Here is a 215,093-nt window from a genome sequence, read left to right on the forward strand (position 1 = left end):
GCTTACAGAAAGGGTCACTCGCAAATGACTGATCCATAATATGGATAGCAAAAAGATGCTTAGCGCTTTCATGATTGACTTTAGCACTGCTTTTGATGTAATTGATTATGATATTTTGCTGAGTAAGCTCAAATGCTATGGCATTACTCCTTTGGTGCTCTCCCTCTTGTGCAGCTATCTATATGGGAGAAAAGACCCCAAGGGAGCTACTTGGGTCCTCTGCTCTATTGAATTTTTGCTAATGACTTACCATATGCTCTTAGTGTTGCAAAAATGATAATGTATGCAGATGACAGTACATTATATTATGCTGCATCAACATGTGATGAGTTAACTGAAGTCTTAAATAAGGAACTTGACGTCTTCAAGTGGGTGACGTAATAAAATGGTGCTTAATGTTAAGACTAAAGCAATAGTTTTAGGTTCAAGAAGCTGCCTAGCTTCCAGCACAAGGTTGAAACTGTCAATTGGGAGAGCCAAAATCAAACAACTGAACATCATCTAGTTATTAGGTATTACAATAAGTAACTCATTGTCTTGGTCTAAACAAATAGACAATATAGTGGTAAAGTTAGATAAAGGTATAGCCTAATATAACCCATGAGCAGGAAATGCAACACTTACATTTCATCAAACATTATGACACAAGTTGTTAATGCTTTGGCGTCACTTTTGAACTATTGTCCTATTATCTGCATAGGACAATATGCAATACATTAAATGAAAATCAATAAAAAAACAAACAGAACGAGGTGAGGTGAGCATGTAGACACACCAACACAGACAGAAAGCGTGAATGTGAGGTAGACAGATAGTATAACAGCAGGAGGACAGAGGCTTCAACAGGCTTCCAGCTGCTGTATGTCTCAGGCCCTGGTGCTTCTGGTTCCACCGCATCCTCTTCCTTGCCCTTGATTTCACCTCTTCTCTTCCAACTCTCAGATGGACTTTGAGTCTTACTTTAAGGTGGGTTTTCCACAATGGGTGAAACAATCAAATGTGAGACTCGAAACACCATCACAAAACAGATTCTTGTTTTGTGATGGTGTTTCGTGTTTCAGATTCGTGTTTTTGACATGATGGGGTAATATTGTAAAGCTCAATCAGGTTTATTGACAAGATGACCTGCTTTTTGGGACATCTGGAAGAAGATTATTGAGCTGTATCACGAAATGTCATGAAAAATCATGTTATCATCATATAATTGATTCTGCATTTTCTGATTTCTATGACATCCATCAACCTCTACCCAAAGTACAACAAATGATATATGTATATATAAATTCCTTGAGATGTTGCCTAATCAAAAAATAAGGATCCATGTTGTCATATGTACAGGAGGCATGACACACATATTTGTGCACAGTGTGACCAAATTCAAATTTCTTTTTTTGTTTGTGGCTTTTAAGGTAAGGGCCAGATTGGAACCCATTCAACTACGATTAGGTCTTTGCCTAAATGGTACACACTCTACCGGTTGAGTCATGTGGGACAGCTGGCTACATAAAGTCGGACACTTCTATACTATACTTAAATGTTATAATTCAAGTCCTACTTAAAGTCTGCCTCAATTACAATTTAATGTTTTTATATATTAAATCGGAATGTATATGAATGAATACACAATATTTAACTAAGTTAAAGAGTAGCTGAACCCCAAACCCAAATCTGTGGTGAAGCCTGGTCTTTGTGCCAGGTGATGTCACCTTCCATAGAATACAACAGTTGGTGACATCACCTGGCACAAAGACCAGCCAATAGCAGATTGCCAGAGCGGTACCCTACTTTTCACCATTAGATGTCAGGCTTCACCACAGATTTAGTTGGTTTAGTTGCTCTTTAATATATTGATAGGAGTTATGTGAGTTTCATTTAGATATGACTTCCACAATCTATAATGATAACAGCTCCCATTTCAAATTTGGACTCACTTAGGCTAGGGTATGGTGCCACAACTTGCTATACCCTATTGATGCCTTTGTATACACATAGCATCAATCTATCTATCTATCTAAAGGACTGTCCCACTTGACCTAAAACATGCTGCCCTATTTTATCTAGCTGCGTCTGATATAGTGGGACAAACAAAAAGAGCCTCTCAAGACATCATATTGACAGCTGTTTGTCTCATTTTCAACGCACCAGTGTTATGCACTTTTGTAACAAAATTTAGCACAGTGCAATGTGCAAAATGTGCATTATGATGGTTTTGTAGCCTTAACAGCAACACAGAAAAAAAGGTTATGTCAAAGATCTTACCTTGAGCTTCCTTTCTAAAGTTTGATTTTCACTTATCAGTCCAAGAAATAATGAAAACTTTAAGGTGCCCTACTTAAGATGATGTCCCATTCTTGCTGAATTCACCCTATAGCTCTTTTTTTCGGATTGTAAGACAACATATACTCTGACATTTTAGAATAAAGCACACCATTGTATATTCAGCACTTCTCTGTATGTATGCAATATGTCAAAAGCTATGGTGGCTAACAGTTCAGTTGCTAACATTAACAAACCATGTAGGCTAACGTTAGTGTACTGTGCACAGATTAAGGCAGCTGATCAACTAGGGAGCCAAAGAGCTGAGATCACATAAACTGATCATTAATAAACTGATCATTAATGAATATCTAATATATAACTTTTGGCCATGCTTCTGTTGTCATGTAAAACATGCAAACAAAGAGGTGACTTGTTGGCTGCCAGTCTTTCCCTCTCCCAACGTGAGCCAGACTATGATTCCAGGCCTCTCTTTGTACTTTTCCCTTGTTTGGGCCTTTTCCTTCCTTTCCTTCCTTGTCTTCCACCAGCAAATATATTTTAGTATACTATATATACTCCGTTTTGTAGTGTTCTCAAGTTGTATTTGCAGTCTCTGTCAAGTGGAACATGGAAATGCCTGGTTTTCAGTTTTTTAAATCAGGTTTATACTGATTCAAAGGCATTTTTATTTTCCAATTTCTAATTTGCATCACAGCAGCCTAGAGGATTTTTAACTTTTAGCCGACCACTTAGCCTGTTTACTGTTGCTCACTGTAATTTAGGGTATGACAGAGCTAAACCATATTATTGATGGCAGCTCATGAATTTCAAAGTGCAATTAGGCCCCTAATTAATGTTGAAAGATAGTAGCCTACCAGTAATACCATCACATTGTTGGTATAAATATTTATCCTTTAACTAAACACCACTGGCTTGTATGGGATTGCCTAAGAGAAAATATAACGTTTGAAATTGTTTGGTGCAGCATAGAAATTGCAGAGATTAATTTGACCTTGAGTAGCATTCAAACACAAACACCTATTGAAAAACTGTTAAAGTAAAAACAGAAACAGCTACTCTGGACAGGGGAGGAAGAGACAAATCTGTTACGCTGGGCTTGCCTGCAATGACAAAACCTACGGGTGTAAAAAAGACAGAAGGCAGACTAGAATAAAAAGACGTTTGCTTTAGAGGATGCTGATCACGGTTACACCTTGGACGTTTCCCATGAGCCCCGGCCAGGGAGAAAGCCTTCAGTTTCTATACATATTGGGGAACCTCTCTTTCTTTACGCAACCTTCACTTGTGGTGGGATTCCCCTCGGCTTAGTGCTGGAACATCTGCCGGAAGGAGGCCAGCCACAGTGGGGATGTGCAGCCGTATCTCAGGCCCTGTACAGCAACAGCATGAAGCCACAGGGCAGGCCTGCAACCAGCTTCTGGTCAGGGCCTTAACAGTCTGCTCAGCGGCTCCCGTACACACACACGCTCAGACACTGGGCTGAACCAGTAAACCAGATCTTATTTGGACATGTAGAGGCACTATGGGTGCTTGTGGTAGGCTGGATTGTACTGGTAAACTGCACCTGGTTCTGGGGATATTTTAGTCAATAGCGAGAGGCACCCATCTAGATGAGCTGACTGGCTCAACTGTCAGAATTGCACTGTTTGAAGAACAATTTTGCCCTTGTCCAAATTTGTGTTAATAATTATATCCATTCACAACTCATATTTCCCATATGACTAAACTCCATCTGAATTAATCGACTGAAAGTATTTTTGATTATTGTATCGGCCCATTGAACATTGTTGTCCAGACTTATACCCCTTTGTAATTGCAGATCATAGCTCTCATATTTTCAGAACACTACATTGATTCCAAAAACATCAACAGTACTGAATCTACGTCTTTTCCAATGTGTCAATACACAGTCACACCCTATAGGTCCAACAATGCATGCATTGAGTAAGACAGTTTACATAAAATCCTCAAAGCCTCAACTTGACATATCATTACATGTGTCAAACACAGTAATATACCACTTGATATCCATTGGAAGCCTATACAGTCTATCCTTGGGCCCTATGTGGTTGTTTCCCTGTGGTAAACCTGTGATTCATTGTGTGCCATGAAGGTGAATGTTGCAAGTCAGTTAACAATAACAAACTCAGAATAGTAGTTTGTAGGGATGGGACGATATTGGAATACAAAAATGGGACAATACGTATCACGGGGCAGAAAAATTAATTGTGATACTTTAATTCTGCTGTGGTAATCACAAATGAGACGGCTTGTCCATCACAATTTCACAATCCAATGAAATGATATCATTTGCACTTTGTAATGACATTTTAAATTGTTGTTTACATTCTAGCAAGCCAATGCCATTGCTAGAAAGATTTGCGGCTCAGAAATAAACATAATTCTACGCAGTCAGACTTTGTTGTCATTGAACCTTTATTTATTACATCGTATCGTGGTTGTATTGAATCGTCAACCCCATATCGCGTATCGAATCGGATCGTGAGATAAGCATATCATCCCATCCCTAGTAGTTCGCCTGTGTGGAAACATTGTGAGACCCCATATCTTAAGGTCTAGTGTTTTGACCACACAGACTAGCAGAACTGATTCTTTAAATTGTGGCTGTTTAAAGGAAAAAATGGATCTTCTTACACTGTTAAATGTCATCAATTTGTGATGTTCAATGCATTCCAGGAGTTGTTTTGTGATTAGTTGGTGTACCTACTTCCCCTCACCCTGCCTTGTCTACTTCAGTTAGTGGGCCTACATTTTGTTGACTCACCCCCATGTCAGTGGAAACTCCACTGAAGTTCATAGTTCCACCAAACACACAGCGAGTTATCCCCCTTAGTTCCACACACAGCTAACTCGCTGTTTGGTTTTCATATGAACTTTAATGTTTCAGCTGACATGATGTTGAGTAGATAATGACTGAATTTTCATTTTGCACTCCTAAAACACAGAGATTATTCCACAGACTTGCCCCTGACGAACTCTCTGCATGTCCCTGCTGGGGATGTTAAATTGGTACAGTTGCATTGTCTGGCTGCAGCATTAATGTTAGCTAGCCAGCACACCTACAGTACCTCCTGCCCTCTCAGCTCCAGATCCTCTCCTCCTGCCTCCAGACCGTTGCTGTTGATCAGCCCCCCTTCCCTGACATCCATCATCAACTCCTCCCTAATATCTGCCTGCATACCAACAGCCTTCAGGTCAGCTATCTCTGAGGCTTTTTTCAGCTGTCCATTTTGTTTCCTTCTTTGATATCTGAAATGAAAGTATTAAATCCGTGGAGATGGTGAATCCCTATTTTCTATTTTCTACTTACTTAAAACATAATTATTCTAACTGCATGAACTCATCTTGTTGACTCAGCTTGTTAAAACAATGGCAGTTATTTGGCACTTGACCGGCATGAAAACCAGAATATAAACTAATCACCAAGATTGAATGCAGCTGGACGAGTTTGTAGTGTTCAGATTTTTACTTCCCATTCATTTGAATGAGGCCTCAAAGATAGCTTGACAACTGACATTTAACACGTTGGTGAACAGATTCAGCAAAAGATCCCGCTACTGTGATTTTCAGTTGAGTGTGAGTCCAATGTTTCAGAACATAATTTTGCCAAATAGCATTTTTATTGATAGAAGAGGACATAGCGGAAGGATACCATTTAGGAGAGATAGCCTAGTTACTGTTTCGGAAATCTGATCTACTTTTATTTTATAAGTACAAATTTTAGTGTAAACCAAGAATAGAAATGCAAAATGATGGAGTCAGGACTGCTTTGTCTTAAAAGCGGGATCTGTTGTTGAATATGTTCACCACACCGCACACTCAAGGCCCAGGAATAGGATTTAATACAAAAGAGGATCTTTATTGAAGACATCAGGCTCATGTGAGGCCTAGGAAGCCAGGTGTACAAATAGGCCGCGTCATCTCATTGCCTAATTTACATACATACGGTAATACAATTAATTCAATCAATCAATGTATGCACATCATGTAGCATCATGTAGCACCATGCAGCCCTTTATGGTGTGTCTCTTAAAATATTTCAGGCACAATGAGGAAATGTGCAGTGGTGCAATGGAATAGTGGGGAGGATGCTGGTTGTTACAGTGAAGTAAAAACAAATTAATTTCGGAACTATGATGATACCAAGATGGACGAAGATGGGTACCCGCTTACTGATTATGCAGCAACAATAGAGTGGCAGAAGGGGAAAAAACCACGACATGGGTGGCCAGTGTACACTGCCTCCATCTTGTTTGTGAGCAGTAAGTAGCTAATCCATTAATATAAATGAATATCGGAATGTTGATCATGGATATTGCCTGGATATCCCAAGCAAATAATGTCATAACAGCAGCTGATGTTACTGCTGTCTTGTGAGCAATAGCTTGATAATTTGTTAATATTCTGAAAAAATGTAAACAAATTGTTTCTTCATTACATGTTTTGTTTTCTTTTTCTATTTGGATGTAGTCTGATACATACGAAGATACATAATGCTTCTATTTAAAATTTGTATGTGAAGATTACAATGTTGAATTGGCAGCTAGAAGTGTCAGTAAAGCTTGTTTTATACTCTGTTCTGAGAGGGTTTCAGACGTGTTCTGAAGGTCGGAGGGGGCTTCTGTTCGGCTGGGGGCAATGCAGTTCGAAAATGTCAGAACATGCTCCGCAGCGATTGGCCAGATGCAATGAAGTGTGAGTGAATTTCTGCCTGTAGCTTCTCCTCACAACAACTTCCAGTAAGCTGCTGTGTAGACCGGGCGAAGCTTTCAACTCCTGGAGGGAGACAGCAGAGGCTGGGATGCAGTTTATCCAGTTTCCCCAAGAATTTTATCTTACAGTGGCGGCATGGTCCGGGGGAAAAACACTATAGCAGTTACTATAGTAATGACTGACTGATTATAGAAACACTGTGGGCGCAGTTGTTATGGAAATGACTGAATGAGGCAGCAGTGTGTCTGTGTGCTTCTCTCGCTCTGTCACAGCGACCACACGTTGCTATTTGTCACTTTGATCATGAAGGTTCTCTCGGCAGAAATAGGCTACGCGACAAGCTCAACAAAGCCAAAAAACGAGCTGCAAAAGCCAAGGTGAGTGGAGCCGCATGGGGAGAGATACAGCGGGAAGAAAGGTGTGTGTGTGTGTGTGTGTGTGTGTGCACGCGCATGTTGAGTTTACAGGCAGCAGCTGTGTGAGCACCGGTGAGAACAGTCTCTGGTGTGACGGAGAACATAACGAGATGCACAGCTGCACAGATCGCTTTAGATCAATTTCTATATACTGACCAACTTTCGATTTTGTGGCGGCTTGTGCCGATATTAAACCTATGACATGGGAAACAAGCGTGCTGCCATTTTGTTTGAACAGACAACAGGCAACACACGCTTTCACCTCTGACCTATGACTAGTTCCTGTTTACTACCCCGCACCCTTGTTTGACAGACAGCCTGCAGCACCTCCTACATATCATAATGTTCTGAAAACCCATGAAGGTTCAAGGCTTTCAGAGGTTCGTTTCGGGAGGTTCTCAGAAGCAGTTCTGACAAAGCATATCCAAGCCTTAAAGTCGAGATGAAACGGCATTTCGAGAGTATCTAACTTCCGTATCGTGACGTATTTCCGAGTGAAACAGGAAAGACAGGCGGGACATAACGTTGGGAGGAATATGATTTGAACCCTAACCCTAACACCCGAAGACACACCGAAGTACCGTGCTGTTGCTAGCTAGCTAACTAATGAATCTTAGCCTCTTAGCTCTGTGCGCTAAAAGTTGAAGATTGATTGATGGGTGGATGTCATGATATTATTGGTTGAAATTAGTTACGGGCATGCTTACGTAAGCACACGGCATATTTTGTTTTACAGGAAGAAAACATGATTGAATTTTGATATAAGAATACAAAGAAATTGATTTTTGGTATTTTTTTTGGCATATATTGTTAAATAGGTGCACAGTATGACCGGGGATGTGATCTAAAAGGGTTAAAAAGGCATTTTTCATTTCATCTCGTCTTTAAGGCTTACAGGTTGTGTCCAGGAGATGTACCTCACCTTTAACATGTCTTAAACTGTTACTATCAATTCTGGTGACGTTAAATTGGTACAGTTGGATTGTGGCTGCAGCATTAATGTTAGCTAGCCAGCACACCTACAGTACCTCCTGCCCTCTCAGCTCCAGATCCTCTCCTCCTGCCTCCAGACCGTTGCTGTTGATCTGCCCCCGTTTCTGACTTCATCATCAACTCCTCCCTAATATCTGCCTGCATACCAACAGCCTTCAGGTCAGCTAGATTCACTCTTCAGCTCAAGAAATCTACCTTTGACCAACCTGGCGTAAAAACAAAACACAGAATGGTATTGCTCCCTTCTCTCCAAAACTCTTGAACATGCTGCCTCTGACCAACTCTCTCAATACTGCCCCACAGGGGTGGGTTGGGCTGTCCAGAGCAATGTTGCTAGGTCCCAGGACATAGCATATATGTAAACACCTGTTCATTCCGATTGGTTGGTGACTGTGATTTGTGTAGGTGTGTCCTGGCTGGTGGTTGGTTCCTGATGGCAGCTACAAGGATATAAAGTTGCCGCCAACTGTTCAGAGGGGCTTCTCTTCTTTTCCAGCTCCCAACAAGCCAGCCCTATGTGCAGTTGATTCTGTAACTTTGTTTTGCTTTGTCTGAGTAGGTCACTAGATTGAAGCATGGGCAGCAACCCAATGATGATACTGAGCCTCTGTACCTGGACCAGCCTAGGGGCAGAGCTGCAAGGGACCGGATTGCTGCCCACAATTTTGCTTGATCCCCCCCCCCCCCCCCGTGGAATGGAGCTAAAGGCAACATTTGAGTTTGTTAAAAAGAAAATCCAAAGACACATTTTGCAAATAAAGGCCTTTTATTATATCGCTGTTTGTCCTGTGATGAAAGAAGAAAAAAAAAGTTGACATAGCATAGCTGCATTCACCATTAAAATGTAGACAGGATTCTAAACATGGTTACACTTACCAGCCTTCTCCAACTTCCTCATCTTCAGTGCCCTGTACGCCATCTCTTGGTCCCAGTTCTCTATCTCTTTTTTGAGATAGCGGCGGTACGTGCCTTTATGTCTTCTGTAGGCCCCTGTAAAAAAAATGATGTAACCCAGGTACCCCTTATCACCACAGCCCAATACTGACACATGAACATCACCTCTCCACTACTCCCAGTAGCACCAACAGCTGGATCATCCAGCAGCTGGGGTCCAAGTCCTGTAGAAATAACTTCCATATGTTATGTATTCAAGACTGAAAATATAGATCTTTTTGATAAGCACTTACCTCATCCAAATGAGTGTCAGTAAGAGAGGATTTTGTCACAGTTTGAGTGATCTGCTGGTTCACTCTCTGGCGGTCACTGTAAAAGCAATCAAAAGGTAACATTATGAGAATTACAAAAATATTGCTTTGTCAATTTCAATAAGTTACTTGATCCTGCAAAGGTATGCTCGCCTCGCATCCATATAAGGAGTGCCATTCTCACGCGCAGTTATCCGAGATGATTTAATGCGGGATTGACTAATCAAATCCTAATCCATGTTTGTGAAACGGACAAAGTCTGAGCTCAACTGATTAGATAATTTGATACGGCATGCATCCAATTCTCCTTAATTGTTTAAGCCACGTACGTGAAACGGGGCCCTGGTGTGACCTTAGGGCAAAAATGAAGACAACAAGCTTTAGAATACAGGTGAAAACAGCAACACAGCTGGCCCATGTGTGGATATTGGTTTATATCATTACTTCTCAAGGCAATCTCCACATAGCACACAGAAGTTTAAGGATTGGTTATAGGGTGTGAAATTGCTTATTGCAAGTTTAAGAAACAAATAAAGTATTTGCAGCTAGCTCTGTGTTATTTTCTCTAGCTAGTTTATAATCAATCTAGTATTTTATTGGTGGTTTTGGTAAGCTATTGATAGCTAGCTTTGAAGTTGAAATGAGGCATCTAGCTTGAGTTGAAGCTCATGTGGCAAATAAGTGCCAGCTGGCTAGTAGCTAGGCCTGTAATTTATCTTCAGCTAACTATCAATAATATATCTATATACCTGATGATACCTTTTGTGAACCAATCTGATAATAGTATTTGGCTAGTGTGAATCGTACTGTCCATTGAGAGGGACATCAGCATTGACCACACAGAAGTTATTTTCAAAAACACATCCTCCTACTGACAGTAAATCAATTGACAAGGATCCCCCCCCAATTTGTTTTTCTGTTTTCCCCAAATTCAAACCTGTGGATCTTTTCTAAATAAATGGTAAACAGCCTTTGTCTTATTATTCTTGATGACAATTTAGTTTTTGATAGTCATACCTGTTATTTTAACCTATTCACTGGTGTTTATGTGATGTGTTAGGGTTAACCGGGAAAGGAGGGAGGGTTTGGTTTGTTCATCAAATGGAGTGTAGTGAAATTCCAAAGAAAAGCATTTGTATTCATGTTGTGTTATTAGAGTATATAAAGTCAGGTGAGGCCGGCCCTAATGACACTAGTAAATAAAAAAATGCCTTCTCAGAAAGTGTCCATGCCACTGAAAGACACCACATTCTGCTTAAGGTGTGTGTGTGTGTGTGTGTGTGTGTGTGTGTGTGTGTGTTTTGCAAATTTGATATCAGTCTTCTTCATCAACCCTCATTTTTAGGAATCAAAATACTCCCACACTGATGATTAAAGGCGCTCTTTGGTTGATAAAAAAAAAAAAACTGGGATATTGTCTCCTCTCTGTTAGCTGATGTAGCCTCCACATAAACAGTGATTCACTCTGATTCAAGTTTTGACAGGCGCAATCTTGTGCAAACGTTAGGCTGCATTCAAAGGGATAGAATTGCAGACAGAGATACCACAGCTTCTAAAAAGGTTAGAAAACCGTGGTGTTTTAAAGCACGGCTAATAATGACATTGGTCATTCACTGTATCCCTACTCTCGCACCCGTGCCCCTAAATTCACCCACTCATTTGCATTTTTTTTAAAAAGTAGGACCAAATGTGAACATTTTGTTCGCAGTGTAGAACCCTGTACATACATACATACTACATACCCCTCTTTGTGTTCTTGTTTTTTCTTCTTTGTCTTCCCCGTCTTCTCTCTTCTTTTCTTCGTTCTATCTTTTTTGGTCTTCTTCCTCTTCTTGTAAGAGGCAATAGGCGTGCTCAGCTGAATTCCAATGTACTGTATGTAGTAAGGTGCTCTTTGGATACAAGGCTTGATCAAACAAGGGAGCATTGTGCACTCCCAAAAACCGAGGCACTCTTACTTGTGTATTAAAAATGCCTTTATTATCTTGGCATGTCCAAAAAGGAGTATAAAATCATACAAGTGGGGGTGTCTAACCCACGCGTAGTGACTCTATTCAGTATTTGTAAGTCACCCCGCACTGCTGGCTCTAATTTTTTTTAAATTAAGCTCTTAAGTTCAAGTCTTCTGACACACACAGGGCAGAAGCCATTCATTCTCACACACACACACACACACACACACACACCTGCTCTATCAAACAAAACATCACCTGCTAAAATTACGCTAGCACCGCACCAAAGACACCTATGGCATAGCAACCGGCATTTAGACACTGAACCTACGTATAGCCTTTAGCCAACACCAGTAAGTCTACATAGATTATTGTTGATAGCTAGCTAAGTTAGATATACATTAGCTAACTAGTCATGCAGCACAGTTGTAGCTAGCATCATGTACAAAGTTAGAAACGTAGATCAAAAAGAATATATTACATTATTTATCACCTTTACCTAGTGATTTTAATAACTAAAGTACTAATGCGTTACAAGCAGTTTCATTATATTTTCGATAGGTCATCAATTAATTTGTAAAGTTGTATAAATTATAGGCTATACCCTTACAAAAATGTCCTGTGGTAGGGGAGACTGGGGACGGTTGCAACAGGGGACGGTTGCAACAAGTCTTATTCCTCCAATCAGAAACATGCTAGAGTGATGACACTAATACTGCACATGCTCAGTTAGACCCTCCCCCCACCAGGAAGACAGAAGACACATTCAACATCTGCTGCTGCATTTATTGAAAAAAACTTGTTTTGGAGGTATGAAAGTAATTTTTTTCATGAGCTGTATTTTTGTCATACTGTCCTGACCTTTTGTATGAATTAATCAAAACTTACTTAGTTTGAATCATTGTTTTGTTGACTTCTAAGTGACATGGTTAGCATGTGTCAAGGTCAGTGTGTCTAGCTAGCACATGATGTTCTGTCATGGCTGATAGGGTTGGGGACAGTTGCAACAAGTTGTTGCAACTGTCCCCAAGCTAAGCAGCCATCAAAACAGACCACGCAACAGTATTTTTCAACATAAACAAGTCATTGTGGGGTACATAAAAGGATAGTTCACCCAAATACAAATTTGTCTTGCTTTTTTCAACATACACAAGTCATTGTGAGGTAAATATAAGGATAGTTCACCCAAATACAAATTTGTATTGCTTTTTTTTACAAAAAAAAAAAAGATTACGTTATAACGTATACATTTATACATGCACAAGTCATTGTGATGTACATAAAAGGATAGTTCACCCAAATATATAAAATTGTCAACTGTTGTCTTCTACGGTGGCGTATTGATGCCATTACAAAAAATAAAAATAAGATTCCGTTATAACGTATACATTTATACATGCACAAGTCATTGTGAGGTACATAATCATTGGAGTTAATAACGTAATAACGCAATCATTTCATTATTTCGTATTAATGTAATCTTATTATTGTAATGGTCCATTAGCAAATAGTAAGCCATTATTGTTTGTCATACAGTGAATAAATCATCTAAAAGTAGAAATTGTATTCTGTTTGTTTTCAGTATGCCAAGAGTGAGGAAGAGGGTTACTAACAGAGGGGCTCCCCTCAATATTTTGGAACGAGCATCAGATATAATCAGGGATGAGGGCAGGACAGTCAGGGCAGTGGCCAAGGACTTCGCCATCTGTCACACCACCTTATTCCGATTCCATAAAAAAAGAGAGAAACTTGCAGGCGAGGGATCGGATAAGTTACCGAGTGCAGGGTACTGGACCATCAGAAAAGTGTTCTCAGAGGACCAAGAGAGGAGCCTCAGAGAGTGTTTAAAAAGGGCAGCTTGTGTTGTTTTAGTTTTCTCAGTCTTTGTAAGCTGTTTTGGTGTTTAGCAATATGTCAATTGTCACTTTTTTATGATGTCTTACCTTTTTACTTTTTATAAATGCTCTGATGACACAATTGTATGTTCTTGCAAAACCCAATAAACAAAGTTTAAAAAAAAAAAAAAAAAAAAAAGGGCAGCTGACTTATACTATGGGTTAAGTCCCAAAGAGGTAAGATAAATATATGAGAAAAACAAATTTTAACAAGAGAATTATGTATATAAGAGAAAGAGAGAGAGAGAGAGGGAGGGGTAGGGTAAGGGAGGAAGAGAGAGAGATAGACAATATTTACTATTTACATTTTATTTCAGGTTCGGAAGTTTGCCTTTCAACTAGCCTCTCACTACAACTGCAACTTTCCCCCAAAGTGGAGTGAGACCAGTATGGCTGGTGTTGACTGGTTCACTGGCTTTCTAAAGAGGAGCCCCACTCTCTCGATAAGGCGTCCCCAAGCCACGAGCCTTTCGAGGGCAACCAGCTTTAATCGAAGGAATGTTAACAACTTCTTCGACAATTTGAGCAAGGTTTTGGACAAACACAAGTTTGAACCACAAAACGTGTGGAACATGGACGAAACGGGGATAACGACGGTCCAAAATCCTGAAAGGGTTGTGGCAAGACGTGGTGAAAGGCAAGTTGGTGCAGCCACCTCAGCAGAAAGAGGCACACTTGTCACAGTAGCCTGTGCAATCAATGCACTTGGAAACATCATACCGCCGATGTTCATTTTCCCACGTGTGCACTTTAAATCTCATTTCATCCGGGATGGCCCACCTGGCTGCACTGGGACAGCCAACGCATCAGGGTGGATGCAAGAGGCTGATTTCCTGGTATACTTGAAGCACTTCCAGCTTCATAGGAAGAGCTCCTCAGAGTCCAAAGTTCTTTTAATTCTCGACAACCACCCCTCGCACCTGTCCGTGGAAGGCATCAATCCCCCCCCCCCCCCATTATATTCATATAATATAGGCTACTGTAAGCTAATGTATTTTCTTAAATACTCCATTTCAGAATTTTTTTCTTTATCTTATCAAAAATGACAAAAATAAAATCTTCCCTAATCAAGAACCCACTTACCTCAAATTCTCCTAACAATTAAATAATTCACATCAGCTTATGCACTGACAATCAAACAAAAGCCGTATCACCATTCATAAAATCTCTTGCACTACCTCAGAAAAATCTTTCTTAAATAAAGTCTTACTGTAAGTAAAACTGTTACTGTAACTACTATGGACCACGGTTCAGCCTATGACTATTACAGCAGTGTTGCATTTACAAAGCAGAGGCATGCAGACTGAGGCCGCCTCTATTCCAGGAAGGAATGCTGGGTATTTCGTCAGCACAAGTGAGCAGCTGATGTCGCAGGGCATGTAGGCCTTGGGGCTTATAAACATGGGGCGGGCAACGCTCAAACTTGTTTTGTGTGTGGGTGGCGTTGAAAGTCTGTGGTGGTACTGCAGACTGGCCCAAAAATAATATTCCAATTCATTTTCAGTTGTGGAGACCATCTCTCCACAACTCCCATCTCCCCTACCTACCACACTGACGTTCTAAAATGATTTTGTCACACATAGATCTTTTCTTTTCTTGCCAAAGCAAATGCACATGCAAAAAACACACACTTTGAGGTAGGGGATACACATTTTGCCACAACAGCCTGGAGCCTTTTGAGGGTGAATTACTTGGACTCCTCATGAGATAAAAGTGAAGAGTGATGTTAATTACAGTCCTCTACGAACCAGTAATCCCTTAAAATGACCTTACATTTTCATTAATTTACATTAATTCACCCCTTAATTAATGCAAAATCCCTTTAAAATTAATTAAGGGAGTTATTAATGGAGGAGATCCCATCGAAACCTCCATAAACGCCCCCTTAATCTTGACTCCTTACTTTCAGGGAGACAGGAGCTTTTCCATTAACTGATTAATAACCCTAGCCTGGTTCCTGACTCCTGAATCGCGACCCGCCCACTCTTCAGATTTGTCGAGTGATCCAGAGAGTCTGGTGTTGCTCTATTCAAAGGCGATTTCTCGATCGGAAAAACAATTGGACCAATCAGCGCCTTTGTGGGCGGGACTAAAGTTTGAACCGTTCGTGCAACGGGTTTTTCATTGGCGTTTCGGCAGAATAATATTTGTTGAAATCATTCCTTAACCAACATATTGTCTTTACAAGACGATATTTTTGTCAAAAACGGCTGGATACGTCAGTCACTAGTGATTGGTTCGGGGAAAATCAAACCGCCCACGCAGAAAACGGCTAACATGGAGGAAATGTCAGACTGAATAATGAAGTGGTAACAAAATGGCCATTCAGTCTGAATATCAGGCTATAATAACCCTGTAAACCTGCACAAAAGGCATGAAAAATCCCTTAATTATTAGTGTCTGTAAATCAACCCATGAATAAATCCCTTATAAACCCATGATACTAACCTTACTTTTTTAAAGCTATGCTATTTTTAATGGATAATTAATGTTTATGTAATGGAGAAATTAAGGACATTTTAGGGATAAAATTAAGGGGTCTGGTTTCATAGTGGTACCCTCTGAACAAATTACTGGCCAATAAACTATACTTGTGTCATCATGCTCGTCCTGTTTTTTCTTTAAACACTGAAGAATACTAGTTACAACCATGGATCCTATACAGATAGTAATTCAGAGCCATTGATCCTACTGATCCTAATGGTCAATTCACTATCTATTCTTAATTAGTGTGACTTCATTCCATGAGCTCTCCAGTGACCTTAGGAATTTGCTGAAAAGTAAAGTAGTAAGCAGTATGGATTTTCAGTGGTCAACAGCAGGGAGGGGGAGATGAATAATCGTTTATATAATTATATCCAAATCATGTGTTTGACTTGCCTATGACAATACAAATTACTTATCACAGAACTCTAACTTTGGTTAAAAAAAGGTGCTGTATTCTATCTGTAAACCTTTATTAGACTCCCCGTAATCCCATTTATTTAATAATTTTTTTTAATGAATATTGCATCACCATGAAATGCCTTTTATTGTCCAGCTGTAAGGCACCACGCCCTCTCGATTAAAAAGCCATCTTTATTATTAAGATCGTGATCATTTTGGTTGCTAGGACCTTTATTGCGATTTTAATAATAATAAACTTTATAAACTTTATTTGTATAGCACCTTTCATACAAGAAATGCAGCTCAAAGTGCTTTTAATAATAAAGTGATTTTAATAATAAAGATGGATTTTTAATAGAGAGTGTGGCGCCTCATCTTCCATGGATCCTATGGACATCTACCAATGTCCAGCTATAACCCATTATTTAATTGTTGTGTTCATAGCAAAAAAAGACACCAAAGGTGAGTTTAATCCAATCTGGTGAATTAGAGTTAAATTCTCAATTTAATGTAGTTTTCAATTTTTAAAGCCTTCAACTGCTAGTGTATTTCTAATTATGTGGAAAACTATCTTAGTAAACTCACTTAATATTTTTTTTTCAACAATTTATTATTACACCTTTATTTATACTCGGAAAACCCATTGAGGACGAATCCTCATTTACAATGGTGCCGAGAGCAAAGACAACAGATAAAATACATGAATAAGAACAAGAAAACATGGGTACATAAAATGAAATAAATGATAAAATGAATAAAATGAGATACAAATAAAGTAAAATACAAAGTCAAATAAATTAAAAGATTACAAATTAAAAAAAAAAAATTAAAACAGTTGCATTCAAATACCACTTGACACGCAACAAGCAATCTAAAGTGGCCCAGGGAGGGCAAGGTATCTAATTTAAAAACATTTTGAAGGCTGTTCCAGGTGGCAGGGGCACTATAACTTAAAGCAGTCTTTCCAAGTTCTGAGTTTACACGAGGAACTTGAAGTATTAGCCGATCCGAGGAGCGTGTCATGTGATTATTTCTCTGCCATTCAAAGAGGGATGAAATATAGAGTGGGAGTTTACCAATTAAAGCTTTAAATATAAATAAAAACAAATGTTGATCGCGCCTTTGAGAAAGAGAGGACAATCCAACATTAGAGTACAAGGTGCAGTGATGAGTTGAATAAGGGTCACCAGAAATAAAACGGAGGGCAGAGTGATACACAACATCCAGGGAGTGTGGAGGTAGCAGCATTTCTATAAACAATGTCACCATAATCCAACACTGATAAAAACATTGCCTCAACTATCCTTTTCCTGCAACTCCTAGGAAAGAACACTTTATTCCTATACAAAAAACCAACCCTCTGCCGTAGGTTAATGACCAGAGTTTCAATATGGTATTTAAATGATAATTTGTCATCGATCCAAATACCAAGATATTTATAAACATTAACTTTCTCGATTATATTACCAGATGAAGATGAGAGCGAAAAAGCTTTATCACCAGTATTTTTTGCCCGGGAGAAAAGCATCCACTTTGTTTTCTGTGGATTTAAAACTAGTCTATGATTTATTAGAGACGTTTGCATGACATCGAAGGATGATTGCAGTTTTGACACTGCGTGTTGTGCCGAATCCTCTATGCAGTAGATAATTGTATCATCCGCATAAAGATGAGCATAGCAATCAGATAGGGATAAAATGATGTCGTTAATATAGATGGTAAAGAGACTAAGGACCCAAGACGGAACCCTGTGGAACACCAATAGTATATAGTAGACTATAACTCGAGAGGTTGTTTTACCCATACGTGTGCTCCTTATGCAGGCAATTGGGCAATGATCACTTATACCAAGATCAAAAACACCAGATGATATAATTTTGTCGCTTCTATTGGACAGAATCAGATCCAATAGAGTGGACTTGTTATTTTTTAGATTTGATCTGGTGGGAACAGTAATTAACTGAGAGAGATTTAGATTACCACAAAGCTCCTTGAGTTTGTCTGAGGAATTTGAGAGCCAATCAAGGTTAAAATCACCTAAAACAATAATTTCAGAATTAACAAATTTACAAAGCAGGTCCTCCAAAACAGATAAAGAATCAGCAACAGCAGAGGGAGGCCTATACACTCCTGCTACCACAATAGAATTATTAAGACCTAGCTCTACCTTTAGCGCAATAAACTCACAATGCTTAGGAATAGAAGCAGTACAAAGAACAGTGACTGTGAAATTGTTCTTAACATAAATTGCTACACCGCCACCCCTATCAGCTCTGTCAATTCTGTAAATGTTATAGTTGTTAATAAGTATATAAGAATCTTGGACACTTTTCTTGAGCCAGGTTTCAGTAATAATCAATATATCTGGATCTGCCTGTGAAATTAAAATTTTTAAATGATCCAGTTTTTCTTGCTGAAACAGGCTTCGGATGTTCCAATGCAAAAGTCCAAGGCCTTTTCGAGCTTTAAAAGAGCAGGGATTGAATAAAATGTTCTGTGCAGATTCCGTAATGAGAGGGGCAGAAGTGCAAGGTTGAAGGGTAATTGGGAGTAAATTTGAGGAGGTAACGGAATGATTTGTGTAAGGCTTGGCGGCTCTTTGTGTAACCATAACAGGAATGGAGTCAGTGGGAGCAGGTGATGTGCTATGAGGAATAGCGTCAAGATAGGTTGAGTGTGTAGGAATAGATGAGTGGTCTAGTGGTCCTATTGACGCTGCAAGTCAAAGAGTTTTGTAGATGGCATCGAACATTAGATGTAAACAACTCAGTTCCTTTATGGTTCAGATGAACACCGTCCTGCTTATATAAGTCTTTTCTTGTCCACAAGTAGTCAAATTGATGGATGAAGCTATGTCCGGTTGCAATACAGAAATTTCTGAGCCAGTGGTGAAGACTGAAAAGGCGGCTAAAGTTTTCAGAGCTTTTTTTCTGTGTGGGAATGGGGCCTGATAAAAAACACTGCTTGCCCAAGCTCTCAATTGTTTCTATTAGCATCTCGAAATTCTGTTGTAGTCTGATGGATTGCCTAAGCTTTATGTCATTTGTTCCAACATGCACGATTATTGTATCAGCTGTGGGGTGTTTCTTAGTTAGAGCTGGGATCAGTTCAACAATGTCTAAAACGGTAGCACCAGATAAACAGTATGTAATACACTGAGGGATTTTTACAAATCTGGTCAATGAGTCACCAACAAGTAAGAACTGAGGTTCCGAATTTGAGCCGTCACTATACGGAACCAATTTATGTGCGCGAGTTGTAGTGGTCGCACCGAGCGACGCAGCACCATCTGACCCACGACATCCGTCACAACATCCGTGTTGCCCATGGCGTGCATAGCAACCGGGTTTTTGTCAGGAGTTTGTTGGCTCAACTGTAAAGCCTTATCCACCGCTGAGGGTGACAAACGAAGACGTTTAGGGCCAGGTGAGAATGAGGCACGACTACGGCGCTTCCGGGAGCCGTGTGCAGCCGGCGTAGGCCCATGCTCGGACGGAGCATCAGCATCGTTCGGCAATCCCTGCAGCGGAGCGAAGAAGTTTCGGCACGGGATGGGCGCTGTACCTCCAAGGTTTTCAAGAGCGCAATGCTCAGAGACAGGAGGCGAAACTCTCCTCTGCTTTCCTACAACGACGGAGGACCAGGAGGCTTCTGATCGGTTTGGAGGGGGACAGTCGACAACTGGACCAGTGTCATCGGATGATTCCAGGGAGGTCAGCCGGTCCTGGAGTATCAATAATCTTTATATATATCTTTATTGGTTTTGTAACATAGCAGCCCTTGGGCTGAAAGAAGCAACAAAGTACAAAAATACAGTCAAATAAATGCCAGATCAGCCCAACCCTCCCTGCCTTACACCACCACCCACCCCATACCCCCCAAAGCCCATCCCCCATAACCCACACATGACCATCCCACCCACCCACCCACCCCTTCAGGTCCGACCACTAATTCTTTCAGAGTATGTACCTATACAAAGAAAAATAAATAAATAAAAACAGTACAGGAAAGAGAAAAGAAACAGCAATCACTATTAAACAAACATGTCTGACCTACACATGACAGTTGGATTCAATACTTATAATAATAATAATATAATAATATAAAAGGAGTATTATGTTGTGGACTCTGTCTCCAGAAATGTTAGAAGACCACCCCAAATCTTTTTAAACTCTCCAGGCTTTCCCTTCAGGTTATACATTATCTTTTCATTTGGTATACATGACGCTAATTCATTAGTCCATCTAGTAGATGTAGGTGGTTGTTCATCTTTCCATTGCATGGCTATACATTTGTTGGCTGTGACAAGGGCAAGTCTAATAAATTTGAGTTTGTTTTTATTGACCTTTATCATAGATGTGTCGCCCAGTAGGGTTACTCTTGGTTCTGTGGGGATGTTCATTCCTGTGATATCATTAAGCACATTGAGTATAGAGGTCCAATATGAATTTAGACATGGGCAGGCCCAGAACATATGTATCAGTGTTCCTATACCAGTTTTACATCTTGGGCAGAACAGGGAATACTGAGGCTTTATTCTGTGCAGCCTGTCAGGGGTATAGTATATTCTATGAATGAGATTATATTGTGTAATTTTATGTCTAGTGTTAAAAGAGAAGTACTGACTACTAGTACATAGTGCTTCCCATTCCACTTCCTCAAAATTACACTCAAGGTCTTCTTCCCATTTGTGTTTCACTCCTAACACTTCCCACCCTATGGTTTGATAAATTCCTGAATAAGTATAAGATATAAACCCTCTTAATCCCTGTTTGTCACGCACAAGTTTATCTAGAGGCAACTCTTCTAATGTTTGTAGATGACCATCTTGTTCCGAGATGATAAAGTGCCTAACCTGGAGATATTTGAAAAAGTGAGTGCAGGGTAGCCCGTACTGGGAGGAGAGCTCCTCAAAAGTCTGAAGGGTTCCATCCTTAAACAGATTCCCAAAAATTTTGATGCCTTTTGCAAACCATAGTTTTGTGATACCATCTCTAAGGGCTTCAGGTAAAGAGGGATTTATGTGAAAAGGAGATTTGTCATAAATAGATTGAATACAACCTGTTTTCTTCCGAACTTGTTGCCAAATCTTATATGTATGGACAGTGATTGGGTTTGTTGTTATAACCAGGAGAGACTTTAAAGAGCTGATATATGGTACTGATTCCAATTTCAACTTATTTAGGTGATGCTGTTCCATTTGTTTCCATATAGGTGGGTGGGCTTGCTCTGCTTGCCATGTCCATACTGCTCTAATTTGTGCTGCCCAATAGAAGTACTCAAAATTAGGGACTTTCAGTCCACCTTTTTCAAGAGGGCTTTGTAGTACTGTCAGTTTTATCCTGGGTGATTTGTTTCTCTATATAAACTGTGTGAGACAAGAGTTGAGTTGTTTGAAAAACAGTTTAGGGACTGGAATTGGTAGCATCTGGAAAACATATAGGTATTTTGGCAAAATATTCATTTTTATGCAGTTAATTCGCCCAATTAAAGACAAAGGTAAATCACTCCATTTCTTACAATCCTCTATTGTCTTTTTTAGTAATGGTGTGTAGTTGAGGGAGAATGTTTTTTGCACCTCATTTGGAATTTTGAGTCCTAAGTAGGTGATGTGATTAGGGCTCCATTGAAACATAGTACCAGGAGGTTGAACACTAGCTCTGGCATTAAGAGGCATGATTACACTTTTGTTTATATTAACCTTATAGCCTGAAATTTTACCATATTCCGTCAATGTATCCATTAGAGCTGGGGTAGATTCGTCTGGGTTTGAAAGGTATGCCAATATATCGTCCGCGTAAAGAGACAAAGTATGGACGCAGTCACCAATTTGTATACCATGAATGGCTGGGTTAAACCTTATAGCTGTCGCCAGCGGTTCAATGGGAATGGCGAATAATAGAGGCGAAAGACAACAGCCCTGTCTAGTGCTGCGTGATAGAACGAATCTGGCCGAGATGTCCTTATTAGTTTGTATTTGTGCTGTGGGGTGTCTATAGAGCAATTTGACCAAGTTGGTGAATTTGGGACCTATGTTCATTCTTTCCATTGTCTCAAACAAGTTTTGCCACTCAACGCGGTCAAGCGCCTTTTCCACGCCGAGCGACACCACGACACATGGGTTTTGGTCTGATTTGGAGCTATGGATTATGTTGAAAAATCTTCTTACATTGTCAATTGATGGTCTATTCTGAATGAATCCTGTTTGGTCCATGTTGATTGTGTCAGGAAGAACCTTCTCAAGTCGTAGAGCAAGGACTTTAGAGAAAATGCTATATTCACTGGGTAGAATTGAATCAGGCCTGTACGAGCTGCAAAGTTTGGGATCCTTGCCTGGTTTGGGTAAAAAAATAATCAGCGCCTGCTCCAGTGACTCTGGGAGTCTACCTGTTTCTATGGCATAATTAAACATTGTGAGCATAGGTTCTATAAGTTTGGGACTAAATGCCGTGTAGAATTCCATGGGGAATCGGTCATGACCTGGTGATTTTCCTGAGGCAAGTAAGGTTAAGGCTTTCATCACCTCCTCTTTTGTAATACTGCCCTCTAATGTCTCCTTATTATAATCTGATAGTGCAGGAAGAAGATCAAGCTTGTCACATCCTTGTGATGTGTATAAGGATTGATAGTAGCTCAAGAAACCCTTGTTAATCTCGCCAGGATTACTGGTAAATGTGTCATCCTTTTTGATTGTATATATTGCCATATTTGTCTCCTCCTTCTTTATCTGCCAAGCTAAAAGTTTCCCTGCCTTGTCTCCCTGTTCATAATATCTATGTTTCGTTCTTCTTATAGCGTTCTCCGTCTTGTGTGTATTAAGCATGTTATATTCTAGTTGTCTTGATTTGAGTTGTTGGAGAATAATACTGTCATATGACTGCACGTGTTGTTTTTCTAATTCCTTAATCTCATTTTCCAGAGATTGAATTTTATCTATATACTCTTTGCGTTTACCAGAGGTGTAAACTATGATTTGACCTCTGAGACAAGCTTTCATGGCATCCCATACAATGTTTGCTGTATTTTGATTTATATTAAAAAAAGAGTCAATTTCCCTGTTAATCATATTCACAAATTCTAAATCATTAAGTAAGTGGGATGCAAATCTCCATCTATTACATCTGGTAACTGGCGTGGATGCAGGTATTGTGACTAACAAGGCAGCATGATCTGATAAGGTCCTTGCCAAATACTCACAGGAGGTAACTTGATGTACCTTGGAGGAGGGTATCAACATTAAATCTATACGGGTATAACTATTGTGGACAGGAGAGTAAAATGAGTATTCTCTAGTGTTTTTATTTAATGTTTAATGTTTTATTTGAATGTCTACCAGCCCCATTCCCAGAATCTCTTCTTTTAGAAATGTAGCGCTCCGTGTTAGAGAACCTATCCTCTGTGAAGACCGATCAAGGATTGGATCCAAAACTAAATTGAAGTCTCCTCCAATGTAGACCTCTGTGTGTAGGTCAGACAGGGTAAAGAACAGTTTCTCAAAGAATTGGGAGTCGTCAATGTTAGGTCCGTAGACATTAACCAGTGTTATGGGTTCCGAGTGTAATAGCCCTTGCACTATCACAAATCTCCCCAAAGGGTCCTTGATGACTGAGTTTGCTTGAAATGGGACATTTCTATGAAGTAGTATGGCCACTCCTCTAGCTTGGATGTAAATGATGAAAAGAATATGTGGCTATAACCTCCTTGTTTCAATTTAACATGTTCTTTGTCTGTCAAATGTGTCTCTTGCAATAAGGCTATACCAATATTATGCTGTTTCAAATAATTTAGAATACGTTTCCTCTTCACATAATTGTTTACCCCTCTTACGTTCCAAACCAGACACCTATATCCCATTGGTCTGACTATTTATCCTTACATATATGGCCAGCAACAAATAAGATAGCAGTCTTAAACGCAAACAGAATAGTTCCCTCCTTCCTCTGTAGAATTTTCAGGTACACATATTTTGATAATTGTAATAAAAGAAAACAAACCTCTGTCGAACTCTGGACCCTGACCTCTTTCTCCCAAACTAAAGAGGCACCCCCTAGAACTAACTGGAATCTGTAGTGTTGTGATGGCATTTTAGAGCATGCAAAGTTTGCTCAGCTCTCAGTTATTGTAATCTTAAACGTAACCTTCTCAATGTTACTAGTTATTATACTGTGAAATACATATGGAAGAACATGGACTTTAACAGCCATAACTCAGTATCAGTGAACCCTTAGTCATTAATCAAAGTCTCTTATGAGTCAAACCTAGTCCAACCATTCAGCGATGGAGAACGAGAAAATAAAGGAAGAAACTGAAAAAATAAAATAAAATAAAATGGGCCTTCCAATCCATTTCTAACATACACAAGTACACTTTAGCTTATACATTCACACATACCCACTGATGGAAACCTGAAGTTGGACCGCTCAGTCAGATAAGCGTTAAGGCAGGGTCTTTTCACTAAAGTGCCCGAACCAGTGCAAGTTGTCTTTGCGGTGTAAGTGACCTCACCTCAGCTGTGTCCGCTCCCGATTAGCCCAACAGTCATTCAAGTCCAAAGTCTGCAAAGCTGTGTGTGCGTTATAAGAAACGTTAGGTTACTCACAGTTCTTTGTCCCTCCTGCATCAGAACAAAAGCAAATAATAATAAGAGTAGATGAGGGAATTGGGTGATATTTTAAGGCTCCCTTGGTTCGTTTTTCTTTGGTCAGTGTTCACTAGAGAACCTGATCATGTCCAAATTCAATATCTTGTTATGACATGTCCGGATATTCCCTGCGAAGGAATCGCTCTGCCGCCTCTACCGAGTCGAACGCCCTTGTCGCCCCACTGCGGGTATCCACTTTCAGGGTTGCAGGGTAAAACATCCCGTATCTCACGTTGGCCTGGCGGAGCCGGCTCTTTAGAGCGTTGAAAGCCATCCGCTTCTTGTGTAGAATGGGAGATGGGTCAGGAAATATCATTATTTTGGAGTTGCCGTACATGAGCTCTCTTTTCTTCCGAGCAGCATCCAGTATTCGGACGGTATCCTTTAGCGGAGAAACTTAATGACAAAAGCTCTTGGCATTCCACTCTCCTGTGGCTTCCTCCGGAGCGTTCGGTGCGCTCTCTCTATCTCCGGAGTGTCAGAGAGATCCAATATCGATGGTAACAATTTTTCTAAGAAGGCGACAGCGTCTTTACCTTCAACTCCCTCTGGGAATCCTGCAATCCTCAGATTTTTCCTTCTCTAGCGGTTCTCCTGGTCGTCGAGTTGTGCCCTGAGTTGAGCTTCAGCCCGGGTATGTTTTTCAACCAGCTCGTCAAAGTCTTGGTGTAGGTTGGTAACTGTTTGCTGTAGCTCCGTGCATGTTTGCTCCAGTTGGGCCACTCTATCCGCGTTAGATTGCAGCCCCCCCTCCAGCTTCTCAATAGATGCATCTACTTGGTTGAGACAGGTAGCAAATGTTTTCTGGATCACATCAGTCATTTTTTCCATCTCTTTCAAAAACCAGACTGGATGCTGGGTGTCCAAGCAGCTGCCGGTGTCAGCTTGCGGCTAGCTATGTTAACGCTAGCTGAGGCACTGGCTAAGGCACGTGGAAGGTCTGAGGAGCTGGCTGAGGCGCGTGGAAGGTCTGAGGAGCTGGCTGAGGCGCGTGGAAGGTCTGAGGAGCTGGCTGAGGCGCGTGGAAGGCCTGAGATGCTGGCTGAGGCGCATGGAGGGCCTGCTGGACCCGATGAACACTGGATGGCTGGGGCAGGCAAGTCAGCGAAGCGGTATGTTGCGGCTGAATGCTATACTGCAGTGAAGTTTGCTGAACTGCATGAGCTCCTTGTGATGCAGTTATGGCTGCAATAGCTGGAATGGCGGTCTCTGAAGGGTAAGAGGCCTGGACTGGCTGGGCCGCAGGGACTGAAGTGTAGTGTGACGACCGCACTGGCTGGACAATGGCTGAAGAGGTGCTTGATTGTAATAGCTGGACAGGTGCAGCAGGCAGACTAGCATAAGAGGGTACTGTTGAGCCCACAGGGTAGGACGGTTGCTGCCAGAGGGCTTGACAGTACCCTCCTATGCTAGTCTGCCTGCTACACCTGATATTTTCAAATGACTGCATCCTAGACAGCTTTCCAAAAATGTATCATTAATTTTTTTATTTTTTTTTTACCAAAAAATATGCTATGATTTTTAGGTGTCAATCAAAAAGTACTTAGAAATCAAAAACTGAAACTCAAGAATATTTTCAGTAGTTTCACAAGAATATTTAGATTCCTCTGAGTAAAATGATGCGTAATATGTTGACTGTGACTTTCGGGTAACTTTAAGCTTTAAAATTTTGTCTTAAAACATAGACATTTGGTTATTAGCTTTATGTGAGAGTGGGTTTTCATATGACCTTCAATTGGGGAAAAGAACATTTTAGGACTCTTAAAAGCACATTTTTTAGGTCAAGATTTTGTTGCAATAACTCAATACAGCTTAGCACTCATTTAGCAGGAGATATTTGACCCAGAATAGACAGCACTCAGGAAATGGCAACAAAAGAATTGATTGCCACACAGATGCAGAGTAAGCACTTCTCAGGAATTTTGTTTATTCAGTCAACTGTAAAGACCAATGGTAAAACTGGGCTTGCTGCAGCATTCTGATGGGATAATGCTTTCTTTCTTTCCCCCCCCCCCCTGAAATACCTTTTTCAAACTTACCATGACTCATGACTTTAATGCCTTCCACATTTTATGGGGCTCTGCAAGACACACACACACACACACACACACACACACACACACACCATCCTTAAGTGGTATTACTGAAAGTAATAAAAGTATGACTGTTCAAGAGCTTCATGAAGTAAGATTACACGTCTCAACCTGATGACAAACGTATGACTCTTTGTAAAGAGAATAAATTGTGCGATATATTCATATGTGGTTTCCTGCTCTGTGTTTATAAGTACAGTATTAGATCGTTGCACTAAGTGAGACTGCCCACTGCCCACTGTGACCCCCCAGGCCTGAATTCCCGCTTGCTGACTAGATGGCATGGAGTTGCTGGTTTCTTTCCCCTCATCACGTCCCTCTTTTCCTTCTTTGGGCTTTGGGAGACTCACACATGCAAAAGGTGGCAAACCATTCCCTGCAATTAACATTGTTTGGTGCTAAACCCAGCCTGTCTCACTCGACAGGTAGGAACAACCGAAACCTTGTTCAAAAGAAGAAACAAAATCCAAGGAATGTTCCAGTAATGTGTAACCACTTAAAGGAAAAAATCCCCTGCAGATCCTCTTGCATTGCAGAATTGCAGAAGGATTGCAGAATTTTTCTTTTTTTTTATTTCTCCAGTGCTCTGAATACATTTCAGCCTCATCTACAGGCTCATAATCATGTGCTTGGATGTGTCCCCCAGTTTATAAAGTGGACTATTAGTTATCTTACCACAGTATGTCAGACTGAATCAGTTCAATTCAGATGTGTATTTACTGACCTAGAGCCTCAAGAAACAGTTCCATCCGCATTGCTTTTCACACCTCTGATTACAGAGATAAACAGTTTTCTAATGCTGCTGCCCTAGTCAGCTGTGTAACTGCTGAGAGTGAGTCAACACACTGGAAAACCAATTTTTTTGTTGAATGGTTGAACTTATTTTGCATCATTATTTGTTAGGTTTTGTTACTTTTTTCTTTGTGTATTGTGTTGGGCACACACACTCATGACACCTTAATTGAATCAGATGTGCAAGAGAGTAGAGTTGGAGCTAAAAGTTGCAGGACAGGGAGACTGGGTTTGAGAAACACTGCTCTATATTGTTCAAGATATAAAACAAACAAATAAATAAATAAATACATTGTGTAGTTATTAATTAAAATACTATTGTTAATATCAGAAATCAACAAGGGGGTATGTTGAACCACTGTCTCAATTTACCCCTTGGCTTTTGGTTCATTTTACCACAGAGCCAACTTTTTGAAAAAACAATTGGTCTACACACTACTTCACTGCTAACCTTTTGCTAATTCATGTGGTTTTAGCCCTTGGTAATAGACCAATATTTATTGTATATACAGTATGCTTAAATGTAGATAAATTGGTATTGAGACAATAACCATTAAACAATGAATGTAAAAAAATTTATGATCATAAATGTACTTACCATTTGTCCTGTGTGGCTGGTTCCTTCACAGCCATGTTGAAGTGGAAGTCTCTTCCTGCCTGGCCATGTGACACATATTGTTTATCATTGCTAGGATACAATGGCTGACTCAACTTACCCACTGGATCATCTTACCCTGCTCTCCCCTAGTCTTTTAAACCCCACTTTCAGGAAAAGAAGAGTTTTGAATATTTTATGTACAAAAGATTAATGGATCATTACAGTCTACAGTAGATATTTTCTCCAAGTTATAATTTAAATGTTGAAAAAAGATCCAAGTATGCATACTTTCTGAAGACCAGGTTTATGATAAAGGAAAATATAGGGGCAAATCCAGTGAACTTGATTAACAATGTGTCAAGAATCTGGTCTAAACTCTGCTCTGAAATACTGCAGGTCAAAAGGTCTTCAAAATAAAATATGCTGAAACATGTAGGGAAGCCAATGAAAAATAAAGGCTTTTTTAAAATAATAAAAAATAAAAAGAAATGTGCCTTGGCTTTCCAAGTATTCTTTCAAATTTGACTGAATTGAGCACCTTTTTTGCCAACAGACTTTAAACACACTTATTTGGAGCAGAATAAAACAAGGACACACTCGTTGAGAGGTATAACCTTGCAACCTGCTGCTTTTCAAGTTTACGCTATGGAGTGTTGTGTGACTAACTGGAGGAACAAAAATGAAGCGCAAACAGATAGAAAGTCAGAGACAGTCATTTTATTGAGTCCTCTACAAAGGCTGTCTATGTCATTAAGAGATAATCCTTTCTCTAACATTAAAAAAAACAGTGACTTTGGAAGTGCATTGCTTTAACCATGGAACAACCTGATGTCATGAAATGTTTATGTGAAAAGGATGAGATATGCTGACGGGCTGTGCGCTCATCAAAACAGTGGGGGAACATTTTTTTCTATGCAATAGCTTTATTTGTAAGTGTGCCATAGGTTCATGTCCTATGGGCTGTTCCAGATTGAAGAAGGCTTACTTCACTTATTACAATATCATTTCTAGGGTTATCACTGTGGCTAATCATTAAAGTTTTCCAGAGGTGTGACCAAGTCGACTTTGCTCAAGTCCCAAGTCAGTCTCAAGTCTTGAGGCACAAGTCTCAAGTCAAGTCCCAAGTCTAAATGTCAAGTCCATGTCATTAATGTCAAGTCTCAAGTCTAAATGTAGAACAGCAAGTCAATTCAGAACAAATCAAGAGTCCAGTATCAATTTAATATCTTAAAGAAAACTAAATATCTAGGACTTTTAAATGCAATATGGTTTTAATAGGATAAAAACTTGGTAAGAGCATCATGAGTTTGATTTCTATAATCAGTTTCAACTTCAATAAATTCACTCATTCCATACAAATTCAGAGAACAGAATTTAAATTCAGTCGTCTGCTGGAACAAATCTCATCACTTTCAATCTAAGTCATTTACACAAACACAAGATCTCAAGTCAAGACTTTAGAAACCTTTTCAAGTCATCAAAGTACAAGTCAGAGTCAAGTCCCAAGTCACCAGAACCCAAGTCAAGTCAAGTCTCAAGCAATTAAAACTGTGACTCGAGTCCCCACCTCTGAAGTTTTCATAAAAGCAGTTTGAGGCTTTAAATTTGTTTACAAGAGCACTGACCCCGAATCACTGAGGACCAAAACACATGTAGTAGACAAGGAAAGGCAACTCAGAACATAAGAAATGAACAAAATCAAAACATGTCATGCAAAGTCAGCTCTACTGATTAATTACCATCTACGTCTGTCTGGATACAGTACTGACTCCTGTGCTATGATCTGTTGGACACCATCTCCAGGTTCTCTGAAGGCCATCAGTTAGTGTCATCATAACAGGAATCTGACTAGTGGTGGAACGGCTCACAAGACTCGCAGTTCAGTACACAATGCATTGGGTCAAACAAACATGTTTACCATCCAATTTTAACAATTTAATTTCACAAATAGCTTAGACAGGGGTATTATGAGATGTTAAAATATGATTAGAACGTGATTGGTAATAATCTCAAACTCAAAATTCCACCTCTGATTAAATTACGAAGTGATTTAGTAGAATGTTGCACATGAGGGAAAAACAAGTCAGTGTCAGCATTTCATGCAGATATCATTAGCGTTATCTCCTGCTTGTATCCCTCATGAATTAGAGTTTAGCTTACATTACTCCTCCACACTTTTGGGACAGAGTACAGCGATACATTTCTCCCCCCCGTAAAAAGCAATACATCTTCTGACACATTCACCTGCTCATGTATTCACAGAAGTTTATGGCAGTTGGCATTTCTGGATTAGTTAATTAGCGAAGGAGGCTACTGGTTAGCTTAGCTACCAACTGCCAACAGCAAAACCATCATAACCAATTAATGTTACAGATATGATTCAGTATTGTACGCGATGGTTGATGCTTACTTAGCACGACAATTCCACCAGTTCTGAAAGTAATAGTTGACACAGCCAGTAAGTGCTTTAGCTTTTAGCCTGATATTTTCAAATCACTGGCCAAATTGCTTGCCAACATAAACCCAAAGTTGTGTTCAGATGTACATCCCGAGGGTATTGGATCGGGCAGGTTGGTGTTTTTACATGTACCGTTCCACCCCTAAATATGACAGAAGCAGTGACAGGAGAGCTGAAGGCAGTACTTTGTGATTGCTTTTTATTCTTCCGGGCCCCTTACTCCCCCTTGAAGCGAGGAGGCCTCTTCTCCTTGAATGCAGTGAGACCCTCCAATCGGTCTTTTGTTGGTATCACCTCGGAAACAACACAAATGTGTCAATACTCAGACAAGAGTAAGAGTCTAACAGCCCTGTGACATTGCATTTTGCTGCACACTTTCACCCACATGACCAAAAGTGGTGAACAGAGCGACCGGCCGACAATGCGATCCTTAGAGCCCCTGCTGTTGTGGGGCTAAAAAGATGTACTATTTTATCTTTAGTCGTTTAGTCCAATGATTCTCAACCTTTTTCATATCAAGAACCCCTAATTTAGTCCACATTAGGGCCACAGACCCCCATTTGATAAGGTTTTGTCTCTCAGACCCAAATCTGAGAATATTTTTATTGTTAGATATGATTTTGTCCAGAATTCCAAGACTATCTGTATTGTAGGTAGAGAGATAACAGTGAAACTATGATCAAAATAGTCATTCTTCTACAATCTCTAATTGTGTTAACTTCTTGTAAATGAAATTATGGTGAAGTTTAACAATTCATCAACTTGCTGGGGACCCCCTGGAACCCCCTCAAGGACCCCTGGTGGTCCCCGGACCCCACGTTGAGAACCAGTGGTTTAGTCATTCCTATTAACAATAAATCAAGACTCAAGAAGACTCAATTGTCTCGTATAGTGCATACAACATGAAAGTGAACTCCAACACTCAACGCATTTTTGTATGAACTTTAAGAGACAAGGAACGTTTTCTATGCACAAGAGAGTTCAAAAACAAAATATATTTGATACAGTTGGATAAGTAATAGTGAATTGATATGTCAATAGGTAAAGTGGCTCAAATACTCACCTGGGCATAGCATGCCTCTTCAATTGCCAGTCCTGTAGATAAATCAACCTGGAAGAGATATGATATCACTTAGGCTACATTCACACTGTAGCTGTCCCAATTCTGTAATTTTTCTTCTTTTTTTTGACTGGAATCTGACGTTTTCTAATCAGTGTGAACAGCAAAAAGCTGCATGGAGTCTACTACTAGAACAACTTGGACTAGAGTAATGTTCCTAAAGAGGGCGATGTAAGGTTTCCTGAATCAAGTGAACATCTGTCATCATAGGACCAATGACTTGATAATCATTCAGCAAACATATTAAACGTGTAGAGTGTGTAGTGTGTACTGGTATCTTCTGAGTTCAGCTTACCTCTATCCCCTGGTTAATAGCCAATTTTGCCATCCTAATCGCAATTGGACCCTGAGGGAGCCAATAATGAAACAGTAATTACCTTTTTGGGGGTTAGGGTTAGACAGTTATACAAACCACTGTGTCTGATTTGATTATTTAAAATTGCTCTTACTGTACAGTAATGCAAATTAATCAAGGCCTAAAATTAACAATGACAGTTTATATACTCATGAATTTTATTGCTGACATCACAAATATGTCCAGGGCTGCCATTTTAATGCTAAGAAATTAAATGAAAATTTTCTGCATTATTTCAGTTCAAGTAACAGGTCAAGTAATTGTTTCTGACATGCTCTTCATACCTGAGGGTTGAACTCCCGGGCGAGCTCCAGAGCCCGGAGGTAGGCGGCATCACCGCTCTTGTTCTGCTCCACAGAATGGCTGACCAGGCCGAGGCGGCAAGCCTCAGCTCCGTCCACCACCCGAGCAGCAAAAATAAGCTCCTTAGCAAGGGAAACACCGATGGCCCTGGGTAGTCGCTGGGTGCCACCTGCGGAAGAAAGATGAGAAATTGGATAGGACAAAGCCTCAAGCCTAGACACTTGAAAGCTGCAATATGCAACTATTTTCACGTTAAAATAACAGACACAATTTTCCCCATGTTTCTCTCTCCATCTTATCTCTTGATTAATCAACAAGGCGTAACCTCAAAACCGCGCAAAGTATCTTTTTACATTGCAAAACCCTGCCTTGAAACTCTGAAAACTATAAACTTTGTGTTTTGTTAAACCCCGGCTTCATGCCAAGGCTGAACACCAAGACCAGCCACACGCTAAGACCAGCAAGAACCAAAATTCAAATCTTGCTGCTAAAGACATTTTTGCGCTCCTTGCCATTGATTTTTATCCTGCGTTATTACAAGCCACTTTATACTTTGAAGTTGAGCCTTGCTTTTTAAAAGTTCATTGAAATGATCATCGCCGGGCCCGCGAAGACTGTTTCAAAGCTATTTTAAGAACAAGTTTATTTTAATCTGTTAATTAGTAGAGTCAGAAGCCTCATCTCAACCGACCACTAGTAGTAGGCCTACTACTAGCCTACGTCCTTCCTACGAGATCCTGTCGACAGCCGGGCCAGTCGCGGATTCTCATACGGGAGGAGCCCATCATCCAGAGACCCGTTTGCCGTTGCTATAGGCAATCCGACTATTGCCGAGTTCGTCCAACCTGCCGATCTTCAGGAGACCAATTTCTACACGAGTAAACCTCCTAACGGACACCGGCAAGTAGGCTGTAACATTTTCCATGTCTTTCTGCTGAGAGGATGCAAAAGCTTTTTCTAAAATTAGCACCTAATTCAATCAGGAAAGTTACTGTAGTCTAATTTATCCCTTAGAGCGTCCCGCCTCGTTTCTCTGGTTTATTGACCCAAACTGACATAACTCTATTTACCAAAATCTAATTACTATTCCTAATTTTAAATTTCATTATTCAGACTATAACTTCAGTGTCTTATTCTGGTTTATCATCTGTTCATTTGTCCCATATTTCACCCATTTCATTGATCACATTATTTTGTGTAGTAGGTAGTTAATAAATATTTTCATTTATTATAAAGTCGGCTGTTGTGTTTCCTTCCCTGCAGAGAAGGGTAATCCCTGAACTGAAAAGATCTCACAATTTTCAGATTGATGACTGATTAGTATGAGCAAGTAAAGGTCTGTTTTCTTTCCTCTAAAGAGGTGGTTCCCCAGCGAGTGTAAATTGTTACCTTCATCAAAACCTTTGTCATACCTTTACTAAATTCTAATTTTTATATTTTCAACTGTACGCGCTACATATCTGATTATTGGAACACCACGTTTGTTCAGTGGCCATTAGTGCTGCCCTTCTACCACTGTACCAACTTTTGGAAAAATTAGCATGGCGGTTATGTCTAAACCGGAAATGAGCTCTCCAGAGGTGCCATGTTGTTTGATTGGGCCAATAATAGACGGTTTGCCTCTTCTTCTGTCTGCTGATACGCACAAAGTTTGATGGTTTTGTGTGAAACTGTTCGGAAGTTATATGCCTTTTTGTGAGAAGCCACACCCACCACCATGCCACCCCTTTGGCCAATTGGTATGACAAGTTAATCAGTTCTTCCTTGCCCCATGACCAATCTTTCCACCAAGTTTCGTTCAAATCCATTGATTACTATTTGAGATATCCTGCGAACAGACAATGGAATGGAATGGGGTGCAAACATAACCCCCGTCCAATTCCAATGGCGGAGGTAATGATCTTCATGGATTAAAGGTCCCCCAGAGATTAGCATATAGGCACTAGGTTGTATCATGTTGACTCATACCATGGGATAAATGCAGCTGAAAGTGAAAAGGGAGACACTTACTCAAATGAAATGAAAGAGGAGAAGTTTATTCATTCAATGATGGCAAGCACATGTATATCTAATTGATTTTAGAACTCAAAATTGATTTAAAACTGGGTGATACAGAACCTTTTCTACCCCCCTCCATTTAGTTAAATGTGTTGTCTGAATTTCCAAAACTGATGAAAAACATTTCTCAATGGCAAGAGTAATGAGAAGTAACTTTGCCCAGCTACTTATCAGTGACATCAATGCTGTATGATGTTCTTATTATAAAACTTAAGCATTAGGCAATTATTCTGTAAATGTGACTCTTCTAGAGAGTTTCATGCTCTATCCATATTCCATTTCTTTGTGTGAAACATTTTGTTCACAAGGTTTCTAGCACTTCACCTTCTTGCTCAACTGTTACTCAAGAACTTGGATGGAAATGTGTTTAGACACTGGAAGAGCATGTGGGAGGTTTCAACACAGGAACCTGATGTAGCAATTCCCAGCACTCCTTTGTTCATGCTGGTCATTACTCATTCTCATAACATTCGTTTTTCACTGTTTCACTGAGCCCTTCTCTGTAAAACATAAAAGCTGTAAAATGTAAATGCAACACTATAATAAAGTAAGATAATGAATAGGTATTTATGTTGGAAATTGATAATCCTCTGAACAGTATACCTTTATGATTCCAATAGCTGCTTATTTCATACAAGAGACAGCTCAAATATATCTCTGCCAATATTGCATCATGTATTTATATCATTAGCTGCGTTTCTTGTAAATTCTACAACCACCCCTCATGGCCTTACATAATATTTTAGAGACAAGCGTCATAGTGCATCATAGTTCAAGAAATTTTTGCAACCGTTTTTCAGAAATCATCATAATCAATCAAACAATTCAAACAATCAATATTGCAATTCCATTTTTCTTAATACTAAATAGCACTTTACTGCTGGTATCCAGCTACTGCCTCTACTATCCTATAGTCAATTCTTATTTGTTCAACTCTGTTTTGGCTGTATAGTGATATATTTATACCTATTTATATTGTTTATATCACTCCCACCTCTATATATTGTTTTTATTACTGACTTACGTGAGATTGTGGCAGTGATTGTGAGGTAATGTGTCTATCTGTATGTGCATGACCAAAGAGAAAAGGTGAAACGGAACTAGAGAATTTGAAGACTAAGTGTATGAACTTGTGTATTTTTATTACTAAAAATACCACTTTGCAATATACTGATGTTGAAGACAGGTAGAACATTTAGTTGACAAAAGAGTAGAGCTGAGTGTTCAGTCCTCAAATTGGCTAATCTAACAAATCTCTTCTGTGAAGCACGGATCTTAAGAACATTGGTAGCACATGTCAGAGTCCAAGCAGTATTCCAGTATGAGGTAAAGGCAAGCCAATATACAGATATAGCAGAGCATAAAAAACTATTTTGGATAAACACAGGGAAATAACATCATCACTATCAACCACCTTAAAATTGTTCATTACAAAAACAATAGTCAAACTAGAAGGCACTTGGTAGAACACAAACCACCGCCAATGCTGAGCAATTCTCAAACTTGCAAGGCTGCATCCTCTATAACAGTTTGTTTGTTTATCATTTGTCTTCCAGGTTTGATTTTCCAACAAAATAGCACATGAATGCAATGTTGTTTAGCAGCTGACTTGGAAGTCCTGGATGCCGGACTTTCCCACCAGCATATGAATACAGCATAATAGTTATGGCTAAAAAACGACATGCTATTTATCTAATGGCAGAAATCCCATATCTGAATCATCACCAATATCTAATCAACTGATCCTTAGGCCCAGGCTATCTGACCACCAAATTTCAACCAAATCCATTTGGAACTTTTTGAGATATCTTGCTAACAGACAGACAGACTTGCAAGGGTAAATATAACCTCCTTCCAACTTCACTGGCAGAGGTAAAAATTAGAGAAGTACATTTCCTGAAGAGGAAAGTGTGGGCTAGCTGAAAGCAGCTTAAAATGTTGTTGATGTATTTATATCCACAGTCCAGAAAGCAGCAGCACAGCACCATTTCCACTCAGTGATTAGTCTTCTACCAAACTCTAGCCGCCTCCATGTGCTATTGTTTACAATCTGACCCGACTGTCCACAAAACTAGATCACGCAGCAAGTAACGCACTTTTACCCCACAGCAGTCTGCGCTGCAGCAGAGAAAAATAATTCCATGACTTCCTGATTAGTGAAAGTGTGCGTAAAGGCTTTAACTCCCCCGTGGAGCCTACAAATGACTTTTTTTTTTTTTTTTTTTTGTAGATTTTTGACAGATTCCATTTGGACTCATTGTTAGCAGCAAGAGACTAGCAACGGGAGTTTGTCATTTCAACCAACAGCTGACTTGGGAGCCAATACTATCTGTGGGTCCAAGTACTACAAGTATGTAAGAGACAACTTATGTATAGGTCCAAATTTGCCAAACTTATCCTTTAATCACTTTTTGGGTTCAACTGTTGGAGATTACTGTTGGCCCTGTCTCTACGTATTGGTGAACACTGCTCCGGTGATCTGGAGGAACAAAAAGCTCTACGGTAGTGTTTGGTGGTGTATCGGTATACCGTACACTGGTAGAAATTTGTGTACTGGTAGAGATTTAGCAATAACTTTTCTACCATGGTTGAGCGTTTAAACAAAATGGAACTAGGCTACTATGATCTATATGGCGGCAATCAGTGTTACTAGTTGCAAAACCGTTGAAAACACGGGGGCAAGTTCTGCTGTACGTTCACCACACCATGTGCATTTGTTGATGTCTGTGAGAGGAGACATGGAGGAGCAGGGTGAAGCACAGTGTTTCCCATACATAGGGTCAGCAGTGGTGCATTGCTCATCTGCTTGTGTGAGACAGACCAGTAGACCAGTTGCATGGCACCCAATCCGACAGAGCCTTCCATTCTGAAAACCAAAGTGAAACTTAAAATTCTACAATTTGCTCCAAAATGTGTTTGTAAAAAGTAACTTGACACATTTATTAGTTATCGGAGATAACTGCCCCACACAGTTTTAGACTGTTGACATGAGTGCAGTGCAAAGAGTGGCATATTGCCCCTGTTCACCACTGGATTCCACTGGACACACAGCTGTCACTAGGTAAGGAGAAGTAATTCATCCATAACCCATGACAGGCTATGATATATTGAAAATCATTTTCAGAGAATTCTTTCATTCATAAACCATTTTTCAAACTGAATTACCAGAAAAATGACTAAAACGTGATATATACCGCTACCATCCAAAATTCCAAAAATATTGTGATATACAATTTTGGATACATCGCCCACCACTACTCTACAGTGAAGTAAGTGACGGAATTTTGAACACAATCAATCATCAAGATGGCCAAACCTAGGAAAATAAGGCCTGGGTTGAAAATAATCTGAATTATCCTTTAATCTTTCAAAAATATTTCCAGTTTGACCTCCAGATGTCACTATTCACTCTCCAACATTCATTTCTATGGCTAAAAATGAATAAAAGTTACATGTTAAAATGTATTGAGTATCAAAAGGTTAAAGCTCTTGAACATTGGAGCGGAGTCTCTTGCTCAAAGTATGTAGAAGATTGGATAAAAATAACGTTGAAGGAACAATATGTGTGCTAGCTTTTAGTTTGTCCACCAATTATTTTCTGTTGACTCATTTATTGGAGATGGACTTTGAGAGAACAAGCCATCTCATAAAAACAGTGCTAAAATTGATATTCTACTTCTGGTTACGTTGGTTGGAGCTGACTGACTAACCGACCGACCGACTGACATTGCGATCCTTTGAGCTTCTGCTGTCGCGGGGATAAAAATAAGACATGATAGGAAAATATGTGTGTATGTGTGTGTGCGCAAGTGCCATCGTGGTATAAGCTGCATGAGTTTGTCCCACTTTCAAAAGGTTGCACTCAGAGCTTAAATTACCATTGCACATCACTAGGCAACAGAACTCCACTGTGCTAGTCTACTTCCAGTGACTCTATTCAACCTGGATTTGTTTACATTTTGACCTCTTTTCTTCTGTGGCATTTCTATTCATTCTGCCTCAAAGAACATTTGAGGTTTGATGTCTGATGTTTAATCACAAAGCATGGTGAATTGGTAACTAGGATTTCAAAAATAACGAGGGAACATGTTTTTGTTTTTTTTATATTTTTAGCGCTGTTTTCCTGTAAAGCAAATCCTTGCATGCAACATGTTGAAAAATGGATCTTATGTCCATGACTCACTCTGTGCCAATCTGATCTGTGCACAAGTCCAACCAAAGCATAACAAGAGCTACCTGATGCAGCGCATATTGCAGCAACACAAACGCATACAGACATGATCACTCATGTTTCACCGTGTATGAGGAAGTTTGCTGAGAGGAAGAATGTTGTCAATCTTAATTTAAGACGTCCTTTTAAGACAAAGGTCTCTTTTTAAAAGGATCTTGGCCAGGCTTTTAGGGAAATACGAAGAAGTGGGTCAGTGGATCAGTGATGTCATGTGGAGATGCACTGCTTCACAGCAAATGGACCTGACACTTTGAATGGAAATTAAATGTTTATGATAATTGATTACATTTATATAGCGCTTTTCTAAGTACTCAAAGCGCTTCACATATTGGGGGGGGGGGGGACTCAACTCATCCACCACCAATGTGTAGCACCCACCTGGGTGATGCACGGCAGCCAGTTTGCGCCAGAACACTCACCACACATCAGCTATCTCAGTGGAGAGTAGAGGGCTGAAAGAGCAAATTAGGTAACGAGGGATGATTAGGTGGCCATGATGGAAGGAAGGCCTGTTTTGGGGAATTCTGCCAGGGCACCGGGGTTACACCCCTACTCTTGCGATGAGTGCCGATGGGATCTTTATTGACCACAGAGTCAGGACCTCGGTTTAACGTCTCATCCGAAGGACGATGCTCACTCACAGGACAGAGTCCCTGTCTCTGCCCTGGGGCATTGGGGATATTATTCATGAGACCAGAGGGAAGAGCACCTTCTACTAGTCCTCCAACACCACTTCCAGCACCAGGTGGTCTCTCATCCAAGGACTAACCACAGCCAAACCTGCTTAGCTTCCCAGACAAGCTAGCGATGTGATAAAGGAGCTACGGTGCTGGCGATATATATGCCATACAGTCATATTTATATCAATTTGTGCTTGTTAGAAATATTATTAATAGGCTTTTGTACAGAGGGAGTGCCTTGTACAAAAAAATATCTTCCTTAAATGTTTTCTCACTAACTTTTTAATGGTTTTTTAGGACACGATAACAAGACTGCCCATATCATTTTATTTCAGTCATTCCTGCAATTTCCTTTATCTGGAGAGCTAATAAGTGAAACCTCAAAAATGCATTTTTCGGTGGAATTCCCCTTAAGTATTTGTGAGTTAACAGATTAAATCCTTGTATAACACTTCAGTTTATAAAGGTTAGAGTACAGAATGTTTCCAAGCACAATGAGAGGACAGCAGATCACAAGGCATGCCAACATGGGGAAAACCCATACTCATAATAATAATAGCACTGTACTCTTGAGTATGCACTATCAGCTACTCTACGCTACACTGTATCTAAAAACAGCCAGGGCCTAACACTTTTAAACATTTTAACAATTAACTGTATGTAACCATATGTATAAGCCATATGTAATGTATTACAACAAAAATGACTACATGGTGTCGTTAGTGGTAGGGTTAGACCAATATATCAGGCCTATATAGGCCTTATCAACCAATCTGTCATCCACTGCTGATATGAAGGTGCCTCCCTGGAAAAACCTGCAAAGAAATACTATATTCTTTGCACATTTTATTGGTGTTAATGCCAATTTACGTTTATGCTAATGGTTAAGTATTTGAGTAGTCACGTGGTTTTGATATTTGATTTTGGATATTTGAATTTCCTACTGACATCTGTGAATAAGTTATACTTACCACAGGTCAGATTACGGGTGCACGCAGAGTTAGAATAGCAGGCTTAGGCCAAACCACTTCAGACCAGTAGCGCTCACTTCCATAATCATGAGATGTTTTGAAAAACTGGTGTTGATCTCTATCTTCCCTGTTGTCAGCCCACAACTGGACCCTCACCAGTTTGCATATAAAGCCAAAAGAGGAACGCAGGATGCTGTAGGATGTTTCTTCCACTCCCTCCTACAGCACCTGGACTCCCCTGGCCACCATGCCAGGGATCTCTTCACAGTTTCCTCAGTGACAGACCCCAAACCGTCAGGGTGGGCACCACTACATTATCCACTATCATCACCAACACCGGAGCTCCTCAAGACTGTGTTCTGAGCCCCTTTCTGTACGCCCTTGACACCAATGAATGTCTCAGTCCCTCTCAGCCCCCCCATCACAAAACACTTCAAATATTCAGATGACACAGCCATGCTTGCACTCCTAAAGGACAATAACTCAGTCACACAGCCTATCAACAGTCCACCTCCCGCTTCACTCAGTGGTGTACAGATAACCACCTACACCTCAATGTCTCCAAGACTAAGGAACTGCTCATCAACGTCCGCAATGAACCTAGCACCCCCAATCATCATTGGTCTCCCTACTCCCAACCTCCCAGCTCTCATTGACACTGCCATCCTTTGAAAGCATTAATCATTGCACTTGACCCCAGCCACCCCCTTAACCCATGCTTCACCCTACTCCATCTAGCCTGAGATACAGATCCCTGATCTGTAAAAAGGCATGCTTCAGCAAGAACTTTGTGCCCTCTGCCATCACTGCCCTCCATAGACTATAAATGGACCTATGCTCTTATGACTGTTTCTTGTGTCCCCGATTTCTCTGTATTTGCTGGATGTTGTTTCAACTGTTGTGTGTGTACAGGCTGTGGAAACAAATTTCCACTAAGACCACAATAAAGAATCAACCTATCTATCTATCTATCCCACTGAGTCTTGACCCGAAGGGTTCGCTCTTCTATGCTGTGGAATGCGTTTGTTGTACAAGTCTGTTTGCTCCTCACTGCACTTGACAGCATAGCCAATGTTGCTCCATTGGTGTTTTGGTATGCGGTCCTTCGGATGACCCAGGCGCTGTCTCAGTGTGTTTCCAGGTATGTAGCCGGAGTTTCTGAGAAGTTGTGGAGGGTTTTTACCAAACACAATAGCCCAGTGTTTTTTAATCCTGGCAATCGCCTACACTCCTCTTTTCCTTTTCAAAACAGTGTAGGCGTTAACTTGTAGTAAACCTTTCAAAAGTGCACAGACGGACATCCGCATGTGAATTTTTGCCACACAGCTTGTAAAATTAAAATTGCAACCACGTACCTGAATGAAAAAAACGTCATGTCAACCTCCTGTGTTAATTATAAGTAGGATATGTGGGATATTTTGTGATATCTCTCACTTGACATCACAAATTGTGTAAATGTGCCAAAACGAGTGGTAAAAAATAGCAGCAAATCCACCGATGTTGGCGGTTTGGTATGAAAAAAATCAACCACACTCACAAAAAATGAGAAATATGTGCTGTGGTTTGTTTATGGTTGATTTTAAATTCATAAATTGCAACAAAATCTTGTTCTTCTGCTTTTTTTGGAGGGTTACTACTTGTTATTACTTGAACGCGACAGAAGACCAGCAGCAAGCAAAGTAAACAAGGACATAAAACAGTATCAAATGGACTATTATAGCTGAAATGTAGTGATAATTGTTCAATTGCAATTAATTAAAGATATGTGGAACTGCAGTGTGAGCGCGAGTAGTGTGAGTACTTTGTTGAAAGGACATGATTTAATCACTTTTTGGAGTCAACTGTTGAATAAACTGAGAATACCATTGGCCCTGTGTCTGTGTATTGGACAACAGCGCTCCTGGCGACCTGGAGCTATGAATGAAGTAAGTGATGAAACTTTAAACACAATCAATCATCACAATGGCAAAAACTAGGAAAATAACACCCGGGTTGGAAATAAGTGGAATCATCCTTCAAGACAAAAACGTTCTAGCTGTTTTCTGATGGTGCTTAGTAGCAGGTCAGTAAACAAGATGTTCCAGGGCATTAGACCACTACTGACGTTTTCTGTCCCTCTCTTTCCTGGGAGTGTCCCAGCAGTGATTAAATCTCCAAAGACTTGGATCGACGCCAGCACTCTGAGTGACCTATTTCTATCCAGCGGAGAGACTGGCAATGGACACGTGGCAGCGAGATGCCTTCTTTCCTTTCTTTCCTTTTACAGAAAATTTGCTATAAATGGGAGAGTCGAGGAATTAAGTAGCTTTCCCTCACTTCAGATGCTCCTGACAAGCTTAGTCTCGTGTATTTTTAGAGCAGGTTTCTGTAACTCTTTGGAGGTGATGTATTATTGAGGACTTGAGGAAGGGAGAGTGTGTCTGCTCAATGCCAACTGGGCCACAGGTTTACTCAGCTGTTCTGTAACTGGATGAAGTCAAAAGAGGACGACACAAGATACTGGAATGACCTCTTTCAGCAGCTAGGCAGCTGTTGCGGTACCCAGCCTAGATGTCATGGTCAGCTTAAAACCCTTGTGGCTGTCAGCACTCAAGTCACCAGTGAGGCACAATCAATACCATAACAGTGCTTATTATTTCAGCAAATTAATTTATCACTAAATATTGCGTTTTCATAGGCAGATATGCCAGTTGCACATTCAGGAGGGGAAACCTTCAGATTTGGGTAGGGTTATGGGCGTGTCACCTAAATATCACTGAATATGATTCTTCATCTTTTTCTTTTTTTCTTGCTTTATTTTCCATACTTCTTATCCAACTTTATTTTATTTCATTGTGGTACTTTATCATCATTGTCTTTGTTTTATTGTATCTAAAGCACTTTATAAACATTATTTTTTTAGAAAAGTGCTATACAAATAAAGATATTATCTATCCAGATGGAGAAATAAGCACTCCCTGTGGCTCTCTCTCAATTGCATCTTTTGAAGGTACTTCAGTGGCCTGCTGTATGTGCATCAGGCAAAATCAAGATAGAGGCTGTTTAGTTTGAAGTAGTAGCAGGTGAAATAGTTCAATAGAAAATTTCAGGGAATTTCATGTTCAACTGACATACATTCAGGCACTTCCCTGCCCTGTTTTACTCAGAAGCCCTCCCAGGTCTAGTCTCCATTATGGCACACTGAGAAGAAGATACCAAGGCCAGCCGAAAAAAACACCTGTGTCACCATGGCAACAAGCTGTGAGTAAGTGCAGCGTACAGGGGGATTTTATTTTGAAGTTCAGCTAACATGTGCCAGATGTTTACACTGGGGAAAGATGTGAGCTAGTAGGCTACAGAGACGTGCAGAAAATCATCTTTTTTCCATACTGTACTGTGTTTACATTGTCACAAATACATTGCGAGAGGCAAGAGTCAAAGTAACTCTATAAGCAGTCGTTATACATATTAGACATATTTTAGCCAATGTTTAGATGTCAGACCCTGTGGGAGTTGTAGCTTGTATAGCATTCCATGGGTCTGTCTCATCGGGCTATGTGACACTGATCAACCAATCTGAGTAAGGTACAGCCCACAAGGGTTTGACTGACTCATCGTTATTAGCATATGATGAAGGAAAAATAAATCCATGTGCAATAAATGATCAAATTAATTTATGGATAAAAAATAAATATCTTTGACTTTGAAATATCTTTGCTGCCAAGTCAAGAATTTATTATTTTCTGTATTCATTTATTTATTTCCCGATTTGTTTGTGCATTTATTCAATTATTGATTGATTTATCAATACAGAATTGGGTTAGAATTGGGATACCTCACCTTGCAGCATCAGTGATTTGGCAACATATATCGATCACCCTTTGGAGTATTCGCTTCCTATCGACTGCTCCACTTCAAATGGGCGGAATACTTTTACTGTGTTCAGTTACAGAAAGTCTGTATCATTAACAGTGGCAATAGATCTGTCTTTTATACCTGAATGTTACAGCTCCTATTTCAGTCATGAGGGATGAGGGAGAACCATCCAATCTCAATAGTTGAATAAATATGCCACATTTGAAGGAAGACAAAAACGTCATACATTTAGCACAAGAAGACTGCATCTTGTCTTCTTAGTCTTAGTTTTACTTTACTGTAATAACATTGCATAGTAATGGAGATAAATTTCACTACAGTGGTTGTCATTTTGGAAAGAAATGGGAAGCTTTAATGTCAGATTATGGTAATGAAAGAGAACAAAAAGATGAAATGTAGTTGATAGAAAGGTATTTTGCATTTTTTTAGGGCAGTGCACACACATTTTGTTAAAAAGTGTTCACTGAAGTTTACAAGTTTTACATGTAATATTATGTGATTTCATTATGTGTAACCATTACTCAGACCAATTGAAACATTAAGTTACAAGCATTCAATTTTTCTCACAAGTACTCAAACTGGCATTACAAAGACAGATTTTTCAAGTCTGTAAAACATTCTTACGACCACAGAACCTCAAACACAAGTACAAAGTCCTTCCTACAAAGATTCAAAACTGAGCATCGACATTTCAAGACTAGTTCCAAGTAGGGATGGGACAATAACCGGTATTACTATATATCGCGGTAAAAAACAATGACAATTATGACACCGCCCCTAATTTTTATTACCGTGACCACCGCGATAACCGGCGACTTGTTGGAAGGCAGAATAGCAAACTCAAACACACAGCACAGCCCCAATTCTCTCTCGTCTGTCATCATTATATTTTATTTCCCCCAGAAGGGGGAGCCCTGTAATCCTCTACCACTCATTGGGAAGTGAACAGCGTCATAGGGAGCCAGAGCAGAAGGCTGTAGGCTGAAGCCTTCCCGTGGCTGACTAGTGGCTAAATGGCTAACGCGATTTTCCATTGACCGCAATGTAGTATGTCTTCTCAACTAACAAAGCAACGAATGGTGTTGAGATTCACGTCTCAGCACACTACGCACTATAAGGTTTTAGACAATCTGCATGTTTGTTATTTTAAGCATAGAAACTCACAGAAAAGACTTTGTAATGATGAAGTACGACGTAGAATGTACCAACTGTTGATAGCAGGGGTGATCCGCCTGAGTAGAGTAGACGCAGTCGCGTATGGGTAAGTGATGCAGTTTGGGACTTCGCTAAAGTATGAGTTCAGACTCATGATAGTAACTGCCGACATTTTTTCACAGTAACCTGTGAAGCTGTAACTAGCTGGTTAGCTACTGTAGCTTGTTCCCTTTGCAGGAGATGGAACATTCCAACTAGCGACGCTAGGTTATAAGCCTGCTGGGTAGTGTAGTTTGGTAACTCATTTTGTCGTTCATGTAAATAATACTGAATGGATTTTTGTGAAATTAAGCCAAGCGCATTGTGTTGATGCTTAGTACAACATATTTCAAAATCAAAGCCGTATGCTTTTTACATTGCTTATGTGAAGTAACCTCCCATGTAGGGTCAAGTCAACCCTATGGTTGATGGAAATAATGTCAACTTTGGCTCCCTATTCATAGTATTCACATGATGTCACATGCATTTCCTACCAATATGGTGCTTTACCATGTACACAGCTCATTGGCTGTGGCTGTCATTTGATTATAATCACCTGTTCATTTTTTATAGTCACCTGTTATTTTCCTACCAAGATGGCCATGTGGTGATGGAACAGAATACAATGAATAAAGGAAGTGACCATGGTAAACACATGAACATCGTCATGAAACCGGGGATAATCAGGCTGCGAGCAATAAATCAGCATCAGCATCCCTGTCAAATCCTCCTCCTAAGGTTTTGTATCTTCTTAATAATTATCGAGATAATATTGTATATCGAGATAATTTTGAAATTTTCATATCGGGACAGGCCTAGTTCCAAGCTGTCAAAACTTAGATAACTGCCACAATCTGAAAACTTAAAGCTAACTCGATAGCTGTTTGGTAATGTTTCCACCTGAAGATCACCTTCAGTTTGTCGAGCACCAAACCAAATGTGACCTCTTTGAACTCGCACATTAAACTAGAAAGGATTAAGCCAAATTGAATCCATTCCAAAGAGTATAGCAAATATAACATAAGCTGCTGCATCTAATCAACAAAGGGTTTTCGATCTGAAAGTAAAGAAGTTGAACCCATTTAGAATTACTGCTAACAATTGCCGTTAGAAATAAAACATTCAGTGACCTATGTACATGTACATGCCTTTATCAGTATACAAGCTCAGTAGAAAAACCCTAAGATGGTTCTTCTCTCCTCTAACCTGGATGCATTTCTATAAAAAGACAGGACGCTGTGGTAGTGTGCACTCTTTAGATACGCCTCTATTCTCAGAACCAGGCAATCAGGGCAGTTAGCTTGTTTTATTGAAAACTCCACAGAGGAAGACAACATCAGCTGAGCTTAGCCATACATGGGCTGACCTAGTTCCCCTGTGTTCTTTTTCCAATAAATGCCATGCAAATCAAAAAAGAATCTCAGATGTTTTTTTCTGCTTGAATTAGACTCATCTTCCGAAATTGGCTTGTTTTCTGCGTTTCCAAGTCTTTTTCGGACAATAGCTTTATGTCGTCAAAAGAAGGAAAAGAAAGAACATTGGTGGCATTGCCAATATCATGCTGAAATGCAGAAGAGTGGTGGTTTGTGCACCTCTCTCGCCATTCGATTTCCCATCTTCCCAAAAAAGCAATAAGCCAGCTACAATTATTACAGAACTCAGGCTCTAGAGTGTTGAATAAGACCAGGAGAAGAGCACATATTAACCCAGTTCTTAAGTCTCTGCACTGGTTACCTATTAGTTTCCGCATTGATTTTAAGGTTCTTTTATTGATCTCTAACTCAAATCTCTATTTTTTTATGATTTTTCTTTTCTGGTTGTTTTATTCCATTGCATGTTGTGAAGCACTTTGAGCTGCATTGGCTCACGTGAAATGTGCTATATAAATAAAGTCTGATTGATTGATTGATAGTTTCTTTAATCCGTGCTCAGTGAGATAATCAGGGATAATCAGGGAGATAATCGGTGTTACCGCAAAACCATGAATTTGGTGGCATTTTAAAAAGTCTCTCTTGTTAAACTTAATAAATTGGTCGAATCTCAATAGATTCCCATTTTCGACTATATCTCCCGTAGTGCACATGCCTCTATGTTTCCACTCAGAGAAGCCACCACTTCTGCACTGCGCCCACAAATGCATCTTATTACTATTCCAGTCGACAATTCATATTGTCAAGTGGAATTTCAACACATCAGCGTTTCAAATATTTAATTAGATTCCCAAGGGTTTAGATAAATAAGGATCTACTCACTTCAGTATTATGGCTGTATTTACAGTCTGACGTGGTACTTTTTGTTTGCTAAATGTTTCATGGTCTATAAGCTGGCATACTATTGGCCATTAAATAAAGAACTCAGAAAATGTTTATTCTGGGGGGAAAGTAATGCGGTATGGCACAGTTATGTCAACAAAAAGAGAGGAAAAGTCCTTATGATATCTTAAGCCTGGCTAATATTAAAACAGCATGAAGCCGTCACATTACCATTTCTTAAATCCACCAACTGCACCACTTGCGGTGCACTGACAACTGGATGCAGGTTTTTAAAGGCAAACCTCTGTCGTCACTTCAAGAAAATAAAAACTGGAAAGGAAGCCAAGCTTACCTGCTCCTGGAATTATAGCGAGTTTGGTCTCAACCAGTCCCAGTTTTGCAGAGTCGGCTGGAGAAATAAAAGAACAGTAAAGTGAAAAGGTCACACCATCACATTTCAGTGCTACCTCATGTGTTTTTGCTGCATTAGGAAGGATCAGACACATCAATTGAAAACGCCTTCATAGTAGCTTTAGCACATTCCAATGAATCATAATAATTGTGATACTATATTTTCAGTTGAACCTAATTTTATTTAGATAAAAGAATTGCAGGTTTTGTTAACAAACATGGATTAGTGTCGGAAAAAAAAAAACCCTTAATTTTATCCCTGAAATGTCCTTAATTTCTCATTACATAAACATTAGTTATCCATTAAAAATAACATACTGTAGCTTTAAAAAAAAAAGTAAGGTTTGTATCATGGGTTTAAAAGGGATTTATTCATGGGTTGATTCACAGAGACACTAGAAATTAAGGCATTTTTCATGCCTTTTGTGCAGGTTTACAGGTTATTAATGAGTTATTAATGGAAAGTTCCTGTCTCCCTGAATTTTACATTAAATTAGAAAGTAAGCAGTCAAAAATGAAGGGGAGTTTAAGGAGGTTTTGATGGAGTCTCCATTAATAACTCCCTTCATTAATTTTAAGGGGATTTTGCATCAATTAAGGGGTGAATTCGTGTAAATGTAAGGTTATTTTAAGGGATTACTGGTTCGTACAGTGTGCCACGTAGTAACCTGGCAGCCCTCAGCTATCTGTCCTACTTTGAAACCATGACAACTCAACTGAGAGGTTAAAAGTTAAATCTATGTTAATTTTAAGTCAGTGTCCCAAAACTGTAAGCAGATAAGAATGTGTCTCATTTACATTTTGCTACAGAACTACAGCAACTTTCATCTGTGAAACTACCGCCGTTATGCTTCCCTCGCCACTTTTCAATGAAACCGCATCAATGACACATGCCTAAAATAGCTGCTGCGTTGCCACTGCCGCTAACAACTGACTAACATCAGAGACATGCACAACAACACACCATTGCATCTAGCTCTTTTGGAGTGGAAAGTACCAGTTAGAAATCAAGAACAGGTTTATATTGGCTGATAAAAGAAATGTTAAATAGTGTGTGTCTGCGTTCCTCAAGCCCAAGTCCATAAAATTATGGATGGTGAGTAAGCTGCTTACAATGTGCAACGTATGAGAAGAGGACAGGAACATGCACAGTTAAAAAAAAAAAAAAGGAGGATGCCTACACAGGCTTGGGGAAAAAGGAATAAAACAAAAATACTTCTAAGACCCTCAAGTAAAAAGTGCTTCAACTAAAAAGTGAGACAACAAAAGAAATCTCTATACACCATCATCAGTTGTTTAACATTTGCTCAGAGCCACTGGCTTGTACATTTATTAAGGCACTGATAGATCAGTCTCAGACAGAGGTGTGACCAAGTCAACTTCGCTCAAGTCCCAAGTCAGTCTCAAGTCTTGAGGCACAAGTTTCAGGTCAAGTCCCAAGTCTAAATTTAGATTACCAAGTCAGGTCAAATCAAGTCCATGTCATTAATGCCAAATCTCAAGTCTAAATGTAGAACAGCAAGTCAAGTCAGAACAAATCAAGTCCAGTATCAATTTAATATCTTAAAGAAAACTAAATATCTAGGACTTTTAAATGCAATATGGTTTTAATAGGATAAAGAGCATCATGAGTTTGATTTCTAGAATCAGTTTCAACTTTAATAAATTCAATCATTCCATACAAATTCAGAAAACAGAATTTAAATTCAGTCGTCTGCTGGAACAAATCTAATCACTTTCAATCTAAGTCATTTACACAAACACAAGATCTCAAGTCAAGACTTTAGAGACCTTTTCAAGTCATCAAAGTACAAGTCAAAGTCAAGTCCCAAGTCACCAGAACCCAAGTCAAGTCAAGTCTCAAGTCTTCTCTTCATGCATCAAGTCAAGTCTCAAGCTATTCAAACTGTGACTCAAGTCTGACTCGAGTCCAAGTCATGTGACTCGAGTCCCCACCTCTGGCCTCAGCTGTCATGTGCTCCCTATTTCTGACTTGACTATGCGTTTGCATGATCATTGTGCCATTAGCCCCTAAAATATAAATGATTTTTGGCCATTATGCCCAGTTGGACCTGTTCAAAATGAAGGGCAAAGAAAATGTCAATAAAGCTAGCATTGAACACGACTCAATGTGTTAATTTCTTTGCGGACCAAATGTGCCATACCACCTAAAACTACTACCACTATGCTGCACAGTGCTACATTTTGCTGCCGTTTTTTTCCACTGATGCAAACTTTTTCCTCCCATCAAATCAGTGATAGTGCCAAAATCCATCCAGGTCCCTGAAACTTTGATTCATATTTTCCCCTAAGAGACAATGCTTCACCCTCCCCTGTTCATTCATGACATACTAGTGTAAATCCATTAGTATTATGCGCATTTGCCCTTTAGTCTTCTAATCTTTTCCCTTATTAATTGGTCACATTTTCATTTATCTTGTAAAGCATGTTGTAGCTGTTTTGATAAGTGCTCTTTAAATTAAGGCGTTATGGAGGACCAAGACTATCGTTTTCATTCCAAGCAATCACTACAGCAGCTGATTTCACTGATTAGCACACCTTCAACCAGAGAGGAGGAATCAGTGAGACCAGCTGCTGTAGTGTTTGGTTGGAATTGTAATTGTTGTAACTTGATCAGAATATGCAAGGAGATGCAATCCCAAATATCTCTGCTTGCCTGATTATCTAGACTACAAGACAGTCTACATAATCTGCACATAACAATATCTTGCACAATCAAATAAAAGCACACTTCTACTCTACTGTATCCCAAAAATTAAGTCATCATCTTACATGCAGTTCTGATGTCACAAGCAAGGGCCATCTCCAAGCCCCCTCCTAACGCAGCGCCATCAATTGCAGCAATTGTTGGCATCGGCAGGTTGCCTACAAAAGAAAAGAAGACATGGAACAAGAGACTTGAAATGTGTTCATTTACGTTAATCATACTGCAGATAAAAGCAATTACAGACAGTAATTACAGACGATGGAATTACAAACAATCCATTGTCTCTTGGTTTGGTGTCTCTTATGTCTTATTGTAAATATAGCCAGGAGTGAAAAACTATTTTTGATTTGTGATATGGACAATTTAAATATCATTAATGGTATGGTACACCCAGATAATGTACAATGAACGAGGGGTGGCCCAATTTCTACTACTATGCTTACTGACATTTGAGTGTACAGTGTTAAATTTGAGAACATTTTTGTTTACCCACTAAAATGACATTCACTTAAACATAAGTTTGTCAGTGAGAAGACTGCACTAATTGAACCATGTCACCATTTTAAAAATTCTGTTTTTAGCTACATGAAAACAACAAAATACCCACGCTAGGGTTGCAGGATTATTGCAAAAAATAATAATCCTGCTTATTTTGCTAAATATTGTGATCACAATTATTTTTCTCAGTTTCAGGAAACAAAATTATTTTATTGCACCTTAATGTATATTTTCACTTTTTCAGTGCAGTATTTCTCAAAGTGGCAGCAGCTACTCTTACTCTTATTGTGGTTCTTATTTACAAAATTTAAAAAATTACTACTTTATTACTTTGGGGTGCAGCTACAACCCTAACAAATTCACCCAGAATATGCACTTCTTTATCATCATCTGTTTTAAAAACAAAGTATCTCCAAATGACTGACGATGATCCACATTTAGGAATTAAAACAAAGTTTTCAGGATTTTCCCAATTTTCCTGACATTGGGCTGATCCGTTCTTTCCCACTTTGCTTGTCGCTATGTTTTCCCAAATATGGTCTATGTCAGGTTTCTCTACCCATTTCGTTTTGATCACAAGGTGCATGTTGCATATTCAAAAGTTGTGATTGATCATGTGTAATGGAAGTGATTGATATATGACACCAGGACTTACAGGTGAATAAAAACAACACTTCAGTATTGCTGAATGACATGATTATTAATCATGGAAACATAAAATCGCAATATACAAACACAATTAATTGTGCCACCTTAACCCACGCTGATTTGCGGCACGTGTCAAAACTAAAGTATGAAAGAAAGAAAGAAATGTAAATCTTGCTTTTATCTGCTTACTGCAAGCCTCAAAAATATTTATTTATTTATTCCATTTTGTCAAGCAGTGCTTTTTTGGTGACTGAAAAGGATTACATTACCCTTGATTTTGAGAAAACATGCATCAAAGCAAAACAGCAAAAAAAAAAAAACAGAAACCTATTGGAAAATGTGTAGTTTTGCAAAATGTTAACCCAATCAATCCCCCTTTAAGTACAGGAGATGAGCAAAGTAAAATAACCAAGTACATTTCGGTATGATAAAATGATTCAGCAAGGGTCAAGTCAAAACACAATTAATTCATGGACAGTAGATGAACTCCATCATTCATGAAAACCCTTACCTAGTTCTGTGATGAGCGCCCTTGCTTTGGACACAAAAGGTCCCACTTCACTTTGGTGCATTTTGGCCCTCTCCTTCAGGTCTGCACCTGCATAGAGGGAAAAACCATCGTCATAAATGCAAAGGCCTGTGTACTCCTGAAATATAAATCAGAGGATATCACAGGGTTTCTGTGTTCACGTGTTTTTGTTTTTGGCAAATTTACCTGCACAGAAAATCCCAGGAACCAAACTGCATAAAATGACACTCCGTACTTTGCCGTTCTTTTTAATGGCCTCCACAGCCTCGGACATCTGAAAGGCAATCACAAAGTTTTATTCCAAAAATGAAATATGCACCGTTTGAAAAATTGTGACATCTCTAAAAATGATTAATGGTGTGAGAGTAAAACTCAGGTAACATTACTGAACTTGAAGGTATCTGAAGACCTTTGATTAAAAAATAGTGACATTTTATAGGAGATGACTGATGATTTGTAGGGATGCATTGATGAATGTGCCAGCGATCATAAATCGGCCGGCCAATCACAGTTTCAACTGCCCGATAAAAATAAACAAATAAATAAAAAGTTTAAATTGCCAGATTAGGAAAGTGGTCAAAATTGTGCTGGAAAAACTTATGCGCCAATTTGCGTCAGTTAGCAGAACATTTTCTGACATGTTTTGACTTTCACAGCCTATGATCATAGATTGCAACCTGTTTAATATACTAACATGTAATTGCTAGTATGTGATTTATTTCCACAGGGACAGGCTAGCTGCGTCATGCAGCATAAGAAGAATCTGTATTGGAAATGTACTATTTATGCTTGCTGTGCACTTCACATGATGTGCTGTTGTCAGTAGAAAGTCTGGGTAAAGTAAATCATTTCAGTTGGAATTGTCACCTGAAAACCTCATCAGTATATCCCTAAAAATTAGATTTTCTTTAAATACTGAACAATGACTACTAGGTAACAAATAATGATTTTGTTTGTTGGATGGTTCTTGCATAGGCAGCATTTTGGAATGAAACCTTTCCAATATATGAATGCGTTGTAATAGTTATTTGTGTTATAAAAACTGCCAATGCAGAAAGTTGACCATGTAAAATGGTCCACATTCCAATCTTAGTGATTAGTGAATCAAGTTAACATAATAAGCAAAAAGCGATACATACCATATTCACTAGGTTTTTGCTTATGGCATTTTTGGCTTTTGGTCGGTTTATCCCAACAACAACAATCCCTGAAAGAAAAGACAGTGTTAAGCTGATTAGTAATAGCAAACAGTAAACCCACTGATTGAGGGTGTGTTGCCTCAGTGACATCAATAACTGATTTGATAGACCATTGAGGCCCACCCAGGAGTCTCTTTCCAAAATTGATTTGGTTTTATGGTTGCAGCCAGAAGATGGAACAATTTTGACATTTTTGGCTTACTCATCATCCTCTGTGTTGAGTAAGTTTTTTGTTTTGTTTTTTAGTTTCTGCAAGATTAACCAGAAGTACTATGTGGTGGGTATGTGCATTTTACAATGCGTCAACATTAGGGTTTGGTACTGAAATAGAATAGCAAAGTTGTTAGAGCTCTGTTCACAACTGCTGTCAATTGAATAAACACAAATTGCGAAATCATCGCATACAAATAATCTGTCAGAGGTGATGTGGGTAGCTTGCTTTTGGATTTGTGGAGAAACATTCCTAAAACTAAGTGAGCCAGTTGTGTAGGTATCTATACTGTGTAGCCATTTTGTTTTGTGCTCAAGTATTTCTGGTTCATTTTCAGATTTACATTTGCATATTGACCTGTTTGTTCATAAAATACAAACTAATGCCCTATGCAATAATGGAGCGAGAGAGAGAGAGAGAGAGAGGGGGGGGGGGGGGGTAGCTAATCACAGGGTTAGGATTAGTCACATGGTTCTGCAGCATGCTATACTTTCATTCCAGTTGCTGTAGCCTTTTAGATGGACTTTCTCGGTTTAATTTTGCCTCCAGCTCTGCTTATCCAAGGCTAGTTTAGGTGTATATTTTACACCTCAATTATTGTTAACATCTGCTTCACCATCCCCCATGTTCCCCATTCAAATATGATGGAAATTAAATATGGCTGCTGTCTGTGTGAGTAAGGCGATTTGTGTTTGATTGCATCTGTTGCCTGAAAACTTCAATGACATAAAATGCATACTGAGTGCTCACTAGTGCTTTGTTTTTAAAGACAAGGAAAACACCCAGTCATTTTCTAACATCACTATGCTGTGGATACATAGTGGACTGTATCATGGAGGAAGACTTTGGGACAGGTCCATGGTTAACCAAACAGAATCAACCTACAATAAACCTGATCAAATTCAATAATGTACCTATTGCTTTTAGACTTAAGATGTTCATCGTATTGCGTTTTCACATCATGAAGGACATACTGTATACTGGTCATTAAAGCCACACAGGGGCTGACTTACGAAAAGTCCATGTTTGAATAGAAAGTGTACTGTGGTCTCGTCTAAGCTTAAGTAAACCAGAAATATGTTACATAATAATAAAAAATGTAATGAGTATAAGATATTTTTATGAAAAGGGGCCATTACTCAGGATTATCTCTGTGCCAAATTAGGAAAAAAGTTACCAATCTTTGCCTGAATTATTCAACTGAATACAAAACACGCACAGCATTGTGGGTATTGGAGTCTTTGTAATTATCACAATATAATAGTTCAAATGGCTGTATTTTCTTCAAATCTCAACATGTGGCTTGGCAGCTATCTTTAAAATTATGTTTCTGACCAACCTGTGGAACGTCAAGTGGTTACTTTGTCATGATTTTACAGTGATTTGATTTAGTGCAAACTAAAAAAAAAAAAGGATAGGTTGATAACTTCACCATTTTTGGAGCCATCCCTTAGCCGTTCGCAAACTAAGTAAAGGCACGCACAATCAATGTACCTACCAAATTTCATGTCATTCTGTCGAGTTCATGAGAAGAATACTTTTTTTTTTGTTTTTCAAAAAATCCAAAATGGCTGCCGAAAATTTTTCACGGACATTATTTGTCCTGGAGGCACAAATGTTCAATACGTCCAGATACATATCTGTACCAAGTTTGACATAATCTACAATTAACGGTGGGGCGGGGCTGAACCTTACTTTGAGGGTTTACTACAGCGCCCCCTATGGACCAATCAGTACCATTATTTGTGTCCAAGTAGCGAGTGAACAGGACTATCCATGCGCCAAATTAGAAAAAAGTTACCAATGTATGGCCAAGTTATTGGACCAAATAGCGGGTTTCACTACTACATAGTGAACCCCTTATTAGAGATGCACAGAGTAGTTCTGAATACTAGTTTTTGAAGTGTTATTTCAACATTGTAGCATTTGTTGCAACATTTCATAATTCCCACATTCAATGTTTGCAACATTATAACTATTTGCAATCAGAATTCGATTTCGACATGTATCAAGTCCTGCTTTTCCCATGGCTTTTCCCCTGCTTTTCCCCACTGATAATTTTACATCTGGGGCACGTTCAAAGTTCGCACCGTTTTGCTACGTTGCAAAACGTTTTCCGGCTGAACGATATGTTTGCTCATTAAACCTCCTTGCTTTCAACGCACTACCGTTTCTTTTTAAACTTCCTGTTTGCTACGTTTTGGGGCAATTGAACGTGCTCCTGAATTTGACTGTACCTGAATCCTCTCCGTCCAGATATCTGACGCGCAGGTCATCCTTTGCATCGGAACTGTAACGTCGTGTTGCTCCGTGACCGGCCGGGCGAACAGGCGACACTTTATCAGACAACAAATACTGCAGAGACCTGGAAGAACAGCCGCCCAGCCTGCACAAACTGTCCAGGTCCCCCGTCTTGAAGCGAAAAGCTTGCAACAGGGTTTTGCACCCCACCAGGACCGCCATGCTGCCGAGCCGCAGTGTTGTTTTGACTTTCAACTTTGAACCGAGTGACGTGTATTTTGATCACGTGACTCATCCTGAGCCGCTGCCAGTCCGCTGTGATATGCAGCGTCCAGCTCTTGTACTTTAGCTTCGCTGTTGGATACATGATGGACCATAACAGTGAAACTAAGATACTAGACTCCACGAACCAGTAATCCCTTAAAGTTACCATACATTTACATTAATTCACCCCTTAATTCATGCAAAATTAAAATTAAAATTAATTGAGTTATTAATGGAGGAGATCCCATCGAAACCTCCTTAAACCCCCCTTAATCTTGACTTCTTACTTTCTAATTTAATGAAAAATTCAGGGAGACAGGAACTTTTCCATTAATTTCCACTAAATAACCCTGTAAACCATGCACAAAGGCATGATGAAAAAACCCTTAATTACTAGTGTCTCTGTCAATCAACCCATGAATAAATCCCTTATAAACCCATGACCCATAACCATACCTTTTTAAAGCTGTTGTTTAATGGAAAATTAATGTTAATGTAATGGAGAAATTAAGGACATTTCAGGGATAAAATCCAGGAGTTTGGTGAGCTTTTCTAACAATGATTCAGCATTAGCAACATGTAGACCATCAGAATGTGTCCTGCGGTACCAGCAGCTCGCTTTTTGCATGTTTAGGAATCATCCTTTAGACCAATAATATAGGAGAGTGAAGTCACCTGCATCATCTGACTGATTGAGTGGACTGTTTACCTCTGCGGTTTACACTACAGAAGTGATGATTTAGGTCTATGCAACCCTCCATCAGCAGAATAAACCACACTTTAAAATAGAGTAAATTGTGGGATTATCAATTTCTCTGTGTGCATTCTGAATGACTAAAAGAGGTGTGCTGAGATTTTTCCTGATGGACCAATGACAGCGTTTAAAAGATTGCGTCATACCTAGCAACGGGGTCGACCACACCTCCTCACTAAGATAAAAGTTCTTGTCCGTTCCTTGCTCAGAGTTGCTCTGAAAAGTTTCCTAAATCTAAAAAAGCTGGGACTCCTTGCTAGGAATTTTTAGGCTAACACACAATAACATTAAGTGACTGGAAAGTAAAGTCTAATTTTTATTATTCTGTAATAATAATATGTAATAATATGTACCTATCTTGGGATATGTCTCTCTTGTGCATATGTAAACACACATTCACAAACACATACGTGGTTCAGTGCTGACACATTTATTGTAAACAAAAACTCACCATCATTACAACAAACCTTGAGAAAAAGTTTTAACATTGATTTTGCATGTACAGGTAGCTGGACTTTGGGCTGCTGGGCAAATGGAGTTATCATCATGAAGATATGCCAAACTACAACAGCAAGTGCACAACACACACACCATTCATTTTAAATGAACTGCGTTATTTTACATCATATCAACCGCACAGTGCAACAGTAAACACAGTGGAAAAGAGGCGTTGTGCAAACATACAGAGCTCATTTAGAGGAACATCCTTTTGATAATGACTCGTGATGATCAGTAGTGCTTTTGGTTGACTCTATCACAGACCCTTGCCGTGTTGTAATCAGTCTTTTGAGAGAGGACACTTTTGCAGACAGGTCAGCGAGGCCCTGTTTTAAATACAAGTTCTCAGAGTCTGAGTGGGCATAGGAGGAGTCTTTAACATTCACGATCAGTTTGTTGGAGACGGGGCTCGGAGTGAGCCTGCTACTCTTGCAGCCATCCTGCAGTCTCTCTGCGCCGCTCTTGTGCCATTGCTGAGATCGGTGGGTCCACTCTTGCATGTTGGTTACTTGTACCGACAAAGGGCTGAGGGACGACTGGATGTACCCCGACGAAGAGTCCTGAGTTGTCCGGTAGCATCCCTCCTCTGAAATGTCGACGGGAGAGGAGGACTTTCCAGAAGACTCGTATTCAGGGTCGATTGCCTCCACTTTGATTTGAATGGCTCTGGCTTTGATCCGCAGTTTATGGGGCAAAGCTGAAGAGCTGGCATCTGGCACTTTGAGTGTGGAGACAATGACGCTTCTTGGGTCAGTTGCAGATGGCATCAAGCCTTTAGGGACCTGCTGCTCATCCTCGCCGTCTGATGACTTGCTCACAGCCCCGTCGTCTGAGCTTCTGGGAGAGCTACTGGATGACCTGGTGATCTGCAGGAATGAAGTAGGTTGGGAGTACACTCCAGGCAGAGGGCTGGCCATGTAATTCCTATACAGTTCATAAGGACTACTCCTCTCGCGTGCATAACTGCCATTCTCTGTTGGCTCTTGCTTGATGACCTCTGAGGTCCTGCAGATACTATTCAAGCTGCCCTGAGTTGCTGTAGATGTCTCAGACATATCTGACAACGTGCTGTGAGGTGAGTGCTTGATGACCGATATACAGCTGCTGCCCAGGTGAAGTGGCTCTAAGTCCCTGTTGTAAGAACCTTGGGCAACACTGGGTGCAACAAAATCCTGGTACAGGCTGGCGGTGGAGCTGGAGATTTTCTGGACCTCCTGGGCATAGGTTGCTGAGCTCACCAGGCCAAACTTCAGCTTCAGTGACAGCAGCTCAGCCTTGAGGGAGGCATTTTCCTCCCCAAGGGCCATCAGCTTGTTCTCAAGCACCATGTCATTGATGCGGCGCTTCTCCCGAGAGCGCTTTGCCGCCTCGTTGTTTTTGCGTCGCCTCTCCCAGTAAACGGTGTCTTTCTTCTCATCCGGGATGAACTCCCTTTTCCGGCGACAGGTGGTCTTAGCCTTGAACGGTATTCCAGAGATTTTGTGGCTCATCAGGTCTCTGTTGGCCCCCTGTAAGGCCACAGCCAGAACCAAGGCATCTTCTCCAGTGTAGGACCCACTAGAGCCCGGCTCTGTCTTGATTGCTTGCATATTATCACTATTTGCTACTGCCAATATGCTCATAGGTCCTTATGTTAACTGGACATCCTTTTAATCAAAGCCCATGAGTGGCAATGATTGTGAATGATGGTTGTCTCCAGCAATGGTAGCTCCCACATTGGAATAATCCACTTGAGTTCAAGAAATCTGTGAAAAAACAAAGAGAGGTTTTAGATGTCAAAGTGAAGTGAAAATGTACATCCACTCCATGTTAATGATATTTTAATATGTGTGGGTTCATTGCAGTTTATATATGTGTGATTTGGGAATTGGTAATCCTTGATGCAGTTGGCAGTTAACTCTTGAGGAGAGTTTGCATTCTCTTCTGATTACAATTTTGATGACAGGATGATCTGTATTTTTATTGCACACAAGTGAGTAGAACAGAGGTTTTATGTTGTGCAATTCCTCCACACTATTACATGATATCTTACTGCCAAATATGAGGCAACTTTCACCAGGCCCAACAATGTCTGTATTCAATAATATATTAAGAAAATGGCTGGATATCGTTTGGAAACTTTTGATTTGACCCGCTGTCATGTCATCTCAACAAAGTTCACAAAGTGCTATAAAAATAATATCATAACCATATCATTTAAAAATGTCCCAATGTTTATATAGCTACTGTAAAATGCTCTTTGTAAAATGCTTTATTACATTTTTAATATTCTATCTGTCAACATAAATATATATCAAACCGGTACTGATATTTACAAGTACATAAATCAACCCTTGCCTTGAGTCCCTTGCCTTGCCCTTCAAAATTTACTTACAACTTAATTTATACTTATGACACCCGACCCGACACTCCAACAAACTGCACCCTCCCACATTCCAAACCACTCTCCGTTTTTGGCTTTGCAGTTGCATCACAAATCTCCTATCAATCATCTCTGGGTCCACCATGGAGGTCCATTGGAGTGCAAATAATATCTAAATATATAACTAGGATAGAAAAACAGATGACAAAGATTGTTGTGGTGTGGTTATATGTCAATTTATTAGCGCTGTAAGTAGGAGTGAATAGTGCGATATGGTAGATGTGTTTCCAAGTGTAGGTTACTGTGACACAGTAAACTGTCTTGTCTTTAACTCTAGTCTCCACTCCAAAACACTCTGAGTTGTAGCTTGAGAAGATTCACCACGTTAACCGGAGCAAATTGGTTTCCAGCTTAGGTTGAAATGGTTTTCGGGCACAACAAGGGGTGGAAGTAACAAAAGTAATACATTAAACACGGAATCGATTCTATCAATTTAAATGGTGGATTGAATTAAATGATATCATATTAAATGATGCATCAAATAAAAATCAATAAAATTAAATGTTACATCAAATAAATGCAATTAAATTAAATATTGATGTGTTAAGACACTACTAAATTAAATGATTGCACAGTGATGAAATTAAATTAATTACAAATCATTTTTATCATTGTATTTGATCGCCTTGACATTTATTCATTCACAAGCAATTTAAACAATTAAATTTGCTGTATTTGCCACCACTTCCTTTACTGCTTTCACTACCACATTTAATTTGATGCTGCTTTCAACGCTACTTTATTTGATTCAATAGCAGTTCCACCATGTGTCAATCAAATTGTCTCATCCCGTCCACCAGCATAGCGTACACTATGATCTATACACTTGACGATCGACTGCACTTGACGGTTTAGGTTTAGGTTTGTGTCATCTAGGTAGCTAGCAACAAAAATGCTACATGCTTTATTGATCACCATCTCCTACCATGGCCTTTGCAAGTGATTTTGATGTAGGGGGTTTTACTGTAAGCAAACTAGGATTTTACAAAGATCTTTGGGAGAAATTTTGGGTGGACTTTGCAAATTACTCAAAACAAAACTGTTCTTTATCTATCCATCTAAGATATCATTGTATATTTTGAAAATGAGAATAGAAAATCGGGGTTCTTTGTAAATGCCATGACTCTGATGGGTAAACTCTTTATTCACAAGTGTCGACTCACAAAAAGATACCTCTGTCCTTTATTTTCATACATGAATTTACCTTACTTTTAAATCCTCTCAAACTACACAATGAAAAAAAGCACTTACACTGTGAACTGCTATAACTTCATATTTGACACTCAGTAACCAGATTTGTCATTGTTTTTTCTCCTTTTGGTTTGTATTCAGTCTCCTTTTATTAATATTTACATATACTTTGTCCATATTGACCACCTCAGTCTAGTTTTATATGACTGAATCAGAAAACAAAATGGCATTTACATAACAAAGCAAAATATATTTTTCACATGACTCACTCCATGAGTGGCCCCTCACTTGAAGACTACTGAAACAAGTGTTACATTTACTTGTTACACTGTTACATACAGTTACATTGTTACTGCATGTAATAAATAAATTGCTGTACAGAAATCTCAGTCATGCTCTCTAAATGATGTCAGGCCCTGGCATAAGTTTACTCAGGATGACTGTACACTAAACTAGCAAGAGTTGCTAAACAGCCTATGAGAATTAAAGCCAAGTCTACAGATGTTAACCATCCATGTCTTGTAGGCTATAAGACTTTGCTTCAGCAAGCTTCAAAGCTCTTGCTTTCTCTCCTACTGTCCTTAAAACTGATGTTTGGCCTCTTTTAGTTACAGTTTATCATTGACCTTCACTGGACACGACTTCAATAACGGAGCGACATCTTTGAGCTGAGCTTTGCAAAAGGTTTCTCCAACAATAAACTGTGGGGATCAAAAGATTGGGAACTAAATGGAAATCCAACCTTTCTGTGCTTGGAGGCTCCCGTACCTCCAGAGAAGGAGGAACAAAGGACTACTGACAGCCATAATTACAACACGTGGCTGACCAGAAGCTACACGCCTACAGCACAGCACAGACCAGTCTGAACACATTTCCACATAGTGCAATGTCATCATTGCACACATTTAAATTAGGTTCGCTGTAAACAGATCTTGATTTACAAGTAATGTGGAGGAGAAGGTGGAGGGAACTGTTATGGCAAAATTGTATCCCGTAAAAATGTGACTGTTCCCTAGGTGTGTGTTAAGGAAATTACTGTGGGAGAAATAGCCTAATAATGATAATATGGGAAATAATAAATGACCAGTTGACTAATGTAGGCTAGCCTGACACTTCCCCATAAAATCAAGGTATGCTTGTGGTTTGAGATATTAAGATAACAAACAATCCTGAACTCTGTTCATTATGAAACGAGGTAGGTTTGGTGGGCTAATTTCTTTAGGCTATTTATAATATTGTGAAATGTTCTAACACATTGTTTTACCGTCTGAAAAGCCAGCGAGGGACAGGAAAACAATGCACAAAAAGTGACACGGTTTTGCTAGCCTATTTTCTTACCTGGTGAAAACAGATCGCCGGGGGGGACACATTGTTTCAGGGACACAATTTTTGCTACAACAGGGGGTGTTGAGGGATAATCACTCCCTTTTGTCTTTTCTAAATAAGTAACACGTCAGGACATCAAATTTAGACCACATGTGATTAAATGGGCGGTAATATAATATCCGCGAGCCACCGCAGGGCTGGACGCGCGGGCAGGGCAGCCGGCCGAGGCGAGTTCACCTTCGGTTGAGGCGCGGCGGGTTGGTCGGTGTGTGGAGGTCGGACCACAGCGGCCTGCTGGTCCCCCGTCATGTCCTGTTGCCCCAGATTCCTTCATTGTGTCAGGATTACACAATGAGCCCCGCTCGGGCTCTCCTCCCCCCGGCTGCCAGCAATTTCTACGGCTGCGGACGTTATGCAATATTCGCCCGTCTGGCAATAACATGTATGTAGCTGTGTATGTAGGCTATACAAGGGGAAGGATAAATATAATAAGGCTAGGCTACAGGAATGGCTCTACTGGAGACAATTTGGCTATTCACTCTGTTACATGACATCATTGCCTTGCTTGATCATGACATTGGCGGCTCGTGCGGGGGCCTATACGCCATTAAAAGTATTACAGCGTGGCAATAACCCATAAACTACAGTATAGGTAGCCTAATGTAGCTGGATAAATATGGACTTATTAGCCTTCATCCCGCAGACCCGGCAGCATGTAGGCTATAATACACCCATTCACATCACATTCTGGGTCACAGTGCAATGTCGCAGTCCGTAAACGCCTGTTATTTGCCTAAATAGAATTGTCCCTTATTATCCTGCTTACATCAGCTGCGCAAAAGCTACCTACTAATGTATATAACCAAGGTAATGGAGATTAATACGGACAGAGTTAGCCCATACACTTAATTTGAAGGTGATAATGCCAAGTTTGAAATTAGTTTTACCTGAGAAAAATGAAAGATTAGGACACAGAAATAAAAGTTATGAAGCCTGTGGTAATACTGCACGCCGGGGCGTTCAACACAGCTGCGTAAACATCACATCATTACGCGTGACTCTTTCTAGCTCTAGGAATAGGCTAGGACTCGGTTGCCTTAACGCTGACCTAAAATCAAAACTGTACCTTTTCTAGCATCTGGATGGAGGATTCGGTCTTGTTTCCCACCGCGTGTCGCGCACAGAAGAGAAGTCAAGGATTTCCATTAAAAAAGGTATTTAAAAAAAAAAAAAATTGCTCTCGCCTTTGGTAAAATTCTACAAGTTGTGGGTTACCTTCCTCTCCTCCTTTGGCTTTCCTCTCCAAGTGGTTGCTGCCTCATGGATCTGTGTTAGTAGGTCAGCGGTTAAGTGTATTGGCAGCATGCAATTAAATGACAGCCCGTGCAGCCAATTGAAACGCAGCATTTTCCAACTTTAGCCAATGATTCCCGGTCGTAGCAGATAGCTCAAATCTGATGTATATTTATGAAGTCATCCACAATTCGTGTGTTGCATTCAGGGGCGTCAGTTCACTAAACCTAGTCCCCGCAGCTCATCATGTAGGGGAGAGCGGGGCTAGTTGTCACATGGGTAAATTGTCCCAGTGGCTTTATTTCTGAGACTAAATATTTTTGAGCCAAATGTTTACTTAATTAATAAGAGGTTACCTATATTGAATACAAACACTCTGAACATAAAAAAGTTTGATACCCGAAAGTAAATAATGAAAATCTTAATGTTTTTCTTCTCATTTTTTTCGTATAAAGGAACCAAAATAATTACACACTGTGGCACAATTGATTTCGGGGCATTTCATCATAACTATCAAAAATTGTTTTTTCGTTTCGAAATAGCTTTACATTCATTCTATCCTGAATAAATGTTATTTTGGTACTTGAACCCACAAACCTTTTGGCTTGTGTAGCAAGTGGCCTCACTTCTAGACTCAGCCACAGACGGTAAGATGCATAGGAAGATTACTATTATTACTGTTTAAGTGACTAAGAATCCATTCAACATCATAAAACATCAAATTAAATGTGTATATATTACATGTACATTAATACATCATACTGTTAGAAATTGTATCAGAATTTGTGTTTGTCTGTGCATCCCAGGATCCCAGGGACGGGTTATTTTACCTGGTGTGTGGTGGGTGTTGATTTCTGAGATGAAGTATGTTTTTTTCAATACAAGAGTATGCTTTTCATGTTATTATTGTATATATACTTCAGAGGAAATGAAATTGAGCGCACAAACACAGCACAAGTGTCTATGTAACAACATGCATGACAACATGCCCTGACATGAGGTAAGTTGCCACAAGTTGTTAAGTGGTATTTCATCAGTAATAACTTTTGCTTCAAGTAAATTATTAAAAATGTAACAATGGCATTTTTTAGAGAATACCTTAATCTGGCTAGGAAAATATATATCGTATGTCAATAGTAAGGCACTGCTGAGAAATACGCCAATAAGTAAAAATTGTGACAACATGCCCTGCTTTCCCCCTACCACCAAAACTTCAAAACCCATTTACATCTACTACATTTCTGACTGATGACTGACACGCTATTATTTGGTCAATAATAATGCATAATGATGTAGGGACTGACAAGACAATACTACTACTTCTTATACTACTACTACAAATTACAAATTAGGAATTTGGGCTATCCTGTTATGGAAGCGTAATCCAGTCAAAATTAAAAAGCAAATAATTTCATTTTCAGTGATGTATGCAAAAATCATCACGCATTCAAATTCAAATGTAGAAGCCAAGTTTGCATTTTCACTTTCAAGTTTAGGTACAGTATATATGCACATTGTCTGCCAATATTAAAATGCAAAGGCAGACTCCATTTCACATTTAATTTTCTCGCCCGCTATGACAAAACCCTGTCAGTATTTAAATGAAAATGAAAAACACAATTTGAAATAGCAGTCTATTTTTAGTTTTATTTTGCATGATCCATGATAAGAAGGAAATGTGCACCTCCATCTTCTTCAAGTGTGTGTAGCCTGGTGTGGCCGGCAGTATCTGCCACTGTAACGGCCCTGTCCTTTGACTGACAGGTGTGTTGGCTTTGAAAATGCAAATGCTAAGGAAGGACTGCATTTCCATTTGAGATCACCTTTTTACTTTTATTTATTTTTGCTCAGTTTAAAAACAAGAAAGAGAAGACATGAGAGAAAAAAATAAAGGTAGCAGTATATAGTGCAGGGTAAGAGGCAGGAAACCCAAGGGGCTTATTCATGGCCTCTACCTAAATAATAAACATTATTACAACAGAAGGTAAAATGACTACACATTTCTTTTACTTAGGCCTGCATGGGTCTACTGTTGACTTTAGTTCACTTAAATAATATGGGCCTATTTAATAATTCCACAACATTGCTTTGCCTGTATACTGCTGCTGTGTCCAGTCTACTGTAAACAGGAAATGAATGATAAAGAACATTTGAAATTCAAGTAAAGATTTCAGAAGTCATGGCAGTGCTAAAGCTTTGTTAATCCCAATGGGGGAAATTAGATTGTCATCATGGCCCAACACAAGCACAAAGAAAAACAGTAACAAAACCTAACAAATAATTATGCAAAATAAGTTCAACCATTCAACAAAAAAATTGGTTGCTTTCTGGTACACTGAGTCCTTCTCACAGCTGACTACCCAGATAGCAAAATTGTTCTGGCCCAAGTCTGGCCCACACCCCCCACTTTCATCCGGCCCACTTGCCACATGGAATGATGGCACTTGGGCGGTCCGCTCCTGGATAGCAGATCTGGGCCAATAACAGGCCTTAGCAGGGCCATATGTCAGCCAAGAGTGAAGCAAATGCACCAGAACTCGCCCTAATCTGAACCACAACCAGTTTCAGCAGTTATTGAATCTCAGCGTTAATTAAACCTAAGGGCCACTTTACATCCAGGCCTCACTGACCGGGCTGTTCAGATAAGGCACATACTGGGGCGAGGGTGGAGGTAGGTCTTACTATGTCTTACCAAATTTCTACTAGCTACTAGTCTAGCTTAACGTTAACAATCACATATGCTTGCTGTCTTAGGGACAGATGAAGACATCGAAAACCTGATAAGGCTAAAGACAAAGACCACGTCTTCAGCGGGAAGAGGAATGTAGCGCAGCGAGGATGGGAGTAAGTTTGACCATGATGAAGAACTTGTGACATTTCTACGGCCACAAACTTTAAAAGTGTCAGCTTTGTTGTGCTATGATACAAGAGTAGTATCTATCTGATCACAGCCATCGTTATATGACAATATGATAAGCCATTAAAATAATGTTTAAAGCGATAAATACTCCAAGAAGTCCTGACGTTGTGCAGCTTGTGCCATTAATGTTCTTTGGTGTTTGTGTTGCCACAGTGTCAGGACTACTGTCAGTAGTTGGGTGTCCTACTTTGGAGCAGTCTTGTTAGATGAACTATGCACACTTGTGGGCAACTCCAGGTCATGAGACTGGGGTTGCGGCCAATTGTTTGAGCAGGGTATAAGGGCTTGGAAGCAGCCTCCTGGTGAGCCAGAAAACCTAGCAAGTGAGTTGGAGAACGTTGTTGCCGTGATCTTCTCCCGAACTTAGGTGATGATAGTGAGTATCATCTCTTTTTTGTGGTGGGAGTAGTTTGTCTGATCATCTGTGGCAGTAAGTCTTTTGATATGCATTCTCCTGTTGCTCTGCCTTGTCGTTATATCATAACCTCAACATTTGCCATATGAAAGGGACGGACAGCGTGGTGGCGGTCATGTTGCCCCTGCCCTGAAGCCTAAATGTGATGTCCTCGTCTCAGTTACCTGTTTCTCCTGTGCGTCCTCCCTCTTAAACTGCTGCCTTCAGGTACCAAGGTCTGCTGAGGATGGGGCAAGAAGCCGGCCAGGGGCAGGCGGGTTGGAGACATTAAATATATAATTTTGTCTTTGCTTGTGTTACAGGGGTTCCCGGTGGGACCCTGTTTTTATGGGGGGGGGGGGGGGGGGGGGGGGGGGGTGTGTGACGACCCTCCCGCTCTGCCGGCGGCAGCTGCTGCTGTGTCTTGTCTGTCCTGTTCCTACAGGACTGTAGGCGGGATCGTCGTCAAGGCTGATGGAGTGCACCTGGGCCCGGTGTACTCCTTGGGCTTAAGAAGGCCTCGGACTATCAGTGTCTCTCTCCCTCCTCACTTATGCACACCTTTTGTTCTGTTGGTTTGATGTAGTTTGTGTTGTCTAGTTATTTTCCCTTAGTTTTAGTTAATAAATTATTGTTATAACTTTTACTTTGGCGTATGTCTCCCCTCCTTTGTTACCTCCTTGAGCCGGGTTGTAACTTACTCATAACTGCTGTATGAAACTAACAGGGATAGGGACTTGATTCCAAATTGTATGTGGCTGTTTGCAGGGTCAAAAAATTAACTTGTATTACAATTAAGTGGAAGGCATGCTATCTTTGGGTGAAACAAACTGAAACTGTTGGCAGTTGTTTTCACTCTCTTCTTATTTATTATGTGTTCAGTATTATAGCCCAACAAACATGAGAGATGTTTGAAACTGGGTTGAAACTCAGTCATTGACCAATGAATTTCTCAAGTTTGGCACAAAAAGTTCAGTTGATAAAGTCATGCCACAGTAATCACTCAGCTTGAAATATGTTAGGGTAGTCAGAAACATCACACTAAAACTACCTGTCAAACCACATAATGATATGTTGAGATTTGAGCAGCCCTTTGAAGTTGTTGCTATAACAAAGACTCCATTTCCCATAATTCCTTGTGTGCTCTTATGAGCGGCAAGTCAGAATGACACAAAATTTGGTATGCAGGCTTCTTAGACTTGCCTTTACTTTGTTTGAAAGTAGTTAAGGAATCGGTCAAAATGGTTGAGTTATTGACCAGTGCAGTGAAACCTGTTATGCTAATAACAATATAATAAATATAGCTGCCATACAGCTTGATTTGTTTATTTTGTCCAATAACTCATCCATGCATTGATAACTTTTTGATAGATAGTCCTGGTCAACCGCTACTGGGATACAAAAGAATGGCAGATATTGGCCCATAGGGGGTGCTATAATAAGCTCTCAAAGTCTAAGGCTCAGCCCTGCCATCCCGTTAGACGTAGAGTTGTGAAACTTGGTATACATGTGTATCTGATCACGCTGAACAATTTTGCCCCTAGGACCCATAAGGTCCACCCATACATTCTTTTCTACCATTATGGATTTTTAAAAAAAAATCTTCGCATGAACTGCAAGAGTTTTTGACCAATACAGTTTTACCCATTCCTTTGCTGTCATGCAGCTATATTTCTTTGTCTTCTTTATTTCTTTATATCTTTAGGTTCTTTCTTCAGTATAAAGTGCATCTATCACCCTAATGTAACTACTTTGCACTGTACTGTGTATAAAAGTCATGGCTCATTTAATCAGGGATCACAACCAAACATGATTATATAGTGATATCACATGATTTCCTTCTTCTCCCAAAGGGAAATACACCATTGTCTTTATATCATTTTATTGGATACTCCATGGATGGATGCACACAATATGTGGTTAGCATGTTATAACTGCTTAAACAAAGCAAATATCTGGTGGCAAGGACATCAGGCTTAGCAATCTTCACCAACAAAGAAAAATAAAAACAAATAAAAATGTTTAAATTCTAATTACATAAATTACAAATCTGTACAACAGGGTATCAAAGTTGATGGCAAGAAGTCTAGAAACCAAGTAGGAAATAAGGCAGTCATATGGAATAAGGCTCAACATGGGTCATTCTCCTGAAACACCAAATGGTACCATCGTCATATAGTTCTTTGTTTCATTACATGGAGGTAAGTTCAGAAAAAACATCCATTTCAGTGACTAGTATAATAACTCAAAATAAAAAAAAAGTTTACAAAATGTCATCCAAATACTGTTTCTTTGGAAGCTGTACGCTCCTACACAATTTCTATTCATCATACATTCTATCATGTGTCAGATTTATCTTGGCTACTGTTACCATCAGACAGTATCTTTCACAAAACCACAGTATAATTATCTCAAAAGCACTATAAAATTGATATCAAGGCAATTCAACCTCTGCAATACTTGTTGAAAAGATAATGTTTTGTGTTGCACAGCAACAGAACATAAATTCTTCTGAAAGGCTTTGCAACATAATTAAAAAAATGTCCATGCCAGCACTCATCAACAGTCTTGAAGTCTTGAAAATACACTTCATCCTGGCTCTTTTGTAAGAAGCTTGCAGGGTTAATTTTGCTTATAGAATAATTCCAGTAATTTTCAACCTGGGCCTTATTTTTGCTAGTTTTTGCCATCATGATGATTGATTGTGTTCAAAATTTCTTGACTTACTTCACTGTAAAGCTTTATATAGCTTCAGTTCACCAGGATTTGCCCTTCTGTTGTAAATCAACCCTATAGTTGATGGAAATAATGTCAACTTTGGCTCCGTATTCATAGTATTCCCATGATGTCACATGCATTTCCTACCAATATGGTGCTTTACCATGTACACAGCTCATTGGCTGTGGCTGTCATTTGATTATAATCACCTGTTCATTTTTTACAGTCACCTGTTGTTTTCATACCAAGATGGTCGTGTGGTGATGGAACAGAATACAATGAATAAGGGAAGTGACCATGGTAAACACATGAACATCGTCATGGCTGAATCCTCCTCCTAAGGTTTTCATCTTCATAATAATTATCGAGATGATATCGTATATCGAGATCATTTTGGCCAAGATAATCGTACTATGAAATTTTCATATCAGCACAGGCCTAGTGCCGACTGGGAAAACCAGTTACATCAACCTGATTAATTAGTACAATATGTGGACTAATTGTAAATGTGTCCCACCCAGAACAAAAAGCTCTACAGTGAAGTAAATGGTGACATTTCAATTTAATTCGTCACTGATGGCAAAAACTAGGAAAGTAAGGACCACGTTGAAAATAACTGGAATTATCCTTTTACTTTTGACACTGTGGTCTGAGAGATTCAAACCTGAGACACACTTTGCATTCAAATGCATCAGTAACAGCTAAACCCATAAAAAACATTCAGTCACTGTTTCTCAAAAGTGTTCCCTTCACTTTATGCTGCTCATTTAGTTGCTGACAAGCAAGCTCAGCTCACAGAATATTTCAGCTCTAGTTTTGTTTCAGTGTCCCACAAGGAGAACCCCACTTAGGCGTCTGAGGCGTGTATCGCCACCTCGTCCGTCTGTGGAGGATCATTGTCACCTAGTAATTCTGTTTCAGGCACTGACAAGTCCTCGTTTTGGTCTAGCCCTTTTTGGGACGCCCCGTCAGCCAAGTCCTCATCATTGGTCTTGGGGTCCTCATTGAGCAAAGCAGCGCGCTCTGTGCCAGAAGTGTTGGAGGGAGCAGTGGTGACATAGCCGGTGGAAGTGGAGCCACTGCCACTATGGTGAGAGCCAGCCTTGGCCACTACCTGAGGTGGGTGGTGCATCTGCTGATGTGCTATCTGCATGGGGATCTGCATGGGGTAGAAGTTCTGCAGGTAAGGGTAGGCCGGCATGGGCTGATACCCGTTGACAGGGATGTAGAGCTGCGGGGGCACCATTGGCCGATGCATTTGACCCTTCATGGGAATGAACTGGGGCTGGGGGAAGGGCGAGCTTTTCTTAGGGCTGGTGTAGCGTGATGCATTTGCTGTGCTCATACTGATGTTGCTGACAGGGCTGGTGCTAAGGGAGCTGGTCTGGGTGGTGTTGCTGGTGCCAGAGGTCTGAGCGGAGCTGTTGTAGTTGGACAGGTTCTCCCAGGTGCGCAGACGTGTGTGGATGTCCTTGAAGCGTGGCCTTCTTGCTGGAAACTCACTCCAGCACTCCAGCATGAGGGTGTAGGTCCAGGCTGGGCAGTCATCTGGACAGGGCAGCAGCTGGTGGCCGTGCACCATCTCGATCACATCCTGGTTGGAGTAGCCGCAGTATGGCTGCAGACCATAACTGAAGATCTCCCACAGGACCACACCGTAAGACCAGATGTCAGAGTCGGTGGAGAACTTGCCATACATAATAGCTTCTGGGGACATCCAGCGAATGGGGAAAGGGTTTGTGCCCATGAGATTGTAGTAATCTGCAGAGTAGACGTCTCGGAATAGGCCCAGATCCAGGATCTTGACGCTGAGTTTGTCACAGACCAGAATATTTCGGGCAGAGAGGTCTTTGTGGACCACTTGGTGGCTGGAAAGGTACTCCATGCCGGCAGCAACCTGGGTGAAGATGTGAAGGAAATCGGCCTGCTCCAGTGTGGACTTGACTGTCTTGTCGTCATCTGAGCTGCCCACATCTGAGTGGGGGGAGCGCATCACCAAGAACTCATGCAGATCACCCAGGCCGGTGTAGTTGAAGATCATGCTCATCGGCTGCTCTTTGGTGACCACACCCAGCAGGCAGACGACATTTTGGTGCTGGAGGCGACAGCGGAGCATGGCTTCATGGCGGAATTCCTCACGCAGAGTGCCGTCAACCTTGTCCTTCAGGGCCTTGATAGCCACCACCTGGGTCTGTTCACCGGGTGCGGTGCCGTACAGATGGCCCTTGTAAACCTTGCCAAAACGATCCTCGCCAAGCTCCTCCATGAAACGTACTGCAGACATGTTGATCTCCCGCAGCTTGGCCTGCAGCCACAAAGTAATGAATGAATCAGTTTCTCATTTCATCAAAGTGTACAGCTATTTTGCATTATAGTAGATTGAATATATTTCAGTGAAATGGCCAGTATATCAGTGTGTGTATACCTGATGTTTTTGCTGGTTGAGAAGTGGCAGCTCCATGTCCTGGCTGGCTGAGGTGCTGAGCTGGCGGCGAGGCGGCGTGTCAGTCGGCACCTTTTGCTTGTTGCGACACATGCAGACCAGAAAGAAGAGGCAAGCGATGACCAGCGGGATGGCAATGCTGGGGATCAGGATGTACAGGATCTCCCTCTTCGGGTTCTCTGGAGGCTCTGCAGATTAAAATGCATGATGGGATTGTTCAGTCACCACTGAGCAATGCAAAACAAATATTGTAATTCAGTAAAGAGTGGTAGATAATGTTCATTTAATTTTGCTTTTATCTGTCCTGAGTACATTATCATACTACATACGACTACTCTCACTGAGCTTTGTGAATATGATATCATATGAATACTTTTCATATGATAATTCATTATAATAATATATTTCATTTTCATAAAAGACTCAGTGTGGTACTTACTGCAGGGTCGGATGTCACACAGGCCCACCCTGACCTGAGGGTCCAGGGTGAAGCACCAAGGCGCCTCCATCTGGCCACCAGGGTTACGACAGAAGTTGTGGCCCCCCCGCAGCTCGGGGTAGTCTGTCGGGGAAAGGTGGTGGCTGTGGGGGTACTGGGCGCTCCAGGGCTGGCACGGGTACCCCGACTTGGTGGTGCTGACTGCGCCCTTGTAGTCAGCCCCGCTTCCATTGTAGCAGCTGTGGTCTGGGGGTGAATCTGTGAAAACAGACTGAGAGTCAGCTTGGACGCTCCGACGTGTGGTATAATAAAGCTCATTCTTGTGCAAAACATTCCAATTTTGTGCGCCTACAAAATAAAAGCCCATTCATTGTCTATGGAGCAACTTCTGATTTTACATGTTGATGACATCCCAGCTTCAAGTCATAGTCCTCTGGTGTCTTCAGGAAAGGACTTCAGGAAAGTTGGTTTCATATATTGTCTTGGACAATATAAATAATATGAATTCTTCATATTAATGGTATTTAACATTAAGTCCCTGATGCAAATACTCATATATTATTATCAAGTTAGGACTACTTGCTTGCATCACTTGGTTCCCCCTAGATCAAAAATAAATCTCTCCTTTGATGCAGTTTTATTTACAAGGCAGTTGCAGAGTAGAATTTCTTACTTATCCAAATCACACAAACACAAAATTAATATACATTCTCAAAGCATCTGGACTTGAGTCTACAAGGTTAGCCAACTGACTGGAAAACAATCAATTAAACTTTGCACCTCCCATGCCTTATTCCTATTTGTCTTGATATGTTTTAATTAATCTTGTATCTTCCATGCTTAATTGATTGGTAGATCACCTTTAAGGGATGTCTCATACCTGTCGAATTTATCAAAATGTTTGTGTATTATGTTTATTCCTAATAAAGAATGCAGCTTATTTGACATTCTAGGGCATTTCTAAGCCTGAAAAATCAAATTGGTGTTTTCATATAAACCCACTAGAGGGCACCCCAGGTATATAAACACTCATAACAGCGTTTATGGAAGTGTATGTATGTGTTAAAACTTAATGTTATAACACATCCCATTAACATAATAAACCATAAACATTATAATAATTTGCAGCTAATGTAGTAATAAATTTCCCATTTATGTAATGAAACTTACTTACCATTAATAGAGTAACTTTTTTCCTGATAATGTCATAATCATTAAATCATTGGGTTTTATTGCATTAATTGGAAGGTTAAAAGTTTCTGTTTTCAAAACTGTAATAACTAAACTGATGTTGAAATCATCAAAGTGGATATATATTCATCCTTTTTGAAACAGCATTTTAGTTACTGAAAAGTCACTGAGAATTTCAATCTTCCCCTTAATAAAACCCAATAATGTAATGATTACTACATTAACATTAACACTACATTACCTTAATTGTTTTTTGACACTGTTAGCTGCAAATTGCTATTACATTAATGCTTTATTACATTAACAGGCAGTCGTTGTAACGTGTGTATGTGTGCTCATGTCCCTGTGTTGGTGTGTATGTGTAATGAGGCGTCCACCTACAAGGACCCAGCTTCTCTGCAGGTACTCCTATCCTCATGCAGGAGGCGGCGTCGGCTGTGCCCGGCTGCGGCAGCAGGTGGCAGGTGGGAAGCTCCAGCTGCATGAGGATCATGGGATTAGACCGGGCGATGGTGTACTCGGCGTGGCACAGGTCGTTCTCCAGGGCCTCGCATTCGTCCCGGCAGAGCTGACGCCGCCGGGGACCCCGAGACCCCTCGTCGCACAGGGGGAAGACGTAGTGGCAGAAAGAAGGGATGGCAAAGTTGGAACACTGGTCCGATAGATGGGTAGAGGTCCCGATCATAGTGAAGGCAGCTTAGAGGGGCAAAACACAGAGAAGCAACACAGTAGATGTAAGTGGGCAAAGAAGATAACAGGTCATAGGTTGATAGTGGCTACGACTACTAACAATAATAATAATATTAAATATAGCTGAAAGCAGTAATGCACCGGTTACCAATGCATGAGAGCAAAGATAAAGTAAAGTAAAGCCCACTAACATCAAATGTAATGTGACATATATCAAATATAACATACCCTAATTTGCATATTTTTACTAATTAATATTTGGGGCATTTTTTGACTGATCACATAGCTTTTCGCAAGCTAAGTTCAGGCATGTTCGAGGACAACAAGTTGGGCATCAATCTGACTCTTCATGATTCATGAGAAGAAATCTTTCAAAGGTATTTCAAAAAAATCCAAAATGGCGCAAGCAAACCGATGACGCCCGCTGGTTGGGGTTCAGTAACAGGTTACAGGTTCGAGATTTTATTACGTTATTGGATTTTTATTATGTTACGGGCTTTATTACATTTCATTTTATTACATTATGGGCAGTTAGAACGTTATGGTCAATTATTACGTTTTGGGACTTTACATGAATTTTTTGACCATGTGAGAAAAGTTTTCCTGATCAATTAAGCTCTCCCACAAACATACTTTTGCTTGGAAGCTTTTCAGTGTAGCGTGGATATTTGTAATAACCTGTATGCATCTTATATTGAGAGTTTAGATGCTCTGTTATATGACATAGACAAACCATGTTGCATAACCAGCTTTCACCCTCAAGCTTGGAAACTCTTGTCGGCCTTGAAACTGGCAATTTCCTTACACATCTTGTAGATGTTGTGCAGCGCTTTTCTTCATGGCAAATGAGATACACAGGCTTTTCTTATTCGTGGAAAAGAGGTACTCAGTCTCCACCTCTCTTGATATTGTCTAGCACAGTGATTCTAAACCTTTTTCATATCGAGGCCCCCTAATTTAGTCCACATTAGAGCCACGGATCCCCATTTGATGAGGTTTTTCTTGGACCCAAATCTGAGAATATTTTTATTGTTAGATATGATTTTGTCCAGAATTCCATGACAGTGAAACTATGATCAAAACAGTCATTCTTCTACATTCTCTAATTGTGTTAACTTCTTGCAAATGAAATAATGCTGAAGTTTAACAATTCATCAATTTGCTGGAGACCCCCTCAAGGACCACTGACCTAGACAGTCATGTAATACCTTACTAGGTTTAACAGAGATATACAACTGCATACTGCAACTGCAAAGGTACCATATAGAAAGAAAATCGTATTGTCCCGAGAATTACCAACAGCGACAGATAATGTTCTGCTTGGCAGATAAGATGAAAAACGAGTCCAGCCGTCCCAGAGATACCAACGAATTTATCAATTAGAATAGCACGATAAATTTTGTCAAAGGTTTCTTTGAGGTCAAACTGCACAAACACAAAAAACACGGAACATTCTTCAGATCATTAGTACATGGAACAGATTATTAGTGACCATAAATATGTCATTTCTGCTCATAACACCCAGGATTTATTTCATACCACATTATTCTTAAGGATTGGAACAAGCTAGGCCTTTTTGAAGAGAAAACAGTTGCCATTTTGGAATATGCAGGAATGCAACCAGTGGAAAGTGAATATGGCTGTGACAGATTTTCCCCCTAAGCATCATTAAAGCTATCTGGAGGTAAACAACTTGTCTACAATCTATTCTTCAGAACAGAGAGAGAGACATACAGAGAGAAATATTAATACCAAGAGAAAACACAAACGAAAATTGAACGAGATTAATTCAAGTTGAATTAATTTCAGAATGGTTAAGAATCATAATTACTAAGAATAAAAATGAACTTTATGTCTTTGGCCAGGCCAGTGATTTATCTTACATTCTGAATAAGCCACTGTATTTTGTATTGAAGCTGCCGATAGCTGATATTTTGTGCCAGTAATTAATATCTTAATCATTTTTATGCTCAACGTTTTCAGTGAATCTCCCAGAATTTTATTCTTGTCCGGGTGGAAAAGCCTCTGAAACAGCATTTAGACCATCATGGGACACTAAAACTCCCCACTGAAACCAGACTAATGGAATTCTTTTAGGGTTAGCAGCTCTTTAAAGCAAGCTCTTTTCACAGTATGGATAGATTTATTGATTAAAATAACTCCATATGAAATTATGTTAACTAGAAGATTAGAGAATTATGATAAAGAAACAAGAGAGGCATGGAAAAACTTATAAAGGGGAATTTGTATTTTTTTTTTTCTTTTTTTTTTTCAGTTATGTATCTGTCTGTAGTGTCATGTATTGGGTATATATGGCTGTATAAGTTGTACGTATGATGAAAAATAAAAAAATATGCTAAAAAAAAATAATGCTATCCGATCATATTTTGAAAAATGGTGTAATATTTCTGACACAATCACCTCAGATCAGCAACTCATCAACACAAGCAGCTTTTCTTTTTTTTTTTTCTTACCTGTGATTCGGTTCTCACTCTCGCCCTGCATCTGCAGAGACTCCACATAGATGCTGCGGTTGCCGATGAAGCGAGCGCAGGCGATGCCTCGGTACGGCTGGCAGAAACCTTTTTCGCGTGATCTGAAAATGAAAAACAAATTGCACTTTTAGTTGCAAATTGATCTACAAGAATTTCATTCCATCTGGAAAACCAAGCATCAGCCACAGAGGTGGGGACTCGAGTCACATGACTTGGACTCAACTCAGACTTGAGTCACAATTTTAATTACTTGAGACTTGACTTGGTGCATGAAGAGAAGACTTGAGACTTGACTTGACTTGGGTTCTGGTGACTTGGGACTTGACTCTGACTTGTACTTTGATGACTTGAAAAGGTTTCTAAAGTCTTGACTTGAGATCTTGTGTTTGTGTAAATGACTTAGATTGAAAGTGATGAGATTTGTTCCAACAGATGACTGAATTTAAATTCTGTTTTCTGAATTTGTATGGAATGATTGAATTTATTGAAGTTGAAACTGATTATAGAAATCAAACTCATGATGCTCTTACCAAGTTTTTATCCTATTAAAACCATATTGCATTGAAAAGTCCTAGATATTTAGTTTTCTTTAGGATATTAAATTGATACTGGACTCTTATTTGTTCTGACTTGACTTGCTGTTTGCATTAGACTTGAGACTTGGCATTAATGACATGGACTTGACTTGGACTCGATTTGGTAATCTACATTTAGACTTGAGACATCACTTGAGACTTGTGCCTCAAGACTTGAGGCCACATCCACACTAATACGTTTTCGTTTTAAAACGGCATTTTAAAACGAAAACGATCTCCGTCCACATGAGCATTTCAGAAATAATCTCCGTCCATACTAACACGCCTGTAAACGCATATCACATGACCATTCACGTACACTGGGCATGCGCGTGCCGGTGTAAACAGGAAGCAGATTGTCTACTCTGTGGTTGGTTGCTTAGTTGCAGAAAATACTACGGAGGAAGAACAGCAATGGCGAAAAGTACGACCAGAGATTTCTTTGCTTGGACCGACGACGAGGTGGAACTGTTACGGAAAGTAACACACGAGTATAAGGCGGTCGAGGCGGACGTCGTGACTGATAAGACCCAATCAGGAAGCGAACGTGGGTGTTTGTGTCATTGTTTTCAAAAGTTTCCGTTTCCGCCCGTCCAGACTAAAACGCAATCCCGGAGTTTTTGAACTAAAACGGGTTCAGCAGCGTTTTCAAAAGTCTCCGTTTTAGGGTCCGAAAACGCCGGAGTAGTGTGGACGCTAGGCGTACACGTAGCAAAAGTAATGCGTATTAAAACGAAAACGTATTAGTGTGGACTGACTTGGGACTTGAGCGAAGCTGACTTGGCCACACCTCTGATCAGCCGTGTTTTTCAAATCCACAAATCACTTTGACCTTGGTGGCAAATTGAGTTAACCTCTGTCTGATCACTTAAATGAATAACTTAAATCTAAAAATTCAATAATGAACTAATAAACATGCTGGGCTGCATGATGGGAAGTTCGACTGTCTTGGGTACTGTATAGGAGCCTGTGTTGGCTAAACGGAGGGGGAAATGTCTAATCTAATCTGGACTTGTGTTCAAACTCTGCTTTTTGCTAAGAACATTACTATGTTCTGTTTGCACTGGGCTTAGTCTCCTTTCAATCTGTCAAGCAGCTACCAGACCTGACTAAAGTCTTAATCCCCAAAACAAACAGGTTGAGCCTAAAGCGGGGGATATATACACACAAAATACCCTCATGCTTAGTGAAACGTGAAACTTACTCAAACATGGCAAATACAGAAGAATGTGTTCTGTCTTATGCTGTACACTGAGAAGGCTGGGAGTTTTGTACTGGAGTTTTCTTTGATTAACCACAATCAAATTTGCACGGCGCAGTTCATTTAATTGAGCTGCTTTGTATGGGGATAAATGGTAAAACCTGCCGAGCGGTCGTCACTGGTAGTTAAACACAAGATACAAAACCAAACATGATCAACAAATGACTTCATTAATTATGAACAGTAATGACTTCACATGCTCCCTAGGAAGTGACATGTACACTACATTCGGTCATGTTTTACAAATGATGTATTAGCAAAAGTATTCTTGACTTATCAAATACAAAGATTTAACTAATGTCATTACTAATGATGTACTACTATAAATTATTAAGATATAATTGATAAATCATTGATAATAATGAATTGATCATTAACTCATGAATTCATCAATGATTCAGTGCTTAAGGGCTTATAAAGATTAATTATTTTTAAGTGTTACCAGAATAGCCTGGATTTGCATGTCTGACCTCTGAGATAAATAGGTAATCCAACCTAAAAATGACAGGTAGGCTATAAAATGAAATGCAATATGAAATTGAACAACTTTGAAATATCATATTGGACCCTACCAACATTGTTACTTTCACCTATGACAGTGATACTCAACCTTTTTCATATCAAGAACCCCTAATTTAGTCCATATTAGGGCTACGGACCCCCATTTGATAGGATTTTGTCTCTTGGACCCAAATCTGAGAATATTTTTTATTGTTAGATATGATTTGGTCCAGAATTTCATGACTATCTGTATTGTAGGAAGAGAGATAACAGTGAAACTATGACCAAAACAGTCTTTTCTTCTACATTCTGTAAGTGTTTTAATTTCGTGTAAATTAAATAATGGCAAAGTTTAACAATTCATCAATTTTCTGGGGACCCCCTGGAACCCCCTCAAGGACCCCAGGTGGTCCCCGGGCCCCACGTTGAGAACCACTGACTTAGGACAAAAGATTGTTAATTCAGCTTTTTCATTTATGAAATCACTCAGTAGTTAACCCGTCGTTTTCACATGGCTGCTACATCTCTGGAGAAATAGGAAGCCCAGAATCACAGAGGTCAAAGCTATAACAGCTCTGCTCACAGACTTGTCAGCCAACAGATTCTATAAAAGCAAACCCACAACTTCGGAAGGCTAAGCCTCAATGACGTACACTCCAAGAAACTTCATGCTGGAGTGTCCTATGACTGCCCTTTTTCCAATGGAAAAATTTTGATTTTTTTTTTAAAAGCCTGGAGTAAGGAGTTCATTGGCTGGGTGCTGATTTCAACTGAAGATTGCGGGTTTAAGATCCAAATCCTCTCAGATCTGTTGTTCTTTTCCAGCGCTAGCGCTTCCTACTGGAACGTTCTTACTGTACCGCACCAATAGCAAGCAAGGACATCCCATTTTGCAAAATCCAAGAACAGCAATTATGAAATACCTGATACTAATCTCTTAACTCATTCTCACACAACTATTCGGAAAGCAAGAAACTCAAGGATGTGGTTACTCATGAACCACGACCCAAACAGAGTCTATTCTTCTGCTTATATAACAATTGTTTCCCTATGCATTCTACTATGGTGGCCCACAACGGTAAGATCATTACCCACCATGCAAAATAATTAAATTTTTACCGGTCTCTTGGTAACACTTTAGATTAGGGAACACATTATCATGCCTATTAGTAGTGTATTGGTTCATTATTAGTCATTACAAACCACCTATTAGCATCTTATTCTGCACTATTGTATTCTATAAGTTTACCCCATTAACTATGGTTTTTCCCTCAAGTCTTTTATTATGTTTTGTTCAGTATGGGGCTTATAAGGTGCTAATATCACATATTATTGAGTGAAATTATTAAACTATTGAGAGAAAACCCATACTTAATAGTTAATATGTGAGCTAGAGCTATGGAATTGTATTACCACTCAAAAAGAAATTTCTCTCCCAGCAACAAATCTACTGTAACTTCATTTTCAGTTGTTTTTGGCTCTCTTTATTTTTCACATAGCAGCAATGTCATCTTAAATGTATTCTGAGTCTGAGTCATATTTCATAGCAGTAATTGTCTGATTTAATAACACTGGCTTTGAGGTGAAATCTTCTTTCTGTTGCCAGTCCCACTACATCAGTGATTTGCAACCTTTTCTATCTCAAGGACCCCTAATTTAGTCCACATTAGGGCCACAGACCCCCATTTGATGAGATTTCATCTCTTGGACCCAAATCTGAGAATATTTTTATTGTTAGATATGATTTTGTCCAGAATTCCATGACTATCTGTATTGCAGGTAGAGAGATAACAGAGAAACTATGATCAAAACAGTCTTTTCTTCTACATTCTCTAATTGTGTTAACTTGAAGTTTAATTCATCAATTTGCTGGGGACCCCCTGGAACTCCCGCAAGGACCCCTGGTGGTCCCCAGTCCCCACGTTGAGAACCACTGCACTACATGACATGACACTGCATTTCCTACCACCACAGTTTGAAAAAACATGTAGGGGAAACACTGTTGGAGCCTTATGGTAAAAAGAGTCCAGTGACCAATCAAAACTTCATGGGAGCTGCGATAAGAAGTGACAGTTTCCACTCTCTTTGAAGGAAAAAAAGGAGAGGACAGTGGTGTAAAAACAAAAACCCTGATCTCCTGTATGGTGAAAATCTGCACAGCATGTGTATTGCTTTATTCACAGTGTTGCCTTTCTCTATCTACGATTATCTTAGTCTGCCAAAAGCCTGACCTCATTCACAGGAAAACAACTCCACCGTTAGAAGAAAACTCTGTCAGGTTGCCTTGTAATCAGTCCCAGACATCTACTAGCAAGCCCCAGCCTTCATAAATCAATGTAGGCTATCTCCGGAGTCCAAACAGGAGAGTGCTTTTGCTTTGTGTACTGTGTATCTGTGCTTGTTTTCTCTTCACCTCGAATGCTCTTCACAGTGATTATCATTAACACCTACAAATATATAGTATACCAGGCACACCAGAAGTTATGAAATCAAGAGGCCCAGATTTGAGAACTTTGAAATGAAAACCAACCAATTGTGAGGGTGTGTTAAGCATGGGCAAAATGTAAAGTAAGCCGATTCATAATAAGCATGGGCCTCGGTGGTTTGCCCTCAACCCAAGCAAAGGAAATGCAGGAGTTGATGTTGCAGATAAGCCGAGGAACGAAATTGCTTGTGGTGGACATCAAAGGAGACGGAGGAAAAAAACAAATCCTGGCATTCCTCAAGGGACTATGTGTCAAGGCTTTGTCTGGCTGTACTGTAAACATAAAGTGGAGTTATTAGACCCAGACACGGCCATGAGAGAAATTTCCAAAGCTCGACTGCTATGGCAAAGGTCCGAAGGTCGCAGGATTCCCAATGTTTCTACTTATCGCTACACATTTAATGACAAATGTTTGACAGTATCTCTTGCTCGTGGTTTGACTGTACAAGACGTGTGTGATTTAGATCGCAGACAGTGGGGCCGGTGACTGTAATGGTGTGGTGGGCTGTACAATAGTGTCTCTCACAAGGAATTTCTTCGGTGTTCAGTTCCCATTTGCTTCAAGTACCGGAGAGGTCTATTGTCAAAGACAGCTGTCGATGCTTAAGTCCCACAGTCACATATGGTTATAATTTGACTCCAGCTTGGATTGACTGCAGGAGGGTTTTTGCCCAAGATAACATTTGAAGACCTAAGTTTAAAGGGGCCATATTATAGGAATTCAAATTTTCCTTCATTTACACGCAACTATGATCAGAGATGTTTAATGTAGACATTGCTACGTTTTGATTTTGTTTGAGTGTTTAAATTTAAAGAGTAACTAAACCTCAAATCCAAATCTGTGGTGAAGACTGATACCTAATAGTGAAAAGTAGGGTACTGAACTGGCCATCAGCTATTGGCTGGTCTTTGTGCCAGGTGATGTCACCACCTGTTGTACTCTGTAGAGGGTGACATCACCTGGCACCAAAGACCAGCCAATTACAGATGGCCAGTTCAGTACCCTACTTTTCACCATTAGGTGTCAGGCTTTGGGTTTGGGGTTTAGTTACTCTTTAATGTTATTGCATTTTCAAAAATCCCTCCTTTTTCCCAGTCAGTTTCAGGCTCGTTTGAGATGAGCAAGTCCTGCGCAGTTTTGACCAGCGCCTTGCTTGGTCTGTTGCATGATGGTTAGAAAAGTTCTCCGGCTTGCTCCACCGACCCGACTGCCCGAGCCACGTAAATCTCACGGGACCGAGGATGATGGGAAACACCTCATTGGCTCATCACAGTTTCATCACACCACCCACAATAAAATGAAGAGACTTCAGTTTTTATATCTATTCCAAGATGTTACTCCATGAGCCGTCAGGCAGCAACCAAATGTATTTATTAGTATGTATTGGGCCGTATACCATTTGATTAGTACGCTCCAGACATATAATGCATTTTCCATAAATGCCACCTCTCTGAAATGCCTACACCAAAATAAAAATAAAACCACTGAATAAACTAGACTGGGAAGTAGCATGTGAAAGTCTGGGTAGGCTACTTAACCCGCTTGTATCCATTTATTAATGAAAATTAAAACACTTGCTTCATTATTGTGAGGGGCTACTTATAGGATTTTTCAGTTGTCATCAAGGCTCCCCCTCACTGCTAAATATCAGTCCTCAGTGGTCCACTTGTAATTTGAAATTGGTTTTAAGATCCATTGCAATAATGTGTCTGCCAGATAATTATGTTTGGATTCAAACAGTTTCTATCACAGTTTGGTTTGAGCAGTGAGTGTGGGAGGCGGTAATGCACCCTTTAAGTTGTTTACCAACCGGCGTTAAACAAAACTGAAGAAGAAGAAGAAGAGCAGTGAATGTGCTGTCGGGAGTGTTGGGCTTGTTGACTCCTCGCCTGACTGCACTTGGCTACTCTCGTCTATTTTCCAATCATCTCAGTCACGTACCTACTAACTCCAGTAAACACATCACAGCTGGACTCGGTCCTGATTGGCTCCCTTCACTAAAGAATTACTGAAATCCGTCCAATCGGGTCACTTTGCAGCATTTGAACTGGAAAGCCTCCAGTTCACTCAGCAGGTTTACCTCATTTGAATTAGAGGAGCTGCTGTTTACAGCCAATCAGGGTCCAGTATTGTGAGGACTTAGTGCTCAAATTCATTCAATAAGTACCTTTTTAACTAAACATTATTCTTGTCCTGAGCTGTAGCGACTATTAATGAAGTTTCTTTAGTTTCCTACATCATTTTGGCCAAAAAATTATGAGAAAGGAAAATTAAATATCTACATACAGTAAATATACAACAGAGGAATGGAAAGGCAGATGCACAGAAAATGTATTCTCCCAAAATTTTGCCTTCATGTGGTGTCGAAATTCTCAACGGCATTTGATCTCTCAGCGCATCTACTTATGCAAAGCTGAACCTTCTGTCTCTGTCACGAGTTAACCGCTGCTTATCCCTGTCATTGCGATAAATATATAAAAAAAAAAATCTGGAACCTATAATTATAGGAGAAGGTCTTATAGAGAGAAAACTTCAAAGCAATAAAGTCAGCCTCGCTATGTGGGTTTCGATTGCACATCAGAGGAGGCACACGAGGAACTCATTTATCGACATTATCCGAGGCGTGCTGTGCGGTTGCTCTGCAGGGATATTTTTCGGAACCAGAAAAAAAAAGGACAAAGCTTATGTGAAGAGGTGCGCTAGGTATGCAATCTGGGTGCACATACATCAACTCATTCATGTCTGCAGAGCCAGACATTTTGCCAGACAGAGAGAGAACGCAACACAGCGTGCCATATGAAATTCCTTGGCTGGAAATCTTATGCTCGGAAATGCTGTTTAGACATTTCACATGGTGGCTCCAAAAGCGGAGGTGTACGGAGAGGAGTGGTGTTTGTGTTGGATTCTAGAGAGTGAAGAGAGAGAGAACGAGGGCAGGAGAAGGATAAAGCTGCGGAGCTGGAAAACACGGGGAGACTTTAGTAAATTAGAAAAGAAACTTGCGAATGAAGCCCAGGGTAAATGTGGGAAAACAGGCACTGAAATTACAATAGGACAAACAAGATATTAACCACAACATCTGCCAGTTGCTGCGTTGTACAAACAAACATGAGAGAAACTTCATTTCATAGACCGGAAATGAAACATAACCATTTTTTAAGTTACACTCACGCTATTCCAAAACAAACCATGAGAAATTAATTAGCGAGCGGCGACGATCTTTTAAGAGCACGGTTGTGTAAACGGGTATTCGGTCAAAGTGACATGTTGAAGCTGTTCAGCAGCCTGGCCCTGCAGCCAGTTACAGCCTTGACATTCTCCACATGGCTTCCAAACAACGGCTGTTGTTGCGAGGACGCTGGATGCTGGAAACACTCCCCGGGTAACGCTTTGTTTTCCGGCTCCGCAGTTTCCTAATCATTTCCTAGAAAGGAACTGTTCATTTCTTAGGAAGTTTCCTTACGGGGACATCTAATACCTGTCAAACTTCTCAAAAAGTTCATGTTGTAATATCAGTGTCTATAAATGTTTATTATGTTGTGCTGTCTATCTGTCTTATGATGTCAACTATGTTGTAAAGTCTTGTTTGTGGATCCAACCAAGACTAGGAATTGCTGAGGCACTAGCTAATGGGGATCCTAATAAAGAATTAGGTGTGCAGTAAATTTCCTACTGAGGTGATTGTGATAGTTTATGGCTGCTTAATTAACTTTGACCAAAGTCATCAAACCAACTAAACAAGGCACAAATGCAGTTCTATGGGGCATTAAATTAGGTGTAATAATAATAACACAGGACCACATAGGGTTGCCATTTACCCATGGGCATGTGGTTTGTCGGTCTAATTGGGAAAGCTGAAGAAAAGTTCATTTTGGTCCCCTGTATTGAATTAAAAAGTCTAACATAGTGGCTTTGGTGGCCAAAGACAGGATTATTGTAACCGCAATGCTTTGGCTTCACCACCGGATGGCAACAATGAAGAACAATGATAAGGGATGCTCAGCAGGGTGGTCCTCCCTCAGCACCGTGTTAGTAAGTCTAAAAGTGGAGAGCTTCAGTTGTAAAGTGGAAAACGCTGTGACCTTTTCCCGGCTCCACTGAAGTTTATTTTAACAGGAAAAACTCCCTGTCCTCCTGTGTGGGTGAGAGTGACGGCCTTATTTCTACTTCCAGCAGCTGCTTCTTTCACCTTAAAGGCAGACACTGTAAGCCAAACAGTTCATGCTGAGACAAAGTGTGTGTGTTGCTGTTCAAATTGTGTTTATAGTGATATTTTCCTTTTGGATCACCTTATTGCTGTAAATTAATCAGAAAACAGAAAATAATACATTGTAGCTATGTTACAGTTGCTGATTTCTGGCCAAAATAATAGGAACACCAGTTTTGCATAAAAGATAAAAGAGCTGTCACGGGTTTGTTAAGCAAAACATGCACCCGATGTTCTTAATCTGATTATCTACACTGTTCTGTGACATTTAGATTATGGCTCAGTTTTTTGATGAGCATTAATCATAATGAACTATTGATCATATTATTATCAAATAATAATAATTTATGAATCAAATGCTGATATTTTGCCAATAATAAATGAGTTATTATTTGATAATAATATGATCAATAGTTCAGTATGATTAATTGTCATGCTCATCAAAAAACTGAACCATAATCTAAATGTCACAGATTAAGAACAGGGGGTGCAGCAGGTTTTGCTTAACAAACAAGTGACAGCTCTTTTATGTTTTATGGAAAACTGTGTTCCTATTATTTTGGCCAGTGAGTGTATATAGCAACACTAGTGTGTGATAAGCAATGTCACCCAAAAGTGTCTCTGTTGCAAACTATTTGATGCAAACAAATGGAAACAAGGAGAACATGGGCAACATTTCTCTGGATGTAGGAAATGGACGGTCAGTCAGTTAGCAGTCAGTTGCTGTTTCATGCGTGTGTGTACACAAGTGCTACTGTCAGTGTCCCTCCAGACTTGGCGCTATTTATTTTAATGTGGCTGGCGAACAATCAGGATCTTAAACAGAAGGTGGCAGCCAGCCTTCTCAAGCAAGAGCCTGCATGATCCAACCCAGAAGGGGCCTTTTGTTTGGGAAAAGGGGGATCCCATCTAAACTATGCTGCGCTTATGGTGGTCTCTCTCTCTCTCTCTCTCACTTACTCACTGTATGTGTGTATGTGGTGACAGGTCAGAGAGCGAGCGCTTGTTCTTAATGGGGGACACTAAAGGCCATTGAACCAGACTGGCCTTGAGGAAAGCAAAGAGACTGTGATTTATGTTGGCCAGAGTCTCTGTTATGTTAGACATGATCTGTGAGGCGTGTGTATGTGTGTGTGTGTGTGTGTGTGTGTGTGTGTGACTGGTGTGAATGAGACGGAACAGAAAGCTTAGCTGTGAGAGAGTCTGTACTCGGTAATATCTACTGAACAAGCTTAGTATAGTGCCATGAAACAATCATAAAAGGTTTGGCGAAGACACTGTCCAGCTCGTGTGTCTGACACACATCCTGTCTTTAAAGTTGCAATAAGCAATTTTCCAACCACTAGAGGGCGACAGAAACACAACACTTTTGTAAATAAAGCACAGCAAAGCTGCTGGAGTACGGAGGCCCCAAAGGACAAAGCTAGCGAAGCACCGTGCATAAAGGCTAACAGCTAAGCTAACCGTACCTACGGAGAAGTGTCGCCGGTTAACAGTCTCGCTTTGCCAGAACTTTCTCCCACTGAAGTTTACATATCCCACAATGACAATGAAGAGGTAGGTAGCAAGTTTGCTAGTTGAACACGTTTACTCGCTCACTTCATTGATTCAGCCATTACGAAAAAAAATTTCAGGAATGAGAGGGGGAGAGAGCCGCTTTCAAACAGCGAGGGAGGAGACAAGCTAGTTTTAAAAAATGAAAAGCTCCTGAACGGACCGGGAGGAGCTTCGTTCCGGAGCGGAATTTGACAACAAGCTTTAGAAAAGAGGTGAAAACAGCAACACAGCTGCTGCTGTGTGGATATTAGCTTATATCATTATGTCTCAATGAAATCTCCACATAGCACACGTTAGGTTCAGGATTGGTTATAAGGTCTGCTATCGCTTATTGCAGGTTTAACACAACATGTTAAAGATGGACAGTCATATTGTTAGCATGCTGATGAGATAAGCTCCCTGGAAGAGGCTTTTAAAAACAGTCGGTCTCGCCAAGGACATGAATCAGAGCAGCACAGTCTAAACCACCAGCTGGCATCTGACTGCTAGCGAAGGAATCTATTCTGAGCCCTGAGTTGGTGACTCAAGCCCCGCAAGACAGCGAGAAGAAAAGCTGGATGTCTGCTGCCCTGATGGTTTGGATGGATCAATCAGTGCAGCATGGCAGAGAGTCTCCGGCTACATTACAAATAGCAGAGTCAGTGAAGGCTGTGAAGGTATGATGGTGAGTGGGCATGTTTATGCAAGCCCATTTTGAGCTTCTGGCATGCACTTACATCCACACACACACACACACACACACAGACACATTTGTATCATTATACCTCTGGGGATGTTCATTGACTACATGCATTTTATAACCCCTGACCCTAACCCTCACCACTACATGCTTAATATTAACCCTTACCTTAACCTAAACCTAACCCTAATCTTAACCCTAAACCTAAATCCTAATCCTAAACTAACTTTAACCTTAACCCTTAAGGCCCATTCACATCTAGAACAATAACTATAAAGATAGTTGCATGTCTGTGTTCCCACTACAACGATAACTATAAAAACATCCAAAACGATAACTATATTTTTGGATGCAGAGACAACAAAACATTTTCAACCAATCAAATTAAAGTCATAAGAAAGAAGAGGCAGAGAATTCAGCAGCTCACTGCAGTGATGCTTCGTCTGCTGAGGAATAACTGATCACATACAGTATATTGTTCTAGTGTGAATGCTTGAGGAACAATGTATTGTCATAGTTTATAATTATCTTTATAGTTATCGTTCTAGATGTGAATGGGCCTCTACTTCTAATGCTAACCCTAAACCTTGTAGAAGTGAGGACCAGCCAAAGTGTCCTCATTTTGGAGGATTTTCCCCGTCCTCCTATCTTTGTGAGGATATTTGGTCCTCATAAAAATACAAGAACACACACACACACACAGATGTGCAGAAGGTAATCACTTACGGTTCATCTGGGCCATGTGTAGGTAACTGTCCTGTGGAGCACAAGAGAAGCAGAGTGTTAACAAGACCTAGGCTATTTGGCTCTATGAAACCAAATACAAAAGCCTAATACAGCTTATTGGTTACTTAAAGCAATATCCTGCTCCCATCACATAATTGTTAGCTATTTCATTTTTTTATTATTCATTTATCAGTGAAGTCCTGCATACTGGGTTCATCATAGCTATTAATGCAACTTTAGGAACAATAGATATAGACAATGAAAAACACCCAGTCGGGAGGGTCACTGATGACATCACCAATCAATAGGAAACTCTTGAGTCCAATGAGCTGTCACAATTCTCAATGTGGTTTCAGAATCAATACATATGCCTATATATGTTCAAAAAACCAGAAAACCAGGAAAGGTGGAGGGGCTTAAATGAATTCACCACTGGACAGTGGTGAATGAGTTGGGATGAACAAAAATACACAACGGAAAAACAGCCAATCATGAAAGGGAGAGGGGCTTAAATGACAGGCTGATCATACACCTTACCTAGTTTGACGTAAAGGACCCCCGTGGCTGAGATCACCTTCACAGAGTTGGATGCTACACACTGATAGTAGCCGGTGTCTGTGGTGTCCAGGTCTTGGATGCGGAGCTTGGAGCCTGCCTCTGTTTTGCGGATGGAGATTCGTCCCTGCTCCTGGACCACCGGGGCATCGTTCTTCAGCCAGCGGATGGTCGGTCGTGGGTTTCCCGTCACCTTGCAGTGCAGCGTGGCTGTCTGGCCCTGGAAGTGGGTGATGTTGTTGACCTGCTCCTGGAACTCCAGGAAATAACCTTGAGGAGGCGAACCACAAGGTGTTAAAGGTTAGAGGTGACATACAGAGGGTTTTGGGGTGTAGTGACATTTGCAAGTTTATAGCATATTTATGAAGATAATACTGACAATGACAGTGAGATGGCTGAAAGCTACAACCAGAATACAGCTAGGGGCATCTTAAAGCAGTTAGAAGCCCTTGCAAATTAAATCACAGCATACAAATAACCAGAACAAAACTGTTTAGGCAGGCTACTGTTGACGTTTGTCTGTACTTTCTGCTGACTGTCTACCAGTGAATCTACTGAAGCCAAGACACTCAGTTGAACAGTCAAACTATTTCCTCTGTTTGGGCTGAGCCTATCACTGCCTATCACAGATTTCCAAAGAACAATGGAGATAATAATAGCGTTCTCACAAAACCAGAATTCTGACTTTGATATCAATTTTAATAATAATGAATTCATTAATAAAAAATATATTACTACGGTACCACGGCAAACAAGGAAAACCATCAACCAATGCCACAGAAGAGCCATACTGTGGTTCTGTCTATTACAATCCTTTTAACTATTCTTATTTATCGCAGCAGTGTGGCCGTCGAATTGAAATTTCTGTTATCATGACACCACTAGGAGATATGTATGTATGTAAACCTTTATCTAAGTCTCGTTGGAGCGGTTCTGTTAGGCTCCTACATTCCAATGTAATAGTGATGTAATATTGGTAGTTTACTGATGAGTGCTTTGTAGATGAAGATACAGTATATCACGTCTGATCATGTCTTTGAGAGAGTGAGGTCCAGCCAACTCTTGTATACAGTAAGCAGTGGTGTGCGCGATAATTATCACCAGTAATGAATCGAAGAGCGGAGTGGTATACTGCATCTAAGGGCTAAAGGGTAGTAGCAGCAGCATGTCTGTATATTACATAGTCAAGGACATAGTCAATGTCAGTAGTCAGTCTTTTTATACACAAAATAGGGAAGCAGGATTTGTTTCTATACAGATAGGCAACTTTTTTACAACATTATCTGCATGAACCTTAAATGTGAGTTTGTTATCAATCCATATACCTAAGTATTTATAGTATGGAACCAGTGTGGAAGTGCTATTTAGGGTGTTAATCTGGAGTTTGGTGTGGTCGTTTGTCAATGTTTTGGGGAACAGCATATATTTGGTCTTACCAGCATTTAATACAAGTTTAAGATCAGCGAGTGCTTCTTGCACAATATTGAATGACGTTTGCAGATTATCAACAGCCAACTGCATAGAATCAGTGGAACAGTATAGTATTGTGTCATCTGCATAAAGATGTATTTTGCAGGAGTTTAAAGTTGACACAATACCATTAATATAAATAGTGAACAAGACAGGACCTAAAATTGAACCTTGCGGGACACCTTTTGTCACACATAGAAACTCTGATTGAATATCACCCACTTTTACACACTGATATCGATCAATAAGGTAATTATGAAACCAATTACATGTGACAGAGTCAAAGCCAATAAGTGAAAGTCTATGTAAAAGCAGGCAATTATTGACTGTATCAAATGCTTTTGAAAGATCAACAAACAGAGCAGCACATTGTTGATTTTTGTCCAGAGCAGACACAATATCATTGAACACTTTTAAGTATTCAGTAGGAGTCAACATTTCTGTTGCTACTCTCTTAGTTCTTATGGTAACTGCATCCAAAATCAGTGCTAACCAAGTAGCTTACCTGAAAGCTCTCATCGAAGAATATGTTCATTCAAGAGCTGCTATATTTCCTGGTGTGCCACTGAATAAAAAACACCATTATTTACTACACTACCCTGAACCCACACCTCAGTTTGGTCCACTTACCAGACTGTGGACATTGAGGTTTGAAAGTAAGCACACATATTTCCAACAGTGCTCAAGGAAGTTGCATAAATTCAGAAACCTCAGTAGCACATTAGCTCAGAGACATCAGCTGCAAGTATATCTTCAGGCTGGCAGCCTCTTTCCACTGTGCAAATGGAGAGAGCTAATTCATTTGATTGCCAATAATATAATCCCAGCATTCAAGAGGCTGTAAGGATGACAGGCATTATGTATCAAGGCTTCTGGATCACAATACTACAGGATACATCTTTGGAAAAAATGTACAGGTCTACTGATATTGGGCAGCAAAGGGCAAAGTGCTACACTGTTTTGAAAGTCAGCTCTGCAGATGGAAGAGAGAAGTCAGTAAAGTCCTGGGAGACACTGACAGGGATGATATTGACCATGATGGCCTACTTCCAAGAGAAGGAGGATTCACTCTTTCTTCAGGCTGATGTGAGTACTTTTCCTCATTTTGTGAACAGTTATGCCCATTGATTATGATATGACAAAGTATCACTCTTTTTTATTTCTTCTCTGTGATGCTGAGGCCAGTTTCTCACTCCCAAGCACCCCTAGGCTGATTGCTCTTGGTAAGATTGCTAGAATAATGTATATATGGGAGCATACAACCCGGTATCCTTAGTTGTGTCACTTACCCAAATGGGACTGTTAAACAGTAGTGAGCTTGTGTGGATTCTACATCTTGGCAAGATTACTCATTCTCGGGCTGACCAAAGGGCTAATTTGCCTAAATAACTGTGTATTTATCTAGAGAACACTGTTGTGATTGAGTTGAGCCTGTTACCAACATTGGCTCACATTTGGAAAGAATTCTGGACTAATTTGAACAAAAAACAAATTTTAAATCACACTTGTATTCTCTTGAGAGTCGCTGATGAGTTTTCTTTTTAGCAGCCTAGCACCACAGGATTTCACCCAATAACTTACTCACCAATTCAATTACTTTTCTTAATTGTTATATTAACTTCCACTTGTGTAAGACTACAGGCCTCAACGTGCATGTTTTGTAGGGGAGTTCTGCATGCAAAGAAGTGGATGCTGACCATAGAAGGGAAAGTCCACATCCAGCCAATGGACCTGAACTAAACAGACAGTGCGGCAAAGAAGTTAGGCTCTCTGCCACACTGTCTGTCCAGTTCAGCTGCTACTATCTTCAATCTAGAGTACCAAGAAGAGGCAGCCGTTGCTTTGGAGTTTATCCAGAGGTAAGCACATAAGGTCATTTATGAGTGTACGTTTCTTTCCAGAAGTGTTGCAAGACTTGAAAAGGATACTCCACTGCCCTGCAATCCCGGGACTGTACCAAGGCTTATAAAAAGAAGGTTGAGGATTGAGGTTGAGGACTACCAAGGATGGAATGGACTACCAAGAAGTCCATTCCATGCCACTTTCCACAGACCTAACATATGTATATTGGCAGCTGGGACATATCACAAACAGAGTTTTAAAAGTGTTTTACATCAGATTAACAATCAGAAAAACAACAGAAAGTAACAAAGTAACAAAAGTAACGGCCTTGCCAGAGGATCTCAGGCTGCGCTCTGGATCGTACGGGGTTAAAAGGTCTGTGATGTAAGAGGGAGCTAGACCGAGCCGTTCTCTTGAAAGTAATCAATAAAACCTTAAAATCAATTCTAAAACTAATGGGTAGCCAATGAAGGGAGGCTAAGGTTGGTGTGATGTGTTCTGTTCTTCTTGTACAAGATAAAACTGTAAGTACACATACAGTAACATTACGGCAACCAGCTGCCGGTATATTGCTGTGATTTTCACAGCAACGTTTTAACAGTCTCTGGGTGACCAACAATGCAGTCAGGACATCTGGATTAAGTAAAGCAGACATTCATGGTGAAACAAACATTTTCTTCCTCTGGCAGAGTCCTTCTGACCAGAGCTATGGCCTGGTTTAGAAAGACTGGAGATAAAGGATGTTTGTTTTAGCGAGAAAAGTGCTGCAGAGCCAAAGGAGACTGCTGTGTTTTCCTTTGTAGAGTTTTGTTTGGACAGGACATTAAAATGATTCAGGAAGAATTTTGAGAATTGATTGATTAATTTTATATAGTAATAATAAGGTCAACCACAGAGAAACATCCCTGGAGCTCTGGTTGAAGGATGATGTCCCTACTCACTATGCCACCCTGCCACATAACAACAATAACAATAATTTAGTCCATTTATCAAGTTAAACTGGCCATTAAACATCATTTATCAAAAATCTGTATAGCCTAAATTATGATGCTGAAGTTTCTTTGAAAGGAAAGGGGCAAAGTAAAAACATATAACCCAATTTCTGGCAAACGTCATCCTATTTCAAGACGATATAGACCAGTGATTCTCAACCTTTTTCATATCAAGGATCCCTAATTTAGTACACATTAGGCACGGACCCCCATTTGATGAGATTTTGTCTCTCAACCCCAAATCTGAGAATATTTGTATTGTTAGATATGATTTTGTCCAGCATTCCATGACAATCTGCATTGTAGGTAGAGAGATAACAGTGAAACTATGACCAAAATAGTCATTCTTCTACATTCTATAATTGTTATATGAAATAATGGTGAAGTTTAATAATTCATCAATTTCCTGGGGCACGTTGAGAACCACTGATATAGACCACAATCATCAACTGAAATAAAACATCCTTTCACATTATTCATCCGGTAGTCCAGCTATGCTGCAACCTCAACTAATATGCTTTCTCTACTATGCTATGGGCTTCTAGGCTTTCTTGTCAGGGCAAGAGCAAATCAGCCAAAAATAATTTCTTAGAATAAAAGTCAAGTAAAAGTTTGGTGCTTGAAGACCTTCACAGGTCAATATAAATAAAATTATCTGTGTATCTTTTGACTTATCTGAAGAACATGCACACATAACTTAACTCTCAACTTTGACATGCAGCCACAAGGCAAATTTTCCTGCTATGAAACACAAGAGCTCCTTCCATTCTTTGCATTTTTACATGGAAAGAAAAACAAGAGCTCAGCATTTTGGCATCATTATAGCACCTTGTGCATAGACCCAGCTGGTGAAACTGTGTGTGTGTGTGTGTGTGTGTACTGTAGTGAGTGTGTTGTCTGGCACTTTCCACCTCTAAAGCCTAGGTCACGCAATCGTAACGCAGATTCTAAGTGTCATAAAATTATTCAGCAAAATGATCATTGTATTGGTGTCACTGCAAAATACATTTGTGATGTAAATGTAAACTGTAGCTTTTGTGCCATGGAGTATTGACCTAGGCTTAAGTCACTGAGTTGACAAGGGTGAGAGGAGAACAGAGGTGAGAAATATCACAGCATATAACCCCCCCCACCCCTTTCCCCTCCCCGCTCACACTACTCCCTCTTCAGGTGTGTGTGTGTGGGGGGGGGGGGGGGGAGTATGTAGAGAGATGTTGGGGGATGGTGGAAGAGCTTACAAGAAGAGGAAAAGAGAAAAGGTGTTTCAAACTGAGCGTTCAACTACAAGTCACACGTAGGTTGCATGCCTCTGGGTCCAATTTTGTACCATATATGTACCATGTGGTCCAGATTGGAATTCAAAAAATGTGACTCCATGCTTAGAAAACATCAGATCTGTCACATGTGAGGGGAAAATTTGAACTGGGACACTTTCAGCTGCAGTTTGAATGGAGCCTATGACAGCAAAAGTGGTGTGGAACTGTGACTCATCAATATTGCCTTTACTCTGCAGCTCCACAAAAATACAATAACATACATTGCATAGGAGACTAAGAACTAACATGGTCTACTACTTCTTAGCCATGTGATCCTTCTCTGTTGCTGTGTTGCTGGAATAGACCCATATAAACACAAATGACCCAAGTCAAAACTGAACCCTGACCTTTTGCTTAGTCTCCTTCCTGAATAGAGTTCTGTTTCTTTACAGTCTTAAGAGGTAAGATCTGGGTTTGTCATTGACTGAATAGATTCCTATTTACAGTCAATGGCCTGGGGGAAGACGTAGTAACAGGGATAGTGAGAGTTACACACACACACACACACACACACACACACACACACACACACACACACACACACACACACACACAAAAGGGGCAGCCAAGGACAAGCACAGTCTTAGAATGTTGGCCACAATCTGCCTTGTCATTACAGATCACAAACTCACCTCTTCACTATTAGGCTATCATCAGCCCTATAACAATAATAATAATTTCCCCACAGGAATCAATAAAGTCTCATCTCATCTTTCCTTTGTATTTCATCACTTGGCTTCAGAACACTTGGATGATGCTGCACGAGCTGTCTGGAGCAATTTTATGGTCATATTTCTGCCCTTTTTGGAACTCTAAAGAACATGTTCCCAGCCACTGTTGTTTAGGAGAAGGCTGACATGGAGCTGTGCTAACTCGCTTTATGTCATGTGGACATGTACAAACTTCACCGGTGTTTGGAGGTGAGTAGATAATGACAAAATGTTCAATTTTGGGTGAACTATTCCTTGAAAAAGTGTCTAGCCATACAAAATTATCTAGGTTAGCTAGTTAGCCTAGCTGACCTTGCAAGTTCAAACTAGCCGTACTAGCCTATAGCTAGGTAAGCTAGTTATCTAGCCTGCTGACCCTTCAAGATCATGAATGAATGAAAAAATAAATCTTTGTCAGTTACACTTTTATTTATATTTTGACCGTGTTCCTTCTCATTTAAGTTTGCCAGTTAGCTAACTTGTAGTGATGAGTCGATTCATGATTGAGCATTCATTTGAACAATCCCTTACAGAAAAACCACATGCATTTCACATGTGAAACACATGACATCACATGGGCAATATGTGGAACACGTGCTATGTGAAATGTGTGGTTTTGGAACATTTTCAGGTGCTCCACATGTGGTTCTGGAACATTTTCCACATGTAATCATTTTATCACATGGGAAATTCATGTGTTTTTTCTGTAAGGGATGGGTCGATCCAAAAATGGGCATCGGCCACAGACACAACAAACTCAAATTCTAAAACTTCCTACATGACACTCAAACAGCATACTACCTCATGGTGCAAGCATGATACTGAACAATTTGTTCAGTTCATTCAGTTGCAAAATATATGGGTTAGTAGCTTAGTTGCTGAGTCGTCCTTTCCTTTACACTGATGGAACCGTTCAGTTGTTGTATTGGACTGAACAAACCACTTAGTTGCTGTATTGGATTGAATGAATCATGCAGCCACATACGCAGTGCCAAAAGTGGTCAAAAGAGTTTTGTCAAAGTTTTGTGATGGTATTGCTCATTTGTTCGCTGTTGGCTACAAAATTGTCATTCTCACAAAGGTAAATCAAATGAACCGGTCCTGAACAAATTCACTACTGTTGGAGAGGCCAAAAGAATTGAGTTAGAGAATAATTCATCCCACCACTACTAACTTGCACTTCCAAAGCCTGTGGTTCTTTGGCTCCAACCATTGAGGTTTAACTCAACCAGTGAGATTACTTCGGCCTCCAGATCAGCTCTGCCTTTGGAGAACTAAAGCTACAATCTGCAAGTTATGAGTGTGGGTGAAGATGATAGCAGATGAAGAAAAAGAGGATAAGTGGCCTTTGAGGATATGGAAAGAGAACAAGACAGAAATACAGGGACAGAGAAAGGAAAAACAAAAGCAAGACAGAACAAAAGCAACAGCATTAGCAGGCCAAGAGGAGAGTGGGCAGGGTGCCATTCAATATTCCATTTGGAAAATTACTCCAGCACTTTTTTCCCCCCTTTCTTGAGGCACAAAAGGTTGTTGGCTGCTGCCCAGCTGTTGATTCAAACAAATTTGCTTGAAACGGCCTTGGAGTCAGACAGATACATGGTTCTTGTTATCCTCAAGCCATGGCTTCAAAACACTGGTGATTGGGTTTTGTCATTCAGACTGATGACAATCACAGGTGAGAGAGAGAGAGGAACAGCATGAGAAAAATAACAGTTGAATGCAGCAGAGGCCCCTCTTATTGACATTTCATGTGTACTATATGTATGCATGTTTTTAAATCCTCTACATAGTGTGGGGATTGAAAAAAATGAAGATTATCATTAGCCCAACCTTGTATAATTATTAATTCATTAAATATTACACTGGTATGAGCCCCAAAAGCCACATTTAGGACCGTTCTCAAAACTACATATGTATCAGAGTTTGTGTTGATTTTTGGGGATCATTTACTATAATCACTACAAAAAATATTGTAATGTAATGCTTTCAAAATCTGTCTTGCTCTTCAGTCAATCTTCAGAGATCCTAACCCTACCCTTGAGGCCCTGCTAACTCACCTGGTGGCTACACAGATTACTGTATAAGGGAATAAGGAAGAAATGCTTAGAGTAGATAGACAATTATGAATACACACACACATATACACACACTGAGCCATTAAGCCACCCGTCCTCTGCCTCTTCTAACCATCTGAATCTAGAGCAGCAGTCAGCCTCAGGAGTTTACGCAATGGAAAAACAGAGATGTGTGCCCAGCTTCTCATCCCTGCCACAGCAGAGCTCTCCGCAAAGTATAGATGAGTAATGTCACCATTTAGCTCTTTAATTATAACTTCTTCATCCTTCATTTAAGGCTGTAACGCAGCCCTCTGCGCAAGTGAATGAGCGAGCGAGTACAGGGAGGGGAAGGATAGATAAAACAGCTGGTGTGCAGATTCAAAGCAGCTTGACTGTTTGCTTGCAGTAGTGATTAGGTGACATAAAACAAATGACTAGTGCTGACAGAGTATTATACACTTTGGGTGCATCTCTGTCAGCGCCGCAACGCACGGCAAAGTGACAAAATAGGAAGACCTTGAAGCAGGTGAAAAATGAAAAGTGTCACTGTGAGAACTACATCACTATTTTGTGTCAAAACTTCACTGGGCAGTGTGAGAACAGATTATTTTGAATCAATAGCTTAAACTTTCTTTCCAATCGCCATTCTAATACAGTCTGTAATGCAATCCTGCCCCAGCTGCAAGGCAGCATGCTTGCAACTGGGCCCAGTTCCACTAATCCTTGGGGGGATTCAGACATCATCAGTCCTGGTCAAAAGCCAAACTACTTTGTGACTAGTAAGGGACTCTTGTGGTGACACGGTTGTATCAAATACCAAGGCTAAAGTGCTTGATTGATTGGCTCTATCCCCAAGAGATAGAGGTAATGAAAAGCAGCTTCCTCTCAAAGCCTCGTCTCTGGCAACCCTCCAAAGCCTGGTCTACTTGGACCTATCCACCCTGTTAGTCTAAGAAATGACTGTGTAGAAGTAGAGCAAATGACAACCACACTGGTTTAGTCGTTTAAGAATTAATCTAATTTCATCAACCAACGTCACCTATGAACAATGACTTTAAAACTACACCTAAAACTGGTGAACAAAAAATATACAAGTGCGCTAGCGCTTTAAATGTGCTCGGGCATTATGCATATGTAGTGTATGTGTATACACTAAAGGCACTGAGTAGTGGGGAACAGAGCATGACAGGGACAACGCTGACTTTAATGGTGCAATCCGCAATTTGTGCTCAATTTGTGCACATGTGCCCCCTCTCGCGGCTGCGCAGGAGGAATGATAAAATGAATGGGGTTTTCACATAATCGTCCTTGTCACAGTCTACGTTTAATGCAGGATTTTCGGTATTTATGCTCGCAACAAGCCAAACACTTCGGCACATAAGTTGCGGCTTCTACTCCAAGTCTGTGCATTGCTTGGCAACCCTCACTGGGAAGTTACTCTGAGCATTTCACTGTGATGACTCTTCCACTAAATGAAGCATCTCCCTCTAACTATATTAGTTTGCATGTTGCTCAGACATCTAAGAAAGATGGGGGCATCGCTCTAAACTTCAACTCGAGTCTAAACCTTACACCAATCTGAACATTAAGTTCTCATCATGTGAAGTGCTCATTATGTGCCCTTCTACACCTGGTAGCTATAGCCATAATCACGATGGTATCCCGCCACTGCCCGGCAGACCTAGCAACTCTAACTTTTAATTATTGGCCATTTCAAAATTAATCAAAATAATACAACTGATCCCCTTAGTAAGGCTTTCTCGTTGCTTATCGATAAGTTTGGCTTTACTCGATTGTTCCACAAAAAGACCCATTCCAACAGTAAAATTAGCTTGTGGTATTACCATTTCTGATCTAGTAGTTTTGGCATATCCACCAGCATTATCAGACCATTACCTCATTAAATTTCAAACTGAACTGCCCCATCAGCAAACTAACGCAGTTGATACCTACAGCACCCGCCGTATTGATGCTCCCACAGTTGCAAAACTCGCAGATCTTCTGCCCAAAGTTTTGGCCTCTCTCCCTGAGCAAATCAGCTCCTTGTCTAAAGAAACCAACTCGACAATGTAGAAGACCTACTTCTTGCCTCAGATTCTGACTATTTCTCTGTTCTAATCCAACTTGATTTGAGCGTGGCATTCGATACAGTCAATCACAATATACTCCTAGCGAACCACATTGGCATCTGCGGCCCCGCGCTTTCATGGCTTAATTCCTACTTATTGGATAGAATGAATAGTGTTTCACACAACATAATCTCCGAATGCCCTAAAGTTAACTTCGGCGTACAACAACATTCATTGCCAGGTCCTTTGCTTTTCTCTATTTACACACTACCTCTTGCCAAAATTTTCCGTACCCATGGTGTTAAATTTCATTGTTATGAGGACGATACCCAAATCTACCTACCCATTAGGCCTAATGACCATGCACAACTTGCAAACTTACAAGTGTGCCTATCTGTTGTCAAAAAGTGGATGTCATCTAACTTCCTTTGACTAAATACCAACAAAATACCAGCAAAAACATGCTAATTGTTGGCCCTAAAACAACAGTCTTGTGTTGCAGACATCACTTTAAATTTTGGGGACTGCTTAATTACCTAGAGTCCCACAGTTAAAAATCTTGAGGTCACATTTGACCCAGCTCACTCATTCGACTCTTGCATGAAAAATTAAAGTTAGCAAATGAGAGAATCTGGGCTACTGGGTTAAGAAAGTCATGATTAGCAGCTCCCTCAAGCTAACTAGCAATAGGCAGGCTCAATTTGGTCCAAGTTTCAATTAGCTATTGATTCATTGAGCCTACATGTTAAGAAATAATTGCAGGATATGTGTTATATATCACCAGGTTTAAGTAATGGCTGCAACTAGTAACATATTTATTAAACTAACCGATACCTATGCATCATTGGCTCGTTGTCCTTGTGGTCTGTGATTCCGTCCACAGCTCTGTCTGCACCGCACTAAACTTTGCTCAGTGCGCTGACACTGGGAGTGTGAGATGTGAGGACAGAGAGAAGGGGCAATGCACTATACAGACGGATCTCTTTGTGTTTTGTATTTGCTCAAATTGTTTTTCTCGTATTTAGTAACTATTTAGAATGCCTAAAATAAAATAATACATTTATATTGGAAGGGGCATTTTGTTCAATTAAGGGAAAAAGGGCAGGTGCCCAAGCACCCAGAGTGCCCCCTCTGCATGTGCCTGCCTCCAATCGCAGGATGCTGGTTACCTTACTGTCCCTAGAATCAAGATGGCAGTAGAGCGTTCTCGTACCGAGCTCCCTATCTCTGGAACCAACTACGATAAGAGAAGCTACCTCTGTAGAAATCTTCAAATCCAAACTGAAAACCTGTTTATTCTCACTTTCATATGACCTACCATAGCATTGCTTAACTCAGGTCCGACACAGTTTCTCCTCCTACCTTAGCTTAGACAGTATTAACATAAAAATCTGGAAATCTTGGAAATCCAGCATAGGGCTGCCTCCTGGTTGCTGCATGTCTAGACTCATTCTGTGTGTGCGTGTGTCTGTGTGTGGCTGTCTATCTGTCTTTCCTCTTACCCAGACACTGGTACAGTGTTTAAACCTGGCAGTGGATGTGGGTGCTGCTCTAGTTCCTACGGTCGTTACTGCTGGCCAAATTCCCATCTCGGATGCTGTTTCTACTTGCCCTTGTTTCTGTGGACATCAGTGCTGTGGCCCATGTCTCTCTGCCACTCTCTGCCTCATCTGTATGTCATTGTCCATGTTACTGATGTCTATTGTCCATTGTCCATTCCACTGCTTGTCCCGGCACCTATTACACGCACAGCCTCAGCCGTACTGGTGGGGGCTCCCTCTTTTGACTTGGCCTGCCCAAGCTTTCTTCCATTTTTTTTACCTACCTAACCTTACCTAAACCTAATATGGTTTTCTTGGAAGTTTTCCATGTATGCTTTCAGGGTCTAAGGTTGGTGGTGGCGGCTAGGTTATGTAGGGGTAGTCTTGGGTCCTATTTTCTTTGCAATATACATGATTTCCCTAGGTCAGATCATTGGTCACTTTAAATGTATCAGTTACTCAAGAATTGTTATGGTAATTGTTAATTGTTATTCATTGTTATGCAGACGATACACAGCTCTACCTCTCCTTCAAACCTAATCAGTTAGAAAGGTTAGCTGTCTTGCGAGACTGCTTAGCTGCACTTAACTGTGACAAAACTAAGGTTCTTGTTGTTGGCCCGACAGTTTGGCATCCAAGGACTGACTGAGTCCTCTATCAACCTATGTAAAATCATGTTCTAGGAATTTAGGAATTGTTTTTGACCAGCACCTGAACCTTGATCAACATGTCAAGATGCTAACTCGTTCCTGCTTTTTCCAGCTCAGAAACATTTCTAAATTGTGTCTCATCGTGAACTTGAAATGATTATACAGGCTTTTGTTTCATCCAAGATAGATTACTGTAATTCTCTTTTTGTGTGTCTAAACAAATCAGCTTTGGGGAAATTACAACATGTTCAACATGCCGCAGCAAGACTCTTATGCAGATCCAGCCGTAGGGCTCATATCACACCCGTACTGGCCACGCTCCACTGGCTACCTGTGAAATTCAGGATCAAATTCAAAATATTGCCGATTACCTACATTACTTCATGAACAAGCCCCAGCTTATATTCACAAACTCCTGTCCCCTCATTTTACTGGCAGAACTCTTAGGTCATCTGACCAAGGACTACTGGCCATCCCTCAAAATTTAAAACTAGGGGTGACTGGCTTTTGCCACTGTGGCTCCGAGGCTTTGGGATAGCCTTCCTCTGGACTTTAGATTGGCAACCACAGTGGACTATATCTATATCATATATCTTATTTTTCATTGCTTTTATTATTTTTATTATTGTTTATTGTTTTTTGTTAACTTGTGAAGTACTTTGTGACACTCGCTCTTGAAAGGTGCTATATAAATAAACTGTACTTACTTACTTACTTTGCCATCTGGTCATTCATTAAAATCAGAGACATTAAATCTAACATTACTAAATGACATTACTAATCCCTGCAAAAAATCTGGACAGGGCTATGTTCATCTCGTGTTCCTGATGTAGAAACCAGACCTCTCCTGGTAAAACTAATGGTGTCCGGAGAGGAGATAATCCGGGACAGCACCAGCCGGCGAAAAAGCACCAAGTCCGGGGACGTCTGGCCACCCTAAACTAGGATGGTAATGACTTACTACTATAGTAAGACTGTAGCTAGCTCTTCGTCACTAGAAAACCCTTTTGAGTTTTTGGTGCTCTCCATTTGACAAATGTTGAGCCAATATTGATCCGGTGCCGGGTATGGTCATGCACAAGTTTCTTTTCTGTGCACTGTTTCTTAGTTGTAGGTGGAGGATCAGTAGATGTAGGGTCTGACATCATTACCGCTGACCTTATCTTTTCAGGGACATCCCTGCGGCACACGTGACCATAAAGTGGTGAACAGAGCGACCGACTGACCAACCGACAATGCGATCCATAAAGCCCCTGTTGTCGTGGGGCTAAAAACTTGACACTGCCGAGTTTCAGATTATCCTTGAGCCCATATTGTTCTAGCAAGTGCACAAAATCATGGCATCTGCCAGTGGGCTATGTAGCATAAGGACTGGTTTAGGGTATTATTTTGGCTACATTTGTCCATTCATATTATTTTGGTAACATTTATCCATTTATAACGTAGGTCTGTCTCAGTCTGATGGAGCTAAACTCACAAGATGCATGTTTGCAAGTGAAAATTCTTAATTAAGTTAAAGTTGTCAAACCTGAACTATGTACCTTTGTCCTTTTTGTCAAATTGGTGCCCCCCTGTGATTTACACTAATTATCACTCCCTGTCATAGAAAACGATTGCCAAAATATGATATCATTGAGTCACAAAACAGCTAGCTGGTTAGACTCAGTAGAGACTCATTGCAGATTTCATATTGCAGATTGTTTGGGTGATACAAGGGCAATCGTCTGCCATCTTTGTCCTGGGCTCACAGAACATGTAGAATCAATATTTTGGTGCCTCCAGTAGTCTTAAAATTAACTTCCATTGTCTATCCTAGAAGAGGAAGAAGATTATCAAATATCATGCTTTGCCACTATTAAAAAGGTTACAGAATGAAAGCAACAAAAAACTCTGAATGATGCACAAGGCAGATGACTGTCTTACAGATCATCACTGAGCTGATGCATCTTTATTATCAAAAGCACAACAGTCAACAATGAAATCTTTACACTTGGTAAATTTTAAATAATGTAATGTGATTCCATACTGATGACGTTGACTACATGACTACTTACATTTTGCCAACTTTGTTACAGATTTCCAACAGCTTCTACTTATGCGGGGGATTCTGTCCGCCATTAAATTAACCAAATGTATGTGTACCATGACTGTAAACAATGCACCTCAACAAGTCTCACTCAGAGCGCACACCACAGAACTGGAATGAGTAGAAGGGTTATGCTATTCAAATGTGCAGAGAGAGTTGCAGAGGGAGAGTAACTTGCTTACCGTAATGCTACTAAGATATGCGCCTTGAAAAGTGTCACACACAACAAACTAATGAACCAACACGACTCTTATTGAGCACACACTAATAATGTAGAGAGCTCTACAGTATTTCCATTTGTTCTAAATAATGGTTGCCAAATGTTCCTGCCCCTTTGAAAACTATTACTGCTCATTTTGGTCCCTAGACTCGGAAAACTGATGGCCAACACAAATAGTCTCCACGTTGAACCATTCCATTTTCCTACTCTGGTATTAAACAGACCCTGCCAGAACAGTGTTGAAGCTTTTCCTTAAATTACAGTGTGATTTATGCGCATAGGCCAGGAGACTGCATTGAACACCCACCGTGCTCCGTGACAGAGCTAAGCTAGGAGACAGGGATCTAACAAGCCAGAAGGTTATATACAGTTTGACTTGAGCATAGCCATTAACAACCCTTTTCTAATGTTGCTCTGAACATCATTAATTACCTCTGTAACACGGGGCTGAGAGGCCTGCTTGTCACTATGAATTTTATAACATCGTCTTCTGGGAGGAAGGGGGAAAAAAGGTTGATTGACTAGGCTGAAGAAGTAGTTTAGGAAGAAAAAAATTAAATAATCTTAAAGACAATGAAATTAAGAAATAATGCTAATAACAAAATATAATTTAAAGGCAACTCTAGAACAACATTAGGTAAAAGCAAACCTGTCTTAGAAGAATTTTAAAAAAGAAAAAAGAAATTCTTGGGTGGCTAATATAGAAACGGAACTTAATTGCTTCCTTGGTTTGCAGTTCAAGAGTCAAGTATGGTGAAAGCTGAAAATGTGATGGTTGGTTTAAAAAATTAGTTTGGGAGCTCAGTTCACTGCAGGATTTCCTGAGAGAGAGAGTGAAAACCAATGATAGATCAGGCAGATCAATGGGAAAGCAGAAATGAAAAACAGGCTTCCAAGGATTTATCAGACTGTGAGTGAACCCTGCTGGAGGCCGGGAATATTCTTTAAAAGGATGCTGGCGTCTATGACACCAACTTAAAGTATTTATCTGCAACATTTTCAGATGAATAAATGTCCATTTTGTCCCTCTCTATCACTTTATCCAGTTCATGGAAGCTTTTACATTTCAGTTTGTTTGGAATACATAGAAGAAGTGGGTGGTTAGCATGAGCAGTGATCTCTGCTGTTCTTCAAATGGAGATGAGAGAGTCCATCCGTCAGTCAGTTTGTGCAGCTGGTAATTAACAACTGTACACACTCACAAAGTTTTGGAAACAGACAAAGTGAGGATGGTTTGCATTACCTTCAGCTGTAGGTGCAGCTCCGCTCTGAGCCTCAGCCAGACCGTCGGTATCCACTGACAGACCTGGATCAGCTGCAGAAACAGCCAGAGAGAAGAAACAAGGGTTTAAAAAACATAAAGAAACATCACCTACTGGCAATAACATAGACAATGATAGAATACAATGGCGTACATACTTTGGTACTCATTAGGATATCGTCATCTCTACGAACCAGTAATCCCTTAAAATAACTTTACATATACATTAATTCACCCCTTAATTCATGCAAAATCCCCTCAAAATTAATTAAGGGAGTTATTAATGGAGGAGACCCCATCAAAACCCCCTTAATCTTGACTCCTTACTTTCTAATTTAATGTTAAATTCAGGGAGACAGGAACTTTTCCATTAATAACTCATTAATAACCCTGTAAACCTTCACAAAAGGCATGAAAAATCCCTTAATTACTAGTGTCTCCATGAGTCAACCCTTACTTTTGATACTAACCTTACTTTTTTAAAGCTATGTTATTTTTAATGGATAATTCATGTTTATGTAATGAGAAATTAAGGGCATTTCAGAGATAAAATTAAGGGGTTTGGTTTGATCATTGGGAGGTCTGAATGTTTTATTATTCCATTTCCATTGCTCTACTACAAAGAGATAGATAGCAAGAAATAGAGAGAAGAGAGACAGAGAGACATAGAAGCAGAAAGTAGATGCTACAGGAAAAGTGATTTCTATAAAAATACAGCTGTGCGGGAAACAGTGTTTCTGCTCTGATGTTATTAGAAACACCTAAAGCAAATGACAACAACACAGTTTAGTTGAAATGCCTCAGAAGTGTTACAGAATCAACCCTGACCATGGATTTTACCACTAGAGACGAATGTGCTACAGATGCTCAATAAATTCCTGAACGTAGATGTGATCATATAAATAAATAATGACTCCCTTATGATTTCCATTGCAGAAAGTAAAGTGAAATTATGGTGAAGATAAATGACAAAGGATTCAACATCTCTGAAACACTGATTTCTTAACACCCATGAGCACTGACAATCCTAGCCAATATGTCATATCAAGTTAAAAGAAAGTCACCACCAAAACAAGAAAAGATTATGAGACGTTATATTGTTCAAGTAACTCTGCAAGAGCTTTTTTCATTTTCTAAATACTTTTTTATTGATAATAAATGAGAGGAAGCATCTTGATATTTTTTAAATACAAAAATAGTGTCTTAGAAGTATCTTGTTACAAATCACACTGAGTTTTGACAACTGCAAAATACAAAATTACAAAATACACAAAACTACGGAGCCCCGGAGGTGAAACTTACTAACTCGTGGGAACGAGATCATTATGTCTGGGACTGAGAAGTAGCTGCTGCAGCTACAGCTAAGTCAACAATATAGCGCTGTGCGCCTTTTCAGCACCATGTCATTCCCGCGAGTTCAACTAAAAACCTAAAAAAATAAAAATAAAAAACATAATTTCACCTCTGGGGCTCCAAGTACAAATTATTTTAAATACATACTCTGAAAATACTGCCTATCTGTGATTATTCCAAGTGAGGCTTGCTTTACACATATAAGTCAAATAACATCATATTTAACATGTAGTAACATGCTATTTGTCAGAACAACTCTCATTTTCATGTTGTAATTCTAAGCTACACATTTTTTTTTACTATAATAAAGATGGTTATGATGATTGTAGACTGTTCTTTATATTAGGTGTTGCATAGACTCAGAAGAAGACTCAACACTAATCTGAAGCTGTGTGTTGGTGATGCTGGGACAGCCATGTCTGGCTATAATACAAGTTTTGTGTGTATTAGTGTGCATGTAAGGCTTGACAGTGACGTGACTTGGTGCTAACACTCAGTGCTAACACTCAGTGCTACCAGAGGACAGCTCTATGTGTCTGGCAGGCTGCCTGGTGCTACTGGTATAGGAAGAAGAGAGAGGAAGGGAGTCATTTAACTTGTGAGTAATTATTCAGACTGGCCTCTTTACTAATACAATTTCTGCCCTAGGAAAGATTTTGATGTAAAACTCCAGCCGTCTCAATCAAAAACTGGCACTCCAACAGAAAAGAGCGTTCCATCTCCACTAATTGAGATGCTGTAGATCCACCCTATTCTCCCAAATTTAATTCTGGTTTCGTATGGTCACTGGTGGGAAATCTTCTACATAGGAAGTGATGAATTGAAACTTAAGAGTGAAATCCAAAAGTGTCTCCTAAATAGCAGTGTGAGAGCGCTCCGTCCGGAGAAAGCTGGACTCACCAACGATAGCTGAACCTCTTCACCACCTCCACCCCATCACACACTAAGAAGAACACATTTAGTTTACTGATGCATATGCTCTCCTGCATAGAGCTCTACATCTACACGGAAAGAGCTCTGCCCAATGCTTCTGACACGAACGGATGAAACAGAAACACACCTGGCGTAGCTGAGCCGTGAGACGTCAAGACCCTTCAGCCGTCCTACTCAAGCACCCTGTGCAATATGAACCTTCTATTAAATACATCAATATCTAATGGCTTTACGATGAGTTTGAGCACCGCAAAGGTCTTTGTTGATGAATAAGGCCTTTGTAGCAACCAACAACCAGGTAGCACACTACTCGTTTCTCTACCCAAAGGTCTGAGAGACCAAGAGAGCAAAGGAAAGCAAATTGACCCTCATCCTAAAGCAGAGGCGGTTCAACAAAAGGTCCAGTGTTGAGACCCCAAGCCCAGCGTGAGGTGAGCTGATCTGATTATTGGGCTCTGCAGCTTCCAGATCACAGCCCCTTTTCATGGACGAGTGTCCGTTTTCAACATGGTCTTCTACTGCAAACAACACAGATAGCTTGGCTGTGGACCTCCTGGCCTACCCTGAAATGCAGGAGCTTGTTAACACCCAGAGCGCCCCTCTGGAGAGTCATTCAGACTGGCTTGTTTTTGCCAAAGTCATAAAATAAAGTGAATGGAATTGAGCAGCTGGAGGCGAGCTTGAGGACTAATAGAGTCCTTAAAATGCCACATCAAAATGCAGAATTTTGTTTTGCTTCTGAGCGCATTTTTTCCATTTCCCCGCTTGCTGATTTCAACGGGTCTCGGTGTTAATTCCTAATTCAATTACTCAGATAACTTCCCCGCAAATGATGGAAGTTCAAATGGAAGTTACCATGCCTGTCTGTCCCTTAAGTGAAGAAGATCCACCAGAAAATGCAATTGCTGCACCGATATTGATGTGAAGGTATGAAACCAGCTGACATCTGCTAACCTACCCAGAGACACCCGCAGTCTTTCCTTCAGACACACTGAAACTAGATCTGATAGAAAGAGTTGCACAAATGAAAGCAATATGGCATGTCTACCTTTCCTGGTGAGTTGAAAAGTTCGGAGAAAATAGGTCAGGACATAAACCATCACAATATGATTAGTCAATGCTAAGCAATAGTACTGAGAGTGTTATAAGATTTAAATACAGTGTCACTCAAGGGAGCACAACTTAAATCAGCGTATAGCCATGGGTACAAAACAAGCTTAATAGTTTCTACGTACACCATGGATGAAATTCAGATGTTCAGTTGTACAATATGAGTTTTGACATCAAACGGGAACCTTGTTGAAACTTTGAATCCCATCAAGGCTCAGCTTTTCAAGCAAATAACCTATACTGTTTTTCATTTTCTGTTAATTCTAGTGCCATCCGCATCAATGTATGTGATTCATAAATTACAAATACTTTGTGCGGTAAACATATTCTGGAATCTCACAGAAATATCGTCCGGACCATTCATTAAAATCTGTGACATGCAGTCCAATCCTGTCCAGTAACTTATGAATCACATGAGCTACCCAGCAAGGTTAGCTTCAGCTAAAAACAAATTTTGTGCATGGGCACAAATCATGCACAAATTGCCGATTGTACCTTTAAATTTAAAGACATGTATGCAAACAGACTTATCAAAGCAAAAGTTGCTTAATTGAAGGGTGTGCACACGCAACCAAGGTTATACAGTTTTTTAATGCATTGTCAGAAATGAAAGCCTTTTGTTTTTACCTCCATTTTGATGGCTAGTGTATATCTAAATAAAAATGAAAACAATGATGGCTTTACATTTCAGGCTTTAAAGCAATAAAAACATATAAAATTTGTAAAGATGTGTGGACTTTTGATATCCACTGTACATGTAGAAACTAATCTGAAGACATTGTCACCTTAGTAGTGCCTTTGCTGGTAGGCTGCAAATATCATATCCACCCAGTTGTTGCCCAGTTTCTGTTAACACCGTCAAATACAGGTGCATGATGCATGAAAAATACCCAATCAGTGGTAAAAGGCAGTCAATAACCAATCACCAAATGTAATCCAATGGATGGGGTTGGAATTAAACTGACATCTTGAGCAAATCAAGCTGTGGTGGGAAAACTAACAAACCATACACACCAAGTTTTACGGTCGGAGGAAGATAGTGCTAATGTGTATATTTATTTACAATTCAGGACAACATGTTCCAAACCTTAAATCCCTTGCATTTCTGAGGTTTCGGAGCTTGCTTATGCTTCTCATTCTACACTGCAAATTTTCCAGCGTTGATTTTTCAGTGACAATTACTTAGAGTTGCCAAGCGTTGATTAGAGAGTTGTTTGTTCATTCATAGAGCAGGTCTGGATCTGAGGCGGCTGTTCAAGACTGTTTCAAGCGTAACTCTGATGGCTGTGGACTTTTACACTCTTAAGAGTTAAATTAACACTGATAGTAAACCATTTATTTTCAAATTCAACTCAAAAACTCTACAGAAGCCCTGAACTCTACAGAAGCCCCCTCTACAGAAGCCCCGAAGGTGAAAAAAACATGTTTGTAGCCAATTTCTACTTGTATCTCGTTCGGACGACTTACTAAGACATTCTGATGACTTAAGTCATTTGGACGATTTAGTAACTCGTCCGGATGAGTTATTAAATCGTTCGGACGAGATAAACTGGGCAAAAAATTGGCACCGCTATGGAGTAGACTTTCCAGAGCCTAAAACAGATGCATGAAACAGCCCAAATCCCTTTCATATACTGAAGGAAACTTAGGGTTTGACCAAAATCTAAGACTGGCATGATCAAATTTGGTCCTTTATATTCTTGTGTCATTGTGCCAACTCAAACACTATGCAAATGTAAGGATATCTGAGGCTAGATTATGAAGGCAGATATATTGAAAATGGAGGTTCACGCCTAGCCATATCCAAGCTGCAGGAAGACATCCAATAACTCATGTAGGCTAGAAAACAAAAGCATGTAATCCACCCATTCTAGACTCATTCACTCCTCAAGACTGTAAAGACAATACTCCAGGCATTAACTGTATCCACATCTCCCCTTAGTTACAGCAGGCTATTGGAAGAACCCACTGCATAGGGCATCATACATCCACTTATGAAAGGGTTAGGGTTAGGTCTGATGTTAATTTTTTTGTTATTTGTTATTACTACTAGAATTCACAGAGAATCTAGTGAGGACTGTGGAGTGTAGTTTATGTCTGTGGAGAGAGAACTGTCATGATCCCATAATCTGTATGGAAGATTTGAGGGCCCGGGCTGTTTCACTGCTATGTAATTACTTTTGGCACAAAAATACACCACCCCATTGAAAATCAAAGGTTTCGGCCTGAGTTTTAAGCACAGCAACCATTACATGTTGAGCGTTACATGTTCTGAGTCAACTCTCCCACATCTGAGCAGAGAGGTATGCTCCTGCTGCTCATCATCATCTCTGAAAGACTTAATTAATTAGAATTAAGGTGATGACATGTGACTCAGGGTGTTCAGACTCATAACTGGTCTATATATGATGAAACATATTAAGTGTTCAGGGATGAAATGTTGACCTAAGCAAAACAAGGGAAAACAAAGTATTGATATTACTGCATGATTAAACATGATTGAACCTATTTTGCTGAATCAAATGGTTGCATGGTGAGTATCAACATTGCACAACATTTTACTGTCTGTGAGTCAAACTTGGCTGTCAACCCACACACAACACAGTTAGTCACATAACAGCATTTAGCAGAAGTGGCAATCAAATTTAAGGAATTTGATTTCACTGGGGGGGTATATATCTGGGAGATAAAGGAATTTTCTCATTTAAATTCACTGGTTCCAGTTGGTTCTCAGGGTTATTACACTGCAAAAACTGACAAAATTAAGTTATTTTATCTTGTATCCAGACTTATCAAGCTTATTTTAGGATTTTTTTTAGTGAAATAGTCTTACTGCACTGGTAGGTAACTTTACCGGTTTCAACAAATTTGACTTTTTTTTTTTTTTAGGATAATGTAACTTGTTTCAGGACATTTACTTGGTAAAAGTGAAATTGTCTGGGAGAAATTCTTTTGTTTCAAGATTTTCTTCATTGTTTTATGATGATTTCTTGAAAGAAGTCATATTGACATGTATCAATTTATTGAAACCAGCAAGATTATGTGCCAGTGCAGTGAGACAATTTGACTAAAAATATCACAAAATAAGCTTGATAGGTCTGGAAACACATTAAAATCACTGGACAGCTTGTCGTTTTTTGCAGTGTACTGAGGCCAGCCATGTTCGGGTTGAAAGTGCAAGTGATACAAGCAGACTAAGAAGTCAGGTTAAGTATTGATTCCAATGCAGAGACACCGGGGGAAAGATCAGTGTCCAGAATAATTTCTTTTCTGCATGTTCATCCGTGTGGGGAACGGCAGTGCTGCTGAGGGGTTTGGGAATGTTTTTCCAAAGTCTGGAAGACATCCCAACCATTTCCTCCATTTAGCCTGAGAGCTGAGATCTTCTGGAAACCACCTCAGACCATCAATCCTCCCTCCCTCACTCCCTCATCCAAGCCCTTGAATATAGAGGCAGACATTGCAGGTATGGCCAGATTTCATGACAATATCTATATAAAATGTCACAAGCCATGATAACTTAATACATTTTTGCTAACACATCCAAAATGAAATAAATCTTCACTAACAGAGATATGGGAGTTGATCTCAGATCTGTGTGAACTCAAAATTTAGAGGCCACAGTATAGTTATTATGAACACACCAGGAGCGTCCTGCTACTGGCAGTTCATTATGGAGATATATTATATATATTGCAAATGTACGTAACTTTATGATTAACTGGGATAGGAGTCACAATTGCTACCCATATTTCTTATCCATTCATGCATCCAAGAGTGTAATGGAGAACAAACAAGATTGATATGGTGAGAAAACTACAAAACTACAATAAAATAATTTCATTCAGTGTTTCTTTATGGCCAGTTTTGGATGTTAGCTGAAAGTAATTCATAAATCAACATAATTTAATCTCTTAAAGCTATATGATAACTAACTGACAAATGAAGTCAGAAAACAAACAAGTGTGTGCTTATTGATCACGTAAACACTCATGACACTGTAGGCTTCTTGCGATAAAACAGGTTGTATACAAACACTCACAATATGGTACTGCTTAAAACGCTGTGCCTGCCGTTGTAGAATACTACTCACAAAAGCTAACGGGCTAATGCTAATGTGGCCGCGGTAGTTAGCATTAGCGTTAGCATCTACTACTATTTCCCGCCAGTGTTCTATCCAGTACACCGCCGCTCAGAATCGGCTGTTCAGAGTCTCATGTTATGTTGATGGTTTCGTTGGAGCTTGGAAAGGTCGAGTCCAACACTACTAGCAATTAAAAGTAGATGTTTTACCACAAAAAAGTTATCACATAGAGCTTTAATGTTCCCAGAATGTAGAAAATTCAGGCTGCTCTGGCAGCAAAAACATTAAAGCTACATTACAAAACACAGCCATATATTCAATCTAAGAAATGTATTGGGGCTCACTCAGAAGAAATCCACCCATCAGCAGTGCATGAGACCACCTAGTTTTGTCCCATCCCAGCCCCTGTGGTCGGGCATTTGGTAGCTGCCAGCCCTGCTCTTAGCCCGTATTAGGTTATGAGACAAGACAGTTAAAGAAAGGCAGAAATGACTTCATCCGTTTGTCCAAGACGCTAACATCAAGAGCAAACCAGTGGTCCTCAATCTATATCTGATCTGTCATGCCTCTAATTTCGTTTTGCACAGCAACATAGCCAATGATTTAGAGGTGTTACGCCCTTTAATGTGACCTAAAATCAAGACTTTCCTGGAGGATGTGGAGAGGAAGGTTGTGTGAGCTTGATCAGCTTCCATCCATGAGAAATACTTAACGTTTACAAGATGAGAGGACGTCAATAACTCACAGGCATTTTGAGAGACGGCTGCCACGCTGACTGCATCCACCAGAATGTATGTAGAATGAATGCATGTGCAGCAGCGAGCCATAAAAGCAGATCTATTCCGCCAAAACCAAACTTATTGCTGTCATAACCATTTATAAACGAGTTGTCCTGACTGAACTATAAATGAAAGAGATAGGTCTGCTCACAAAACATCACTATTTACCAGGATAGCAGGAAACAAAAGCTTTGTTTAAAAAAAAATTAAAAAAAATGTAGGCAGGTCAAAGGCAAAGTCCAAGCCAGGACGCTGCAGCTATAAGTTCTGTAAAAAGTAAACAACAGTCTAAATGAGCGTTATAACATAAGAAACTGGTTCAACAAAATTAGTATTTACCAGTTAATTTGGTGTCTTCGTGCTTCGTGTGGTCACAGAATGAGCTAACAAGGCGTGCTGAGAAAAGAAAGCACTAGTCCCAAATTCCTTTACGTATCACTGATTCCTTTGATTTTAAAAATCCAAGGTAATGCCACTGAGGCTGGGATCGACTAAACGTTTGCACAGCTTTTTGTGCTCAGCAAAATGGAAGACTGTGATCTACCAAACAGTCACACGAGCATTTTGTGCATCTTAAATATGGAAGGAAATGCGGTGCGACTTCCAACAAGCTGTGTCAGTTTGCAGAGTGCACAAATGGAGGAGGATATCATTCAGATGACTTGGCCCGTGTGATTCACTAAGCCATAATGTGCACAGAGGAATGCCTAAGGGTGAGAGGAGACAATAGGATGGGGAGGAAGGTGTGAAAAAGTAGGAGGAAAAAGTCCAGGATGAAAGGATGAAAGACAACAGCAGATTTGTATCAGTTTTCTTCTTTTTTTTGACAATTATGTGAAATCAAAAAATCTTAATCATTCTCTGTTCCCAATGTATGGGGATTATGTTCCTAATTCAAGTTAATGATGAATGGGGCAGCATGTCTATGTGTGGCTATTTCAGCATTGGTGTTGCCAATTTATCTTTACAGTAGACCAAGTTTATAGGAAATTTGTTGGTGTAGCTAACAACTAATTAACACATATTTACAATATCAGTCAATGAAAGTGAGCCAATTCCAAATCTGTTAATACATTTGCCAAATATCATTATAGACGTCGTGACATAACTTTGTTATTTTTCAGAGGAAAAAAATAAAAACAGTACAACTGACAAAAAGTCTGAAAACTACGGAAGAGGATTAGGGTTACCTGAAAAATCTGAGATTAAAGTCAGAATTCTGAGAAAAAAATCAGAATTTTTTAAATATTGTCAGAATTCAGAATTATGAGTTTTAAGTCAGAATTCTGACTTTAATCTCAGAACTCAGAGCTCAAATAAATCTGTAATCTATACTTTTTTCTTCCATCTGATGCCATCTTTATAAAACAATCCACGCCACAGAGAGCACTGAACTTTCATCAACCATATTTGCATGACAAATATTAGTGAAACAGGCACAACATTTTTTTTAGTGTGTGGTAATAGTTTGCTCCTTAGTAGATCTGGGCCAGAAAGTGCTTTTCATAAATGAAAACCTAAAAAAAAATAGAGAGAGCCATATGCTTGGGGCCGACAATTCATAAGCGCAAGGAACCAAAGGTCATGGGGGTGGGGGGGACAATACAGAAACTTAATTCCATATACATAACATATTTTCACATTTTAATTACCAACTTTCACCTTCAATTATGCCTGAAAACTCTCCCTGGGACTATCACCAGTGATACATAAACATGCAACATAATGTGGGAATGAAAAGTAGATGTATTATCAGACACAGTCACAGGCACCATTCCAGTTGTTTTCTCACTGAGTATCCCCTTTCAAACATATTTATGGGTTTATGGGTTTGTGGGTTTGTGTTTAATCATGATTCAGCTCCATTTCATTTTCCATGGGTTTTATGCTTTGGCAGTTATCTGAAAACCAGGGGTGTAGCGCCCCAAAATGCTTTAAGGGGCACAAATTTGCACAAAACGCAGTTCACCACAAGACATAGATATCAACACAGTTATCAACAGCTTGGCAAAATGCTGCCTTTTCAAATATAGCTATATCTGATAGTGCCAACATCAGTTGAATGCATATGATCTTCGTGCTGAAAACCAAATATTTCCCTCCTTTTGACTGTTTAGAGTGAGTTTAGAGAGTTTAGAGCATTTACACCATTTATGACCTGCCTCTCTTCCATAAGACTTCCAAATCCATTCTCCAGATGCCCCGCTACTGTGGTGAACACACTCATTCATCCTTCAACACCACTTCATAATGAAGATCACTTTGAACAGCGAAGAACAAAATGAGCAAGTCTTAATGTTATATGGTCAGATTCTACAGTGGAGGTGAGATTACAGACTATAATAATTTCAATGGTTGTTTACAGACGTCTCTCACACAGTAATTAGCCGGTTAAAAAAAATCTGTAGGGAATATGGGCTGTTGAGACGGATGGACCCCACGTGAAAAGCAATGAGAAAGTTAAAGAAAATGCAAAATGTGGAAGAAGGGTTTTAAGGGCTGAAGAATTGTGGTTAAAGTGTTAAACAGAGGCAGAGAAAACAACTATGTGTTTTTGCATGTTGGACATTGCATTGTCTGCAGTAAAATCTATGCAGATTTTTTGCTTCCACATCAGTGTCAAAGATAGTGCCGATTAGACCATGTATGTTTCTTAGGGTTAGACAAAACAAAGACTTAATGCAAGTGTTCGGCTGATATATGGGCTGATATGAGCCTTTTTATAAATATCAGATATCAGCCAGTCAGTCAGTGGCATCCACCTCTGATATGATGGATGGGAAATACAAACCACTATACAATAGGCTGTAGCTTTACTTTTTTGACGAAAATGTGGAAATCGGGTAATAAAAGGACAAAGACACGTAAGAAACAAGATAAAAGCACGATAGAACAAAAAACATGTGCAGCAGTACATGCATTGTCGAACCCTTGTCTAAGATAGTGCCAATTGGACTCTGTATGTTTTTATGAGACAAAGCAGATACTTAAAGCTGTAACGACCACTAGTGGGTGACAAAAAACACGACATTTGTAAATAAAGCACAGCAAAGCTGCTGGACTACGGAGGCTCCAAAAGACAAACCTAGCGAAGCACCGTGCATAAAGGCTAACAGCTAAGCTAACCGTACCTACGGAGAAGTGTCGCCGGTTACCAGTCTCGCTTTGCCACATTTTTCTCCTGCTGAAGGTTGCATGTCCCACAATGACAAGTGAAGAGGCAGGTAGCAAGTTTACTAGTTTAACAAGTTTACTAGTTTAACAAGTTTACTCGCTCGCTTCAACGATTATAACACCATAACAAGAATTTTTTTCAGGAATGGGAGGGGGGAGAGCGCCGCCTTTAAACAGCGAGGGAGGAGCCAAGCAGTGTGGATATTGGTTTCTATCATTGTGTCTCAATGAAATCTCCACATAGCACACAGTTTCAGGATTGGTTATGAGGTCTGGTATCGCTTATTGCAGGTTGAATGCCACATTTTAAAAAGACTCCCTGATTTGTGGATTTTTACACCAGACCACAATGAATTGCTCACTTGTCTTCTCATGTTGAGTGGCTTCAGAGGGAAGAGAGGCTCTCAATGAGGTATATTCAGTCACCTCACATGGTATACTGCAGAGGGTGCTGGTAAATGTGACTCTCATGTTATCATTAAGCCTGTATCGAGAACAAATTATTTCAGTCATAGGACATTTATATAGTTTATGTGCTCCATTACATGCCTGTAAAATCCCCTTGAATTCTAGTTCTCGCAAGCTATTACTTTCTTTTTCAGATATAGCTTTAGTTAACACATCCTGCTTTATTCTTTTGGTTTAAGACCGAAAAGCCATGTTCTATTTTGCAGGAGACATAACTTGTGAGCTGGGATTGTCACGATTAAGGGGTTGAAAAGGAAGATTACATGCTTGAGCCTTATATTCCTCGGCAAACGTGGCAACATTTAATGTGATATTTTAAAAATACCAGTAGCTGTCCTGTTGAACTTTTCCCCTTAAACACAAACTGTCGATTCACCACTGTATGACATTGATGGCTAAATCACTCTTAAATGTCCTGCCAAAGGAAGTGGTAAAAAAAAAAAAAACACACAGTAAGAACATTATGTATACGTTCTCTTACTGATCCAAAAACACTAGACAGGGCTTTTTAGGTAAGAGAAACACTCTGGAAAACACGGTTGAATGTTCATGCAAGAACAACGTGTCAGATAAATAAAAACAATCAGCTATAATAAGGGGAAAACTGGTACTGCTAGCTCCAGTAAGTCCCAGCAATGTTGGACACTCAGCAAACAAGATTCCAACAGCGTAATGACAGCAATATCAAGATTGTGGTTAAATTTAACTTTGAGAGTTGAATTTCCTTAGGCAGGCTGTTCCAGGGTTAAGGAGCCGTGATTGCAAATGGTTGATTCATATTGACTTTACTTTAATATTGAACAGAAAACATCTGTATCTGTAGATTTAACATATACGTACATATCTTACATATGTACAGCACTTCTGTATATAAGGAATTACTGCTACTACTACTACTACTACTACTACTACTACTACTACTACTGCTACTGCTACTGCTGCCACCAGCATGATGAAATGAGCACGATCTCTTAAAATGCAAATATGCGCTCCGTGCGCACAAAGTGAGAGAAATACGTGTTCCCACCGCGAAAGGTTTACGTGAAGGAAGCTCGACCATCAACAGAAAGTCGTCTGACATTGAAATAACGTGGTGGGAAGTAAGGGTGCTGTGGTCAGATTTGCCTTCAACTCGGACGACCCGGGTTCGACTCCCAACACTAACCTTAATATAGAATATTTCTACTATGAGTGAAGTTGTATGGTGTATCCAGTGGAGGAACATAATCTCGACATAATTTGTGTTCACAACATTGTTTCACAAAATGTTGAGATCACTTTGGCTACTACTACTACTACTACTACTACAATTTTTTCTAAGTAATCAACAAATATTCAAATCAATTATAAATTCAATTGTAAACCAATCAAATGAAAAGTCTAGCTGTTTCTTTCTGGCCTACTTGCAGACTATCAAGAGCTTTATGGCTGAAGCAGAGATGCAGAGATACAGAGAGATAAACTAGTCAAGATTAAATGAAGCCATGAATAACTTTCTCCAAGTGAGAAAACTACATAACCCAGTTTTGACATACTTTCTCAACTAGTGGAAACCAGGTTAAACAACTCTTTGGACTTAATTCTCATAATTCAGACCAGAATTAGGATGACTCCTAACTTTCTTCAGGCCTGTAGGTATTAGCTAAGACTAAGTCTAAATCCCCATATGGTGTTTGAGTTGTGTCCCCACACTTGATGAAAACACAACAAAGTAGCCGGTGGTTGCTGGACCGTGATTGCTAAACTGAGTAATAATTCTTTGATGTTTCCTTTATGGACTATGCGTTGGCCCTCAAGGGGATATCTGTCCATCTGCACTGGGCCAACAGGCCCAGCATTACATTCAACACCATCCAGCTTGTCAGTTTGGTAAGAAGTAGATGGCGCAACTGAAAGAGAACAAACTTCTTTAGTCAAATATTCTAATGGCAGAAATATTTGACTCATAAATATGAACAGCTATTCCGTGTCAAGCAGCAGGCTTGTATGCCAGGTACATATTTTCTTTAAGAGTTTAGCAATGGGTAAACACATCCAGAAATGAACGGCTTCACGTCAACGTTAATGGAAGGTAAACTGATTGCCGTGAAAACTCACTTTACTCATTGGGGTAGACAAATGGACCCAGTGAGACTAAACTTAGATTTAATGTGTACGGAAATAGCAACTATTGACAGGTCACCACGAGTACCTTGAACTTTTATAAGGGGATTTCTCCTCAGCTAAACTTAGGTCTGTGTATATAGATTTACACAAGATTCAAGATTGCTTTCTAAAAGATTTCTAAAAGGTTATGTAGATGAGGTTATTTTCATGGGTTAGAGTTAAACACAAAAGTTAAACAGCAGGTAAATTCCTAAGGAGCAGTATGGTATAATAATCGCAAAAGTGAAGACTAATTACTGAACTTAAAGCATCCAAAAACATCAAACACTTGAAATATTCCAAAAAACTGAACAGTATAACCACAGGAAAACGGGACGTAAGCAGTTTTTAATCCAATGCTGGAGGCTTCCACAATGGTTGCAATGTTTAAATTCAGAGCGATGACAAAGACAATTCATGTAACATTGAGTTTACCCCTTTTCCCTTTTTCCCCCTTAGCACTTTCCTCTTTTGGCATTCTTGGAAGGGCAGCAGGGGGGTTGCACAAGCAGTAAAAGCTAATAGGAGTGTTGTGTCATAGACAGGAAGCTAAGGAGTAATTTACCTCAGACAATGTTGACCAAGCCCTGAGGGGGCTCTTACTTTTTAGGGCCCTGGAATGACAACAGCCTCAGTGTACAGCTGTAGGCCGGCAGTTCGACGTGCACAACACCACTTTACTGTTGTAAGGCTTTGCCCCGAACAACCGTGGATCACAGTCTAACTCTGTTGTTCTCTGTCTGGGGAGACTTTCTTTTACAGCTTAGTTTACACTCTGGCTTTGGCTGATGGAGAGGAAAGTAGAAAAATACTCCTCACTTTTAGAACCTGGGGCTTCATTACTGTAAAGAAATCCTAAGTTCTTGTCCTATCTTAAGTTTCAAAGATAGGAAAAATCGTATTTTGCGATTACAGAAGCGAATCCTAAACTCATGGTTGTGCCCTATCTTATCTTAGACCTCCTGGCTTCATTTAAGTTAGGAAATTCGAACTGTTTTTTGTCTAAATCTCAATCGGCAATCGTTTGTTTTTGCCTATGCCTATGGTTAGAATGTGCACGAGATGGCGGCTCATCTTCAACAGCTCCGTTTCAACCGACATAAATATATCATTATACAGTACATCGCAATGGCTTCTAATATTTGTGAAAAAAAGAGAAGATCCTTTAATTTTAGACAAGACAGAGGCCTTAGCGTGTGCAGTGGAGGAGAGGAAACATCCTTTTGGGAAGTTTTCATCCCATTTTTCTAAGGATATGCTTCATTGGAGTAGGCTATAAAATTAGTGGTGATGTTCAAAACATCACTTTTTAAGTATACCAGATATTATTTCATTGCAAGAAGTTGGCTCTTATACTGCGCTGATGTCTGCATAACTGAAAATGAGAGAAAATATTAATTCTGTGTGTGTGTGTGTGTGTGTGAATGTGTGTGTGTGTGATGGATTTCATCTGACTCAGAATGCAGCAGCTTTCACCTACATGTACTTGTTACCCATATAAAGACAAAGCATGTAAGAACAGTATTCACAATCATAGACCGTTTAGTATGGTGTGAGCATGACAGAAATGCAAAAATAGCATTTTTGGTGCAAACCAAAATCAACATGACTAAACCATCTGCAAACAGACCTCAAGTCCCACGACATCCAGGGAAAGTAGGAAACAGCAAAACATGATTCCTACTGACCGCCGGGTTAAAAAAACATACAATGAGCCCCTAAATACAGGATGACAGTAACCAGACACTGTAGTGGTGCTGTGTAATATGGTAGGGGCCCAAAACAAAACACTAGGACCACAGTTCTAGCCGTTATAATTGCTGCATCTGAATTTTACATTGTGGACAGCATCTATACTGAACAGTTGGTGAAAGTTCATCATAGTTATAACTAGTAATAATCAGTACGAAGTAATCCCTTAAAATACCCTAACATTTACATTAATTCACCCCTTAATTCATGCAAAATCCCCTTAAAATTAATTAAGGGAGTTATCAATGAGGGAGATCCCATTGAAACCTCCTTAAACACCCCTTAATGTTTGACTGCTTACTTTCTAATTTAATGATAAATTCAGGGAGACAGGAACTTTCCATTAAAACTCATTAATAACCCTGTAAACCATGCACAAAAGGCATGAAAAATCCCTTAAATTCTACTGTCTCCATGAACCAAACCATGAATAAATCCCTTATAAACCCATGATACTAACCTTACTTTTTTTTAAAGCTATGTTATTTTTAATGTATAATTAATGTTTATGTAATGAGAACCTAAGGGCATTTCAGGGATAAAATTAAGGGGTTTGGTTTCGTAGTGATAATAACTAGTAATAGTAATAATCCACAACTTTTTCATAAGAATAAATGTCCATTTTGCTACTCTCTATCACTGATTGCTATAACACAACAGTGATTCAACCTATATCCAGCTCATGAAGCTTTTACATTTGCTGTTTATAACAGCCGGTGTCCTGAGGAAAATCCTCTGGTGCACAGAGAGTGATGCGGTTTACGTGTCTGATTTGTTTGGAACAAACAGAATAACTGAAGAACTGGGTAGTTAGAAGCATCAGGTTGTTCAGATGGTTATTCCTATAAACATACAGCCTTACAGGCAACTGTAAAACACCTTCAAAAGAGATGAAAAAAGAAAGAGAAGCAATTACACAAGGCAACTAGAGTGCTTATTACTCTGTGTGGATAAACACTGATATATGTGAGACAAACATGGTAGTCAGGGCTATGAGTGAAATGCACATTATGTTTAAATTGTTACTAAAAAATAACAATCTGAAACATAATCCATACATATACAATACATACATACATATACAAAGAGATAGAAGATTGGAACCTTTACTTTCTAATAATGACCATGATACACATCAGCTGTTAAAAATACAGTTTTTAATAATTAATTTAATAATTAATTTAATAATCTCATTATTTAGTTTTCTGTGGCAAGACAACACTTTTCTTTACATTTGGATTACATTTGTTAGTTTAATTTAACCTGTTATTAAAGGTAGTGGTTTAAAAAACGTAATCATCCTCTCAAAAGTCAGGAGAAATAGGTTTCCGAAGGCTAATTTTAAAGGACTCTCTACCAAGATGGACATCCCTTTAGACATTTTTGAGGAATGCGGCCATTTTTTACATCTCTTTCTCTCTGACAGTCTGTACAACAGATGGACAACTTGCCAAGCAAAGCTGATAGACAGGATTTGCATGGGGAAAACAGTTTTACACCAGAGAACAAGACCATTCCCCACTAACCCCAGGTCAGCGCATGATGTGGCGCCTGTCTGCTGAGATGGTATTTGGTTATGGATCCCCACCATATGAAACAGGATCCGGTGAAAGAAAGCTGAAGGCAGGTCCTAAAATCAATACAAAACCCTCGAAAAGGAAATACTTGTCATGCACTGTGAGGATGGACTGTATATTTGAGAATGGAAGAAAGTCATTACACCCACAACATCATTCTGTGAAGAAATGGGGCTGCCTGATCGCAAAAACATTTGGTTTGAACTCAAACATTGACTCTGTCTTTTCCTATAATATCATCTAAGATAAGTTTAATCTAAATCTGAAATAGAGCATCAAATAGCTTGACAAAACAGAGAATGTAGTTCCTTCTAGGGTTGGACCAATGGATTTGTTTGCAGATGTATATGGTCTGATATAGTCCTTTTAAAAAAATGGGATCTCGTCCACCTCTGATATGTTGATGTTTTATTGATTACATACATCCTGGGTGTCAATGGAGAGTTTTAGTGTCCCATGATGATCTAAATGTTGTTTCAGTGGCTTTTCCACCCTGACAAGAATACAATTCTGGGGGAAACAGCTTTTTTTTTTGGCATGGAAATGGTCAAATTTTAAGATACTGATATTGGTCGAACCCTAATTCCTTCACATTGCGTCTCACAGAGGTGGACATCAAACAGCTCCCAGAGAAGAGGAGGAGGAGGAAGAGGAGGGGACCGCTCAAAGTTTGAGTCAGGGACTGTCTGATCTCATTTTGACAAAGTGGCGGTGGAGAAATGAGAGACACAAGGCTTAGGTATAATTGAAACCAGAGAGTTTTCAGGTGGTGGTGGTGAGATAGAAGGAGATAAGAGTACACAAGGGGACCATTCTCTCTAGTGGTGCAGCAGAATTCATCAGCTGATAAATGTACTTCATCAAAATGTAGGAATTGGGTCTAGTGGGTGTTATATATTTTGTCTCTGTTTCTGCTGATGATCTGACAAGCTCCACTGCCCGTCAAAAGTCTGGACACACCTCATTGAATGTTCTATGTTTTTCATTCTCTTAAAGCCATTTTGATCTAAAGGCTTCTGCTTAAATGCTTGAAATGTGTTTCTTAGACAAATATAAATAGTGAAGTTGATCCTATGTATGAATTTCTTTCCAAAGCCTTTGCCTTTCCATCAAGGCAAAGGGCGGCTACTTTAAAGAATCTAAAGTATAAGATAGTTTTGATTTGTTTGACACTTTTTTGGTCGCTGCATAATTAAATTTGTGTTATTTCATAGTTTTGATGTCTTTACTATTATTCTAAAATGTGAAAAATAGTAAAAATAAAGAAAAATAAAGAAATAATAAAGAAAAAAATAAAGAAAAAAGTGTACATGTGTTATTTTATTTTGTTTGCATTGTTTTAGCATGGGCTATAATTCTGCCCGTTAAATGCTGGTTTAAATTTCACTTGAACTTTCCATGTGGAAAAATAATCCGCTGAAACATCACTATATTACGTTTGCTAAGTTTCAAAGAAAAAAATAAAATGAATGCATAACAATGAATACATTTTAAAAATGCATATGTATGCATGGATGGAACACTTTTTTTTGGTCGCTGCATAATTCCATTTGTGTTATTTTATAGTTTTGATGTCTTTACTGTTATTCTAAAATGTGGAAAATAGTGACAATTAAGAAAAATGTGGTGTCCCCAAACTTTTGACGGACAGTGTATATAATGAGGATACTGTTAACCGCCTATGATTACTTAACATACTGTATGCTAAAGCGTGAGCATGCACACCGGACAGAGTTGTCTACCAGAGACACACACATGGTTTTGGTCCTGTAGGGTTGCCACCAGCATGACCCCAAAAATGACTGTGGGCCAGGCAGAGTGGGTAACCAACACAGCTACAGCTGCAGCTGGGGTGTGTGTTTGTATACCATAGACCGTAAAAAATACCCATATGCACACATGCACACACAAAGCCCAAAACAGATAAGAGGTGTTGTTGAAAAGAGATAAAAGAAAGGGAATGGCTAAAAATATTTGAATCTACTATGAAATAATTTTTTCTTGCCTGGTGTCCAGCCCCCATGAATCACAGTCCTTAGCACTTTTTGAATTTGCATGCCGATTTATAGGGGTTAAAAAAGTCAGTGTACTTCTTGAATAGAATAGAATAGAATAGAATAGAATAGAATAGAAAGCCTAATTTATCCTTGAAGGGAAATTTGCTAGTATACACTGCATGGCATGACAAGACCAGCTGAAATCCAGGTGCAGCATGATTAGGCATACCAACAATCAAAACAAACAACTGCAATACAAAATCAGTTACAAAAACAATTATCAATCCGTCATCAATCAATCACCTTCTGGATCAGTCCGTCTAAATTAAATTACTTCACCATTTCTGCATCTTTATCCAGGGAAGACTGATCCAACTCAACCTGAAAATGTATCTTCATGACGTCTGCGTTGTTTATCCATATTTATGGTTTACACTCATTTAGCCTTTTAGCTGGTGGTGTTTATGGAGACTATGTGTAATGGATACTCTTGCCTTTTTTGTTTGATTCGGTCTGGCTCTCCCTGGAAGCTAATCAGTACCAGAGGCATGCGAATGGACACACAAACGCACGGCTGCGATAGGACCTCCAGGAGTAGAGACTCCCATTGGCTCCTGCCTCTCCTGTGGTACATGGCCATGTGCTTGACAGATGCGGGAGGTGGAGGGAGTCGGCGGTGCTGGGGGCTGCGGGGAACAAAACCATACAGCATTCCTTTCAGTGCCCACACTCCTCCTCAGTCAGAGTTTGACCCAACTGTAGGTGTAGATTTGGGAGGAGACGGGGAAACAAGTTCCCCTCAGTATTAGGAGAAGTCCTCTCATGCACATACTGTGTTTGTTTCTAGAAGTACAGCTGAGTTTCACCGAAGCTCATTTTGTGATTGGCTTTGGTAACAAGCACAAACTCCCTTCGCCTTTACAAATGAAGCCTGTTCTCCTCGTTGTTTGAAACTCCTTTTAATGCCTTTAAAGGCATTTCAGCAGCAAATCGGACAGCCGTGTTTCATGTGTTGACTGTTTGCCCCTCAGATCTGGGTTCAGTTTACCGAGGTCTTACTGTCATTCAGCAATTCTCCTCACTGTCTCTCATACCTGCAGACGTTTCTCATGCTTTGTATTTAGGCTACTATCATGTCCATAGTGTTGCAGTGTGATTTGCTGTCCAGTGTTTGATCCAGAGTGCGTCCCCCTAAAGCTGAAATGAAACCTACATCCTTGGTCCCAACGCAATCCAGACTGTACACCACTAAATTAAGTCAGAGTCATTAATAAACACTCATTTGAGTTTGTGTTGAAAATTGAGTTATTTTCACTACCAAAAGACAGCGAGCAGGATTGATCAACGCTTTTAAAAATCGTAATTATTTTCTCAAAAGTCAGGAGAAATAGGTTTTTGAAAGCTATTTTAAAGGACTGTTCCTGGATGATCATCCCCTTAGGCTCAGGCTCCCTTAGCAATTTTTGAGGAATGCTGCCATTTTTGACGTCTCCTCTGTGACAGTCTGTACATGCCACTGCTTGGCATACGGTTAAAACAGATGGACAACTTACCAAGCACAGCTGATAGATAGGATTTGCATGGGAAAACAGTTTTACACCAGAGAACAAGACCATTCCCCCTAACCGCAGGCCATCTGAACCCTTGGTAATTTTACAAAACTCACTGTACATTTCCATTGATTTCACACAAATTACAAACTACATATACCATTTTCCCCAAACACTATGCACAAAACTCTCCAAACCAAGGTCCATGTTCTCAAAACAGTTAACACAGCCCCCTAAACCCTTGATAAAGTAAGCAAAACTAACAGTAACCTTTCGATTGTTTTCACAGAATTTACAAAAGTGCACACACCATTTTTCCAAACACAACAAACAAAAAACTCCATAAAGTTCAAATTTCATTTCAATTTGCCATCTTGGCATGTGCTCAATAACCATCAAATTGGTGTCAGCTCGGTTAGTAAAGCACACCAATCAGGAAGTGCAACTGGCTGGATTGTTCACACAGAAATCAGCACTTCGCTATGTATAAAATGAGTCACCCTGGAGCTTGAACAAACAGTGGAGGAGCCTGGAGAAAGAGTTAGAAGTGGTGTAAGAATGGGAGGAGCTAGAGCAGGTGGGGGAAGGAAGAGGAGAGGAAGAGGAGGAGGAGGAGGAGAGGAGCCTGTTCAACCACCTAGTCCACCGTAGCAACCGCCTAGTACACCCTAGCAACCATTTAATACTTCAATCACTTCCACTACAGTTAGTACTAGTACTAGTAAACACACACACATGTCAACACCCCCCCACACATGCGTACAGACACACACCACACACACACCACCATGTACCCACACACAAGCACACACATATGTCCACCCACACCACCATGCACACATACACAAACACACACATACGTCCGCACACACCACCATGCACACATACACAAACACACACATATGTCCAACCACACCACCATGCACACATACACAAACACACACATACGTCCGCACACACCACCATGCACACATACACAAACACACACATATGTCCGCACACACCACCATGCACACATACACAAACACACACATACGTCCGCACACACCACCATGCACACATACACAAACACACACATACGTCCGCACACACCACACATATGCATACAGACATACACACTCACTCTACTACCACTACTACTATAAATTACGAACCAACCACTTTAACTACTTCAAAACTACTATTAGTACTATAACTACTACTACTAATTCTGCAACAACTACTACTTATACTACTACTATTAGAACTAGAACTGCTATTACTACTAGGCTACTACTACTACCTGCCACTACTACTTCTACTACTACTACTTATTTCTACTAGTATCAGCAGTAGTGCTACTACTATGACTTACACCGCTAGTACACCCTTGCAAATGCCTAACTACTACTGTTGCCACTACACCTTCTACTACTACGACTGATGCTACCACCAACACAACTACTGCTGCTACTACTATTTCTTTGCTGTTGAAACAAATTGTGATTCATCATGTCCATCAACACTTTTGCCTCCTTACTGTATCATACATAGACAAACATGTAAAACTGTCAGATATGACCTCACCAAAATGGAAAAATCCCTAACATGTGAAACTGTGAAATACTACATATGATTGTATTTCCGAAAGTGTGAGAAGCAGGCATTTTGCTTACCGTAAGGAAAACATTTCATCAACAAATTGTGGATAAAATTCCATAAAATCAGATTATGGAAAAGGATTGTGGAACCTTCTGCTAAACATGTTTTGTCATGTGTGTAGTTTAGAAAGCTGTGTTAACTGTTGAACAGAGCATGAACCTTAGTTTTCTGGCTAAGGAGAAATGTGTCAAATCAGTTGATAAAAACTGTAAAAAAAACAACAACCTTGATTTGATTTTGTGGAGTTATTTATATAAAAACAGCATATATATAAGTAATACACAGTGTATATAGATATACATATATATATATATATATATACATATATATATATATACACAGGCTGTACTTTTAGTTTGCACACTGACTAGGTCCTTGTGGTAAAAGGGGGTTTTCATTTCCTTGCGAGGTGCCATAGCACTCAAAGTGTCTAGGTTCTCTTTCAATAACACCATAGCATCAATTTACCGAATTGGATGATTGAGGTCTTCACAGGGCACAACAGATTTATTGTACATTCACACTTGTGATTTTCTCCCATACAAAGTTGACTTTTCACAGAGCTGAAAAAGTCAGCCCCTTCTATGTAACATAAACCCAATTCAAACACAACGCAGCTATATTATGGCCTCTTACATCATGTTGGATTATTGTTGCTAATTAATGAACAGTTGGGGCTTTGACGAACAGGATCAGCCAATGTCTTCAACCACACAGTCTACATGACTGGTCGCTGAGCCTCCAAATAGGAAGAGCAATGTTTTCAAGAAATGTTTCTGCTGTTTATCTGTCTCCCCAGCCTGATATATGATATAACCCCGGGGCTCCGGTAGAGACGATTGGAGAATTGTGTTTTTTTCTCTATCCATTCACCGCCATTATATGGCAAAACGGGGATGAAAATCACACTTTTAGCACATAAACGAGCGCAAACAAAGCAGGTATATAAAAAAACGAATAATCCTGCTGAAATGTTTTTAAGTGAATCGCTGTCTTTCTTTCTATAATGGCAGTGAATGGAAAGAGAAAAAAAGCAATTCTCCAATCGTCTCTACCGGAGCCCTGGAGCAACAGATAACAGAGAATCACCGATTTTGGGGTGATATAATGTCCAGGAAGCTACACAACCCAAGGTACTACCAAAGTTCACCATCCCTTTAAGACCAAGACCATCGATCCTCTCAACAGCCTCCTGTCTACTCAACCAGCCCTCCTTAAGCCTAGGTCAGACTACAGGACTGCTCAAATCTTGCCCAATAAGGGCAGTTCAGGTTAAACAACTGGTCCTGAGTAAACCCTTGCCTTGCTGTTGGGAAGCTATGCATGCTAAGCAACAGGGCAAAGAGCGGGCATCACACACATGAAGACAAGGGATCACATACCCGTCTTGTCACAAAGTTCTCAAATCTTGAGAAAACAGGACCATTCATGTAGACATGACAAAGGAAGTCCAAGACCACAAGACCATTGAGAGGCAAAGTTAACATGGAGGATATAGTCACTTGTCAAGGCGCCTGGCAACAACTTCGTAAAGTAACAATCTGCAACATTTTCATATAAATAAATGTCTGTTTAGCTACTCTCTATTGCCAATTATATAAAACAATCATGTTTCGACTCTCACCCTCCCTATCTACAGCTGCAAGCCATGCTGAATACACAAAGTGATCAAATAATGAATGTATTTATGTAGAGTGATATGCATGGTATACTGTCAGTTGTATGTCTCTTACTGTCCTCTTGCACATGTGAGGTCCTGTTGTCGCTGTACCATGTGTGGCAATGTTTACTTATGTTACATAGTTAGCTGTCAATGTGTTCCTGCCTGTCCATTTATTGTACTTGGTAAAAAACATGTTTTTTGCTTCTGATGCCTGGAATTTATCTTTTTCATCCTAGATGGTAACTACAATACAAACGGAATTTCACTTTTGCACACCATGAAACACATAAGAGTCAACAAATGTGAGTATCCAGTCATATTTTCCTCCGCAAGTAAACTAATCTTTTGTCAGTACACACAAATATACACAAAGCTTCAACTGCTTAAAGAGTGATTGCAGTTGTCCCCTCATGCAATGGCTGTGATTGATTACATGTTATTGGGCAGTGAGAGGAAATCTATAATTTTCCCCTCTGAAAAGTATTCACAACTCTGGAAGGAATGGGGGGCTATGGGATGCTTTTCCATCCACAGCTGAATATCACTAGTGGCTGCTGCATTCCTGCAGCCTGCTGCCTCCACCATGAAAGAGCCCTTTGAGAGCTGAGAGGCCAGGCTGCTGCTCCATCTACTGGGGCTTTGACACTGGGCCTTCTGGCAGAGCTCAACACTTTCCTTCCCTCTCCTGTTTAAACTGAGTGCATGCTTGTGTGTGTGTGTGTGTGTGTGTGTGTGTGCGTGCGCGCGTGCGTGTGTGTTGCGATGCACACACTTATAAACTACCTCCCCTTCCCTCCAACTCCTCTAACTTTTGTTCTTTGTTACTTCCCATCCTCCACCCGCCACAGGTTTCTGCACACTACTTCACTTTTAACCTTGCATTGAGAACTTTTTGGGAAGAGCGGATTTAACAAAGCTCATAATAGAGGCAAAAATTATCTCATTGGTTAGTTAAACCTCAATGAGCGAGCCAAAGAACCACAGCTTTTCAGAGCGTAAGCTAGCTAACTGGCAAACTTGAATGATAAAGAAGGAAGTCTGGTTAAAATCTAAATATAAAATATAAATGGTAATGACTTCTTTTATTCATTCGTTCATAACCATGGCATTCACAATGTTGAAAGCTCAGATGGCTAGCTAACTAGCTTAGTATGGTTAGTTTGAACTTGGAAGGTTAGCTAGGCTAACTAGCTAACCTAGATAACTTAGTATGACTACATTGCATTTTTGCAGTTTGTAGCAAGAGCGCTAGGCTTATTAGCTTCCTCCTCTCTTACCTCTTGTCTTTTTCACTGGGCGTCAGTCTAATGTTACTTAGCCAGAAAAACTGTTGTTTTTTGCTCTGCCTATTGAGGTTTAACTCAACCAATAAGATTGTTTCTGCCTCCAGAGTAGCTGAAATAGTCATGGTTAGCCTAAAGTATCATAATTTTCCATCTTAAAACCATACAGATGCATTGCTACATAACAGTTTAATCTGCATAACTGAGAAAAATGGCTGGAGAAAGAGAATATTGTGCCCAGCACAAAACACGGCAGACTTTGCTACTGATAGTTACTAGCTACTGTCCAGGTCTACAGTAAAACCATCAGACTTCCAGTTTCGACTATCAGCATAACTTCCTCTCAATGTGCCTCCCCCACCTCCCACCCTCAAATCCTCATCCTTAGACCACACGCACCACAGCAGTGAATTAATCACCTCTCAGGCATTCGTATCCTGCCTGCTCGGCCCTTCCATGACAGTACCCAGCCCCATTACAATCCAGGAACTGTGTTGCCTTTTTTTTTAAAATAGTTATAATAAATAATCATTTCAATTTCCATATACATAGGACCCTGTGGTCTGGAGCTGAGCTTAGGATTTCTGATGCATCATTATGTTCATGGCACATGGCTCTCTAGAGCTTAGAGGGGTTCACTTGTGTATCTTTCACCACCTTGTACAATGTTTGCAGGCTCAAACTGTAGTGGTGGAGTGGGGAGCAGTCAACCCAGAAATGTCCAAGGTCAATGTGAAACCATCTAACTTTAGAAGTCTGAAATGTAAGCACGGGTCCACCATAAAGCAGCCTTAAAGCAACATGACAATTCAATGGTATTGAAAACGCGGGGTGTACACTGGGTGTTGGATTTTACACATGGAATGAGAGATGATCACCATGGCTTTGATCATGGCAGGGCTTGATATGACTAAACCACACTGTAACAGATATACAATAGCCAATACAATTTACAATAAAATTGTTAACTGTGGCAGAGACTTGAAGAGATCTAACTGAAAGCTTTATTTGGATGTTCTGCTTTCATAAATGCATAAATGTCAATATGACAGGCATTTGGTGGCCAGAAACTGTGAGGACAATGTATTTAGAGAAATGGAGGATAATTCTTTAAAGAAATAAATTAAGTTAGGGATTTTTTTTTTTTTTTTTTTTTACAAAACCCTTGGAATGCATTGAAGAACTTATGGTTATGAAATTTAAAGTTTTTATCACAGCTCTTTTTATCTAAAACCTTGAACAAAAGCTTTTGGGTTGCACTCTCCCTTCTAAATTCAAATTTATGACTTGATTTCATCCCGATGAGAAGCTGATTCCTAAAGATGTATAATTAATGAGATGACCATCAACTCCTCAATATCAAGAGCTTTTTCAGGGTAACTACAGTCCAGTCCTGCTTCCCATCAATGGCCATCTGGTTGCCAGCTCTACCTTTTTTTTTATTGCGGCATTTATCAGATGATTTACTACCATCGAGCTCATCCCATATTCTGGCATGATCAAACGAGCTGGCTAATTATTTGACGACCACTAGTAGGGAATATAACTGAGATTATATTTTAGAAATATAAATGAGACAACTCATTTATGTCTTTAATCCACTGGCATCTTCAAATCATCAAGCTCGCTGAATGCTTTAAATCCTAAAAATAACATTTTACATTGACATTTTTTGGCTGACACTCTTATCTTATTATAATGCCTATGTTTTTTTATCAGAAGAAAGAAAGAAAGAAAGAACACGTACAAAACAATAGGCTGCCTGGCCTGTGGCTCTGCTGGAGTCTGGCTGGAGTGAGAAAATAGTTTAAGTGCCTAGCGACCATCACAAATAAACTGCACACCAACAGCACCAATTTTGGCGATCTGCAGTAACTGGAAGCCAAAATGGGACAGCAGGGTCAAATGATGTAAGTGTTTGGGTGGAATGAAAATCTGCAGCCATGGCTCTTGATAGCACATGGTTGGAGAACACTTTTTTCGATCATTGGTAGACTAAATCAAAACATCTAGTTGTCAACATGTTTGACGAATTGACTTTTGCATATTTGGCTGTATAAATTGCCAGTTGACGTATTGTGATTGTGAAAGAATTACTAGCTGTGTGGTGATAACAGGCGTTCAGAGAGACTGATAGCATCACCAGTAAGTTGTAACTATCTACAGGAAATCCTATCAGCTCTGCAGGCTGATCTTTGGAGAATGGTTCTGTTTAGACACTGCAGTCACACAGCAGAATTGCAAAAATTGCGTAAACAATGACATCTATGGAACAGCATATTAGTTGTATCCATAGCATCTGTGACAGAAGAAGCACAAGGGAATAAAGGCCCTGACACACCAGGCCGACGGTCGGCCGTCGGTAAGCGTCGGTGTCCCTAGTTTTTGCGGTGTGTCCCGCACCGTCGGCACTAGTCGGACCCTGTCGGCGGCTTTTCGGCCGATTGAGCATGTTGAATCGGCGTCGGAGCCGTCAGTGAGAGAGATCACTCTGATTGGTAGTTCGTGTTTTGCCTCTGGATGATTGGACCTCCTTGATTCCTTCAAGATGTGGAACTGAACAGGAAAGAGCCGAGCGAAATTTTTAAAATCGGAGGTTTCATTTATCTCCAGCTCTCGACACAGGTTCGGGAAAGCCCCTTGAGCCTGTCGCTGGAGTATCCATGATTTCACCCATTTAGTGCGGTTTCTCCTTATTTTTCGCCTCCGCCTCTTCCTTTCTTCTTCCACAACCAAAAGACCACGGGCTGACAACTCCAGTGCCATTTGCAACTTCTTATCAGACATAAGGTATGGAGAGTTATTTCCCCTCACGCAGGCGCAGAACGTACGTACTAGTTGGCCGTCGGCTGTAGTCTTTGCGGTGTGTTCAAGTGCAACTTTTTGGACCAGACACAGGCGACGTGAGGCGACGCAACAGTCGGCCTTCGTCGCCGCTGGTTCTTTGAAGTCGGTTTGGTGTGTCAGGGCCTTTAGGTACACTGGAAGAAAGCAAAATGTCCACACTGACTACAACCTAGGCAAGAGCTATGACCCGCGACTGAGTAACTCACCATGTAAACATATTGTATTTTGTCATTGGTTTGGCTAGCATTATGCACTGAGACTTTTGAACACTCTAAGAAGGATTAAAAAAATGTCTCAAAGATTCTCTGATGTTGGGCTAATTATAGGCTTGTGCCGATATTATCAAATATCGCACACTATGTGCTTGATTCTTCAGATTCTAGTCAATTTGTGCAACCATTTCCTCTTCACCAATGACACCCATTACATAGCCTGAACAAACTTGTCTTGACGTGGCTGGAAAAAAAGAGTCATGCATGATTTGCTGGTGTTGTGCTGCATTCTGCATTGTCCAATAAAATTACTTTGTGTGTTATCTCTTGTGGCTTTAACAGCATCAGTGGATCCTGAGTACCAGCACCATGTAACTGAGATACTGACAATAACCATTTACCATTTACTGCCTTACATTAAAAGTAGTGGGGAAGGTATTTGGTGAGCTTGAAGCTCAACATGGGAAGGGGCTTGAGTTCAAAATGTACAGAAAGCTGAGACTTTACTATATACAGAGAAGAAGAAGAAGATATATACAAGAAGAAACCAACAAGAATGTGCAGTCTGTCTTTCGAAATCTTTTTTTCAAAAATTCTAACCCACCAAATGAGACAAACCTCCTCAATCACTTTTTTTTCTAACTTGCTCTGTTTTGAAAACAACCCCCAACATTGCCACCGGGGCATTTATGTACATACTGCCGTTCTAAATGTACGTGCAGTGACAGTTTCTAATTATGAAGCACTACAGGAAGTGCTTTCCATGCATGCAGAGAGCAGACGTGAAAACACGATCAGAGGTATGCTGCAGGATTATAGGGCACGTTTAGTTCAGGAAAACACACATCTGTTCACTGACAAAGCTGCATCCACCTGGTTTAGCACAGAACTTATCTAGGCAGTATAAAACACTACAAAATATAGTACTTAAATGCGTGAAATGTGTTTCTTAGACAAATAGAAATAGTGAAGTTGATCCTATGTATAAATTTCTTTCCAAAGCCTTTGCCTTTCCATCAAGGCAAAGGGCGGCTACTTTAAAGAATCTAAAATGTAAGATAGTTTGGATTTGTTTAACACTTTTTTGGTCACTGCATAATTCCATTTGTGTCATTTCATAGTTTTGATGTCTTTACTATTATTCTAAAATGTGGAAAATAGTAAAAAAAACGAAAAATGTGGTGTCCCCATACTTTTGACGGGCAATGTAGGACTCCAGTACCATTTCTTAAATCGGGTACTTTTATATAACTTTATAATAGTATTCTGGCTAACTTAACGTTTTGAGGAATCAACCCAATTAACACATTATTCCACTACTAGGAAATATAACTGGTCCAAAAGTAAGTTCAGTTCAGCGGTGTAAATCAGCATGTTGACCTGAAGCTGGGTGTGCCACAGCAGGCATTATAGCAGGGGATCATGATTTAATGGCTAGGTGGTGTTGAGCAGATCTATTAGGGCTTTGTTAGCGTTTACAACTGGAGTCTGACCCAATGGTTTCTTTTTTTATATAAATACCTATAAACAACATCTTACATGCCCTGGCTTACAGGATGTGGAATAACACCCATGTAAGAGGCTTACTGATATGAGTCACAGATGAAACATGTGGAAACATTTATTTAAGTTCAAAGATTTATCTCAGAATTCCAATGAATTGCTGTGTACTGCCCTGTTTTGAAACACTACATTCGTATTGTTTTGCTATCTCGATCACTGATTCATATCACACAATCGTGATTCAACCTATAACCACTTCAAGAAAGCTTCAACATTTGCTGTCTGCCATGAAAGTATTATATTATTATTCCTCTGGCACACAGGACGTGGTTCATCTTTTCCAGATTGTTTGGAACAAACAAGAAGAACTGAAAATCTGTATGTTGAAGCTCAATTTTAAAAATTTACAACAATTTACACTGAGCTGTGTGTATCTGGCCAATATTACCCATCAAGACTTGGCCTCAAAGACACGTTCTGTTCCAGGCCCCCTGATGTGGGCATATGCTTTTATATGTGTTGTTTTGATTACAAAGTAGGCTAACTGAAAGTATACATAAACAAAATTGCTTCAGACGTTTATGGACTACAGGTTAAACATGAAACATATTCCAAGATAAGTTAGGGTCTTTGTATCTTTTTCTCTCGTCTTTCTAATAAATATAGCGGATAGATGGATGGATGAATAGATGGATAGATAGATAGGTAATACTTGTAAGCATTGGAGACACCCATACTTTGAGTTTAAAAAAAAGTTTTAAAAAATCTATCTTCCCCATAACAAATAAAAGTCTTCAAGGACAAGCGTGACCACCCACACAGCGAGGCAAGTATTCAGTCTGGTCAGCAGTGCCAACAGAAACAACACAGCGAGGGCGTTTTCCATCAATTTCCTCACTTATCACCCTCTCTCTTTGACTCTCTGAAATGCAACAGGAGGGAAAGAAATGAATACCGGGATGGGATGACACTTTGTACAGAACCAATACACAATCAACAAGGAGTTCATTTGAAAATAATATACATCCCAAGTCGAAGAAACCCAACAGTTCGACCTCACTTTCATTATCTATGTGCAGAAACAACAAAGCAACAGTCTCCCACAAGCACAGAAACTAAGTAGTTGCACACACTTCACCAGCCATTGATAAAAGGCCTCAAATCAGCAGGCTGGGCTTTCTAAGACACCACTTATCTCAGTAACTGAGGAGGCCCTGGCTAAATCCCACAGTAGAAAACAGAGAGCCTGACCAGGGTGAAAGAGACAGAGGAGGGACACAATGTGGTACCTGTACTGGATATCTAGAGGAGAGAGGTTGACCAGGAGACGTATTTAGACGGGGGAGATAATGGGGGCCCCTCAAGCCACATTGCGGCCATAGCAATGTATACGCATTTTGAAGCGGCGCGGGTCAAGTGGCAGATTAGCAGACTGAATGTGGCTGCTTGTGCCTGTGCTTTTAGAGGGGGCAGACAGCACCCGAGTGAAAGCACTTTACAATGAATCAAGGGACACTTTTACACAGCAAAAACTCTTAAAATGTCGCCTAGGCCCTATTTATTATAACAACCATGAGAAAAGTTATAATGCTTCACAATGGCCAATGGATTTTTGCATCAGTTGAAGGGGTTAAATATAAATGTAACTCTCTACGAACCAGTAATCCCTTAAAATAACCTTACATTTTCATTAATTTACATTAATTCACCCCTTAATTCATGCAAAATCCACTTCAAATGAATTAAGGGAGTTATTAATGGAGGAGATCCCATCGAAAACCTCCTTAAACACCCCCCTTAATCTTGACTTGAGGATGAACAATTTTGCGGAAGACACGAAATTTTTGTCATCTAACATAAACTCTATGAAAGACTCATTTTGTGGAGAACCCACCACAAGCAACGTCCTGTCTAGTGGACCAAACTACCAAACAGTGGAAGGGAGACACACAAGACCAACCAGACAAGGAAAAACTGAGTGGAAATCTTAAATTATATACCTCAGAAAATAGTATCCCAAGCTGGTGGCAGGGAAACTTTCTATGGAGCATGATCATAACTAGAGGGATTCCTCATTCTATTAAAGCTCCATTTACCATGTGTCAAGTGTCCATCTCAATTCACACTCCAACATCATGAAAAGAATAGAGGTGCTAGAAACACACTGCCTGGAAAGGCACTTATTGTCTCCTGTGATTTCCTGCCTCTTTCCAATGAGAGACTGACTGTACTTCCAGAAGGTTGAGTGGTATTGTGGCTTGCAATCGCTGGATGTAGGCATTTTAAAATACAATACTCAACACTCCTACCATTTGTGTTCATTTAAATCCAACTCCTCTATCGTATCAAATGCTAAGGGATGCACCGATACCGATACTGGTATCGGTATCGGTGCCGATACCAGGCTAAAATGGAATATCGGTATCGGAGATTTTACCCAAGACTAAAATCTGATACCGAAAGCCATGAGTAACATGTAAGAAATAAAAGCAAACTGTCTTGATTTTATGCATTTGTGGCACATAGAAGCCTGTATTTCTCAAACGGTGGGAAAAACAAGGATTTTATCTCAATAATTTTGTCCATTGACCCCAAACTAAGGAAGTAAACCTGCACTGTTCAGTAAAAGTAATGGATCGGATCGGTACTCAGTATCAGCCGATACTTAAACTTTCATACTCGTAATCGGTATCGGCATTGAAAAAGTGGCATCGGTGCATCCCTACAAATGCTGTCCAGATTCCTGCTGATGCGTTAAGACAAAATAGGCCCTTTTCACAAACATGGCTGCCGTACTTCCGCAGGGTAGCTTGGTTCTTACTGCCAGCAATGTTAAAAAGTGAACTTTCTGTCGCCCATAACTCAGTCTGTGATCACTTATTCTGTCTTTCAACATAATGTATAACACAATACAGGTGTTGTCACTGACATATCTTTCTGTTTCTGTTGTCAGACGACTGCAAAACTATAAAAAAAAGTGATTTGATCGAGGCTCACAAAATGCTAACAGTACAGAAATTAGCGTTAGCCTTGGTTAGCGAGTTAACATCACAGTTACTTGCTCAGTCGTCTTGTTCTTGTGTTGTGTTCTCTCAAGTAAGGCATTATACTAAATGTGCCTTAGCTGTTTTGAAAAGTAATTCTGAGACAAAATAACTCCACACAGCAATGTCTGTCTTGAGTAATAACACAAAGTTAACTTAGTTTCTTCTTCTTCTTCTTTATTGTTTTTACAATGGGTGAGGTTTCTTCCAATTCTGTGCCGTAACCAAGTAACAAACAAGCAGCAATGTCTGCTAACCTCCACTCTCATTGGCTTCTGATGTAAAAAGCACTATTGATTTCTGCATGATGTCCTGTTGTGGACTTTCTTCTCACCATAACATCCACAACATCACCATTTTGCATCGGTTTTTGCTGAGACCATATGAATTCGTAACACCTTAATCTCAAAGGTGAAAGTGAAAGTTAATTTTACCAAACACACATTCAAAAATGCTAACTGGCTTTATTCCCCAGCTATACTGAAACATACTGAACGTGACTGAATTGTTCCTAGACACTATCCATGTCCCAATGTGACTCGTTTTGGCCAATAGGCTCCATCACTGTTATAATCTAGACGTAAACAGGCATGTAAAACAAGTTTATAATATCTCTGACATGATGACTGTATCACGGCGCTTTCTGGATTGTCAGATCCTATCACGTTGTCTACATATGAATGGAATTTTCCCCTAACCTGACTCTGATGCTATCTTCCCACCAGTAACCCTGCAAGCCCTCATCATTGAGCTAGTTTACGGAGGGGTAACTCCATCCCGCTGACTGGGTTAAAACAACAATACCCATCTCATAAAAAAGGAGGCACTTCCCTTCAAAGATTTCGCCATTTGGAGACTCAAAGACAAAGATAATAAATGGGACGAGGAATGAGGGCTGTGATGGTGGGGGGGGGGGGGTGGGGCGGCTATCTGTGTCATTTGCATTTTATTGGCTCACTGATAAGCTGGTGTACACCAAGCAAAGTATGTGGTAAGCATAGACTGTTTTCTTGAACTTTTGCCCAGCCAGCCTTTAGTATTTTGTCCCCTATGTCTGTGAAGAAATGTAGCGCAGATTGGTGTCATGCAACAGAATATTTCATGCACTGCACAGCGTCGGTTGCGAACGAGCCAGGCCACACTGCTCCCATTTTCCCCTTGAATCTCTTCCTCTTTGGCCCCCATCGCCAGAACTATGATTAACAAAGCATCTGCTCTAGGCAGAGGGACGGACTACACCTAAGAGCTTGTTAAGCCCGCTGTTACACACGTGACACTTCCACAGGTCTGCGGCAGACTGTGACTCTTCTGTGAAAGGAAAACAAAGCGTGAAGAGCAAATTGGACAGGGTCGGCGGGACGCTTGGACGACCTGGGAACTGGTACGCAGTTTGATGCAGCTGATTATGCATGCAAACTATAACACCTCAGTTAGCATTCTCAGTTTGACTTCTTGTACTAAAAGTAGAGAGAAAGTAGAGAAAATCTAGGATCAAAAGGACGCACTGCAAAAGTGACATGGTTGGAAGTAAGGCCATTTACTATAAGGACAAAAATATACATGAATGCAAAAAAGCAAGCGGACCACTATAAAGACAGTTACACAGGTAGGGAAGTATGCACTAAAACATGAGACAACGTCCTGTGACAGTTTACGAGGCTGATTAGGAACAGATTGGAGAGCGCAGTCTCGGGGTTTATTATGGGCCCAAACAGCTTGCAATCCAAACAGACAATTGCCAGGCCACATGTTGGAATGTTCAACAACATTAATAACATCCCTCCACACCAGATGAAAAATGGAAATATGTGTGGCTATGTGAAATCTAATTAGAGCACACCAAGACAATTACAGACAGATTGTTCTTTCCCGGTTTCCCCAATAAATAACATGTTTTGCTTATAGTTATTACAATAAACAATTTAAGAAAAGCTATTTGGGGTTTGTACGTCAAGTTTCCACATCGAATCATACCATAAATGAGAATATTCCTGATCAATAACTGTAGTGGCAAAAAATAGTAACAGCTGCTCCAAGATGTTTTTCACAATGGGTCTGTATCTCTGTGTTTTGTCTAGTGCAGATTCAAGCTGCATGTATCAGCCTAAAGCACAGAGTGCTGTTCCAACCCCCCCTCCATCTCCCCTAGCAGAGACCCTGCAGTACGGAAGAGAATTAGGGCCACATGTGAACAAAATATTCGAGTTCTGAGTTTAAAGTCAGAATTCTGAGAACAAAGTCAGAACTCTCATAATTCTGACTTTTAACTCACACAGAAAACACTGAAAAATCCCAAAGTGTCCAATCGGCAGCCAGAGAAAGCTGCACTCACCAACAATGTCTCAACCTCTTCACCACTTCCACCCCACCACACACTTAGAAGAAGACATCGTTTACTGAAGTCACCGCACAGGATTTCGGGGTAATGAAGTCCTTCAAACTTTCAAAAAATTCAAACAGTTACCTCTCACTGCCCCTTGCGGCTGCCAAACTGCAGCTTTAATATTCGAAAATGCAGATAAGAGCATATTTATTTGTCAAATCTCACCAACACTATAAAGCCCAATAATCCCAACCACAACATGTTCTTTGAGCTCAATCTTTATAACTTTCTAAGACAAATCTCTGAGATAATATTCAATAAATAATCAAGGAAGACTGAAAAACATAATAAAACCTTACATCAGGGAACATGGAGGAAATTAATCAAACCAAGTCATGATGTCAAAGAAAGCCAAATATCTCTGTTGTGACTGTCCCATTACTCCTCCTTGAGTATTCCTCAATTTTAAGTCTTGTTCCTTCTACCTGGACTTGGTGTTTATGGGTTTGTGTAAATGTGAGGCTCTTTGTGAGCAAGGGAAGGGGATAGTACTGTAAAACTCAGACTCAGCTGGGCCAGGTATGTCATGGATGTTGATGGGAGCAATCCTTCCCCACAACGTCATTACTGGCCTTGGCGTTTTTCCATAGTTGCCTAATTCCACGACAGGAACAGCTGTAATGCATGGTTCTTTTTACATGGATCCATTCCTGGACGAATTCTTTGATAGATAGGGCGATATGCAGTATGTGTGAGCTATATCAGGCTTAATTCTGAAACCACAGCAATGTGGGAAACTCCCACTCTTGAATGTTCTTTGCAGAAACGTGGCTTTTTGCACAGCTGAGCAGGGAGTAACATAGATCAGTGATTCTCAACCTTTTTCAGTTTAGTTCACATTAGGGCAACAGATCCCCATTTGATGAGATTTTGTCTCTCTGACCCAAATCTGAAAATATTTTTATTGTTAGATATGATTTTGTCAAGAATTCCATGACTATCTGTATTGCAGGTAGAGAGATAACAGAGAAACTATGATCAAAACAGTTATTCTTCTACATTCTCTAATTGTGTTAACTTCTTGTAAATGAAATAAAGGTGAAGTTTAACAATTCATCAGTTTGCTGGGGACCCCCTGGAGCCCCCTCGAGGACCCCTGGTGGTCCCCGGACCCCACGTTGAGAACCACTGACACAGACTGAGGTCATGGTTTACAGATATGAAATTGGAATATTTTCCTACTTACTTTCACAGAACTGCCTGTCCCTCTTTTCATGCATCCACTGTGTCATCACAGCTGGTTTTGGTGCAGTAACTTCAACTACAAACCAACATCGACCAAAAAACCCTGTGTCATCTGACACCCTGATACGAAAATTTCTCTCCCTTGCTCACTCCGCACATAAACACATGTAAACACAGACACACACACAAACCAGGCCCTGGCAACACCATGAAACTCTGAAGCCAATAGATTAGAAGTACAATAGGTTCTATAATCATTAAAAGTACACCAGCTATGCAAAAAGTAATTAGCTGCATATGATAACATTACTACTTTTTTAAATGCAATCAAGATCATTTCATCTATGATATCAATGACTATTGGTGCCAAAAATATGGGCTTTGCAGCCCCTGGATTTACGCAATTATATTAAAAGCTGGGTCTATGATTATTTAAACAACGAGATAACCAGAGATATTCCAGTATGCTGATGGGGTCCATCCACATGGGAATATCCTGTGTCACTATAATGAATACCAGGCTTGGGACAGACCCATGTACACAAGTGTACTTCCTTACTGTCATGTCTCTGTGGGCTCTCACCTCATAACATCAAATGCAGGCTGTGTTACATGTTACATTCTGTGTTCAACATGGCAGGCTTGGGAATTTCTTCTGGAGTGACTTTCTTTAACTTTGTAGTTTTTCTAGCTGTCCATTTCTTCTGATGTAGACTATTGTTAAATATCATTAGCTTCATTGTTCTTACCATCACAATGTTTCCACACTTGTATGATGGACCTTTAGGCCCAGATCTACTAACATGTTGCAATTCCAGGCGCAGCGCAACAGCATTAGAATTGCAACTGCGCAAATATAAGGGCCAAACATTGCGCACAATAGCCAGTTTACTGCAACGTAATGATGGGCAAAAGAAGTCCAAATTTCTCTACAGTGGAGCTGGAGGTGTTGGTGGCAGAGAAAACACCAAAGAGGTCTCTACTGCAAAGAAAAGATGTTTTACCACTGCGTAAAAAGGCACTCAAAGGGCGACATAACAAATAAAGTGTTGGCACCAGAAGCGTGATTTAGCGTTGTTATGATATGAGGAGGTGCCACAAGTGAAACCTCTATGTGATGGTAGTGTTCCCTCTGAAGAAGAGCCTGAACTCCATTGGAGGAGCAAGTGCAGGAGAGCCTGACTGAGACGCAGGTGACAGGTGTGGGAGGGATGGAGCCTTGGTGAAGGTACGGTTACATATAGGTGGAGAAACCGCACACACATCTCTCCATTGTCATAACAGTTATTACACACAAACATTTCAGCTACATTGTTTTCATCAAGGCAATGTCGCTGAGACATTTCCATGGACATGGAATGGAAAGCTTTCAACGTAAGCAAAGGACATGGAGTCCTTTATTTTGATTTCTATCTAATGAGTTAAACTGTGAGATAAAGAAATGACGCTACAATGGAGGGCCTAGTAAAACAGAAAGGTTCACTGGGTTCTCTCTGATGATATCTTTATGGAAAACTCTCTCATCGTGACCGCTCTGGATATAACAACTTTCCAGCGGCTGTTGGACTTGAACAGCAAATTCTACTCACAAACATTGCCTTCAATAATGCTATAATTACACCTCCACCTGTTCCCCTAGCAAGGCAATCATCATCTGCACGATGTAATGACTTGATCCACTCCTATGTTTTGCAGATTCTTAGGGACGAGCAGCTTGAAGGAGCTTGTTTCGCAACCGCCAATCACAGCTTGAGAGAAAAGGCCCTGGATTGATCTGTCATTGTTCATTCACATCTGCATGTTTCATGGACTGCATCTATGAAACATCATGTGCTACACATTGAACACATCTGGGAATGAGAAAACTTCTACAGTCTGGAGCTTTATAGGTCCAATCCTGTGGTTCAGCTCTGTGTACATCAATACAACACACCGCCCTCCACTATCAGTTTCACGCCTCTTTGAATGCTTGTTGCCACCTAGCAATTAGCTTTAACTAAGGACAAAGACGTAAGTATATGGACTCCTTTGATAAGTCATATAAAACTGTTATAACCAAAGCAGGCTGGGTGAAATCTGCGATGAAAAACGAAGCATAGAATTAATAACTCAACAATATTAGCCCGCCAGTGAGGTGAGATCACTCCACTTGTTTCCAATGCAGCGTCACTTGTTTCAGCAATTTTCTAGAAATGAGTGTCAATATGTTGAAACCAGTCAGAATAAGGCAGATCGCTGCACTGCTATCAAGAAAATGACACTTGATTCTACACAATTCTCAAAACAAGTTGATTTGCATTGGAAAATTACGAATTTAGGACTCAATAACAGACTAAATGACTTGTTAAGATGGAGCTTTATTGCAGTGAAGCATTTTAGAAGAGCTAAAATATTGTGAAAAGTTGATTTGATTTGATTTGATCTGATCTGATCTGAGAAATAGAAAAATACATGAAAACAATTGTGTACAACTGTGTACATTTGACCCCAAAGGGTAGCATAAGAAAGTGTTACTTAAGACCCTTATTTCCATTGCGGTCATCAACAGAACACAAAATACCACTAACTTATACAACACAAAATACAATCAAAACAGAATCAAAAGACCATAGATTAGGATAGGACCATAGTATGGCACAAGCTATGGGCACTTCTCACTTCCTGTTTAAACACAGCCTTCGAATTAGCACAGAATGAGACGTGGCTACTGGCTCTTAAAAAGAAATGAAGGAAAAACTCTGGTTCTCTGGACTCTCTTTGAAGATTTCCCCTCACATTTCCCTCAACTCCAGATTAACAGACTGAACTCTGGCTAACTTCTCGGGCTTGTCCAGTGCCACTACGACTTGCTTCACTTCACAGCTATGAAGAGGGAAGGGAGGGGGGTAAAACAGGGTGTAATAGAGTAGATAGTGAGGGCAGTAAAACTTTAGAGAAGGACAAAGCAGTGCCACATTGTGACTAGAGTTTGTCGGTCACATCACTGCCCGGCCTGTAGCTACATAGCAAGCCCATTAGCTGATATAACAAATCGCAGATGGGTTCCACGCTAGCGTGACACGTGTGTTTATTAAACTCTCCATCTAATCTGATGGAGGGCTGGTTTGTTTCCCCTAACTAAAAAACAAGACTCCACATTAATCCCTCTGACCTGCTGCTTTTATGATCTGCTTTCTAAATGGATTAAGGCTACGATCCATATTAGCAACACTGGAAAAAGAAACGGGATGTGATGATTTTGCTCAGGATGAAGAGAGAAGTTGTGTTATACGGAAGAGGATTAGGGCCACATGTGAAAAGTGTATTTGAGTTCTGAGAAAAAAGTCTGAATTCTGAGAAAAAAAGTCTGAATTCTGACAATGAAGTTGGAACTCGGAATTCTGACTTTAAACTCGGAATTCTGACTTTACACTCAGAACTCAAATACAGTTTTCACATGTGGCCCTAATCCTCTTCCGTAGTTTTAATAATAATGCAAAAATGTTATTTCATGGCTAGTTCAAAAGAACATTAAAAACTCCACCATGTTTCCGCCATGCTGTGGCCTTCATGTTTTTTAAAACCTTGGAACTACTTCCTTTCTCACTAAGCAGCAACAACAACAAACCAAAGCACGCCTCCAACAAATGCTTCCATGCACTCTCAATCATCTCCTCTTTGAAAACAATATCTGCATCATTACAGTTAAAGGGGATCGACTCAGTGGGCGAGTGAGCAACAAGCCCAAGGCATTCACATGGGAAGAATAAATTCCTCCCCCCCTAAAGGAGAGCTTCTTTGTTTGACTATAAGACAAAGGCCTTGTAGGTTCGTGGGCCGTTATTAGCAAGTGAATCAATTACCGTGTCAATGGCCTGGGCTTTCCAGCACCCCCGACAACTTTTGATTAACTAACACCCCCTGCTTTTATCCCTTGGGGCAAAGGCGGACCCTATCTGGCCCCATGTAGACCAGCAGCCAACTCCTCGTCTTTCTACCCCAATCCCAAAAATAGTGAGTTCTAGTGCTTTGAGTACTCATTAGTACCAGTCTTTCTTTGTATCTACTTCTGTTTCTTTCTCAATGCAATGCTCTTGTATCATTTTATTGTTCTTCAAATCACACTTTCAGCACATATGCCCCTGCTCCTACTACTGCTTTGCATCTATTTAAAGACACACAGGTAAACACCTACCAATTTATGAATATCAAGTACCTCATAAGGAGCAGGGACACCCTTTACCTTCTTTCATAACTTGTCTTATTCATCTTGCATCTTTTTTTCCCCCTCTTAAAGCCCAAGACCCTTTGTTCCAACTTTTCTTTACTCCTAGATGAGTCCATCAAATGAAATCACAAGTCATCCTTGTTGCAGAGCCAACAAGGGAAAAGGGGGAGGGAAAGGTGCCGATGATTCAACCCCCCCTTGACTTATTACCAAATGGTAAGACCTGGGAGCCAGAGCTGAAAACAGGAAATCTCAACATCTGTCACCCCCCACAGGGAAGTAAATGAATTAGCATGACTGACAAAGGAAAATCACCTCCAACTCTGCATCCAGTTAACATGCCAACAGAGTGGCCCTTGAGTCTGACCCAACTCTTTTGTACCAATAGAGAGACGCTTCTGAGAACTTCTGGCCAACATGTTCTGGGCAAGTTGAAAGACAAAAAGTGGCAAATTGGTAAAGCAGGCATGATCCTTTTGCTGGAATACCATCTCCAATCAGGTCAATGGAAGTGATGCAATTGGGTGAAATTTTTCCAGCAAGTAAAATCTAAATCCCCCACATAAAAGTTATATTACCAAGCCGAAAAAACCTGGATAGGAGAAGACTGCAATATCAAAAGCTCATTCCCGAGGTTCAGAGATTCATCCTGCAAGAATGTTTTTTTTGCAGAATTTGGGGCTAGTTGACTGTAATAAGGAAATTGCTTTATGTAGGAGGCTGGAGAAATCTGTTTCATGCATGTCCTATACACAAGTTGTGCAATGCATCATATCTTCCAGCTTGAATACTTAAGTTATGGCTTAAATAAACTGGCAGTGTGAAAGCCATGGACTTACCCTCGCATCTCATATTTGGAGCCAAGAAAACCATCAGGAGCAAACTTTTCAGGAAGGTGATCACAGCGTCAGTATCCATTGCCACTGTTCCACAAAGTTAACTTGTGCCGTGAAATAAAATAAATTTGACTTATGATGGTCGCATCCGATATTGCAATTTAGGTCGGATTACTTTTGCGGATCTTCTGTCTTCTTTCCCAAATCACCAAGAAAAGAAGAAAAAAAAAAACCTTCCGCTTCCAAGTTCTTGATGAGTAATACTGAGTAAAACGTTCAGGTGTGGGACGGATTAAAGTCCAGTTTGTGGCGGTGTTGGTGGGGAAATAAAGCCGCATTCATCCCGTGTAGAAAATGAAGGCAGGACGTCGAGAGTTGCAGCTCCGTCCCGCTGTTGTTCCAACAAGGAGCCTGCTCTCACTGAGGAGTGAACTTGTAAAACACACACACACACACACACACACACACACACACACACACACACACGCACGCACACACAGAGCTGCATTTTTGTAGAGGTGCCCCATCTAGGGACAGAGTAGGGGCATCAGTCCACAAAACCCTAAACTGCATCTAATATTTACCACGAAAAACTTCCAGTCTCACTGATATCCTCCATATTTCTGACTGATGACTGACTAGATATTATTATTATTTAGTGTGATAAATTATTAGTCGTATGTCACCAATCTATCAGCTTAGAGTGAACATTGGTCCTGAATGCTCCCTGATGCGATTTTTATATGTAGCATCCAAATACATTTCTGCCTTTTATGCCTTTTGTGCAGGTTTACAGGTTATTGATGAGTTATTAATGGAAAGTTCCCGTCTCCCTGAATTTTACATTAAATTAGAAAGTAAGCAGTCAAACATTAAGGGGTGTTTAAGGAGGTTTTGATGGGGTCTCCTCCATTAATAACTCCTTTAACTCATTTTAAGGGGTGAATTCATGTAAATGTAAGGGTATTTTAAGGGATTACCGGTTCGTAGAGAGGTGTAAATTAAAGCAAATGTTCTTTTGCTTCGTTTTTATTAGGTCTCTGTTTCATGATGAAAACAATTAGCGAATCAAAGCTGCAATGAACGTTTATGTTGTTAACTGTAATTTAGGCCTATAACCATGGGATCCTAGTGGAAGACTGCCCACTGTTTGCAGCACATAAATGTATAGAGTAATAAGTGTGGTCTCAGAGTAAATGTGCTGTGTTCTAATGCAAGTTCATTCTTTTGAAGAGAAATATCTACAACTGCATCATTCTGTTGCAGATGCATTGTGCTGCTATTGCATATGGTAAGTTGGATTTATTCTAATCATGCACACAAACTAAAACAAATTTAGCTTTCTGTTAAAAACAGTTCACTGAGTCAAAGTTGGAAAAAAATATTGTAGCACTATAATAAAATTATCATTTTTTTCATCATATTGTCAACCCCAAACCACATTAGGTTTATTTAATGCATGTATAGTCATCACAACCAATGCATGCAAACACTTGCATCACAACACAATGAATCTACAATATGTAAGTAACAAAGTAATGCATTTGATTTCAACCTACTAGAAAATACAACACAATAAATACTTAAATAAAGCTTAATTAATTATTAAAACTACATAAATATGAATTAGAGTGCAAAAGGCTGTCAAAATTAAACCTTATTCATTCATATTATACTTTGAATATAGCCCACACAAGTAGGTATTCAAAGAAGTGTGTCTGCATGTGTGTGTGTGTGTGTGTGTGTGTGTGTGTGTGTGTGTGTGTACAATGCCTGCTACAAAATATATGACTTTCAAACTTCAACCAGAATAGGTAAACATCAAACATCCAGTTTTGTATTATGAAAGACAGAGGAGATAAATGAACTTGTATTTCTGAAACCCAATGTTATATCAATATCAAACCAGCATTTTGCCTTTGAAAATGGATAACATCTGCAAATTGGCCTATCATATTTTCTCTGTTCAATATAAGCCAGACTGCTCATTTCACAGACATTTAAGTTTTCCCTATGAATTATTTTAATTTTAACAGCTGCGGTTGTGAAAGCTGCTTCCCACATTGGCTTGGTATGTTGTAATGCTGTGATCCAGACCTTTTCATACTTTCACTCATACATTTCTACTTTACATGGTGAAATTGTTCAGTTGTGTATGTTCATATGACCCTCTTTCGCTCTATATTGATTCAGTTGGTTAAGTTTGAGCAGTCAGTCTACTCCACTCTAGCTGTTTCATATTAGAAACTTTCACTGGCTTTCACTCTTTTCTTAACTGCTATTAATGCAACTACTACTTAAACTACTACTAGTACTGCTACTAAACACACACACACACACACACACATTGTTTTCTTTGATGCAGCACACATTTTAAGCTGTCATTGAGGTTATTTCATCTATTCTAGCATCAGGTATTTATGCTCTAGAACAGTGATTCTCAAGTCAAATCTGAGAATATTTTTTATCATTAGATATGATTTTGTCCAGAATTCCATAACTATCTGTATTGCAGGTAGAGAGATAACAGAGAAACTATGATCAAAACAGTCATTCCTCTACATTCTCTAATTGTGTTAACTTCTTGTAAATGAAATAATGCTGAAGTTTAACAATTCATCAATTTGAATTTGGTGGAGACCTCCTGGGACCCCCTCAAGGACCCCTGGTGGTCCCCGGACCCCACGTTGAGAACCACTGGTCTAGGAAATGCGCCTCAGTTTGTGCCAAAGAAGTTGATTGGCAGAAATGTTGGAAAATCTGTCCTCCATTTTAATTCTGATACATTTTATATTGCTGTATGACAAAGTGTAGAGTTGTAATCAAAAAGACACAAAATTGATTAGTTCTCTCTCCTCTATAGGCAATTCATTTCAGACAGCCTGTACATCCCTGCAATTAGTAAATCCAAGTGTAACAACACATAATTCCAAAAGCGGTCTGAACTGCACTATCCACATTACAGATGAAAATCAACTGTAACTACAGTTTTGTAGGGACTTTGGCGGCACATTATGCACATAATAAAAAAACATACATTGGTCTGAAAATAGCAAACTCATTTTATTCTTTTTACAACAATGTGTAGTTAGTTATAGTCAGTTGAAATCAGTACAGTTGCTGTTGTGGGAATGTCAGCATTTTAAAAAATGTCTGTTGGGGGGTCGGCGGTCTCAAAATCTGTTTCCTGTGGCTAAAAACTTTACAGGTGTGTGTCCGACTTTCTTCATATAGCACACAATTCACCCAGAGGGGCCGCTCGACCGCTCAACAGAAAACGTTCCAGATCACAATTTAAATCGGATATATTATTACAGATAAAAATGGTCACAAATGAAATGACCTCTAAAAAAGAACACAAGTAATATCAAATGAAAAGTGTATAAGAAAACAAAACACAATAAATTCATCAGGTTTAAAAATCAGTGTTCCTTTGAAAAAAAAAAAAAAAAAAAAAAAAAAAATCAGTAGCATACAAAATTGCAAAACTTCATGTACACTTTACTAGTACAGTGCGTGGATATCAAATAAATCAGGGACCACATGTCTATCTACACTTTGGTCAATGGATAAAAGGCAGAAAATCAATGATCATCTTTGCTTTCCATCACTCTGAGAGGAAAAAGTTATTTGGTCTATGACAATCTAAAGTCTTTTCAATACAGTATTTAGTCTTGATTAGTTAAGACTTGGGGCCATTGTTCAAGGCAAAAAGACAACAATCCTGCTGATGACAAGGCCCTCCGTTTACATTCATAGATATCACAGGAATATACAACGCTGACATGTGAACGGGAAGTATAAATATGACACATGAAATATGAGACGAGGCAAACAGTTATTAAGAGTCCGACAAAAGCAAGGCGGTGAGATATAAAATCGGGGGTTCATCGGCAAAGATGCTCACAACACATCTCTTCCATCTTTCAAGTGTATGTGCCCGCAAGTCTATGGAAGGAGAACGTCTAGTCGGGATGACCGGATGTTCCCTTTACAGCGACGTCTTACCGAGTCCACCGAGTCCATCCTGCAGAAGCTCCGGAGACTCGTGGCTTGTTTTGGAAGTGAGAATCGCTACGTCATCATTTCAGGATCGCCAACGCTGCCTCTTGGATACAGGACGCCGCGTTCTTGATCTCCTCCTCTGTCTGTTCGATGGTGACGACCACTCTGATGCTGTGGAGAGACGGGTGGAGCTGTCAGACAAACCGCTGCAATAGGCTACTAAAGCGGGTGCACAATTCATCTATACATTCCAAGGACTTAAAATACACCGCCCATCAAAAGTCTGGACACACCTCAATGAATGTTCTATGTTTTTCATTCTCTTAAAGCCATTTTGATCTAAAGGCTTCTGCTTAAATGCTTGAAATGTGTTTCTTAGACAAATATAAATAGTGAAGTTGATCCTATGTATGAATTTCTTTCCAAAGCCTTTGCCTTTCCATCAAGGCAAAGGGCGGCTACTTTAAAGAATCTAAAATATAAGATAGTTTGGATTTGTTTGACACTTTTTTGGTCACTGCATAATTAAATTTGTGTTATTTCATAGTTTTGATGTCTTTACTATTATTCTACAATGTGGAAAATAGTAAAAATAAAGAAAAATAAAGAAATAATAAAGAAAAAAAATAAAGAAAAAAGTGTACATATGTTATTTTATTTTATTTGCATTGTTTTAGCATGGGCTATAATTCTGCCCGTTAAATGCTGGTTTAAATTTCACTTGAACTTTCCATGTGGAAAAATAATCTGCTGAAAGAAAAAAATAAAATGAATGCATAAAAATGAATACATTTTAAAAATGCATATGGATGCAGTTTCAGTGGAGTTTGTCCTGTCCAATATCTGAGAAGATAGACTCCAGCGATAGTGCACCTGTATGTATTTTCGGATATAGTGAGGGGGGCATGATATTTTATTTTTTCCCCAACGCCACCCATAGGTGAACCTCACATTCCACACGTTTTCTGAGACTGAATCCATTCCACACCCTGAAAGCCATAGAGATTCCATTAAGACCTGTTATCAGCTTTTGTTGGCTAAAAAGGCAAATGTTTAAAACCTATAGCTACAAACTGGATATGACATCGGAGCAGCATAAGATATGAAACATTGATCAAATATTTGTCAGTGACACAATTTAGCTCAAGGGGGGTACTTACTTTTGCAAAACCTATTTTTCATTTATTTGAATTTTCTAACTTTATTCAAATATATAGAATTTTGTCATTATTTTAGTGTAATAGAAAACAGTGATGATAAATGATGCATGATAAATAATGAAAAACATGGCAGTGATGTGAGACAGAACATTGACTTACCTGGGTGAGGGGAGGAAGCGCTCCTCTTTTTCCAGGTAGCGAGCGAGGGTGAGAGCCACCTGCCTCTCCAGACACTGAGAAATATAGAAATAAAGAAAACATTAACTACACATTAACCAATGTGAGACATTGAGAGATTTTTTTTAAAAACTTTTTCCAGCTCTGCAGAAACTTGCAAGCGCACAACATGTCCTTACTTGCGAGGCAGGAATCTAACATTTGCTTGCCTGCTAGCTATATCAGTTAGCAGACAGTTTAATGGGACTGTTTACTTTTTGTATGCCAGCTAAGTGCATTGTTGGAATGTGACACTCCATAAATGAAATGTAATCTGCTCTAATGTAATGTCAGATTTCTTTAACTAACAGGTATGATTGATTAAGGATTGACTTGTGTGATGGTACAGTTGCATCATTTGAAAGTGGCTGGCTTTGCCCATTGGCTTTAAGGTTGCTAGATGATGATGTTCGAGATTAGAACCTTTGTGGTTAAAAAGATAGCTATCTGGGATTTGATATGACAATAATAAACAGTCAATATCAACTTGAATGTAATCACCTGGGAAAAGAAACAACTTACATAATCTACGATGCTGCGCAGCATCTTCAGATCAGTGTCTCTGGAGCCAGAGCTTCTCTCCAGTTGTAAGTGAAGCGCTGGGACAAACGGCATTCCTATTAGCTTCAGACCTGGAGTTCTGCAATACATGCACAGTCACATTGGGAAATAATGGCAACAGTAAGATTTCAAAGTATCCCAGTTACCAGCGAGAAGAAGAAAATTATCTACAAAATATTATATGAAATACATCCATTACAAGAAGTCTTAGAAGAAGTTTTTGCCATAAGGCAATTTATTCCAAAAGAAACACAGGAAAAGACTGAATAATAAACTACAGTTTGTGCACACCACAACCAAATCCTGTCAAGTTCAAAGTATTTATTGCAACGAGGCATCTTCATCATAGAAAAAAAAAAAAAAGATTTCATAGCGCACGTGAACTTACCCCTGTAAGGCCTTGTAAACATGTCTGCACTTTTCCCTCAGGACAGTAAAAATATCTGGAAAAACAAGAGGAGGACCGGTTCAGCATCTTGTTTATTACTTCTCATAGGTTCCAGGTGGTGTCTGGTAGTTCACTTTTTTTGCTGCATCTCATGTCATTTCATCACAGACACGGAATCAACAATAGCTCGTGAAACCCAGAGATTCCGTAACCGCCTTCACGGGACTGAGTGAGTGAGAGCAAGCGTGAGTCAAAATCTGAGTTTCAGTCAGTATTACTCGCATCTCAGAGGGAAGAGATGGAAAATGGAAATGAAAAGAGAGGGAAGAGAAGACAAAACTGTTGTCTGTTGTACCTGGATCCTCCTCCATGATGTTCAGGGCCTCTATGGCAGCAGCAGCCAGCATGGGCGGCAGGGAGGCAGAGAAACAGTAGCCTTGGCCTGACAGACGCTATAAAAACACACACACACACACACACAATCAAAGGTCACTTCAGACTCAAACACTAGCTTACTAGGCTGCTCATATGTGATAAAGACCCATATAATATCACAAAGGTGAAGTTAAAGCTTCGTCCTGATGTCACAACCCTTTCCACAAAGCCACATCTTCATTTAGAGATATCATGGGTGTCTTTGCTGAGGCAGGGGTCCAAATCAACATTTTTACTTGGTATTGCAAGTTGCATTTTGAACCAAACTGGTCATACTTTAGAGCCCTGTGAGATTTGAAATTGGTTTTTGGATGTTTCATAAAGACCTGGGATAAATCTCCCATTGAAGTTACTTTCCACACATTTTCGCAACATTACAAAAAGTAATGCTTTGTGCTTTCAAAAGAGATAGATGAAAAATTGAGGAAATCACACAAAATGATGTGCAATGATCATAGGTGTCTATGCAGGCAAAATACATTTATTTTACAAATATTTGTGGAGCGGTTCATTAAAATGTTGCTATGGAGCCCAAAACCAGCTAAAGAACAAACAAGTAGTAGCACTACAAATCAAATATATTAAACTATGTAACATATACACATGCTGGCTAATATCAGTATATCCCTGCTATTACATTCAGGCTTGTTTATATCTGGATAGCAGTATATCCAGGTTATTCTGAATCCATGAGCCAAATTAAATACTTGAGCATCCTGAACAGGATATCCATGTGAATTTATGCACACACACTCACAATCACCTTCATCATTTCTTTATCACGCATGAATAAAAAACTCATAGTAAATACCTGGTGGTCGATCACAAATGAGCGGCCGCAGCAGAAGCCGCCGATGGAGGCCACTGCGTTTTCCATGTTGGCACTGATCAGGTCAATGTCATCTATCTGCAGGGTGGAGTCCAAGAACCAGAAGACTTTATTATTAAAGAGTTCACACAGAGGAAGTATAACAAACAGGGTTGGCGATATGCTGACAGTGTCATTAGGCGTGGGAGACGATGCCGTACATGACATCAGTGATTGCATGGAGGCTGACAATGCCCGGGTGATGTAAAAGCTATTTTCTGCTTAATTGAAATGGTGTCATAAATGTGTAGCCAATTATTAAGAATAGTACAAGAAATCCTATTTATTCTAACAAATGAATCTACTTTTTCAGCAAATTAATATTCTATAGACCTTAAGAGAATTATTGGTTGCACCTGTCTTTTCATAGGAAAACAACTTTCTCAGATGAAGAAAGAAAGAAAGAAAATCTTGCAAAAACTTTAAGAAAATGACGACTTACACTCAAAGTCAATTTTGTTGAAATTGTCCTTTCAAGTATTACAACTGTTATGCAGAGTGTTTGGCCTTGTGCTGTGTCAATATATGTATTTATCAAGATAATTGCTCAATGTACTCACATTGACCCCGAAGTGCTCCGTGACCCCGCGGCCATGCTCCCCCAACACGCCAAAAGACATGCTCTCCTCGAGAAAGATCCGCACCTTGTACTTATACTTCAGCCTCACCTGGTGGTAAGACATGCATACAATACACACATACATTAAAGTCGAGATGAAATGAAAAATGCCTTTTTAACCCTTTTAGATCACATCCCCGGTCATACTGTGCACCTATTTAACAATATATGCCAAAAAAAATACAAAAAATCAATTTCTTTGTATTCTTATATCAAAATTCAATCATGTTTTCTTCCTGTAAAACAAAATATGCCGTGTGCTTACGTAAGCATGCCCGTAACTAATTTCAACCAATAATATCATGACATCCACCCATTAGCTAGCTAGCAACAGCATGGTACTTCGGTGTGTCTTCGGGTGTTAGGACACGCCCACTTTTCAACGTTCAAATCAAATTCCTCCCAACATTATGTCCCGCCTGTCTTTCCTGTTTCACTCGGAAATACGTCACGATACGGAAGTTAGATACTCTCGAAATGCCGTTTCATCTCGACTTTAAAGCCCCAATACTTGGGGGAACACTAGACAACCGTTGAGGGACATAAGCCTTGGCTCGGGGGTCAGTCGGTTTTGAAATAGCAGCTTTTGAGGCCCATTAATGTTCATCATACCAGGTCTGGGAGAGGACAGACATCTGCAGTGTTGATGTACAGCCCCTCCACTACGATGAACCTCCTGGTCACTCTGGCCTTACGGGGATTCTACAAGAGAAAAAAAAGTATGTTAGGACCTAAGACTTTGAAAAAATAAGCAGTAAAATGTTTCCATGCCACAGTAACCTCTTTAATATGGGAATGAGCCAGGCATCAGGTTTCTCATATTCAGAGTATGAGCTTACCCTGGTTATTCAAACCCAGTTATGATGTTTACAAGCGTCCACTGGCTTCCACCGACTCTTATCGACAGTTTTTAATAACTCTATAAATAAATCTACATTCTCTGTGCAATAAAATAGACGAGCTACAACTCCTAGTCAGAACAAAAAAGGGTTTCTCCCTCTCATTTGCCCTCTGGTTCACAAAAGCTTGGCTCAACGCGAGAATCCCAGACAACGCACTATAACTCCTGGGATTCCACCTCATCAGAGCAGACGGGTACGCGCAGCTGTCGGGGAAGATGAAGGGAGGTGTAATCTGCTTCCTTATTAACGAAAGCTGGTGTAGTGATGTCACAGTGCTGCTCAAATCATGCTCTCCTGACCTGGAAACTTTGTTTATCAACTGCAAACCGTTCAGCTCTCCACGGGAATTCACCTCGTTCGTTCTGGTCGGTGTTTACATACCACCACAGGCAGAAAAGATTACCACTGTGGAGCACCCAGACTCCCACTCATCATTTTAGGAGATTTTAATGGACCAAACCTGAGAGATGAACTTCCTAAATATAGACAACACATTACTTGCACTACCAGGCAAGAGAAGACACTTGATCACTGCTACACCACGCTAAAGGACTCCTATCGCTCGGTCCTCTGTGCGGCTCTTGGGACTTTCTGACCACAATATGGTACATCTCATTCCAACATATTGGTCGAAGCTAAAAAGTGCTAAGCCTGTTGTCAGCACAGCTAAAAGATGGACCGATGCAGCCATTGAAGAACTACAGAGCCGCTTTGACTGCACGGATTGGAATGTGACACTGTGATATCCTACATTAGCTTCTGCGAACAGCTGCATACCAACAAGGACCAGGATTAAATACAACAACAAGAAGCCCTGGATCACAGCTGAGCTGGCGAGGGCTACGCAAGGAAAAGGAGGCAGCATGTAGGAGTGGAAATAGAATTCTCTTCAAGCAGGCCAAATACAGACTGGAAAAGAAAATCAGAACTGCTAAACAGGAATTCACTGTAACGTTGGAAAACCAGTTTTCAGCTAACGACCCATCAACGGGGCTCGCAGGACATCACAAACAACAAAAGGAAGAGAGCCCCCCACTCCATAGACAACCCACAGATAGCAGAGGACCTCGACAGGTTGTACTGCAGGTTTGAAAGGCCACAGTTTCACTTGGATCGCCTCACCGCCCCCCCAGAATCCACACCTACCAGCAGTCCAACCCAGTGACTACCCTTCTTGAGTTTGTAGAACACTTAAATGCTAACTGCAGTGGTTTGAAGTTCACTCTCAACTACAGCTTTGATACAGTTAGCTTCCTTGACATCCACGTTACCAAAAAAGGAACAGGCCTCTCTTCTTCACTTTATTCCAAGCCCACAGACAGAAACACCCTCTTACATGCCAACAGTTTTCACCCAGTGAAAGAAAAGCCTCCCCATAAATTAAATTACCAGATTAAAAAGAATTTGTGACAATAATGAGGATTATGAACAAACCAACACATGTTGACCAAATTTAGAGACAGAGGCTATAAGGAGGAGTGGCTCTTGTCTGCTGAAAACAAAGTGGCATCTGAAACTTGCGATATCTGTCTTCATCCCATTCCCAATAAGAAACTTACATCCAACCCAGGCCTCATTTACTGTACCAATTACACTCCCCAAACCAGCAACATTGAGAATGTGGTAAAGAAATGATGAAACTAATCCAGTTGGCAGACATTTCAAGCAAACCAATCACCACATTTCCTCCTTTTCATTTTTTTATTCACTTATTTATTCTTTTAAATCTGTTTTATCTATTTTTTTTATCTAGCCTATTTATTTCTAATTTTACTCTGTAAGATTTAACATTTTGTATTTTTCTGTGCCTTCTTGTCTTATGGAGTGAAGAGGGAAACTTTTGCTTAACTTCTGTATCTTGTTGGTAACCAGTGGGTGGGCTTCTGGCTTGCCACAGCCTCTGTTCCTGTATGGCTCAATGAAACTGTGTTAGTATTATATTGGTGCTTATTTCCACTGTGTCTTGTTCTATTGGTTGATTTTAGTATGCTTATGTATATATATATATATATACAGTATATATACGCTTTCAGACATATTGTTTCATAAAACCTGATGAAGGCCACCAGCCGAAACGCATTGGTTTTGCTAATAAATGTTTGTTCCCAGTACTGCAAGTGTTGCTGGAATCTATTCTTTTCTAGTGTTACCGGCCCTATCCATGCACATCATCCCTGTCCCAAAAAACAAAACAAAGCAGGATAACAGGCCTTAATGACTACAGGCAGGGTAAGCCCATTTCCCTTTTTCCAGCCTGGCAGCCAAACGCCTATCATCTGAGCGTCTTCGGGGTATTCATGTACGCACGGGCAGCCTGGCCCTGGAAGCCCTAGCCGAACGCTGTGGTCAATATCATGCAAAGTTTGCCCAGGGTTTGGTTTGCCGTGACACAGAGAACCAGTGAGCACCAGTGCCATCCTCTGCTTTGGTGAAATCTGACCGGTTTGAATGATGTCTACAGTCCACAGCATCGCCACCCTTTTCTATCCAACTATTGGGCTCAACGTCCTCCAGACCTATGCAAGATTACTCTAGGACTAACCTTCTGGTCCTCCAACTCCTGTTCCTTGAGCAGCCTCTCCAGATCTTCCATGTCGTTGTGTTTGAAGTATTTGATGAAGCTGCGGGAGGCCTGGAGGCCCTTCTGGATAGAGAAGCATGCTGCCTCATCCCTGGATGACAACCAAACAGAGGTCACCAACAACTTGTTTCCATTATTTAACTCAAATCCAAAAGCTCATACGTATATAACATATATGCATATACATACTGCAAATAGTATTTTTATTACATTTGTATTATTCTCTGTTTAAAGTTTGAAGTTTAGAGGAACTAAACCTGACTGTAATCATCTATAATTTCAGTCGAATTTTCCTGAAGTCATTATCAGCTGGTAGAAGATCAACTGCATAATTACTTTATAAGCCTACATTGGATATTTATGCTCATGTGCCATTTAACAGTAATTAATTATGGCCTTTCTCTTTTTTTTTAACAGAGAATGGGCCCATCCATCCTCTTGCTGTTTTTGGTAATTTCATTTCACTGCATTCTCAACAGTTAGATTTTTGGATTCATTCACTATGTTCAACTGTTAATACACACTGACAACTCACGTTTGACATGTTATGAATTACACAGCCTATATGATTAAAAAGAGTTTAACGTATTGGACAGAAGGCAAAGCCTATGCTGCCTCAATGGAAACCATATTCTGTTTGATTGAAATTTTGCCGTTTATTTTTGTTAACCTTTACATGTGCCGTTGTTAGTAAAAAGTCCGGCTAAAATGCATCATTTGAATCGATCAAACAAAATCAGTAATCAGAATCAGCCATAAAAAGCCTGATGAGTGTGTCCGTGTTAAATAGTGCTCTATAAACAAGTGTGTAATGCAGGTACTCACACAAACACTATGTCCCCTCTCTTGGAGTAGGCAGGTATTGCACTAGCAATGGTTGCAAAGCCATAGGAATAGATGATGGCCTCTTCTGTTTTCATGAATTTGGCCAGGCGATTCTCTAACTCCAGGTGAACATCTGGGGGGTAAACAACAGTTTGAAAACTACTGAATGGAAATGAAAAGTTCACACTGGTAGCTTCTGTTGTTGTGTACTTGGCTGCATTTCCTAGTGTTTTCCATTTGTTCTTCTCTTGGTTCAAACTTGCATAAGAACAACAGCGTCCTCATGTGGTTGGTAGCTGTTGCCTGCAGTATGCTTTAAACAGGACATTTTGAAGTAAAAGAAGTGCATGCAATGTTACAGCCTCTCTAAGCCCTGTGGGATCATGCTTATAACACCTACGTTGAATAATTTTGCATTTACTACAAGAGAAAGTTCTTGCTAGAGGAAGAGCAATCCAATTTGTCTCCAATATGGCTGATGAGACAACTTTTTAATCCTGGGTGTATATAAAATGCACACAATTTCAATATGGATGTTATGTGGCTATGAGATGCTAGGCAGTTAATGGAAGGTGTAAAGTGGGTCATAGTCAAAGTATTTTTCATTTACCAAAAGTTCCATAGAAGCCTCTTGGACCACATGTACCAACACCATATTTCTTGAGAGACGCCAAAGCCTTTTGCTGTAAGGAGGGAGAGAGAAGGAAACAGAATTAATCCAATGTTCCTTTTACTTAGAAAATCTTTTTAACAAAGTTTTTCAATCCTAAATTTGTTCTTCTATTGATTGTTCTCACTGAAAACACATGAATATGTCAAAAGAAATGCTAAATAGAAAACAAAACAACAGCACAGCTGCTAATTGCTTAGAAATAATATGGAAATATATGCATGTACTGTAAAATAGCACCAACCTTCACCCGCTCATTGTCAAGGAGACCCAGGAAGTTAAATGAGGCAAAGTTAATGCACTCTTTTCCATTGATGATGATTTTGTGGCTGGGAGGACTGTAAAGAAAAACAGTGCCTTTAGTTCCTTAGCTAAAATCACCACATCAACAAAAACAGAAAATGTAGACCACAAGAGAATGTATCTATTTATAGTCAGACTCATAACCAAAATAGTGTTAGGCAGAATCCCTGGCCAGAAAACTATGGACTGTTTCCTCCTTTAGTTTGTTTGGCCAGGTGTGAACAATGCCATTTGAATTCAGGTGGCGCCAAATAACCGCACCGAGACACCTGGAAATGTGAGTCTCAGTCCTCTTCCAAGAAAACTGGTGTGGTTCATAATCCAAACAAAGTGAAGGAAGCGACCCCAAAACACAAGGTATTATGGGTATAAAGACTTTTTTCTATTGACAACTATTTACAATGGGTAGCTAAGGAGAAGAGTTAGTTTACCCTGTGACAACATCGTAGCTGAGGGACGGATGGTCTTTGGACACAGGGGGAACAAGGGGCTCCGGTTGCCATTCCTCAATCAGGTCCTCCTTTTCCTGCAACAGGTAAGCACACACGTGACAATGCTTTAGTGATATATTTCTGCCGTTATTGTCGCTTTTCACTCTGGCATGCTGAAGCATTTACCTTCTCAGTGAGTTTATAAGTCTCCTGAAGCTTGTAGGTCTTTGAGAACAGAAGTCTGATGATCCATAATATGAGGATCCCCTCCAGAATTAAGTGGTAAGCAGGAGCCTGAGAAAGAGACATACATATTCAGTCTTCACAGAAATTATTATGATACTATCATGGGCGTCACCTGCGTATGACAAAATGTGGCACTTGCCACACCTTAGCCTCAGTGTGTCTAATTCTTGTAGTTTTTATCATTATAAAAGAGACATGGTGGAAAAGATAAGACCTCTAACTGGATTTCTGACATTTTGTAAGACTTTTTAAGAAACTATATATCAATTATCTATTTTAAGACTTTTTCACACTTTGTAAAGATCTGCAGGCACCCTGTAATAATTTATCTCATTGACCAAATAATATCTTTGGTCAGAAATTAAATGATATTAGAGGGTTTGGAAGTTTTGGTGGTAAATGATATTCGAAAAAAGGAATAATTAGCCTAAGTATAAGGATGCACCGAATAACAAAAAAACATTCAAATACTCAATGGAATTATTACCATAAATGTGGAGTGAAATTCTAGCTGTTAAATAGATGTTTTTGTAACTGTCCTTCTCAGAGCATATACAGCCATATTGGCCTATGCAAGATGCCATATATGCGGGGCTGCCACACATAGATGTCACATACAATGTTAACCTATTGCAGAACTAAAAGGTTATAGAATACCTAAAACCCCCAGTACTTGGGTTTAGGTCAGTCTAGGAGGTTTAGGAGAATAAGCCATAATTGGAAATCATATATGTTAAGCTGTCAAAGTTCTGACATTATCAAACACCAAAGTTACACAACTTGGAAGTGTCTCTACTGTCTTCTACTCTGACTGACTTGAACCGAGCAACTGCGGCTATCATTCTGTAGCTATTAGGAACAATTGGGCCTCTGAAAAAGATAAAACAAGGACTTTCATATGATAGCAGACAGCCTTCAAATTTGTCTGGTATAAGTTTACTGTTAGAGAGTTTCTTAGCTAATAACTGGCCTCTTCACTCTTGCCAGGTCTGACATAATAAAACAATTCAAACTCATAGCAAAATTACATTGCAGACTTCCACTAACCGCGGCCTCAACGCAAAAACTAATTTTACACAGACACCAAGCAATGTTTTGTAATTCAACCAACTTCCTGTTTACCTAGAGAAACGCCCTTGCAGAAATACCTTAACCCTGATTGGACCTGACGTGAAAAGTAACACATTGCTCAACAGACGATTGGCTGTGAGAATCTGTCAATCATCATTTCTAACGCGAGAGTTATTTCCTGAACTGGGGAGTTTTTCTATTAAAAGCGTCTAAAAATCACAAAACACATTGGCATGTAAACAACATATGGGCCATCTATTAGTGAACGTCAGACATTAATTCCATCCGTCAGAGCTTTAGAATAGACAACATTACCTCGTAAAATGCTTGTACCATTTCCACCAACACCCACTGCTGCCCGGACGCCATCTTTGTTATCCTCGTTCTGCTGCAACGTCATCAAGAGGAATGGTCAGCTGCATTCAAGTTACAAAGGAAAAAACGGCGAGAATACCGTTCACCTCCACCTTGTAAGTACTACTTGGTTTAGCAATAGAATTCTGTTTCTCTGACTCTGAATTCTGACGTCACCAACAAGGAAATACCTGTTTTTTTTGTTTTTGTGTTTGTTTGTTTTGCATCAAATCATAATACAATAAAGTTTGTACACCTGACAATTTCAGTCATGGGTGTTGGGGGGGGAAAAAAAGAGCAACATAAATATATAAGGCTTCTGCACACCATCTACTTGCAAATCTCAATTTATTGTGACGTTTCCTTCATAGACCGAATTTGCATCAAATCAAAAAGGTAACAAGAACCAGACAATAACCACAATAATACATCAGAGCAGCTTGTAGACAATAAAATGAAGTAATGTGCATAAATTGATACGAAAACAAGGAAATACCTGTAGTCAAATGTAGAGACTGATATATTCACTTTATTGAATATATCAATATATGCATAGGTGATCGCAGATTTTGTTCAAGCAAAATCAAGAAGAAAAAAGTAAATCTAAAAGGTAAAACACAATGCTCACTATCATACTTTATTATATGTCATTATTGTTTCTGCTGTATTGGTTTCTTGAATACATATTATTGCCTTTCCTTTATTTGTATTGCCTATACATGTTGTGTTGCACTCCACTGTATCACTCAGTTCAGTTTAGTTTAGTTAGGCTAAACTTGTGGGATGACAATTGTTTTATGTGGCAACAAAGATCTTTGATGGTGATGAGGATGATGAAAAGGCTGTGAGCTAATGTTATATACCATTAGGCAGTCTAGACTATCTCTTTTTTGGCTGGGAGTCAATATGAGAGTCTCGCATTCAGACCAATATTTTCTTTTCTGTGGGAGGCTTATTTGATTTAGGCAAAACAGCCTTTCTTTCTTTCTTTCTTCCTTTCTTTCTTTCTTTAGGCTACAGGTTACTCATAACTGCATGAAGGTGTGTTTGAAATGTGCAAAGACACTGTAACAGTAGTGTGCAAATAAATGTATTCATATAATATGATTCAGTTGTTCATTTGTGTAAAGTGGATAGGAAGATGACAGAGTTCAGAAGTGGACTGCAGGTGAGAGGGTGTTTAAGCAGGGCTTCAGCTCATCGCAGGTCTGTTGGAGTGGCGTCTCTGCTGTTGTAGCCATGTTGTCAGCCTAAGAAGAAAAAAGAAGTGACATTTTAATTTCTAGTTTTGGTTACAAAATGATTATACACTGGATATAATACTATTTTAGGTTAACTGAATTGATTGAATTGATCTTACGTCTTTCATCATAATAAACTTGCTGCTACTGCGAAATGCCTCAAGGAAGACCTGTGGTCATATGCAGAGATTGCTGCACTATGGTCTGTTGGCCTACTGACATGCAGGACAACAAACAGTAAGTTCTATAAAAGTACAATCAGTCACACTGTCAATTAGCTAACTTCAACTGTTTACAATGTTACTGTAAAGCTGATACAGCATCTGTGTTATGATCAGTTGTAAACCATCATTACATCAGCTGTGTGTGATAAATTTATTGGGACTAATGCGACATCTAGTGGACAATCCTGAACATACCTACATACATCATACCTAGGAAGCACACGTTCTGTTACATCTTTTTTTTTTTTAAATGCAGGTTGAAAATCAGATGTGATACTTCATGATGCACCCACATGTACCTGTCCTATGAATCTACTTTGATGAAAGCTGTGACCTAACACTAGACTATCGGCTATCCAGAGCGATGGTCACTAACCTCTTACAGCACTGTAGAGATCCATGGATGGGGTCTCGAGATTGAGACTCTTGTGTTTCTCTTTTGATTACAGGGTTGTACGCAGGGCATTTGACATCCCCTGCTCTATTGTGAACGACAGTGGAGCGGGGGTAGCACACAAAATAAAAAGCATTTAAAGCAGGATTATTCACCTCCCTCCTGCCGAAAACTTGGAGGATTCGCTCAGCTTGCTGGGTCACCGGTCTTTAAAATAGCTGTTGGGGCAATAGATGGTTGCCAGGACAGAATTAAAACTCCCAACAACAGATGCAAGCTGCTACTTAAATAGGAAATTGTTCCATTCCATTCAACTTCAAGCTTTATGTGACCATAAGGGCAGATTTATTGACATTTATGTGGGCTGGCCTTGGTCAGTCCATGATGCACGCATTCTTAAAATAAGTAAGGACATTGATGTGGGAAACTGCAAGTGTATTGTTCACTGTATATTATATTCCACCATTGTCATACGCATGCTGCCTACAAATGGAGAATCACAAAAGGTGTTTCTCATTCAAGTCACATCGCAAGTCGAGTTCATCTGAGCTCTTTCAGCCACGGCTGTAGCATTTGACCTCTTCATACTGGATTTGTACCATCCACGTATTCACATTTCTCTTCTTCTAATATGTTACAAATACAATGAAAGTGTCTGTCCATTCATGAGGAGAGTATTAGTGGTTACTCAGGGAAGGCGTCAAACCTGTGTCATTGATGACCGTGTTGCCTAGCAACAGCAAGGAGCTTAATGACAAATGTAAATGATGTTCCTCTTGTCAGGGAGCGCTGGCTTGGTACAGCGTGGCTTATGTACATTCGACACAGAATAGACTATTCTTTCACATATAGTCTTTTCTCATACTCTCATATTCACTGCATTGTTATACTGTATATTGCCAATGTATTGATATTTTCTAATTTTGTAATCCTCCACCTTCATAATGCACAAGTCATTGTCTCAGTAGTTTGTGCTGCTAATGGTAGTACTGCTATTTTAATGGTGGAATCCAGACTATGTTGTACATTTTCATTCATACTTTTCTACTAAATATGTCAGAGTGAGGGAATGATCAGTTAGATATTGTGTATATAACCCCCATTTGCTCAATTCTTCCTTATCTTTCTTTGTTGCCTCCTATTACTACTTGCTGCTTCAACAGCTCAGTTCTCCATGGGGATCATTCAAGTTTCATTTCATTGAATCAAATCTAATTACAACATCAAGTAATAAATGAATAGTACATAGACTGGGGGCTGATTCAGTTTACCTGGACCTAAATTGTCTGAGAAAAGAGTGCACTTTTCTGGTTATTGCTCTAATAGGTAACCATTTAATTTGTTAAGAGTGTCTAGCTGTGTAATCTGCTCATAGATGCACTGTTCAGAGATGACATAATACCCATGGAAATGATTGCATAAATGAGCTTCACACTGAAAGATAGCAGTTTTTCTGCTATGTATGGATGCTTCCATTATGTATTCACTGTTCACAGGAAAAAGGACAAGACACTTTAGTCCCTATCCGGATAATGGGGGGATAATTAATAACGAAAAACTGTGATTGGAAACGTTTTTGTATTGTTGGTGGGAAAAAAATATTGAAATCACTGCACAATCAAAAAGGTTATTCAACATGGAAAAAAAAATATTTATTTCAACTGAAGATGTTTGGTAATCTAAGAGCCAATGCTGAATGAGGACTGATGCGTAAAAAACCCCTGATATGTAAAATAACTGGAAATGAATGTCTAGAATTCCCTTATGTTGAAACCCATTTACAGGTGAGCATCGACTGAGAGTCAATTCGTGCCCACTGGGTTCCAACTTTGGTCATGACTCAAAATCTATTGCCGAACCTCCTTTTCCACCTCTCCGTCTTGTGCTTTTCAGCTGTCCCAAAACATTGTTACGACATTGTCATCCAGCGAAAAAATAAAATAAAATACTTTAACACTTTCAGTTTTTGGAATTCTGCATTAATAATGTGAACATACAAACATTATTTATCATAAAGATGAGACATTTTTGAGGAAAATTCTAATCCACATAGAGCCTATGGTACAGAAAGTAACAAAAATACGGAAACAATAAATTAGAATAACCTCAGTTTGTGGCACACAAGGAATACAGTATATACACACATAAAGCACTTGAGAGAAAGACAATAGACCAACACAGTATACTATCATTTTGTAGCCAGTGACTTCAATTAAAATAAATACCAACAATTCTTAGTATTCCCATGTCAGAAAACACCACATCAAATTTGTCATTCAAGGGGTTATCAAGATACATCAATTGCAAACACTGATAAAACAATCTCATTTGATGTTTATCAAAAGACATGAAGTCATGTTGAGCGCTAACGCTTTTCCCCACAGTACTGTTGTAAAACATATTTAGAATACATAGTACAAAGGACAGCATAAGCCAGAGAATATTTCTTTACAGCTTCTTCAAACTTAAAATATTCTAGCTTACCTATAGATAGAACTGTAACATTAGAGTCTTACTTCTTTCATTCCTGGTGACATGTCAGAAAACAGTGCAATACCATACAATGTACGTAAAATGATTGATAATATGTTTTTGAACCTGAGCAAAATGTCTTGGGAGCGAAACATTTAAGTCACTCTGTGTTATGTTGAAGGGAATTTGTGCTGGCATATGCTTTTTCTGATAGCCTCCGCTTATTCAAAGACAAATGACATTTGCTCTAAAAAGATTTTTTTTCCCCTTCAGAAATATGCTAATTTAATCGCTAAGAATCTATGACAAGCTGATACAATTAACTTGGAATTTGGGTGCGATTTATGGCCAAACCACAGAACTTGAATGGATAGAACGGTCATTCCCATTCAAAGCAGTGTTCCTGGGCGGTCGGCGTGGCGGCCATTTTGATGTAAACAGTTGGACTAGCTTCTGTATAAAGCGACTTACAGCAAGTCACTGAGCTGAGAGGTTTTACAGCAAGAACCAAAGCAGCTTCTCTGTCTCCTTGCTGCCATGGATTGCTAACATGCTAATGTTATCTGCTCAGTTCTCAAGACAGTGTGACAGACTTTACAGCCTTAATGTCCAGACTTGTGTTGTCACCATAGCAACTCACACTTAAAATGCCATAATCGCCATTTTATGCTGTACTAGCCAAATTGCCATGAGAAACAGTGGAGGAACCGTTCTATCTATTCAAATTCTGTGGGCCAAACTTGGCACAGAATAGGTCCAGTACACTAGTTCCAGTATCACCAATGGTCTCTACTGAAACCACCTGGCCCAGCTTTGGGTCAGGTGGTTAAGCTGGTCTAATGCTGGCAAAGCTGATAATAAACCGGTTGAGATATCAGACCAGTTTGGTCAAGCTGGTTAGACCATAATAAACTGGTAGACCTGCTTGTTTCATGGGGGGGGAAAAAATCATATGTGTAATACTTGAACACGTTTCTCCAGTGATGTTGTGGGAAGAGATGTTACCTGGGCTTTAACATGCTAATGTAAAATCCAAATGTGTCAACATGAACAGACACATGTAGCAAACGTGAGCATATGTGTAATCATGGTTTTTGTGTGACATAAATATGAAGACATGAGGGTGTAAAATTAAACATGTAGTCATGTTTAATTTTACACGCAGTGTTTGCTATCTTCAACTCATTTTTACCAACAACATATACAGCAGAGTGTTGACTCAAATGACAACATCATAGTGTCCAAATACAGTTATAATGCAGGACAGGGAAAGGGAATGGGTACGGAAATAATGTAAACAACAAAGTAACAATCATATTTCCTTGTGAAGCAGCATTTACTGCAATAAGAAAACAACAAGTCCTTCTCAGCATTATTCCACATTAACTAGAGTTATTTTGGCAACAGAGGATGATAGCAAGCCAGTTTTCACAAAGATGCAGTAACCTGCCATTTTGGCCACCCAGCCGGACAACAACAACGACGCTCTTAAAGAAAAAAACAAAACAAGACAATTACATTTGGAATGACTAATATTAACAGCGGAACCAATCACAGCAGAGTCACCTTTGCAGGTATGAGGAGCATGCTAGCGTCTGGCTGTAGGTTTGAAGGTGAAGGACACTGAAACTCTGCTAAAAGCTGCTACAGTCCATGGTCAGTTAGCTTCCGTGTGATGGTCGTACAGACAGGACAGGCTGGTGGGGGGGGCGGGGGAGGGGGGTGCAAAACCCAGTCCATCAGAGGAGTCTTGGGATGTAAAGAGTTGTGACCTCAGTCCAGTATTTGGGGGATGATGGGGAGCAGTCACTGAAGGCAGGTGTAATGAGAACCAGGATGGAGAAACATTCACATCTGTAGAGGAACCTAAAGGGAAGACAACACAGTCACTTCCGCTCAGCACAAAACCATTCTCCAAGCAATCATTTCAATTACAATATGTGCCTATAATACTGACACCACTATTACTATTACTACTGCTACTACTCCTATTAGTAATAACAATAATAATTAACTATTTACATATGACTTCAAAACTGCATCGCATCCAAAAGGTGCTGCACTAACGATAAAACAGAAATAAAATACAAGCCAATTACACCAAAACAATGATACAAACACACAAACACAAGGATAATCCTGCCTGAGGATTTCAGATGATGCCACATTTCATAGGACTAGTTGTGATTTAAAATAAATCTTAAAATGAATTCTGAAACAGCCTAACAGTGCTAAGAAGCAAAAAAAAAAAGTGCTTAAGTACACATTTGTGTTGTATACGAATCTCATGCTAATTTTTGAATAGGTGTGATTGCATTTTAAGTATTAGTCAGACCTTCAGTCATTACCAGGAAAACAGAGATAGGACTACTGGTAAAAACTTAATTTTGCATTTTACATTTTTTATTTTTTTGACTGGTCAGTTGTATAACTGGGAAAATTAACTTTACATTAACTTTATTACATAGACAATTTCAATTTTAACTACCTTTCATGGAGGAAAATGTATCACTTTCACATTTGGCATTTAGTGCAGCCCAACCCCTCATTCATTTTCCCTTACTTATACTGTTGCAAGTCAAAGTGTGTGATTCCTTTTGAGGCTCTTTTCAGATGACCGGGTAACAGTGTGAGTTTCTTACCATGCAGCGTCTCTGTTATCCTGCTTGCGTGTCCACCAACTGCAGCTGGACATTCACTGGCATGGCCTCGCCCCCGTACCCTCCCTTCGACTGCATTTGGTTTTGAATGGAGTTCACCTGACGGGGAAAGACAGCAGGGTGAACTAGTGTTAACGGAGACCATCTTGCAACCGGTGGACCTGGGTTCAAACTTGCACTCTGCTAAAGTGTCCTTGAGCAAGACACTGAATCCCTACCAGCTCCACGGCTGCTGCACTGTTTCTCTGAAATATCAGCCATGAAACAATTTTGATGACTTAAAGAGAAAGAATAATGGAAACATACAGAAAAAAGAATATAGATACATACATATATTGAGAGGATCAATGAACAGTAGAGTGAGCTGAAAAAAAAATACATTCCAGTCCTTGGTACTGCTTGGTACATGTCAGCCACAAGATGGTGCTCTAACTCATTAGGATTTGACAGACAGATAATGGTGATTCCATCACCATTATACTGAAATTTTAGGAGAAGCACAAACTATTTTAATACCCTGATATAACCCCACCCCATCAACAAGGCTCTGTTAGAGTCGAAATCCTGCAAAAAAATGTCTGTGCAATCTGTACAATGATAAATATATGATCAAATAACATGAAATTTTCATGAAATTGGGTCATCGCAGCAAAAGAATAGGACACAGATGAGAAGACCACAAAGGAAAACAATAATGAAGACAAGACAGCAATATGGGAAACCCCCCAAACATGATTTTTTCTTTCTAACAGGAGGCACCTTATTCCTTATGGGATGTCCTGGTTCGCCCTAGTCTCTCCTCATTGAACCCTGGAATCATGTATTTGCAGTGTCAGTGAATGCAAGACAGGTTTATTGTAACTCCATTTTTTATTAACTCATCCTCAATTCATCAATAATTCATTGTTTATTAAGGGCTTATAAACAATAATAAATAATCACGTATTTTAAAGTGTTACCGAATTTTGTTTCTACGAGTTACAGTTATGGCCATTTATAATGTAAAAGGTTGCTGTAGTGCCTCTATCGGTGAAATGACACCAAATCTTGCACATTGGCTCAGAGTTGGTACCTGCACAATTGTACCAAATTTGATTAACATAGCACAATGTGTTCATGAGTTATGGCAATTTTTGTAAAACAGACCCCGCCCACAACATTTGAGCAAACTTTGGACGCAAATTATATCAAAATGGAATGGAATATCAAAAAACTGCTCAATAACTTTTGTGCAGGACAGGCCAGATATGCTGTGTGTCAAATTTGTTGAAGCAAAAAAGTGGAAAACATTTGGAAAAAATAAAAAAATTTCGACAAATCTAGTCAGACGATATGGATATGGATCGATGAATGACCCAAGGAATCCAGGGGAAAAGGATTTTTTCAAAAAACAAAAGTGTATAGATGATTTTCTCCTTAGCAGAAGTCCTGACAGAAAACATCCTCCACCTGCTCCTCAAAGACTTGAGAGCTCAATAAAGCTTTGAATTTTGAGCTGCTTGATTCATTTTTATTTTATTATGACTAATGTAACTAAGAAAATAATCGTTAGAATAATCGGTTAATCGAAAAAATAGTCGACAGATTAATCGATTACCAAAATAATCGTTAGTTGTAGCCCTAGTCAGAAGCAATGATAAGGACCTCAGTCTTATCTGTGTTAAGTGGTAGAAAGTTGTTAGCCATCTAGTCCTTAATGGCAATCAGACAATTGTGTAAAACAGACAGTTTGTCAGTCTTATTTAGCTTAAACAAGATGTACAGCATCAGTCAATATCATCAGTGTAGCAGTGAGAAGAAATACCTTCAAAATTGCTAATAATCTGTCCTAGGGGAAGCATATAAGGCCAATAAGATAGGACCCAAAACAGAACCCTGGGGCACACCGCAGGATAGGGCAGCAGTTGCTGACATGTAGGGACCAAACAACACAGAAAAACTCCTATCTGAGACAGGAGGAGAACCAGTCCAGGGCGCTCCCAGAGACACCCACCCACTGTCTAAGCCTTTCAATCAGAATGCAGTGATCTACAGTATCGAAAACTGCGCATTCACCCACATCAGAGGACATCGTGATGTCATTGGAGACTCTGAGAAGAGCTGTTTCAGTAGAATGCTTCCGACGGGAACCCAGACTGTACGGCTGACAAGGGACTGGCACGAATGACCAAGAGACCATCCCACGAAATTGTGCCATAGAAAGGGCCTGGTGGTCATAGACCCAAGTTGCCTTTAGTTAACTTTTTCACTCTCATCTGGTTTAGTCTGGTTCCACCTCTACTCCAAAAATGAGGGATCAACATTTTTTTTTAGGTTTACACATCAAGTAAGCCATATCCTGTTTTGCTTACCGAATTCATGCCACTGAAAAGGTCCCCCGATCCCACGTGAGCTGTGTGGACAAAGTTGGTCGGTTCGCCAATCATACTCCTGTCAATGCGCCTCCGTCGCTTCTGCAAAGGGAAAGAGGAAAGGAATTTAAAATTTAGTGCCCTTTGATCTACATAAGTACATCAATCACATTTTGCAACCTCATTCTCATATGAATCTATGCATTAATTTCTGTCCCTAATCTCCCCAAGCAAGATGATTGAGAATATTCTCAAGAGTGACAACGGTAGAACAAATGTGTATGCGAACACACACACACACACATCCATTTTCAACACCATATGTGTTTCACATATGTGAGGACATCTCAGAGTCACAATACCCACAAACAGCTGCTAGTCATCTGACCATGTATTTCCAATATACATTGGAAATTGGAATGAATGACCAGTTTTACAGGGGCATGCTATGCACATGACTGGGCTCAATGAAACAAGTGCCAGGCATGGGTCCTTGTGCTGTGATGTTCATTAGTATCTTAGCATAAGTCGTATTTTTAATAGTAACCTATAGTGTGCTTTATTTTGATGCCAGGAATCATTTTGTAAGATTAGGTGTCAATTTTTCCAGTGGTGGGTATCTCATTTTGGAGGGAAACGCTTTTACTGTAAATTCTGTGCAAGCAAGAAAAGTCTTCCCACCTTCAGAAACACTATCCTATCTCATGAAGCACCTAAACAAGAAAACCTTCATTTTTAACAACAACAGGCCTGGGGCCTCATTTATAAAACTGTGCGTGGATTCCACACTACAAGGTTATGTGCGCACAAAAGAGGAAAAGTACGTACGTACAAAAATATTTTTGATAGATTTATAAAACTGTGCTTACGCACACCTGCAGCAATTTCCCCATTCCCTCACAATCCAACTTGAAATGTTACACACGTGCACGAGCCTCAGGCTCCGCCCCTTAACTCCCACAATTAACCAGAGATGGTCAATGAAACGCCCTGAATGAATACTGATGTGTATGTAAATGTACTTGTCATTCCATTCTCTGTGTGAGAAAATGGCAAAGCCGAACCAGACGGAAAAGAGGCCTCAGTTCGGGCGTCATCAACCAGAAACAGTTTGTTGAGTGGCAACATGTCACAGCAGCAGTTAATGTTGCCAGCTCCGATAGCCGGACCCTTTATAAAAATAAATTGTCCGATATAAAGGTTGACGCCAAGAAGCGCATTGCTGCGCAGTGACAGTGTGTCACCGCCACCGGCGGGGCGAGGAGACACCGGAGCTCTCTTCTCTTGATGAACGTTACACCTTGATGACGAGGGAAACCGTTTTTAGTGGCATTATGTCAGAGAACAGCGTGACACTGACATAACGTGAGAGAGGAAGATGAGAGAGCTGCGACTGACCCAGTTATCGTAAATGTGCCTTTTGTTTTTGGAAAGAGTGAACATAACCACGCATTCAACATTTCACGTTAATTTGATATGAATATAAAAACGCATAGACAAGTTCTTTATTCTCGTTTTCTGACTCGGGGGATCAGACAGTGTGCGACCGGCGGTGAAGAGGAGGCTGTAGAGGACGCTGCGCCTGGCACCGGCATCTCCAATGAGCCCTGTGCACCATAACGCTTCATTATTTATTATCTTGAGACATCCAGTCCAATTGCCTAACACTTTGAATTTGTCGCATTTAATTGTGACAAACTGGGTCTCTGCTAAAAGACTGATATGCACTTACTTGAGACTAATTCACACCATGTCAGCCTATAATGACATATAGATGCTTTTTGGACAAATGATTGGCTTTCAAACTAAAGCAACAAAGACACTATTTAGTTGTAGCCTAGACGTTCTTCTGACACAGAATATTATTATTAGAGGGGTTTCTAAGTTGATGTGGAGTCGGCCTGGAAATTAACTGATTGTAAAAGGCATTTTTTGCTTTATTTTACTGCTTTGCCATGTCAGTCGGCGTTTCCCACTGTCTCCAAAATGTGCACACGCATGGGTCAAAGTTTCCGTGGCGGTGCGCACATTTTCACGCCAAGTTTGTTTTTATAAATCCGAAAATCTGCGTGAAAAGTGGCGCACGCAATTTTCAGGCCGGCTTTGTGCGCACGCAATGTTTTATAAATGAGGCCCCTGGACATTCACCAGCATGAAAAGAGTCTGAGCTAGAGAAAAACATTACAGCTGATGACGACATATACAGTATATAGTTAGTGGAAATGTTGCCGATCTTCACAACTCAAAATAACAATGACAAGCAATGCATCGTCATCAAACAGGGAAACATTTACAAGCTATACTCCGACTTAAACTAAACTTCAGAAAAATCATTTAATCTGTGAAGTTGTGAATCAAGATTCTTCTAGCAGACCCGAATAGGGAATAAAATGGGAAATGAGAATAAAAATTCCTAATGGAATACTGTAGTGCCATGAAGCAACACACTGTGGCATTAGAAAGGGGGGGGGGGGTTAGCTGGTTCTATCTCACTCATCTCCTATGGAAAATATATATTATGCTTTTATTATATTATTAATAACAGCTCACTATGTAGTATAATTTCATTATCGTTTTCAAAAGAACATACGATTTAGTTTAATTTTTATTTCATAGTAACAGGTTTTATTTCCAAATGGCTTTTTAAAAAACAAAACAAAACAAAAACAAATACATTTGATAATGTTACTTGTGCTCAGACTTGCTGGCTGAACCAGTTGAATCTTCCCACACCAGTCTCCACTGTGTGACTGTCTGCAATTGGTAAGAAATTGCACCTTGTGGAAAACGCTTCTCCTTTTATCTGTGTTAACATCTAGTGCTAAACTCTGTCATGTCTCCTGGTTTGATTTAGCAGACGAACATACTATCTCCCTTTTCTTCTTTTCCTTTTTGTCAGCACAAGATATAAAAAAAATGGCTTGTAAATCCTCATATTCCCTCAGCCGCCTTTGGCACTCTTCCACTGCAGCCATTGTTGTTTGTCTGACTAGCAGTGATTGCTGAAGATCTTTATGTGTGTGTAGTCTTCAAATTGTGGGAGTTATTACAGTTTTGTAAAAAGCACAGCCTGTAAAGTCTGTAGAGTGGCTAGAGCACAGAGATATAACATGTTATATCTCTATGGGCTGGAGTGCATTACAGCATCATCCACTTTAGCAGAGCTGAACATTCCACCAGCCATTTGAATGGGGCCAAAAAATTGTGTTTAAACTTACTCTAAAAACTGTTTTTCTTTCTGCCATTTCGGTTTAATATGCAAAGGAAGTAATTCAGTTAGTTTGTAGTTAGTTTGTATTGTCTTTCACAAGGTAACAAAGGCTACCAGCAGTTAAATGTAGAGGAAAAAGCAGTGCAAAATTCATGGTTTGCAATGGCACAAAAGTAATTTGAGGTATTTATCTTACTTGCTAACATAGCCAATTGTCAATGTTTTAGACAGGGCTTGCTGAAGTTGTTACAATGTATCACTATTACTCGACTCCCAAATGCTCTGAAATCTGCTCCTCATTGAGCAATTTTTTTTTTCTGTCAAGGCGATGGCATTTTTTGTTACGGTGGCCCGCCTTAGAGCTGTGGGAAACCCTGTTAAGATCATATTCTCCCAAAATCGTAACATACATATAAACTGTCCTGCCACAGACAGTGCCATCAGCCATAATGGGATTGGGATGCACTATAAAGCGGTACCATGGCTCTATGTGGCTGCGCTTGCCTTGTCTGTGGAAATCACTGTAACAAGATTACAAATACGCCTCATTAGTGCAATTTCCCTGGGATGGAGCCTGGCAGTTGTGGGGCTGGAGAGCACATTGCTTTGACAATTCTGCCAAGCTGCGGGAAGGTCGGGTCAGAGCATGAACCACATTACTTGAAAGACCGGTGTCAGGACAAGCTAGGCCACTCGCCTTCACACTCACTTCCCCATTCCTTCAACTGACTCTGAATCTGCAGAGCACTATTTACTGCTTAAAAAAAGAAATTATCTGGTAAAGAATACGTCATAATTCATCATAATTTGGAGAGGAAAGTGGTTGGAATTCAGAAGAGTTATTTCAAACAGCGGGGACTGAGGTACACAACAAGGATTGAAGGAGTGGAGTTTTGAGACACAATTACTGAATAGCTGTGATTAAGACTAGTCCTTGCTGTTATGAAACTGTTATGATGCACATGTCAACAGAAATAACAACAGATCCTACTACTGTGATTTTCAATTGACGTTTAGTCTTACTTTTTAGAACGTAATTTTGCCAAATAGCAGGATCTGTTGTTGAATCTGTTCACCAACGTGTTAAATGTCAGTTTTCAGTCTATTTTCGTGGCCTCATTCAAATGAATGGGAAGTAAAAATCTGAATGCTACAAACTCGTCCAGCTGCATCTGATCTTGGTGATTAGTTTATATTCTGGTTTTCATGGTGGTCAAGAGCCGAATAACCCCCATGTTAAAACTAAGTGGAATATTGCTTTAATATTGGTCTAGTTTCTGTAGGCGTTCACATCACTGCTCAACAGTGTGATAATTGTCAGGGCAATTAGTATTATCTAGGACACATGCACACGCAAAGGCTCGCCCTCACTTGTATAGACATACATAGTAGCACCCTTGCAGGAACACACACTTGTGTAGATGCAGCCTATGCTAATCTACAACTAAATTCTGCATTGCACACTTTCCTTTATTGCACACTAATTTATTTCTTAAGGAGTCACAGTTTTCATAAATGTCCTAGTGCCTCTCCTTCTCCCTGAGGGACAGTTTATAGAATGGGTTTGCATCCTTTGTCCAACAGAGAGGTGTGAAAACAGCCAAAATCACAAAAGCAACTTTCACTACTGGTAAATATTCCCTCCGTTTGTCAGGAGTGACACCAAAGCGTTGCTTTAACTGACATGGGGAGGTTTAAAGAGATTTAACATTTCACGCCTATGATTTATTCTTTATTCAAACCTCCATTTACTCTTAAACATTTTGGTATTTTGCGTTATTGTATACAAATGTCTAAATGTTTTGTAAAACTCCATATTGTCATATCTGCTTGACTTATAGATGGAAAGCTTTCACTGAAATGGGCTAAAATACAGGAGCTTTCATCTAACTTTGCATAAACAAACGACACACTAATACATACAAATGGTGGACAAACTGAGTTCTAGGGATTAGTTTACAGAAAATGTACCTATGGTAATGTATGGCACTTTGGATGTAGGTAATGGAGAGTTAGTTGTGCTTCTTCTGAGATTACCTGCGTCCACAAGCTTGCAGAAATACTTACATGAATGAAAACGTGGGTCAATTTGTTAGTCTGTGAACCACATATTGAGAAACATCGCATAACCTCAACTAGGTTATTGTTGACAGAATTAATCATTTACAGCTGAGGTTCCCAAACTGGGGAGCGCGCCCCCTAGGGGGGGAACAGAGGAACTACGGGGGGGCGCGACATAATACCCCCCACATTGCGTTCACATTGCGGAGCGGTTTCCGCTCAAAACGCCATTATTTCCTATGGAAGGGAGCGGCTTTCAAGTGCAACTTCATTCAAACTATTTTGTTTGTGCATTTCAAGTTGTTGTTTGCTTGTGCAGTGATGCTTGATTTTGAATGCTATGGAGAAACTGCGGAGAGAGATTGAAACATTTTCCTAAAGCTGATTTTGTATTTCTCTCAATACCTGCTATTATTAATTTGGTCAAATGTTATGTTTGAGACTATGAGGGGGGTTTGTGGGTTTTTCTAGCCAGTCTGCTGAAGAATCAAGGAGATACTGAGCCTGCTTTTACGTTATTCTGATTTACATATAGTTGTGTTATAATCACAAATATCACTCTGGGCTCTTGGATATGGCAAGGGTCCCAAACTTGGGTGACTGGTTGTGCTGAGCAGAATTATCAGTGGCCCAGCCTTGCCTTGAGAACACAAGAAGCCTGAATTCTTCACATACTTCATCCATAAAAGGCGGAGGGAGGCAAAAGCTCACCTCTTTTTCAGCATACCACTGTTTACATGCATATACCATACAGTGTGCACATTCTAACAAGGGAGGGGACACATCAAGGGGCTGGTACTGTATTATGATAGGGTAAAATGACAAGCACTTAAACAGCCTAACACCAATATATAAACACACACACACACACACGCCAACACTTATACTTTTATACACACTGCAGATGATTCAACCTTTATCTAGTCTAACCTAAGCTATCTTCATTGCAAGATGAACAAACCTAGACAGAACAAAGATAGGCTACACCCAACACCAGTTGGACAAAACTACTGAAATTAATTTTTTGTTACTGGTTTCAAGGGTGCTGTGTGAGTGTGTGTGTTTGCATAGAGCTGAGGCAGAGAAACTGGGGGTGAATGTGATGTGACAGCAGCTATCTCCTAGGAGCTGATTGCAGAGCAAGGAGCCTGAGGCCTCCGATTAAATGAGAAAAAGAGACACAGACAGTGGCATAAGCACTCTATAATGCTGTACAACACCAAAAACGTTTATCACATGGTTTTCAAGCATGTGCACAAGAAGATGTAGTACATAATATTGTGTGGAGAGGGTGGGATTAGGATCCTAGCACCGTTCCAGGTTGTTTTTCCTCTCTCAGTAACCGTGTCGGCAGAAGAAAGAGACTCAACTGAGATGCTAGCATATGAAAGCTAACATTACCTGTGAATAAAATCCAGTGGCTTCTTCAGATTGTTGCTTATTTGAGCTGACTGAAGAAATTGCATCAGGTGTCAAACTAGAAAACTTGGCAAACACACAGAGTGTTGAGTCAAATTCAGAGTGCAGTCCACTGCATAGGAATCTAATATGATCTAATCTAAATGGATCCATGTGATACTTGCCATTGAATTAGCCAAGCTCACCGTAAATTCTCCTCGTGGGCTTTGTGCAGGTTGACACCCTGGTATTATACAACGTCAACTATCTGCCATGTTTCATTAGTCATTTTGGGAGTATGCAAAATAATAAGCGTCTCAAAAATAACTAGCTAGCTTGCAGGGACTAGGAAAGGTGGGACAAAAATGCAACCAATGATATTTGCCATAATTCGTAACATAAAAAAGGTGATTTTGAAACCACTAAGAGCAAGGCGGGGTTTTGGTCATACAATGTTTATTTAAAATATCATAAACCCTGATTTTCAATCTTAATTCATGCCTCACAAACGTGCAGAAAGCTGGAAAATTATGTTTTTCAATGGAATGGGCCTTCAACAACATTGTGAACATGTGATTTATGCCTCTGACAGAGCATAACAGAAAAGGAGGGAATTTAGAAGGCTTCAAATGGGAATAGCCTTAGCTCTACTTATATGCTTAAAATGTCACTATCAGACTACCAGTAGACAGTTTAGCCATCTCAGATTAGATGTTAGAACACTGACCTCAAGAAGTGAAACTGTCAAGTATGAGGTTGCTATGATTTAATTGACCCCATGTAGCTAACCTAAGCTGCATGTAGTATTTTTATTGACAGAAGAGAACATAGCGGAGGGATACATGCCTCCGCTATGTTCTCTTCTATCAACAAAAATGCTATTTGGTGAAATTATGCTCTAAAAAATACGACCAAACGGCAGTTGAAAATCACAGCAGCGGGATCTGTTGCTGAATCTGTTCACCAACGTGTTAAATGTCAGTTTTCAGTCTATTTTCTGGCCTCATTCAAATGAATGGGAAGTAAAAATCTGAACGCTACAAACTCGTCCAGCTGCATCTGATCTTGGTGATTAGTTTATATTCTGGTTTTCATGGTGGTCAAGAGCCAAATAACCCCCATGTTAAAACTAAGTGGAATACTACTTTAAGCATGTAGCTAACCTAACAACTAATGCCATTGCGTAAGTCAAGGTGCTATGAAAAACATAGTTTAGCACATGGATAATGGAGGCTTTTCCAAGTTTGGCTAACGTTACGTTAATGTCTTTCCAGCACACATGGACATTTTACAATTACAACATTCAGGTGAATAAATACCGCATTCAGACGTTTGCTTACTATGGAAGGAGACAAAACCCCCCTGCCTCTGTTTACATCTGTTTACATCACAGGAAGGGGCTGCCATCTTGGATTGGCACAATAGAGCTTGATTGGCTCTACGTCACAGCATCTGATTGGCTGAGCGGGTCCCTTACCCAGAATCCTACCGATGGTGCGGCGACAATACACTCTGGGACTTATGGGAGGTCGCAGGAAGTAGCAAGGAGAATTGGCTTCTCTCACATCAATGGGCAGAGCCCGGTTGACTGTGCCTACTTTATTATAGGTCAGTGATGTCGTCCCCCACCAATCAGTAACAAATACACATTGACCTGTAATTGTAGCCCCCACAATCAGCGTAGTTTTGATGTGTCATTTCCCCAAGTTTCATCCAAATCTGATCACCGGTGTCTGAGATATTGCGACAGCTCAGACAAACGAGCAAGTGAACAGAGACTGATGCATAGTCCCTCCAATTTCATCAATGGGGACAACTAGCAGCTAAGAATTGAAATTGGCTGTTGAACGTATGAACCCACTTGATATTGTGGCTAGTTGATGAATTTCATTTTATGCAAAAAGCCATTATCTTGACTAACCTGGCGGTTAACCATAGAAGGATTCAGGGTTCCTACCATGTCCCTGATGTAAAATTCCACGACTTTCCGTAACTAAGTCAGAGTGCCTCCATGAGCAAAAATTGCAATCCTTCCTGGTTTGCTTGTTGTTTTTCAGCCCAGAGTTCTAAATGTGTGAACAGACAGTTTCCAGTACAGTTGGGCTAAAAAACACCAGCTAATGCAATTAATGTGTGAAAAAAGTTGCAAAATACATTCTGCTATATTCCTGTAAAGTGACAAATTTGTACAATTCCCTGATATTCCCTGACTTCCCCAGAGTATTTATCCAATTCCCTAAATTCCCCTGTCTGGAATACACCTCTCTAAATTCAATGATATTCCAGAAACTCGATGACCAGTAGGAACCCTAAATAGTACCAAGTTATGGAATTAATGTGAAAGAAATTTTCACTCCTTTGATGCCTAACAAAATGAAATGTAAATGAATTTAAATGTGAAAAGTGAAAAGGGGAGGCCACCTACCGGCTGAGGCTGCTCTGCGATACAGCAGTTGAAGCACAGCCAGAACTCGCTCATTATTTAGTGGATAATCCTAGAATGTTCCTGATTCAAAGTCCTCCGTCAGATGGGTGGAAATAAAAATCCTCAAAACGTGGGCAGGGGAGAAATGATCATCCAGGGCAGGGTCCCTGTTTTGGGGCGGGATTAGGGCTTGATAGACGAGGCTGGTCTGAAGTGAAAGTGTCCAGGTGTGGAGGGAAAGAAGGAGGTGAAGTCCTCTGAGCGTAGTGGCAGTCGGTCCAACTAACTACACCTGTGATAGAGGAGAGGGAGGGACACAGTGAAAGACAGAATAAATAACTTCTCTGTATGTAACCTATATGCATTCACACCATTGTAGGTAGTTGGAGATGCACCTATTTGTCACCTTAATGAGAAAAAAAGGGAGACCTGTGTGTGTGTGTGTGTGTGTGTCTTCTCCTTTAACACCTGTACTGCATTAAAATGACCACAGTGGGATTACTGCTTTGAAAAGATAAACAAAACAAAACAAAACAAAACAAAACAAAACATAATATCTGCTGATGCTGAATAATTTGTCATTGCATCTACACCCAAAATCCCTCCTGTTTAACTACTTGCCATACATTCAACCTTCAAACAAAATTACAGCTGGTACTGGATAGAGAGGGGAGAAGAGAGGGAGAGGGGACGATGGTGCATGGGATAAAAAATATTTTTTTTTTCTCAACAAAAAGTAGTCTTCAAATTTACTGCTTTTAAGTGGCTGGCCCACCATTTTAAGACTATAGGAGCTGTGCTATTAACTTCTATCCCATAGTTAGCCAACTCTCTGGTTCACCCTCACAGTTAATCCTCAGATTTTTCAATTTACAACAATGGGGCACTGTAGCACCTCAAAAAGCTGGCTATAATTTTTTTCTTCTTAGCAGAAAATGCAACCCAACCACCATTCAATTTCCAAAGCCTTTATATTACTGACCTGACAAACACTGCTTTTTAATGTGTATTTGAAGATGATCTTACTGCTAAACTGAGTCTTAGTAATTTTTAAAAATTTTGTTTTCATGAAGATTGATGCCTTCATAGGTGAAAATATGCTCTATTCTCCATTGACTACAATGTATTACATGACCTGAGGATTCAAAATTCTGTCTATCTCTGTTTTTGAGACCTACAGTATCTCAAAAACTGTATCTACAGTAATTTCTCCATTAAATAATGTATTATTTTATGAAGATTAAACTTTGATTAGTCTAAACCATAGACTAAACCATCTCCTAGCAGTAAATGTGTAAAGTGCCATTTAAAGTCAGATATTTTCATTCACTGTGGACGCAATTTTGGTCCAAATGAAAATTTCTGACATTTGAATGAAATTTGTGGGACTAGTCATGTTTAATTTGTTTTTGAAAAAAAAAAAAAAAAAAAAAAAAAAAAGTAGTTGACTTCATTTAGGTTGCGGCATGTGAAAGTTTTTTCTTACTTGGGCCTGTATTTTCATGAAAGTTCCAAAGTTATAGCACATACACCTGATTTTTAATGAATTTTTAAACTTTTGAACTTTGAGCTGAACTTTGGTTCATCGCTCGGTCTTGAATTCCTGACCTCTCACACACAACACCAAGATTTAAGGGGTTAGGGTGCATTTCTTTTTTAATGCCCTCCAGTGTCTGAGCTAGACTGCCATTTTGCTAAGGAGGATAAATGCATACTACACAGACATGCCTCCATTAGTAGTGAACCCTCAAGTGAAGCAGGTCCACCAAATGGCAGATTAGGCCCATTCACAAAACACTGCCTGCAGCTTTGTCCAATGTTCCAAAGAGAAAACCAAAGATGCACTGTAACACACTAAACTTGTTCTACTTTAGTCCCCGTTCTTTGAAAATCTGCCCTAGTCTTCAGTAGTGGGACATACTGTAAGAAAAACAACAGAGAAGTCAGAGATGATCAAGCATGTGAATATCTGTCTGACAGAGGCATGTGAGGAACAAACAGAGGAGTCTGAGGAAACCTGCTATGATATAGGCTAGGCCTATATCAACAGTGATGGTACTTACTGAGTCATTCAAGAAAAGACTACTGACACAAGGAATACTAAATGTTGCACAAGGGTCTCGTGATTAACATTCAATGTGTGGATATTCCTTTCTTTTTCAGTAATGACTATATTTCCACTCCATCTGAGATAAGGTTACTTCAAAGTGTATATGTACACAACAAATATTTCATATTTAGCAACACTGGCGAATTGTTAACAACATTTTTTAACAAATTTTAACAGAGTGTTAAAATTTTAACAGTGTTAAAATTTGTTCCAAGGAACACTGTTGTCACAGAAAAACCTCTTTTTTCCACTCATCAATGCTTGTAAGCATGCCGCCATTCAGTGCTTTATTAAAATATCATTTCAAATTATTGTCAAAGTTGTCCCCGTGTTGTTGCCCCCCCACTTGCATCAGTTGTCGTAAATAACACAGATCTGTGGCTGCGTGACCCTGAAAGTATGATTGCCGGACTTTCTTTATGATATGCACCCAAAGCTGTGTCGGTTGGTCAGTTTTGCTGACGGCAGGTCTAATGTTGTCGGTGTCGCCATCTTTAGCATTACGGATTTGCCCATTCAAAACTGATAGAATGCCCTGTTTCCTCTAAATAATACTGTCTCCAGTTACGAATTAATTTTAAGCAATTTTATGGCCTACCCCCAAGAAAGCAAATGCATGTATGTAATTATGTAATTGTGTAACAATGTAAACTGACCATTGGGCAGAGTCGCACTAAATTCGTCCTTTCCTTTTCCGGTTCATAGGCCCTTTTCACAAACATGACGCCGCATTTCCGCAGGGTATAGATCGGTTCTCACCATTGCCAGCAATGATAAAAGCGAACATTCTTTCGTCCATAACTCTGTCTGTGTCACTTATTTTTGTGTTTGAACATAATGTATAACACAATACAGCTGTTGTCACTGACATATCTTCCTAATTATGTTGTCAGACGACTGCACAACTATAAAAAAAAGTGATTTGATTGAGGGTCACAAAATGCTAACAGTACAGAAATTAGCGTTAGCCAGTTAGTATTTTGTGGCCCTTAATCAAACTTACTTGCGCAGTCGTCTGACAACAGAAACAGAAAGATATGTCAGTGATAACACCTGTATTGTGTTATACATTATGTTAAAACACAAAATAAGTGATCACAGACAGAGTTATAGGTGACAGAAAGTTTGCTTTTTAACATTGCTGACAATGGTGAGAAGTACGGCAGCCATGTTTGTGAAAAGGGCCTATTGCCTGTGCTTCCATCTCCGTGCTAACATCTCCTTGGGACCGATCAAACAGCTTCCAAATCCCCAGATTCCCTCAGCTGCCTTTGTAGCTCTTTCACCGTAGCATTGTTCTCTCTGAGTTTTTGTCACCGCTATTTATGGTTTCCCTAGGTTACGGTTACCTCTTTAATCTTCATGTGCCTCCACTGGTGTGGAGTGTAGATGAACAAACAATACAAAGTCATAGAGGGTTTACACACATTTTCATGCATCAGTGTGTTTGACTGTGTTTCTATTTCAGGCAAGTTCACCGTTAGCATACTGCCACCTTTAAACTCTACTAGGGATAGGTTCAAGTCCATTTCCCCCCATCTAAATGAATATCCATATTATTTGTTGCGTTCCCAAAAGTACAAGGACTAAATCTTTTTATGGACAAAAAAGCATCACTTCCATCCCTTTCTGCTCTTTGCTATACTAATTGGTTCATGTCTTTATCCATCATGTTGTCAGTGAGAGCAGAGATTGTCTCAATTCAATGCTAGTTTGGCTCGCTCCATCTTTCTGGCTGGTAGAAAAAGCTGAATGGAGCCATGCTGCCTTCCACTGAACCAGACTGGCCTTTCATTTTGAGAAGTTTGTGTTGCTTTGATAGAAACAACTGCGAGTGAAAGCAGCTAGTGGAGGATGAGAACAAAACAATGGCAGAGAGATGGAGGGTTTTTTAAATGGCACCAGAAGTCCTCTAGTGGCTGGTTAATGTAGAGCTGTTTGGCCTCGATTTAGTTAATTAATTCTGGTAAAATTTGTTCCATGACGCATCTCAACATTAAAAAAATGTTAATGGCCAAATAATCACCATGAATTAACACATGAATATTTGGTTTTTATGACCCGCACCTCAGACTTAGGAAACACTCCTTGCCGTGCCATCTAGAGAAGTTTGTGGATGACTCCTCAATAGTGGGGGGGAGGGGGGTGTATTTTAGACAAGGAAAGCAGTATAGAAGGCTTCCAGGGAGAAACAACTGGAACTCAGTATCAATAAGACATAGCAGATAGTGGTGGACTTCAGGCATCCCTGGCCCCTGTTCAGGCACTGGGAAAAACAAACTAAGACCAGTACAAAGCAGAAAGTTTGTGTTCTTCCACTACTAATAACACAAGTAAGCATAGGGCAAGCCTATTCTCATAAATCTGGTTATTTTCTGCAAGCCATTTACCATCCTTTATCATGTCCTATTTGTAATATCCTACATGGATTAACCAGGATTGTTTGCTGTCAATCTGTCGTTCTAGATGATACAGTAAAATAAGTTGTATTGTTACTAGGAGAATGTAATATTTATGTTTGGAGTAGCCTAGTTGTTGATGTGGTTTATATATTTTTTCTTTTTTTAGTTTCTTGCTGCAGATGATAATGCTTAAAATATTCTTAGAAATTGTTTAATGGTATAATAGTTGGTTTGTGACAAACATTGCTCAACACCGCAACCAGCTGATTTGCTTTTCAATAAATTCAAGCTAGTGTTGTGAATTATTAACTACAGTTTTCATGGTTTCTAGATCCTTTTATATTGCCTCTAGAAGGGAATATGTTTGTGGTGGGAGAGCACAGTGAGAAGTAAAACAGAGACAATTTCAAATCTAACGAATTACGGCACCGTTAAACAACAGTAGGGATTAGAGTGCTGTGCAACAAAAATCTTGGCCACTCAATTATCAGCTAATCACAACAGAATAAAAAGAGCATTAAACTCTATATTGAAACTGACAGCATTTAGTATGGATGCAAGGCCCATTGTGAAAACCACCTAGCAATAATTGTGTACATTTTACAAAATATGTTGCATAAAATTATCAGTTAGGATGAAATGAACCTTACAAAATGGACAGAAGAGTGCTACTGCATTTTGTTAAATGAATTAAAGGTTGGAATACGTATGGGTTTGACAAAATGAGGAATACAACAATGTAGCCTGCCAGGCAGCAGCCCAATGAGCAGGTGGCGAAAAGCACATTCTGCAGAAGATAAAAACGAACTGCTTTCTATTAGCTGGGTCAGAGTCAGAGATCATAACAAATTATGGGAAATGTAAAGTTTTTCAGACTCTAATGATATAGTTATGACTAAAACTGTTGCAGCCAGTCTCCCTATCTATGCTGCTGTGTGCTGGGGTGGCAACATCACCTCAGCAGACACTTTCAGGCTAAACAGGCATCGGACTGGAATTGGACAGTAGTGTTAACCAGCTGGGAGTTTGTTGGCTTGAGCTGTTGAATCTACTCCCCTCTCTCCTATCCCTTCTCTACAGCCGTAGTCCATGAAGCGGAGCTGAGCAAACGAAACTACATCAAACCACGACAACACCACAAACAAAACCCAAAAATGACAAGACTCACCCACCACTCCAAGGACAGGCAGATATGCAAAGAGAGCATGGCTGGTAATCTGGCTGGCTGGGAGATTGAGAACCAGATTCCCCGTTACTCCACCAGGTGAACAGTAGCAATGCAGAGAGATCAGAGGCAGAGGGCTGGAAGGAGTTTACTGATGGTGGGGGTGTCTGTCTTCCTCTATATCTATCTGTAGACTCCTCACCCTAGGAGGCCTTTGTCCCGCAGTTAGTCACAGATCAACGAGTCTGCGGTATTCACTCCATTACAAAACACCGCCTTCTTTCACTTGTGTCTTTTCAGATGCTAAGCTCTAGAGCATAGCTAGTGGGGGAGATCCTAGCAGCATCCAATAACCCTGCGTTCACACTGTGATCAACTTGGTTGATGGGTTTCTCTATTCTGATCTATGTAGCGGTCTGCAGCTACAAAGTTTTGAACAGGCAAATTGTGTACTTTTTCTGCTTTGGTATTGACTTTCATAACATTTCATCATTCGAGGGGTTAACATAGCTGGCAAGCAAGAGCTAATAGCATTAATAGAAAATAATCCGAAAAAACTCAATAAAATTGCTTTCAAGCTTACCATCTACCCAAATGATAGATAGAACCATTCTCTAAGCATCGCTTTTGAGAAGTTTATTCCTGTAGTCTTTCAAATGAAAGTTTGTGGGAAGCTTTGAATGGCTGAAACCAACTTCACATGCATTTTGCACATGACAGGTGGAACTATTGTTTAGGACACAAAATCAGTACAAGGAAGCACTGAAATATGAATACCGCAAAGTTCAGCCGTGGCCAAATTTTCTTGGTCAAGAAGCTTGTTGACCGTCTACACATCATCTTAATTTTGCTTGTTGTTCAGCTATATAGGAAATGAATGGACTTCTGGTGACTTGTTGATCATGTTGCTCACAATGTGAGCACACAGTAAGGTTGTGCATGCTCCTGCCTAACTGGCCACACAGGTGAAAAGGTTTGGATAGGTAACAGTTGAGAATAGTCAAGAAAGATTTGAAGGTTAAATGTGTAATATTTCTGCTTTACTGAAGCATAATATGACTAGTAAAGCAGGGGTTGCCAAATGTTAGTGAGTGAAACAAAGTAAACACGTCACGGTGCAAGCGCTGCACAGTTTCTGTATTCAGAAACAGAGGAGCGGGCCGAGGCTGTGATTTTGTTGTTGTTTGAAGGCCCTCCTACCACAGTGTTGTACCCTCTCAAGCCCCCCCAAAAGACTTGGCTTGGACTCGCAGTCCTCCGCAAGCTAATGTTATGCAGCTATCTTGACTAGTTAGCCTTCTAGCTAAGCAATAGCAACAATAAGTGGCTTATACAACTTGTGCATTCCTGTCACTATCCCCCTTCTGAGAATGTTTTTAACATTTCTTAACTTAATTTCTTAAAGACAAGGTGCAAGTTCTGAAAGCAGTTAAACTGAGTAGAAGATGTTAGACAAAGATCATCAAATCAGATTTTATCTAGATCAGCCAAAGTGCAACCACAAAAAACTAAGTTATGACAGCATATGGCAAAGGAGAAAGGGATCCCACCAACAGATGGGACCTTTGTCAGGGATAAGCTAGGCTTGGGCCAGTGGGAGAATTTCAAAACCGGATATCCATATATCTGCCAAAACCGGTAAAAACAACTTTTTTTTACTACAGTCGCATGTTAATGCAATATGTGCAGGGCAGGTTATTTTTTATGGTCTATGGTTTAACATGTGTAACACATATATTCATTACATTATGGCACTGGGTCCTATGATCTCAGACCGCAAGAGATAAGACACAAATGAAAAAGCCATGAAGCTTACTGGCAGCTTTGAGTTTTGTGTGAAAGGGTCAGAGCCATATTGGTAGTGAGTGAAACAAAGTGAACAGCCACAGCGCACGCGCTGCGGAGATTTCTGCATTCAAAAACACAGGAGCGGGCAGAGGTTGCGTTGTTGTTGTTGTTAGGGTTAGGCCCTCCTACCATGACATGGTCTGTTTGAACATCTGGCAATTTGTTTTTGCCTTAATTATCGTCAAAAAACATAAATCGGAAAATATTTATTACTAATAATAGGGTTAGGTAGAGTGTTCTGTTAAATTCAGCATGTATATAATCCTCCCAACAGTTGCTGCTGAAGATCCCAGAAGATCCCACTACTGTGATTTTCAATGGACCTTTGGTCTGGCATTTTAGAACACAATTTCGTCAAATAGCATTTTTACTGATAGAAGAGAACATAGTGGAGGGATACCATTTAGGAGAGATAGTTCCTGTTTGGGAGACTGGATCTACTTTTATTTTTAAATACTAATTTTAGTGTAAACCAAGAATAGAAATGCAAAATGAGGATGGACCAGTTACTGCTTTATTGTGTTAAAAGCGGGATATGTTGTTGAATCTGTTCACAAACGTGTTAAATGTCAGTTTTCAGGATATTTTCATGGCCTCATTCAAACACTACAAACGCTACAAACTCATCCCAGCTGCATCTGATCTTGGTGAGTAGTTTATATTCTGGTTTTCATGGTGGCCAAGTGCCGAATAACCCCCATGTTAAAACTAAGTGGAATATTGCTTTAAGTTTCCATCAGTATATGAAAGGGATTTGGGCTGTTTCATGTATCTGTTTTAGGCTATGCAAAGCCTACTCCATACCAGTGCTAAGTCGTTTGAACAACTTACTGGCCCTGAACGGCAATGCAAAAAAAAAATGACGTATAACTCGTCCGGATGATTAAAAAAAACAAAAAAACACGATGATCTCCCGCACTCTGCCATTCAGTATTCTTAGTTCCCGGAAGGAAGGAAAGAATGAAGATTCAAGCTGTCAAACTGTCAACGCGTGCTCTTGTATCATTTTACTGTTAGATCAGGTTTTTGAGCTGCAAAATTCTGAAAGAGGACTCGAAAGAAGGCAAGATACAGCTCTATGAAAGAGGAGGTGGTTTTACTTGTGGGAAATGCCTAATGTTTGAGAAGGCTAATAAAGACATAACACATCTAAAAGAGGATGTGCACAGGCTATCGGTGGAGCTTAAACAAAAGAATGAACTTATTAAATTCCTCTGCTATCCATGGAAATGGGGGACACAGACAAACCAGTCCTGCATGGTGGTAAGCGGCCAGCCAGCCAGGCATATCGCCGAGGTAGATCCCGATGTGGCGTTGTTGGAGGCAACTGTTCCCTGGGCCCGCTTCACCTCGGATCCCGGTGTACTACGCCAGGTATAGTAGACCATCCCTAGTCTAATCCAGAGGCAAAGCATAAGACTCTGTCCTGCTTGGACTCCCTGGTCCAGGACAAAAAAACGAAGAGGCACTTCCATTAGAGGATCTCCAGCAACGAAACAGATTCCTTCCTTTGGATGGACTTGAGACCCCCCACTCAGACACTTGTTTCCCTCACCATCGGACCCTTCAGCCGCCCCCCCCTCCACTGCTGTCGCCGGAGTGTGCTCACCAAGCCGGCTGGTCCTCCAACCCATCCCCACTTGCGGCAACTGCCACAGTCGCTGCCCTCCAACAGGTTGGCTCGTGGCTGGGCTCCTGCGTCTCACCACCCTCCCCCCTTGTACAACTCTATCATCAGGGATATAAAGGCAAAGTCGGCCAAAAACCATCCTGATGCTGAACGGATTATTGTCCATGTTGGAACAAATGATATTCCTCGACAGCAGTCTGAGCTGCTATTGCAAGATTTTTGTCACCTACTCAACATCCTGAAACAGTCCAAAAAACATGTCCTAATCTCCGGTCCAATTCCCATGGTGGGCCGCAGGATGGGGCACTTTAGCAGGCTGCTGAGTTTACAGTCTTGGCTGTCCTCCACGTTCACAACCTGGATTTTATTGACAATTTTAACGTCTTCTGGGATCTGGGACTATTTTAAAGAGACGGCCTTCACCCGAATATGCTCGGGACGTGGATGTTATCGGCAAACTTGTTCTATTACCTTCGCCACCCTCATGCTGCTGTGTCCATCTGCAAATGATGTCCCCTGAGCCCAAGCCCTTCTGTCAATAGCGTTGGTTCTCCCAACACTCAGAATCTTTTCTTATCAAACCCGATCACCTCACTTCCCTGGCTTTATAATATACCGATATGTTTGAGTGCTAGAGAATCTGCAAGGCTCAACGGCTGGCGGGCCTGCCAGCCCATCATTGCTGCCAACCCAGATAATTTGATCCACATACCTGCTCTCAATCCAACCAAGCACACTCAGTGTTTAAGAATCCCTCAGTCTGTAAGCCACATCTAGATGGCTCTTTTAAATGATCCTTATCTGTTAAGTCTTTAATCCTGAATGATTTTTTCTCATCCCGTCGATTAGACTTCCTGCTTATGACCCGATGAACTGCAAATTTTTCAGCTCACCCAGGATGTCTGGAAGGGGTGGGGGGGTTTAGCTGTTGTTTAAAAGTGTGATTTTAAATGTGTTATTACAGTGAATTACTCCAGCTTTGAGGTTCAGCTGTTCAACATTGAGTTGGCCTGTCCTGTGCTCTATGCCCTTATTTATAGACCGCCTAAGTGGAACATCGAATTTTTAACCAAATTTTCTGATTTCCTTTCTACGATTATGTCTAAATCTGAACAGACTTTGATTCTTGATTATTTTAATATTCATGTTTGCTGCCTGTCTAAACCACTTGTTAACGACTTAAGACTAGTTGAATCATTTAATCTTGTTCAGTCTGTAAGTGTCCCTTCACATGATCGTGGTCATACTCTGGACCTGGTTCTGTCTTCGGATTTTCCCATGGGTAACATAGAAACGTTTGCAAGTGTTTGCATATCTGACCACTGGGCAATTGTGTTTGATGTTCCACTACCTCATCGGAGTCTCATGCTTAACACTCTTAAACATTGCTCTCGCTCTATCAACCCTTCCACTCCCACGCAATATGGCACAGCTCTATATTTGTTTTTCTCCTATCTTAAAAACAGAACATTTTCAGTAAAAGATCTCAGTAAAGATCTCTCTATATATGCTCTACCTTGGACAAATCATATGCAAGTACCACATTTCATTCCACTGTTACACGGATGACACCCAGCTATACCTCTCTCTCTATACCTCTAAAATCCAATGATCTCTGCTCTTTAGACAACCTCAGGGATTGTCTGGAGGAAATCAAATGTTGGATGGCTTGTAACTTCCTCCAATTCAACGACAGCAAGTCGGAGTTAGTAATATTTGCCCCCCCCCAGACTTTACTTCTACCCTAACTAGCAACCTTAGCCAGTTGTCCCCTTATGTCAGACCCTTTGCCAAGAATCTCGTTTTTGTTTTTTTTGACCTTAACTTTGATAAACAGATCAACTCAGTAGTTAGATCCAGCTTCCTCCAGCTAACCAGAACCATATCCAAAGTCAAGTCCTTCCTCTCTTTTCGCAACAGACTAGAAATAGTTATTCATGCTTTCATTTCCTGTTGCCTCGGTTATTGTAACTCCTGGGATCAGTCAGTCTTCCCTGTCCCGCCTGCAGTTGGGCCAGAACGCTGCCACAAGGCTTCTCGCTGGCACCAAAAAGAGAGACCACATTTCCCCTGTTCTGGCGTCCCTTCATTGGCTTCCTGTTCGCCAAAGAATAGATTTCAAGATTTTATTCGTTGTCTTTAAGGTCCTCAACAGGCTTGCCCCGTCTTATATCTCTGATTTCCTACACCCCCAAGTTTCCTGCAGGTCTCTCAGGTCTACTGACCTAAAGCTTTGAGCTGTTCCACGGTCCAGGCTGAAGCATAAAGAGGATCGTGCCTCTGCCATTGTGGCCCCATAGACTGTGGAACGCGCTACCCCCCAGTATTAGATTTGCACCTTCTATTGGCACCTTTAAATCGCGCCTTAAAACCCAACCCCTTTTCTGTAGTGTTTGATTCTGTATGATTTGCTTGAGGACGAGTTAGTAACTCGTCCAAACAAAATAAACTGGTGAAAAAAATAATTTTCACCTTGCCTCTCAGGGCTTCAATATTGCAGAGCTGTGTTTTGCATAAAAGGTTTGGAATTTGCCCAATGCAGTGTTTGTATCACAATGTGTTTGTAACCGCAATCTATGCTGACAAAAATTATTGAATTTAATGTTTTAGTAACTGAGGTAGCAGAGCTATTTTTTACATAACAGGTTTGGAATTTATTACGTTTATTACAGGTTTGGAATTTATTACGCCTGTTTGGAGGGAGCAGAGAGGGAGGGGGAGATTTTTTTATTGTGTACTTTCAAATTATTGCTCATTATTGCTCCAAAGATGCCCACAGCAGCTTTACGGTGCACATTTTTTTCAATCTCTAGTAACTAGGTATAAAGAAATAATCTTTCATGATGACGTTACACAAACCTCACCTCAGGCAAAATAAATTGATAAACCATTGATTTCCACTTAATGGCCTCATAATCTCACAGGCAGACTTCAGAATAAAACAAGCACAGATCCTGTACAGACCCACGGCACGTGTGTTCAATTACCACGAGATGACGTCACCTACCATTAAAGTTTGTAGGGCAGCGCAGACGAGTTACTGTCTGCAAATCCCCGTTACTGACTGTGGAATGTTAAGTTTCACTTGTTTTCACATCGGGAGACTCTGTGGATTGAGTTCAGTGCTGCTGGTCTGCTGTCTGTACATCTCCAAATTAGACATGACATGATGCGCACATCAGGCGCATTAGATATCGATTTAGATCCATTAGTATACACTGACCAACTTTTGATTTTGTGCCTCTGTATGGGAAACACTGCATCTCACAATCAAAAATGCCCTCTAGAGGCCATCTGACGAAGCGCATCATCTCACTAAGCGTTACCTGACTGACTGACTGACTGACTGACTGCCTGACCTGAATTTGCCTCGTGATGCCCTCGGCTGCACCGTGGGAAAAAAATTAGGCAAAGCTTAGGCCAAGAAAATTTAAAAAATAAACACTGTTCACAAGACTGTGACTGTAGAGCTAATATCAAGCCCATTTACCTCTCTCCATTGACTGTGATGCAGGATTCAGGCACATGGTCCGCTATGCTGAATGGACACAGTCAATGCTAGGCTTGCAGTACAGTATTGATTGTACAGAGTTAAACAAAGAGTCTGCTGACCATTTGCAGAGCACTCAATCGGCAACTTTTTTGTTTACTCTCCCCTGCTTCCCTCAGCTCCACTTCATCCAACAGAGAAGAATGACATCAGTTCCTTTTCCTTGCCCATTTTTTCCCCTTTACCCATATTTCCTTCCTCTTCATTCATTAATTCATTCAAAACTGCCTCTGTGCCTCCAACTGCTGTAACTCTCACATACCTCTGCCATCCCAGGCCCAGTTTTGCTCCATTTAATTTATGGTGATGGAAAATCTATCTAATTTTCAGAAGTTAATTATCCACAAAATGTTCATATAAATATCCATTTTGCTACTGTCTATCACATGATTAATGTAACAAGTGATACAACTTGATTACAATAAATAGTGATTAAACAGCCAGTTCATAAAAGCTTTGCTGTTCTAAACCAGTGGTTCTCAACTGGTCTAGCCTCAGGACCCACATTTTTCCTTAGTCATTAAGTCGCGACCCAAATTTCGGAAATTTTTGAACCACTCAAATGTATTTCACAAAAAAATAGTGCAGAAATACACAATGCCTTCATGCACTGTTAAGAACATGAAATAAACAAAAAAAAAGTGCAACAAAAGTGCAACTAGGGCTAAAAACCCAATGAAATAAAAAGGCAGACTTATCTTGAATTACAGGCATAGGCCTATATGCTTTTTAAACAAGTTTAAACTGGTGATGCTCATCAAGTTTCCAGAATCTAAATTTAACACACATCGTCGCTAAACAGGTCAGCAAGAGGCGAGTTGTTCTCCGAAACGAAGGCTGCGATTTCTGTTCTAAGTTCGTAGAAGCGTGAGAGTACCTTTCCCCTCGAAAGCCAGCAAACTTCTGCATGATACAGCACCTGTACATGCTCACTGCCCAGGTCTTTGCACAGCTTTTGAAAGCACCGGGCGTTCTTGGCGCTCCGTTTAATGTGGTTCACCACTTTGACGACATTTTTCAAAGTTTCATGAAGCACTGGCACCATATCCTTGGCTGCTAAGGCCTCTCGATGCAAAAAACAATGGTTCCAAGTCGCATTCGGTGCCTTTTCAAGTATTCTCTTCACCACCCCTGAATTGAATGTGATTCCGACGCACATATCCCAGCTTAGGCCCACCGAACCCAAGTACAAATCCACAGTACTGAAAATGTCCTCTGCAGTTGTAGTGGTGGGAAGATCTCTAGTACAGAGAAATTGCGGTTGTGATTCAAATCTTTATCATATGGCAAATTCAAGTTTCTGTCCTGCATGACTGCCTCGCAAATGTCCAAGATTGGATGTCCCACAACTTTCTCCAGCTAAATTCTGAAAAAAATTAAAAACAAAAAAAACTGAAGTCCTTATTATTGGCCCTAAGCCTGTCTCAGATCCAGTTGGCTTTGGGGTTACTTGCCTCAAATATTAAATCCTCTTAGCAGCATCATAAAACAAAACTCTTATTCAACGTGACTCATTTTAACTGAGGCCTACCTCTCACATTGTTTTAGAGGCTACCACAAACAGAGGAGAACTTCACACTTCTTAAAAGATGCTCATGCAGGTTCAGCAGCACGGCTCAGGATTAGTCATATAATATGATTCGCCAGTGCACTGAACTAGCTCAACGGAGCTGTCTGTGATTGGTTACAATCCTCATTTACTGTTTAGAGCAGTGGTTTAAAGCAGTTTGGAATGCAGTAATCGTAACTTTTCTCGTCTCGCCAAGGCCATAATCGTAATCTTGATTAATATAAGATTAATTGTGCAGCCCGATAATCACAAGGTGATTGCATATCTTGCAGCCCTACAATGTAGCTCTTGAGTGTCTGGTCTGTGCTTTTCAGAATTCATTGATGCCTCGAGCAGCTACAGCATGTTTATGGTTGGTTGATATTTGACAATGAGATGCTGAAAATAGCTCATTCAACCCTCACCAGGAACAAATGGAGCTTATTTAGACAGGAGCATGGCACAAAGACGAAAGAGAAAAAGCATTAAAGGTTGGAAAGCAGTAAAACTGATACGGTACTAACTGACAACCATGCATCCTCAATCCATCCCGACCTGATTTCAAATCTAACTGGCACTTTCAACAAGCTATCTCCAATCGGCCCTGGGCTGTTCATTACATCATTTTCAAGAACAAGCAGATCTTTCATGTGAGCCAAATCACAAGACAGCACAGTGTCACTGCAGCCGACACACACACACACACACACACACCTCTGCTTTCTGTCCTCAACTTGGCCTCCACAAGTGGAAATTCCTCTAACATTAAGTTAAATAGGTAACTACAAAAACCCTGTGTATCACGTCCCTCAGTCATTCAATCCAGGAGATAACAGTGAAGTCCTGGCAAATCCCTGTTTCACATAGGCTCAGTATTACAGACTGGATCACCCTGGGTGTGGAAATCTGGCCTTTGTGTTGTCATTTGCAAGTCAGTAACAGATAGGTTGAAGATACTAATCTTCAACAAGAACATTCAATCATTTAAATGAGGATATTTTGGCCAATGTGGTGCACACGATGGCCAAAATGGTGTCTAATTTTCCATTCTGCAGTGACAGGGTGATCAATAAGTGTGGACGTAGGGGTCAGGCTATTTAAGATGAGAAAATATTAACTAAGAAATAAAATTGAGGGAATTTGTATTTGTTTTACACTGGAAGGAATAGAGAAGGGGAGGCGATGAAAAATTGTCTTGCAAATGGGTTTTCAAGAGATTTGTGTGTACTTACTAAGTGTATTATTACTTTCTGCATGGGTTGGCTGTGATTCGTCATGTTGACCTCTTATAAAAAAAATTAAAGTCGCACACTCTTATGAGTATGTTGTATAATCATTTTTTTTCTCATGTCAGTGAATTCATTTTAATAAGCTGTAACACATTTTTATTCTGTTCCATACTTTAGATTTAGATTTAAAAACTTGTCACCTGCATGCTGACGTTATGAAAGGTAGAGTGCGACCGTTTCTGTGCACCCAACGTTGTCGATATTACCGCTTTTGTCCCGCAGAATGAGCTATTCATTTTAGGTAACTTCATGTTCTACATTGTGGCCTTTATGGAAAAGGCCACAATGCTGTCAGTCATATAATTTACAGTTCCATGGGACGACACATGACATAGAAAAGGGCTGTTCCTAAAATGCTTGTTCCTATAGCCACTACACTAGGTTTTTTTTTTCCACACCTGAGTGCGGTTTCCTCTTAGTAAAAGTCATAAAATATGTAGGCCAATAGGTTGTTTGTGTCCTGCTTCATGACTCTCATAACCTACTGTGAGTAAGCAAACAATACGTTTCTCAAGAGCTTTAATGGCTTCTTGTCCTTTACTGTACTTTGTGTTGTTGTTTTTATGTCATTTCAAAGTGTGGTAGTTGGCAAATTTATTGCCCCACTTATGGATGCATTCTGTAGCTTGTTGCTGTCTATTCTGTCAATCAAGATCTCTGGTGTCTGTCATTATTAGTTGTGCCCAGGACACAATCCCTGGCCCAACCCTAATTTGACACAGTGTAGCATCGGCAATTAGAGCTTCAGTGGGATATTCACATGACTAATCAATTATTCCGGCTTCCAGTGGTTTCTTTTATCATCATTATGCGTCAACAAGGCTTAACTCCACTCTAAATTTATCAGGTGAATTGCAGGAAGACAAAAACATGCTTGTAAAGCTCATGGGTCTTGCTTTAGGGCAAACTACTGCCTCTAACAAAACATACTGAAATAAAAATCCCAGACTGATAAAATATACAGTGGACAAAATCCATTGGATATCTCAAAATCACTGAAGCCTTGCCACACACAGACCTGGAACATTATAGGAATGTACACTCCTTGATTATGTTTAAGTCAGAAGAAGAATTTCAAAATATTCCCTGAATGCCTGGCATTTTTTCGAGCCTAGGCTAGTAGTTCAGTATGAGACAAGGAAGGGAGATAGACACAGTATGAAGAGAAGCAACAGTACATTAAATGCCATTTGGTGGTCACTTTTTTGAGTGTCTTACAGTAGCCTGAGTGCATATATTTATAGTAAGGGTGGCCCCAGTGGGAACTGAACCCTAACAGTGGCATGGTTAGAAACGGCTATTGGATATTGGTTGTTAGTAACTGAATAAGAAGAGAACTAGTGATTCCACAACTGCTTCTCCTTCATTCCAGCTTATAAGGCAGGTCTTGTCAGTATTGATCTTGCCAGTGTAGATTGTGCACAATGTACATGCCCTGCAAAGCTCTCAGTTTCACACCGGACTGCCAGTCAGCAAGAACAAGCCTAGGCACACAGTCAGGCCCAGGGGTGACGAAACAATGCTGGAGGGGAACCAAACGATCTTGTTTCTTGATCTAGGCTCATTCCTTTCATTAGACCAGCATTTCCACACACCACTGTGGATCAAAGCCAACCAGTGAATTGCGGCTAAAGCTAAGGGTTCTAGATGGAAACGGGATGGGAGGGGTGGGAACGTTCCCCACCCCTCCCAGCCATGGCACCGGCACCATGTGTTGCTTATATCACAATTGTACAAGCTGTTAAACTTGTAAACCTATAATCTACTAGCTGTAGGATAGTAAAAAAATAATAATAATAATCATACTTGAACTGAAAAATCTGTCTTTTTAATTCAAGTGGGTTCCCTTTTCCACAATCAACCTGTTTTTCTGGAAATAGCAGGAATGAACAAATTATACCAAATGGCCATTGTTTCCTCAATAGTAAGATCAAATTCTTCTTCTTCTTCTTCATCATCATCTTCCTCTTCTTGCCTAGAAATTTGATGTAATTTGGCCAAACCATACCATACTTTTTAGGCACCTTCCTAGACACAGTCAAATAATTATCTGTAGTTAGGTGACTTGAAACACAAACTAACTCAGTGTGTAGCCTTCCAAGCCTAGAATTTGTATGCCCAACTAGTCATTCTCAATCTCCTAAATGTAATTTCATAGCTAGCATGATGTAAATTATGTCATTTAGAATATATATATGTATACTGTATATACAGTATAGATATCAAGTAATGTGTTGTACCTATGTGCAATTTTTTATTTTAGTGGATGGTGAAGACAGACTACAAGCCTCACCCACACTTCCTCAGAGAGCACCTTGGGGACGTTGCCATTTCAAGGTGATGTGACCCGGCAACTGGATACAAACTGCGCACAGCGTCAATGCAACTGCCTCAGCCTGTTCTTCCACCCAACATCCCCGAACCATCAGAGCAGGAGGCAATAGAGAAGCATAGGTCAAGATTTTCTCAAAGCAAGCACACATCCTTTGATTGTTCTAACTGGACTTTTGATTAGGCTATTTACAATATGGAAAGTGATGGATAGTCTTCCTCTGGCTTGACTTGGCTGTTTGAATTGATATCCTGTATATATTCTATTTACTACTTTTAATTATTTCGAATTGCATGTTTGTTTGGGTTTTTTTTTACGATAAAGTTGTATCTTTTTTAAAAGTCTTGTTGATATAGTGAAAGGATTTTACATTTGTCTAACATGAACTAAGTGATCATTCAGTTTCATTGACTGCTTTCTATGCACCTGTGATCATGCTCCACACAAGTAAAATAGGTAATGACACAATTAGAGAAGATGCTATAGTATTATCAGTGTGGTGGTGATAGAAACATGTGTAGCTAAATCAGAGTGAGCACATTAAGCACTGTCAGTAAACTAAGATGAACAAACGTTACTTAGTTTCTTCTTATGGTGATCTTACTGAGCTGTGAGTGTGTATTTTTATGACTTAATGGAGCGAAGCCTGCGAAGCTAGTTCAGACAGACATCTCGAGTCGCGCTGCAGTCACGTGATACACACACTAATCATACAACTCTTATCAAGCGCCCCCTCTCAATAAGGCGGTCTATTTAAGCTTCCCGCACCTGCTAACACACTTTTGCATTGCCATGCTGCTGCTACGCTGCTCAGACTGCTGGTTACTGCTGCTCAGTTATTGCCGCTGCTAACCATACATCGTTTCATCATCTCCACCTCCACCCAGCATCCACCTGTAGGCTCTGATTCTAGGATTCCCCCGGGGGGGAAGTTCCCTGTTGTCGCTGCCTGCTCTCTAGCTAGGTGCACGCTCGCAGGGAGTGACAGGATCAGAGCCTAGACGCCAAACTAAACTCTGTATATATTTGCATTCATTCTCAATAATCTGTTTACGTGAGTTGGCAGACTGAACTGGTTTGGGGAAAGGTAAAATACCTATATTCCCTTTCTACACTCCAGTTGCCTGATGTTACTGTTAGATGTGCATGTGCCCCAAGCACATATTTTGGCCATATGTGATAACAGAGTTTAAACGCAGATTACAACGATCAAACAACATATTTTTGATTGACAGGTGTCAATCACTGTTATGATTCATTATTTTCAAATTTTTTATGTGGGGTGAAATATTCACTTGTGATTAAGGTTGGGTACCGAAACCCGGTACCACTATGGCACCGGTTCCTGTACGACCGGTACCTACCGAACCTAATGGCAACGCAGATATCGGTGCCTCATTTCGGTGTCATGCCTGAGCTGGTGATTGAAATATCCGCCCTCCGGTGCTTCGAAACCGCTGCACGCGCCTTCACTAACGTTATCGTTTGGAGCGCAACGCTTGAAATTCACTGTATTCCTATATGATGCGCCTGCCGCTTTCCTCTCCCGTGCGACTCGCCTTCCAACTTTTGGTCGAAAGCCAAACAGCAGTGCCGTTCGTCAATGTCACATTTTGGTCGCTTAGCCAATCAGATAAACAAGAGGCGGGTCATTTTCATTACCCATAACATCCGGTCATACAAACTGTCAGTTATTTGTTATTATGTAACAAAGTTACAAAGTAATTAAGGACAAATAGGTTTAGTTTATTAAAAAATTGTAATGACTAGAACAATAAACAATAAACAGCAATGCTGATGTTGATGTCAGGAGAGGAGTCGTATTTTGCCAGAGAAAGCAGAAAGTTATATTTCTGCAAAAAAATATTGAAGCAGAAGAGTAGAAGAATTTGTAGGAGAGTAGAAGTCTAGAAGTCTAGAAGCTGCAAATTATTGTAGCTGACTTTGCAATAAAAAAATCGTTCTTTAATGTCGTTTTTTGCGCTTTATATTAAAGAAGGTATCGGTTCGGCACCGTTTAGGCACCGGTACCATTTTAGCACCGGTGTCTGAAAAAATCTAAACGATACCCATCCCTACTTGTGATTGGTGGAAATTACCCCTTGCTCTAGTCATGAACCTATCAAGACGCTTTTAGCCATGATAGGGAAATATCTGCAGGGCTAGAATTAGTGGATTTTTATGCAGAATGATTTTGACTGGACATTTAAACGTCCAGTCGACCCTTCTGTCCGGACCCAGACAATGCATCTGAAAACCAGACAGTCCGGTCAAAAACCGCGCATCTAACACTACGAATTTTGCTGGTACAGAAAGGCTTTAAAAATGTGATACCAATTTTCGGCTCCAATGACGTTAAATAATGAACACACAATTTGTTGACTTGCCTCCATGCTTTTAATTTGAAAAAGATGGAAGACCAAGATAAATGCGTCGTTATACCACGTGGGTCTGCTTGTCTCGAGCGCAGCCGTCATACAACCTGTACGTTAACAGGACAGGTATTGATGGATTAACACTAAGCTAGATTGATGCGACTGCTAGTCAACTGTTAACACAACCTACTTAGCTGTTAGCACGTACGCTAGCTTGATATGGTTGTAAACTAAACTAAAATTAAAATGAACCTAAATCAATATTCCTGTTTTTGACATTTAATGTAAAATGGGACTATTTTGTTCAAATAAGCATTTAAGTATATACATTATGTGAGATTGGAATTTATTCTATTAGGTAGGCTACTGAAAAAAGTACTGAATTGGTACCGTAACCGGAATAAGGGACCCAAACTGAAACTGAAACAATTCAAAGGGTACCCAGCCCTACACACGACAGGACAAACTAACACAAATGAACGAACCAACGAACAAACGCAGCTCTTACTGAGTGCTCAGCCCGAGCACTAATACTATCTAATGGTATGGTGAAAAGGTGATGTTTTGGCCATTTAGACTTGCATCAGATACTGTATACCAACGACGAGAAAAGTATGACGTGATATATACTGGAGCACCGCAAGGAAGTCTGACCACTGGTGAGGACATTTAGTTTGCAGTACAGGTGACAATTATTCATTAGCCAGGGTAAACGTCCCTATTAAGCCCACCAAATCCGCTTTTCAGACATTTTTAATATATACTGCCCCAATTTAAGTGAGAACATTTTAATTAAAATGAAAGTCTGATCTCTCATTTGAAGTGTCAATAATTCATTTATATATATCCAATTTCTAATGTTTTTATTGTTTAATTTGTCAAAATATGTCAAAACTCTGGCATGGGCTCAATGGGTACCTAACGTACCCTTTAAGCCCATGGGTGTTCCAAATAAGGCCACTTCATGATTTGTTGATAAATAAATATATATATTTAAAAAATCTTAACAATACAACTTCAAATCTGTAATCTCTTAGCTCTCAATAGCTATTTTCATTTTGTCTCCACTCCTATCCTATGGCCTGTAAATGGCATTTGAAATAGGCGTGACCAGCCTTTTTGCTGTGTTGTCAACGCAGAAAAAGTTAAACTTACAACATGTCTTCTTTGGAATGTAGCCAAAAAACTATTTACGAACAAAATCAAAACTACAGTGGAAATTACTCTTCAATACTTCATCTTTCAATATGTGTTGTCATTTTGTCTGTATCTCTATCCTATGGTGTGCTGTTGGCATTTGAAATTGGCCAAAATTTCTGGTCCAGCCAGCTGGTTGAAAGTGCAGATGTTTTTATGAAGATTTCTGAAGACCGACTGACTGAAAGAAAAACAGTTTGCAGGTTCAATACTAATGTTCTAAGGATAGTGAATGAGTCAATTTCAGGATTTACAATTAAACAATAACTTAGTTATGAACTTAGTTATTAACTTTAGTCATCTCAAACTAAAACTCATCTGAAAAGTAAAGACTAAAAAATGATTGTTAATGTTAGGATAGAATATAGGCCTATCCAGAATGAATTGACCTATGCAATATCACTGATATTTAAATGTGGGTATTAATTATCTGGATTATGGAGCTGATTCATCAGGTGAGGTCAAAATTAGGGAGGAAAATGGTTCAAAGTTCAAAAGGGAGAAAATCCCCATTGAGACACAGTCAAGTGGGCTTAATGGGAGCAGGTGGGCTTAAAGGGAACATCAGTGAATTTATGGTTAAAAGACAGAATATTTTATTATACGCACATGACATTAAAAAAACAACTATATGAAATAAATCTATATATGGTGCACTAACATAACATGAAAAGTATAAATTGATCATGCAGAGAAGTAATTAGCTATACTCATTTACATCCACCCCAGACTGTGATTTTTTTGCTAGCGTCCCCTTTAAGCCCACCAGGTAAAAATGTTAATTAAAAAATAAATAAAGATAAACATGCACATTTATTGTCTATTTAACAGTATAATAATATAAACTGCATACAAAAATGTAAACTATACATGCTTATCATGCTTTATGTCATTGCAATGAACCATACTATGCAGCTACTGTATTGATGCAGCATTTGGTCTGTTTGCTAGCATGCTAAAACTCATATTTTGATTTCAAAAGAAACAATATTTCTAATTCAAGTAATATTCTAACCTATGTCTTATTCAAAACACTAATCACTTAAATTTTGATAACAAATGAGTATTTACTAAAAACAGAAGTAGAAATATGCAAAAAATTTTATCTTCTGAGGGTACCAAAATCACCAAAGTTTTTTTGCAACTTCTTCTGGGATCAGCAGGCACATGTCACACATGTGCTTCAATAACTCAATATCGACAAATCTGATTGGCTTACAATAAAAAGTGTCATTTATGTAACAAGCAGCTTCATTGGAAGAAACATCACACAGCAAAAAATGATGATGTAGTTTTTTTTTATTTGACTCAGAAGTTGCAAGTGGGCTTATATGGTACGTGGGCTTAATAGGGACGTTTGCCCCATGTTTAATGATGATATGATGTAGGGATGGGCGGTAAAACGGTTGAACCGGTACACCGGGAGAAATCCGTGCCGTGGTAGAGAATGGACGCTAGTTTTATTGTCTTTTAATGTAAAAATACTTATTTTCATATTTACAAATGTAACACATAAAGCTAGCAAACTGTGCCCTGCCATTAAAAGATAATAAATCAGTTTGTGGAAAAAGACATGGCCAGCCCATCCGCACCACCTCTCTGCGGCACTCAGCACCTCATGTAAAGGGAAAAAATTGCTGGTGCTCCGCGTGTGGTAACCGTAGAAACGGCCGCACACAGCTGTGTAGTCCAGAAGATGCTGCAAATGACAGCTAGCTAGCTAACGTTTGCATCATGGATGGTTTGCATATGTTTACAGGCTCCTCCGCGTCTCCCCGCGCACCTCTCATTGAAACTGAACGAGGACCAGCCAATTGTCGCTTCCCGTGTAAAAGTAAAAGTAAAAATAAAGTTTGCATATAACATACTATTTATCTTTATATTATTCTTTTCCTGGCATGTTGCCTAACCTTTGAAGTTTTTGTTATATACAGTGGCAGCTATTTGAAGTATTGGAATATTTTAAATTTACATTTATATTTATTTGTATTGTTCAGAACCTATTTTGGAGAAGATTACAGAATACTAAAGGAACCACACAGTAGAAAACTCATAGCACTGGCAATAAATTGTACCATCCCAGAGTGTTGTACTGCTCCTAAATCATTTTTTATTATTTAAAAACACAAACAAACCAAAACACAAATATACCGTGATATATACCGTTACCGTCCAAAATTTGAAATATAACGCCCACCCCTAATATGTATGTAGGTATTTGCGGATTTTAAGTAAACAACACAGACAAGGTCGGCAGATATTCAAATACAGTGATTTTTTTAATGCCATTACATGATGATTTTTGGAACCAAATATTCTTGTTTGTCTTTTTAAGCTTGGCACTTGATCTACCACAGTTTCTGTGTTCGTGCTGGCAGCAAAAATAATCCTGTTCAAGGGTCGTGAATCACACTGTTTACACTCGGGTTAAAGGCTGTGTGCTAAACTGTGTGCTGTAACCACTGTCAATCCCCAGAAAACACCCAATCAGCAGTCTCTAGGGGAGGGCTTACCTCTAGTCACTACCTGATTACTCACACCTGGTTTTCCCAACAAGCCAACTTCAGTCAAAGGTTTGTTGGATGAAGAGCAGGATGTGATTTCCTTTGGATGCGTTTTACCTTGTAAGTTAGTTTGGTTACTTTAAAAATAAGATATACATTTACTGATTTGAATTTCTTATTAGAAAGAGTTTTGACATTGTTTCAATTATGTTAATTCTAATTGTTTCCTCTGTTTTTATTTCTAGTTCAAAATCATCCATATTGTTCATCTCGTGTGACTAAATAAATCAGCGAAAAGTTCTAAAGTTCATCCACACGCCGGTGTTTTAATTGCCACTCCCACCAGGATAGCAGGATCCGTACAATCCACATCGATATCACAGTTGCCAATGTTTTTATAGGCTGAATACCAAACTGGATCACCAATAATCAAACCATGGGTATAAAACTGACCTTGCACTGCACACATTTTCTTGGGGTGCATGTCAGTGGACCCCACTAGTAGGCTGTTTTTCCCACTCAGCTAGTTCCATATAATGTTATGAGCTATATGGAACTAGAACTAGCTGGAGCTACACCGCCCGTCAAAGGTTTGAGGACACTTCATTGACTGTACTATGATTTTCATTCTCTTAAAGCCATTTTGATCTAAAGGCGTATTCTTAAATGCTTGAAATGTGTTTCTTAGACAAATATAAATAGTGAAGTTGATCCTATGTATGAATTTCTTTCCAAAGCCTTTGCCTTTCCATCAAGGCAAAGGGCGGCTACTTTAAAGAATCTAAAATATAAGATAGTTTTGATTTAACACTTTTTTGGTCACTGCATAATTCCATTTGTGTTATTTCATAGTTTTGATGTCTTTACTATTATTTTAAAATGTGGAAAATAGTAAAAATAAAGAAAAATGGGGTGTCCCCAAACTTTGATGGGCAGTGTATATTTGTTTAGGAAATATCTGCTGTAACTGTATGCATGTTTTTATTAGTGCATACTGTGTTTATACAATGCTATTAGTTTGTTTTATTCTGGATTGACTGAAGTGTGTATTTTAATGTAGGACTCTAGAGTAGCACATTTGGATGAAAGAAACAAACGCTGATATCTGTCTCAAGAGGGCCAAAAATAAAACTAGACTGCGTTTCTTTGCAGTGATCGACACCGGAGATCTAGGTTTGTTGTGGGCCAAAGCTGAAAAAATTGGAAACAAGATTCTGCTTTTTAAAATCTGCACTTCTGTGCAACATCTGATATGGCCCAGTGTCAGTCTGGATCAGCAGGACAAGTCAGTGGAGGGGCAAAGAGGAGGACGTTGTATTGAGGGGACAATTTGATCACCAAAGAACTTCACAGGTCAGCCAGCAGATGTAGAGATTTACTGGGGTATCGATGTCAGAACACTGGTGCCATGATTTGAAACCATATGCTGCAATAGTTTAAGGTGAACTATTCCAAGCCACTGGCCAAAAAACTCCAAAGTCTTAGGCCTTTTATTGACTATGCATTGGTAGTCAGATAAGATGAAACTTTAATGATCCTTGTGGACAAAATGGGATGCTGCAACAGCAAAATATTAGGATACAGCAAATAAAAATAGAATATAAATATGAATAGTGAAAATGCGGTGTATTTAGCATAATAAAATCGACAATTATAAAATGTCAAGGACATAAGCAGAAATGGATGAATTAAAAGTATGGAAAAAAGTAGGCTATGCATTACAGCATTATAAGGGTGTGCAATATAGAAACAATGAAAAATGAATGGAAATATATACAATATGAAAATATACCAAAAAATGAAGTATGAGATGAGTGAGAAAAATATAATAATGTTGAAATATATGCAATGCAATATTTTCAAAAATGGTGAAGAGGCTGAACAGTAGGCATTCCCTTCACATATTAATCTTTCCATCGCCTTAGGACATGTGGGTCCAATGAAGGAATACCTCATTAAAGAAGATTTATTGGATAAAAATCTCTATCTATCTATCTATCTATCTATCTATCTATCTATCCATCTATCTATCTATCTATCTCCCCAAGAGGCAAAACCAGTGCATGGCTCTCTGGTGTGTAGTAAGTGTACCAAGAAAGCCTTGATTTTCCCACAGGGAATTTGTTATTCATATTACAATTCATATTACAGCACACTGAATTAAATAACACATGGATTCAAAAACAGTTTTCCTTTATTTATTGTTGATACTTGCAGGCTGCTTCAGACAAAATTGGGCTTGTTGCAATGAATTTAAGCCTATATCTAGAAACGACTGTTACAGACATGCAGTTAATTATAGTGACAAATTATTTTGGATGTGTCCATGGGGAAAATGAATGGGGATTTTCTCATGAACGCAAAGTAACCAGCTTCGGCGCTAGTTTTCACTCCACTTTTCGCCAATGACCACAGTACCGATAATGAATTCAACCACCTAAATGTAAACCAACAATTTAGGGAGCGTTATTTAAAAAAAAAAAAAGCCCATTCATCTCTATCAATGGCTTTCACCGAACACAGCAGCATTTCACTGCACAGACGCCTGCATTATCGCATGAGATGCATTGGGGACGAGCCGCCTCCTGTCTCTCCGCCACCATAAAACCTGCCACAGATTGATTCCCCGAGCAGCAACATGCATGATAATCCATATATTTTCATTCAAGCGGCGTGACAAAACCGCAGTGTCTTACCTATGCCGACAAGTCCGCAGACAGCCCGGTGTCTTCAACAATGCGGAAAACGGCGGTTTCACCTGTCGAGGCTCCGCCGCTCCGGGCCGTGGTCTCCCTCCAGAATAAACCGGTTACCGGCTGGTAACCTGCAGATACCCGTCCAATTACGATAAAACAACGATATAGCATTTAAAACGCGAAGAACCACCGAGCCCTTTTCCTCTGGAAACACAGCAGAGAGAACACTCCCACTCGGATCAGGTCAGAAATGCTCCAGGGCTCTGCCTCCAAACAGCGCCCCCGTGCGGTAGGATTAGTGAGGGTGACTCTGCATTTGGCCGAATCCGCAAGGAAAGAGCATTTCTTCAATCCACTATAGCCTAATGCTTTAGTATATACCACACTACACTATAAAATTATCTGTAATATAGATAGGATACTCTACGAACCAGTAATCCTTTAAAATAACCTTACATTGTCATTAATTTACATTAATTCACCCCTTAATTCATGCAAAATTCCCTTAAAATTAATTAAGGGCGTTTTTAATGGAGGAGATCCTATCAAAACCCCCTTAAACACCCCCTTCAAAAAAAATAACAATAATTCAGGGAGACAGGAACTTTTCCATTAATTTCCACTTAATATCTCTGTAAACCATGCATAAAAAGCATGAAAAATCCCTTAATTAGTGTCTGTGAATCAGCCCATGAATAAATCCCTTATAAACCCATGATACCAACCTTACTTTCTTAAAGCTATGTTATTTTTAATGGATAGTTAATGTTTATGTAATGGAGAAATTAAGGACATTTCAGGGATAAAATTAAGGGATTTGGTTTTGTAGTGAAAGTAAATTGTGCTTGCTGCATACAAATGTGGTGCAAAGATAACACTTACATAATATGAGCTAACCACTGTAATCTGCTCCCTTTTCCATTTGAGGTGCATAATAACAAGCTTTAAATAAACTACTAATAAACTTTATTTATATAGCAGTTTTCCAAACAAATGTTACAAAGTGCTTTACAAAACAAATCAATCAATGCAATAAAAGAGTAGATAAAAAGGAAACGTAAAAATAAAAAAGACATACAAAATTAATTACACTGCTCACTTTATTAACATTTTTAACTTATAATGTAGGCTACTTATAAGTACATTGGAATTTTTTTCTCATTAAATTATTGTCATAAACAATATGCAAGTGAAGTGACGTAGTAACTTGTTCAATCCCACAGTGATTTGTTATTATTAGACTATTATAATATCTGACTGGGATAATCTGTAACTGTCTCTGTCCTTTTACCTGTAAGTGGAGTAGACTCGGCAAAAAGCTACCATGAAACTCATTGTAACTGCTGATCTTGATTTAAGTATACACTATCATTCATTACAGTGATGGATATGCGTTTTATGAAGGTGTCACTATACATTAGTCCAAATTCTGTCATTCCTGTTAGTAGCCTAAAGACAGGGTTTTCCACAATAATTAATCGTGATTAATGATCAAAGGCCACATGAAGTGAAAAGTGACTTCGACTTCTTCAGTTAAGCTGTATATGGCAATGCAAGGAGGTAATATAGGGGGAAAAAATCACCAAAAATGTGTCTACAAGAAATTTGCACAAGCCAAAATCATTTTCAGAGTCATATGCAGAGTGGTGAACAGTTCAACCAAAGAATGATTTTCCCTTTTCAGATTGTTTCATTTGAGGCAGAGAGGCTGCAAACTATTCAGTATTTCACAAGAAAAAAGCATAAATTAGAGAAAAAATAGATATGATAATGAATTTGTATTGTAGAAATATGTTATTTTCCTATCCCATGAATCATCTCGCGATCCCCTGAGGGGTCCCGACCCTCAGGTTGAGAACCACTGCTCTACTCTACTGGTGCCCCATAAATTATGTAAGCGGGAAGCATAAATACATGGTTTTACAGCTGTATTACTTACATTAATGGTTCATTAATGTAATTAGAGGCTTAATTTCTCTTTCTCCGTTCATGTGTTTCGTCATATGATAATTCATCTATGTACACCAAACTTCTTGCCCAGGTTTGTCTTATTGTAACTTGTCACATGGCCTTTTAAAGTCACAGGAGATCATTGATAAATCATATTCTTAATCCAAGTACATATGTTGTGAAAGTACACTAATATGTATGTGTGTGTGTAAGTGACTGAGTGATATATTTTTAGCAATATGTCTTAGGTCCAAAATGCAAATTTTCAATGAAAAATCCACAGTCTAGCATGGGGAAATGGGAGAAGAGATTTATTAACACTGTCATTGCACTGTTGGGCTTTTCTGATCATGGATGGATTCATTGCATTCCTCAAACATTGTCTGTCAGCAGTGCTGGAGAAGATCAATTTAAGGCATCTTGAACATACAGCCGGACAAGATCGTTTGTCGTCTTTTACATAAGATTCATGGTCTTCATTTATATTTTATGTATGTCGCCTTTCCAAACCAAGACACACTATCATGTAGATCCAGGTCTCTCCCCTGATGTGATCTGCCCTTAGTTTGGTCTGATATATGGCCTGATTTATCCAAACAATTATCATTACAAGCCACTTTTTCTTAGCATAGTTTGACATAGAACAAAGATGATCTTATGCAGTGTCAATGAATATGATCATAGGAACCAATATTACATTTGAATTATTACAAGTTTTGGTAATTTGGTAGATGGATCATATAAAATATGCCTAATATACCCAAATTTGTGGTGAAGCCTGACATCTAATGGTGAAAAGTAGGGTACTGAACTGGCCATTTGCTATTGGCTGGTCTTTGGTACCAGGTCAGCTTCTATACAACAACAGGTGGTGACATCACTTGGCACCAAAGATCAGCCAATAGCAGATGGCCAGTTCAGTTAGCTTACCATTAGATGTCAGGCTCCACCACTGAATTACTGCTGGTGTCAATTTCAGAGTCTATGAGTAGGAACCCTGCTCTTAAAAAGGGAGTAGAGTGCAGGGGTTGGGGCAATTGTACAGACAATACAATGAGCTCAAGAGCTAGTCCAATATTATATGAGTGAGATGGACAAGTTCCAGACACCTCACCTAATTGCAGATTACTACCTTTAAGACAGTCATCTGCATGTTTGATATCATGACCCAGTGAAGCCTTAGAGCAAAATGTTGTCATTGTTAGTTTTACAAGTGCATTTTAAGTTTTTGCTTCTTGTTTTGTGTAAGAATAAACAGAGGCAAGGTATGTGAGTACAAATTTCATTTGTTGCAAGTTGTTACAGTCTTTTTGAATCTGGAGACATTTAAGTATTTTCTTAAGAAGACATTTGGCAATAGTGTCAGTATGTTGATATTGTGGTAAAAATTTTATTATTAGCCAACTTGCCTAAAACAAGTTATAGCTTCTTCATCAGCTGGAACTGTACTTAACGACTGTTTCCTAGTAAAGTTAAGTGTTACACACATTTTATGACTTAAGACACAAGTTCAAGTTCAAGAGATTTATTGCCATTTACACAGGTACAGAACAGTACAGGTACATTGGAATTCTTCTGCGTACTCACTGAGTCAGCTTTTAAAAACTCCTTCACTGGTACAAGAGTTGTGGCTCTTGTGCAGCATTAAGACATTTTGAATTCCTTTTCAAGCTCTCTGGAATGTATGATGCATTACAAATTCACTGCTACCAATGACTACTGATTTGTTTGTTTTGCTGGGACAAAAGTTGCATTGACAACCATGGCTCTTGTGATTGCATCTTAGGTGCTAGAAATAGGCCGCAAGCCACTAGAACATCATTCTAATAGTAAATCTTCACCCTTTTAGATGGCTTTCCAGCTCAGCCAAAACTGGTTTGGTTTATTACACTTAGGAAACTATTAAAAAATGGAGGTCTAATGATTAAATAGGCTAGGACACCTGACATGATGGGGAAATTATTCCACATCGTCTAATATAGTGAAAAGTTTGATTGTTTACCAAAATTTCAATTTTACAGATACAAAAATTACACCTCATCCAGGTCATGACAAGAATTTGTAATTTATTGTCATTGAAATTGGTCAAATATTGGACAAAAAAATAAAATGTCTGTGCACAGTACAGTTTACAGTGAGACAATTATAGTCACTGTAGGCTCAATTTTTGCAATTTAAAGATGATGGTCTGCAGATTATTTGGAAACTAGCTTAGGTGTAATTTTGATTTACAGTGTGGGAGAAGTTTGACTTAATTTTTCAGTTTATGTAAAAACTGAGTGATGAACTTCATAATTTTCACTAGGTAGCAGTGTAACAAAAGATTCCTCTAACATGGGCCTGCATCCTCAGAAAATTGCACATCTGTATCACATATGGCTGACTTTTGGCTTGAATTTTGAAGTTTGAAACATTAGACAGTTGCTATACAGCCGCCATCAGGAAGATTGGCTCCATATTACAGTATGCGTCGTTTTGGACCGGAAGGCAAGAAGAAAGAAAACGCATACAAAAAGCAATAGGCTGCCGGGCCTGTAAGCCCAGTCCCCTAGTAATACTGATCAAAATTTAGTAAGTGCAAATGTATAGTAAGTGCATAAAGTTTGTGCACAGCAGTATGCTGGCCTACAGCACACTGCTGTGCATGGAGTAACACAAACTTTATGCACTTACTATACATTTGCACTTACTAAATTTTGCTGATGCTGATGAAAACAGGGAGTTCACCACACACCAAGAGGCCTTAGTCCAGTATTTCTTCAACAGTCCATATTTATTATAATACAACAGGTTCACCATTAAATGAAAGAAGCCCGTAGTTGGACTATTGAAGAAATATTGGACTAAGGCCTCTTGGTGTGTGATGAACTTCCTCATTTGTTTATAAGTGCATATATGTCAAATATGTGTTTCAAGTGTGTATTCGAATAGTATTTAGCAATGATGGCCACATTTCATGGCCACAGTTTATTTTATTCATGGTTATAGGGATGGAAGAGATTTTCTTACCTTCCCCTGTCTGTGTGATCTTGGCATTTCTTTAGCAATGTAGACTTTGACCTCAGACCTTTTTTGTAAATACGATGCTCACTTGTATTGGTACTGTCTGTATTGGTAACTGTGTCTATAACTGATACTATATGGATGGCCTCTCTATGTGCCCCTTTTTCTGTGTGGTTTTCTCCACCATTAGACCAAGTATTTATATAGTATATTTTTTCTAATCCTTACGTATTGTACTGCTGCTTGATTTTTGTACTGATTATGTACTATAATTGTTTCGCTGTTTTATTGATAGTACTATGGATGGTATATCTTTTTCTATATCTAGTACTCTACTAATTAAACCATGTGAGTACTAGCACCTGTGTTCTAGTGATTATTGGTGCCTGTCTTGTATTTAAAGGAGTGCTTGATACCCTGACAAAGACAGTGTTACTGTTGAAACATTGTTTTTTAAATGTTGTAAGGCAATAAAGAATTCTGCATCAGAGCTATGGGAATGCGACTTTTTACCTTGAGGATCTTCTGAGCCGACACTAACCAGAAACTGGAGCTGGGACCTGATGTTGCACATACGGGTGTGTAGCTCCACTTTTGGGACTGGCAGATATAGTTTTGGACCTTAGAAAGAGATTAAGCGTGTCCACCTCAATATAACATTTCATGAATCATTAATGCACCTGATGCTATTGTCAGATGTGTCCACCACTCTTACTGATGCATCCACAGCTACCTTAGAGTAGAAACACTCATGCAGCTGAGACTATGGTGCAAGGGGGGTTGTAAGTGTCCTGAAACTCAGTGCATGGGGATTTTGTTTTTTCCAAAACAGAGTACGTGCCGAAAAGTGAGTTTTGATATTGACATTGTGAGGAGTAGGTTATGTAGGTGTCTTTCTACCAATGACCAGTAGATGGCACTCTTAACAGCAAACTTGAGGCTTGTCCAGTCACTCCACTATTGCACCCCACAAGTTAAAATAGTGCTTTAGTTTCTTTCCTTTCATGCATCAGAAGCTATAGTAGCTCTTTCATGCTGTTGAGATTTCTTTGCACTTTAGTTTTGTTTTTTTATATCTATGTCCTTTACAGGTTTCAGCTCAGTCTTATGTATTTATTCAGATGATCATGGCAAAGAAATGTGCTAAGCAGGTGGGTCAGAGGCTACAGTGTGGTATTCAGTGATGGGCGGGACAGAGGCCTATCATCCTTCCACATTCACATGTACACCATGGTGAACAACAGATGGAACTCCCGTACCTTACAGTACCATGAGAGCACACATTTTATCATAGGTGGGCCTAGTGAGAAACAAAGCCCTAACCATGGCAGTTTAGTGTCATGCTCTACACATTTAGGTATACAAGAGCAACAATTTCAGATTATATGTGACCCATGCCCAGCTGTTCTATATAAATTTACCAAGAGACTGTGGGGGAAACCTGTGGTCCAGTCAACTGAATGATA

The 215,093-nt window shown here is 39.8% G+C and overlaps 5 protein-coding genes across 7 annotated transcripts; all 5 read right to left on the reverse strand.

Moving 5' to 3' along the window:
- Positions 1–29,182: 29,182 nt before the first annotated feature.
- Positions 29,183–56,677, reverse strand: auh (AU RNA binding protein/enoyl-CoA hydratase). Its single transcript, XM_071906252.2, has 10 exons — positions 56,424–56,677; positions 53,916–53,983; positions 52,963–53,050; positions 52,759–52,845; positions 51,167–51,259; positions 48,315–48,371; positions 32,703–32,890; positions 32,359–32,409; positions 32,007–32,054; positions 29,183–31,237 (listed from the first exon to the last, which is right to left on the reverse strand). The coding sequence occupies exons 1-10, from the start codon at positions 56,647–56,649 to the stop codon at positions 31,160–31,162; spliced, it is 984 nt and encodes a 327-aa protein (XP_071762353.1). The 5' UTR covers positions 56,650–56,677; the 3' UTR covers positions 29,183–31,159.
- Positions 56,678–57,854: 1,177 nt separating this feature from the next.
- Positions 57,855–64,190, reverse strand: nfil3 (nuclear factor, interleukin 3 regulated). 2 transcript variants are annotated; one of them, XM_071906258.2, is made up of 3 exons: positions 64,009–64,190; positions 62,183–62,257; positions 57,855–59,688 (listed from the first exon to the last, which is right to left on the reverse strand). In XM_071906258.2, the coding sequence occupies exon 3, from the start codon at positions 59,563–59,565 to the stop codon at positions 58,135–58,137; it is 1,431 nt and encodes a 476-aa protein (XP_071762359.2). In that variant the 5' UTR covers positions 59,566–59,688; positions 62,183–62,257; positions 64,009–64,190; the 3' UTR covers positions 57,855–58,134. The 2 variants fall into 2 exon arrangements, with proteins under 2 accessions (XP_071762359.2, XP_071762358.2); XM_071906257.2 differs by lacking the exon at positions 62,183–62,257.
- Positions 64,191–69,204: 5,014 nt separating this feature from the next.
- Positions 69,205–148,048, reverse strand: ror2 (receptor tyrosine kinase-like orphan receptor 2). Of its 2 annotated transcripts, none has more exons than XM_078286825.1 (9): positions 147,959–148,048; positions 106,212–106,283; positions 89,995–90,282; positions 89,458–89,488; positions 77,445–77,566; positions 74,662–74,976; positions 73,090–73,335; positions 72,633–72,838; positions 69,205–72,512 (listed from the first exon to the last, which is right to left on the reverse strand). In XM_078286825.1, exons 1-9 carry the CDS (start codon positions 148,035–148,037, stop codon positions 71,055–71,057), a joined length of 2,817 nt encoding a protein of 938 aa, XP_078142951.1. In that variant the 5' UTR covers positions 148,038–148,048; the 3' UTR covers positions 69,205–71,054. The 2 variants fall into 2 exon arrangements, with proteins under 2 accessions (XP_078142951.1, XP_078142948.1); XM_078286822.1 differs by having other exon boundaries at positions 73,090–73,347.
- A 2,951-nt stretch (positions 148,049–150,999) lies between these two features.
- sptlc1 (serine palmitoyltransferase, long chain base subunit 1) lies at positions 151,000–163,609 on the reverse strand. The gene is made up of 15 exons (XM_071906261.2): positions 163,552–163,609; positions 162,106–162,213; positions 161,920–162,014; positions 161,430–161,523; positions 161,126–161,198; positions 160,516–160,648; positions 159,652–159,781; positions 156,820–156,909; positions 156,149–156,256; positions 155,532–155,627; positions 154,641–154,737; positions 154,286–154,340; positions 153,859–153,976; positions 153,280–153,353; positions 151,000–152,131 (listed from the first exon to the last, which is right to left on the reverse strand). The coding sequence occupies exons 1-15, from the start codon at positions 163,603–163,605 to the stop codon at positions 152,038–152,040; spliced, it is 1,419 nt and encodes a 472-aa protein (XP_071762362.1). The 5' UTR covers positions 163,606–163,609; the 3' UTR covers positions 151,000–152,037.
- Positions 163,610–169,699: 6,090 nt separating this feature from the next.
- On the reverse strand, positions 169,700–182,129 carry cdc42se2 (CDC42 small effector 2). Its single transcript, XM_071906263.2, has 4 exons — positions 182,028–182,129; positions 172,933–173,034; positions 170,564–170,680; positions 169,700–169,787 (listed from the first exon to the last, which is right to left on the reverse strand). The coding sequence occupies exons 1-3, from the start codon at positions 182,079–182,081 to the stop codon at positions 170,579–170,581; spliced, it is 258 nt and encodes an 85-aa protein (XP_071762364.1). The 5' UTR covers positions 182,082–182,129; the 3' UTR covers positions 169,700–169,787; positions 170,564–170,578.
- Between the last annotated feature and the right edge of the window lie 32,964 nt (positions 182,130–215,093).

Source organism: Centroberyx gerrardi, chromosome 2 (genome assembly GCF_048128805.1).
Source record: "Centroberyx gerrardi isolate f3 chromosome 2, fCenGer3.hap1.cur.20231027, whole genome shotgun sequence".
Classification (NCBI taxonomy): Eukaryota; Metazoa; Chordata; class Actinopteri; order Beryciformes; family Berycidae; genus Centroberyx; species Centroberyx gerrardi.

Excerpts from the sequence above, each read along its gene's own strand:
- auh (XM_071906252.2), bottom strand. The coding sequence starts at position 56,649 with ATGGCGGTCCTGGTGGGGTGCAAAACCCTGTTGCAAGCTTTTCGCTTC. Across the intron at positions 53,984-56,423 it reads TCTGGACGGAGAGGATTCAG|GGATTGTTGTTGTTGGGATA; the intron begins GTACAGTCAAAT and ends CTTTTCTTTCAG. Across the intron at positions 32,055-32,358 it reads CTATTAACCAGGGGATAGAG|GTTGATTTATCTACAGGACT; the intron begins GTAAGCTGAACT and ends TATCTCTTCCAG.
- nfil3 (XM_071906257.2), bottom strand. The coding sequence starts at position 59,565 with ATGAGCATATTGGCAGTAGCAAATAGTGATAATATGCAAGCAATCAAG.
- ror2 (XM_078286822.1), bottom strand. The coding sequence starts at position 148,037 with ATGGATACTGACGCTGTGATCACCTTCCTGAAAAGTTTGCTCCTGATG. Across the intron at positions 90,283-106,211 it reads AGCTGCACCTACAGCTGAAG|GTTATTTCCTGGAGTTCCAG; the intron begins GTAATGCAAACC and ends CGCCTCCTCAAG. Across the intron at positions 73,348-74,661 it reads TGCAGAGAAGCTGGGTCCTT|ATTCACCCCCAGACCACAGC; the intron begins GTAGGTGGACGC and ends CTGTTTTCACAG.
- sptlc1 (XM_071906261.2), bottom strand. The coding sequence starts at position 163,605 with ATGGCGTCCGGGCAGCAGTGGGTGTTGGTGGAAATGGTACAAGCATTT. Across the intron at positions 162,015-162,105 it reads CTTATAAACTCACTGAGAAG|GAAAAGGAGGACCTGATTGA; the intron begins GTAAATGCTTCA and ends TACCTGTTGCAG. Across the intron at positions 153,354-153,858 it reads TGCGCAGCATCGTAGATTAT|TGTCTGGAGAGGCAGGTGGC; the intron begins GTAAGTTGTTTC and ends TATATTTCTCAG.
- cdc42se2 (XM_071906263.2), bottom strand. The coding sequence starts at position 182,081 with ATGAGCGAGTTCTGGCTGTGCTTCAACTGCTGTATCGCAGAGCAGCCT. Across the intron at positions 173,035-182,027 it reads TCGCAGAGCAGCCTCAGCCG|AAGCGACGGAGGCGCATTGA; the intron begins GTAGGTGGCCTC and ends TTCCCTTTGCAG. Across the intron at positions 170,681-172,932 it reads TTTTCAGTGGCATGAATTCG|GTGAACTCCATTCAAAACCA; the intron begins GTAAGCAAAACA and ends TTTCCCCGTCAG.